General features: G+C 41.5%; 3 protein-coding genes across 9 annotated transcripts in view; 1 reads left to right on the top strand and 2 right to left on the bottom strand.

Moving 5' to 3' along the window:
• The window catches only part of TSPAN3 (tetraspanin 3), a 19806-nt gene extending 4596 nt beyond the window's left edge, over positions 1-15210 (bottom strand). Inside the window, exons 1-6 of the mRNA XM_080351333.1 lie at positions 15081-15210; positions 5358-5549; positions 4204-4278; positions 2136-2237; positions 1623-1775; positions 1278-1361 (exon numbers count right to left, since the gene is read on the bottom strand). Of these exons, the coding sequence (XP_080207459.1) occupies positions 1278-1361; positions 1623-1775; positions 2136-2237; positions 4204-4278; positions 5358-5549; positions 15081-15143 (669 nt within the window). The 5' untranslated portion in view covers positions 15144-15210. The remainder of the gene's footprint in view (positions 1-1277; positions 1362-1622; positions 1776-2135; positions 2238-4203; positions 4279-5357; positions 5550-15080) is intronic.
• Positions 15211-39250: 24040 nt separating this feature from the next.
• On the bottom strand, positions 39251-142107 carry PEAK1 (pseudopodium enriched atypical kinase 1). Of its 2 annotated transcripts, XM_080351031.1 has the most exons (8): positions 141969-142107; positions 92259-92422; positions 84520-84611; positions 64363-67641; positions 56384-56500; positions 54287-54483; positions 48563-49311; positions 39251-40493 (listed from the first exon to the last, which is right to left on the bottom strand). In XM_080351031.1, exons 4-8 carry the CDS (start codon positions 67527-67529, stop codon positions 39336-39338), a joined length of 5388 nt encoding a protein of 1795 aa, XP_080207157.1. In that variant the 5' UTR covers positions 67530-67641; positions 84520-84611; positions 92259-92422; positions 141969-142107; the 3' UTR covers positions 39251-39335. The 2 variants fall into 2 exon arrangements, with proteins under 2 accessions (XP_080207157.1, XP_080207156.1); XM_080351030.1 differs by lacking the exon at positions 56384-56500.
• A 73-nt stretch (positions 142108-142180) lies between these two features.
• Positions 142181-182132, top strand: HMG20A (high mobility group 20A). 6 transcript variants are annotated; one of them, XM_080351034.1, is made up of 11 exons: positions 142181-142316; positions 143110-144271; positions 162784-162879; positions 164981-165128; positions 166496-166711; positions 169632-169764; positions 170111-170142; positions 173794-173869; positions 174740-174955; positions 175596-175739; positions 177971-182132. In XM_080351034.1, the coding sequence occupies exons 3-10, from the start codon at positions 162791-162793 to the stop codon at positions 175730-175732; spliced, it is 1047 nt and encodes a 348-aa protein (XP_080207160.1). In that variant the 5' UTR covers positions 142181-142316; positions 143110-144271; positions 162784-162790; the 3' UTR covers positions 175733-175739; positions 177971-182132. The 6 variants fall into 6 exon arrangements, with proteins under 6 accessions (XP_080207160.1, XP_080207161.1, XP_080207159.1 ...); XM_080351035.1 differs by lacking the exon at positions 142181-142316 and adding an exon at positions 142346-142357; XM_080351033.1 differs by lacking the exon at positions 142181-142316 and adding an exon at positions 142483-142897.
• The last annotated feature ends 100594 nt before the right edge of the window (positions 182133-282726 follow it).

Below are 282726 nucleotides of genomic sequence, written 5' to 3'. Positions count from 1 at the left end.
CACAAATATATTTCAGTGTTCAAGGCAAGTACTACTTTAACAGGTAAAGTTTTAAGAATGGCAAATAATAAGTATCTTCCTTCAGAAGATTCAGCACAGATCTCACCCACTTTAAAAGTTCCATAGCTGAAGTAATCTGGTTCTGGACAGTTCAACAGTATTACTGTATACAGTGTTACCTATGAGTATATCCTTATAGCATTAGAAGAGAAATTTAACCATATTTTCACAAGATTGTTCGCAAAAGCTCACCTTGAAACATAGAATCCAGCTCAAAAGCTATATTTGAAAATGGAAGTGCCTTAACAGCCTGATTCAAGATGTTACAATATTTTCTGAATTCAAATGCTATCAAGGGCATAAAAGTAACTTTGCTATTAGTTTTAAAGTTTCTTGAGATTCAGCATATGTATTACATTTCTCAGAAGCCATAACATTGGTATAGTCTGAAAATAACATGATTAATGTAATATGCCTACCAAATTGAAGAGCATTCAAAATTCCAATGTTATGGATTTGCTTAGAAGACAATCCTAATCTTTTATTAAAAAAAAACCTAAATAAATACTGAGATACATATCAGCCCATTTCCTCAGTTACTTTTTTTATGACGAGGGTAACTGTAACAATTAAGGTTCATGTGGGAGACAGCCTGCACTCAATTTAAGAAGGCAGGGTCTCCAGTTTAGAGTGGTTTTGTTTGTTTGTTTTTTCCCCTTAAGTCCAGAAACCAATAAATCTTGAAGACACAACACAAAGCTCAGTTGAACAAGAGCAGAGTACGCTATCAAAACCCCTGGTGCACCTCCTGGGTGCTCCTGACATTATTTGTATGCCATGAAGAATGGTTAAGTTGATGAACCTCTAAAATGTCATGAAGTATGAGATACCTGATACTGTGCAAATTCTTCAAGTGTTAAATACCATCTGGGCATGTTCACAATACTTGATACTTAGATAATTAGTTTTCAATAAATAATTTACCATCTACATTCTAGCAGATTATGGCATGTAACACTGTTTAGCTGTCTTCAAATCTAACAGAATATAAATCTACACAGCAGTATCTTCTAGACCATGCATGGTTGACAAGTTCTGTATTGAAGTCCTTCAGTCCTTCCAACTGATGTTCATTTATTCCCCAAACAAAGTAGGGTCTAAAGCTGTCATCATCCCGTGCATACTTGTAATAACCTGGACAGCAGTTTAGAATTTCATTTAAGCAGTTTAGAATTTCATTTAAGAACAAGTCTGCAGCTAATAGAACATTCTCTTACCTGAATAGCAGCAAATGCTAGTGCTGCCCAGATGACATACATCATGATCTCTTGAAGCTTCTTTACAACCAGAGCCTCGCATCCCTGAAACAAGTAGATTTCTTACACATCCATCTGGCAACCACGTGTAAACACACACCAAAAACACCCCACACCATCAAATACAGCAAAAAGATAATCCAAACACTGAAAAAGTCATTACTTAGTATATCACAGATTAAAATAAAGGAGAGGGGTTTTTTTTTCCTCCAGAAACCACATTTATTTCCTGTTAAAGCAAATACACCCAAGACTTCAGGCTCCCACTGAAAAGACACATAATTATCAGGAAAAGCACATAGCTACCTCAGAGTAAAGGTCCATCGGGCGGGTCAAACTGCCAGTACAATTGCTGAGGGTTGCTTTGCAACAGCTGAGCGGCACACTGTTATTTTTAGTTTGTTTGAACCAGACGGTATCCTCCCAGTCTGAATAGTTACGGATCCCACAGCAGCGCAACTGAAAAATCGTACAGGTGAAGAGCCAATGTGTTTATCAGTCAAAAAGTGTGATGAGACAGCAATTCTAATTGCAACACCAAGAACAAAAGCATATTAGGATTATGTTCTACTGTGGAAAAATACATAAGCACTAAATACTTGAATCCAAACACAGCCAACTACACAAAATGCATCTCCCCATCAGCAACATCATAAGTCTATTAATTTTAACCAAGGTAAGCTATTTATTGACCAATCAGCTGTTTCCTAGATTTGTCAGAATGGAGGAAGATATACTACACAAGTGGCAGAGCAACACAACATCTGTGTTTTAAGGACACAAAGGCCTGAAGAGTTCCCACGTGTCTCGCCATCTCACCTGCCTCTGTACATAGTCAATAGCACGACTGGCTGCATCAGGATTTGTCCCATTGTATCCATTGTATACTTTCCGAATGCTGTGATTAACTTCATCCTCCACCTGTGAAATATTAGCAAAGCATCTGCATTAGCACATCAACAGGAGTAGTACACATCTAGGTAAAATTATTTCACTTCTAATTACAGTAGTTCAGGAAACCAAGGAAACACTATCATCTGAAATTTGCATAATTTCATGGTACAGCTTTTTAAAATTCTAACTTGACTTTCACAAAGATGTTGCTAGATGGCAGCTAACGGATGAGAAAAAGAAAAAGAGAAAGCAGCTAAGATTTCACACAAAGCAGCTTTGCAATGTAGCTCAGAAAGGAAATTGCTTTTTTGACAACACTGCAGCAGACATTCCATGAAGTTAAGGGCTCTGTGAGAGCATGTATTCACCTTTCCACTTCCTACTCCTCCTTCAAAGTTCCAAACCAAACCTCGCATAACCATCTGGGCCAACTTGTTCCCTTTTGGACCACAAGGATATGAGTAAGTAATACTACCTGTTCTTCCATTCTCACTAAGGCACAGGTAAATTCTCAAATATGAGGTCTTCTAGCTGACTGTTCTACCCTACAGTGACCAAGCTCTCTTTTCAGTCCCAGTCCCCCCACACTTGGTGAGAAATGCTGACGGCAGTACACTGTACATAGCAACGCTTACTGGAATAGCTCCTAAAGCTACTGCGAATGAGTCAAGCTGCTAAAGATGCTGTCAAGCATGGGCTAGAAATGGATGCCACCCAAGAATCAACACTTGTCCCCCAAAAAGGTGTCTTATAATGCCCATTTTGGAGAGAATCTTACTAGGACCTTTTAAGTAATGTCTTTCACTGCAAACTATTACTTAAATGCACAGAAAGTTTGGTGTAGCTAAACACTTGTACAGTAGTAAGATTAGCTCTGAATTGATTCTTCTCATCATATTCAACAGAAATTATGTGCAAGGAACATAATCTTAGGGATGAGCATTAATTAAGCATGCATATTCTTTAGATTTGCAAGTTACAACAGGAAGGTCTTGGACACACATCAAACCCTTAAATGCTTGAAGGGAAGAGTTTTCTGCAGCAGTTCTACAAGCTTCATTCCCCCCACTCAAGAATGCTGGTTGTCTTTATAAGTAAATCTGTATCAAGACTGATACAAATAAAAGTCAATTTAGCCTGCAAAGGTAACTCGTTTCAGACTAGTTTAAAATCAATTGTTTGATGATTTAACTAAATGTGGTCTACAACTCTGATTTGTATAATAAGGCAGCTGTTCAATTTGTCATATAGGTTTTAAAACACTTTCAGTGCTTGGTTGTATAGCATTTGGCTTATGGTTCAATAAGGGAAACATTAGGCCTGAAAGACATGCAAATTACATGAAATGCAAACAGAAATCACTAGCTCTACCTAATTGGCAGGTTTTCTGAAAAATGAAGAGAGTTAACTACTTCACACAGGGCAAAAAAGCCAGTTAGTCCTTAACCAACTGACAACCTGTTTAATCCCTACTGCCATTAAACAGTGGGAAAAGTCAATTTCTTTAGCCATAACCCTTGTCAACAACTTGTATGAAGCCAGGCAGTATAGATTAACATATACAATCTATTTGATTTTATTATTATGCAGTGTTGGTTTGTATACCAAAACAAAAGACAACATTTAAGTTATTGCATATCAAAACAATATGCCCTGTGTTCAAATATTGTGTAACCTAAATCATTCACAATCTCAAAGCATAAATAAATTAGAAGGCCATCTGGAAAACAGAAAGGTACCAACTACACAACTCCCCTCTACTGTTCAACTGCTAATGATAGATTCCAGCTATTTTTTTTTGCCTCTGAGAAAACTTTCTGCTTTGCTTTGAAGCATTTTAAGATACTGGTATCTCAAATTAACCCACTTACAGGTTTGGTTTTATTCCTTTAAAAAATACCCATGAACAGCTCTACAGAATTGAATACAGTAGAGACTACATCTCTGTATTTTGTTCACAAGAAAACATTTACTGAAACTGAGTAGTTATTACCTTTGCTCTGTAGATGTATCCAAGAACCACCACCACAACTTCAGTGACAAAAACCAAGAGCAGGATGATCACAAACTGTAAAATACAATCAAGAGTGTTTGTGCAAATAGTTTTACCCATTTACTTTCTGAAATTCTCTATATAGATTTTGCTATTTAAAGGAATTTTTCACCCAAGGTTTTGATTTATCAGACAACTTAAAGTAGGCAGTGAAGTAGATCGAATGAGCCCCAAATTAACTTCATTCAAGAAACTAGTGTTCATAGCTTCACCGACTAATAAGAAGCTTCCCAGACAGGCAAGTGCTGATCAAGAGGACTCAAAGCACTGTACTGGAGCGCTTTAATCAAGTGTTTCTGTCGATTTTCTTTCTGTTAGATAAACAGAAATGTCACATCAAAGAAGCTACTTAGGCTTTTACTAAGAGTGGTAGATGAACTAAGAAAATGTTTCTTCAGGTTAAGCCCTGTAAGAACTGACAGAGATGGCAAGCTATGCATTTGTCCTGGTATATTATAGATCACATGTAAAATAAACTGCTAAAGTAGTCTAGTAGTCACAGTATCTAACCAAAAAAATCCCCATGGGGACAGTTTAAAAACTGACCTCTCTTCTCTCCTACCTAATCATCAAGTAGAAATTAGAGCTAAAATGCATAGAAACACATGGCATAAGATGCTGCAAACAAAGTGTCCAAATTAAGCCAAACAGAAAAAATATGTAGGCATCATAAAACCCCTCAGTTAACCTTGATGCAGGATACTTAAAACAAGAAGGCTTCTGGCTCAAGATTCTCTGTCCAATTTCAGCTTTTCAACCAGAAGAGATAAAAGTGAGATTTAAAGACTGTAATGACTTAATGATATGTTTTTAAAATTTTTTAAATTTAAATTTAATTTTTTTAAATGAGATGACCACAGTTCTAAAAAAGCTACAACTGAGGAACCTTCTGCTGCTGGAACTGCCTAATTTAACACTATCATACAGAACACTGAAGTACGATGATCTTAACAAAATAAAAAGGGAAAACATTCAAGGCCATGAAATAAGATTAGAACAAACTTCTAAAAATATATATTTTGGAAGTCTATTAAAAGGGAAGGTGCCAGGCATACAACAGGCAAACACCATCAAAGAAAAACTCCACAACTTACCGTAGCAAGTCCACAGCGACTTTCTCGAATTGTGGCACAGCACCCAATAAGCCCAATAATAAAAAGAAGCGTTCCCACAGCTATGATAACAACTGCTGGAATTAGCGTGTAGACATCTTCGAAGAAGTGATCATAGTCATCATATGTGATGAACACGTAGGCTCCCACATAGCACAGTATGCCTGCTGCTGCCTACAATAGACAAAAGAACACATTATGTTTCTTTGAACACCAAACCCTCCTTTCAGCAAGCCTACTTTGCAACAATTATTTAATAAAACATGATAAGGTAGTCATCCTCAGAAATTACATCCTCCTAATTTAGACATCTTTGCTCGCTTATAGCACATGTTTATTAGGAACATCTCAAATGGAGGCCAGCCAGTAGTTTTCAAATTACATTTAATCTGGACAGATTAAGTTTTGAGTACATTGTAGAAGTCTTCTGAGGCGCACAGTAAAATAGCGAGGGTAACCATGCTATGAACACCAAAATCTCGCTCCTTGTTCTCAAATACTTCCTTCCCATGCGGTGAACTAAACTTTTGACATAGTCTAACATTCACAGTACTCGTTCTCATACTTTAGAGAACAGAATTCCAGCCCATCCAAGCAGCAAGTTATTTGCTATTCAACAGCAATTCAGAACATGTATGCAATTCTTTTATCCGCCATTATTTACCTCCTAATATTTATTATTCCATTTTGATTCTGATTAATAGCTATGATTTAATGTTAGAGAAGAATAGATTGCAAACTTTAACCTCTGCTAGGGAAAAATGAACTGCTAGAAACAACCACCTTTTTGAAGCGTCCACAGCACTAGAAAATCTTATTATAACCAACTAAGCAGGTAGCCACAAACATAGAACACCAATTATTACAAGACAGAACCAGATATCTGGTGAGACACAGTACAAAACTTTCCAGTTTTTAAAAGGTATATTCTCAGAAGGATCATTGTAGAAAATGGTCTGTATTTAACAAAGAAGCAAAAAAAACCCACCCAAAAACCAAACTCACTTAAAAGTTACTGCAAATAAGACCTGTAGGATGGATCCGCCACTATATGGATTTAAAACACTAAGACAACTCATTTATAGCAATCTGATATGACCTTACCTCCCTTACAGCTATAGGGATCCCAACACAACAACACCTTCATTAACTTTAAGCTGAGCAGACTTAGTGAAGGACTGACAGCTATTGCTTGACAAGCCAGCTAACACACTTTTATTTCAAAGTAAAAGGGCCTTATCAATCTTTGCTTTACAAATGCCTTTCATAACTGTCTTCACACTTGCTGTAGAATGAAAAAGTCTTGCTATATATTAAAGTGAAGCATTTGTATTCAATTGATTTGCAATGACAGACAATATAATTTTTAGAATGCCATGACACACTTTTCTCATGTCCCAATACAAAGGCTAAGCTCTATCAATCCACTCAGGAGATGCAACTATGCTATGATCTGGAACATTTCATTTTGCTGTAAAGGGTGCTGTCCCCATTACAATCCAATCCATACCCTGGACACACAAGTTCACCCAACTGGAACATTACACACTTCAGTTCTATTTGGGCAAGAACACTGCAGGCTGCCTCCAGCCTCCTTTCCCACTCTGTGGCCTTTTAACTACCCCTGCCCCTGCACTGCCAAGATGAGAATGGACAGACACATATATTGTTAGTACCAGTAGCTATAATACTACAAGTCTGGGTCATGTTACTGTAGAATTAAAGAATTCATGAATAATTTAGGCCAGGAGGGACCTCAGGAGACCATTTAGTCCAATTTCCTGCTCTAAGCAGGGCAAAAAATGAATTCAGACCAGGTTGCTCAAGGCTTTGTCCAACGTCTTCAAAATCTATGGATGGAGATTCCACAAACTCCCTGGACATCCTGCTCAATGTGGCACAGAGCAGGACAAGCCATAAGAAGACGGGCCCATTGTATTTCAGCACTGTTCGCTACTATATACAAAAAGTACTGCAATACTACTGCAACTATTTCCTATAAAACAATACTGCATAAACACTATAGAATAATACTTTACATATGGAATATCCCCTGCAGCACTTTGTTATAAAACACTATGTCAAAGAAAAAGGTATTAAGAGGCAGCTCAAAAGTATCATCAGTTCAGTGTGAATCTGAGCAATCTATTTCACCTCCCTGACTCTCTTTCTGCAGTGAAGGTGTGTACTCCACAGGAATCTTAAAAGCATCCAGAAGGTTCATATTCATTCAATAAAAGGTGCTACGTAGACACAACAGCAGTGAAACTGAAAATTCAGTAACAGTCACAGACCAACAGCAAGACATCTTCTCCAGACAGGAAAATCCAAAGTGAACAAGCTACAACAAAATCGCCCCTTTGCACAAAAGATGTTGAAATGCTAATCCAACTATACAAATCCTGCCATGTTAGGTACAATATGGCAAAATGCAGACATACAATTTTTGTACACAAAGCAAAGATTCAAAGTAGTGTCATTGAACAATGGAATTACATTAACTGTTGCCTAGCAATGAAGCGTGTGAATGACAGGACAGTGATGTAATCTCTCATTTCTAAGAACTAAAATGCTTGTTAGATATATGCTATGTTGCAAGGTGGCAGATGAAGAACACAGCTGTGGTTGGCATCAGGCATAGAAAGTATACCACAGAACTGAAATTAGAATCCCTTTGTCCTTCTCTGTTGTGAGGAATTTAAGTGGCTTCCTTTTCTAAGAAAAATCTGGTTCATAAACAGCATGAGGACATATATTTGAAACAAAAAAATAAGCTTAACCTTTGAAAAACTGTCTACAGGTGTTAGCTTTCCTCTCCTACTTCAAGCAGCATACATAGTTTAAGAAATTTTGCTCTTCCAATACTATGCCAGATGAGTCTGACTAGTGTAGAGATTAAATATTGTCTCAAAAACTAAGAAGAGTCACACTCTGGGCTTGTTATAAAAATTAATATTTTGTAATGACTACTGGAAAGGCAGATTTTTCCTTGGACTTTTCAGATTAAAGCAGCCTGGTCTGAAGACTTCACTAAATCCTTTCCACACCTGGTACTATAATGACTAACCAGCCATGACAGCATTTGGCCTTAGGTTTTGCTTCTACAAGAGGCTGTGGAACTGGTGTTTCTATGGAAGAAACTACAGAATTTTGGGCACAGTAGTGTGCATTCATATGTCTATAAACTTTGCACTAGAACAATGAGGAAGCTGAAGATAAAGACATCGCCTCTACTTGATGCAGTGACCATATCCTGAAAAATTTGCTATTTCTTCCTCAGAATCACTTCAACAAATAATTTTCAGGGGGGTAGGGGACTGGCAGAAGTCATGAAAGCCAAGGTACCTGCTGGAGTTTCCACAAGTTTTAAAAGCTATGAAGTTTAACACTTCCTTCCTGTGTATCATAGTTTAATGCTATTTTTGTACAGGTATAATACCTAGTCTCTCACAGAACAATGAAAACAGCAACACTACCCAGTTAGTTTACAGGAAAACAAGTCTCAAATGCCTTCCCTTTTCCTCTCACAGCACAACCACGGGATGCTTAGTGTTTTCTTCAGCCTGCTCTAAACCAGAGAGGTCTCTAAATCAGCATTTTAGTTGGGATTAGGAAAGTGCTTTTGAAGCAAATATTTTTGCTCCTCTTCTGGTAATTTTCACTTACAACTTTCTGGATGCATCATTGAATAGTCTTATGAGTGTACAATAGGACTCACTTTGTGTGAAACCAAACCAGAAGATGAGCGCATTTACTGTGCTAGCTGCTCATAGGTGTTCAGTCCATGGGACCTTTCTCCCTCCCCACAACACAGTACTTTTAACATCTGGTCCTCAGCACAACCAAGTTTTATTCCCCCTCCATAGTACCATGTTATATGTTAATGTAAATAAAGCATAAATACTGTGACAACATATAAATAGCTAGTTTTACCTATACAAAGTATGCAATCTACATTGATCCATGCTGTGCCAGTTAAATGCACATATATTACCTGCTGCAACTCAAGAATAAAGTAGAACATGTGCTTTTAAAAAGAAAAAAAAAATTAACCCCCAAAATAATACCTTGCACTTAAATCACTTGCTTCTCTAAAAGGGAATAATCCAGAAAAATTGAAACCTGTATCACAAGTAAAGACATGAGGATAGCTTTTTTTAAAAAACGCACAAAATAATCCAAATCTCAATACTTATTATCCTGTAGAATAAACAATAAATCTACGGAAGTTCAAACTTGCTCAAGTCAAAGACATTGGATAAAAAGCTACTACATTTACAATCACGCATTTACTATCAATAAATGGAAGCCAAATATATGAACTGCTCACAGTTCAAATAAGTCTTTGATAAACAGGGATTGAAGAAAGAATTCTCGAACTTAATCTGCTCAAGGCTCTGAATAGAGATGGCAGCAGCTCCTGAATCCATGCCAGGTCACATGTGTGCTCCAGGGAGGTGACTGGTTATTCAGCATTCACACATCCTTTTAGAGTTGTTTGCATCCAATTTGTAGTACTGAATCTAAAGTGCCATACTCAGATGAATTAAGCTTTAAAAAAGACTGCCCAGACAAGTATACTCAATGAAGACAGTTTGTTGGAGAAGGCTTGAACAATTAGGCATCCCTTTCATCAGAAGAAAAATTTAAAAATATGTAGATCTCTTATCATTCAGAAAAAGCTTGACATTATTGCTTTGGCATGGGCTTTTAAGGATTTTTAGAAGTCAAACAAGCATGCAAAAAACTGGAGATCTAATGACACAATTACATAGGCAATTATAAATGTCACTCAAAGCATGTATGTTTGTTTGGGGGTTTTTGTTTGTTTCCTTAAGTAGGCTGCAAACACACACCAAGTTTTCAGTAATGCTCACCTACTGCAGCAGTTTGAGAGCTAAAAGATGATGATGACTGGGAAGTACGATATTTAAACTACTTGTTCTGTTGATCATTTATTTATCAACCACCAACACGGCAGCTCCATTTACAAACTAATGCTACCTCATAGTACCCTACTAATGTTGCTCCCAAACAGGTCTGATGAAAACTGGTCCAAAGACTTGTATCTTGACAAAGTATTGTCTTTCATGTTCCTTTGCTGTTTACCTTGCTATTTCATTCCACTTTGTAACATAGGTAGAAATATTCCAAAGGGTTATAAAACAAAGGCATGTAGAATTCAAGTAAGCCAGACGGCTTTGCCTATACTAGCCAAATTCAATTCTGTAACACTACACATAAAAGCCTCAAATTCAAATGCTTTTGCAACTAAAGCAAAAGGCTGAGCTAGGCTGCTTTTGCATTGGCATTATATATTGTGAGCATCACCAATTGCAAGAGGCAGTGCACCTGCAGACTGAATATTTCTTTTTAACTGGAAGAGATGCTAACAATATAGCTGCTCTTTTACAATTATTGAGTCATGGGGGCTGTAACGTGATCTGGTGCTCCACTGTTTCCAGATTCCTTGCCCTCCACAAGAACAATGATGCTACCAAGTTTCACCAGGTAAAGTGATACTGCAAATTCCATGTACTACTCAAGGATATCACATTAGCTCTGCAAGTTGTTTTTGCTTCTGTTGTCTATTAGCTCTACTTTTGAGTGCAAAACCAGCTGCAAAAAATTCTGAAAGATCTTGGGCAAAGAGTCAAAACTCATGCCGTAAAGAAACATAAATGATACCACCATATCACTTAAAACCAAATCGAAGGCTTACTAAGAATGAGGGCCTGGCCCATGTTTGATACCTGAAAATTCATGTCCAGATAGTGCAAGGAAAAAAAAAAAAAAAAAAAAAATCAATCAATCAATAAATCACTCACAGTGGTCACAACACTTAATGAGTTTTAAATATTAACTTAGGTAAAAGTAATTTCTTTAAGCATAGGATTCCAAACCATTACACAGTCCTGCAAATCCTTACTATAGCAGCACAAGCACAAAACATTTGACTTCCACATCCAGAAGCCAACGTCCTTCAAGACAAAAAAGGCTTCAGTCAAGTAATCCCTGACAGGCAGCTTTTGGGATTGTCTGTCAATTATAGTCTTTGATCATCAAAAACTCTTGGGAAGTTTCTTCATTATCCCAGCTTTTAAAGTCCAGATCTGAGACAATTCCCCTTCTCCCTGTAAAACAGGGAGGCTTATTCCTACTTTTAAGAGGAAGTAAGGTCTACTTTTCTACTTTTTCTTTCTGCTGCTAAATTTCAATGACTTTTCCTGTTGCTGCATTTTCTTTCTTCTTCTCTATCAGAAACTCAAAACACACTACATACACATTGATAGCTACAGCTCTTTTTAAGGACAGCACAGCGAGTTCCCCTAAGATAATACTAGATAATTTCTGATACTATGGTTACTGTGGTGAGCATGCGTAAGTTGCAAAGCAAGCAGAGACCTATAGAAAGCATTCCTGCTGTAAAGAACTGAAGCCTTGAGATTTCTCTAACTAATCACACACAAAAATATTATAGTAGCTTAGTCAAATGAACTGTAAAAGTAATGATTTAAAGTCAGTTTAATTGCAAGAGCAAGTTAAGAAGTTCGTTTGCAACTACTGAGTTAAAAGTATCGTAGGAACAGAATTCACTCTTTTTCTGAAGGAGCAGGACAGAAAGATGTATATCATGCTACTACTGATGATTACCACTCAACATGCCATTTTGCTGCAGTACTTTGTTTTTAAAGCAGTATGTGTGTCTACAGTATAAGTAGATACTTGACACCCCTGCAAATACAACTTAGCTGAAGTGTCAAAGTACTACAGCAAAAACTTGGGAAGCTGCATAAAAACCATCCAGCTTTCTATATGATAACCTAGCACCTGTTCTGCTGTGAGAAGAAGATAGTTTCCACAGTCCATTTTCTTTAAAAGAAAAATCAAAATCCTGTGGTATTTAGGAACACTCAGGAATGTACAGTTAATATAGAGAATTTAACAGGACGTGAGAGAAGTTTTCACGAGGCCAAACAGAAACAAGATGACTTTTACAGTGTCAACCAGAAAATTTAATAGGTAGCAGAAGACTTTTTGAAAAGAGATGAACTTGTAGAATCACTGACAAACGGAGCAAAGTGCACGTTATTAAAGTCAGCAGCCATGGATGATGGCGGGGGTATGGCTATGAACTGTCAGCAAGCCTGATCTGCCTTTTTCAAAAGGCTTAGAAGAATTTTTTAAAAAAAGAAGTTACATCTTAGATTACAGAGTATAACAAAAACATCTCTGCTTTTTCTTCAGCAGTAGAAGTGACAATTTTCTGAACATTTCACATTCATATGACAGCTACCAAAGCACTCTGAACATTCACATCCTCCCACTAATAAGAGAGCCATGGTTGTGGGGAAGGGGAAAGTTATAATTCACTTTGATCAGCTATTCTTGCAGACTTTTGATACCAAACTACACAGAAGCACCTGCTGTTACTACAGATGACCATGAAGATCATAATACATAAGATTTATATACGATACCCTGTAGAGACACATTAAATTTATAAAAGCAATTAAAGCAAGTTTCATGGTTACTTGGCAATAGATTACTGCCTGTAATTTGTCAAGTATCAGTGAAAATCTGGATGATCCAATTGTCAGAACTGGAACTACACCTGAATGACACAAGCAAAAGATTCCTGAAACAGTACAGAAGCAACTACACTGTCAACTACATGGGCACCAAACATTAACATACACAGTCAACTCAGTTAACAAGCAAAACACGACAGATCAAGAGTTGGAATTCTTCTCTTTTGCTATTTAAAAAAATGAAGATGTATGTTTGATCAAAGTATGTTGTTTCCTATTTTTATGCTATAGCTTGCTAAAGAGAGGACAGACTTTTGTAATTCTCACTTTTAGAAAGCCTGCCTCATTCTACATGCAGCTGATGAGCAGCAAGATTGTTCCAGCACAAGCAACCCGGTTACCTATCTGTCAAAAAGCTATCAGCACAAGTTGACTTCTTAGGCTGGAAACGGTTTACAGAATACAAAATTAGTGATGTTTCAATTTTACATGATCTACATCCTATGTAAATACAATTTATTTAAAATTAGGTCAAGTTTGTCACAAAAAAGGTCATAAAAAACTGAAGTGCTAGATTCAGTATTACACAAAATAACTTTGTACCCACCACTGTTTAAACTGAATAACTGCAAACTTCAACATGCAATTAAACTACTAAATCCAGCAAAAAACAAAAAAATACCTTTTCAAAATATAAAATATGAAAACTACCACTGAGCCTTCTGGGTAGGGAAGAAATTGCATATACATATTCTGTTCATTTATCCAGAGCAGAACCTAATGTGTATCAGCAACTGAAGAAAAATCTACTTAAAGACGCCAGCAAGAATGCAACTTGCAACACCTACATGTCCAGTCAAAAACTTAAGCCTGACGTACCAGCTATGAAGTAGCTTTTTAATGCCATTTGTAACTATGTGTGTAACAAAAAGCCACACCCAACAAAGCAGATTCCAAACAAACAGCTGTACTAAAAGGTTGATTTAACTCCCTCATACTTCAAAGTCCCAATTAGATTCCACACAGAAAGTCAAATATGCCTCACATTTACTGCTCACCTCTCTGAACAGTTGTACATACAAATGCTAGCAAGGCTGCACAGATTTGCATTTTCTCTGACCATGTTCCATTTTAGGTGCTCATGAGAGGCATTCCTTTGTAAAAATTTAGACATGTATCCTGTAACATTTGTTAAATTTCATACAGCTTTCAATACTAAATGATGTAGCTATATATAGCTACATTTTAATGTTCTAATATCTTGTTACCTACTATTACTTTTTCAAAGTTGAAACCTTTGAACAGCTGGGACAACAGATCTTCTGTTGCTGGAGCTGGGATTAGAGGATGAGAAATTCAGTAGCTAAATGCAGAAAAGGAATCCTTGAAGCCTACAGCATATTCCTTCATCTCAGTTATTGTTACATTGTTTTGACAGGCCAATTACTACAGTGAATATAATGCCAAGCTACAGCCTGCATGTCCATCGTGAGAAAGGTCACTTAGAGCAACCTGCTGTTCCCCCAGCCCAGGTGAGCTTTGTCTTGGAGTCAGCACAACTATAGTTGCGGCAGGTTTATGCAATACAACTGTGGCTACTGACTTGTTTCTGAACTATTAAGTTTTATACATCTATCTTAATTTTGTGTTAAATATACGAGGAACAAAAGCTGCTCCATACATACCACTAAGTATCTGGACAGACAGCCCTAAAGTAGAAGACCAAAATCTTGACGGCCATAAAAGCTCTACAAAAATTGAACTGGCAGAGACCTGGAAACCTCAATACTGCATCTCAAGCTGTATTCGATTACACAAGCGCCTCTACCTCAAGACCTCCAACGCTCGTTAAACCCTCACTGCCAAGCTACCGAGGCAACCGATTCACCTCCATCCACCTCCCAACTTGGGGGGCGAACTGAGAGGGAGGGGGCTGGGCCCGCCGCTACCAGTCAGGCCCCGCCAAGGGGCACAAGGCGCCCGTTAAACAGAAAACGTTTAAACACCGGCGAGGCGGCGCGGGGAGCCTCCAGCCGCTGCCGTACGCGCCAGAGCAGCGCCCAGCGGCGCCCTCAGGGCCCGGCCTCCCGCCGCGGCCTGCCCAGGCCCTCCCCTCAGCGCTGAGGGACAGGCAGCCCCTCGCCCGGCGACCCCGACCCTCCCGTGGGCTCACCCAGAAGATGAGGTTCAGGAAGACCAGGACGGTTTTGGAGGAGGTGATGCCGCACTGCCCCATGGCGCCCGCCGCCCCTCAGCCTCCGGCCGCTCCGCTCCCTCCGCTCCGCCACCGGCCCCGCCCCACGTGACCCAGGCGGCGGCGCGGCGAGCCTAAGATGGCGGCCGCTCGCGTCACGTGAGAAGAGGGGGCGGAGGAACCTAAGATGGCGAACCGCTCCCCCTTAAAGGAGCCGCCGCGTGCCTCCCTGAGGGGCGGCTGCGAAGGCGCGCGCGGTTCGAAGGGGTTTCCCGCCCGCCCCTCAGGAGCGGGACGCGGCTCGTCGGTCGTCAGCCCCGGGCAGCACTCCTGCCCTCAGAGATCCCCGTCCCGCTGCCACTGACCGCTCTTAGTAGACGTTTAGACTGTGAGGGAGCAGGAAACCTCACGCAATTGCCGTCTGGGGGGTGGTTTGATGAAAGCATTTGGAGCCCTCGGGGCGGTGTCGGGCAGGGGTGAGGCCACAAAAAAGCAGCCGCCCACGAGCTGGGTCTCTTTAGTCTGGAGGAGACTGAGGGGTGACCTCATTAATGTTTATAAATATCTAAAGGGTGAGTGTCAGGAGGATGGAGCCAGGCTCTTCTCAGTGACAACCAATGATAGGACAAGGGGCAATGAGTACAAACTGGAATACAAGAGGTTCCACTTAAATCTGAGAAGAAACTTGTTGGGGGTGAGGGTGTCAGAGCCTGGCCCAGGCTGCCCAGGGGGTTGTGGAGTCTCCTTCTGTGCAGACATTCCAACCCGCCTGGACACCTTCCTGTGTAACCTCATCTGGGTGTTCCTGCTCCATGGGGGGATTGCACTGGATGAGCTTTCCAGGGCCCTTCAACCCCTGACATTGTGTGATTCTGTGAAATGACGGCAGTGTGGGTCTCACTGGGCAGGTTGCCTTGTTGAGCTGCTGCCAGCAAAGCGTATACAGGTGGTGCATGGTGTTGGACTGAGACGAGATCTCTGGGTGCACGAATGGATTTTAAGGCAGAAGCTGAACCTTGTTCACAGTGACTACATTATCTGTGCACCAGGCATGGCAGGCAGGGAGAACAAATGTTTAATGAGAACGATGTGCATCTATCTTACAATTGGGACATTTGTCTAGCACCAGAAAAAACACTTCCAGTGAAGCAGAAGAGCATGGCCCTTGTTGCAAAACCCAACAAACAGTGAGGAAAGCGCAAGTGTTGGTAATTGTTAGAATATTTTGGATGCATCCAAATGAGGGTAGGATTTGCCAGAGAAGAACAAAGGAGAAGGAATCTAAGAAACTATGAGAAGGTGTGCACAGTTTCCAAGCGCTGCACTTTCCTTGAGACTCCACGTGTCCCCTAGGAGCAAGGGCAAGGTAACAGCCATCCAGTGTTTGCTGCCACATGTGTTCATAAGGTTCTCTTTAGCACAGCCAGGATGCAGCCCTGCTCTAAGAAAGCTTTGTTTGCTATCTCGCTAGTCAAATCAACCTCTCCTTCCCCTGTTGCTTCTGGCAGCATGGTATCTTCCTTCTTGTTCTTTCTTTTATTCTCTTTCTTTTATTCTCTTTCTAGTCTCTAATCCTCCGCTTTTCCTAGAAATACCTGTTCTTCCCCCCCTTGGTGAGCTCACCCAATAGCTGCTCCTTGTTCCTTTTCTAGCAGATCTACTTCTCAGGTGGAAACGGAATTACCCATGTTATTGAGGGCCTTAACAGTTTAGAGCTCAGTCTTGTAACAATCAATTACATTCCACTGTTCTGTTTCCATGGTAGCAAAGTTATTTTTTTTTCTCCTCCTACAATTTTGGGAAGTTATATCCAGAACCTGTTCCCGGATACCATGGAGATACCAAGTCTTTTTTCAGCTTTCTTTTCAAGTCCTTGTATGCTCACGGATGAAACTTCTCAATTTTGCAAGCCTTATCAGATCATTTTCTGTCACTAAAAATTAATTTATATAACCAGAAGAAATGCTCAAAGTTGGTTGCACTATTAATATGATTTTGCATTGAATTTATGGCATTTAGGGTGTGATTGTGTCTTGTAATTTCTGCTTTATTGTGCTGTTTGTGGTTTATATATTACAATTCTGTGACATATAGTACTTTTTAAAGCATGTATAGATTATACTATCAAAAGTACCATTAAGAGCTGATAGTAAAAAAGCCTTTCTAAGAAGAGTTTGATAGAAAAAGGATTAATTATGATATTTGAAAACTCTTATAATAATGCTGTTAAGCAATTTCAGTGTTGAACTTCAACATAACAGCCTGCTCTAATTTACTCTATTAATTTCTCTACTTTCACAACACAGTACATATTTTGTTACACATGTATAGGAACTGGTGTTCAGTAAACACTCTGGCTTCTTTTTGTGTCTAGCTTTGATAACTGAGCATGCTGAAGAGGACGTAGGAAAGGACTAGGACTTGGTGCTTGGAGAGGAGACAAGTGGTGTCTGGTGAGTGCCTGTGATGGGGCTACAGTCTTGTATGTGTAGGGAGCACAAGGGACTCACAAGGAGGATGGCAAAGGGCGCCGGGGAGAGAGGAGGAACACCCAGACTCTGTGGGCTGGACTCACGTTGCCTGAGATGGCAACATCAAGCACCAAGAAAAAGATCAATGCCAAGTGTTTCTCTAAGCACGGATCCTGAAGAAAAGTAAATGTAACAGTGCCTGGCATTCTTGTTTGCAGTGTGTCTTGCTGCTCTTGTGCATGGAAAGCTGGCTGACCGCCAGTGCCACTATAGGGTCTTCATTAAGGTTTTAGTCAGGTTGTTGTGCAGTGAAACATTCTTGGCTCTTTGGAGAACACATGCAAAACTTTTCGGTATCACCAGTTGCTGTAATGTCAGATCCACAGACTCTCTCTGGTACAAAATGTGGGCTTGTGCTGGCGTCTCATACCAAACATGGCATGCCAGTCAAGTGACATGTAGGGGAAGGATGGGGTGAGTAGTGAGATGTCATCAGAAATTTCCCCTCCTGTCCACATGGGAATGTAGGCAGGAAATTCTGTCTCTCTGCCTGCATGGGTAGAGGAGGAGGGATGCTGAGCTGAGGATAGGCAGTGCGGTTCCCAGGAGAGCAGGAGGCAAGGCATGCTGGAAGCAGGTCGTAACAAGTACTTTGAAAACTGGCTGCAATTTCAATAGCTTGTCTGAGTGAATTGGACTGAACTGTCTCCAGCACAGCTTTGCTGCTTAGATCTTCTCCACCTTTCTTGATGTGGACAGGTAGCTTGACTGCTGAGATGTGCTTTTGTCTTTAATACAGTTTAAGCCTTTAAGGCTCTTTGAAATTCTTCAAAGAATGTTTATTCAGCATTTCATGACATTCAGCTTGTGACTATTATCATAGCAATATTTTCAGAAATGTGTATCAGAAATGTATACAAGGAGATCCTGCACTTCCACTTCTTTTGAGAGAGTGAGAGGATCAAAGACTAAGGATGGGTGCAGGGCAAGAGTGGCCCAAAGTTCTCAAATGCAGAATGCAATTGCGCTAGCAAGATATTCACTGCATGATTTGCGAACTCACAGAGGCTCAATCTCTAGCATTTTATCTAAGGCATCATCATGGCACAGACCGCACAGGTTGGCTGAATGGCTGGATAAGGTAAGTGGCTTGAGAAGATGTTTTACATGCTTGGAAGTGCAGAGACAAATGTGCAAGCAGATACAATTATGACGTAGTTTGCCCCTCAGTTTAATGATGCCTGATTCAACTCTTCATTTTTTTAACCTAAACGCTGGGAGTTTAATTCTGTGGGTACAGCACACTTTGCATTGATGCAATTTGGTCTAGACTGTTACAAATTACTGATCTAGACAGACCTGTAGCCAATTCCACAGCAGTGATAATTCCCATTTGCAGGCATGCATTAGAAAAGTAAAACTGTATTCCCGCATTTGGGACAAACAATGCAGTAAATGTACTAATCATAGTAATGAGGTAACTCCATTTAAATGAATTAGGTAGTAAAGAAGAATCTTATGCTTTTCATCAGCTCCTGAGGAGGTAATTGTAGAACCACAGAATGTCCAGAGCTGGAAGGAACCCACCAGGGTCATCAAGTCCAAGTCCTGATCGTAATCGTAAGTTTCTTTGATACTTGGAAGCGTATAATAGCCTGGAAAAGTCCATAAACATTGAAGTATGCATAGTAAAAATGACTGATTGCCTGACAGACTTTTGCCTAATCAATCTTTTCATTCCTCATTTGGAATTACAGTTGGCAAATGAGAGCATCCCTTTGTCAGAGTATTGCAAACCAGTGAACAGAGGTAGGAACTGGGACTGTCAGTGTCAAGTAGGGAGTGCAGTGATAGTGAAATTCAGCAGATCTCTTACCTCTTTGATTCCTACTCCTGATTTTGTAGCTCCCAGGAAAGCCAGTCATGGCTTGCAATCCATTAATTGCCCTTCGCTGGTAGTAAATGATCTCATAGGAGTCACTCCGTGCGTTTCTTAATTTTTTGATGGGCTTATACACTGTGAATTTTCAGGTAATGATCAAATGTTGGAAGTAAGGTGCATTTTGTTGCCACAAAAGCATCGTAGAAGGAATCAGGAGCACTGTTCATGACTGAGGGAGGGAAAGAAAAGGTTGAGATTAGTTTGTTATCTTGTCGTTATATCATCTCTCCATCATCTGACAATCTACCTACATACAATTTCAATAATGAAAACATATACACACACACACATATACACTACATTGAAATACAGTTTTCATGAACTAATTATGTATTAATAGATCCTTGTTCAAATACTTTCGATAGCATGCAGGATGTTTGTGTGCTCTAATTTGATTTAGTCTAACATGCACTTGATACCAGTCATTGTGGTATCATGGTAAGTGTTGGCATGCTGGAGGGAGACCTCTTGGATTTGAGAAGCACCACAGAAAAATAAGAGTTTGAAGTTAAAAGCTTGATGTGAAGACAAAACCTGAAACAATTCTGCATATAGATCCAAAGGATTGATACAATAGTTCAAAAAACAATATAAAAAAAAATTCTATTTAGAAACATGTTACTGCTATCAGCAGCTTCCCCAGGGGTACATTGTTTTTATGAAGATGTAGGTGTAGGTTGGCTTCAAAGCCCACCCTGATGCTGGAGGGCAACTGAATCTGTGTAGTTCATCCATTTCATGCTGTGAGAAAAAGGGAGAAATCATGGCACTCTCCATTCTGTTCTTTGGAGTCTTTTCCACCAAATGACAAATAGCACCTTCTCCCTTCTCACTCCCCCATCATTACATTTCCTGTGAGCTCTCTGCCAGCTCCAATCAGCTCTTGTTTCAGGATCTATATCCCAGAAAATGGCTTCAGTGTAACGTTACTTTTGGCAGCAAAGCCTGCAAACAAAGCCCTTTTGTCTCTGCTCCTGCAGACATATGCTCCTGGCCCAGCATTGCCCCACTCCCTTTCCAACTGGGCCAATGCAACTATTTGAAGAGAGGGTGATGTTTTTTTATTCACAAACAGCTGGGCACTGCTGAAGAAGTGACGGGGGGGTATGGGAACTTATGAAGTCAGACCTGCTGTAAAGGAAATATTTGTGAAATCTCGGAGTATAGTCTGATGAGATTTTCCCTTTCTGCAGCAGTGTTGGCTTCAGCAGCCTTCTGCTGGCTTCTGCATTCTCCCTAACCCTTCTTCACATGGCAGTAACAAAGGTACAAGTATAAGTATTCGTGTAACCATGGAAACCAAGAGGCGTGAGCTGATTATGGTAAAAAATAACTCAGGGGGAAAAAAATTTCTATTTCTAACCTGGATTTTTCCCTAGTCTGTTCACTGCATGGTCTCTGGTAGAATGTGCACCAACCCACCTGCCAGGGTCACACACAGGCAGAAATGAACAGTGGGCAAGTGTGGGTCGTTCATTTGCTTTTAGCAGAAATGGTCCTCAGACTTCACTCTCCAAGAACCTGGAACGTGTTTCACCTTACCCGATGTTCACCAGTTTCTGTATAATCTTGCCTGGCAATGTAAGTTGCCTCCCCAGGTTGCTTCTGTAATAAATGGAAAGTGAAAGGATGGTTCACCCCATCCTTAAGAAGGTGTTTGAGGTGAAATGCGTCACATGTGGAATGGACACTTCTCAGTCCATTAAACAAAGAGGACCCTAAATGAGCAGCTTAGGTGTTTGGCCAGATGAGCTTTCCTGCCTGAATTGGAACTATTACTGTTCCCTACAGCTCTCAGCAAAAGGCGTTCATGATTTCTTATGGATTTCCAGTACAGTTATTGCTTTTAACTAAAGACACATGTCTTTCAAGATTGATGAAGGACTTTCAAACCATTTCCACTAGTATGAATTTAACATGCTGTAAAACAGATACTATATAAGCTATCATCACTTGCTGTTTGTTTTTTGTTCAAAATTCAGCTGTTAAGGTAATTCTCTGTAAGCATTTGTGCTCTTTGTACTGTGTCATAGCTGTTCCTTGCCAATATTCTGTATGTCTGTATTGCCTTTTCCCTTTTACAGCATCCACTTCAAAGCCAATTCACAACTTCTCACCCTAGCTCTTCAAATTTGTATTTTACCTCCCAAGAAAGTGTTTCACAAAGAAAACAGAAGATTTTAAAGCTGATGTAAAGTTAAGACAATAAGTCAGTGACAGGCAGAAAGACAAATCAAATAAATAGGCTTCTTTACCCTTTGGCCTATACAACCACTGCATGAGCACATACATCATCCAACATGCATGTCCCTGTGTTCCCACTATGTGATGGGTATGACTTCATTTGCTTATGTGGCGACATGCACTGGGGTTATGGATCGGGGGACACAGGGACTTGGGGTGTCTCTGTAAGGTGTTGTGGGGCCTCTCTGCCTTAGATGCTAAGTAACATTGTTAGAGTTCATTACATAATCTGCAGCTGAGGTGCTTTTGAAGAAAATACCATTAAAATATTTCATTATTGTAATTGGTATTTCTTGTTTGGAAAATTGAGAAATATTAAAAACAAAAAAGCCAAACTCCCTAAAAAACCAAGCTATAGTCACAAACCAGTTAGCAGGGCTGCCTTTGCTTCTGCAAAACAGCACTAACAAACTGTTCTTTTGATGCCATCTCTAGCTGCTATGAGCTGCTCCAAGATTTAGCATCTCTGTACATACACCTTTTAACAACAACCTTTGCAGTTTACTAATGGTTAACCTTATTATACTGAGAGGAAAGAGGGCATTGCAGTTAACGCACATGCTACGTGGATGGAGAACCTTGCCTGGATTCACTTCATGGTACTAGGAAATTCATGCTAAGCTCTTTTCCTGATTTCTTCACAATTTCTCGAGGCTGTTGGTGTACCTCACAGGTGCATTATGAGTCTTTAGTTAGATACCTAGGAGGTCTGGATCTTCTGGAAGGCAGGACTCCTGTAACTACTGAGCTCCCACCCGTGGATATTCTGCCCATCCTGTTAGGAACAATAAAGGTGATATCTTCATTGTTACTATTGACTGGCTTGGTGCAGAGCTCAGCACAGTCCTATCAGGTGCTAAGTGCCACAACATAGTTCCCCAAAGTGTTTAAACACATCCATACATTCAGCTGCAGTTCCAGTAGAGTGAAAGGTCTTGAAAAAAAATCACTTGGTACTTTCCAAAAGGATAATTAAAAGGGAAGTAACCCCTTCTATTGTGTTTATAAAAGCAATGTTTACTTCTGTACTCTCTCAATGCCTCTTTTTCCTTCTAAATGTCGGTGTTTCCCAGGTGGCAGATAGATAGTTAGTCCTCCTCAATTGTTTCAAGGAAACTTAAACATCTTCCTTACCAGTAGCAGTTTGTTGAGTCACAGTCTGAAATAAGGACTCTATATAATTGTGGCAAACCAGCTGTGGCTCAATATTCAGAAGCAGCATCAAACCAAACTGGTATCAAGTAGGTGAATCACGCTAGAAAAAATAGAGAATGTTAAGCTTTGTGTAGTACCCTCATAATTGTTTCAGCACCTCTGTGTAGGCCAGTTTTTCAGGAGAATAATTTATGTCACCCAATATTATGTGTATTTTAGTGCTCACTTAATGAAGACCTAATATTTCAAACAAAATACAACTTCTGTAATGAGATACCTTGTTTCTGCCAGGATGTTATTAGGATACCTGCTGCAGTGATCTAATGAGATTGACCTTCATTTCATAACAAATTGTTCTCCTACTGAAACTATTTTTAATGGCCTTCTTGATTTATGTAAAGGGACCTATAGCAATAGCCTTCATTTGGAGAATAAATGATTCAAATAATTATAAATTTTATGAAAATGACAAGATCCTTTAAAGTGCTAATAAATTTTTGACATGTACACAACAGTTGAGCTCAACATTGTGAAAGTCTCATGTGGCTGGCTTTGTTCTCTCTGCCTCTCTGCAAAGAACAGAATAAATGAGTGTAGTTCATAATTGGGTAGAAGATAAAACCCATGTAATTGCCAACACTGAGCCTGTTGTAGCAGCTCGCAGGCTTTCACCTTGAGGGGATCTCACTCCCTGGAGTGCTATTTGCTGCCATCCACTGGACACTTCTCAAAATTTCAAGGAGACGATCAAATCGGTGCTCTAATTAATTTGTGTTGTCCTGGTATTCAAAGCCGTAGTGCTTGTGGCCTCTAATATATATTTTAATGAGATGAATCATTTTTTAAAGGGTGATGAAGGAGAAAAATAGGAATCCATATCCTTAATATTTCTGCTGATTGTCTTAAAATTATTGTTTAGTTGAAGCAGGATTATTATAGCATTTCAGAGGGAAGATGAGTAGGAGATGGACACAATTAGCACTATACTAATCATAGATAAGAATGTTATACTATGCTATAGTTACTTTAATCTGAGAAGCCTACTAACTTACTGGTATTATTTAATCCTCACCACATCCTCAGAAGATTTCTTTTATTACATGGTACTAGTTTTGCGGACTAATGTCACATATCCACTGTGAGGCAGAAGATTTTCAGGCTTTGCATGTGTATTTCCCATTGCAGGAAAAATAATTATATAAAAATTATACGACTAAACATTTTCTTAGCGCAGCTTATATATTTCTCCCATATTTTCCATACTTCCTGCAGACCTGGCTGCAAATGTTATGCTTATAAATTCCTTTTCAAAAATCCCAACACCAAGATTAACTTAACTGAAATGTGATTTGAAATTGAAAGAGTAAGATGCAAATTAAAATTTAACGAAAAGGCTTCACAAAAATAACAAGAGTGCATTTCCTCAGAGGCCATACCTGTTCCCATGTCAAGATAAAGAACTTTCAAGTCTGTATGTACAGCACCATCTGGTGACTTGTGCACAGCAGGATCCCAAAGCAGGGATTTATGTACCTTGCCACATCGCAGACAGTGAGTCAGTCGATATCCCCCAGCAGACCTGCTCCTTATGTTCTCACTGCCAGATACAACTTCCTCACAAACGCAGAAATATGCTTTTGTTCCTGTTTGCAGGTTTTGGCAGTTGTCATTGTTTTTCGTCCAGAGGAGCAGGAGGATTTGCTGGTGCATGTGGTCTCTTCGTGTGTTGCTATCGGCGTGCTTTCCTCTATCTGGGAAGGGCTCCAGAGCCAAAGCTCACCATTTAGAGTTCCAGTCTCGGCAGCAGTCAGCAAGCACATAGACGGTTATCTGGCACCTCGCCTTTCTTGGCTGCCTGTGTTCCTGCCTGGCTGAGACAGCAATTCACTCTGTGCCTTTCGCTTTGGCTGCCCACTGTTCCAGTTTGTCCTCTGTTGTGCAGCTGTCCCATGTTCACTTTGCTACAGAACAAACACAGGAGAAATCTGTCTAGATGGCCACTTTGCTGTAGGGTGTGGATGGTGTAGGGTGATGGTTGTTGGTGTTTACTTCCACAAAACCAATTAACTGGGTGATCCATTTGTAAGCATCATCCTTGGGTGCCCTAACTGTTTGTGAATACATGGATTTTGAGCAGTCTTGCCAGAGAGATGGTTAAAGACTCCAAGAGGTTTTAGTTTTCTTGTGAGCAAGAAGCAGGCAAAAAGTTTTGGAGCTTAATCTGCGATGCATTACACCATAGTACCATTGATTTCAGTACACTCCTAGTTCATCTTAAACCCAAGGTAATTGACTGGAATATCATGTTTTCAGCCCATAAATCCCCTATATCCCACATATCCCTGAGCAGCTGTGTCTCTCTGAATTACTTACATGAGTTTCCTTACCACTGAAGAAAATATACCTCCTTTGTTTCAGCAGAATAGCCCATGGACTTTGCAGAAACATCACGTGTCTATATCTAGATACTACATACGAAGTTCTTCCTCCAGCAGCAATCACATAAATGCTGCAGGAATTAAATGCTGTTACTAAGGCTCACTTCATGTTTTTAATGTAGCAGGTTTCTTAATTCATTAGGGAACAGTTTCTCGTAATTTGGCACAGCGGACTGTGCTGCTTACAAAACCAGTCAATATTGTGGGTGAGAAATAGTAGAGTGCCAGCAGGTTACCTGATGCCCTGTTCTGCTGAAGCAGGTATATCTATTTTAGCAGCAAGAGAAAGATGAGGATCAGAGATCACACATTTGCCAATGATACTCCTATAGCATGCAAAGTTCTTTGCTTTCTGATGAAACCTGACTAGTATTACTATGAAGGTTAGGATCATCATTAGTGTGATTAGATTAGGATGAAACAACCTGGCAGGGATCTGCTGCCTTTTTTTTTAAAAGCTTCTAACTTCTGAGGTTTTATAGGTAACTCATTTAACTGTCTAGGGGCTCCTAGTCTCACGGCCATGCTGTTTTACCATGTGACACACTCAGCACATATATTAGGATATGTTACAGCTACTCTTGTCATGTTTTTCATCTGCATGCCATAAACTGGGCTCTGAGGTGTTTTGAATCAGCATAGCTCTGTGGCTTTCAGTGGAGCTATCTTAATTCACATTCAGACCTCTACAGACAGAAGATGCACCTTTGGAAAATGCATGTCTCCATCCAAAATGGAGCCTCCTTGTGCATGCGAAGTCCTGCCAAGCCAGAGATCTGCCATATGCGGGGGGATTCTCTGAGTCTGGAGTCCAGTGAGTTGCACACTGAACTTGGGCATTTTTCCTGACTGTAATTGCAATTGATTTTTCAAATCCACAGGGAAAAAGTCATTCTGTCTTTGATGTAAAACGCAGCTGCATTTACCACAAGGAAGGCCTTTTCCAGAGATGGAAAGCATTCCAGAGCCCAGCCATGCGCTGCTTGGATAAGCACTGTGGCTGTTTTGTTTTCCAGAGGGTTCTGTGCAGCTATGGCCTTTATTCTTTAAGTGACCTATTTGAGTGGAGAGAAGAACTGTTCAGTGTAAGGGCAGCTATTTGGAACTTACGATGTTTTGAAGAGAGGAAGAAATGCAGTGAAGGATAGAATTAGGTCACAACTTCAGGTTGCCAAGATTTTTCTCTTGATTTGCTTATTGCTTTTGTAAATCAGGCTCTCACATTTAACCACGCTGGAAGGAATAATCTTTTATTTGCACTCCCTGGATCGAAGTACAAGGGAAATTCATTGAAATAATAAAAAATTTAATTTTCTACATGTCTATGTAAAAGTATGGCAATAAAGACAAACCAATCTACTCAGCTATGTAATTAGCATTTATGATAGGGAGATAATAAACAATCAATTGCAGTCAGTTAAAGCATTTCTCAAAAGCAGTTTAGAATCTCACTGAAATGGCTGAAACACAGAGCCACACAAGCACTTCTGTGGTAAAGGCAGATTCAGGGCAGGAATAGCAATGGTGTTGTTGATTAGCAGGATAAGAAGTAGGATTAGAAAGGCTACTTTTAAAACTGAGGAGCTCAGTTCAACCCAGACGATGTCCTGAGCCCACTGATTTTGCTGTGTAGAGAGCAAGCCTAAAATCTTCGTTCCTGATGCTACTTATGAACAAATAAATGCATCCAAATTAGAAACTAGTGAAGTGTTTTCACGTCATACTCCTCATTAAGACACTTTGGGAAGCGTAGAAAGATAAAATTATTAAAAAGCAATCTGAATAACTAGATGACTGTATTAAGTTTGCCTGCATCCAAAATGTGGCATACAGCTTTGCTTGCAGGGATTTTCTGTACCCCCATTTCAAATTCTCTGTCGTAGCAATCTTGTACACATGTCTATGTGGGAGGGTGTGGGTGAACAGATAGTGCTTTGGAAATCTAGTCTACATTGTGTGAAATAAAAAATTAGCAGTGACCTTCTGGCTTGTATTCATATAGAATTTGGCTATTACATTTTAACGGCTTTCGAAGTAGCTGCAGATTTTGAGCGCTTATCTAACTATATCCATGATAAAGCCCACTTCCCAAAGGCAGTTAAAACAAGCTGTTCTTTTTACCTTTTCAAGGGATAACATAAGTTCATGGCCATACCACTGTTCTCTTTTGGCAGTTTGGAGATGTAGGAAGTATTGCAATCAGATGTTTCTAATTTAATTCAATCCCTCATTAATTTCATCTCTCCTTTAATTCAATCTCAGCCTCAGGGCCTAAATCATTTGCATTAAAAAAATAACATAATGGCCACCCTTTCTTTTAATCAATGGTGACTGCTTTAGGCAGGTATTAACAGATAATCTGATTATCAAATACACAGAGAGCTGGCACTTAGTTAGTAAGTAACAGGGAAAATTTGGAAGGGAATCAAAGGAGACAAAATCAAAAGAGAAAGGGGGGAAAGAGAAGAGAGCCTTACAAAGACAAGCAAAATTAAGGAAAATATTACGGAAAAGTTCTTTTTGCTAGTGACTGTTATTGCTACAAGCCTCAGAGATGCAAAGCCAGTGGTGTCAGCTGTGGGTGACGGGCTCAGCCCACTGGAGAGTATTGACAGAACTCCAAAAGGAATGAGGTCTGTGGTAATTCTCACATCATCTCTTAGACTTACTTAAACTTACTAATGGGATTTCTAGGTTAGATGCTTAGTGGTATAAGCTGCCATATCTCCACTGACCTCTGACTGCATCGTTTGCAGCCTTCTCCTTCTGATTGTAGGTAGACACCATTTGACTGCCCAGTAGCCTTTTTGTGGGAAAGCCACTCTCCATGTTGTCCAGTGTGTTGTCTGGGAAGAATGTACTACCTGGCAGAGTCCTGGGCCAGGGCAGGAGTCAGGGCTGGTGAGAAAACTTCTGGTGCACATCTAAATCCAGGTTCTACATGGAGCAGCGTGGAGCAGCTCTGCAATTGCTTCATACCAGTTCGCAGGGAAGTTACCAGTCAGGCTCCCTGGCCAGTTCTCTGATCGGCCCCAGCTGATTTATGTGACAAGGTCACTAATTCTGTGGAGACTCAGAACTGTCAGGTCTGGCAGTGTTTGACAGAGGCTGACAGAGACTTGCTTTGAGGGTACCGTGCTACATCTCTCTTATTTTCTTACAAATATAATCTTGGGAATGCATCTCTAATAGTAGATAGTTTATTGTCCACTATCTTTTCTTGGCAAATTCCCAATGCTGCTGTAATGACAGCCCTTCTGGTCAGCCAGTAGCTCCAGAGGAGACTTGGGCTAGTTATTTTCAACCTGTCTCTCCTGTGACTGCTCCTGATGCCTGAGCAATCAGGCTGAATGGAGCCCATGGTCTGCTGCTCAGCAGATGGCATTTTTCCAGTACATCAGTATTGGAATGATACCCAGCACAGTATGAGGGATCCCAAGCTGTTAAAGAGTCTGCCTTTTGACTAAAACAGAAGAGCCTTGACAGTTTGCTGTTTTGCAAGTTACCCAATAGCAAAAAGTTTTACGCAGTGTCCTGACATGTTCCACTATGCCATTACTCTCTGCCTAAGTTCCCAGATCTCTCGTAGAAGCTCCGTTCAGTGCGTATTACAGTGATACGGTGATGAAAGGTATTATACACAAGCTCAGAAGAGACCGTGTTCCTCTGGGGAGTAATATGAGCTGTATGTGCTGATCACACGAGGACCTTTGAAGCTTGACAAGATGAATTTATAATTCTATAAAAATCATTCTGTGATAGATTTAGTTGATGGAGGCTTCCAAGTCATAGTGGACAGTTGTGAGTCGGTGGTGAATAGCATGTAAGTAGAAATACTGTAGGAGATGCTTTAGTTGATAGGCCTTGGATTCTTGCATACTTTCCCCTCCAAGTGGCTTGTTGTGTCCTTGAACACATTCCTTTGCTATGCTGTGCATCAGTTCCTGAATCTGTGACATGGGAATTATACCTTCCTTGTAAAGTGCTTTAGTAAACTCATCTTGTATTTTTATTTTACTTTTGGTGAGCAGAAAAAAAAAAGAAAACCATTGTAGTCATGGACAGAGAACAAAAATTCTGTAACAAGTACAGATTCTTTAGAGAAGATAGACAATTGTGCCCAAGAGCTAGTCTTAGTTCAGTATTTCCAATTGCTGATTTACAGGAAGAAGTGATTAATCACAAAGTGAAATCTGTTCAAGATTAGCATAAATTGCAGAAGGTTGTGAAAGACTCCATATGGATCCAAAGTATTCAAAAAAGCTGACAAAAGCAGCAAAGGAAATTTTTATTTGGATTAACACAGGCTAATTCCTAATAAATAAAATGAGCTAAATAGGCTAACCCAAACATCCAGAATTTCCAGACATCAAAGCTCTAGGCATGGAGATCTCAGGCCAGGGCAAGCAAATAGGGCTGAAGATCAAATACATTCTGATATTTCTACAGATTACTGATACCCTTGTTCCTAGTCACTCAGTTTGAGCCACATCACCTCAGAAAACATACAGACCAAAAATGTCTCACTGATGGCAATGAAGAGAGTAGGGCTGTGTGCTGAGGTTTCTGTGCAGGGAGATGCTAAAGCCCTCAAGGTGATGATACATATGGGGACAAGTGCTTCCTGTCACAGGGAGATTATTTGAGCAGTTCACTGCTGCAAAAGGGTCAGTGATGGTGAAGCTCTGGGTCTGGGTTTTATGAAGCAGTAGATAGTATTAAAACATGTATAACTAACACCATTAAAAAAAATTCGTCATGTTGTGGCCTGCAACATCATCTGACATCCTGTTGTTCCTACTTGTTTGAAGCTGAAGCACACCATAACTCCCATACAAACACGTAGGCTGGAGTATTAATACGGCAGAGTGTAAACCTTTTTACCAGTGATTAAAATGGTAGAAGTTTGGAAGGACACTTTCTCCTCTGTACAAGAGAAGCTGCATGACTGGCATGCAGGCCAGTGGGCATTCCTTTTCTTTTAGTGGTTGAGGTAGTAGCTGTACATGGGCAGACTACTGGCCAATTTCCAACAGTAACTTGATTTAAATTTAGTGCCTGTGTAGGAACCAAGAGAATTTTATTATCTTGATTTAATTCTCCATTTTCTTTAGAAGAACATTTATGTCCTTCTGCACTGTGGAGAGGTGCAAAGTTAATAGCTTGCTTCTTACGGATAAACTGCAGGGATTTCCTGTTTTTTAAGGCTAATCTTCTGCTGTTCACTGCAGTTAATTTGGACCATTGAGACTCCAATGAAATCAAGCAAAACCTAGCATCTGACATTCCACCTGTAACTGCCTGCTGCACACATGTGCTGTCCCTGGGGCTGTTCTGTCTCTAAATGGCAGTACGGTGCTTCACGGGGGAGCATGGGCTCCCCAACACCCCATGGTGCTGAGCCAGGCGCTTTGGGTGATACCAGTGACACGGCACATCCCATTACCTGCAAAACACCACACAATAGCTTGAGTAAGCAGCTTCCCATATGTTTGTAGAACAGGGGCTACTCGCTGGTACCAAAAGGAACTGACATTGGTAAATACCTTGGCCGTAAGTCTCCTTGTTCCCATTCCTTCCCCTTTTGGAGTATAAGATGTAGTAGAAAGTTTTGTGGCTTTGCCTTAAATGCCTCAGTTACTTCTAGTGTCCGTTTCTGTGTACATCCTGGCTCTGCCAGCTGCAACGTGACAGAAGAACACCTTAATGACAGCAAAACTAGGGGCTGAGAACGGGACATACTAAAAAAAAAATAAATCATGTTCGATAGCGGTAATTTTGAGTTCTTTGATTTGATAGATGAAAATCTGCTTCCGAGTCCTCAGGCTGCCCCTCCTGGTGGCTCCTCCAGTGCCTGTTTGCTGGACAATGATTTTTATGCTGATAGCAAGAGGCCTACCTCCATTTTCCAAGGATATGAGCTCTCTAGCGTTGCCTTCTGTGACAGCAGAAGCAATTCCAAGTGGAGCACAGTGGATTTGAAGGCCCAACACAGTGTTTTAATGCACATATTTCTCCGCAGAGCTAGGAGTCTCAGCTCCATGTTGAAAAGAAAAGACAGCCCTTCTCTGCAGGATAGATTGTGGCAAGTGTTCAGCTTGAGCAGTTTGCCTTGTTAGCTAGCTGCTTCTGATTCTGGTTAAAACCACTGCTGGATAAGGATGGTGATTCCTAATATGGCAGCACAGAAGCTCACTAACATGGGTGAAAGAACCAGCCTGCAGGGCTCAAGTGATGCACGGAACTTTTCTAGAAAATAAAGGTTTATCACGTAGAGGAACATAGTTCCTTCTGGCCCATCTACCATAAGGTGAATTTCTGAGTTGGTGAAAAACCTGATACAGACATTCTTGCATCAGCTGAAACAAGGCATCTGTTGGCTTCACTTGCATGCATGTCTGGCACAGGCTGAAATGAGAATGCCAGACTGCAACCGCTTAAGGACATCCACAAGAGAGTTTGCACTGACATAACTAAATTAATTTCAAACAGATTTTAGTTAAACTAGTATAATTATCATGTCTTGACAAGGTTTCAGTCTATTTTTGAATATCTTTTCTCTCCACAGTGGTGATTGCCACAGACAAATGGCATAATCTAATTCTGTTTAGGTAAATCCATGGCACTTCGTTGAGGTGAACAGGGATTATTCTGGCAAAGCCAAAATAGGTGTCAGGCTGTTTAACAAGTTGTGTGTTTACTGATACCTCTGGAGTCAGCTTTGTATTTTTAGAAAGGAGGAGGAGAGTACTGAAAGGCTTTGAAACAGTGTCTAAGGAATAAATGCAAAAGGCCTGTAGTAGTCACACTACTACACTAGAACCACTAATTCTGATCACGTTGAGATTGATGACATACCTGTGCAAAGTCACTGTAACTGGGAGAACAAATCCCTCAGGGTGTACTTTTAAAAGAGTATTTGTGAGCAGTGTGATTGTAATGCAGAAGCACAGCATTGCTCTGACATATACGGTCTCATCTGTTCTATGCTAATAAATCAGCATCTGCAGCCACCAATTGCTGCTTATCAAATCTGGGTACAAAATTGAGCTGTTTGATCTCACCGCCACTGAAGTGTGTCTGCATGATCATGGAAGATGCATATTATCCCATCTGTTTTGCACCGACCCTCCATCAGGCTGTATGCTTCAAGGTAACGGATCAGACACAAAATTAATTCCACTGTGGACGACTGCCTTAGAGGCATCCTGCTTTGTCACAGCATATAAAAATTTGACTTAAGAGTCATTTTATTCCTTCACAGCAGGTCATTTAAGCCCTATCCACACTAGAGAAATTGCTGACTTTGGCTCAGCTCCTTTAGTGACAGTGTGGACATGTGGCTGTCTCCATTTTCATTAATGTGTCAAGTCACCTCACTCCAAGGCGGCCTTACAAGACACTGGTTCAATCAACAGCAGCTGCTGGTAGCCGGTTTATTTTTCGTCTGCTGCTGCCACTTGTCCAGATGGAGCTGAAATGGTGCTAGCTGCAGTGACACTGCTGGGGAAACACCAGAGGTGGCAGGTGGCACAGTGTCCCAAGCACTGGCAGTTCCTGTGTCTGGGATGCCCGGCCACTGTGGTGACACGGCTGGAGGTGACTGCACAGTCTCATCAGCCTATCCAGTTGCTGTCTGCAATGCTTGCACGCTGCCTGCTGCTGCAAACCAGCCAGCTATTCTTGTAGCAAAAGCTTTTGCTGGACTTGCCACGTGCATTATCCTCAGAAATATGCATTCTGTCCTCTTGCCTAGGAAGAGAGAAAAATGAGACAACTGCAAGTTTGATTTTAAGTGTAATAAACCTAGTTTATTTACACAGTAACATGAATGCCACAGAGTACACAGCAAAGTACCACAGCAAACCAGAGTGTAACTGCCCCTGATCACAAAGGCTTGAAGTTTGTATACTTATTTATATAAAAACGTGTAAATATCAATATGAGCACCAGATAAAGCAATGCAACCAGGAATTCCAAATACAAATTACCCACAAGAATGGAGTTGAAATAATAATAATAAAAAATCCCTTATTCAAGGGATTTAAAGAAATCCCATTTATAAAAGTCCATCAATTTTGGACTCCCTAATTTAAAAATAAATTTCCTCCTTTTATTAAAAACAAGAACACATTCTTAAATGCTCAGCATAATTAAGTTTTAAAAGAAAAAAACCCAACGATTTCAACTGCAATACCTTCTAATACCAACAAGCCAAAGGACAAAGAAACAGAAGCTTTTTGAGTCTTTTTGAAGAGCTGTTATTTATGAAATGGCTACATTAAAATTTACACACTCTTAAATATATATTATATATACAATATATAATATATATATTTTCAAGCAAAAAAAGGGGCAAAGAATACTTTGGGATACAAAAATTCATATACATACATATATATTAAAATATGCCACACGCACTCATATATATATGTATGCATATATATATATGAGAACAAATATTTCCTCCATATAAAAAAAAGTTCCAACCTCTTCTAAATCCCTGAAATCTTCCCCTTGGATTTATGGAAAAAAAATAAATCTTTATAGTCTGAAGTACAAACCAAATTCTCAAATTCTGTAGAGTGGTAAATGTCCAGGTAAGTTGGGTATTTCATTTCTCACTGGCAACTCTGCTCGGTCTGCAAGCGCTCTGTGGTTTCCAACTAAATGCTGAGTGGAGCACCAGTGCACGGAGACTTACAGGAAATTACTGAAATTACATTCTATGTCTATTCAAAATCACCGTCCTTCTAATACTGCATCCAGGTGAATAATAAAATCCATACACCTGTCTACTAGAAATTCTCTGCAACACAGCAGAAGGAAAGACTTCTCCTTTTGGAGCTGAGGGTGCCCTAAAGAAATTTGTCCCCACGATTCCTTTTGAATAGTATTTTTTGTTTATTTCTGTCTTGAAGTGTTTGGAATCCAGATAGTTGTTTATCAAATATTTCCACAGGTGTATTTTTATAAAAGTATTTAAAATTCTCTTCTGCACTACTTTGATATTGTCTTACTGCATAACTAAATCATAATCACATCTCTCTCTGCATGGCCTGAAGGGCTCTGATGGTGCTATAGGTTTTACAGGAGTTTTAGCAGAACCAATGCTACCTCTGCAAAATCAGAGTAAAATAGATGGCCCAGTCATACAGGGAATAATAGTCATGTACTGTTTCTACAGAGAAGCAGCTTAATTCCTATTTGGGTAAAGGAAGGTGCATTAAAATGTCTGATTCAGTTTTCATTGTATCCCTCAGAAAAGTTACAACTGATTTAAATAAAGATGGGACTATTTCATTTATAATTACATATGATTGTAATTGCTATTACAAACAAAAAAATCATTTAGATGGGCCATCTCAGCACAAGAACTGAGAAATATACGTTCTTTTCAGCAGCAACTTTTATTTTTGCATGCTAAAGTTAAGGACCAACAGTGTGAATAAATCCTCCAAGTAGCTGAACCCTAATGCACGTGATTTATTTAAATAATATATTTTTCTCTCTATTATGTGGGAATTCTCCTGTGTAAAAATGTCAAGATGATTAATTCATACCTTGTGGATGCTCCTGGAATGTGTGGAACATAGAAGATCTAAGGTGGAACATTGCTGTAAATGCTACATGCATTCTTGTCTGTGAGCCAGCAACATGATATCCTAGCTTGAGTTTTTGATTTCATCATGTCTGAATACTGAAGTGAGGCCAGGCTTCTATATTTGGACATTCCAGAGGCTCCAGAATAAAATTCTAGATTCCCTCATTCCTGAAAATTTGTAGGCAAGTTTTGACTAGTATATCCTCTTTATATTCACCTGGTTATGCATATTGACTGGATCAGATCTGAGGTTTGAAAGATAATTAGTGAATAAGTAACTCCCACTTAAGAACTAGAAAACAAAACCATTTTCCATAACGTCTCAGGAGTAGTTTTTTTTAGAAGTCCTGTTTTAACAGTGGTTTGTATTTCACACCATGGAGTATGGTGTGCAGCACATCCCTTACCTACATACAGCAGAAGCAGCACATCTTACCTTCAGCACTTCTTCCAGACTAATCGGATTCCTCATCTCCTAGAAGCTGGGTGTCTGCAGTAGATTGTCAAAGCAATAGGCTTCTGTCCATGCTGTGGTCAGTCTAGACCAATTGGCTTGTTATCCACTATTATTCTCCCTGTGTAGATCCCAAATTTGAAAGCCAAGAATTTTGTTACTTCAAGGTTTATGCTGTACTACAAGCAACTTAAAGGAACTTGTTCACATAAACTCCCAAATCAAATCAACTCGGTCTCATACAAAGTACAGCAATTAATTTTGTAAACTCTTCTGCATCTTAATGCGAGCAACTTTATTTCTAGGGCTATTATGAAAATAGGATTTCCACCAACTGACCAGATACTTTTTTTGACAAGGCACTAAACATTGTGAATCCAATCACTGTGCTCTCTCTGTAACAGTAGAGAGGTTTTTAATGGCTCTAATGGTATCAGAAACCACTCATCATATTTCTTCAAACAAGCATTTGATTTTTCCAGAAATTAGTTTCCACTGGAAAAATCTTTAGAGTTCATGTTAAAAATATTTGAATTACAGCTTTTATTAATAGAAAAATATATATTTACAGTCAATACTGTTACCTTAGATTTGCAGCTCTTCCTATTTCTTGAGCTCAACTGAAAGTGCGACATTGCTAAAAAAAAATTCAAGATCTGTGCATATATTCAAGTAAGTTATAACATGCACAGCCAGGGGTTTTGTTCCTGTCTTACACAGGATCCCAGTTACAAACAGAGCGGGTTTTTTTCCTTTTGCTTAGCAATTATGCTGTAGCATTCTTAGGATTTGTTTACAATCAGTTTAATGCATACATTCTCAGATATTTATGTGGCACAATCTGTTGCCAGGATGGAGAACCACCACAAATGCAGTTACAATCATCAGTTACGGGCATATCTGCAAAGTCAGCCTCGAGCTCCCCGAGGAATAGCTCGGGCCAGATTGTGTTTGACTACTTTGACCATTCTTTCTTTTTTAAAGAAAAAAAAAACCACACAGCATTACAAATTGCTAAAGTTTACCCAGTGCTGCACAAGAAAGAGACTGGTGAACATCTACCCATGCTTGATTATATTGCAGAGCTAAAATGAATATTGGTTCATCATAAAAGATACAAACTGAAATTAGATAGCTAGAGATACAAAGGCTTCGGACCAGCTGCATTAAATACGTATGGTTGTAAAACATTCAAAATTCAACTTTGCATGTGCGTGTCAACGTGAAAGTGACACTGAGAACACGTGTCCGTAAACACGGAAACACCTACCGGCTTCAAGGAATGAGCCCACTGCAACGGCAAGTGGTTCAAGAATTGCTTGTACAGCCTATCTGAGTTAAGTGAGAAGTTATGTGCACATACGCACTACAAAATAAACACAAAACCAAACTATGGAGAACAAGAAGCTCATAGCTCAACACATTGTGACTACTAGCAGATAGCACGCGAGTGACTTGCCATGCTCAGTGTATTTAAGCTATGAGAGCATTGCCCTCCTGTGTCCAGATAAAGCAGGGCTGCATTGAACATGTGTGATGCTTAGTAAAGGTCCTTCTATGAGCTGCTCAGCACTAGCGTAGAAACTTTCTTTCCTGATATTGTGGAAGTACCTCAACTACATACATTGCACTTGGGCTTTCAACACAGTCTTTTTCTGCATCAATGCTGCCATCCTAACCTTTTTGCCAAAAAGAGAAAGAAAAAAATATATCACATTAAAATATATTATCCTCATCATTGCCTGATCCTTCACTGATACAGGTGAATCAAACAAAAGAATAATAATCAGAAGTTTCAGAAAAAAAATCTGTAGAAAGGTCACGACGACAGTCTATATACTACAGCACAATCGATGTAGGCTTCCACACACTACTCAGCTTAGCTGTGATAGATGTCAGAAAAGAATAATATAGACATTTCAACCCCTCCAAATGTACGGTGTGGATCCAGAGCTAGTTTTGCTGACTTTAAGCCTGCAGGACTGTTTGTTCAGTTTCCATGCATCTGGTCCAAGCATGCATATGCTGTATAAAGTGGCTATTTGTTTCAAGGCTGAAGTGAATTGATTCCTCACAGTTTTAACAATTAAAATGAAACATCAATCCATAAAAAGAACACATTGATATCTGTGCATTTATGTGCCAGGAAAGTAAAGGAAGGGGCTGCAGATCTAGCATTAAGTAAAGGCTGGTGTGTAAAGTGAACACTGTAATGTACAGCTTTAAAAATTACATACAAGAATTGCACATAGATCCATAGGAGAGAAGCACAGGCTCATAACTAGGGCTGCTTTCCATCACCCAGTCAGAATATTCAGTATCCCTTTCTTCCCCTGCATCCAGATCAGTTCTTCGGAGTGATTCAGGACACAATTCTGAGTCTAGCAACACCGAGCAAAGATACCGTCTGTACAACTGCAGAGGTTCCATGGGAAACGGCCGTCAGGTCAGGGAAGGAAGTCAGCAGCGGCCTCACAAAGAGGAAAAGCTCCTTCAGGTTGAGTTTTAAAAAAATTCCATCTCTCTTTAATCCTCACTAATTCCTGCTCTCGTCCAAAACTCTGTCTGCAATGTTCTTTGAGCTGTTCTGACAACATTCCATTTTTAGGGTGTTGTCTATAGCAACATTAGAAAACACTAGTTACAACAGGCGAGAGACAGGCCGCCAAACACCACTGTTGGAAAAACGGATCATGATACTGTTAGTTGTGGCTGCCAAACTTAACAGCTCCCTCAATAATTAAACAAGTGTTTTTGCCCCCTTGTTTTTACCCTTCAGAGAGCTGTGTGTGCAGTGAAAATGTTTCCATGTGGCCCGTTAGCTACACACAGACAAGCTCTAAACATTTCTATCTCCTGCCAACATACCAGCAGAGCCAATTTCAGTCCCACTTTGCAATATGGTACAAGTGACAAGAGCAAACCAAGATAAAACAGAAGAGGTGGCTGTTATTTTCATTCCTGATTCATAGCAGCGATTGTCAGAGAAGGTTATACATGTCCTATCCATTTCAGGTCAGGCTTTCATGCCTTCTGCAATGGAAGGGGAATTTCAATTGACCACTGTGTGTTGTATTGTTCTTGTATAAATGTGGTTATAGCTACAGTACATCAATAGTCCAGACTGGTGAATGTCATGTAGGAAATGGGATAGACAAAGTGTGCATATTCTGCTTTTTAATGCAGAGGTCTTAAGCTAGGGGTAATGGTCTGGTTAAGGCAGCATTGTTGAAATCACAGATCCGTGGTTAGAAAGGATATGGGTAGGTGGTGAGCCAGAGGGAGAGCAGAAGGGAAGATGCTCACTGCCCACTGACACTTGCTGCAGTCAGCATGATATCCATCTCTGGGCGGGGGAAGGTGTAAAGTGTAAGAGAAACACCAGAATCTGGTTGAGACCAAAGGAAAGGAGTCCAGCCCACTTGTGGGGGACCGACTAAGCTGAGAGAAAAATTTGTGTGGTATGTAGAATAGAAGCAAATGAATGGCATGGTGGATCATTCCTCTCACGTTTACAACTAATCCATTTCTGCTTATGGTCACTGCTATTCACTAACCAGTGCTACATATGGAAATGACAGAGGCTACCCAGAAGAGGAGGGCAATTTGTTTACTGCAGTGGTAGAAATAGTGGTATCAAAGTTTGCTCTCCTTTTCAGCCAGATATTAATTCAGTTACATACTGTCTGTTCCAAATGCAGTCATGTACATATAATTAATCTCTAATAGGCCTGGCAAAAAAGTAAAGTTTCTGTCGTATTGAGTAAAGGATGCGATTTCTCCAATTAGAACCTGTTTGCTCAGAGTTGCTGGCTTTGCTATCTAGGCTTTCTTTAACCACTTGTCCAAAGCGTGAGCCCTAGGGCAGGCTGGAGTGAGGGGGTGGAGGTGGGGGGTGCTTCATGAAAAGCAACAGGCTCTACAAGCTAGTGCTGCTGCATGATTCTCACAATGCGATGGAGTGAGTCTATAGTGGCAAAAGCCAGATACTGACAACAAAGCCAGTCTTCCAGAATAATTCCACAGTCCCTGTCCAAGGACTTCTCTGCAAACTTGATCATCAGCAGCGTCCTTTTGATATCCAGCCAGTTCTGAAGTACAGCATCTTTCCGGGCAGGGTTGGAAGATGTACTCAGAGCATGGAACAAGTCCTCACGTGGACCCCAAAGCAAACACTGAAGGATTCCCTTGGCTTCTGATATCAGGATCCTCTCTGAAGGGTTGGGATTCAGCAGGCAGCTGGCAAGTTGCTGAAGCCCTTGAGAATAGAGTGAACGGCAAGGGATCTTGGGAAGATCAGCACGAGTATACTCCTTCTCCTTCAGCTCTGGATTTTCATCAAAGGGATTGGGTAAGTGCAGCATTTCATAGATGAGGATGCCAGTCTGGAACTCATCACACTTCTTGTACTGCGTTGCCGTGATGATTTCTGGAGCCAGGCGTGACTGATCCCGTAGGACCTCAGGATCTACCATATGACTCTTTTGCTTGGCCTGGGAGAAATTGCTCACTATTAATCTGGCTGGGCAAGCAGTGTTGGGGCTGGGCTCCATGGACTCCGAGCTCAGAGGGCTGCCTCCAGGCCTGGAATGAACCAGCAGCAGGTTCTCTAACCGAAGATCACAATGTGTGATATGATAGGGTTTCAGGTGCTCCAGGCCCAAACACAGCTGTAAAAGGAGTAGACATACCTGCCTCTCATATAAATCTGGGCTTTTTGCATGGCGGGGCGCAGATTCTCGCACAAAGTCAGCCACCGTTAAGTATGGGACTTCCCGGGTGATGACCACAACGCGGCTGCGTGGCTTGCTGATGGTCCCCTGGTTGCTTGAGCTGTCTTTCTGTGAAGCCTCTGTACTGGAAGGAGTGTCCCTGTTCTTTTGCTCTATCTCTTGGTCCTCTTCTTCCTGCTCTTCTTCTTCCACCTCTGGTGCATCAGCATTCTCCCATGGAAGGAGACGAACTGGAACTTCAGCAAGGAAGTGCCCACAGTCCTGTTGGATGTTGAAGTTGATAGCCAGACTCTGCCGGATAGATAGGCTGTGATAATACTGCTGGGATTCCTTAGCTTTGCTCTTACAAATCTAGGGGAAGAAAATAAACAGAACAGACATACCTCTTAAATTTGTAAATTCTATATAGGGCTTTTTTTATTTTAATTGATACCTTTTTGATGGGTATCCACACTCCAGCCCTAAACATGAACACTGATTATTTTTTATTTTTCACTAAACTAACCTTGGCAGACTAATTTAATGCACACAAACAGATTCCATTGAATAGCAAGCAATTATAGACCAATATCTGTGGGCAACCCTTCCCGTGCATATATTATTCAGTGCAAAATATAGTTTAGGCAGGTTGTGCTTTTAGTCAGAATAGCAGCCGATATATGGTAAATTCACAGTGAAGCTTACTTTACAGTTACTTGCTTATCCATACCATTTTATTTTGTGTTCCTTCTCTCAGCTTTTTGTGAAGCTTGAGCAAGATAAAAATACTCAATAGCAACAGGAGATACAAAGAAACATGCATAGAATACTCGAGGACATGATCAAATGATTGCACGGGACTGAGCATGGCATAACACATTACCACCCATCAGCTGACTTCAGGGGCTGCATGCACACTCTTTGCCTACTGTAACTGGAAACTGAAATCTCTTTGCTGCAGCTGTGTCAAGCTAAGACATCATATCTGCAGTGAGGGGGGGGGGTGTGTGTGCATGGCAGGAACTCATTAGAACGTGGTACCTTGATTGCTTTCAATAATTTGTCAAAATCCTAAGTACGTGTTTTTATTTTGCCATATATAGCTGTACTTAATTTCTGTCCAGAAAAACCTTGTTGATATGTACATTATCACCATAATAATTATCCTTATTAATTGCTCGCACTGCCATAACAAATGGCAGCTCTAACCCCCTTACAACAGCCACTGGACAACCTCTATCAGGGCCTCTGTTCTCAGGCATATCCTGATCATATGATAATGCACCAACAGGTCTTAACTGCAAAACTCAGAGGAAGAGAAAACAGAAGACACCTCTTTTCAGATGAAGTTACAGCTTCCCATAGCTCATCTCTGAAAGCAAATGAAAGCCAGATAACTAAGGTTAGTAAGAGTCAGCACTAGTTCTACACAGTCACACCAGCCAAGGAGCTCAGATCTCATACTAAATATAAGCATAAGGTGACTTCTCATTTCTTGTTTTTTCCCCTTCTCAGGAACTTATGTAAGGTAAGTTATAAACTTACTTTTCATCTTTTATATGCTTATGTGATTAAGAAATAAATAGTTTAATGGGAGATTTAGCCTTTTATGCTTGGTGATCAGAAAAGCGGTGTTTTGATTTTCCTCCTGTCTTTTAGACTGTGCATATTTCCATACTTCACAAGCATTCACATTTTCCTATGTATTATGCACACTACAGCTTAAACTGCCTGTTTATAACTGCCATGCACAAACAAGACAAATGTGAAAAATGCGTTTTCTAGTCAAATTTATTTAAGAGAGGAAAGTAATAATCTGGAAATGTTGATAGTTACCCTCTTCGCACAGTGCCTCTTGCCAATTTAAATTTTCAAATGTGTTTTATACTGTTAGAGGTGAAGTGAGTTATCAGTGGAAAGTGTCCACCTCCTTCTCTCAAGGGTTACAAAAGTTTTTAAAAATACAGCAAAAATACAGCATTAACCTTTGAATGTGCATGAAAGGAAAATGCCAGCTGATTGTCTTGGAGACTGAAGCCCTCGGATACATTGAAGACTTAATACTGCACAGAAGACAGAAATAGGACGGTGGTGTATAGACTACCAGTGTGTATCAAACCTGATTGGGAGAACAGCATTAAGGAAAATGAGAATAGTTTTGTCTTCTGTGCCCTTTGAGTCTGTGGCTTTTTTCTTGTCTGGCCAGCCGTGGGGATAATCAATTCCAGCTGCAGAAAAGGTTCAGTGTGTCATAATCCAGACTTTAGTTTTCAAAAATACTTAACTGACCTAATCCAAAATAAAATTAAACTCTTTCAGAACTAGTTTATAAGGTCAAGCTTACTTACTGATAAGTGCAAAAAAAGTACTTTCATTTAGCTGTTGTACTATATTTCATGTTATCCACAGAGGATATCTAATGCCACCTGCCAGCTAAAAATTATATTCTATTAGAAATATATAATCCAGACTATTTGCTCTTAAATCAATTAGAACTTCTCAATTTGATGAATACAAAGCCTTTAAAAAAGTTTATTAAAAGGATTTCTCCTCACCTATAGAAAAGGAAAAGCAAAGGAATTGAGACTTATTTCTGATTTTAGTCCTAGGCGGCCTCTTTTCCTACTTATTTCAGAAAAGGGCTCTCAAATTTATTACTGGAATTTCAGTTAAAATCACAGGAGATAGGCTTTGCACCTCTCAAAATCATCCCTAGGTCACTCATTTTAGAAAATACTGCCAATCCTAGAATTGCCAGAGTACAAAAGTGTACTTTCACAGGCCTCTGGAGATGTGGTTAATGCTTCCTTCTAATTTAGAGATAACTGGCCGTGCACAGGGGCAGCAAGAGGGATTCAGCTGTTAGGGCCTTTGCACCCATTCCCTTTCCCTCTGAGCCAGCAGAATTGGCCTGAAAGGCAAATGTGATCGTATGTTGCCAGCTGAATCATTCCTAAGAAATGCCTTTCCAACCTACTAAAAACACTCCAAAAGAGAGTTGTCTTTATCTTCTCCTTTCCCTTTCTCCCTGCTATCCAATCCTAAGTCTCTTTGTCTTCAAATTAAACTGATAACCCTTCCCCTAGCTGATATTAAAAAAAAAAATTTTGATTCACATCCCTTAATATTTTAACTTTACACTTGGGAAAATATAACTTCTCCCCTCTTCATTTATTATTATTTTTTTTTTAAAATAACCAGCCCTCATTCCTCCTACCTTTATTCCTAACCCTCTGAGTCTTGTTGCTCTTTTCTGTATTCTCCCCATTTGTTACATCTCTCTGAACAGTGGAACCCAATAAGGAATGCAGTATTCCAGTTGAGACCTCCCCAGCACCAAGCAGAACAGAGCTTTAAAGATAATAATCCTTGTAACACTTCCTAAAGTGAACAAGTCACATTATTAACTTCATTGTTACTGTGGTTCATGAAAGCCTTCAGAGCAGTGCCCCCTGCGAAGGCTGAATCCACAGGAGAGCCAAACTTTCCCCAATGTCATGCAAGTTTTTGTTTCAGATTCCTCCCTTTATATCAACAAAAGGGAGATTAAAGAATAAATAATATGATTAAAATCAATACTAAAATGACTGTGTTCATCAAACCAGTTTTTACGCTCCTTCCTCTGCTGTTAAAGATAACCAACAAAGAAAACACCAATATTTTCTAATCCCACAAATGCCCAATAGTGGTGGCTTTTAGACACTTTTACTTCTCTTGTTTAACACAGGGAAGCATATGGGTACATGAACACGCATACAATATCTACAAAGACAAGTGAGATGAGATCTGATTAGAGACGTATCTTCTGCTTCTTGTGTTTTGTTTACAAACAGCATGGAGTGAGAAGTGGAAGAGGCAGCTGGGTTAAGGCCGATGAAATTGCTGACTGCACAAACACTGCAATTTCCACACTAGCTACTTAGTAATTGAGAAGGGGAATGGAAAGCTAGGCTGTCTTGAAACAGCACCCAAAACCTGGGAGTGTGATGACAAATCAGACACGTGTCTGAATTAATAGAACAGTTTCTAAAGGACAGAGCTGCAGTAATCTGATGTTCCTGTAAGCATCTGGCTGCTCCCCCGAACTTTGCTGTGAAATACAGCTGCATGAGTCCAGATAAGTCCTGGGGTTTTATATTGCAGAGTTCAGATTCCAATTTACTGATATCTTATTAGAATGGGGAAAATGTACTGAAAGCAGTAGAGACAAACTACATTTTCTTATCGATCTGTTCAAAGACAGTTTACAGAATGTAAATTTTATTTACTGACAAACTTCCTGTACTATTTTATCATTTTCTGAGTTGCTGCACCTACTCAGAACTCTAATTACCATTTTGCAACGGAACATTGAATGCTAGTGAATGCTACTGTTTATTAATGGATAATAATGCTCACCCTAGCATTTTATATTGGAATAACTCCACTATCACCTAAAACTATCATGTCAATAACTAAGATTTAAAATTTCCAAAATGGTTTGAGTTATAGGAAGTTATACAATCCAAGTCTACATTTACATTTGAAAAGATTTAGGAAGTGTGTTTTAGACTGCTTGTGATGCATTGCTAAAGGCGTAGATTCAGAGCTGCTTTTCTGTTTGTGACAGTTAATTCTTTGTCAAAACTGTGAGTAAATACAGGGCCCAGGTTTTCTGCATTATTTTAAAAGCTTTTGTCTGTTGCAGTCATCTACTTCTTTAGATGGAAATCCTGTTGCCTTTTACATACATAGTATGTTGAATTGGTATTTTTTGGGGAAAGAAAAAGGTGAAAATATGTTGACAAAAACACCAACAAAGTAGGATCTATCAGTCCATTTGCTTTAATGAAATACAATTGGCTGAGCTATGAAGATATGGTATGTGATAATAGCTGAAAGAAAGGTGTTGATAAGGGCCTTCTTTCTAAAGCTGATAAAGAGCTGGTTGTTCAGAAGATGAAGCAATGTTGGTAAAAAGCCCATCCATATGATGAGAGAAAGCAAGAAAAAAAGGAGAGATACGAGTATGAAGCAATAGAAAGTTTCATTTTCCTTTTTGCCAGAAAGCACTATCATAATGTATCTTTAGTGCATGCATATGAACTAAACTTCCATCACATTTATAGGGACAGGACAGGTTTCTTTATATCCTGCCATTTCAATTTTCTCTTCTCTGCCCCATCCACATCCCTAAAACCCAAGATGTTTCAGAGCTGCTAAAAACTACTCTGCATTAGCTTTTATTTTTCCTTTATGAGTCCAGTAGCCTACTGTGCCATCAGCTGACTTCCACTTTACCAGCAGGGAATCTCATTTCCACTCTGTCCTATGCATTTTACAGGGCGTCAGTGAACTTAAAGTAAGATGAATATTGTGGGAAATGAATTTACAAGTGCTGAAAATGAGAAACACAGAAGATCACAAAGACTGCACCATCTGTGCTACTTTGTTGTATTGCACAGAGGGACAACTGCAAATGAAATTCTGTGTAGAATGAAAGCTTGCTAATCCCAAATTGATAGCTTGTTCTTGGCACAACCTTGTTTTCCAAGTAGGCCAGTTTGATCTCTGATTGACCTCATTTTCTTGATCTGGCCTTAGAATATAGAGCTTTGGCTTCTTAACGATGTGCCAAAATACAGAATTCTATGCTGCTGTGACTGAACTTGGAATGGCCTAAAAGTTTAACGCACACAGCTTTATTTTGATCTGAAGTGTGGAGTTCTGGGATGAACCTTTAACAACACTTCTTGCCAAGAAACTCCAACATGAAACTGAATTACCAAAAAAACAGCTTAGCACACTGTGACAAACTAAACATCACTAGAAAAAAATTGTCAGCTGCAACTAGGAAACTGTCAGCCCAATTCAGCCCAATACTATTTACTTCTGCATTGCTCTGTTTTATATTAATGCTTGGGACAGGAACCTTAGCAGAAATCCTAAGGTTTTGCTGCTAGAAGAGCTGCTGCTGCTCTGTAGCAAATAAAGCAATAAATCTTAAACTGCTCCTCTGAGCTGTTTGCACCTTTGCGATTCCTGTTATCCTGCCTGAGACTGCATTGCAACACGTGCCTGCGGGCCAGAGCACTCACACTTCAGGCCATGACTCTGCCGGTGTTTTTATGTCTGTGTTGTTCCTCTGGACTCTGAATCATGATTTCCATATGTGTCTATGATATCATACAGTAATTTCCTTGCAAGTTTAATACTGAAAGTGGAAGCAGTTTCTCCCATATCACTAACAGTAATTAATCTTGTCTAACTATTACTGTGAGTAACTTTGTTTTTAAAGATCCGTGTCACATCCCTGCCTTAGTCTGTGTGAGGATACTAAAAATCAAACTCATCCCATCCACATTGTACAAATAGCTGGTGCTCTCTGCTGCTTTTACTTTAGTGTAACCTTTCCACTACATGTTTGGAATTACTGATAAGACTGTGGTTTCAGAGGAATGTTTATCCATATTGTCCCAGATCTACCAACTACTTAGAAGATGGTACTTCACTTAGCGAAGGAAAAATACCTTAAGCGTCTAGAACTTTCTTGTAAGGGAACTTCTATTTTTTTTTTTTTTTCCATTTGGAAAATTCATTTTCTGATTGTGACTTATTTACTATTTTTATTTTAAAAGTTTCAGTGAAAATAATTTCCGCATGGCTTCCTGCAGCTTTTTTTGCACAGGATGTTTACCAGCAGATTAGGTGAGAGTGAAGCAAAAAGCATAATACAATGCTTTGAAACAACATACCCATATAAACAATATTTCCTCAACCATCCATACCAACAGAACAAGTTTTGCTTGTTCTCCAACAAATTGATTAGAGCACCTTTTGCTGGTGATACCACCAGAATGTAAAGATGCACTGGTAATTCATCTGCACAAAAACCTTCATTCTTCTAAATTTACTTCAGTAGCTGTCAAATGGTTAAAGCTTAATTTTTAAAAGTGCTTTTGTAATTCTACTTTTGGAGATAAAATATTGAAACTTTTTTTTTTTTTTTTTTTACTTAGGCATTAAGACTCAGAACCTTTTGGGGCTGAATCTCTTGTTTACTACAAAGAGAACAATAATTTAAAATTCCATTGTCACATTTTTTTCTCCAATCTAACATTAAAATCACAGAACTTAAGAGGTGTCTGAGTCGTTAGCCGGTGTTGCTTGGGCAGTTCTACAGAACTCAAAAGAGCTACACAAATTTACACTGTCCAAAGATGTGGCTCCATATGCCCTTTCAAAGTGTATTTCTAAGACTTGATAAAAAATAACAGGAAAACCGTATCTTGGATTCAGCAACTGAAGAGAACCCAATTCGGCTGAACACATCACACTTCAGCTATGTGAAAGAGAAAATGAAAAGACAGTAGTGGCCCCATATGCTGGTCCTGCTTGGCTTATAAAGAAATCAGAGAATGTGTGTAGTGAGAGTATCTTCCTCACTGAGTGTGAGGGAGAGTATTTTCAAGAGGACCTTGGAAACTAAAGAAATATAACTGGTTATGCCCACAAATCTGTCTTAAAAAGATGCCTTTTCAAGTTTCAGAAGAACATTATCAGTTGCAGTAATCTTACCTTTTATTTTTTTACATCTTTCTTGTAAACAATCATGCAGGAGTGGTAAAAACATTTTGTTCCGGTAAAGCACCACCCTTCTGAGAACATCAACATGCTCTGTGAGGAATAATCGATTATGCCTCACACACCTGTGTTGGGTAATCCATGTTTTATCTCAGTTTCAACAAGAAGGAGTCAGAAGTTCAATGATTTGCTCAAGGTCGCACAGGAAGCCTGACAGAGCTCCAAGTCTCAGCTGCCTTTCTCACTATCATCCTATCAGATGAGCACTGAGAACTTCAGAGATACAGTGCTCAGAAAGAATTACCTATATACAAGTGGCTTGTAAGGCAACACTAATAGACAGAGCTTTTGAAAGGCTGCTAATGAGCACTGGTGAAAATAAGAGACCTTGTACAGGAACTTAAAGATACATTAGACTAGAATTCACATCCAAAATTGCATGGCTCTGACCATGGAAAATTTGAAGTCTTTCTTAACTAAGAGTGATGATTTAGTATCATCTGCATGCAGATGAAATGACAGATTGTTATTGCAAGTTTCCAAAAAACTGCTGACATGTTAAAATAATACAGCTTTTTTTTTTTTTTTTCAATATTTCATTACACAATGACCGTGGTAAAGACTGAGTTGTGTTGATTTCATTTTGATAATTTTGGATCTGCAATGAAAACAGACAAAACTTAAATAGCAGATACCAACGCCACAAGTAGTTCTTGAGAGAAGGAAGAGCCTGTATCTCAGGAATCTTACTTTTCACACAGTGCTGCTGCAACACGCGTATTTGTAGGACCTGGTATTACTGGGTGTGTTGCAGGTTATGGTTGTTGTTACACTTTGCCACTGATGTCTAGGGTTATGGTTTTTCAAGCCCCTCTTACCTTGACTGCGTAATTGTTGAGTGGATCTTTTGCATAAGAAGCTGGGTAGTACACTGCATCACCGGCCTCGCAGCACGGCTTGTCACTCGTCAGCCTGAAATCCGACCAGCTGTCCACCCCGAATCGCAACTGGTCTTTTTGTCCGGCCATGAACAAGTCTTCACATTTCAGTGCCAGCTTCTTCAGTGAATCAGCATGAAGGCTTCGGATTTTACCTACCACCTCTTCCCGGTTTTCAATTCCTCGATAAAGTGCTTGCCTTTGTGGCTTCTGGACACCTTTGCCCTGCTTAGTTTGTGAGATGCGTCTCCCTGTTAGAGACTCCATGCTATTGGAACACCGGTCCTTAATACTGATAGTGGTTAGGCTGGAAACACTGTTAGTTGCTGAGGTGGTTGCCCTTAGTTTTTCTATAGGCCTGTCCAAGGAATCTCCTGACTCATTGTCCAGGATCTTAAGCTCCAGGCTGACTGAAGAGCAGGCGCTGCTGGCTTCCCAGTTGGTGTCAATGTCATAGGTGGGATTGGCCACAATGCACAGGTTGTTCTCCAGGGCCTGCTTCTGGAGATCTCTGGCAGTTGGCTCTGTGTTAGCTCTCAAAATTGTTTTCTTTGGCAGTGGAGGTGGTGTCGGCTGTAAGTTGTTCATTGTCTCCTGGTCTACTAGTCCTCCAAAGGCAATGGCATCATCCAAAGCTCCCTTCGGCTGCCTGGGCTGTTTGGGAGGTATCATGGCTGCTCTGGATTGTCCTGTGTAATAAGAAGGTAATAGTAATAAAAGATTGAAGTACTTTGCGTCTGCTGCTCATATTTGCATTCTGCAAAGAAGTTTAAGGCCAAAAAAATAAGCTGACTAGAACCCTCTGAATACTTGAAGAACACTAAATACATACCTGAAAAGATTAACTAATTAGAAAGCAAAGTGACCAAATCAATATAATGTATATATTGTCACATATAGCCAGACTTTATTTGACCATGGCCTATACATTAAAATCAGTCTTAGTGTGAGCAATGCTGGCGTTTTACATCACATGGGATTAATGACAGAAAGTGCAAGCAAAAATCAAATGTCAATTTTTGCACTCGGCCAAATTCCAGTTTCAGTAACTATACCCAGTTTCCCATAATTCCTTCTGCAGTCAGTTGACTGTAATATTATTCCTTCCTTCCTCTTCAAATGGGTGGATGCTGCTAAGTGCCTTTGTGTACTATTGGAGAGGTGCACTTCTCTGGCAGGTGAGGTGATCTTGTTTGATGTAAACTCATACAGGAGGACCATAATTTAAGATTACAAAACCAAAAATATTTTTAAAATATTTTTTAGCCTACAATTTAAAACTCTCCTCTCCACACCCTGACCGCAGCTTTTTCTAATACATTCCTCTTCCTTGCCACGGGTGCCTTTGCTGGCAATATTACGGTCATAGATAACCTGACCTAGATTCAGTCAAGAGATTCCAAACGGCAGGTTTCATACATGAAAGCATGAGATTTCCACTGCCAGACTTGTTTCAAACATTGGTGTGCTTCTAGGGAAGATAAACTTCCCATCATGTGTTTTGGATGGTTTTTAGAGAGGACAATTATGTTTTATAACTGCCAGAGTCCTTGGAAATGAAGAATAAATCAATGACAATAATGTTAGAGAGAATAATAAAAAATAAACACATAATACAAATGACCAACTTGCTGCACTGGGAGAATTAAACAGTTGTTACTCATATCAAAACAAGATTTTACCACTCTTAAAAATCAACTGCTATTTCAGAGGAATTATTTTATAAGTTTTCACTACTCCTGTGAGGTTCATTGACTGTCATGGTAAGGTAAGAAGCCAATTTTTACAGTTGCAACACAGCAGACATGAAATGGATGCTTTCCGTAATTGCAGTTGAGCATCTTTTCTAATAAGGGAACAGCAAGCAGAAAGACACTACAACTATTTGACCATTTTTAATATGTACTGAATCTTTGTAAAGAGAGGACCAAACTGGAATGCTCAGCCAAACTGGGAGATCTCAGAATTTTAATTAAATCACTTTGGTCCATAAAAATAAATGACACCACAGTCTATGAAAAGAAAAAAAGATAGCTTCCTTTACACTTTCAGATATGTTGTTACAGTTTTTATGAATACTACAGAATCAAAGATCCTCTTGGTCAGGATGCACAAAAGCCTGGAACACTGTGTTAGAATGCTGAAAAGGACTTCCTAATTTCAGAAGACAAGAGAGGACTGTATTTTCAGATGTATCCACAAACAAAATAGCCTTGGCTCTTGAATTCTTAACCATCATTCTCTTTTCAGTCATTCCAAGGAGATGACATCACAAATGAAAGTTATGTCTCTATCTTTTGTTTAAGCCCAAGAAACACTCAGAAGAGCCTTATGGATTTTGTGATAAGCCTGGATATTCCAACGTTAAAAAAACTCACTTTTGAGCAGGAAATTCTATTAGCTTTGTACATGCCTGATCATCAGGGAAGACTGCATAGGCTCTAGGTCATTGCTTTTTAACTACCACAAAATAAAAATGTTCAAAGGCTAGAAATATTGGAGAATCCCCGCATCTCTCTCTCAAATAATTTTCAAGGTTGCTTAAAAAAAATTAAACACTCAAGGACCTTCCACTGCTCCTTTCTGATCTCAGTGCTGCAGCGAATGTGCTCTATACCAGCAGCCCTTCCTCTCACCATTGGATGTGCTGCAGTGTGTAACACTGGTGCCAGCTGAGCAGTACAGTAACACTGTCATGTACCTTTTGCAGAGATGAAGAGGGGCATGATTTAGAGTGAAAAGCAGAACTGACATCTGTGTGCTACACACACACATCTAGATGCCACAGCCTTTTGCATAATCCTGAGACAAGTTCATTTCTACTTTGTATCCAATTTTCTTACTCATCCAAACATGTATTCTTTCACAATTGCTTACTCTTACTAAATCTGTGACCTGTGTACTACTTCCCCTGCAATATTCCACGCTGAAGATCACTTGCCTATTTTCTCAATCTTCCCCTCTTCCCCACTGTGCTAAAGTAGGCTAACTGCTGGGCTTCTGAGAAAGGCTACTATTTCAGGAGGCACTTTCCTAATATGCATTTCTTGTGTGACTTGCTAATCCAACGACTGCACAGATGTTAGAAGCAAACAGCAAGAAAAGAAATGAGAACAAGATGCACATATCAGGCAGCAGCAGCAGAAGCCCTCTCCAAGAAAGGTAAGAGTTCTGACCGCATTTCTTTGTTATTCTCTTCTTTCTGCCTTAATGGCCTTGTCCTCCAAAAGAAGAGTGTTGCAACTGCAACCAGTGACTTTTGCTACCTGTTGCTTTTGCATAGCTATGGAACTGTGACATCAAAACATAATTGAAGAAGGTTTTCATAACCAGAGTTGTCTTTGCAGATGTCTGGTGGGGGTGGCAGGATCCAAAAACCTGCATGTACAAGCCATTATATGGTTCCATTTTCAAGTATTCTCAGCTGAGGAAAAGGAGCTTGTAAAACATGCCATGTTACAGTGTAGGTTCTCCCCACAAAAACAAATTTTCCATCTGGAAATCTATCCATCTATATTACACGTTTGAAAAGCTTCATATCTGGACTGTTTTTTATGCTGAGTTCTTAACAGCATACATCTCTTCCATGCCCATTGGGCCAGTCTTTCCAGCTCAGCTTGCCCCCAGCATGTGGTAATACTGCACGGCTCACATTTTTTAAAAACGGGTTGTCTAGCAAGAAAAAGTTGTTTTAAATTTTGTCCCCATCAAAGGCACAAGAATGTTCTTTTGCACACAAGTACTGGCAGAGCATTTGCTTCTTTTTCTTGTCTACCATCTCCTCCTCCCCTTGATGCTTAAAACCCATCATTTCCTTACAGCATAGACTCCAACATTACAAGGCTTAGCCTGAGCTACACTCTTGAGAGGCAAATGAAAAGGAGGAACAGACACACTACTAGGCCTGACTATGGCCATGGCAGTTACAGGGTAAAAAAGAGATATACACCACCTCTCTACTCCTGCTGAAGTTTCCTCCTGTATATACACCCAGGAACACCCTGGGCTCTTTTATCCTGTCATCACAGTGAGACCTCATGTTTCCTAAAAGCCCCAAGTCTTTTATGTTATATCTGATTCTCAGAGGAGAATCCTCTATCTTGTAAGGTGTGCCTGTGTGTTTTCTTGGTTGGTTGGTTGTGGTGGTTTTGTTGTTGTTGTTGTTGTGTTTGTTTGTTTTTTAATTCCTAGATGTATGATTTTACATGTTAGATGAACTAACAAATACAGCCCGTATTTTATACACGAGCTATTCTCAAATTTTGCATCTGCAGTTTGGTTCCTGATAAATACTTGCTGGCACACTTGCAGTTTTTGTGGGCAGGATGGTAAACTGATGATGGGACAACTCCTGCAGGAGCAGGGGAAGGCCAAAACCAAATATATTTGAGGGCAGTACCTGATAAAACTACTGCCTTGACTTGCCATTATTTCTGCTCCTGAAATTTCATGTGACATACCACAACTGAACACTAGACATTTATCAAAGTAAGGACATCATAATCTGCTTTTCAATTAAAAAAAGCATAATATGTATTAGATTAGTATTTTAAAAGAGAATACTGTGCATTATGCTGAAAACTAAGAATTTTACAAACTACAGACTGTAGCGTATAGCTATAAAAAGGTAACTGTAGATACAAATGCAGTTGAAGTTACATCAAACATGATGTAACATAATTAGTTCTCCTATTATCCTTTCTTTCGGTTATACACACCAGTATTTGTTCATTCTACAAAATCTGTGATTTTGGTGCTCAGGTGATGCAAGATGTGAAAACAAGTTGGAATTATTCCATATGCCCTGCCTAGTAATCTCTTGCTAGCTATCTGAATTAGAAAAAGAGGTTGCTCGAATAAACCAGATAAAAGTTTGAATGGCAGCCAGAGAACTCAGTGCCATTTAGGGTAGCGTTGCTCTTAACAACAAGCAGCAAGCTTGCCAAGACAGACCAAGTCAAGCCTAAAAGTTAGTTTAACTCTTTCATACCTAAAATTTACTTTGGTGACAGCAAATCTGAAAGTGACCCGAGGATGAGGAGAACATTTTGCCTAAACTGCAAAGGGGTTCAGTTTTATTTGGTTTTACGAAGCAGCATTTACACATAGGAACAACACTGACAAAAATGATGATGGGTGGAAGTGATCTTTCCTCAAGATGCAAAAGTAAACTCTCAGCCTAGGATAAGAAGGGCTTTAGTTCACAAAAGATAATGACAAATATCTTAGCAGTTATTGATGCTCTAAAAGAAAAAATCCTATCTTTTCTTGAAGTTTGGAAAAATAGTGAAATCTACTTATTGTTGCTAAAAAAATACACGTAACTTGCTCTGTATTTTAAACTTTTTTGATAAAAATTCCTCCAAATGGATTAAACAATGTGTCTTTTAAAAGTATTTGAGATTTTTATCATTAAGGGCAATTAAAAGATTATAATAATAGGAAATGAATCTTTTGAGTTTGTTGAATCTTCACTTTCTTGGTTGTGTATCTTAGAATGAGACAACATAATTTTATTCTCTACAAATCCGTATTTAAAAGTTTGTCTTTAAAAATTAACCTTATAGAAGTATATTGAGCTGTTCAGAAGACCAGGCTCTTCATGGCCTGGAAAGATCCAAAATCTGATCTAATTTAAACTTTCTTCTACGAGAACACACTTACCTAAATTGCTGTATGTAGCACTGCAAGCATTTAAGTCGGGAGAAACTGAAGCTTCTTCCTTTTCTTCCTCCCCTTGCGGGAGCCGGACGGATGACACAGGTATGACGGAGGCGCTGCCGCCATTGTCCTGCTTCACAAACACGGCTCTGGGAACACGAGGGGACAAGTCCTCCAGTGTCGTGTCATCGGGCACTTGACTGAAACAAACAAACCAAAATCACCTGGAGACCAAAGCTATGATACTAGATCCTTCTGGCAAAATACCAGATGAGGCACTAAATATCTTCAGGAAAGGGAATAAACTGGTAAAGAAATAAGCTCCTTTTGCACTCCCTTAAAAAAACCCCCAACTTTCTACAATATTTATTTTCCTAAATAAGAAGAAACAACTTTTGACTGAAATTGTAACATGTAGTGGTTCATGTTCCCTACAAAAGTGGTAATAAAATGTTTTAAAGCTGACTACCATCAACATATGTACACATGTATATGCAGGCATGATTCTGCATAAAAAGTGTAGGACTTATAGGACAGTAGCAGAGCTTAATGTGCTTTTTATCAATCAGAACGATTTTGCTTTAATCAAGGGTACCAAGGTATAGAAAGGGGGCTGTTAAGTCTTAATAAATGCATACAACTTTAGTGACACATTTTCATATACTGGTAGGATTTGGGGAACTGACACTCTGGGAAACAGCCCAGTAGCTCTTCTAAGCCAGTAATCTATTTCCCATATAAAATTCCCCAGGTTAAAACCTACCCGCATTATGCCAATTGCAAAAGGCCGTGAAGACAGTCCCCTGTGCCTGCTCTTAGCTATGAAGTTTTAAACTGGGATGACTCATAGGACAAAACTGTGAAAATCATGGATTCAATTGGTTTCCATGGATATATTTACTGCAGTATGATTTTAAAATTATGTGTTATATATATATAAAAAAAAAAATGTTCAGGTTTATTGAAAAAACCTGATCCTATTGAAAACATAGCAGCAATTATCAATAATATGCCACATCGAAATGTCAGAGCAAAAATACTTCTGTGCCTTTATGCTCTCCCACTCACAGAAACAAATACTCCTTATAGGCCAAATCTCAAGAGCGTATGTGCAATTTAGTTCTCATTATTGCAGCCTGATCAAATAGAACAGCGAGAATTTGCAGTACTTGTAACTTCCATGAGAGATAGGAGTAATGCACTTCCTTCAAAAGATGATCACCACATCATATTTCTGTACAGTTATTTAATTTTTGTGGTAGAGATGTGAAACATAATGTAACTTCTGATTAACAGAAATAAAAACTACATGTTTTTAAATAGGCAGAGCAGCTGAGCTTCTTTAACACAAATCCTTACAGCTGAGACATTGTATCCTCAAGGAGTTAACATAAATTACAGGCATATATCTCACTATGCCAAAGCCAAAATACTGAAAATGGTGATACGCAATCTTCTAGCAATCCCCAAGAGTAAAACATGCCAATACTTCGCATAACACAAGACCCCATGTACGATGCAGCGCGCACATGCTGTTTCTACTCAGCCTCATGAATCTGAGCTGCAGGCTGATACAAACAAAACTCATTAGAACTTGTTAGTAAAAGAGAAAAAACGGCGTAAGTTCAAAAAGATGTCATCTTGAATCAGCATAAAATTTTTTGTTCATTTTTAGTACCATGCATTGGAATCCAGTGAAGAACATTCCATGTGCCACAAATATATCCACATTAAAGAGTTAACCTAATATAATTTCAGGGTAAAGCATACATAAAATTAAAGCAGTAACAAGGCTCTCAAGATTATGAGAAATTAAACTAAAGGCTTGTAATTGCTGTAAATCATATACATACCTGCATTCCTCAACAAGAACATTTTGTTTAGGAAGTAGTTTCTAGTAGCTTTACAGTTCTGCCATTGCCACAAACCAGGAATTATCACATCTCAAAGTAATTTTTTAGTATCAATTGGTGAAGTACAGAACAGACTCATTCTGCAAACCAGACACATGCAAGCACATACACTAAACCTAAGCTCAGAAGCATTTTGCCAAAGTAAACCAACAGCTAGAAAGGAAGAAAGAAAAAAATACCAACTCACCCACTGTACTCACTCACACAATTCCCCATTAAAGGAAATTCTTTCAGGGCCTTCTTGAGTCTTTTAATCATGTCTTGAAACTCTGGCGAGCCATTGATTCCACAGTGTTCTGATGTGCTACAAGTTGTGCAAGCTGTAAGCAACAGGGCTGAACTCTGCACAGAGTGATACACCTACCGCACCTTCATGTTTACCTTAGGGGGTTGGTCTCAGGGACTTGCCAAAGCGCCCCAGGAAACCAGTCAGTTCCAGCCCTGCCTTCTTAACTCTTCCACTGCCTTCGTGGACGGAAAACAGTTCACAGCCTACTACATCACTGTTTTGGTATGACAACTATGGTCTTAGTCATGTTAATCAGTTAGGCAAAAGCAGGTTCAAGTTTCAGGAGGAGCTAAGAACTTAGACTAACCTACTCTGAAAAGTGAATATCTCAAATCTGTACTCTAACCAGTTTTAGTGTCTGAGTCAAATACATTTTAAATCACAGCAATTAGATGTCAGGCCGTGAAATCTGTGGGGAAATGCTTCCCTGTAGCTTAACAGTAAAGACAGAGAGATCCAGCACATCCGCAGTGCACTGACTCAGAGAGCAAAGAACAAAATGCCAGCTCGTAATCAGCTCCGACACAACGCAGAAGGAACACAAGGGGAAAACATCCTCACTCAGTGAGCTACAAGAACCAAATTCCAATGGCTTTTGCTTCATTAAATAGTCTAAACAGTTAAAACTACTCATTTTCCAGAAAATTAGAGCAGCTGGTAAACAAGTGGTTCTCCAAGATTAGAACCATTAAAGCCTGATAACTTTGTATGTGCTTGTTGATAGCGAGTGATACTTAAAGCTATCTCCTTATTTGGGATATTTATAGTTATTTTGCCAGGATGGATTCTTTGATGCCTTGCATAAGAGCACATATTTAGCTTTTACCATAGTGGGCACGGCCTCCTCTGTCCAAGCCCTTTTCTTTTCCCTTTTTTATTTCAGAAATAAACTTCATAGGAAAGGAATTACCTTAGAGAACTGTGCTCCTCGGGCACATGTGGCTGAAATTAAACAACTACTCAGTTAATGGAGGAAGCAGCTCTCTGCACACACAGAACACATTTGTTTTCCTAAGAAGCTGAGATTACGTGCAGCAAAAAAACCTGCCATAAAAATGACTGTCCTTCAGATAACATCCCACTGAACACACATACTTGTCATTCACATGTGCGCAAGCTCAAAACTGTTTTAAAATTGTTTTTCTCTGTGGGGACAAATGCCCCGTACCCTTTCCTCAGGCTCTCCTCCTTCGTGGTTTTTGGAGGAGAGCCAGAGGATGATGCGGTCTAACTTGCCTTGGTCTTTTGGGAATAGTGAGCATCCAGAAAGCAGCCTGCGTAGTGTGGTAACTTCTGTAAGGACAGTGGAATCACAGCTATTGCGTGACCTGTATTTTCCAGGATTCAAAGCATGCCTTCTCAATTAGAGTGATTAATAAAGGGCAATGAATATGAGGGAGATAAAGTGGAATGCTTATAAGAAGTGATTCTGAGAGTGCATTCCTGAATTAGGGTCAGATCTAGAGGTCAAGCTGAGGGAATATAGTTCTGTGTAAGACACCACATAAATCCAAGTGGCAGAAATTAGCGACAGAAACACAGAGAAAAGCTGATGTGGCCTTAGACCCAGCTGGGACTCTGATCTGCTCTCTGAGGGGTCATCAGCAAAGCAGTAATCAATGGTAGGCATACAGTTTGAGATGGGAGCCCAAAAAGGAAGATGACTCAGTTCTACACAAAAACAGTCTGTGTAACTTGTAGATGAATTTAGTTTCAAAGAGATCTCTTTGAGATCCTCTCAGGCCCTACACTTTTAAGCTAATAATGCTGATATAAAGCCTAAACTGACCGGATAATGCTTGAGGAAAAATGCAGAGAGGTTAATGGCTTGAGGGCGGTCAAAGGCCACCTTGCACAGGAACTTCTACTCAGAACACAGAACACTTTAGTTCTGCAAAACACGGAGCAAAGCTGATCAGTGCCCAGGTTTCTATCGGAGTACACCATGGGGACAGAAGATCCACTCCAGTCACTCCTGCAGTTCAGTTCCTCAGCGCCACCATTAGCCAAAAATAGTTACTTATGAGGAAGAGTGAAAGAAACTTCTCAAAGGACAACTTGAAATAACTATGCCATAAATTTTATTCCTGATCCTTATTATTTTGAAGTTGGCTCAGTCCTGAAGCATGACAAGTGGTTTGTTTTAAAATCTTGTATAATGTGATGTTTGCATGCTCTTTAGAGTCAGTGAAACTTCACGGCAATGAGTTCCACAGGTTAACTGAGCATTATAAAACAAGCAAACAAAAACACTAATAATTTTTCTTTATACATTTTAAGCTCTCAGTCTTTCCATTTTACAGACTGTATTAGAGGAATTATGAACAATAATACATTTTACCATTTCTTAGTCTAAATTTATAAAATAGTAAATGGTAAACCCCCTTGTACTCGGTTCTTAGACAGTCCTCAGTGTTTACAGATTTTCACATAAAATGTTACCAAATGTTTTCCTTACTGAACATGCATAATTTCCAATTCTGTAAGCATACTAGAGAAAAATCTCACAAAAGTTTTTCATTGATGAAACCGGGTAAGACAGATGGTTAATGCTCTTAAAAGCATTGTTGAGCATTGCTGAGTGAGGTAAATAAACTTCACTGATATCTAAAAAGAGCAAACCAAGATAGATTTGGGGAGAATAAGGAACTGATAGTTTCACCTGAACTTTTCAGATGAGAGTTTCTCCCATTTCAGTAGACTTGCTCTAGCAAATTTCAGCTATAATAAACATGAATTCTCTTCACTAATTATGCAAGCTACACTTAACAGGTTTTGGCTCCAGGTGAGAACCTTACCTTAAGACTTAGACTAGAGGTCCTCAAAACTGGAAAGGACTTTGTTTTAAACAGAGCCCTACTGTGACTTCAAAGAGTTCTGTTCTCAAATAGTTTGTGAAGCAGCTGTGGAATCTGCAGGTTTGGATCAATGACAAAGAGAAAGTGGAATGTGGCAGTGGTGGTTATTCCTGCCTGTCTCTGGATGTGATCCTGATCTTAATATACGACTAAATTTTTGAAGAACAATTATTCCTGTTGTTTTTACTGAGTGATCTGTTAAAACATTCATATTCCTCCAAATATACAGAGCACTCAGAGGAATTCCATGGCTCCTGTCCCACTGAATCAGGAGAGCCTACGTGTAAGCTCCGTTCCCCAGCCTGTCCAGGCCGCAGATGGTGTTGCACTGTGGCACACCCCTAGCCCCCATACCCTACATGTTTTTTCCTTTAATAATGGTTAGTAGCATAACAGAAGTTACAAAAAAACCCAGTGAAGAGATAACCCATTTAGGCTAGGCCCTTTAGGTCTTAGTGCTCTAAATCACCTCACTGGAATTCTTTTTCCATCGCTTGTATATGGAAATTCGATGCCTAACTCAAATTCTTGAAATCACATCGGACTTACTGTAATTTAAAGCAAATAGTGTGAACAGTCGTCAGCAACCTCAGGGCAATCAGCACAACAGAAAGCATTTGAGGATCAGTTGTACTACTGAAATGCTTCCAGGGCAGGCAGGAACTGTGCAAGGTTTTGGCCAATTTTCTAAGAGATTCTCATCGGCCCCTGATATTTATGTTAATGTCAGGAGCAGCAGTCTGGCTGGAAGTTACTCAAGGTGAACTGTTTGTACTGTGAGTGTGGCACTTGGGTATGATTTGAAGGAGAAGTCATTTCCAAAAGCTTTGATATCTCTGTACTCTGGTAAGTAAAGAGCCCATGAAAGTGTCCAGTGAAATTACCAGGGGCTATTTTAACAAAAAATAGCCTTAAGAGAACGCAAGTTGTGATGTAGTGTTTAACTGCAATGGAGAAGCATGCTTTCTAAGGTTCAAAACAAACCTTCAAAATATGTATAAACATTTCACTCCTTTTGAAGCAAGACACAATAGGATAGTGATTTCTGTAGCTATGGGACAGCACAACTCCTATCGCTCAACTATGAGCTAAAATCCTTTCAACAAAGTTAAAATAATTTTAGGAATTCAACTGGTAATCCTAACTTGAGCTATGAAGAAATGCTTTTTTATCTAAACCAGAATGGCCTGAATATACAGAGCTCAGTACCTGAAGGAAGTATTTCAGTAAACAGGTTTATCTTGAGTTCACCCAACTCTAGCCCAAAGATGCTGTAAAAGAAAGTTATGGCCAACTTGTAGCTACGGAAGGAAACTATTAAGTTTAAGATGTAGCTGAATGGAAATGGCTGTTCACAAATCAGTTGTACCTTGATTTACAAAGGCACTGCCATCTAAAAGAGAGCTGAATGAGGTTTTAGTTCAGCTCTGATGTGGTTTATGAAGATAGGAAAGGGAGAATCAGAAGGCCACTCTGCAGTTTTGTTTCAGGAAACATGTCAATCTAAAAAGCTGCTACAGGGTATAAATAGTGATCTCTCAGTGAAGGAGAAGAGAAACCTTTACCCTGTGAAACTCCAATGGCAACAGTTTGATCCAACAGATGAGAGCCTTTGATATAATATTTTTTTAAGCTTCGGTGTGGATTCCACACAGTGCTGTACCACCCTGGGCAATTACAGTGACTTAAGCCAGAAATATCACCATGTTATCTTTTTAGAGGTCAGTTCTAGGTTTTGCCTGAGAACAACTGCTGCATCGTCAACTACAGGTGTTCTAAGAAAACCCAATTTTTGTTCCAATTAAATGATTTTTAGCAAAAATTAATCTACAAGTTTTTTGTACATTTAATACATTAGTATTGGCTAGATCCTTTTGAACAAACATATGTGCATCCTGGCATCAAACAGAAAGAAATAATCACATACATAAAACAAAATCAAGTTCTTTTGTATAATAAAGACATAGTTTTCAGCTTTCCAAAGAACTGACTATTTTACAAGTGCCGTTCAAAAGGAAAAACTGACCTTTCTAGTGATAACTTTAAATACCTTCAGACCCATTTTGTGATGATGTTATCAACCTTTAGCAGCTTTGTAATCCATTGCAAGTAAGGAAATACTGTATCTTCATTTAATTTCCTTTCAAGACCCCCCAGTAATCTGACATTTTTAAAGCTTATCTTGTTTTCCAGGTCATCAGTTTGTTTTTTTCAGTGGGCTTACTGTGTGGGCATTCTGAGTTAGGCAAGTATCCCATTCATTGATTGCTATCTTCATGTTCTCTGTTTTCTTCTAAGCCTCTGCAAGCTTAACTGAAGATTTTAAACATCTTTCCCATACACATATTTTAGCCTGAATTAATATTAACCTTTCACTAGTACTTGAAGAGTGAACACAAAACAAGCACAGCATTGTCTGCTTGTGCAAAAATGGAAGTTGACAACCCTGATTCTCACAAACTGGGATATTAAAAACAAAAGCCAAACCCCTTGAACAACAACAACAAAACCCTTCCTCTTTTGGCACTATAAGGTCTCAATTGGTCTCTTTCACAATATTAAAAATTAAGTAAAAAAAACCCAAATAGCTTAAGGCATCAAATTGCCTCAAGGTAATGGAATACAGTAACGGAAGGATAGAGATATCCACAGTCCAGTGTTCCCACAACACGTCTCAGCACCTCAGTGCATTTCCTTTGAAATGTGTAGAAACCATAGAACAATATTGTTGGAAAGAAGAAGTTCCAATTCTAACATTTGGCAAATTCCACTTTTCACCAGGGGAGATTGTGAGATATATTACTTTGACTTGCAGAAAAATGAAGAGTAAGTTTTCTTCTTGAAATAAATGAACAAGACAGGACAGGATAACCAGTTGCCTTCAACAGCAAGGGCAGAGGACTTTCCAGTAATAGTGTAAAAAAATCTAAAGCAGGTAACAGCACCGTCTCTAGGGTGGGCTAAGAACAAATGCCAACTACAACCACAGCCATTAGCCTGTCATTGCCCTTTTCCCACTGAGACAAGCAGCTGCTCCTTCCTGCCTGGTCTCCCAGCAAATTGATCTGGCTGAAAAATAACTGCCCAGTGATTTTTTATTTGGATCACTTGCCCAGTCTGGTTCACCACAGGTGACCACATGAGCTGTTTTGCCAGCGCAGGAGCGGGCACCAGTGACATGAGAGCAACGTACGGCAACGTGCTCGGTGATGCTGCTGAAAACAAATGTTGCTACAGCCTCATTTTCTTTAGGTTCCCCTGGAGATAATAGAAAAAATGGGTTCCTCTAGAGAGGGGTTATGAGAACAAACTTCTCAATTCTTTAACTTACTCTCTAAAGCTCCCTACTTCTCTCCATTTAATTTAGGGCAAGTCTAGAGAGACCAGACTCCTACCAAGGGTTATTCCAGCCCTGGATACATTCCCCACTGTCTTGGCCCTTAAACTGCAACACGCACTTTAAATACAGGGACACCCTCTTTTGTCATCACCCACAGCCCTGTGGTGCTGTTCATCCTGCAGAGATGGTGAATGCTCCTACTGGCTTTAATAGTGCTTAATGTTTCTGAAACTCACACCCACACTTTGCACTGGGATTTTTTTAAACCCTATTTGTTAATTTTTGCATACATTTTTTTTTTTTAACTCTAAAATCCTTGACCCTGAGATTGCAGTTCATCCATTCTGGCAAAAGGCAAAACAGCCTGAAAAGTAGTCCTGATCTTCAATGAGAATGCTGTATCAGTGTTTCCAAGATGTGATATAGAAGTGATTCAATTACACTTGGTGCAAACAGTGACCGTTAGTTAGTTAAAGACATACTTATTTTACTTTAAGCAGCAATCATTTTATAGTAAACTCAAACTGTGCTCACATTGAGATTTCTATTAGTTTACATCAACTTTAAAATTATTTTAACTAAAAATCACTGCAACTTCCTTGTATAGACAACAAAGAGAGCAAAACAAAGAACATGGCCATGAGACATTTTCTGAGGCTCACGCATAGCTCAAAGTTAAAAAAAATTCCTACCAGTAGGTTATTGTTATAAAGAATTAAATAACACAAGTTTGAAGCTATTTTGGAATTGGTTTGTATAATAACACTGGAAGACCTATTTCTATACATCCACATGGGTATTTTTAAAGTGGTATTTTAAAAACAATGCATATCTGGGAATAAAGATGCTTCTCCATGTTCAGAAACAAGCAAGAAAGTGTGTGTACCCTTGATAAAGGAACAAACAGACCTTGAAACCAACAAACGTACCTAAAACACGCAACTACCATGAACTTCTAGGAGTAAAATATCTACTGGCCAAACATTTTCACAGGAATTGAAACTATGAGGCATTTTAGTAAATTCTGTTAAAAAAAAAAATGAAACCACTGAACAAAATTGTCAGGCAGAGATGGAGCAACCAGCTCTACTGAATCCAGTACTGTTAATAGACAAAGTATATTAGTCACTAAAAGCCTTGCAAAATGGAGATAAATTATTTTATATATAATCTAATTCTATTATTACTTTTATCCATTTTTTTGGGGGGGAGTGCTGCAGTGTAACATCAAGTTCATTAGTATCTCTTGTGTTCTTGGGTATGTGAGATAAAGCTGGCACACCACCCCTTTCAGGAGTCACAGATCTTTTAATTTCTATTATACTTTTCAATTGTTGCCTTTATTTCTGCTGAAAAATTCTTTATTTTCCTATAACGTAAGAACACTTTCTTAAACTAGAAATTCAGGAAAATATACGGGATTTAATGTAACATGGCTATATTTTGGTGAACCTGCAATACAAACCCCAATTATCAGGTACTGTTTCTGATATTTTTTAAAATCTTTTCTGATATCCAATATAACACAAAGATTTTTAAAATGTGCTTTAAGTTACCTAAAATAAATATACTTTGAAAAAAGTACACTTAGTGCCATAAAACTTCTTAAGTTATCCCCTTTTCAGCAGCATATACAGGATGATTCACAACTAAGTGACTAAAAAAGATGAGCAGGTTACCTGGGGATTTTCTTGGGAATCTGCGGGGGTGATGAATGGCTGCCCAGTTTCTGTTCGGAGCTCTCTGGAGCCTTTTCTTGCATTTCTCCTTTGTCTTTTGCCAGCATATCTGTGATCGCAGACTCCGCTCCGCTCATGTTTGGATGGTCGGCTTTTGGTTCAGCTGGTGCCGGTTCACATCTATACATGAACACAATCGATGGCTTCTCACTCGAGTCTGACTTTGCCTCGCTGAACCAGTGATGACGTTGGACTGGAGGAGGGGGGAGCATATGTATAACAGTTCCATCCAGACCCACCAGTTTTCCTTTCTCTCTTTCTTTCTCTTTGTCTTCCTCATCATCAGTTTTTCTGCGTCGGAAGAAGCTCTTAAATGATATCCAGCGTTTGGGTTTCGCATCAGCAGCTCGGCGACCTTCTGAATGAAGGATTGACTCAGCCTCTGTCGACCTGGTGGGACTGTTTGGTTTGGTCCAATTGCTGAAGTGTCTTTGCAACAAGTTGCTTGCATGGTAGGGGGAAGAAGTGGACCGCGGAGGAGGAAATGGCGGTGCTTGCTCTGTTTTGGGACTTGTGGTATTCGGGGAGGCTCTCACTGGCTTTGGAGAGTGAGTGGCAACTGGCTGTGAAAGTGAGTCTTTCTGCATTTTAGCAGCAGTGTTTTCCACCGTCTTGGATGACTCTATTTCAGACTGTGATGTAAACAGAGATTTGGGTCGTACCAGGGTGTTTTTAGTAGCATCTGCATCGGGGGGTAAGGAATACAGCTCTTCTACGCTACAAGACTTGGGCCCAGCCTGAGGTGTTTCTGGAGGAGACTGTGGAGGCTGGATAGAGGCCACAATCTGTGAAAGCACCGTACTTGCATTCTCTCTACCGCTGCTGCTGCCAGCAGAAGCCTCTGGCGTTACGTCTACTTTGACTGCAGGCTCTTGTGTTGTCTTTTGAACTCTTGATGGGGAGCTGTGGTCAGAACTGTGACTCCTCTGTGGTGATATCTGACTCTTAGTGAGACAGCTATTAAACTCTTGGACCTTTTGTGCCACAGAACCCAGCCTGCATTCAGAGCTATTAGTCACCCCCTTTGCCTGGGAAAATTCAGTGGCTTTACTTCCTATGGCTTCAGTCATTTTGCTTTCTGTTTCAATTTCTTCATATGTGTGGCTTATCACACTAGTAGTTTTATCTTTGATGGATAGCTCTCCGCTGGTCCCTAGAAAACTTTTATAGATAGCCAGATTATCATATGCATTTGGATTGATTACTATAGGAACTTTAATAGCATTTTTGGAACTCTTAGCGTAAGTGGGCTCATCATGAATGATAATAGGAAAAGGTGGCATGCCAGCATTATTGTAGCTGTTGAATTTTATCTCAGATAAATTGGGAGACTTAACTGGGATAGTTTTTGAAGAAATATTTGTAGCTGTAGGTGAAGTAGGAGCTGACTTGTGGTGGCTTGTCTTCCGGGGGGGGACAGAAGGTCCTGAGTTGTTACCAATTAACTCCACCTTGGGTATCTTCTGTCTTGGACTAGTACTAGAAGTCCACACTTCTTGATATCTGATTGCACTGGACTTTTTCAGATTAGCATTTATGCGTACAGGTGATGCTGCAGAGGATGTAACAGGTGTGCCTGGAGTTACGGGTGAGCTCGTGTTAGATGATGTGGTTTTGGTTTCTGAGGTTTCAGTTGGACTGTCCTTACATTCATTGGTCATGGCAGCTGATACATCTACTACAGTATATGGCTTGCAAACTGGTTGTTCCATATTCACCACTCTGTAAGGTTTAGCTTGCTCTTCCACAGGCACCAAATTGATAGTTACAGCTTGACCAGCAACATCTGACGAACTTTTATTCTCTTGCATATCAGTCTGCACAGCAATTTTGCCATCCTTCTCTTCCAGTCGAAGTGCCAGGACTGCCTTGTGAGTTTCTAGACTTTTCGGAACGTTTCTGGGAGGTTTTGACACATCCTTCACTAGTTGATTATCACAAAGACTTTCATATTCTGGTTCAATCAATTTGAGGTCCTGAGGTGTACTGGGAGATAACCCTCCATTACAGAGCTTCTGTGAAGAACTGCTGGTTGTTCCAGAACGAGACTCTTCAGTCAAAGAAGAATCAGGAGATGTAGAATCAGAAGATACCATGCTCTGCATGCTTTCTTGCCCATAAAGAATCACAGTCTCTTCCCCATAACCATTTAAAATTTCATCATAACTGTCATCATAATCCACTGCACAGATCCGCTGGAGAGACTTGTTTCTAAGGGGCACAGTGTTCCATTTCTTGTCGACACAGAACGGAACAGGAGACAGGGTGTTAGCTCTAAAATTAGCAAAGCGAGGTTGGCCCCTCATACGAATTTCCATTGCTAGCAACTCTTCATCACTTTCATCCCAGCTCTCATGCTCTTCCTGCATGCTGCCAAAAAACGCGTCATCCTCGCTCTCATCTCCGCTGGAGAACTCTGGATAGCAGAAACGTCCACCTTCGTTACTTATTACTTCAGTGCTTCCACTCAGAATAACATGCTTACTGTGTGAATCCTTCATTCCACCCATCATGCAGCTTGGAGGGATCTTTCTTTCTAATGATCTTTTATAACAATTATTTATTCTTCCCAAAAAGGTTTCTCTCGAGTTCATTTCATTTCCAGTTAGCTGAGGCGTGGTATCCAAACCTGCAATCTCCTTCAAAACTTCTGTCAGGCCATTATTATTATTATTTGGTATCTTACCTACACCATCGTTGTTGCCATAAGGCCTATGAACATGGCTATAACCTTCAATCTCATCTTCATTGTTATTGTTCAGTGGTTTTTTGTTCAAGACAGCTTTGTTTCGGTTCCAGCCTGCAGGCACTGATTTATTCTCACAGAGATCCGGCGTGCTGATTTCACCACATACACCCTGCCCATCCACTACCATCATGGTGGGTTTCACGGCTATAGTGGGTTTCTTTGCCACAGGTGGTCGGAAGTTGCCTGTATTTCTCCCACGCTGGCTGTTACTTTGGTTTGCATTGGATTTCAGATTGCCTTGGGAGAGGGTTTTTTTTTCAGATACAGGGGGTAACTGATGCAAGCTTTTGGGCTTGAAGCAGTTCTTACATTCACCAGGTTTCCAGACGTGTTCAGTGAACGTGTTGCAAGCAGACATTTTCCCAGAGCTTTGTGCTTGATGCTCTGCTGTTCAGTGCATGGTAAGAATTTCATCCATATGTTTTCACTCTGTTCCCCTGGTACAGCTACTGTTTGGAGCAGTGATCATTCTGAAACACAGAAGAGAATGATGGTAAGAATGGAGAAAACCAGGCTGATCATTATACTTACACTTTCTATGCTACGAACAACCTGGAATAAGCAAGTAGCCTTTTGCTGATGTCTCATCTATTTGCACCTGAATTTACAAAACTATGTAAATGAAATGCAAAAAACGTTGCAAATATCATTCTTCTCATACATAAAGAATTGAAGCTTTAGCAGCTAAGCCCTGTATTACTGAAAGCAGAGAAAGAAAGAGAAACGGCAGTGACTGAGAATTTAGAATAATTCTCCTGACTAGTTCAGGACCATTGACCTTTAATTTTTCCCAATAGAACAAATGCTATAAAGAGGATATAAAAACAAAGATTAGTGCCCATTGCTTTGAACATAACTACTTAAATATCAGACAAGAAAGTAAGAGTATATTTACTCTCCTAAATGCAATTGAGATCACTTGTTTTCACCTCAAAAGTGAATGAGCTCAGCTTAAGAGACCAAATATATCCAAGTGATTGCAAACTCTGGTGTTTTAATGCTTTTTTCATCAGAGTCAAATGATAACTGGACGGGTGTTGTGGCTGAAGGGACAGGCTGGACAGCTGTCCTGGGGAAGTCAGGTAAAAATGCTGGGGAACCCTTTCCAGAAAGTCACTGTTTCTTCTCCTTTAGCTTACAATAGCAGCAATAAACCATTCTTATATCCTCAAAACAAAACTATGGATTTTTAGTCCCTGATTTGTTTCACATGTAGCTTTTCTACCTAACTCCTCCAGAAATAACAACTGAAAAAGAATTTAAAATCTCTTTCAAAGACAACCTGAAACGATCAGCCTTAAGTAAAAACCAAACATGAATCTGCTGTGCGTTATAGTCACTGGAGTATCCAGGATTTACGAGTTTCATGAATTAATGCCTGAAGATTTTAAGGCTTCTACGCCAAATCCACAAGTCTGGTCTCTTCATCACTGTTGCATAACTCAAATTATTGGAGACATTTTACCGAGGTAAAAGAATCTGTATATCCACCACTACTTCTGTAAACACAGGCACTGAAAATCAGTAACTTTATATTCTTACAAGATTTGTGTGAAAATGTACTTGCTGATCACACAGGTACACCGAAAGGATATTAATATAATAAATCCATTCAGGTGAAGATGCAGCTCTCTGCAGAGCTGTGGTTAGTAACTCAGCAGCAGGATGGCTCTGCTGGAATTCACCACGGGCACAACTGGTTTTCATCGCCGTAGCAAACAACAGAAATCGTTAGTAAAACTGACACTTGTAGGAATTAGTGAGTCTCCTCACGTCCCGCCCTGTGTTCTGGCAGAGGGCCGGCCTGTGCTGGAGAACTCTCCTGGAGCAGTCCTGTTCCAACACCAGATGGGGCTGCAGTCTAACTCTATTAGTGTCTTCAGACACATTCGCGGTACCAGGGCTATCATATTTCATACGCTGACTAAATATGTTTCCAGACAAAGGTTTTTGCCAAAAAGTCAGTGCCAAAAGCTTTCCCTGTATGACCTAAGAGATAGAAAGTCTGCTAGACAGAGATCTGCCCAAACCTTCAGCCTTTGTTCTATATATACAGAGTAAAATGCCTTGGTGGTTTTTTTGATCTCTGCCAAGATTTGTTGCTTCAACACTTTGCAAACCCATATATTGTGAGCAGAAAAATTACGTTAAGAAACAGTTCTCCTAAAATGAGAGAGAGCAAGCAAGAGCACACATACTAACATTTTATATTCTGGTTAGCTCCTTCTTTTCGTGTATTTAACAAATAAAAGGAGTAAAGTTACACTAATGGGGATGTAATCTAAATGTTTTCTTGGAAAACATTATTTCTCCACCACTTAAAACCTCCAAACAAACGATTTAAACAAAAGGGTTAGTGCATACCTGTGTGGTTTTTCAGATTTAACTGGGTGATGTTATTTCTTTGAAATTGCATAAACTGCACTTGCTCTAGAATCCTATCACAAACCAGGCAGCTTTATGGCCTTCCCGGCAAAGCATTTTCTGCTAATAATGTTGGGGTAGAAATGAGAAAGCACGCTATTGCACACCTTCATATGACTACATTTTATGTTTTACCGCTGGCTGTACTCACTCTCATTTGCTCAGATACCCTGATACTAATGAATTTTCCTCTAACCCAAATGAGTTCTATGCTCAACGTATGAATGCAAACTACAGGAAACACTGCAGAATCACAATACAACACTCCAGTCAGAGTAAAACATACAGCTCTCTGCAAACATATATCCCATGTCCCAGAGGCACCACCTGCAGCAATTTAGCTTAAATATAAAATACATGTAGACATGTCTGTGTAAATGCAGACATGTGACTTATACAGAAGACATGTATAGGTACATTAGATCTTTTGCACTTCACCACCTAATGGCAATGGTTTAAACACCACCACGCTAACATGATTTTTGACACGGTCTGTGAAAGATGAGACCGGCTGACTGCTCAGGCTTCTGACCACAGCTGGCTTTCCAGTGGCTTTTGGCACAGGCAGGGCGAGCAGTTCCTGTCGCCCGCTCCTGTAACAAAGAGGACATCTGCACCTTCGGACAACAGGAAACGTATCTTCGGGAAAACAGTTCCCCCATTGTGCTACTTTCATACTATGAAACCAGAAGTACTTCTGTGCTATTACAAATTAAATTCATCATGAACTTTTTATGTCTAAACAAGTATTTGCATTCTAAAAAAAAACTTCAGGCAGTTTCTTAATTGCTGTACAACTGAAAGTGATTTTTCTGATGTTTTCCTCTCCCTTTAAAATACATTTACTGTTTCAACTACTGATTCCCTACTATGAGGGATAATTATAGCAAGAGTGATTATGAGTGACAACAGAAATTAAATCTTCCAGCGTTAAAAAATGTAAAACATTCTTCATGTGTTGGGGCTGTTGCTCCCGTTGCTATTAACAGCAGCTCCAGCTTGGTAGAGGGCAGCAGAGTCCACTGAAGGGAATGAACATGCACATAAACACAACATGAAAAAAATGCCTTTGGCCCCAATATCCTGACATTGTTAATTTCTGGATTCCTTCTCTGCTCTTAAAAACAAAGGTGGTCAACGGGATCTGGGCAGGTACACATCAGGTGTCTTAAGCTGCTCCAGGTATTAGGTATCTTTTCCTCTCTAACATCTTTCCTTCCATGACAGCCCATTTAACTGCTAAGGAACAGGAATGCGCACTCTGCAGAGGAAGACGGCATCTGTAAGATGACAGAACTTACTTGAAGATACTCAATCTCCACAAAATCAAGGCAATAACAACCTCGGACATTAAATACAAAACAGCATTAGGCTTCTAAAGGAAGCATTAACAGTAATTGCACAATATTGACATTGTGCATTTCATCCCTGTATCTTAAAGCCTTTTTTATGCACGTTGATAAACATAACTATTCATAATTTATACAAAGAAACACTGCAGTGCAGTGACACTAAGTAACTAAAATTCACCAAGTGAGTCAGTGACAGGAACAAGTACAAGTTCTGCTCCTAATGTGGTGCTACAGCCAGCGGATTGTGATACTTCATTCACTAAATGGTTGAGTCAACACAGATAGTTTATCAACTTTAAAGGCCAAATCACTCTTTGTGTAAATGACAATAATGCTCCTCATTTCAGCAGATACACAACTGCACACAGGAGGGCTCGGTCTGGCCCTGTTGAATTAATATCAAACAAACAGAAACGCAAAAGCATGTCTCACTTTCCAGGTCAGAGGGAGAAGATGACAGACTCAGCGTTGCAGTGCAGAGATGAAGTAATCAGCTGAGATACCCTCATGTCAGAAGACTGAACCTTGTATAGAAATGCAGAAGTATTTTTGTGGCTCTTATTTGTCGACATCATCTTTGTTGAGTGCACAAAGATAGCAGTAAACATGCATTTCTGGCATTTTCCCTTTGTTCTAAGTAATTTCAGGCTGGCGGTTCTCCCTTAGATGGATGCTGGCTGAATTGCAATGGAGGCCTTCTCCGGTAATACTTTACACTAACATAATCCAATTAAAAAGAACTTAATTGGTGTGCAACATTCCCTACAATTTCAACATTTTAAAAATGAATAGTCTCAGTAAGTACCAGATGGTGACACGCACTAATTAATCAGGCCTGCTCAATGAATGAAGCATATTAAAATGAATGCACCTATTAGACATGTGTTTTCAATGCTGCATGCTGCAAAAAAACTCCCTTTAAATGAATGCCTGCTATATTACTGAGCAATACACACAAGTGTGCATTTCATCATTTGTCACTGCAACACTATCATTCTTTGACCCCTTCTGAGATCACTAGATACTTGGTACAGATTTCCTTTGGTTTGTCCTCCCTTGGGGAAAAGGCTTTTAGCTTTAGCATTGCTAGCCATGAAAATGGGCCTGCCATTTTTATGCTGTGGAATAAATTGCATTGATCAGCCTTCTTATCAGACAACCGTCCAATAAATTGCTACTGAACAGCTCCTGAACCTCCCACCACTGATGGGCATGTCCTCAGACTGCATCACCCAGTGATGGGGACCCAGCCCAGGTTTCCCACAGAGGAGAGCCCAAGCAATAGCAATAGTCTAACATAACAAGAATAAAGTGATGGTTATTCTTTGGCAGTATCCGATTTCTGTTTATTTTAAACTTTGATATGATTGTAAATATTTTGGAGACTTTTTGGAAAAACTGAAATGCTCCAACTTCACACACACGACCCTGCTTGGGTGGCAATGGGCTGTCAAAACGCTCCGTCTCACAGAGCGTCAGCACTGACTCAGGGTCACTGCATCTAACACAGGTAACTGGGATCACAAACAAATGTGACAAGTGCTAATTAGGTTTTTTTTTGTCCTTCATGCCATAAAAAAATTTCTTATTAAATTTTACATCATTTGTCCGACTTCAGAGGAAAGCAAAACCCCAAGTGAAGCTAAGTGCAACATCTGCTACATCTATGAAATAGAATGCAGGGAGAGCAGCTTCACAGCCAGCAGTCACGGTCCCAATTTGACAGCACGTTGAGAACTGCACTTGTTTACATTCAGTACCCAGAAGCACTTTGCTTTGGGTAATCTTGCAGCGCTTATTAATGAAATGTAAATCAAGAAAGGAAAAAAGTGCTATATAGTACCGCAGCAGAGTTCGGAAATAAAAGCTAAATATCAATATTAAAAAATGGGAGTAGCACTCACAGATCTCGCAGCACTTCATGATGGCCAAGGAGCATTTTTTAATATAGAATTTTGTAAAGAGGAATGGTAACTCACGGCTTGGTGAAAGATCAAGAAATAGGGCCTGACTCTTAAGTGTGGTGCCCAGCTCAGTCACAGCACTTCACACAAGGTATGACAGGAAAAAACGTGAAAGTAAATAGTAACAAACAGCATTATGGACTGCCACAATTTTCTTCCCAAAGTGGACAAATATTCACCAAATATCATATCATTGTTATAACAAGCCAGAACTGTAACTATGGCAGATAGCACAGATGGAAATTTCCATAAATGCTAGGCCTTATCATTTCTGTTAAAAAAGTTCTATCTTGTTGCAGACAGTGCTTTGTTTTGTTCTGGTTTTTCTTCCAGTCAGAACCGAGTACCCTGGTAACCGTCCAAGGCCATAAAGCGACAGTTCTGCAGAAAATGCAATAAATCTGCAGTGGATATTGAGGAGGCAATGACCTCAACTAAGAAGTTGCCAACTGCCTTTGGAGCCACTCTTCAGCACCAGGTGCTGTGCTGCTGAGGCAGAAGGGGTAGGATGGATGGAAAGGACAACGGAACCACTTTTACCCCAAATACTGAAAAACACCTAATGCAACCTGGCTGCAAGACAGTATGGATCAACTTAAACCATTTCTGGTTTTATGTTCTTTCATTTAAAAAAAGAGTTTAAATTACATAAATATTTCATAAAACTAAGTGAGTGAAGGAAACCCTTGAATGTTTTTTCTACCTAAAACCTATAAGAATAAAATACGATAGAAATAACCAACGAACTGGAGCAAAAAACTGCCTAGGGCGAGACAATCTGTAACGCTTCAGAAGAAAACAGGCATTTCTTTACAATTTACCTAACCCAAACAGAGCAGGGAAAAGGCAAGAAACATCCTCAGGATCTGCCCAGGTAATCTGATTAGATTCTGCATCGCCACATTGACAACACAAAAAGCAATAATAAGTATGAGCTCTCACATTTGGTGTTCAGGCCCAGTAGTCCAGTCAAGGTATGTATCTGAATATGAACTCTTCTGAGTTCACATAAGAAGGGATTCTTAAATGGAGTAAACTATTAAAGTATTTCTTTTTCCCTTTGGAAAAAAACCCCATAATTTAGCATTTAATAAAACTTAAATTTATCATGACCATTCAGACATATATGATTGTATTGTAATGATAAGTCAGATATTCAGTATATTCTTTAGGGATACTTTTTATTTGCACAGAAAATTAGCTGGGAAAAACCCAGTAAGATAAGCCAGGCTCACAAATAGTTTGTTTACCTTGCTTCCTAAAAAGGGCTGTGTACAACATTCCCAGATCTATCAGCAAATTAAGGGTAAGCGCATCAGTTGACGAGAACAAGCATGATAATGATAAGTAAAAAAAAATCCTCAATTTCAGTGCATTTAAGTTTGTCTCAACTCTATTTTAGCCAAATTACGAGAATTAAGCCCTTCACAGCATATTAAAAATGTACTGGTATGACTATACCTTGACCAATCTAATTATCCTTGATTTACCTTTCCAGGGCTCACTTGAAATCCTGCCCTTTGAAATGTTTTTCCTGTTGCTTTAGTGCTCAAAAACATCTAGAAGAATAAACTTTAGAAAACCTTTACTAAACCTCTCCAGAATGTATTCACAATAAACAACAACGAAATACCTGAAAAACATTACACTGCTTCTATAGTTACAAAACCCAGGAACGGTTGTGGTTATTCTTCTGCTGAGCACAGCTTGAGAATGAAAACAGCGTGTATCATCACGGCGTTATTGAATCCATCAATTCTGCAACTCCAATTTACTTAAAACTCTCTCCCTTGGACTGCTGCGACCTCTGGCTCCAGAGATCTTTATGCTGAACCCTTGATGCAGCAAAACCCACAACTGCCAAAAATACATTCATTTCAGTTTAGGAAAGTGACTTGCGGATACCAAAATAATCTTAGAAAGGATAGGAAGGATCTCACTAAAAAGTAGCCAAAGACAAACAAAAGCCTGTAGTATGAGATGCAGGTAATTTATGAGCCAATTAGTGGCTTGCAGCCCATGTAAGAGGTGAGCTGTAATCCAGAAGATAAAATGCATTGCAAAGAAGCCAGAGGATGGTTCCATCATCTCAGTCCCCTCCCCAGGATCCTTATGAGTTTTAAGTAAAGACTTGAGAGAATTAAGTTTAAAAAAAACACCCACTATCAGCCATTATAATAAAGGAGATATTAAACATAACTGATAAGTTAAAAGCAACAGCACAGTAGTACTGTGGTGTGTAAAGCCAAGGGCTGTGGGAAACTGGAGAACCAGGTGGCTGAGCTCCACTTAATATTGTGTGGCCCCTCAGCATCAGATCCAGCACAGCATGGAGTGTGAACAAGACATGCTTTTTATCATACCTTCTGTGAAAAACACTTGCTCTTCTTCCTATCAAATGGAATAACGGGCAAAAGAGAAATGGCACAATCTTCTTTAAAGTTTTTAAGAAGTTCTCACAATTACTAACTGCAGGACATGCAAATGGTGCAACCAGCAGATTACATGCTTTCGGTGTAAGAAAATCAATGATGATTTACTGAATATGTGTTCTGTTCTATTTATGACATCTCCGGAAGAAAAGCAGCATAAAACAACCGCAAAATTTTTTTAAGGGATGAAAAGCTTTCCATATTAAGTGAAACAAAAAGATTAGGATAGTTTAGTTCAGAATTGAGACAAATAAAATCATATTATATTAAATGATCCATCACATAAAGAAGATAGACTGGGTGTTCCCATTTAGTGTCTGTCTCAAAAAAAAAAAAAAGCATAACGTATTTAAAGCAGTAAAAAGAAATTTATTCCGTATAAAATGCTTGCTGAAACAAGCTGGCACCGAGACCAAGGGGTCGGCTGGATTCAGAAAACTTGATTTGACATTTATACATGGGATGAGACATTGACGGTTCTATTAGCTGGGGTAAATCCAAAGCTTCCATTTTCAGCGTTTAAACAAAGCATTAACTCTTTGAGTTGAGAAGAAAATGTGTTCATTGGCAGATGATTCCTTTCCTGGCTGTTTAGGAGGTCTGGGCAGCGTGGGGCCAGGGCAGTGCTGGAGGCAGCTCCCCCCGAGCACTCCTGAAATGGGGCACCAGTTGCCGCTTCTCCGCACTCACAGATCCCATTCTGCCACTTCACTGTATGGGATATATCTTTTGTTTAGGGTTTTACCCATATAAGCCTTCCTTTTGCAAGGCCTTTCTCAAAATTTATATCTTTGCTAACAACAGAGTGCTGTTTTTTCCTTCTTATCAGATACTACTCTTTCAGTGCTTTTAGTTTAATACAGCAAAAATAACTGAATGGTGAAATAATATGAATATCCCCTTGTCTCCCAGTGTTAAGGCCTTTATCTTCTACTCCCACACTTTGTTTTGTCATTCTTGTGCCAGGCTTACAACTCAGCCCTGGAAACATTCTCTGTGTTCTTTTGATGACTACACAATCATGTTTGATATTGGGCAACTGGCACCTCAGGCCATAAACTACTTGGGCCACATATCTCACAATGATCCATACATATCTGCAGCAACCCATGAGGGCAGGATGGTGTAATTACAAAGGTGAAGAAGTCAGATGGAAGTCTTACAAAAGATTAGTACTGTTTGAATGTTATACTGCAAGACAGAAAAATCAGGATAAGATGACAAATGATTTAACTGGGATTTTTCTCTACAACTGACCTAAACAATTTAACTTTTGAAGTCGCACGCGTTACTGGTTTGTGGTGGAAAATATAAATAAGCCACACACTGATAACCAATCCACTGCTTTGCAGAGCAACTGCCTGGAAAGGGCTTGAATCTCTGTCAAAACTCCTTTAGCTTCCCATTCCACAGCAACCATCTGCTCCCCCTGCCTGCCACTTGCTGCAGTCATTTTGCCTTGTTCCTTCCATCTATGATCAAAGAGAAACAGCCTAATTGGAGGATCTCTTTGATAATCTTGGGAAACTAGCTACAGGTAATTTTTTGGCCAAAGATAGTTCAAGCAGCTTATTCTCACTCAGCCTACTCTTCTAATTAGCATGTCATTTATTCATCCCAATAAGCTTCTTTACCAGGCATGATGAATGCAAGAAATTTTAATCTGCAGTTATAAGCCACAGCAATGAAATGAGTGATGAGCTATAAGTCAGAGGGTTGAAGATATTATTCTTTACTAGTGTTGAAGTCAAAAAGAAAACAACGATGATGCTTTCCAATTTCCTGATCGCCCTATTTACATTTTCTTTCAGACTACTCATAAAAAACCCTTGACTAATTTTAGGACAAAGATTAATAGGTATCACTGCATGCCAACTCAGTAACAACCTCCTACTTACCATCAGTTCAGACCTATCACCTATAGGCAGGCCTAATTACATAATATATACTGTATTTTCATCATTTCAGTTTCTTAATAACAACATAGCAAAATATGACATTAAGTTAAAACATGCTATATGTGAAAGTTAATTTAGCCTTTTGTGTACTTGATAATGAAGATACCTACTCAGAGCTCACTGGAGTTCAGCATTTGGAATGAAGACATACAGAGATATGAGGAAAAGAGGACGTGGTTTTGCAAATACAATGAACTTTTGTTTTATTTTAAAAACTATTTTTAAAAGCAAGGCTTTTGGTTAGCAATAGTATCAGGCAGTTATTCAATAGAAAAAAACAGTCTGAGTAATTTCATAAAGACTGAATGTTTAGTTTTTCGGATTTCCACACAGATTTGCAGAAATATTTTTTGGCATAACCGGAAAATTAATCACTACTAACCTCATCTTCTATGGCTGTTTTAAGTACCCCCTACTCAAATAATTTATCATATAACAATCACTGAGGAAGGTGTCAGCTTTTCTAAGTCAGTTGCTTTAAAAAACCTTTTGTTGAAACCAAGTACGTTAACAGTGCCTTAATCGTGTCAGAAATTGCAATAAGTTCAACCCAATAAAGGCAGCAAAACTATGTTTGGATACCAGAATGCAGTATGTAAATTTAAAAAGTTATGAAATACAATAATAGGACATTTATCAGCTGTTTATCACCTCTGTATGCAGTTGGCAGAATTGGCCCCTGTGTTGCTTCATACAAGTCTGCTGAGAAACCAGAGCAGATTTGCTCTGCACTGTGCAGGTTTTCATACATATCAATACAATAATTTTTGCCACATAAAAGTATTCTTTTCTCCTTTTTTTCTGTAGAGAGCAAAATAATTTACTTTCATGTGGTATTACAAGGACAGGAAAAATAAAGAGAGAAGTGGAAAGACACAAACAGGCTAACAGCCTTTCTCAGAATACACCAGTTATCAAGAGCAGCTTCACGTAACCTCTCCTTATGTTCCCCTCTATTGCTGCCAAGGCCAGGTATTGCTTTCTCAAACATGGAAGCGCCCCGCAGCCCCCCTGCGAGGGAGCTGACCCCAGGGTGTCCCCCGGCTGGTGGCAGGACGCAGGGGCACAGCAGGGACACCACGGCAGTGCCGCTGCCAAATGCGGCTCAGTACCAACGCACCGCACTTGTGTTCCAGCAGAGAACTCTTCCAAGACTGATATAATTCAACATGATTAACAAAAGGACGGTTTCATAATGATAATTAGCATTGTGTAGTCAGAAGATAGGCTGTAGGCCTGTATCTCTAATGTCCTATGTTAAATTTGTTCTCCAGACATAAAAGACTGGTACATTAACCATGTCTTATTTTCACATTTTTCTTTTCAGCAAAGTCTGGATGAATCGTAATGCACAAAGATAGTCTGAAACACTCAGCAGATGATTTCGCTTAAATCTCAAGTAAGACAAATTAGACTAGATCTTCAATCACTGCCTTGGGATGTGTGGGCGATATATTACATTTTACAAGTAACAGCATTTGGAAAAATCCAGCTTTTACTCTTCAGCCACTGTATTTTTTAATTACATGCTAAAACTTGGGGAAATAACTGGAAAGGAAAAGAACAGAAGAGAGACTTCACAGAGATAATGAGATAGCTGCTTGCTGAAATTAGGCAACATCATCTTTAATGTCTGCAGCGCCGAGATAAAGAAGGAAAAAAGCGAATTCCTCATAGTGCCCGTGCATTCACTTTCAGCCATGGAACCATTCTGTAAGAACTAGTTTTAAGTAAGATGAAGCTCTGGCAGCAAGTTCACTACTTGAGTGAACATTTCTAATGAGTGTGATGGAACAACTAGTTTGAGACTTTGTAAAAGTCATAAATTCTGTCTAAAATCTCTGTGAACCTTTAATACGCTAGGATCCAGAGACAAAGCAAAGTCTCCAAATACTCCTTGGTATTCCTATTAATTTCCTAGCGCACACTTTATTTTTTACACTGTAAAGGTAAAGCTTAAATAACGAAATTAGTAAGAGCTGTCAAACTATTTTTTTTAAAGTCAAATTTTAATCTTCCCTATGGCAAATATGATTGAAAACCTCTTGTAGTTATTATTGTCCAAGGATTATAATTTTAAAAACTGTTTGGCTGGATTTGACATTATCCCACAGCGATGTGGACAATACCTTTGTTTTCTTGTAGATGCAAACACTGGATTGTTATACCAAGATTCAGCATTGCTACTGCTGCTAAACATACTCAGATCTCAGGTGAGTACCTACTTTTCTTACAACAGTTACCAAGTTTTGAGTTCTACACTTTCAAAGTTTATGCATCAGGTGGCTGACCGAAGAGTTTCACAAATGGAACTAAAGCATAAATGAGAGTATTATTTTCCTTCCATATTATTATTGTAATATACGAGGATAAATGTAATACTGCAAGGATCCAACCGTAATTGAAATGCTGCTTGTTGATACTGTCTCTTTCTGCTCTCCTTTTCAGATCATGAAAGTGATTCTAAAAATTGCTGGGCCCAAAAGATTAGGGAAGAAAATTAAGATCACTATCTGAAAGTTAAGCATAGTAGTAGTTCAGGGGTTAAAGTCACATAAATAATGCCTTCTTGAAAAACACACCTTGTACAGCTTGCATATTCTAGTAGCAGACAAGTATATACTATACACAGTATATATATACTAATATGTTTATATTTATAAGCACACACAGAGATCTTCAGGTTGCGGTCTATATAAGATAGAAACATCACAGGCAGAAAGCTAAAATAAGTGTGACCAGATAAAAGAAGACTGAAATCCGAGAAGATATTCTAAAAAAGGAAATGAAAAAGCTATACTAGTAATGAATCCCATGAAAAATATTTTAGACAGCCAGTTTAATCCAGTGAAAGATGGAAACCTACTGAATGTTTAAAAGGTATGTCTATAGAAATCGGTCTATGATGATACAGCTCATAGCGCGACACTAAAACCCAGCCAGCCAGCTCTGCATAGCTGTGATAGCTGGCTCCGTGTGACGTTATACAGCTTTGCCCACAGCAATGGTTTGATAACAGCAACAATTCCCAGTGTTGCTTTCACGGCGGGTCTGCTGTACCAACACTAGCATGGGGAACATTTCACCACCACACCATTTGAAACGTTCAAAGCAGAAATGTAGCCCATGGTGAATGTAAGCAGTGATAGCCGTTTGCTGTAGAACTTTGGAAGGCAGTATTTTTGTGCCTTATTTACTGAAATACCTGAAGTCACGCAGACCTACACATCTTCTACAAAGTACCAATAAATAATGTCCAGTACAGGAAATACAAATGAGCTTTTAAATAAGCATAGTAAATCTTCAAGTAATATATAGTAACTTTGTGGACACAAGCACATGCAATTTATTGCAGTTTTTATAATACATAATTGTGTTGTAAGCAAGGAACTTCCAAACCCAGTTCTAAAATTATCTTCTGCTTTGATAAATGAAACAAACTCTATCCCCCCTCCCTTCTGCCTCTTTCTGAAGTCTGTTTTCTTTCTCCTCTCCTGAGACTGCTCATGTACTTAATCTGATCAAAATCCTTTAAGGATGTCAAGGGGATAAATACTGCTATTAACAGCTACTAGTTCGGTTTGCTTTTTAGCAATGGTTGCATTACATTTTGAGGCATTATACGTACTATTAGGTATTCACAGGATGGACTATTACTAAGAGACAATATGCAGAGGAAGAAGTGGAGACTAAACACTATTTGCATTAAGAGAAGGATCTTGCAAGTGGTTTGCAGAGTGTGCTCCAGGGCCACTCAATTGTTCTACAGCCTTAGTATTTCAAGCAAAGGACATTTAACTCTCTTTCTTCCAGGACCGAAGTATAAACGCAAGGAAACAGGTATGTATCCAACGCAGGTAACAGATTTCTACCAAGCAATTTTCTGCAACTTAAATGTAAATGATGCATTAAAAAAAAGTATTCTTATTAAATGTTAAACACAAGTGTTTGAACAGAAAAGTAGGGAACGCAGCAATGATCATGTTCTGTCATCACCAACAACTACAGCCCTACAGCCCTGAGGAACCTGTGGTTCCTACTAATCTGCTATCTAATTAACAAAGAGCAAATGCAGCTTCAAAGAAATTATGGGTGCTTTATTATGTGCATTCAGAAAGAGACAGCCATGAAGCACTGCTTTGCTAAATGTTATACAAGTTCTTCTAAATATTCATACACAGCATTTGTACTGTAAGCATTTAATAATCTCTTTACAAAAAAAGAATGGGGGAAAGGGGAGAGGAAGAAATTACTTTTTCCTCAGTTCCAAAGGGCTCCAGGAAACAGAACAGACAAATTTGTGGACAAGTGCTCTATAGACTAGACAGCACCCAAAACAGAAACTTACTAACTAAAGAATTTTTTCAGGTAGATTTTTTGTTTTAATTACATGTGTAGTTTTCAATAGTTTGTTGGTACTAAACTAATGATTTTTTTATCATTTGAATTACTTGAATTTGAATTTTGAGAATTTAAATTTCAATTATTTGAATTCATGTCATTAGCTTTTGAAAAATGAGATTGATCTGTCGCTCCTGACATTTGTATGAAGAGAGATTTAGTTAGCTCTACTTCTCTGCATTTTGCAAACCCCATTGTCAAGAACAAACCAGATAAGCAGGGCTGCCTTGCAATGGCAAGGCTTTGTGCAACACGGGAATACAATCCATCGATACACAGCTGTTGAGAGCTAAAATAGCAAGACTGAAAACCCTGCCATCACCCCTTGAAAGCACTGCATTTCTAACTGGATTCTATGGCATGCAGCCTCTTGATTAAGCCTCTCTGGTTTAAAGTTTATCAACACTACTGTGAATTAATATAGATTACTGTAATACATGCTGAAAATACAAAAGCCTGTTCACAAGTGGCTTGTGCACAAAAGAGAAAGATACTCCAGAAACAGCTCTGACATAAAATTATAAATCTAATACAAAAGCTTAAAGATATAAACACATCTGAACTCCTCAGAAATCACAGAAGCAGAGACTGCATGAGGGACCAGCTTAGAGCTCCTGCTTTGCTGTGATCCTGCCTCCAAGTCAGCCCAAGATAACCCACTCTCTGCCTTTGAGGCACTTTTACCTCCCCTTTTATACCAGGAACATCGCTTCTTGTCTGAGACACACATCTTACACTATAGCTTTGGATATAAATACCTCTGCAGTATCTTCTCAGATACTACACTCCGTACATAGCTATCGCTCGGGGAATAAAAAAAATCATCTAAGGAGATGCTTATTAATGTAGACCCAACTCCCTTACACATAGCTTAGTTGGCAAGTAAACCAAGTGTGGAACAAGGTGGTAAAGCAACATTACTAGCAGAAGAGGCTGATAGCTATGGTACCGTTGGTTCTCTTTTGTATCAGCCAAGTCAGATTGCTGTCAGATGTACCCACGTCTCCTTTCAGGTGTATCGGACAAGTCTAGGTGGAGTTATTTCAGACACAGCCCATGTCTAGAAACAAAGCAAAATGAGAAGTGGTGCTGCCTTCTACCTCCCCCAGGAAAACTGCCTCTTGCAAATGGTTTTATCATTTTCATTATATCCTGTTTGATTTGCTTTACCATCTTGACTGCAACAATAGCTAGGACATAATAGAAAAAGATTTTTCCACAGGCTGGTTCTAATTACATTAAATCTCATGTGAGATAGGACATTTAAATAAGAAACAACAACTGGAGAGTCTGAGATAATAACATACCGAGATACTAGACTTTTTGAGAGTACCATTAAAATGATGCATTAAACATTCTGGTGTACTCCAATCACGTTTCAACACAAAAGTCATTTCTGCTGTGCAAACCAGTACAGAAAGAGGGTCAGCCATTATTGCAGTCAATGTTCAACTCCAAACAATTATGAAACATTATTCCTCATGCTGGAACGTGACATAAACCTTTGTAACACGACCTAAACCTTTGTACGCTTTAACTTCCACATGAGGTGAGGCAGTTGGGAATGTAGGGTCACTGTAGGATAAATCACCTCGTGAACCGCAATGTAGAGCTGAGGAAGTTTTGAAGAGCTCCTGGATTTTGTAGCAAGTTGTACCTTTAATGTTTTGTCATGGTAATTGAATTCTCTTTTAATGTGCTTGGAAAACATACCATTGTAAACCACTGAAACATAAACATGCTAAATGGAGGCTGTGGCTATGTGGTCTATAAACAAAGTGAAACCTGTCGTAGTTCTGTATTTGTAAATTTAATGTTTAATGTTACAAGCCACTGCTCAGCTGTGCCTGCATTTTGCTTATGGGACCACGCAGCAAAATCCCCCGCTGGAAAACAAAACTGAAGAAAGGGAACTTAGGTGGGAAGGGAAGGAACTGAATGAGTCCCCTCGGCCTCCCTTTCCTGTGGCCAAGTGCCAGGCCAGGCGCACGGGAAGGACAGGGCTGGCCTGTGGGAACTGCGGGAGGACAGTTCATCAGCTCCCTTTGCTGACAGCTGGTTACTAGGCTGATTTAACTAACAGCAAACTACAGTGTGATTCATGGCTAGAGCTGAAACAGTTAAGGACATACTGATTTGGGTAACAGTTACTTATCTGTTCAGCTGTTTTTCCAAAGTCATCACAGTAAAGTTTCAAGGAAATTATCTAGATACTGAGCATTAAGAGACTTACTTTCAGTCAATAACCAGAACCTGTGATTCTACATGCTATGCTTGGAGAATATAAACCTTCACAGCAGCAGTTCAGTAAAGTTCTTGTTGAAGTAGCAAAATGTATATTAATTCTCTATTAAAAATGTAATCCAGGGCACAAAGGAAAATTGAAGGAGTTTATTTCAGCACACTAAATAAAATGTATTTTCTCGTGCGTATATTCTATGCTTCAGATTCACAACACTGAAAGTGCTCTTATGCACTAATTACCTGTGTTTGAAGAATAATTGCTCACATGCAGAAAGTTGAGTAGCAACACTTATATGACCACATTGTAAAAACATTTTCTAAATGCAGCTCAGAGATATCTGCACAGCCACTGCTGGAGATGCCTGTCTGAACAGATCTAAATCTGAAAAGAAAATGCAGATGGATAGGAAGGTAATCAGTAAGAGACACAGGCAAGTATCACTACCTATGAAAATATTTAATCAAGGAGGAATTTAACTTGCACACCTTTATCAGCTGTGTGGTTTTTTAACTTGCTTTAGGCCCTTGTGTTTGTAAGACATTCGCAAACTGAAATTAAGTGAAGATGCTCACCTTCATGTCCCCTCAGCGATTCTCTTGCACTGGCTCTGCTGTTCTCTTGACACCTCTGCACCAGCTCAGCGTTCAAACTGCAGCAAATCAACCTGCAGATGGGGAGGAAGAGTCATTTTCTGCCAGGTCAGCAAGCTGAATGGGCTCTCAAAGGCAAGCAATGAGCACCAAACCTTCAGCCCCAGAGGCCACAGCTCTGCTCCCCCCTGCACCCCCAGAGCAGTGGTCAGTAGAGACTGCAGCAAGTGAACAGCAGGAAGTTTGATGTAGGCATCATGGCAAGACAGATACTGTTTGGAAACTCTCGGGCTTGCATCGACTTTCTGCGTTGCATAAAGACTTTCTGTTCTGCTCAAGCCTACTTTCAAAAGAATACTCCAGTCACCTAAAATTACCAGAGCAGTCTGTCACCACCTCTGCAGCAAGGGTCACGTTAGCATCATTCATTTGTCCAACAGATTCCCTATGGCCAAATGTTTGCCTTGGGAACTGTGAGTAGCTCAGGTAAATCACAAAAGACATGACCTTGTTTTACCTACTTTCAAGATACAAGCTGATGTATTTCATGTGGGCAATGGGCTGGTATTATCTATTCGAAAATGCTCTTCGAAAGACTCAACCATGTTGTCTTTTTTTTTTTGCACAGTTCCTAGCATGTACCTTCCACATTGGACACCACTTAAATACCAACGTGAAATTTTACATGCAAATTAAACAAAAGGCTATTTCTTCCCCTAAGAAAGTAATAATTTGAAAACTTGCTAGTCTGGATGGTGAGTTGACACACGGACTAAGAGGCTGCACAGAGCACAGGTCATGATAACCCCCGTACTAAAGAGAGAAAACAAGATGCTGAGTGTTTCCTGAAGCCAGGACATCCATAAAAGCAAATGCCAGTACTGCAGTCTAGTAATTCAGCAGCCTAAGGACAAACAAAAAAGGAGACTTACTTCAACAAATTAGATGTGATATATCGCACTTTTACTGCTGTATCCCACAGCTACTGAATTACTGAATTTTCATTGACTGTTGTATGTCACATGCGCTCCTGATTTCCTATCCAAGTTTCTTCCTACACAGGCTGGTGGTCTCTCATTAAGATGAAGATTTACAGAGCACAGACTTCAGAGTTTATAGAACCCACTGTGCTTTCTAAAGATCCACCTTTTCTTCTAATCGACTGAAATAACACTTTTTGACTATGACTCCTGGTGGGTGGTTTTCGGTTTGTTTTTTTTTTTTTGAGACTTGCAATGCATATTTCTCAGTCAGACCTCTAAAGATGTTGCTGTGAGTTATCTGTGCAGCCTCTCCCACTATTTGCCCCCCTTTAATTCTTTGAGATACAAGTACTTTTATGTTACAGGAAATGAGGACAACAGAAAGCTGCAGATCCCATGAATGTAAAAACTGTCTGGAAGGCAAGGAACAATTCAGCCCTAATTACAGCCAGCTGGAGCCTGCTCTCTTTGCAGTGATACTTAGATAATTAACCAAATACTGACTGATGCAAGACTCAAGTATGTCACTACTACTCAGATATTCAAGATTAATTTTTGTATCCATGATTGAAATCAAGCTTAATGGTTATTCTCAGCTAAAGTCTTGAAAATCAGTGACAAAGACATACAGTTAGGCAAGGATTATTTTTTCCTTCAGTGAGCTTGGTGCTATCTTTCTTTAACTGCAGAATAAATGTATTTTCCATTAAAAAGGCAAACTGATAAATTTTAATTAATTTTATGTCCTTTAATACCCATGAATTCAGCCAGTCAAAGTTGTAAACTTATATACACTGAAGCCACAATACTGATGTAATAAAAACCCTAAAATCTTTCAATAAGCATTACTACAGTAACACACATTTATTCCTCACAGTATGCCATCTTTATATTTGTGGGTGTGTGTTTCTTCCTAAGTCAGCTTTATATGGAGGTTGAAACTAAACAGTACTATGCCAAAAGTCAAATATACTGATTTAGCTGCCAATACTTAGACTCTGAAACTATTACAAAAGAGGATGGCAGATAGTGCTCAAGAAATCTGAAATGTTTGGAACTCAAAATTGCTAACGCATGCCGCCTTCTGCTTGTAATGAAATACATATTAAACTGTTGGGTACTTGAATTGTATTTGCAGCAAAAATAAAATGTGAAAGAGGAAGTTGGTGCAAACAAGAGAAAGTTGTGCTCCCAAGTGGTATTTTCAGCAGTCCTTTCCCTCAAAATATGGACTTGTAGATAGACTCAGTCCCCTGAGTGGTTATACAGCTGGTCAGTGCTGCACTGGCCAGGAGAGAACATTTTGTCACTGCTTTTTATCAAGTGCACCCTCCTGTGACTTTCATTTCTGGTTATTAGCTCCAGAAATCTACTCTGGAAAATTAGAAATATTTTAACCTGGTAAAGATGTTTGTAACAACAACAACAACATACCTGAAAAGTTTTTGGTAATGACACAGTGCAATAAGAAATACAACTAATCAATAATTGTTAGATCTTGTGTAGGGCTACAAAGAAGAAAAACATCACGCATCTCAGCAGCATACTTACATTGTTCTTAAAAAAACTGGGTGGGGAGGCAAGAATCTAAAGAATTTAGACTAAGGATTCTTTTCATTTTGTATTTTATTTGTCCTCACGCCTTATCTAGCATTGAAAAAGAAACAATGCCAATTATGTTTGCACGTCGCCTTCGGTAGGAAAAGTCTGAATTTTGTTAAATATCCTCAGAATGCCAGTGTAATGTAAATCACAAAGCGTCACCACAACAGTGCAAGTTGAAGTGTAACCTGCAGTTTTTCCTCTGGAGAACACACACAGTTTTTATTGCCAGAAGTAGAAAATAATGAATGGAATCAAAATAAATGCAAATAAGAAACAGGTTAACTCAAAGAATGACATATAAGACGTGGCTGAAAAAGAAAGCAAGCCAGGTATTTTTGGAATTATTTTGAGGTCTGTTAAACCCCCTACCTATTCACCTTTGAGGCACTTTTCCTTAAAATATATATGCTAATGTTCATATTTAAGATCGTGATGATTGGGCTGAAAAAAATCCTGCTTCGCAAGAACAAAGGAAGACAGACTATGCATCATCAGCAATTGTTTCTGCAAGCATTTGCAGAGAGTTATACCAAAGGGAGTTATGGAAATTCACATTTGAAAGGAAAAGTTGCATTCTGGACAGATGCTAAGAAACCTTTTGAAGTGGAGAAGCCTCCAAATATTTCTATTATTCACTGCTGAGAGGCAAGAGAAGAGCTGTTGCTGAAGCAACCCCCTGTATGGGGTGGACGCTGCAGCGTTCGGGGGAACTGGGCTCTGCTCAGCCTGGGGGACACACCAGCAGCTCCCAGTGTTCCCAGTACGTACCCCTGTGACAGCAGGAAGGAAGCGGTTCCGCTGTAAGAAGTGAGGCCATCCTCTCCTAGCGTAGCGTGCAGGCTGCTATCCTTCTGTTTCTCAGGTATATTTTTAGATGTGGGTGCTTTCTGTTCTCTCATTCTCTGTGCTCTTAATATTAACCGACAGACCAGAAGTATGATATTTACATAATCGCCTATATGCCATTTCCTAATAGGGAGAGTATGGAGCTAATGTACCCACTTTGATTTACAGGTTGTAGCAAAAAAATAGCACCAATACTGTAGCCTGTAACTCTTGAGTATCTGAACAACACTTAGAAAACAAAAATCTTTTTATGGCCACTACATGCACAATCTCTTCCAACTCAATAAGGAAGTTTTTCTTATTCATACAAAATGATTTTTGCTTGCAGCAGGTTCAAGTGTGTTGATTATCTTTTTCAACCCTAGAAGCTGATCATTCTCTTAATTAGCAGGATCTGAGATGTGTTGTTTGGGTGGCGGTGTGTTTCCTCCCCCCCCCCAAAAAAAAGGGAATGTGTTTCTTGCCAAGACCACATCACATAACAACAGGCTAGAGAAGGATGAAAGAACCCAGCATGAAAAACACAATCTAATTATCACTAAATGAGCAGCTGATAAGTGAAATTACAAAGTAAAAGACACTAGTTTCATGTGATGGAAATTAAGGGATGGTGAATTTGTTACAAATACTGAACAAATGAAATCTGGAGACCTTCCCATAGACAAGGCCTCTTATCTACCTGTCAGTGGAAATTCACTGCTCCCACAAACAGCAACCTACCCTCCAGTCACAAAAAGCTAAAAGATCCGATACCCAGCAGCAGAGCTGTTTTGATGAAAACTACAGGAGCCTGTTCAAAATGAAAAGCAGCACCAGTTCGGAGCTTTACACATTTATGAGATGATTTTTCCATTTTGCCTGTCCTGGTTATTTGAAGTTTCCAGGGACAGCCATCACATCAACATGAATTTAACCAACACAAGCATCAGTCTCCTTTTATCAGATGAACAGACAAAGACAATATTTTTAACGTACATGTGATGGGACCGATTTAATAGATAAACATAACTAAAACCAGAGACTAATGCAAGCTAGTGAAAAATCAAACTTGCCCTTTGGAAAGAACAGCACATAGGGACATTTAATAAATATTTTTATGTTATTGTTGCTTAGTTTGTCAATGTTTCCATTTTTGTTTTCCATCTTCAGTCACTTAAACCTCAGCTGAAAAAGCGTGGCTGGACCTGAAAAAAGACCAAGCCAGGTCTCAATGGAAGAACAAAGTCTTTTCTTCTTAAACCTGCACCCCCAACTTGAGCACATCCTGAATGTACTATCTTGAGCTACTTTTGAGATGAAGCCAAAAATCTTGGGTTTCGAATCTTTCTTTTGTTCATATGTAATTGAAGTTAAATATATTACCCTATCTCTTCCCTGGTTTAGCGACATAATTCTGCAACTCCTGCAACCCTGATGGGGGAGGCAGCCACATGTTCTGGCCAAACAGAACACAGACCACAGGGCCTCTGCTCCCACTGCATTTTCAAACTGTAAGTACCAAGTAGTTGATACAGCAGTTGAAGTTTGGCAAACTGTTCAAGAATGCACAAAGGAAATGCCATATAGAAATGTAAAATCATTAAAAGAATATTTTTATGGCTATTATCTTAAAAATGCATTAAAGCAAATAGCCCCTCCCTGTCTTCTGCAGGTACCAAGCTTTATCTACAGGGTACATCAATCACACCAGACTGCTTCAGTGCCAGTATTTTATGTTCCTTCCTTGCTCTAGTGCCAAGCCAAAGAGAAGAAACAAAGGCTGGTGTTGTTCCTGGAAGAAAAGAGGTTCTGCAGGAATTAGTGGGCAGTATCCTTCCACACACACATATATTGTGCATTCTTGCACAATTCTTGCATTCTATACAAGTTAACCTATGCAAACATGTGTGTAGGGTAAGGTCTTTTCAGTGAAAAGCGTCCCTACAGAAATGTGCATGGGTACTGCAAGTGCGAGAGGAGCCTGGTAAGAGTTTCAGAAAAATTCCCTCTGATGGTTCATGACTGTGCGGCTGGAGAACAAGGCAGGCTGGTGAACAGAGGTGTGTTCAGCTGCCTACGGCCTTCCATTGTTACCGAGGAGGCGGTGACTTCCTCGGCATCGAATCTTTCCCCTTATTTTGCTCTTCCTTCCTGATGACAAATGCACTTTTTATTATTCTAACCAATTTAATATTACTTTTAGAAATTTTATCACTCATTTAGATTTCAGTCAGTGAGTCAAGCGGAAAAAATGTGTTCTCAAGCTGCGAGAAAACCCTCCCATTTGAAATCCCTGAGCCAAGAGCACCTCCCATGCAACATCCTCCAGCTGTTCCCAGAGACAGACACAATCTGCTCGCAGGGCACCTCCCCGGTTCCCACCTGGGCCACTCCAGAGCATCTCTGGCAGAAGGAGACCTGCCCACAGCAGCCCCAGCTTCTTCCCAGGCCTCCTCCCGCTCCGCTCACCCAGCACTTCTGCAACTGCACAAACCTCTCCATGTTCAGCCTATTAAGATCTTCCTGTGCCCCAGCAGAGAAACCTGTCACATCGCATTGTTATTCCTGTTACAGGGCCACTGATTGTCACTTTTATCAGCTAAATAATAGTCATTTCAATACAGCAACAATTATGGGAGCCTATTTCCTCAGCTGAAGCCATTATCCCTGGCTGATTCACAGTTACTGCTGTTTTGACAAAGGCTGGATGCATGAAGTTGCTCTGCCAGCCAACTGTGTGCAAGGTAACAAACAAAACATCACCTTTCACTTTTCTAGGAGTTTTTCCTCTAAAACCATGATGGGTGTGAACTATTTGTATCTTCTCCTAACCTGCTGAATAAAGACACACCAAGGTGGTACATTTTCCTTAGTGAGAATAAAAGCTTGTGAGCAGTATTGCTTTTTAACTTGTACCATTAATGTTTCTGGAATCTAAAGTATCTTACAGAAACCTGAAAGCACATTAAAGTGCCCCAGCTCCACCACTTTTGCAAAATAAAGACAGAACTTGAACTGTCTTTTCCTCTTGTTCTTGTTAGACATGTTAGAATTAGAGATCTGTACATATAAGTGAATGCATTCAAAATGTTCAAACAGTTCTCCCAGTCATGTTTTAACACATGGGTGGAATAAATACCTTACATGGACTGGTAAAGCAGAATGGCTGTACTTGTAAGATTCAGAAATGCAGCACTAATTTTTCTACCCAAAATCACATGAAAATACTGTCAGACCTGTTCCCTCTCAAGAACAGACGGTAGTATAAGAAGGAACCATTATAAGTATCTGAAAAATCTGAATTCTTAACATTTTTGAAATTGTAGCAAACAAGAACACAACACATACACATTTCCTTTTTTGTTCACGCCAAATGGAAGACACATGGAGATATGTCATATTTGATTTATGCACTGACATTATTACTTACCATCAGTGTAACCAAACTAAGGAACTTTCTAGTGTACACAGGTTCAGCAAGGCTTTGAGAAGAGTACAAAGAGCTTTTACCTTGTTCTCTCAAAAGACATCACGACATCATCTTGGAATACCAAAGGTGTGGTAATTTCCACCACCTTCCCCCAGCTCCTTCTTAAACCTGCTGGTTTTAGTTGTTGGTTACACCTCATCCACTTTTACAAAGGGACAGAACCACTTTAACTTTAAAAAGTAGCGCATTTTTGTATTCCTGACTGGCACATGGACCTGGCCAAGACAATAAGTACAGGTCTCAAGTATGAAAGTATTTTACATGTTCCATATCCAGTTATGAATGGATGAAGGGCAGAGAACAATATAAGCAAGTAAGAAGAGCAAAGGAGAAAATGGAAAAAGAAAAAATATTTTTGAGAAAATGTCGATAATTAGCATAAATGAACCACCTCCATAATGTGCTACCTGTGTCCTTTGTATGTTTCAGAAGTGACACAAATTACTTAACATGTAAGTAAAAACAGATACAGAGATGCTTCTACAACTTGTTCTGAATTGCAGTTTTGCCAGGCATTTGGAAGGAAACCACTTCCTAACAGAGTAATAGCAAATCTAATTTGTTTTTTCCATAACAAAGAGATAGGACAAAACCTCAAGAAGAAATTTCAACTACCAAGTAAACCATCAGATACTAAAATTCCAACTTCTTGCTAATAAACAAAGCTCTCAAAATTACAGATTGATCCATCATTTGGCTCTTGTAAGATTACTCTACTTAACTTCTAGTAGCAGTAAAACTATACCCTCTATAATCCATATAAATTATCTTATGATACTGTATTAGAGAAATAAAAATATGTCAGAAAACTTAGTTACCGCTTAAGTTTGAGGCATTCCATCCATTTTAACGCCAACAGTTGCCTTTGCAAAACCTTCTGCAGCTACTGGCAATAAAACCTGCTGAAAATTTCAGAACTTCCTACTTCTCTAGGTAAATTCTCTTCACCTCCTTCTCTTCATGGTCAGGACAGCAACATTTTCTGTAAAAGAGAGACAATGATGTTATTTCAAAGAATTTCAAATGTGATTTATTGTTCACTTTCCTTCTTTAGTGACCTCCTGATCTCTCAAATGCTACGAGAGCCACACAGAAGGACACCTGAACTGTTTTCAGAATTCTGGTTGCATAGCTGGCATGGTGGTCTCTTTTCCCCCTCCTTAGCATTCAAGTTTCTTTTCTGAACCCCAGAAGCATACTGCTGCAGTCTCCTTCCAATTTTATCTGCTAGACACACACTAGCTTTGCGATAAAAGCACGGGTTGGGGCCCACATGCTGAAGAATGGCCTGTAGAAGCTAGCTGGTATAATTGAGAACTTTTTCTAGTAAAAGGAACAGGCAGTCTTAGCAATTTTCTTATTTTTAATTGCTATTTCTGAATAAACTATAAGGAATGAGCCAGGAAGAAAAATAAAACTACCTACATACACTACATGTTTTAACAGAACAAAAAGCACACAGGTTTGCATCACTTCTGTTTGCATGTAAGCAGTTCATGGTGGTTAGACCTTCACTCCAGGTTGCTCAGATAAATAACCTTCACCTTCATCCAGCACAAGTGAGCAGTCAGAGACATTTATAGGCATGTTCATCTCCTACCAGAGCCCCAGAGGAAGATTTGCTGGTTTTCTGACAGTGTCCAGGCTGTGCCTCTAATGTTCCCTGAGGCCTTTTGAGTTGCTCAGGGAGACAGTGCTGTTTAGTTATTTTGGGGTTTTGTTTTGTTTACCTGCTACCATGACTTCAGTTATGGACACACTTGGATTAATAGATGACAAAGTCGGTGGAAAGACAGTAAACACAAGTGCCCAAAGAAATTATTTGTGTTATGAAAGGCACAGGTAACATGAAACAAAGCGCTTTGTAACTACTGTGAGAAGTACTCAGAGCCTGGTGAGCACACACAGACTGTACAATGGCAAGACAGCACCGACGAGCATGACAAGCCAAACCATCAGCTGCTGAGCAGCAGAAGCAAAATGCCTTGACAACGATTATCACAAAATATTTTTTGAGGACATTTGAAGAGAAGATACTGAAATCGCTTTGCAGATGAGCAGCAGCAGGCGAGATGAATAAGAGGCTTCATAACAGATGCTTAAATGTGCTTAAAAATGTAATTAATGAGAAGGGTGAATACCTTCCTACTGAAGACAGATAAAAGAATAGCCACTAATTTAGTCTTCAATTTGTGGCTCATCATCTAAATGGAGATAAAGTCAAGAGTGTACTCTGAATGGTGAAGATTTAATGTTTTCCCCCAACCTGCCCGAGAGTTACTAACCAACTCACTTTTGCAGATGGGATTAGCCAGAAATATGATGTTCAGGAAGAAGCAAAAGCAGAACAGAATGCTGTGAAGCCTCCAGAAAGAGTGCTGAGAGAATACCACAGTCCTTAGTTGTCTGATAACCTCATTCAGCAGCAAATTTTTTTGCATATCATAGAGTTATTTTAATTAAGAAAAAATAGCCCCGAAGAACAGAGAAATCAGCAAACACTTCCTGGCATGGAACAGCTGCAGCGAGCATATATTTAAAGCCTCTCAATAGGTGATGTGTCTGTGTAAAATTTTAACCCCTTCTAGAACATTTCTTTTCTCTCTAGAAGAGCGAGGGCCTGGGAACTCTGTGGATTTAGGCAACATGCTCTACTTAAAGAAGCTGTCCTAAAATCCTGCAGACTTTGCACAGCAGTAGTGAAGGTGTTTGCTTGCCAAGTGCACTCCAACAGCTCTGGCACTGCTGGAGATGACACCCATTCACTACCCCGGCTCTATACAAACCAGGTGTTTGGTGGCTTCTGAGGCACATTTAGGTGTTTTTTAGAGTTGCTGTTACATTATATTTTATAGGTGCCACAGAAAAAATTTTATCTCCAATGTAAGCATATTGCATATTAAAAGACAGCTAAGTCAATGAGTGGTATGGAGATCATATGTACAGTTGTTATTGTACTCAAAAGCAGCATACCGACCTAAAGAAAAAAAAAAGCAATTTGCTGCTCAAAAAGATAAAGGATCAAACTTCGGCCACTCAATATTTACTTATGTTTCAATGCTCAGTACTATAGATTAATTTACAACAGTTGAAGTTAATTGATAAAGATGACATGAAATCTTTCCTTTTAGCTGCTACTCTATATTTAATAGACAATTAACATGGATAGAGTAAATGAAGATGCAGATAAATCCCCCTCTTCATATTTTTTTTCCCCTTGGCTTTCCACAGAGGCTGCAGGCAGTAGAAACTCAGTATGAAAAGAGCTGCCATGTGACTCAGTCCCACACAAGCTGTGCTCACCAAACAAAGAGGGAGGAATGCTAAACAAATGAATCACAAGCCTTTTCTGCAAAACATCCCTTACTTTCTAGCAATTGCTAACGCTGGGAGCGATCTGTCCTGTCAATCAAGAGTGACAGCCCAGGAATAAAAGGGCACCTCATTACAAGATTAGTAACAGAAGTCCACATTTCAAAAGCCACCATACACGTTGTCATTGCTGACTGCGTAAGGAATCAACAACCAAAGCAAATCTACAAGGAAAGAAAGCCCTGATTTGGGAAATATTTTTCCTGTGAATGTTGACTGCAAGTGAGCTCTCCATGGGCTGTGAATGACTGGTGATGCTTTAGCATTCTGTACATTGCCTGATTTTTATCCTAGGAACTACTTTTTGCTTTCAGATGGCTATGAGATTTGCCAAGCTAGTAGAATTCTGGCAACACTTATGCTATTTAATGTATCAGCATGTTGATATCTTGGACACAAAAACCTGTAAAAACACAAATTTATAAATATGCACATTAGGTTCTCTTTTTTGTATGATACAGTAAAGAGAGGGGAAACAGATTACTTCCAAACTGACTGTATCGGCAAATGGGCAAAGCATCACACAGTATTACAGGGTCAATATCAACAACAACAGCATTCAATTAAACCATGGGATTTCCTTCACTGCAATCTCACAGGCCTCCTGCACACAGTGGATGTGCAACAGCTTTGCCAAGGAGGCTGCAAGAATCACTGCACAGAAAATACTGGTCTGAAGAGCACAGTTCCTGGAGCTCCCCTGAAGTGCAAGGGGATGTCGCTGTCAGCTGTGACTGCACATGTGGGCTTTGAAAGCGCCATTGCCCAACCATCCATCAGGTAATACAGAGACTAACAAGGTCCTCAAAGTTGTCTCCTTGAAGAAATGCTGCATACAGACTACATCCACTCTTAAAAAAGGAATGCATCAGTACAAGGAACGTGCCTTCCTTTCCAGATACACTTATGTTTTTAATGTAACTTCATAGATATACAGAAAAGACTCAGGAAAAGGGAGTTTAAAAGTAAAAACTCTTTTACTTTTAAAAACATTAAATATAGCACGAATATACTATTTAAAATAGAACAGACTCACAGAGAGAAAGGAAGTACTTAATGACTTGCTCATGCTGAAGGACTCTTAAAAACAAGTACCTGTTACTCATGCATTTGCAGGATTTGCTACTCCTGAGCTACTGATTTGAAAAGCTTTTGACACTGCGAGATGAAGACACATCCCAAAGGGCTACCATGTAGGTTGACAGTCTGCGTGCTCTCAGAACACTATGCCTGTCACTGCAGAAAGGAAAGATTAACAAGCAGGGGGGGCAGGGGGGGAAAGGCATTAATTGCTTTCATTCTGGAAATGAGGTGAAAATAAGGTTCTCTGCCCAGCAGAACCATCAGCTATCTTTTTTGTAGTCTCATCATCCAGGCACAGGTTAAAACCAAACTGAGTATTTATCTACTTACCATTCTGTAACCACATCCAGCTGACCCTAAATACAAACAGGAAATACATCTTATAGCTGAAGTAGCCATCCTAAAAAGCTGGAAACAATTCACTATAATCCAACTGGCTTTCTAGAACACAAAACTGCCAATTGTCCCTGAAAGTGGCATCAACTTGGGTATATGCATTAGGAACATATTTTCTCTTGCCAAATAAAATACCTTCTCATGAGCTCCCAAAATGATAACCCGATATATTTAACACAGCACATCTGAACTGAAATGGTTACAACCAAAAAACAACTACATTCTCCCACCAAAGAACTCCAGTCACATCAATAAGAATTAGTGATCCAATTCTGAGACCTCCAGGGACTATCCAGGCTCTCTGCTGCATCTTTCCTACTGCAATTTTTACTCATTAATTTTTGGCTTAATATTACAGACATAATATTATTTAATAAAAGGAGAAAGTCAGAAGAAAGAAGACAGAAGTTACTACTAGTCACCCATCCTTATGAATGAACCATGCAGCACAAACTTCTTCTAGATTAAAGAAATGTGGTTTATTGCATCTTGGAAGAGATTTTCAAGCTTAGCCAAAAGAAACTTACTAAATTTCACAAAAAGCTGTACAGTACTGTGAAGGAGGCTATGGGATAGAAGACAGGAACAGAAGAAGCACCTGTCAATAAAGCATCATTTTTACTGTTCTTTATTGTAATAAGAAAAAATTCCTCTCTCAAGAGTTACTGAAAGTCTAGGTTTTAATGGTATTCCACATTCACAAAAATCTTGGGAACATCTAAATGTGGCTTTGCAGAGGAGGGCTCTTGGCACAGCAACAGAAGCCTCAGGTAACAATATGGACATAGATACAGGAAGAAGGAAAAATCAGCAGTACTATAGCAACAGTAAAAATTGAAAGCGACAATAAAAGCCACACCCAACCCCAAACCCTCAAATGGCTGTTTGTGCAACTTTCTTTCACAAACTAAACCCAAAACTTGCACTGGGATTACGCCTTGAATTTCAATGCACTCCCCCAGCCACCCCCACACTCCTTTGCTGTTTGCTGAGTTTTATTAGAACCATCTGTGAGATCCTCGTCTTCCAGTTTCTTATGTCTGTTCATCTGGCAGCTGCACTTTTATCATCTATTTTAAAAAAATCTTTGTTTCAAAGTCATTGAGATAGAGGGTCTTTGACAAGCTAAAAATTATCTCTAAAATCAACAAAGAAATCACATAGTGTGCTGTGCTTTACAGATTAAAGGGGAAGAATGGAAGTTAGAGAATATACATATTTCTAATGGGAAAATAAAATGAAGGTTTTAGGGATCAAGAAAATTTTACCAATGCAATTTATCTGACAAAAGCCACAATCTACTGAAGTACTGTAAGTTGCCACTGCAGAACGGTTTCAAGACCATCATTATCATAGGTTGACTGAAGGGAAAGAAATGCAGAAAGTATTTCCTTACAGCATCTTGTTGGCAGGAGATAAGCAGGGGGAGTGCTAAGAGGACGAATGTTGATGAAATATAGTAGCAGAGTTTAAGTGGTTTTATGTATACATTATACGACTATTACAAGGTTTTGAATACAAGAATAATGAAGTTTAGACTTCCTTTTTTTTTAAAGTACTTCAATCTAATTTTCCCAGCAATATCCTGTACTCACCTCACCATAGATCCCGAACGCTCTGTGTGTTTGTATACACACATGAAGTTACACAATTGCACAAAGTACAATGTGCTCTGCAGTCCCGTCCTTCACTTTATTAGCCTGTGTGTGCTCCTGCTTCTTAAGCCTCAATCTTTCTATATAACCCTCCTAAAACATATTTGTTCACTGCTATGTACAGATATACATATCACCTCCACACACTTCATCGTAACAGGATAACTTAAGCCTGTGGCATGTGGCATACGGCAGGGCACACCATCACCGATGAAAAATGGCAAAAACCCTTTGGGCTTTACTTTTTCTTCTGATATTTTTCTCCTCCACAGTGTTACTGCTGAAGCATTTGCCTACCTGCACAACCTTCACTTTTAGGGGATTAATAGAGAAAGACTTGACTTCTGGATTTCTCCAAATCATCTCATAAAACATTTTTAATAACGAAAATGCACTTCAAGTATCAACACAAAATACTCAAGTTTTTAACATTTGAGGATCAGTACTTCTCTTTAATTGATAAAATTAAGAACATTTTCTTTCTTTTTCCACTGCAAATAGATGTTTTGCACTTCCCATGTTTTTGCTATTTAAAAGGTAACAAATACAGAAAACACTAAACTGCCACCAAGTAATGGTTGGTTGTGTGTAAACATGAAGAATCTGAGAAATTAACTGGACTTTAAAAATTTCCCCAGAGTTACCTCAATATTAGAAATAACTTTCTTTACATATTAAAAATTACAGTTAATTCTATAAACCGTATCTGAGACCTGCACCCTGTTGCCATCTCTCCCGGCGTTCCGGCTCTGTTTTATACAACTACAAGCCTGTGTCTTCCCTGACCAAACTCTCAACATCTTGTCTAAACAAATGACATCATTTAAAGTTTCTCAAGTACTCAGATTTGACAAGACTTGAACAGTTTCACACACCGAGATTTGCCATTTTCTTCCCACCCTTTTCTTTCACTCATTAAAAGAAAATCCACACATATTTTCAAATAATAGTATAAAAAAAGAACTGCTCTCGACAGGTGTCCTGGAATCTCTCAGGAAAATTAATGAAATAACCACAGAGTGTCTGTGTGACCAACTAGGAGAAGATATTTTATTTAAATACCTAACATTACTTTTGTCAGCACATACTTCACTGGCTTATTAGCCATATTGGTAAAAATAAGATCGCTTGTGAAAATAAGAGATTTGAACAAAACCAAAGTTTGAGATAACAAACTTCAAATTTATCTTCTTTTTCTCCCAGCTTTTGTATTTGAAGAATGTCATTTGGATTAAAAAAAACCCCACAACCTCTTACAAACCCTCTTTCCAGTTCACTTTTGATCTCTACAGAATACACACATTTATGTAAACTAGAAACAACAAAAAAGCAATTTACAGCTCCGCCGCACCCCCCACCCCCATACCCCTTTCTCAAGGTATCATGAATATATTTAGCCAAAACTGCAACGAAAGGAATGCTTGGGACCATAAAAATAAAGTTACACCCTGCTGCAAATGCCATTGGTTTTGCTCTTGAATACATAATGTTGACTCTCTAGTTGCAACTGCATGAAGAAAGATGTGAAATAGCACTGTATTTCCTGATGGAACTCCAGGCCTGCTACTAACAGGCGCCTCCGACTGTGGCTGTCAGCTTCAAATCCCCTCCCTGCAGCACCAAACAGTCATGGATCTACAACAAAGGTTATCAGAAAATCTTACTGAATTGTGATATGACGAGAAAGCAGATGGAATGCATGCATGGTGTTCTCCTTACAAAAATCTGGTCATACAGACTGTTGCAGACTGAATTTCCTGCGAGAAGAGAGCCCACTTTAAGCCTGCTGACCAGGGTAATACTCCATACAGAAGCAAATGGATGGTTCCCAGCATCAGGGGACTTGGACAAACTTTTGTACAGCTGCAATTTGAGTACCAAAATAAACACATAATGAATCCTAACACCTCTTTCTTGGGCATATCACTTTCAAAGATATGGCGGGTTAACGCAGCACCCCACAACCTGTTTAGCTTGTAGGGACTGTCAATTATGCTGCATGCATCCATACTGCTGAGCCAAGATGTAGTTTGTTCTCTCCTTTTGCTAATGTGGAGAATCCATCTCTCTTGGTCCTGTGTGTCCTTTGAACCAAATCACAGACAAGTAAATACATCACCAGCACTTAGAATGTGAAGTAATGTGGCAGGAAGCTGGAATATTTTGACTGACCTGTGGCACAGACTTTATCAGAGCATTCAGTATTTAATTATAAATAAACATATATATTAAAAAAGAGTCATTCTGAATTGTGTGTTTTTAGGGATGAACGTTGATGGTTCTGTCTGAAAGGAATCTTGATTTTTCAATCCTGCCATTTCCCTGGCTTGTCAAACACAGAGTTTCCCAATTCACACTGAAACTGCTCTTCACTATGCAGGTTGCCACAGAATTGTTTAGCTCAGAAAACTAACTCAGCTTTAACACAAAACATCACTTGAGCCCAGGAGCCATCATGCCCTGGGAAAGAGGGCTCATGGCTGCATGCAGCATCCCAGACAGAGCTGGAAAATTCCAGAGATGTGCTGCGCTGAGCCCTTCCCACAGCCACGGCCAGACAATGAAAACTTAATTCAGCAGGATGCTACAGATAAACGCTTTAGCTGAATTTTTCTCATCACTGAAGTCAGACATGCAATCTTTGCTTAAATGTTAAGCCACATACACGGGCCATTAGCCAAAATACCTTTTCTTTTTAATAGTTTTACCAGCTTTGACATTTCATAACACTATTATTTTAAGTCTGGTCTGAACAAGAATGCACACTGATCTTTAAGAAAATTATTTTCCAAAGACTGTGCTAAAGTATCTTCCACATATTGCTATCATTTGTCAAAGTTTTTCTTAAAAGCGGGTATTAAGAGAAATGAAACGGATCAAAAATTGAGTACTTCCAAGAACATAAGTGGTGGTTTAATCGTTTGTGACAAGAGCCAATCCACACATTTTGACTTCTCAATGGAGTACTATTTGACCTTGCAATGAGAAAGGCACTAATAAAATATGTGAATCTAAAGCAAGAGACTACAGGAGAAGGCAAATTGAATTGGTCGGAATAGCCAGAAGACAAAGAAATGCAACAAATACACCTGGCATTGAATTAGCAAGATAATGTCAAAAAATTAACATCAGCTCAGTTAAAATGAGCAGAACTGTCGGGTTAGCCAATAGTATAAGCACAGCTTGAAGAGAGGTCAAAAATTACAGTGCTCTGAATATAAAATCTAATTGAACACCAACAAATTTAACAGAATTAGTATTTGCTGAAAAGCCACCATAAGGCAAACAGCCCTCAGAGTGCAGAATAACAGCTGCAAAGGGCTGAGGGCTTTAAGATGTTTTCTGATTCCTTGCTATGCTATTTCTCTCCCATTAAGTATTTTAAAGCACTTTTTCTTGTTCAGCCTGTAGTTTAAAAATACTGACAGAAATAACATAGAGTTGTAACAGGGAACTGCAAGTAGCACTTAATATAACATTTCTGAAATATTAAGATACACACTGGGCATTGAAATGACACAAAATTCAACATGTGTTCAATGGTTCAAGTTCTTCCCCGACATTATCTGAAACTCTTTTGCGTGTGACCTGCGCTGTCCTGTCTTCCTTTCTTTAGTGCACGCAACATCGCATGGTGTTTAAAATCAACTGCTTAACCACTTTGCCATAGCATATGAATTGAACACACCAGGGAACTTTTGGATCATAATCCAAAGTATCTCCCTCCTTTGAAAAACTGAAGAGAAGGAAGATAATTTGCTTAAACTGTCTCCTATTAGAGACAGGTTGGGCATTACATGGTTTTGGTAGCTATGCAGAGTGAGCCATATAAAACAGCTGCAAGCTGGAAGCAACTGTACTGCGCAATACAGCAACAGGCAAGGAGAGCAGACAGCACACAGCAAGTATTACTCTAGTTCTGGCTTGTCGATGGACTAACGATACAGCTTAGCTGCAGCATCACTTCATGCTTCTAAACAGGACAGAGCGTTTTCTCAAAAAAACGTATTAAAAGGATGATACTGGAGTTTAGTGTCAAGCTTAATGTAAGAGTTACACACTTGTGTTGATATAGGAACTTAAATGAAAAGGGAGAACATTGCGAGCTTTAATTCTAAATTCTCTTGTCAGAGAAAAATGCTTATCTGAAACCTTCAGTTTAAGAAAAACGAGATAAAGTTAAAATAGGGTGGTAAAGCACTGTCAAAGCAGTAATGCGAAAGGAGTCACTTGATAAAACACGTAGCTGAAAACTCCTGCCTGAGAAACAGTTCATGGGGAATACACAGAAAGGAGGAAACAGGTAACAGCAATAAGGGGGGCATCTTGGACCAAAAATAAGAACTGCTGCTGGACAGGAACAATTCAACAGGTTGGTGCAGACCACAGGGACAAAGTGACATGGTTCACTTAGCTAAATAAACTGTCTAGAGTGAAATTACCTCAATGAATGTTATGGTTCAAATAAAATTTGCCAAAGCGACAGAGAAATCTGTTAAATGCTCCTTTAGAAAATTATTTCATTATATGCTAGTTCAGAATAACACTCCAAATTGGAAAAGCTGAAGTAATAAGTTACTTTTTCCAAACATTTTACCCCTAAATGCCAATTTAGGGACAGAACAGTCGACTGTCATGGAGAAGTAAGAATGATCCATCTGTGCAGGATAAGTGATTAACTTACAGTAAGTATTACCTAACCATAACAGACTTCATCTAAGAAGGGATGATGTGATTCAACTGATGACATTTGAAGTAACAGATGTAACAAGCTGCAGATTAAGCAAAGTTGCTAAATACCAAAGAAGAGCCCCAGAGAGAACAAAAATGGTTTACAAGATGACAGCAACCTAGCAGATCAGTCCTGCAGTCCAGCTTGTCCATGACTCTGCTGCTGGCAGCAGCCCAGAGCATAAAGGCATGAACAGCAACACTTTCTCCAACTCTCCCGATCTCCAGCAACTTGTAGTTTAGAGATTTCCTGGAAAAGAAACGGCGTCTTTGTACTTGATAGTCTTGCATGGAATTTTCCTTCTTAAATTTATCCAATTACCTTTTGAACCCATTTACAATTTCATATCCACAACATCCTGCGGACGGACATTCCATAGCTTAACCACTTTGTCTGAAGTACCAGGCTCTTGCCAGAAAAAAAAAAATCAAAACCAACCAAACAACAAAACCACACCAGATAAGAACGTGGTTCCTGTGTACCACCTCTATTTACTTTTCCCTACAGCATTATGATTTGTAATTTCTTTTACAGGCCTCCCTCAACCTGTTTCCCAGTTTGAAGTGTCCTGATGTATGTGATCATGGCAAGGGAATTCTGCTCCATACCTCCAAGTCTCCACCCTGCATTCCTCTTTTGCATTCTTTTCAAGTTTGACTGCATGTTATATTTGGATGTTTTTGAGAAGAGGGTGACAGAACTCTTAGAGTAGTGAGGACAGAGAGGCATGCTTAAAGGTAGGGAATTTTTTCACATAGAAAATAACTAAGGGCTCACTGTAATGCTACATATTTGCAGGCAACAGAACTGTTCAAGCATTGTTAAACGAATACGGAAAACACCCTTAGGATTTGCAGTAGAAATCAAATTATTTTTCTGTGCCTTTGTGCTTTACAGAGCTAAAATAATTTCTGTGTACTGTTTCCCCCTCAAATGAGAACTTCACTGCATTTTGTAACTTTCTGCCCCATCTATTAGAGAGACAACCATGCTAGAGGCAGTACACTAATGAGACTTCATATTCTAATTGTATTTATATTCAATACGTGAAGAAAAGCATGTCAGTGAAAGAGATTGCAAATAAATGGACAGTGGGTGGTGGTAAAGGAGAACGAAGAATGACTACCAGTCATCCTACTTTTAAAGTAGTAAGTGTAATACCTGGAACTTTCTTGTATTTTCCAGCATTAAAAGCCAGCCAGGATCTTCGTTATCCGCTTCCAAAGCACAAACTATTCACAAAACATTTGAGAAAACATTTTGATCTAGCACACCCGTCAGTCTCTGAAAAAAGGCTCCCCTCAGGTCACCATTGCCAGCACTGAAACACCGTGAAGCAACCTGTTTCAGGCTAAGTTGCTCTTCTCAGCTTCCTACTACCTGATTGTACATTAGTGGTACAGTAGGAAACAGCTTGTTGCAACTGTTCTTTACTACAAGAGCATTTAATGAATTCCATCTGAGGTTAGGTAAGGTCACCACAAGTACTGTCCCCCTGGGGTAAACATCTTGTATTAAGAACGTGCTTCAAAAAATCTCCACGGCAGGCTCTGCATACACACATCCAGGGGTTTCCTCTCCTTTGTAAGCTTCTACACAAGGTCAAGTGTGAACACTAGTGGTGTGGTAGTTCTAAAAACTGATAGTTCTCATTTGCTGCTACAAAACATACTCTACATTCTCATTTCTGAGAAACTACCCACTTTTAACCTCCAGGATTCTCAATCACCAAAGAGTACATTATTAAAAAAAAACCCCCAAAACCAAAAATACTACAGAAGACACACAAAAGGTATTACACAGAAATTTGACGGTATATTTCTTCAGATCAAAAATGTGCTCATAAAGGCCTTAAGTTGCATTAAAAAGATTTGTTTAATGGAATAAAAACTACCTGGTGTCATTCATGAGAATATTTTTGTAGTCTGGCCAAGCAATCTTCATTTTTTGTTGTTAAGTTGCAGCAAGTATATTTCAGATTTTCCAAAGAATAAAACAGGGGAGAGCAAGAGAAGATTTTCCAGTGCTACCACATCACAGCTGAGCTGTCCTGTTTACAAGTTCACTTTATAATTGCATTCTAGTGGCTGCAAATTTTTTGCCATCTTCATAAAATGCCTCTAATTTGGCAGTTATGAGGGTTTTTTGCATTTTCAGTAGACTATATGAAGTGTTGGTAAAATCCAATATTTACTAAATACAATTATGGACATTGGGAACTAGGGAAGGAGTATTTGTCCTAGAACAAAACAGGCGCAGACTGGAAGAAACACTAGGTTTTCCACATAAAACTGTACTTGAAAATATGCACATAAATGGGAGAATACCCACTGATATTTACACACTATGTAACACTTCCATTATATTAAAACTTTTCAGCGTATGACTTCATAAATGCGATACTGCTATGAACAGCTACAGCGCATTAGCATTCAGTGGAAATAAAACGAGTGTATTATGCTGATGCTCCACGACGTTTGCAGTGGGGAATTCTTCACATCTCTGCACTGCCCGCTCTGCATAAATATATCAAAGTCTGAGCTGCTGCTCTACTATTTTCCCACTGTAATCTGCTGCCTATTATTCTCTCAAACCCCATCTGCAGGTCATTTTTCTACCAAATGAGTTGGTTAAAATTCCTTCTCATTTTTTCTTTTAAACCTAGGGGAATTGCAAATAGTTCAGCAGTAACCAACAGGAATTTATTTTAACCATTTATTTAAAATACCAACAGTTTTGTATTGCTGCCGTTTAACAGCCCTGATTGGTTTCATGCAGTCTCCCTTCACTTTATCTTTTTCAGATACATGCATTAGCTTGCTGGGTGCTGAGGAGTATGGCTGAAAGAGTAATTGGCACTATTTGCTTTTAGGCTCCGACGTGTTTCCACACAGAGCATTTTGAGCATTACACAAAATTTCTATAGAGAGGAAAGTATGTACCATTGTGAAAATAGCTATTTAACAACTAAAAACATTTAGAAATGTATACTAAGGTAACCATAAATCCTCTTTCCTTTTGTAATTGAAGAAATTTGGAGGTGATTTGCCTTGTGTAAGGGAAGCAAACTGCTTATTCCTTGATCTTGGAGAAAGACGGTACTTAAGAGCTGGAAGTGTGTATATGCATATTGAACTGAAGTTCTTTTTCGTCTACCAGATATCACTTTGAATAAAAGCATTATACTTGTCAGCGTTTTCCTCTATGCCAGAGGGCTGAGAGGGAACTTGACCTGGATAGGATTGTTTCCTAAATTTTGTTTTGAAAATGATCTAACAGGTCACTGACTAGTTTCACACAAACTGCTGCACACACTCAAACTTTGCATTTAAAAAGAAGCTGCTTAATATATTTTTGCTGACTACAGTTTGAGAACCTCTCTTGTCGGAAACCAACAGAATAAAAAACAATGCAAAACTGTTGGCTGTAACAGGGATTGCAAGTAATGAAGTTTAGTACCACTTACATCCATGCGTTATAGAAAAATGGGAGAAGACTGATACCATGATAGCTAGTGCTATCATGACATACTCCCTCCAAAAATACACCCTTAGGAACACAGTTGAAAAACTATAAGAAAGTAAAAGATGCACCTTGCAATAACCACTTCTTCCTCTAGTCTGTTATTCAACAAAAATTCCAATTTGGCATCCTCGTTTTGGGTTTCACTGTTATCTGGACTTCAAAGAGTGTGCCAACATGAAAGGATAAACCTCGGCTTCCTTTCTTGCTTCAGAAAAGTTGACTGCAATCTTAATTGGGTTCCTCCTTAGTATAATATATTCTCTAATAACTTCTTCCTAATTTTTACCATTAGCATACAAAATCACTTAATCCAGTAACTTTATCAATGCTAACAGGATCTTAGTTTTGTTTCAGTGTTGTGACACAGCACAGATGACAGCCTCTAACAAACGGCCTGTAGTTAGATACCCTACTAGTACACAGCATTAATGGTATCAGCAATGTTACTTATCTGCATCACCTGTACCATTACGAGTGAAGTTGCACAACGTCACAGATGAAAGACAGAGGGTTCACCCGCTTCCCTCCTGCCTTTGCTGTCAGCCGTGGGGTTCTGCTTCCTCTTCTGTGCCCATCAGCTCACTAACACAGCAGAAAACTATCTGCTTTTGCCAGGTTTATGTTCTGCTGAGTTAGTGAGTTAAACCAGCTGACAAAGACCTGAGGTGGTGGCACTAAGGTGGGTGGGGAAGAAGGGGAGGGCAGAGTGCTCAGGAACCTCCTCAGCAGCAGCAAGCTGCTAGATCGGATTACGTCCCTGCAGATAACTTTGCTTTGAGAATACCTTCCAAGTTGCTACATCTTAACTATCACTATTATCTGTAAGCCATACAGTAGTATAAGCATTTAAACAGCTTACAAGTCTGTAGTTACAAGTTTGTCTCTAGTATAAGAGAAAAATGAAAAAAGTGGAAAAACTGATAGTGTATGCGTGATCCATAAGGAATCTTTCTCCTCATTTGCCCTGACAGACCCGAAGCTGACTCAACGGAGCAATGTGCTCATCAATGTGAACATTGAAAACCTGCCAGCAGGGTTCAGCTGGCAGATGTCAAGTCCAGCCAGTGCCCGACACACCTATATTTCAAGTATCAGCTTCTACAGCGTTCCTGAAAGAGGCTGCAACCTGCAAACCTACCAGCTACCAGAAATTGCATTGGAAAAATCTTGTTGACATAAACTTCAGCAATCATGTAGTTTGTCTGAGCCTCATCAGCATTGCTTGTACAGGTACACTTTGTTTACTTAAGAATACTTAACTGATTTGATTTACCTTAGTAAGGAACTGACCTGGGCTAAATCAACACCATGATTTGAGACACAAGAATATGCACTAATATGTGGCAATCATTTTTAACTAAACCTGCTTATGTTTTTTTATCCCCCTCCCCTGAACTTCAATCACTTGTTTGCAGGCAAAACCTTCATTTTTAGGCTGTGCCTCCATTATAATTTTTCAGCAGAAGAATACACTAAAACAATTGCTACTCTTTCTCCCCCAGCTGTTTGCTCCTCTGCCAGCCTAACCACCCAAGACAATGTCGCTTTTTATGCTGGCAGTTGGTCTTTTTTTGGCAGCATTTTCCTTCTCCAGTTGAATCACTTCCCTGCTTTGGTTCACCACGCCGCTGCACAAACACATGTGCTGGCAGAGCAGAAGCGGAGATGAGTGACCAGGACAGGACAGGATGTCGGGCTTCACTGGGCTGCAGTGCCACCGCAGATGTCAACCTATCTGTGGTTTTTTTCTGTTCTCCACACAAGATAAGCCAGGGAAACATTAAGAGATAGGAAAGGGCAACGTAAAACTAAAACCACGGGAAGGATATGGCAATGATTCAGAGTGAAACTATTTAAATGGTTAAATATTGAAATGAAAGCTTTTAAGCACTTCACAAGTCATCAAAAAAAAAAACCAAAAAACATCTAAGTTCCAGAGGAAATTTAAACACATTTCACTTTGGCAATGCATATATACTATTTGATACCAGAATGCTGCCATGTAAAGTTGCCCAAACCAATGATTTACTACTCAATGCAGAGAAACATTTCTGGATTTTGTTAAATATCAAGTTTGGATACATTATCCTCAAAAATGCAAAAAGAGAAAAAACATCTTTTTTTATGAACAATCCCATTGCTGAATAGCATTATTCAGAAAATTAATGAAAAGAAATATCAGTTCGGTTAAACACCAGAGTTTAAGAAAATGTCTTATTTTAGAATAAAAAGTGGTTTTGGAAGAGGATAATGGTGGGTATAGAATTCAGTATTTCATTTCTGAAGACAATTCGCTTTGGTGTCTGCAAGTATGTTCTCAAGGATGCCAAACTGTCTGCCTGATGAGTTACAGAAGAGCTAAGCAACATCTTGGCAGTTGTTAGAGCAAGCAATGAACTTGTCATCCAATGCCGTTACACACCAGTGGGCGTCAAGTCCCATGAATGGAAGGTTTTTCCAAGTTTCCACCGAGTGCTGCAGTCCACCAGGCAGGGTGGCAGGGACAGCTAGCTGCTGCCTGGAAGCCGAGCTCTAAGGAAACCCTTCTCAGACCTCAAAAGCCAGTTCAGAAGGTCAAGTTGGCTCAGAAGACTAACATTTGCAGAGTATCCCTGCTTCTGAGAAAGTCTATGTGGCCAAGTGCCATGGAGCTTTTCATGCTGATAGCTTACAGACACGAGTTATTGGAGGCTTAGGAAATGATCTAGCAATAAATCTAGGCAGAAAGCCTTTACAGTCTCATCTGAAGCTCAACGTTAAGATTACTCCAATGAGACATTTTGACATCATCAATATCTTGTAGAAGCTTTGCAGAAGACTTCTGAGCCTCTCAATGATAAATATGGTTGACAAGAAAAACCAGCGAACAACCAACCAAAATGCTTCACATCCATTAGATATTTACTGCCACTTTGCTGCCTCTAAGCAATATTTGTTTTCCTGTGATTCTGTCAATATCAAAGCAGTCAGGACAAGCAATTGCAAAAATAAAGATTTAACTATAGTTTACAGTAAGTATTATTGTGCTGTGGTAACTAAGAAAGCTCGTGTTTCAAACTGAAATAAAAAGGTCAGGATATACTTCAACAGTGAACTGCAAGGCAGTTTGTTTGTCCAGATTCTGATTTTATTCTAACTGTAGCTGTGTCAGAGTTACCTCTGATTCCACATAGCACTTTTTTTTTTTTTTTTTGGTAATTATTTCACACTCAGTTAAACCATTTGCAATTTCAGTGATGTCTGAACAGACCATTTACTGTTTTAACCTGGCAGTTACCTCTAGCCAACGCAGGTGGACTACAAGTCCTGTACCCCAGCCAATGCTCTATTACAATTACTGTCCTTTTTATTTGGCATTTAATACAAAAGCATTGATACATTGTATCCTCATCTCTTTCCTTTATCAGGCATTACCTTGTGAATTTCCAAAGTAATATATACTTTTTTGTTTTGTGGTATGCCTAGCATGTCATAGATGTTACAAGAAGTAAACAACAACATATAAAACCAATAAATACTGAACATAAACATTTAATTTAGCAAATCATCTATGTTGTTTAAAAAAGTGGTCATAAAGTCCAAAGCTTTATACTACCACTAAGTTTTGATGACTAAACTGGTTCTTTTATTCCAACAAACTGAAAGTACAATGGACATAGTAGCTGATTACATGCTGGAAACTACAGTTAATTCTGTTAACTAATCCACAGGCTTTCAGCAGTTCTAAGCACACAGAGGTAGAAGGTCCCATGCTTATGACTCATTATACAATTTTTCTCTCCGCTATTGTTTTGCAAATTCTCTGCTTAATCTAAAATCCATTTCAACTAGAAACTTCTAGGCTCAGCGGAAACTTGAAGATAATATATTCCAAATGAGTGATGTTTCAAAAGGGTGTGTATCTACAACATCTTAAATCAATCTAAATCTGAGCTGACACAGCCTTGTCATGGGGTTTTGAGCTTCTGCCCCTTCCTGTGTACGTACACAGATCCCTGTGTGATCCCACATTCAGGGAGATGACTGAGCTGGAAAATGTGGAAGTGCCACCACGAGGAGCCAGAAGGAGTGGGCACATGGTGGTGGGGTGGGAGGGACAGTGGATATGTCACAGAAGAAGATTGTGGCGATCCAGATTTAGATAGGCTTAAGCAGAGACATACCACCAGGAGTTATTAATCATCTTGAATGAGCCATGTCTTAAAGGAAATCAGCATTCTGAGGTTTGGGGTTCATTTTAAGGTATTGACTTATTTTCATAAAACACTTTAAATCTGTACATTAGAAGGAAAGTTACCCTACGTCTACTAGTAATAGATTATCTTAATGGGATACATAATCATGAAATTCTGTCACAACAGATCTTTAGAGCAGATTCAAACTTTGAGGATTATGAGTTGAATGAGAATAATGCCTGCTTTCTCTGCCTTACGGCTGGCAATAATGCTTTGAAACTGGTTTTGATAATAGCTAGGATATTACAGTAGCCATGCTGAATTTGAGGACTCTCTTCTGCTTCATTGCTTTAGCTTTGCTTAACAGCCCATTTTTGTGTGATAAAACAGCGATAGAAATTACAATACATTGATGAATGTATGCTAAATAAAATTGTACTGCTTTTACAGGAATATGCTTCAGATTATATCAGAATTATAATAAAAATCTCATGGGTCTATAAGAATAGTAAGAGAAGTGCAAGAGAAGATTCAGTCCACTTCCCAGTGATAACTTTTAATGCAGGATACACCACAGCAGGAGTCCAAAGAAATACATGTTCAGAAATAAATGCACCAAATGTCCCATCTTTTAACATCACCTTTCCATGCAAAATATTTCTATGAGCCTACTGCCCTTTCCAGACAGGGAAATTCCCACTAACTCATCAATATTAAATACATCCAGCTATCAAATCACCTACTAATGACTACCTTCTAGCACACAGCGCCTATTCAGAGAAATCAGGTCTGGAAGATGAGAGCGTAGTCCTTAATAATTTACAAGATGCATTAATCTGATCCCAGAAGACAAACAGAATTTGACATCTACTCAGATTTCTAGACCAAATCAAGATACAGCATTTCAGCAGCCATTAGGATCTAGCAGTCAATAAATTTCTTCAAACGTTCTTCTGCAGAAGAACATGTCAGCAGAAGAATTACCCATCTTAAAAAGCTCATATTATTAGAAACAAAACATCAGGAACCTTAAGAAACGTGCACTGTTGAAAGTTCAATCAAAAGCTTTGAAAATTATTCAATATGGCAGATACTAAATATCTTTAAAATGTGCTGTTTTAAGAAGACAACAGGTAGGTCTAGTCTGGTTGTGCACAGTATAAAATATCAGGACCCTACAAACGTTAAGTATGCCCAGAGACAGAAATCACATTGAGCATCAAATACTGACTGTCACAGTACAATACAGAGAACCAGGATAGTGCAAAAGCCTATGGCCTCAGCCTCAGACTAAACACTCAGGTTCTCTTCTCAGCCATAACAATCATCTGTATTTCCACCAGGTATTAGTCACAAAGGGGTAGGTCTACTTGTTAAGGCCAAAACAGCAGTGTATGTCTAAAAATGAACCACAATAACCTTAATACAGTTTGCTTAGTTTTCTTAGTGTCTCCTGCTATGAATAGACATCTTCCATAAAACTGCTTTTTGCTCTGCACACTCAGTAGTAATGAGGGTTGCCTACAGACAAAAGTTATCTAGATGGATCTTGACTTGCATCTCATCTCATACATGTTTCTTCTCTTTTGAAGTCCTCCTAAATGAGATAATCTAAATGCTAGAGTAGCTGGCTGGAACACCTGGTCATATTCTGTGGGAAAGGGGGGAGGTCCTGTATTCTTCCACTGGCTTTGTTAAGCAGGGATAGGAACAGGAGCTGGGGAGCTTCAGGTGCTCCACCTAGTTTCTCACTCCATTTGGATTAATCATGTGCTCCAAATTCCACAGGCCTTGGACAGGGATTTTTTCGATTTTTTCCGGGCATTGTATATGAACTATTGTACCTTTCCTTCATTATCTATGTAACCAGTGAAGTCTCCTTTCCACTGAAAAAATCAACTGGCAAAATTACTACATGATATAGGATAAAAATGTTTAAAAATCAGATGTGCCTATTATGTTCCTACAAAAAGCAGGACACAAACACCATTTGACTGTAGATCATTCTGAAATGGCAGTAATTACAGAACATGCAATTTCCTGAATTGAAATTTTCTTTTTATAAAATACCCTTTACTCACATCAGTTTATATTACAAGCAGTGAACCATGACACTGCACTGCCTTTTCAAAGCTCAATGTGTGACACTTGTTCTTCCTAAAGAGTTCCCTTTTACCACACTAACATTTACCTTCCACTTAAGACAAGTAAGTATTGCCAGATTAGCAAACCTCAGTTTATCTTATCTTTAGGGTTACTTTGAATCAAAAGAAATACACTGAAAAAAGTAAGTAGTGAATTTTATCTGGACATGTATTTAGCTCACGCCATACTTCACTTTCAACATACAAACCTTTTTTTCCACAGAAAAGTGCTCCTCCAATATCCGTAAGTAATGGAATTTTTGAAAGACCATTCTGTCTCCAAAGAGACCATTAGGATCAGTTTTCCATTCTAAACAGAAATTCCTATCTTCTCAAACAGCTTCAGCTTCTCCAAAATAACCAAACTACACTGAGCTTTCTAGCATACCTATCTGCCAAGAGAAACACGCGCTTCTAAAGGAGGAACAGCAGAAAATTGAGAAAGATTATTTAATGGCAATGAAGTTAGAATTAAAAATATTTTTGCTTTGCTTGGAATGCCAATTTTTGAAGATTGAGCCTAGAAATATATACATATTTTTTTTTAATTAGGCTACTAAGAGGAGCTGCATTTACCCATTTGTTTTTTCCAGATTGTTATCTTTAAAGATCTGCTATCTGCAAGTTAGGGATGATCTGTGCTGAAACTTCAAAGATTCATATTTTTGCATGGGAACATTAAGTCATGTGCAAGCTATGCTGAATTTTCTAGATCGATATTTCCCAAAGCTTTGGGGTTTTTACCTTGAAGTCTCAGACCTCGGTAATTTGTATTTGCACATCCCATTATAAAACTTTTGATATAAAATCCTAATAACACAATCCTGCCAGGCATTTCCTAACACACAGTAATGGGCCATATTCACCAGCTATTCTCCACTATATGTAATCAAGAAATTCACATATATACTCACAAGGAAGAGAGTGTAAGTATGCACCAGATTATCTAACTCTTCACCTTTACAGCCTGCATATTACTCAGAAGGGATTTGTGCTGTTATGAACCTTATTTTTCACATGTGCTCCTCTGCTCAGACACTCAAGGTTTTAGAACAACTTTTCCATTCATAAGAAGTCAGAGCATTTTGACTACAGACCACACACAAAGTGCACAACTTCACAGCTCAGGTATTTCAAAGGCTACTAAGATGCTGCTGTGTAAGTCACAAGAGTTATGGTGCTTTCAGCCACCCAGTGGGAACTGCCAAGGTAAGAATGCCAGAAAGCCCTTTTTCCAGTTCAACTGCATCAGAAAATAGGGTTAACTCACAATGTGTATACAGAATACAGGACAGAAGTTATCCCCCAGTGGAAGAGATCCATACTTCCTTCTAAGAGAAAGATTACATGTACAACTTACTTCTTCAACTGGCTTTCCGACCAGTATTTTTACATACTAACATTAGCTATGTCCTTCATTAAATTATTGCCAATCTTTATTTTTGTTTCTAACACTGGAGGGGGGGATGTGGTTATTTGTATGTTTTGTCATTCATTGGTTTTTAAAACAAGGGACAGTAAGCACTTCCTGAGGGTTTTGAGTTACTTCATTGCTATAGATTAGTTTTCTCTAGTTTTATTCCTTTAGAAGTTGTTCCTCTGTTCCAAGAGATTTTTCTTGCCCAGTGGGAAACTAACATCAAACTTGTAACGCTACACTTGTCTCAGCAGTAAAAGAAAGTGATACATGAGACAGTCAGTCTTTTACTCTGAAATTTTGCGATGTAATTTCTGGCACAAAATCTTACAAAATGTTGACATTTTCTACTATTTGATTTGCAGTTACTGTATACACCAATAGAAGCCATTAAATATACAACTTCTTTATGAAAAGAATCCGATGTTAGATTCTCCATTTTAAATCTAACGCAATGTAAACTCTTCTGCAAATGCCAGAGTCTGTCTCTGTAGACACACACAAACTTATCTTCGTACCACCACCTCTTTCCTCTGTTGAAGAAAGTATGAAAATCAAATAGGAAACGCTCTGAGGGACAATTGTTGAGGTGTTCCTGAGAGACAGTTACAGTTTCATGGCTTAATCACTCCAACTTTCTATTTTGTTAATAATGTAGCTGAACAAAAGTGATTCAATACTACTTGTGCATTAATTTTAATGAGTCCTCAGAAAGAAATGCCTGGAGCCAAGTATGCCCAGATCTCCTGAATAAATGGGAAAATTTCTGCACAAAAATTAGAAACATCTTCACTTTATATACATCAGTAACATATTTTTGATCCTGAATTCCTGTTCTGCTCCAGAGGAGGCGGGGGGGGGGGGGGGTGGGAAGAAGATAGAAAGTTGTACGGAAACTTCCTTTAACATGAAAATCAGCGCATGAACTAACAAAATCCTCCAACCCTAGCTTCCCTTCTCAAGTCTTGGTATATTAATCTCCTTTCCTTTTAGCTGCTCCAGTTCTTGCATAACAATGCCATTTCCTGAATTCAAATCTCCACAAATAAACCTTAAAGCTGAATAATACTTTATTAAGCTCTATGGATATTCCCTTAAGCAGGACATCCTTCTAAAACTGGGGTATGCTGCCACAACTCAGCATGATTTTCTTGGCACTTTCAGAGCAAGAATCAGAAGCACTGCAGCAATCAACAGCCTAAAGATCTTCTGAAACATAAAACTATGACCCTCTCCAGAAGAGATTTTTCACAAGCTACCAATGCTATGTTTAAATTCTCCTCACTCCACACAGCAGCTACTTATTCCTCTGTGGATATGTATTTGGGCAAGCTCATAGAGAAATCCTTGATAGGTATTTTTAAAGGAAGAAAAAGCACACTGCTAGCATCCTCCTCCTTTCTGTGCAGTAGAAAACCACCTACCTTTCTCGAGTATTTAAACTGTCAATGCTTAAACCTTAATGTAAGTTATTACTCCAGTAAAGTACAAAAACTTTACAAGCACGTGATCTACAAAAGATGCTTAGTTTTGATCTGCCTGCTAGGTAGTTTCTTTCATTACTGGTCTTTCTAGTGAAAATGCTTACTAGAGGCTAAAAACAAATGTGCAATCACTGTGCTCAAGCTCCAGCCTGCACACAGGTTGGAGTTTCTCAGTCTTAGATATTATCTAAAATGTGCTACCTGAAGTGTGACTTGCATGATGAGGAGGACAGCAGTTGATGGCAATGAAGACTGTAGATGGACATGGCACCAAAGAGACTTTTGACTAAAAGGGTAACACAAACAAGGAAAAAAAAAGGTAGAGGAATTACTATAGGGGAAAAGTGTATTGGACTTCAGAGAGCAAAGTTTATTTCACAATTAGGTTAATTAAAGCAAACTATTCACTATCACAGTTTTATGATCTACCCAAGACCCATGAGATGTCTTTTCTCAAAGGGGTTGGAGAATACAAAGAGTATTACTGAGGAAAGATTAATTACCTGCTGTAGGTTTAACATTTAAAAAATGTCTTTGTAAAGAATTTAGAATGACAGATTAGATCTTAAGGTATAACTACCTAAATTAAAAAAAAAAAAAAAAAAAAAGGAAACCTGAAAACAGAATCACAGTTTAGTCCACCACATTTCAGCTGTGTTATACTCACATCTCTAATTCCTAGAACGTTGACATCTGTATCACAACTTTAATCTGAAGCTAAAAACTGGGTGAAATTTATGTAGTATGAATACAGCAGTATAGAAAACATTATGAACTTCAGAGTCCAAAGGTAGTAAACATGTTTACGGGATTTTCTGCTCTGAAACATCTGAATTTATTGAGTAATTAGTTTACTTTTAAAATTTTCTGTTACTGCATATACAATTATGTTTAAAGCAACAAGCTTATGGAACTTTGCTTTTCTCTTTAAATGGTACACAAGCAGCTTGGGCCTTTTTCTGAGCCCATCAGCACAATAACAAAACGTTTCTTAAGGTGCAGATTTATGATCTGCGTGAGAAGATAAAAACCTGCACTTCTGGTCCAAGAGACAATCCCTCCACTTCTTTGGTCATGTGTGCCTGGCTGTAGCTGATGAAAGTGTTTGTGGGTTGTGTAACCAGCTAGGCAGATGTGGTTCCTAATCTGGCTGGGAGGTAATGCCTCACACTGAAAATTTCCAGCCAGATTAGGAACTTGATTCAAATGGTCACATCTGCACAAGTGTTAATACCACCGAGACATCCCTTCCTTTGGCAGTACTGCCTAAAATCAGCTTAACACAATCAAGAAACTGCATCTGCTGAACCACGGTTCAGTACCTCTGGGATGTTCGCATGTAAACAGCTTCATGCTTTTAATATTACTCTACTTCAAGACCATGCATAAGGGGCAACCTACCTACTCAATTGTACTAACTTCCTATAAATCACATTTCCATTTGGGTATTCTAAGAAAATGAAGTTCACTGCTGTGTCCTCCCTCAACAACTGCCAACCAAACAAGAGAAGATTTAGGACTACAAATGCATTGTAAAAATCTACAAATTTTGCAAAAAGTACCATCTAGTAAAGGCAGAACCAAGGAAAGCCTGGCAGAGTTCAGTAAGCGACTGGTCAGCCAAACAAGTCTTCCATGTCCAGCCCCAGCCCAGCCACAACCCTGCTGCCTTGTCCTTAGCAGGGATGGCAAAAGGGCCACGCTGGGATGCACTGGGTACGGCAGAAGGGGATGGTGGTGGTGAGAAGAGACTGGAACAGGGAAATAAGCAGCAAAAGGCCAGGTATATTGTAAATTGAACTCTCTCCTCTGATCACATACATGGTTAAAAAAGAAAAATCCCAGTTTTATATAAACTTATTTATGCCGCAAACTAAGAGCAATAAAAACTACTTTTCAAATAAATTAGATATTCCTCAGCATTCAGTCTGGTGCTTATGCCAAACAAACAATACCACCACGCTAAACAATTCAAAGTTGAAAGGTGCAACAAAATATATTTCAACACTTTCGGGGAAAAAAATAAATGTGTAAAGCAGCTCAGGAAAATTAATTCATTTTGTGAATCATTTTGGTCATAAAACTGTCATTTTTCACTGCAAAACCTTCTATCCACCTTTTCCAAAAATGAACAAATAGACTTGTATTTCCACCCCAAGTCTTATCTTTCTACTCTAAATACTTAGAATTTTCCAGCGACCTCAAGCACTTCCATTTTCCTTTAAGTCCCAAAATGATAACCAGCATCATAAAAGCTCCACCTGAACAGATACTAGATGCATTACTTTATAATCTGTTGGATAACTGACAGATAACTATAAAATACTTATTTACATTTGGCACATGGATATCAAACACAATCAAGTTCATTGGGCAGTTTTGTCCAAGGACACGTTTCTTGCAAGAATTACTTGGAGCAATTTTGCACGAAGTTGGGATATGTTTTGAAACATCTCGGTTTATTTAGAATATAATCAATCTGCAGAAGAATAATTGTTTCATTTACAGATCACACATTCAACAAATTCTCACAGAATCACCTCATTAATTCCACCCAGCCCCCAGAGTAAAATTCACAGGAAAGAGAAAGCTCATATTGTTTTAAATTGGTCACTTCAGTTATTTTCATCCTGAAGAGAAAAATAGAAGTTGTTTTCTTATCCTGGCAACAGCTTGTCTCTTGAATACACATTAATAGTTGGCTTTCAGTTTTGAAGGTCAGCTTTGAGCAGTACTCTGAGCAAAATAAAAAAAAAAAATCAGCAGCTAATACCTAAAGAAACTATTTTCTTTTGGGGAGAAATTTTGTAGCTTTTTTCTTTGTCTCTCTCAAGAAGGATGTAGTTGTTACAAGAAAGACAGAATTCAAGTTGGTAATTTTTTATGTGGCCATAAGTTTGGACTGAGTCAACAGGATAACAAATTCACTAAGTTCACCTCCCATATTAGTTAAGCTGAACTTTGGGAAAATGGAAAAATGACACCTAATTTGGCATCTGGAGGGAGGAGGTAACTAAAGTTATCAATACATGGATATAGGACACTGTATTTTATGTATGTGTAACAACTCAAGAAAGAACAAAAAAAGAATTGAAAGTTACCAAAATAGAAATGCTGCAGTACATTATATCAACAGCTATTTACTGTCACAGCCAAATTCACTTGTTAATATATAGTAAATATATTTGGGACATCAGAAAGAAATTGCTAAATAATCCTGCCAAAATGTTTTTGAGACAAAACTCCTACGAGAACTTGATAGTAAGCAGAAAGGCTTTTAATTCTTATTTTCATTAACAATGTAAAACCAGCAAGACTCACCACCAACTGCAACAAGTGACAACCTCACTTGTGAAAAATGAATCTTTCCAAGTACTATAAAGACAATCAAAACTACCTGAAGAACAACGCAGTCAAGGAGGAAGACAAGTTTTGAAGATAACAACTATAGTCTGACAAGTTTCACTTCCGTTTATATGCAATAGAAGAGCACAAGTGAAAAGGTACTCCAACAAGCAGTTTTCTCAGTTCATAAAAAATAAACAAATATCAACTCTTATATTCTTAATTCCACAAAGATGAAACTCCTAAGATTTTGAATAGCAGAAACATTATGTTAAACCTCAAAAACCTAAACAGAAATTGTTTTTCTAGAACTGCAACACCACTTGCAATATACTCAGAAGACAAATTCCACTCATGTTTTCCAGCCTTAAAAAGCAGATTTTTTTTTTTTCTAGTATTAACAACACTTGATTAGAAAATAGATTTAGCCTCTGTGCAAAGAGTGGAGTGAACATAATGGCTCCCGCAAGGCACAACTTTGAGGTATGAGGGATATGAGTTCAATTTCTTTTTCAAATGCTGTAGAGATGGATGACAGAAAGAAACAGCTTCCAGTTGTCATGCTCCTAATCCATCTAGTCTATAGATGGCTTCGCTCCAGATTTCTCTAGTAAGCTCTATTACAGCACAACCCTTCCCCGTCCTTATAATACACATACTGCAATCTGTGTGGTCTTGTTAGATTAGTTCAGGGAAAGCCTTTTGGGTTTTGAATTATTATTTTTTTAAACCTGGGATAGCAAGAGAAGGTCATTTCATTTAAAAAACCCACAGGAATCTCATAATATTTCAAATATTTTTATTTGTGTGTGAGGACAGACATTTGTGCGGAATGTGGTGGGGAAATTTTAGGTTTATTAGTTTATTTTGGGCAGAGGAAGATGGCTAGCTTCCTGCCGGTGTTTTTGCTAGACTGTTTTGCAAAACAGCCTATAGTACCTGTTAAAATTTGACATCTAATTTGCAGAAGGGTGAGGAAGTTGATGAGGCCTTCTACAGACAGCTGAGAGCAGCCTCACAGTCACAGGCCCTGGTTGTGGTGGGGATTTTAACTCCCCTGATGTTTGCTGGAAGGACTGCTTGGCCGGCAGCCACAGGCCAGGAGGTTCCTCCAGTGCCTTGACCAGAACTTTGTGATGCAAAGGGTGCAGGAGCCGACTAGAAGAGGTGCACTGCTGGACCTCATCCTCACTAACAAGGGGGGTCTGGTTGAAGCGGTAAAGGTCAAGGGCTGCCTTGGTTGCAGCGACCATGAGATGGTGGAGTTCAGGATCTCATGTGGCAGGAGCAGGATAGCAAGCACAATTGCAACCCTGGATTTCAGCAGGGCAAACTTTGGCCTTTTCAGGCAATTGCTGGGGGAAATGCCATGGGCAAGGCTGCTTGAAGGTAAAGAGGCCCAAGATAGTTGGTTAGTGTTCAGGGACTGTTTCTACCAGGCACAAGATCAGAGCATCCAGACACATAGGAAGTCAAGGAAGGGAGCCAGGAGACCTGCGTGGTTAAACAGGGAAACCTGTTTATTCTGCTGGGTATGCTCAAGTGGAAGAAGAGAGTTTCTAGATCATGGAAGGAGGGGCTGGCCACTTGGGGAGAAGATAAGGCTGTTGTCAGAGGGTGTAGGGAGGCAAGTAGGAAAGCTAAGGCCTCCTTAGAATTAAACCTGGCGAGAGGGGTCAAGGACAACAAGGAGAGCTTTTTCTAATACGTGGCATCTCCCTTATGAGGAAAGGCTGAGGGAGCTGGGTCTCTTTAGCTTGGAGAAGAGGAGACTGAGGGGTGACCTCCATAATGTTTACAGAGATATAAAGGGTGAGTATCATGAGGATGGAGCCAGGCCTTTCTCGGTGACAACCAATGATAGGACAAGGGGTAATGAGTTCAAACTGGAACACAAGAGGTTCCACTTAAATTTGAGTGTCTCCCTCAGTGAGGGAGACAGACAGTGGCCCAGGCTGCCCAGGGAGGTTGTGGAGTCTCCTACTCAGGAGACATTCAAAACCCGCCCGGATGCCTTCCTGTGTAACCTCATCTGGGTGTTCCTGCTCCGGCGGGAGGATTGGACTGGATGAGCTTTCGAAGTCCCTTCCAATCCCTAACATTCTGTGATTCTGTGAAGCAGAAATAAGACATCAATGTAATTGGTCAACAGTAAAAATTACCAAAAGGGCAAACAAATCTGTGTTGTTCATTGGTGGGAGAATAATGAGTAAGTACCACTGGTATATTTTGAGAGAAGAGCTACATTTAGGGAAATAGACTGCATTCAAGTATATATGAAAGGAGAAGGAAAAATCAGGAAGAGGCACACAAAGGACAGAAGAATGACCAGAATGAAGAGTGATTGGGTAACAAAACCCATGCAAAGTGGACCATCTTGGAGAGATCTGATCTAGTATGCTAGGAATTCTTCAGCAAAGGACAGATAACATTTAAAACAGTACTTAAAATTCAAAGCATGCTGTTTCACTAAGCCCAAGTCCTGAAAATAACTATTTTAACCACATCCTAGATTTCGTCACAAATGCTATGTTTAGCCTATAAATGTTTCATTGCATTTTTAAACAAATTACTGACTATGTCTCCAACTTTTCCTTTTAAAAAGCATCAGAAATATACACATAATCTGAGAGTATAGGTAAATAATATTTTGTGACAAACTCAACTTGGAACATCACCATCTGCCCACCCAGCTCTCTCAAATCCTGCTGCTATTGTTCTGCAGATCTGCTTCTCCCTCAGGTCCACAGCCACAAGTTGTCGCATGGAGAAGCTGTTAAACAAGATGTTTGCACCCTGTGAACTGATTCCATCTCTACCCCTGACTACCCATCCCATGCACTAAGCCCACAGCATTTACATGGCCTGTTTTCCTGTGTAGCCCTATGAATCTGTTTTCAGCACAAATGAGGGGGCAACAAATTCTGATAAGCGGATATGAATGTCAAGATGGCTAAGTAGACAAAAAAAATAACCAACCAAACATGTAACAACTCATTATTGGAGATATGACAACCTTCTGCATGACCATGGGTTGAACTGATTTGGGTAAACAATAACTCAGCTAAATAAGCATCACTCATGTCATTCCCTGGTTTTCTGGGATGCATTTCATGACCCAGCTCAACCAGCACATATGCTAGTATAGCACAAAACCAAGACACCAGGGCAGGGGAAGTAGAACAAGTTTTTAAGATGCCTTATGCAATATGTCTGCCAAAACACTAACCAGAGATTGGGGGTGTGGATTCAAGTAACAATTAAAGGATTACGTAGCTAGTGACAGCCAGAATCCATAGTGCCATTTCCTTCTCTTCCAGCCCCGGAGCATGTTCTGTTACCTCCTCGCATGCTTCAGTTCTATGTTAATCTGAGTCAGATGAGCTCTTTCGTGGACCAAAAGCAACATAAATATTTCACAAAAGTTCTGGTTGAGCAGAATTAACAGCTTACTGTTATTTCACTGTATTCAATATAGGGATATTGCATAGATCCCTCCCCCTTTCCAAGTTCCTGATGCCAGTCTGACTCCCCACCTTTGTGCTCGTTCTGATGTTTATGAGCCTTCTCACTAATTCTAATTGCAAATCTGCTGCTAGAACTGTCTTTTCTTCACTAGATGTTTTTTTCTGTTACTTCAACAAGTTGAATCAAGTTCAGCGGAGACACCACAGGTGCTTGTGACATGGGAAGAAGCAGAAGCATGCAGCTGGGAAGAGGAGGGAAGACAGAAGGAAGAACTAGGCTATTATTTTTGGATTAATTTAGGTGCTGTTTCATGTTACAGCTGAGAGAAGGAAAGGAAATAAGATCTATAAAGAGAAAAGTACTGCTGTGGGGTAATTAAGACTTAGGAGTAAACATGCCAAATAGTATTTGCCACGACAACAAACAAATGTGAATCAGAATGTGAATCAGTACTTGAGCAGAGGAAGGAATGTATTCTCTACTATTCAGGAAGCTCTTCAATTGTTTGGAAAAGGTGTGAGTCATTAACTCTACATACAAGTGAGACATTCAAAGCTATAAAAATCTGACATACTTCAAGGGCTCTTTGGAATGGAAGAATGGAAATCTATATGTACTTTTTCAAAATTACAGAAGCATGAAGCCATGCATCATTTCACAGATTTTGATTTGTTGTGTTTAGGCTCTTCTGAATTGCATTATCCAAGCATGACGAGCTATAACCTTGAAAGGACGTGTTTCCTTGCTTCTGACGCTTTGGGTAGCTAAAGAGCTATTTGGGGTAAAAGATGAGAGGTGCACGGGACTTGATGGTATGCTACTTTAATGCAACATTTTTGTATGTCTGAATTTGTAGCTTATCATAGCCATTAAGTGAAATTACCTTTCTGATGGCAACCAAGAATCTCATTGGCAACAGTGTGTGTCATAAAAAACATCCTCTCTCTCCTCATTCTCTTTGATTTCTTGTCTGTTTGTAGGAGCTCAGCATCAAGGCAGTCAGAACATTTTACTGAGATCTTGTAACATTGACTTTTATGATAACTGTAGGATTCTTCAGACTTCAACACACTCAAACTCTTCTTAATCTGTTTATAACTCCTAACATAATTTACTCCTTCTAAACACAGGTTAAAAGGCCGATTGGACTTCAGAGCACGTTTTCACTCTCAGATGAAAACCACCGCAGTACCACAGATCACCAGTGCATTAGGACTATCAAGCACTGGTGAAGGGCTTGGTTCCTAATCTAGCCAAATACTACTATAATAATAACAGTGTGGATCCTGTTCCTTCAGATTTGTAGCTTTAACACTTTTCCCTAAAAAAGTCATCAAGCTGACAATCCTTCTAGAGACAAGTAGGTTTTCTCCATGATGTGTTTTTCAAAGTGATTCTTGCAATGACTTCTACCTTGGATAAAAGAGATTTTAAAGAATACTGATGGACTATACATGATCATGCTACAGGCACATTGCAGAAGGGAATCATAAAATACACTAAGAGTTATGGTTAACTCAAGTTCAGGGAGTAAATGCACATTACTCTGCTGTAAGTGACAAACTCCTGGGAAAACTGATTGCACAACAGGAAGAAGACAAAATCGGGCTTAAGAGCTTGGACGCACATGATGTGTTAGTTTACTCCTGACCCCAAATCTCAGAATAGAAATACACAAAAGGAACACAAAAAATATGCTCGGATTTGTGTAAGCACAAAGAAAGTATGATTTTACATTATCATAAATATTTAATTATACTTTTATATGACTAATTAAATACTTTCTTAATTCAAACTCCTTTTAAAATTCCTATTAAAAAAACCTCTTTGGAATGATATTTCTGCTTTCCTTAATGTAATAAACAGATTATGAAATAAATACTTTTATGAACTACCTATCTTCCTCTCCCTACATCTATTTAAACAATTTTGTCTTCACAGAGATTAATCAGGTATCATTACAAGCCAAGGTTGTACAAAGTGATCTGTAAAACCTTTTGTTCCTTTGATGAAGATTTTTTGGAATGTAAAAGCCTGACTGCCCAGACTATTGTTGCGCTGGAAACATTGCAGTCGGCATTTAACTAGTGCTGCATCATACACAATTTCATTACTGTTGGGAAACCAGTAGAATATAAGGTGATATCCCTTCTTCTGTTAGTAAGTTCTAAGTTTTATTAAATTCAGTCACTCAGTGCAGGCTTCTAGCTGTTGCACACTTCATATTACAGTCTTTTCAGAAAGTGAGCAACCTGCCATACATTTGATAAAGAAATAAAGCTGTTTTAAAAACCTAGAAGTCAGGAACAAATATTCACACATTGCTTGAGAGCAAATAAATCAAGAAACGTGAGCTCATCATCAAAAGTTTCTGCATGCCAGAGCAGCCCAGACTGCAATGTGATAAAACAGAGAACCTTGCAACTACAGCTGGGTTATCCTATTGATGTATTTGTACATAGTCACCAGGGTAATACTAACCATTTGTATAATAAAAGACATTTAAAGAACATGTAATTAGCTTGTACTGTGCCATTTATGAATCTTACATCTCCTGTCATCCCAGGAAGCAGAAGCAAATTGCTGATGTACAGAGACCCAATGCAGCTGCCTTTGTGTAAGTGTCTGAAGGACAGTAAGGCTTAAATAGCTGTTGCTGTGAAGTCATGAGCTAAATTTGCAGCACATTTCATACAATGATTCTCTAACATGGCAGCAATAAGAAAAACATTAGTTTGCCTCACTTCCAAGAAGTCTAAGGTAGCAGTAAGGCTTTTCAGACTGGAATCACAAATCACTTAACACTGTGCAATTTAAAAAGAATCTAGAAGATGAAGGTTTTTCCACAGCATGGCCCCTGTCAGGCTGCCGAGCCAGCTAGCAATCTTCCATTATCTCCTTGAACATACATTCTTGGACTAAAATGAACAAAGTGGAAAAAACTAAATATGCAATGAAACAGGCATACATGTACAAACCCATCTAAATGTTTAAGAGAAATCTCTCATAAAAAGTCTCATTCAAGTGATGGCAACATTCTAAAGTGATTCTTCTCAAAACAAACAGCTGTAGAAACCTGCCACAGAAGAAAGTGCATTTCTGGATTTAATGCAGTAGAGGTATGCTAACAGAGGAGGCACTGCCAGTTGCTGTTCACTCAGCCTAACAGCTTTTGTCTTAAAGAAGCCAGTTAATAGATTTTCCTCCTGCATCCTTGTATGGTTTTCTCTCATTACCAGTCATCTGAAGAATGGAAAAAAAAAAAAAACCACCTCATTTGAGAGTGGGCTGACGGTATTAGTCAAGAAGTAAAAACTTGCTCTTGTCAGATGGAATAATTTATCAAGCTACTGTCTCTCTGTAGGAACATGGTGAATGACTTGAAGCTCATTTCAGTGTAAAGCAAGTTAAAAATGTTCAAATCCCTAACAGTCATGTAAAATAATCTGCTTCACTCTGTACAGAAGGCAACTATAAGGTACTGCAGCTCCATTCTGCATCCTGGACGCAGGGCAGTAACCTGTAGTTGAGGGACGACTGACATGTAATAGACAATATCTCCTTCATGGGTTCCAAACTGATCAAGAAAGAATTTTCAGTCTGCACCAAAAGAGAGCAGAAACGAGTCAAGGGAAAGTGGCGGCAGATGTAAGAACTCCATAAATATCTGAATCAATAACAGAAGTCTAAATGTAAGAAATATTCTAAAAAAATAAAAATAAAAATAATTATTAACCAAATTATATTTTTTGGTAGTAAATGGCCTCATTTTTAGAAACAGTAGTGGTAATGAGACACACACAACGGTCAGCAAGTCATCCATGCAAAAGATTTTTGGGATCACATCAGCGCTCCAGGCTCTCAGCTTTGCCCCATCCGATTTTCTCTTTGATGTAAGTTAGTTATTCATCTTATTAGTTCAAGCTTTATCCTTTGATCAAACTTTTGTAATATACGATTTGGAAATAAGTTTCTTAGAGGGACAAGAGCTGTCACATAGTAACCCGTATCAGATCAACCCCAACAAAGTGGTAACAGCTTAGGACAAGTCAGAGCCACAGCTGGAATTTCAGAGCATATGTGCAAATTGTTATTTTTTTAAAAACCACAAGTGTTGACATTACAAGGGAAGGAAAGAGAGGAAAGATGATATCTTCTGAGCTCTTGATCAAATTACTTCATAATTCACCCACTAAACCTATCTCCTGGTTCCCATAAGAGACTCTGTATTTTAGATCATCAAGGGAGAAAAGGGAAAAAACTACAATGTTGCAACTAAATCTCCAGAGGATGTAGAAGCATCCAGAGATATTTTAAGTAACAAAGTAATTTTATGGAATTTCAGTTTTAAAATAGGGGGCCAAGTTGAAATGATCCAAAAACCTATGTGCAAGATACACCAACTGGGAGCACAGAGCTATACAGTGTCTGCAATTTCCTATGGTTTCTCTTGGAGAACTTTTTTCAAAGTAATTGCCAGAGATATTAGATTCCAGTATTTCTAAGATGGTATCTAGTAGTTCTTAATTTATCCAGGCCTCTCATCTTTGAAGCAATTCTGTTTCTGTCTCAGTGCCTGATTTCCATTTTACACATCCTATAATAGTGTTTGTCCTTTTGTCCTTTAAAGTTGACTTCTAGAAGATTCCCATCATTAACATGTCTACAAAAACCAAACAACTTACTCCCTTTCTGGGTCCTTTGGTGAAGAGAGAATTATGAAAATTATTTTCCTTACGTAGTTTAGAAAGTTGGAAATTGCTTTAAATTAATCTTTTACAAAAAGTTGCGGGCTTGGACATTTCTTTCTTCTGGAGGGGGTCTATGCTTTGCAGAGGTTTCAGATCCTTAACCTGTAAAGTAACTCATTACATGTGTTACACTGTTTGCTTCATCTTCTGTCAAGTCCTGGCTGTTTCTGATCATATTTAAGAACTGCTCCTCTCATCCTAGAAATCTTGTGCAGAGTTTCTAGGATTCACAGAATGTCAGGGATTGGAAGGGACCTCAAAAGCTCATCCAGTCCAATTCCCCCACTGGAGCAGGAACACCCAGATGAGGTTACACAGGAAGGCATCCGGGCGGGTTTTGAATGTCTCCAGAGTAGGAGACTCCACAACCTCCCTGGGCAGCCTGGGCCACTGTCTGTCACCCTCACTGAGAAGAAGTTTCTTCTCAAATTTAAGTGGAACCTCTTGCGGTCCAGTTAGAACCCATTACCCCTTGTCCTATCATTGGCTGTCACCGAGAAGAGCCTGGCTCCATCCTCATGACACTCACTCTTTATATCTCTGTAAACATTAATGAGGTCACTCCTCAGTCTCCTCTTCTCCAAGCTAAAGAGACCCAGCTCCCTCAGCCTTTCCTCATAAGGGAGATGCCACGTATTAGAAAAAGCTCTCCTTGTTGTCCTTGACCCCTCTCGCCAGGTTTAATTCGAAGGAGGCCTTAGCTTTCCTACTTGCCTCCCTACACCCTCTGACAACAGCCTTATCTTCTCCCCAAGTGGCCAGCCCCTCCTTCCATGATCTAGAAACTCTCCTCTTCCACTTGAGCTTACCCAGCAGTTCCCTGTTTAACCACGCAGGTCTCCTGGCTCCCTTCCTTGACTTCCTATGTGTCTGGATGCTCTGATCTTGTGCCTGGTAGAAACAGTCCCTGAACACTAACCAACTGTAATAATTAAAATATTATTAATTACTAATATTTTAAAACATTTTACTTCGGCCCACCTATTTTCTCTCTCCTTTCTTAAATACACCGTGTTCTCTTCTTATTTTCTTAGTGGGTAATGCATGACTTTTTCCTTCTTAGGACATGGACATACTAACACTTTTTAATCTGTAAAATTAAAAGCTGGCAAATCCTCATCATGGTTAAAAAACATGAAAAATAACTCACAACATTAAGCCATGCTTATTTCATGATACAGACTCTTGCCTGTATCCAAAAGTATAAATAGTGTCCACAGCTGTGCAATTTATCCTTAGCCATTAAACGTCTCCACAATCTTACAATTTCTTAAAGTGCCTGCATTGCCTACAAATGAGCTGCATTAATACAAACAGCACATCAACAGGCAGAGAGCCTATAAAACAAAAGCCCTACATACAGAACTTAGCTAAACGTGTAAGTATCACCTTCAGATTAAAAAATAAGAGTTCATAACTATTTCACAGTTGATCAATTTGCCAAGAATACTTTCTAATTGTTTTGATCTTGAACACAAGTTTGTGATTTATACTCCTTGAGAAAAACAACAGCTTGTTTGAAAAGCATACATCCAACCATCTCCTCTGTACTCTGACTTGTCAGCGTGCTTATGTACTGGAAATACTTTGCATCCTGCTGAAAGTTCGAGAACTGCCTAGTTTGACCTAAACACCCAACACCCTCCTGATAGAATAGTTTAAAGACTGACAGATTAAAACAACAGATCAGCCTCACAGCTAGGCACAGTGAAACAGCTAAATGTGGGTTCACTGCCTCAAGTCCTAAATAAGCAAATTCATCATGTAGGCTATACTATTTAAAAAAAAGTAACACACTTCACTTACAGCACTTTGCAGAGGAATAAATAAGACTTAAGCTGTACGCTGTATCTTATCTCCCTGTTAAGAATGAGCAAGTTTCTTTAACTCTTTGTCTCAGTTTCCAAGGCTACAAGTAAGGCATGACAAAGGCAGGAAGAAAACCCAGATATTGTTTGGCTCGCAGTCATGTGTGGGGTTTTTTTTCTTCCCTCTTCAGCCATCTTATCTTCCTAAACTGTAGGCTTTTAGTTATTTAAGCATACATATTACTCTATGTGCAGCCTAGGGTTTTTCTGGTAATTCTAATCGTATTTCCTTTTTGCAAATCTGGTCAAATGTTTGGTGATTACATTTGATCACTTCTTGCTTATATGCACTTGGAAACGATCAAGGAAACAAATACCCTGACCAGTACTAGCTGAGGAAAGGATACATTCCTATAAAATAAAGCTAAACCAAACTATTTTTAGAGGTATGCAAATGACGTGAGAGAAGACAGGAAACCACATTGAAAGTGTAAATCAAACCCATTGTTTTGTAAAATTTCTGGAAAACCTTTGAAAAATGGCTTTTTCTGCTTTTCTCCCCAGGAATTTCTTTGTTCACTCCAAAAGGCAAACAAAGCAACAGGAAAATGAAGTGATGTCCCTCCTCTGCAAAAAAGTAATGAAGTCTCCTCCCCCTTCCAAACAGAATCACAGTTTGCCAGCTTTGGCAGCCACTGTGGTATTTAAAATAGAAATGAATCCCAAGATGTGATTTGGCAAAGAACCACCGAAATATTCAGAAAGTCTGTTTTCCCTCTTTTCCACTTCCTTTCTACCATTCTAATAATATCTCGAGAAGCTTTCAAACACCTCATAGACTAAATGCACACGTACCTAACATCTAGACAAAGAGCCCCATGAACTTTAACACACATGCACCATATGAATAAGACAGACCTATCTTTGTAAGGAGAGTGCTCCTTGTATGGCCAGTTCCCAGACTGCTGTGACATATCAAACAGCTGTTCTTATTCTTGTGTACAGCTTGAGTTTTAAGGGAGGCACCCTACATGCCTCCTGGACCTGAAAGCATCAGTGGATTTCTCCCAGTTGATTTGTCCATAGTAAATGCCAACATTATCAAATTTGGTAACCGGTTCCATCAGTTTTTCAGCACACATAAGCAGGACTAAGATTTCCACAGCATAGCAAATTTTCACATAGAATCGGGTGAATCCTACAGCCAAGAACACTCACATTTAATAGATATTTTAGAGAGCACACGCAATGCTGTGTTGAAAGAAACCAGAAAGATATGAACCCATCACAGCAATACCCAATACACTGCCAAACTGAAGGATGCGAGAAACTCTTCCCAAAACAATTATTTTTGGAAAAAGTTATTTGACATGAATCACAACTTGGCACAGCCTGAGAACAATAAGCCAGCTGTCACAGGTGTTTGAAGCAACAACAGAAAGCATGTTTACTAACACAGGTAAGAAACTACATGTGAGGAAAACACCGCAGTTCAGCTTTAAACAAATATTTTCAACAAAAGGAACAGACCATGTGGCATGTATAACTGCTATTTCATTGAAATCAAATCTTTGAAACCGCTGACTTCTCACTAACTAGGAAGAATTGTATACAAATTAATCCATGTTACACATTCATAGAATAAAAGCAGTGAAGTATCTCTGAATACACAAAATGTAAGTTTTAACATGCAACTAGTCAGCCAGCAGACTGCTTCACATAATAGCTTCAATTTTTAAGATAGGCAAAATGCCTTCAATATATTTATGCAATATCATCACATTACCAAAACATTCATGTTCAGTACCTTGCAACATACCTCCAGAAAATTTCAGGACCAAAATTTCCTCATTCAAAGAGTAGAGAAACTTTCCAAGTGTTTTTAATCAATGTTTTGTCTTCAGTATGTTTTAAGTTTTAGAATTTTTTTAATCCAGTCCTGAGGCCTGACAGCCATTTTTACTTTACCCTTCAAAGGCAGCATCAGGAAGACTCAAAGATTGATTTCAAAGATCACCAGTCCAGGCAGTGTTTGTAAACTGCTGACCCAAAACCATGGAGAATTGCTAGGGCCTTGTGGACTGAAGGGAGACCTACAGCTTGCTAGACAATTTAAATTGATCTGAAACCTAAGGTTAGCCTGTCAGTTTTTCCTTAAAAAACTCTTGAAAGAGTTCATTCTGAATGAGTCATATTAGCCCACGCAAGAAAAATCAGCACATTGTTCTGATTTCTCCTCCCTCAAAATGCATCGTGTTCTCTCAGTACAATACAACTGCACAAATAATTCAGGACTTGCCAAAAAAGCCACCACCAAGCTCTAATTACAGCAGTCCTATTCTGTACATTCTTAAATCAAACAAAAACTAAATCAGTCTGCTAAAAATCAGCCAGTACTTCAAAATTCCCAGTACAGATTAAGAAATAAATCTCTGCAATAAAGTATTAGCCAGATCAGCCTGCTTGAAAACCCCAGTGCAGTAAGAGCCTCATTTTCCTGCTACAGGATAAAACTGTGGTGCACATATGAAAACTGGTATGCAAAAAAAGTCAAAAAGCATCAATCCCTTTTACCAAGTTATTTTAATGCAGATCATTGCTACTAAACGTTTCAGACAACTTAATGGTGTTTCTACTTTGTCTTTTTGGCTGCTGTTGCCAGCTGATCCAGGTCCATGAGTATGAACGTTTGCACTGTCAAGTTGGCAATATTCTATTGAGAACACTATGCCTTAGTTTAGATTACAGTCTATTTTACAGAAGAGTTTTAAAAAAAAAATATAGATGCCTGCCAGTCTGCAGTCATTCTCATCTTATCAAGCTTTAGTTGTGACCTGGACAATACCAAAAGACTTGAATGCTTTTTGCTGTTCTGCAGACGGCCTGTTTGATCCCTCGTCACAAGTGATGGAAAAAGTGATCTTCAGGTCAGTGACGAAACTTGCAAAAATGAGCCTTCTTTACTTTTAAAGTGTTTATTCAGTCTATGACTAGGAGATTAAAGGCAAAAATGTTTTTACTCTAGGTGTTCTCCTATCTTAAAATTGAAATTTCTGACTAAAACAACCTGAAAACTAAGCAATGACCTAACCATCATACAAGTTTCCAAGTTTTTCCAGCTGTTGAACAATACAGAAAGTAAGCCCAAACATTACTCCCAAAGCACATGCTAACTTCAAGTATTCAGCCATGAGGAAAGTAAATACTCATCAGAAGGTCTGACTGCAAGCTTCTGATATGCAGTTTAGCTCTTCCAGCTCACAGAGAGAAATATTTAACTAGCAAAACCTACAGTTGCTCTGAACAGACCATAACACGTGACCTGGCATGTGTTTTGACAGCAAGTTATACAAGAAAGATGACAACACAGAGTTACAAGAACAAAATACAACAGTGCGAGGATAAGCCTCTAGAAATATACTTTGTGATATAATGCCATCAATCTCTACCATTTGAGCTGAAGACTTAAAGCTCTTAGAAGCAGTAGCCTAAATCAGTCTAATTGCTGAGGTCAAGAGATATCCATGGTGTATTATGGCAACTAAATAAATATTTACCATAGCTGTTTTCAAAACATTGGGTTAGCAAAGTGAGTAAGACTATGAGTGTTCTGGGTCCTCTTTTGAACTCTGAAATAAGTGACTTCAGGCAATTTTTTAGTTGTCTTATTTGTTAAATCAGTGAATTATGGATTTGGAGCTTTTGATTGGAGATGACTGAAAAAGCCATTTCACTCTACTGCCTATCTGCTTCCAACACACAGACAACTAGGACATTCGTTAAATATTTTATCAACCAGTACTTCAAAGGAAAAAAAAAATTTGCAAACCAAAGTCAGACCCAATTTCTAGAAAGAGATGGGAACTTCAGTCATGCTCTCTGGATGGTGGAGTTTTTAAATCACCATTACCTTCTACTACAGTACTCTGCAGATAAAATTGAACTCTTCCTGAAATGTCAATATAACTGGAGATTTAACACTTCTTCATAAAACAGCATTAACAACCACTTCAATTCAAATATGTCTGTAAGATATGCATATACATGTCCAGACAAATTTGAGCTCAGACACATAGTTCTCAGAATAAAAAAAAAAATAAATTAAAAATGTCTCATCTTTGAATGAAAGTTTACAGAATATACTTCTTCCCAATAATACTAAAAAGTTGACATTGAGATATCTTTTCTTAACCTGTGGATTTCAGAGCACCGTAGAGTAGACCAATCACATCAATCCAAAAACATAGACAAAGATATTTATGATCAAACAGTCCTCTTCAATTATCAACAGCAATTAGAGACCTTACCTTTCACAAATACCAAAATGGATCTTTTAATAACTGTTTTCTATATAACTATATGAATACACGTAAGACATGAATTAGCAGAAGCTGGTGCATGGAAGTACCAGAACTGACTAGTTTGCAGAGCCAAACAACAAAATAAGCCACAGTTCCTAAAATTGTTTCTGCAGTTCAAGGTCTGGTTTTTTTTCCCCAGAGGGCATATTCTCTTTTCTAAGTATTGCCTTTCTGCCACATTCCAAAGTAAGCCCTTCGGCCTCAAATTTGCTTTGTCCACTAGCCTCTAACTTTGAAGTGAAAGAAAAAAAAAATGCAGTGAACATGAGTAATTTCAACAAAAATTCTGAAAAGTAACAACTTCCACAGTATGCGCCAATATTTTCTCAGGAAGTTATAATTTTATACAGAGCAAATTCCAATTATTTTGAATTCTAAAAGTACTAAAAATATTTTCTACTCGAATACTGCTCATTTAAGCCTCCCAAATGACCTATGGGGGACTACAGGTCTTACAGAGCTAGGAGACAGGAAAACCTCTCAGGTTTTACAGGGCTACAAACAGTAAACACTTTATCAAAGCCAAAATAAAAACGTGAGGTTGTGCTCAGAACTTTAAAAACATAAATGTTAAGTATTAAAGGGACAAAGCTCAAGGGAGTTGCTCATCTGAAAAATATGCAAAAAAAACTTTGAAAAACGTTTATTCTAACGTATCTTAGAGATGCAGAAGATATTACGTTCCCTATATTTTCACACTACGTACAGCTTTTTCAAAAGTGAATGATTATCACAGCTCCTGTAAAACAGTGCAGAGATGTTAGGGCTGCACCAACTGACAAAGCAGCATTTAGAAAAACAGTTATCTTAATAGGGAAAAGTGAAGACTTTTAATTCACAGAAAAAATAAAGAAGACTTCTATTTCAATTTTTTTCCTTACAATAAAGGATAGATTTCTGATTTTTCAGGTACCACTCAATTAATTTCAAGAATCATATCCCTTTTGCTCTCTGCATATTTTCTGTTCTTAAATGACACTGTCATGTGTAGGCACACTGTGACTTCATATGCAAAGAATTGCAGGTGCTCAACTCTAGGGGAAAAAAAAAAGAAAAAGAAGAAAAAAGAAGAAAAAAAGGAAAAAAACCCAACAATTATGTAACATTTGAAATATTAAGAAATCTAATTCCTATTTATATTTAAATGCTGTTGTTTTGGTATTTCATCTGTTTACTGTTATTTTCCATATGAATTATTAGTGTATGCATGAACCTTCCATCAAGTACCCTGGCAGCTGCATAGGAATGTTTTAGAACATACTATTACACAGCGTTTTCCATAATGTCCTCTGCAGGGGGTTGAATAGAGCTCCCTGATAACCCGCACTGGTTATCTTTTTCAACATGTTTCTATACAACACAGTTTCTCAGTCTCCAAATTTGGCTTCAAAAGATCTGTCCATTGCTATCTCCATTGTTCAGGAACAGCTCTGTTGATTTACACTGATAAACAAAGATAATGTACAACCATAAGCAATGAAGTCAATCTGCAAAGGACAGAATGAGAAAAGCTTGCAATGTTATCACCATTATGCACTACAAAGAAAAATTACAGGCTGGTTAAGAAAAAATAAGGCAGTGGAGAACTGGGTTTGTTTTTATTTTTTGTCTTTAATGTACCACTACTTGCTATTTACAATATTATGCAATCTAGTACGATTTGCAATACCGTATTTAAAGAATGAATTTACTGAATGCCATACTGATGCTGAGTGGCAATACCAATCAGAAAGGAACCTGATTCAGCTTCTCTCTTTGAAAGCAACTGCACAAACAAGCAAAACAAACACTTCTCACACTCTAACAAGCAGAATAACAGAGATAATTACACTGAACACAGGAGAACTCACCATGAGTAAAGCTCCAGTGCAGCTGAGGAATCTCGGTCCAACCGCTTCATAATCTCACCTTAAACCTGAAAAGCTGTTGCAAGAGGTTTTTCATGGCAACTGTTACTAACAGTATCTCTGCCAACTGCTAAAAACAGGTACTTTATATACCAGAGTGCAACATGTTTTCTGATGCACCAGTTTCTGAACAACTCTCCTGAAAGAGTCACCTTTGGAAGACACTCGCTCCCACTCTAAGAAGATAAGCGGGTTAACTTGTAATGACCCATGAACCAACATCCCACCAGCCAAAAGGTTCATGAAGCAAGATGACAATTATGATACTGCAGCCAGAACCAATCCAGATTGCAGGGTAAATAAAATGTACGTGAAGCTCTGCTTGTACTGACATTTTATCTAACAGGATACAGTCTTTGATGCTCAAGAAATATCAGGCAAAATTCATTTGCACAGGAGCATTTCAAGCTTCAGCAAGCTTTGTGCTAACATGCTTTTTTTTTCTGCACTTCCCAAGTGGTCTTTTCTAGCCAGAGATAGTGACCTTTAAAGATATTTTTAAGAAGCCCTGCCATAATATTTTTTACATTTTGTTGCTACAATGGAAACATACATTACTGACAGCTTCATTAGCAGGAATGCAGGTTTGAGACTTACTTGCCAATAATCTGGTACTGCAGCTCTTTAAACAACCAAACTTCGAGAAAAAAACTTGCCTTATCAAAACACAGTTTTACAGATATAAAGCTCTAATATAGTCAATGTTTATGCCTTGGATGTATATTCAACACCAAGTTCAGTGAGTTGTTCCACTGACTACAACAAACTGCAAATCCTTTCACAATCAAAGCATATGTAACGGATCATATTGAGAGTTTTCATGTGTCACACATTCTCTACATCTTTACTATAAGCTATCTCTCTTCTTCTACAAACCAAGAATGTCTACAGTTTATAGTACAAAAGTCATTAAATAAACTACCTTCTCCAAGGATGATTCCAAACAGTAGGAGTCACACTCCTTAACCGTACAGATCCAGTCAAAGTCTGAGACTGGAGAATATTGTGCAACCTGTTTTTGAGGAAAAATACCCAATCTAGATGTGGGAGGCAGAGAAAGACAACTAGTAAGGCTTAAAGCAAATGGAAAACCAATTACACAACATGACTTACTCCTCCATGGAAAACTTCTATACTAATATTTATTTTCCCTGAGTTTGTATACATTTGCATTAATCTTCAAAGTTTATTAATGCAACATTGATGTAATTCTTAGACTTTACAGAGAGAATCGGTCATTTTAATATTGTTCCAAACAGGCTCAGGGATTACTCTGCAGAAGGCTACTAGGGGCTAACACCATATACAGAGAAAGGCAAAACGTGCCTGAGGAAAAAAGGTGATAAAAGACTAATAGTTACACAAGGACCTTTTCAACTCACGGGCTATAGGATTTTTAAGTGTCTCCATTACTGTCAGACATGCATGTTTTTAAATGTACTGGCAAATTTTGTGAGGAGATTACATTATTTTTGCTTTTTTAAACTGCTCTTCCTTCCTCTTGCCACATTGAAAAAGCCCACAGAAAGGACATCAGTAAGTATAAAAGCAAAACAATGATACTCACTAAAAGGCTATTTGGCAGCTGAGACAACAGCAAGTGCATCTGTGATATGTAGAGACTTATAGTAAGATGGAATATACATTAAGTCAGTTCAGAAGGATGTCTATATTTGTTTGTGTTTATAGCGTACATTTAAATGAAGGTTCTTCTGACAGTAAGAGCCTCAGTGCTGGAAGACTGGGTGTAAGTATACACACGCAGAATTTACATCTTCTGTATTATATGCTGTCTTCCTCCTTTGATGAGCTTTATAGAGAGGCCTATATAAATACAGCCTTCTATCCAAGAAAGAACATTTTAAGATTGAGATTCACACTTATTTAACGTTTAAAAAAAAAAAATACAGGTTCTATAGAACCTTTATCAAATAATATAATAACCCAAATCTGCCTAACACCAATAAGGTTGTGTTTGGCAAATTTTGTATAGTAGCAATGTTTTCTGAAACAGCACTAACTTTATGAAGTAAGTGATCTATCTTTTTAGCACCACACTGAACTGGTGTCTCAGACAAGATGTTACTAAAACAAGTATTGCTAGAAGTGTAAAATGTTTAGCCTGGCATGATTTTTATCTATTTGTTTACTGTGATTTCAAAAACTTTGCTAAGAATGTCTCCTGTAGTCAAGAGTGACTGCAATACAATGGTTGTGCATTTTTCACCATTTGTGTTTAAGTGCATGTAAGGTTTTTTTACTTACTCTTAAGTGAAATGTGGGGTAAAGACTATAAATGGAAGGATTTAAAAACACATTTCACAGATAACATAAGTTTTTGCACTTTAAAATGTTAAAATAATTTTTCCCCATGTTGAGCATTTCATTTTATGTGGAAATTAAACATTCCCTGCTCTAAAAGCTGGCAACTAAGAGAAAAACTCCCAAACAGGAAGAACCATTAATTCTGAAGGCATTTGGTGGTACAGATAGCAAATGAATGCTGTTAAATAGTTTTTATACCCCATATTTACATATCTTTTAAATGTAAACATAACTATTGGGTGATCAAAGTGCAGATGGTCAATAAACAGAATTGTAATCTGTTACTGCTACTACAATTTGTTAAAAGCATCTCAGTTAAGGCCAGGCCCACACACAAGAGGCATGAGTAGTGAGCCTCAGAAGGGATCTACTACTTGAGATTTTTCCAAGTACTTACACAAAAACTCAGGATTGCAATTTTCCCCAGAATCAAACAGTTCAAAAAAAATCAGTTACAGATGGATTACAAAATACTTCTCTAAGTAGTGTGCTTTAAAACTGATTTCACGCAGATCCTGCACAGCAATACATGATTATAGGGAGGACATAAATGGTGAACTAGGCTTCAGAAGGGTTCTGAAATTCTGTTGTTCTTGGTGTCATCTGAACAGTCAAACCCCAAAACATTTTTGGTGAAGCTGGTTTGTACCAAAGTGTTTGAAAAGCTAGCATGGTAACTTTTGTAATAGCCAATGGGGTCCCACAGGATTTAACTAAAGTGACCTCAGAGCTACACCCACTGTGTAGTTTTCCTCAACAATCAGGCAATCTCAAATCCTCAGTGCACTTAAAGAGATATGGGGAAAGAAATTGCTTTAGTGACTCAGCCACTTATCTATCTTCGGAAAAAAGAAGAACTGAAAATTTCTTACATGGTTGATAATTTCTGCTTATGATTTAAAAACCCCAAAGGAAACACACAGCCTATGATACTAAACCACAATTTATTGAAATGGCAGCTCAAATATTGGACAACTAATTAGAATTGTTACCAAGTAAAAACAAGTCATTTATCCTTGTCACTAGCACTTCAGAAATACTAAAGCGCTCTCATTCTTCTCAGTGTATACTGTTTACTTGTTCTATTTCACTCGACTTTAAAATAGTGAAAGTCAACTAGCAAGTCTTATTCCAGTTTGCAATCTGTATTTTTCCACTCTAAATTTAAAACTGTATGGTAATGGAAATTCTACATTATTGTGCTGATATATATGAAACAATGAAAGTATTTCGGCCTTAGGCCAATGCAAGTCCCAGTGTAATGCTTAGTCCTTAAACAGCGGTCATATGTGGAAGCACAGAGGGCTGGGAAAACTGGTAATACCGATAAAAACTCTACAGACAAGGTCTCTGTATCAGCCTGTCAAAGGTAATGCAAACACAGAAAGTGGCACCATGCTCCAGCAATCCTTTCTGGAGAGTCCAAAGCCTCTCTCCCTTGGCTCTGGACTGTGGCCACACATCTCCTCCTCCAAAATCCATGTTATTTTACATACATATAGAGTGGATTTTGCCTCACTGGTGATTTTTGGCTGCCACTAACAGGCAGTAAACACTATATATGGCTTGCAAACAACTCAACATTATTTCTTTGAGCTTTGCTTGAACTAACAAACCAAAACATGTTTTACAGATTATGATTTTTATATTATAAGTAGTTAATACATGGTAACTCCAGATGTTTTTGAGAGCAGAAAGATAAAGTTCTATTTTCCCTGTGTCAGGTGTTTTCTCCACTATCTCTTTTCATGTCACAAGTAGTCACAATGTCCACATTACCAGCGCTTTCCATGAGTCCAACACTATCTCCACATTATACCCATGTCATTTGCATTTTGATATTCTGCCCACACCCGATTGTCAGCTATGACACACTGACTACACAGGAGGGAGCAGCTCAGCAGGATTCCTTGGGAGCTGCAGCAGCACAGGAAGTGGGAACACTGTGGCAGCTGGCAGGAGATGGACCTCATCTCTGCTCTGTACCTAAAAATTCCCAGTTTAGACCTTTTGGGCTCTTTTTTCAAGGACTGGGGAAAGGAGGGTCTAACAGCCAAATACACACAAAAAAAGAGAAAGGAGTCTGTGAGTTAACCCCATCTGAAATCAAACCCCATTAAAAAGCAACCAGAACAAGAAATGCAGTGACAAGGAGAAAAGCTGCATATCCCTTCAGAGAAAAGGGGAAAGAAAATACGGGCAACCAGCAGGGATGGGAGGTTCTAATTCTAAACTGGGATGAGGGGCAGCTCTAGGAAAAAGGGAAACCTAAGAGCAAAGACTAAAGAGAAAAAAAGAAAAGGAAAGTAGAGACATAGGAATACAAATTCACAACCAAGGTAGAAAAAACACGTTACAACTTGTTAACTTACAGTAAGCTTTTCACATACATATTTTTCCTAGCACAATATAGAAGGTTAACAGTGATTACGAATGTCTATGATTCTAATCAATAACTTAAAATAGTTATATTATCATTGTACTATCCTGTTTAGGCAAGAAAACATTCAGAAGCCATTTAGCCAAATAGATTTTCTAAAGAGCTGAAAAGTCAGAAACACAAATTACCTAAGAAGCTGGAACGGTATTTTGCCTCTTTGCTCTCTCTTTCACTCGAGCAACCACAAGACTTGCTGATACACAGGGAGTGCTGTTTTTTCTAAATAACTATATTTATTTACATGGTTAATGTATGCTCTGAAAGAGATGGAAATGCAAGCATTGCATCCATGAGTGAAGCTCGCTTTCTTATCAATTGCTCATTTCCACACTGTGCAGCTGAGGGAAAGTGCCTGCTGGCTCCTCACTCAGCAGCTGGTCCCTCCTGCCCAGGCTCAGGAATCACACCCAACCCATCTCTGCTGTTCAGGTGAAGAAGAGGCAGGAGAGCCAAACAGAACAATACAAGAACGTCATTTAGGAAGTCTGTAAATTGAGTTATCTATGCAAAATATCTTAACAATAAGGTAAATCCATCGTGGAATGAACACATAAGATTAATCATGGAAAGTTACTCATGGAAAAAGTGGTAATTCACTTCTTGCATACATACATTTTAGAGAACAAAATGAGGTTTTCCTGAAAACACACTGGAGCAGTGGCTCTGCCAGGAAGATACTTCGTCTGGATAAATCATCTTAGCTGCTTTACAGACAAAACCTTTTAAGCCAGTGGGAATCTAGATTAAGAGCTCTAACTAGTAAAAACGACCAAATAAAGTATCCACAAGTATTTCCTGCTCTGCTACACCACTGGAATCAAACTGTCTAGATGAGGTTGTAAGTCAAACAAAAGTCACATAAAATTAAATGCATCTTATTTGCAACAAAAGCAGTTGTTCAGCTTGCAGTTTTACACAAGTTTAAATAAACTTTCTAACTATAGAACCTAATTAATGGAATTCCATAAAGTTTTGGCTCCTAGAACAACTGTGTGTTCTTTCCTTCCTGCCCATGTATCTTGTGTATTATTTTTTCCCCCAAATATCTGAGAATAAATTGTTTTAGCAGACATCTGACAGCCTTTAAGCCACAACAAGTAAGGGGAATAACTTTGGAGCCCCGTATGAACTGGTTAAAGAATGAAAGCCAAGCTCTACAAAATAAAATGGCAAGAACCTTAAGTAAATTGAAATTATGTTCTTTGAGAAGGGACCCCTGTTAAGTCTGAGGTCAGATATCCATCACGCAACGCTCCTCCTCCTCCTTGCGCTCACCTAAGAGCAGTCTGGTCATTCTATGCTAAATATCAGCTGCTTAATAAGTAACTAACCACCATAGTGTATTTACACCCTTTCACTTACTGTCCCAATGAAATTCTCAGCTTTTCCAATCTAGTCGCAAGTACACTTGCAACAAAAACAGGCAAACAGACCGACACATCTAAAAGTCCTTCAAGAAAAAAGGAAGCGCAGAAAGCCCGAAAGGAGGATGGAATGTGGCTACACGAGTACAGGCTAAAACGTAAAGTCTTTAATGTCAGGAATACACAACAGAGTGAGGACAGAGCCCCGACAGGGACAGCATTCACCTGGCACCTACAGCGGCTTTATCGTTGGCAAATTCCTAGAAGGTGCCAGCTCCGCAGCCGCCCGGCGCTCCCTGGCAGGCTCCGGCACAATATATTTAGCGCAAGATCACGCCGCAAAACTTCCAGCCGGGGTGTGGGCAGAAGAAAGCGCCCTTTGCCGCCGCAGGCCCCGGGGGCTGTCGGCAGCGACCAGGGGGCCCAGCGCCGCGGCTGGAGGCGAGAACGCCGCACGGCCCCGCGGGGGCCCCGGGGCGGCTGCCGGCGCCACTCAGACCCTCCGGGCGCAACTACAAGCGGCGCCGCCCGCCGAGGCCACGGCGGGACCCCCGCGGGAGGAACGGGCAGGCGGCGGCCGCGCTCCCCTCGCCCCCCGGCGGGCCGCGCCGAGGCCCCTTCCCGCTGCCCCCGCCCGGGGCCTCGCGGAGGAAACACGAGCCGCCCGCGCGGGCAGCGCACGAGCCGGCGCGAGGCTGCCGCCGCTCCCCGGCCTCCCCTCACAGCCAGAGGGGCCGGCACCCCCTCCCGCCGCCGGGCTCGGACCGGCCCCTCACCTGGCACGGGCTCCCCAGCCCTACGGTGCCTCCCGCGGGCAGGCAGCGACGGGGAGGCGGCGGTAGCGGCTACACCGAGGAGGCTCCGTCAGGGTCGGCTCCCGCAGCCACCGAGCCCGGAGAGGAACCGGCTCCCGGGACGCGGCTGAGACCGCCGCGCCCGCGCGCAACAACTAACTCCGGGCGCCGCCGCCGCCGCGGCCCGGGCCCGCCCCGCCGCGCGCCGCCCCCCACGCGCACAGCAGAGGAGGCGGGGCCCGGCGGGCGGAGCTCGCGCAAGAGGACTACAACTCGCAGCGTGCCTCGCGCTCCGCCCTCAGAACCTGTCCCGCGCATGCGCCCGCGCAGGTACGTAGTGTGCTTCCGCTAGGGGCGAGAAAGTAGTCCTGGTGTGTTGTTCGAACTGCTTCTCTACGCCAGGCTGCTGGATGAGGGTTGGGGGCGGTGGATGCTCCTGGCTTGGCTGGGTTTTCTTCTGAGGGGCTGCTCCGGCAGGAGAGCCGCGCTGGGGCGGGTGGCGCATAGATCCGTGTGGGTTGAGGGGAGTGGTAAAGCGACCGTGCGCGTGCAGCAGGCGGCTGCGCGGGCTGAGGGGGCGCGAGCTCTGCCGGGCGACCCCCGGGCCCTGTGGGGAGCCGCGCTCCGCAGGTCAGTCCGCAGCCCCGCGGGGCTCCTCTCGCCCCCGCTCCTCGCCCGGGAAGGGGGTTGGCGGGTGTTCAGCTCCCGCCGTGGTGGGCAGCAGGGAGCGGCCCCTGTCGCCGCGCTGACGGTGGCCCGGGGCCGGCCTTCCCCAGACCAGGCCCGGCGGGCTTCGCTCTGCTCCCCCGCCTGCCCCGAGCCTGCCGGCGGGTGCCCACTTGCTGCTGCCCTCCCATGTGTGGGCTGGGGGACCGACTTGGGTGAAGGGAAAGAGCCTGGTTAGAGTCTAGGTACTTAGCTTTTTGTGTTCTTCCTTATAACCCTCCTCTCTTCCTTTGGCTCCCACGAAGTGGTAAGAGGTAATAATAATATTCGGTGGATCCTTAACTCTAGTTATTTATTGTTTCATTATGTTCACTTATTATTCTCTTGTCAAGCAGATCATTTATCGTAATATGGTTTTCTGATACTTCTTTCTGCTAATAGGTTTTCTTTCATTCAGGTCACGATACATTTCTTATGGTTGGGGTGGCAAAAAGAGCCCCGGGCTTTGAATTGAAACCCCTGGAGCCACGTGTCTGGGGAGGCCCCTTCATTCATTCATCCATCCATCCTCTGGAGGAGCAGCACTGAATGAACCCGGGCTGGTCCTCACTGCTGGGGAAAGTGAAACTGACCGACATTGGCGTGGGGAGAGAGCTGGGAGGAGGTGTAGAGCTGGATCTTAGGGATAGTCAAAGGAAAGAAGCCCAAGATCAACCTTTGAGAAAGATTTATGTGACTTAGTGTTGATTTATTGGCATCAAGGAAAATTAGGGAAGGCAGGACGAATATAAATCCTCTTTTTTTGCTTGGTAGGAAAAAGGAAAATTGTGTTCACATAGAAAGGGAGCTTCTGCTTTCTACAAAAGTAGCCTCTAGTTTGTTTTGGCTGCACTTGCCTATGAATAAAAAATGCTCGTTAGTGTGCACCTCAATATATGTGTATTTATTTATTTATCAATTATATAAGGGTATTCCTGTGCTGATATATACAGTATAAAACATACTCAAAAATAGAAGATAAACATGAAATCGGAACTTTTAAAAAAATATTATTAATTACTGTTACAAAAATGTTTTCTTCCTTACACCTTAGCGGATTGTCTTGCAAGTGTGACCCACTTTAGAGACTGCTATTCTAGAATGCTTTAATTTCAAAATTTGGTTACGACTACCCTCTTCTGAGTAAATAGAAGTTTGAGTGTCATGTCAGTGCTAGTGCCGCTGCAGGGAAAATGTTTGTGTTGTTTTCCAGTGACTGTTTTTTTCCTTTGGTTGCTCATGGTGAGGCACGTAAAGGAGTAATATGGCAGATACACCTTTTGTGGCTCAGAACAGGGAGAAGAAAATCATGTTTTTACACATGTTTCTTTAGTGCCTGGGAATAGGGTTCAACTCATCTGTGTACCTGACTGTTAGGAGGTGACTATAACAAATTCTAGTACTTTGCAATAAAGTAATCAAGAGGAGAGAGATTCTTACTGTCTTCCATTTTGTGTTCTTGCAGGACGTCTTCCTTTGACAAGCCTAGGCCGTGTCTAATGGCCAGGGACCGCACAGAGAACTGAGAAGATGTGCTGATTTCCTCCATGCTCCTGTACTTCTGAATAAAAGCAGTGACTGTGAGCAGTGTTTTTCCTTGTACCTGCATTACAAAGTTGTCTTTAGTATCAGAGCACAGGAATTAGGAAAACTGTAAACTAATGTGTTCCAGTTAACTTTGTTAGCGCATCTGTTTGTCATGTGTTTAAATAAAGGGTCACTTAGAATCAAGGTGTGCCCAGTTAGCAAGGTACGTGTTCTCACCTGACAAAGCAAGCTCAGCCTTCCATACTAAGTGCTTCTCTTTGATTAAATAGGACTTGTTTTAGGGTCAGTTCTTGGATGGGATTTTTGTCAAGCTTACCACTGACTGGGATAAAGGTTACAGGCAAACTAAGCGCATGTTTCACTGAAACAAGCTGATATGGGCTTCTGAATTCTTGCTGTACCTCCTCCCCAGCCTGTGGTTGAAAAACTAAAGTACTCCCGCTTACTGTTACTGAAGTGCACGTAAAGCTGTGCTGATTTATTTTTAGTATTGTGGCATGGGCTGAGAGAACCTATTAGAGCACAGGTGAAGAGGCTGCACTTATAATAATGGGGATACTTTTCTGGTAATGATCTGTGAGAGAGAAGGGTAACTCGAGGGAACATGCAAATGCTATTTTGAGGACAGTAGGTAAATGAAGAAAGGTTGTCTTTTTTCCTTTTGCTAGTTGTTCATGAACCTTGACAAAATGCCCTTTATATCTATAATTTGATTGGCTATTAAGAGCTCTCAAAGCTTGATTGCTTTCTGTATTCCTTTAGGTTTTGTTTTTTTTTTTTACTTCCAAGATTTCCCTTGATAAGAGAGGGGGAGTATTTCTTGCTTTCATGGGAACTGTTAAACTTCAGTTCTTTTTAAGAGATGAAGAGTGGTGAATAAAAAACATTTTGACACTGAGTGTTTACTAGATGTGAATTTACTAAGAACAGTTTGTTTTCAGAAACCACTATTATTTTTCCCAGTGGATTTGTTCATGAAAGCTTCTAAGGCTAGTTGGTGTCTATTTGAAATACACAGTGCAAGTGGTAACTAAAATTTTTATTAGTAATGTAGGTCAGCCCCCACTGGTAAGATCTGCAATGTTGTGTTGTTGTCTGTCTAGAGAAGTGGCTTGTTCTTTTACCAGTGGCATAGTTGCTCCAGTGGCCTCAGTAGCTCAGATGGCAGCTGTTAGTTTTGCTATGTGTAGTCTGATACTGATCTTTGAGTTTTGTGGGTAAAAATGGATATTTGTATGTGCACTGCCAGTGTTACTCCCAGTGGGATAAGGTAGGTGGTAAGCAATATAAAACAGACTGGCCTTGCAATAATCTCTTCTGTAATGGCATTGTTGGGATGTATCTGTTAAAGTTTCTTCTATGCAAGTTAATCTCTCAGAGGGTTAATTCTTATTAAAGGAATAACTTGAAACATTCATACCTATCTATTGAGGACAAACCTGAGAGTGAGGTTTTATTTCTGAAAGGCTACTTAGTAACAGTGTGATGACAACTTTTGATGAATTGCAGATAGAGGTAGTTTTGGATGACTTTTTATCTGGGAGAAATCTTCATTCTATGCTATAGGGGAACAAAACCAATTATGGTGAAATAACTCAATACCTCTAAATTTATTAGGGAATCTTCCTTGTTCCTTGACCTTACTGTCACAAACACTGATGCACTTTGAAGGAAACTTGTCTTTCAGAAATGACATGAAAAACATTACTGACTAGATTTATTTAATAGTAAATATGTTAAATGGAAGGTGTGCAAAGTTGTCTTCAAAAAGGCTTATTAATGATTTTGATCCTAGAAACAAATGATCTTGCTCTCCTTTGCAGAACATGAAGTGAATAGCTGACTTCGGCTGACTGATTTCAGTCTTTTGGAACATACATCTTACATGGCATACAATGAATAACAAAATCGATCTTGTACTTCATTGCTTCTGAAATACTTATGACTTGGATTGTTTGTACTGTTTCTTCAGGTGAAATAGAATCTAAGACTTTGGAATGTGTCTTTGGGGTATTATGGCTGGGTTAAGTAATGAGGTGAGCAGCTGACACCTGTAGTACAAAAAAAATGCAATAAGATAAAAATGGGAAGTTGTTTTAGTCAAAAGACTGGATAAGGTTTTGTTACTGCTAAAGATGTGTGAAGCACATAAACAAGAAATGAAGACAGTGAAATTGTCAGTTATTAATTGAGATGTAAAGACTTATTTCTGAATGCTTTTACCATTTTTTTCCTTCCACTAACTAGTGCAGAACAGATTTCTCGGCACTTTAGTGAATTAGCGGGGGAAAGTCTACTTTTGTTTTATTGTTGTGTCCAAATATGAAAATATAAATTCATAGCTTTAATTATGCTGTGGTGTCTGAGGGATTGTTTACAGCCAAAAGAAACTTTCAACAAAGTGTTCTTAATTGCCCTTCAAAATATTTGTCATCTCTAGAACTTGTTAGGACTTTAACTGGTGATATATATGATTTGTGCTTTCTGCATGGGCTTGTCATTCTGAAAGAGCTTGAGCCAGTGAATCTTTGCTGCTGTTGCCTTCTGATACTAGCACTAATGCACATTTTTGGCAAACTGTTTCAAAGACATTATGAGATGAAAACTTTTTTTAGCTAGCTGGTAAATTAGTTCAAGGACTTAGTCAAGTTAGAAACCAAGCAGGTTGCATGAACAGCAGCGTATGCGTGGGGCGGGGTGCAAATGTGGCTGGTTGTGAGAAGACTGGGAGAAAGGAGGTAGGGAAGCCTACCTGATCATGCAGCAGTTCAGGGGATGTTACTGTCAGGAAGGGGCATTGCTTTGCTTCCACTTTAGCCCTCTGAACCAGCTCGCTGCATCAGTGTGTGTCACTCTGGCTCAGGAGGAACAGAGGTGCTGTTTGTGGGAGGAATAGGACAACACCCTTAGGTGCCACTAGCTGTGATTTGAAGTTAAACTGCAGGGGCTAACCAGCTACTCTGATGCTACAACTGTTACCTACCATGTCCTTGGATGTGGTAGATATCCCAGCAAGTGCAGGGAATGAGAGACATGTTTAAAAACAAGCTTAATTAATGACTAAGGAATATTTTTTATTATTATTATTTTGGGACCTAAATATTTACATAAGCCTTCAGTACAGTTGCTTGTTTTAGATGAGTTCTTGGACCAAATGGTGGTTAAAGCAGATCTGACTTAGCTATGTCTGTTCTTTACCTTCTTTTACTTCAGATAAGTGGTCTGACATGAATTAGTATGTTTTGTGTATTTTTGTGTTTGTTACTTAAGAAAGAAACAATTTGTTTCTCTTGGAATTCACTTGGCTGCAGTTTCAAAGCTTTGGACATAAGATGGTATGTTGTTTTCTAACTTTGGAGTTATGTTTGCTGTAAACAGGTCATTGACAGAACATGAGTAATGCAAATGAACTTGTTTTTGGAAGAATGGACTGTCTTTGTCATTTTGTAAGAATAGGCTAAGTAGTAATCACAGGCTTATGACTGGAGCCGTAATTATTTGTTGATCAAAATTTGAATTTCTGATGTAATGGCATTTAGTGTCCCATACTAGCGTTCAAAATATGCTGTGTCTGACAATATATGGAAAGAGAAAGTGTTAGTCTCTAGTTGGAAAAGCTGTGGCAAAACAAATTCTGGTAATAGTATGAGACTATACAGCAGAGAAAACAGATCAACACCAAGCAAAGTACTAAAATCAGTAAACTGTGAATCTTCTTTCACACTTCTAAATCTGGAGTTTGCTGACATCACATTTCTGCCAAGAATACTGGGGGCCAGAGAGAGAGTGTTCCCAGTACAGGATAAATGGTAAGAGAAGAAAGCTTGGTGTACATTTTAGTTTTAAGGTTCTGGTTTGGGTGGTATATTTTTTACAGGCATTCTAAACCTTTTCCTTTGCTGTGGTGTTCCTCTTGCCCCACGTATCCAAAGCTTATTTTAAGAACAAGCATAATCTTTCTTGTTTGCATTTTCACTTACCCTGTACATTGACAAAGACATCTTCAGATACTTAAAGGATGAAAAATTTAGGACACTGTAGGAAGATACACCATTTAAAGCTACCGTAGCTTCAAATACACAAGCATCTTGTTGGAATATCTCATTAATCACAAATTGTGTAGGCATATTAGCATGCTCTTTTTCCTCCTGCAGGATCTGTTTCTTACTGAGTAGGTTTTACATTAGTTCTTATTACTTGCATCTGATTGTTTGTGATTGCCTCAACAAAGGAGGGCTCTAAAACAGGAGCTGGAGGTTTGTGACTCCAAACAGAGTACCCAAGCAGCGATAAACAGGGAGAAACTTGGAAAACTTAGTCGAGGCAGTGTAGCATTAAAGATAAAATGTGCACATTGTTTCTTGTTGGGGTTTTAACTTTGCCAGTGCAAAATTAAATAACCACAGGAAAAAAGATAATCTTCATCTGTGTCTGGTTAGCATTGTAGCTATGTAAAACACATGGCATAGCAAGTTTTTTTTAGTCCTGACATCTAGTTCATTACTGTCATAGGTAACCATACTAAAGTCTTTTGGAGCGGATTTCTGACTTGGGGTGCATTTACTATGGTGTGCTTTATCTGCTTTTGCACGACTCATGCTATTGATGAAATGAAATTGAGATAAACAATGTCTGTCTAAATCCTCACTGTTCTACTATCTGGGAAGCATGGCAAAATAGACTTCAGCTAGTTTTCTTCTGAGTTTAGTTAAGAAAGTGTATTTGCTCCAATTTATATACAATATGAAGAGCCAGTGTAATAAGTATCCTTTGTTTGAATAAATTAATCGGAATTTGTGGAATTCAAGTTTTGTTTCCAGACTCCTGGGAAAGAATGTCAGCTTTCATCAGGAGAATAAATGTTTAGCTTTAAATTGGAAAGAAGAAAAAAAAAATGTCAGGTCAGCTTATGAGATAATCCTAGTTTTTTCTGGTAATCATATTTCCTCCCACTTATGACTATTTTGGGGCTCACAGTTACTGGAATAGTTTCAAGCGTTTTTCATTTGTGACACCACGAGAATTTTAGTGAGAGCTGAATCACAGAATCACAGAATGTCAGGGATAGGAAGGGACCTCAAAAGCTCATCCAGTCCAATCCTCCCTCCAGAGCAGGAACACCCAGATGAGGTTACACAGGAAGGCATCCAGGCGGGTTTTGAATGTCTCCAGAGTAGGAGACTCCACAACCTCCGTGGGCAGCCTGGGCCAGTGTCTGTCACCCTCACTGAGAAGAAGTTTCTTCTCAAATTTAAGTGGAACCTTTTGTGTTCCAGTTGGAACCCATTACCCCTTGTCCTATCATTGGCTGTCACCGAGAAGAGCCTGGCTCCATCCTCCTGACACTCACCCTTTATATATCTGTAAACATTAATCAGGTCGCCCCTCAGTCTCCTCTTCTCCAAGCTCAAGAGCCCCAGCTCCCTCAGCCTTTCCTCATAAGGGAGATGCTCCACTCCCTTGATCATCTTTGTTGCCCTGTGCTGGACTCTCTCCAGCACTTCCCTGTCCTGCTGGAACTGAGGGACCCAAAACTGGACACAATACTCTGCCCTGGTGAGACCACATCTGGAATAGAAGGGAAGGAGACCCTCTCTCAACCTACTAACCTTGGGCTTTAGGGTTTTAGAAATGTAAGTCGCTAACTCTTGGCTGTGCTACTCACATCCCCTTTTTTTCTTCCAGCTGCAATGCTTATTGTATCCTCTAATCTGACATAAACTAATTTGATAAATGGACTAAAAGCTATTCTGGTTCTTTAGCATGCTGAAACAGAGGACTTGTATAGTGAGCAGAGGTGCCAAGCTGAACATGATGCGATACAAGTAGTTAGTATTTAAATAAGCTTAGGCTGCCATAGAACTGTCACCTAAGGCAGTGGAGAGCTGTTGTCTGCAACTTCCGGCACTTGGCTATCTCCATGCAGGCAGTTGACCTTTCTGAATGCTTCTCTTGATGTCATATGAAAACTCTACAACTGACTACTAGCAGAATGAGTCCCACAAGTTATCTTTGGTAATTGGGGGTGGCTCACGTAGCTTAACATGACAGTTTAGCAGGCATAGAAGTGGGAGGTTCCAAATGCATTCTTTTTTCGATAAGCTATGGTATTTCTTTGAGTTCTTTTGACTATGTACGTCAGCTGGTGAAAAATACCCAGCTTCCCCTCTTCCTGCCATTCTCATAAAGGGAAGAGTAAGGGAATTAGGTCAGCTCTGTGAAAAGTCCAGTAATCTATGGAGATTTCAATAACCAGGTGAGAAGGGAGCAAGACCGTCCGTGCTCTGCAGCAGCGAGTTACTTTTCTGTAACCTAGCCTTAAATCTAGGTTATATCAAACTAGACAAAGCTTGAGAAAGAGGCCTGAAAATTGTGTTCATCTAATGCTCAACTTAAGCCACCACAGTATTTTGCTAGTTTCCCATTCTGCTTCATTAGTTGACAGTAGTGTACAAATTGTTGTGTGATATTATTAGGATTCTGTAAACTGTTCTCTAACACCAGACACTTAATCAAAACATGGAAGCACAAATAATTTTTTTTAAGCTCAGAATATGGAAAAAAGGCAGAAAAAACCTCTGAATCATATATAAGAACAGATGAGTCTAACAGGCAAGGTAGGAATACATGATGTCTTATGCAGCTGGCACTGCTACAGCTACTTCTGGAATTCAGAAAGGGTTGCAAGCACACTGGAAAAAGGTCAGTCTGAAAATGAGCTAAAGGCATATTTTCAGTCCTAAAAATGAATGCAGGTGCTACATTTGTTTTAAAGGACACATTTATCAAATCACATCTTAATCAGAGTTTGTTGATATAGGTTCTTAGCTTATAAGGTCTAGCTTGCAAAAGTTAGCAAATTCTCGAGTGCCTGCTACAATAGAAAGTTGTACGAGTTTACTGTATGCTTAATTATCGTGTGGGACAGCTGATGCAGTGATGCTTCTCTTGCAGTCAGTCTTTAAAACAATGCTGGGTAACCATCAGCTAGATTCAAATTCCTCTTTGTATTTCTTTTTTTAATGGAGTATAGGTGGCCGATGGTAAATCGACTGGTCAGAGGGGATGACTGTGATTGCCCATACCTGTATATGTGGATATGCTTCATCTTGACAGTCAGGAAATACGATTTTTTTAGTTCTAGCCCTGGAAACTTCATTGAAAGTACAAAAATCTTGCAAATACTTGTATTAGACTAGCCAGAGTGGCCTTCATCTTGACATAAGATTTTGATTATTCATCTATTTACATTTGGATATAAAAAGCTATAGAATTAATAACTGCAAGTTAAATCTAGACTGTGTGACTTTATGTGAATTGTTTTGAATGAGTAGTTATATGAAAATCATCCTGATATAAAAGATATTTTCCTTACTTGAGAAATCTTTTCTGTTAATATTGTGTTAACCTTATAAAAACTTAAAATTGATTACAAGTATGAAAAAATGTTAGCCCTGTTATAGATGGCTTACTTGCATTCTCTCTATTGGAAAATGCTTTGGGGTTTTTTTTTTAGGTAAGTTACTTGCATAATTTTATTGCCAATTGTAAAAACATACATTCTGTCCCAATGCCATTTCAACCAAGTATTTCTCAAGGGAATCACAGAAAAGACATTTATCAGAGGGGTTTGCAAAGCATGCAGAAGATAACAAAAGGTGAGAGAATCTTTTTGTAGGCGCAGTGCAATATTGGAAGTCCAGGTTCAATAATTGGAGAGAAGGTCCTGGATTCCTTGCTAAGGTTGATCTTGATTAATTTTATTTTTTGTTCCCCTCAATAATAGACGAATAACGTGAAAAATTTCCACCTCTGTTCTCATGGTAGAGAGAAGAATTGTCTTTTTGTTCTTCTCTCCCTCAAGCTTTGTAAGGACTTGGAGAGGTGTTGTCTCATACTTCTTTATTCCTGTGGTCATTGCAATGGATTTTTTGAAATGCTTTTGTGTCCCATCTTCTATTCATCACTGTCTGTGTCCCGAGAATAAACAGTGGTTATTTCTTCAGCTGTTGGTAGCCTTCCTAACAAAACAAAACAAACCAGTGGTAAGGGCACTTGCTGGCTTACTTCTGTGTTTGACCAAAGCTTCGAGCCAAGCAGTCTGCCATGGTAGTGTCTACTGTAAAGATGACCTTCATTTTGGTTTCGAGTAGGTGTTAGGACCAGATGACCTCCAGCGGTCCCGCCTAGTCTAAAACAGTCTGAGTCATTACATGTGAATGATGCAATCTCGGTATTTCTTGATTTATGGAAGTGAGATTAATTCCATATAGCAAAAAAATGTGGACTTTTCTGATTGTTTCATTTTTCTTCCTATGCAACTAGGCAGGAACAGCCAACCAACACAATGTGGGGACTAAATACATCTTGCTCATTAATGCAACTAGTTGGAGTCTGCAGGTTTTTTTTGTGCATGGTTAGAAGATATTTACATATAAAATGTGTGATTATCAGGTGATTAACTTAGGAAATGTTACTTAGAAAGGCATTTCAAACAGGAGCACAAACAAGTTAATGGTGATTATGACATGGATGCTTGTAGAGGAAAATTTCAGTGTGAAGTGGATGAATGTTTCTGCATCTTGTTAATTGAACTGTTAGCTGTAAATGAAACAGACTTTATAAAAAAAAAAATAGTTTTCACTAGCTGAAATTTCAGACAGTCTTTCCCAATCAGCTTGATTACTTGGTATAGTTTCAAATATTAGGCTTCTCCTTTGATTTTTCTCTTACATACACAACTCTAAGACCTAGGCATATTATGCTCTGGATGGGAGATATTGAGTGTTCTATGGTGTCTCAGGACTCTTTTACTTACATATTGCAACCTGCTCTTGGAGGTTTGTTTACTCATTGCTGTTACTTATTAGGAAGCAGTATGAGAGGTGAGTAGCCTGTTTTGAGAATTATCTACTCATTATTGAAAAATCAGCGTGTGCTACTTAGGGCACCCAGGTAAGGGTTACTTAAAGGTTTACTTACTTAAGGGCTTCTTCTGAAGTGGATATTTTAAAGCTCAGTTGAGATGTGAACTGAACCTGCTGCATTCTTTTTAGTGAGCTTACCATGGAGCTTTGGAATGCCATGAGCATATTTTGTCTATAGTTAAACATAGATGACCCTTTCTAGAGGTCAGGAAACAGTTCTAGGGTGGGAATTAGCTGTTTTGGGACACTGTTAAAGACCAGGAAAGCCAAGCTTCCATTACTGTAATAAATGTTTTATCTCAGGAAGCCCGTAAGCTCAAATAGGATTGTTAAAGTTTTCCTAAAAGCTGAATACTTTTTGCCTTTAAAAACATAATGTTTAAAAAGCAATGTTATGCTTTTTTGACTTTGTTCTGGGGGATGTGGGGAGGAGCAAAATGCGGATGATTGTTTTTTCAAAGGAGCCCTTTTTAAATGAAAAGGGAGTGCAGGTGACTGAAAAAACCCCTAAACTAACTGTTAGGATTAAATATGGTGACAGATCCTCAGGTAATCTGTGTACTCACTTCTAACAGGTTGCAAAAGGTAACCAAGAAAAATAACTTTCATGAATTTGCAGCACTGTGCTTGCCCTTCTGTTTTAAAATGTTTAGGCTCCACAAATCAAAAAAGACAGTGTTGCCTAAACTCTCGTTTTCCATCAGTTTGCTTTGTCTGTTACTGATCAAGGCACTGAGCTTCGGATTATGAGGTCATGCTCAGGTGAAATCTATGTTGTAGCCCTTCTGAAGATACAGATATTTTTTCATTTTCCCACTATTTAATGCTGTGTAAACCAGAGTGTTACTGACCTTTTGTCAAAGGTTGTGCAGACTTTAGTTCTTATTTCTCTTTGCAGTAAGAATTGTATAATGTGTATTAAAGTCAGATTCTCACAACTACTTCTAGCTGTCTAAAACCAAGCAGTAACTAAGAGTTAGTTGAGATGTCCAAAATAAAAATGTTAAGATTGATAGGATTTTAAAAACTGTTTCTGGAATTCAGTTGTATTCTTTGCTCTTAGAGATTTCCTTTATGACCTTTTTTAAACCAGCTATGCCTCTTTACCCATATATAGGGGTGTTGGGATAACATTTATGCTTTAGCTCAAAGGAACCGTATTTACTTAACAAATATATATAGAAATGAAATAATCAAAGGGAAATGTAAAAGCAGTATAAATCTTTGCCCTTTGCTAAATACAGTAAATACTTAAACCTGAATGCCAAGTATCTTTCAGAACATTTATAACTAAAGATGAATTAGGAATCCTTTCAAATGTAAGTGTTTGAGATTTTGTGTGTTACATGCGAGACCTCCATCCTTGTGTCTGTTTAGTCTTCAGCTTATTTGAAAAGACTTATATTTCTCTTTTAAGACTAAATTTATTGTGTATATAGATCAACTCTGTTTTGCAGAGCTTGTGCATGGTTCCCATCTGAGGAGCAGCTGTGGAAGAGGGAAGTTGGAAGAACAGATTGTTATAGATCTTAGCTGTGCTTTTCCCAGGTTCTTGTTTGTTGTTTGTCTCCAAGCTCTAGGCAGTCATGCCCTGCTCTTGGTCACTATTTCCCCCTGTTTTCTTTTGACTTCTTGTCTATGATATGATAGGGACAAAGAAGATATTGCAGCGTCAGTAAGACAGTAGGAAGAATTTAGCCACTGTATGCACAGCAAGTAATTTGGGCTTCTGGAAGTGGTTCAGGGATCAGATGGAATATTGCAAGTTTACCTGTTGTTTTGAGCACTCAGCCTAGGGCATATAAGCATGCTGCTGGCATGGCTTCTTTCTTTTCTGTCCTGTTTTGTCTGCAAAGATAAGTATTTTCATTATGTATGCCACAGGTGTTCCAGAGATGTGCTGTCTGCCTGCCTCTTCCCATAGCTCATACACATCTCTGGATGTCTGATCTGTTGTTTAAAACTGGAGAGCAGTCAGACTACTCCAGTAGGCTTATGCCACTGTTGACTTCCGGTCATGATGCTCAATAGCAGAATTTCCTGTTGCCTTTTGAGGATGAAGATAAGTAAAGCTTTGTTCTAACTTGTCTACAAGTTAATTCTGTTATGCAGCCATGGAAGTATCTGTGTTCTTGAATGATTTAAAAATTTGTGGGTTTTCCATTTTGATGCTGGGAGGGGAATCCTGGTATATGTTCCTAGTAAGAGCATATAGTTACAATCCTTTCCAGTTTCCCTAAAATTTTTTATTCATGTTTTGGGTGTAGTATTTCCCTATAGTATTTACCTTTACACATTTCATCTGTGGCCTCAGACAATTTTAAAAATCTTGTTACTCCTGGTCTAAGGAGCTATCTGCTGCTCCAGGAGAGAGGCTGCTTTGGTAGGATCGTACTGTCATTACTGTTTCCTTTTCAGGCATCCAGACAAGGTTTTGTAAGCAGTGCCCACTGATATCTTGATACTATGTGAACCTTGTGGCTGTTCTTTTGTATTTGTTTTTCCTTTGATCTGTTTCTGAAGTCTCTACCGTTTTTATCCTGTGATGCCCATGATAGTGTGTGTGAATCAATCCCAAATTAATGCCTGTTAGAAGAGCCATGGTTGAAAATCGATTTTGGTGCACTTCATGCAATATATATCCAAACTTTCATTTGTGATACATATTTATCTATTACTAGATAGCTTTTAGAACAGATTAAAAACAAACAGTCCAATCCAGATCTTTGCTGTTCTTGCTGTTAGAAAGAATTTGCTATTATCAGTTCTGTTTATCTTTTAAATGGAAAGAAATAGCGGATTAGAGTGAATGCTATATGCCTGTTATTATTATATGCATAACTAAGGCTGTCTAAAAACTGATTTCTTCTAAATGACAGATTTTTTGTTTGCTCAAACTCATTTTTAATGTTGGAATAGTACAAGACAAGAGCTAGAAAATGAGACCAAAAATGTATGGAAGCTGCTATGTCTTATTTTTTTTCTAAAGATAAATATTATCTGAAAACAGGCAGAATTAGTTGCCTGTTTTGTGTGAGAATCACTGACTCTCCCCACACTTCATTTCCTCTAACCTTTGTCCCTGTGCCCGTATCAATGTATTTAAAATATCCAGCTCCATGCTGTCATTGTGGCTCTTGAGGTTGGAGTAGATGCCTTTGTGTTGGGTCATGAAGCCTGTGGTGAGGCTTTTTTTTCTTTTTTTTGCGTATATATTCAATCCCCTTTTCAGTATATTCTCGCATCAAAAGTATTCAACCCAATATTCTGTAAAATGGTCGGCAATGACTTGTTTTGGTGGGTATGTGTATGAGAAATTCCAATTTGTATTCCACTGTGGCAGCAGCCAGAGTTTCCTCGCCCAGAATTTAAGTGAATTAGTCTATGGTGTACTTCCCTGCCAACTTCTGTGATGAGTAAAGCTTTGAAAGAGAGCAAGAGTGCTAAAATACCTTTAAAACAACCTTTTAATCTCAGCGGGTGTGTCCACTCCTGAATTATTTTATTTTCAAATATGTAACTTTTCATTTCACTGGCCAATCACAATCAGGATTCCTTGACATTCAGTTATCTCTAGTTCAGAATACTTGTTTGGTATTTCAAATCAAAGTAGTTTCTTGTTTCACTTGTGTGATGCTGGTAAATGTTGGAACTGAGCAAACACCATGAAAAGCTTCAGTTCATTTACATTTTCTAATAAACTGCTTTGCTCATGGCACTTTCATGTTTGCATTTCACAAACAATAAAGTGATTTGGTCTTACTGACACAAATGATCAGAGGAACTGAACTTTAATTTTGAAGGAAAGTAACCATTTACTTACTGATGGGGAAGCTAAGAGGATCTGGTAAAGTCTTGGGTGATTTCTAATCCCTGTGGTTTCAGGGAAGTGTCTGTGCTTCAGGCACGATTTGTGTCCATTACATAGTCGGTGGTTGTGGGGTTTTTATGGAGTATCCCTTTTGCCTTGTTAGTGTAAAAGTAGATATTGGAAAACTTCGTCCTGTGAAATGTGAGGTCTCCAGATCTTGGAGGAATTTTCAAGTGATGGAGCAGGTGAACAGGTAGACTAAATTGCCTATAGGAACTGGAAATTCAAAGGAGGTTTTTATGGACAAATTGCAAAAAACAGTGGTGTCCCTGGTAGTCAAATACTTGACTTACCTTAGGATAATTAAAACAAAAAATTATCAAGATTTATTTTAATACTTTTTTTATGATTGAATGGTTTGTTTTCTCACGTGAGATCTATAACACAAAGATTAAATTAATTCTCCAGAGTTGTATATGTTAGTGTTATTATTTCCAAAGGCAACTGATATTATCATTAAGAAAATTAATTAAGCATAAAATGAACTATTCTAATCCGTAGATGCTTAATACCTGCAAATGAAGGGCTGGATAACGAAGCCTTCCCTCTGGGTGCCTGTACCACAGTTACTGATTTTAGCTGTCTGGGGTGGATAGCACAACTAAATGTACAGTCAGCTCAGTGTGGGGGTTTGTTTTCCCTTGAGTGATTTTTAAAAAGCTTGTTTATTGCTGATGCAAAATTTATTCCATGTATTTGAGGGAAGTCATTGTGGGGCTGTGCTTGCTTTTGTCCATGGAGTTGAGTATATACCTTTTCTGTGTGAATAAGGGCTTAAATTCCAGGAAACAGGAGGATTTTATATGTATGAGATGTCTTGTGTGTGCCCCATCCTAATGCATTTATATAAATAAGAGTAGAATATAGAATTGAGCACATGTATTTTTAAAAAAATACATTTTGCAGATGTTTGGCAGCTGTTGCTAAGGTTTGAGTATTAATAGCTTTGTTAGTGTCTGCCACAAATATCAGAATAAGCTAAACATAAAACTAAGCTTTACATCTTTCCCTTCTTTCCTTAAGCTCCTTGGAAATGCAGTGGAACTCTGGAATTTTTTGCCTTCAAGTCTTTATTTTGGTCTCCAGTGTTTTTGTTTGTGCTGGCAAGAAGTAAACATAAAAGCAGTTGGCTGTTCTCTGGCATATACTTTTAGGTCTGACAGAAGAACTTGCATCCCATTAGGTTTGACTTGCAATTTTCCTGAAGTCACAAAGACCTTTTGTCTGATGAGTTGCCTGTAGGGAAAGTCAAATTTGATTTTTGCAGTCAAGGATGTTGGATAATATGCTTCTGCTCCAGTTTGATGGAAGAAAATGCTGCTGTCAGGAGAGAATCTGAACTTCCTCTGACAGCTCCGAAAGGATTGTGGTTTTAATTGGAGGTGTACTTGCTTCAGTTTTCTTTTGGCTGCATGTGGACATATGGGAAGTGATGATCCAAGGGCTTTTTCTCCCAATAAATCATCTGAGTTTAAAATATTTACATTATGAAGTACTCGGATTCCGATGCTTAGATAATGAATACTGTGATTCTCCTCTGACGTAGCAGAAGGTTACTTTTTTTAAGCTGTTATGCTCTGGATGGTAAGGTTTGGAGCTATTTATTCTGGCAAAGAAGCATGAGAGACTTCAGGAATAAAAAGTATGGGAGAAAAATCCTCGACTCAGCAGTAACATTTCTAAAACTAGAGCTGGCAGTGTTTTATAATCACAATGGAAGTTGGATTTTTGGATGCTGACTTCATATTTATATATGCATAAGTGTAATAATATATATTTATAATCTTACTTTTTAATTGGATGACTAAATAGTTTAGTAATTCTTGTTGTGTTTTTTTTTTCTTTTTTTCTTTAAGAACCTATGATATGCTACAGTTATTTTTAATAACCCAAGTAATACTGTCAGATCGTGTTGGTACACCGTAGCATTAAGTATGATCTCTCATTGCATGCAATGAAGTGTCCAGCTAGAAAATTTAAACTGAAAGTTAGGGAATACTGTTGCAGATTTTCTGGATCGTGAAACCTTTGTTTTCTCTGAAAGACAGGGAAAAGGAAGGAAACAAAGATAAATTAAGCCAGATTTTTGATGGCTTAGGATAATGCAGAATCTTCTCTAGGCTCATAAAAAGGTTTAACTAATGTTAGTGTAGGTGACTAACGGCTCTTTGGAAGTCTTATCAATGTTTAAACATTGAGAGCATGGTATGGTAGGAAACTTCTTCATTGGTATTTTTCTTGGAGTTCTGCACACATAATGTTGCTTTGTTCTCTGGAGCTTGAGCTTGCGCTCTTCCTCCTTGATCCTTGTACTTTTTTCACTTTTGTTTTTTAGCCTTTTTCAATACTGGTTGGTTTTGCACCCCAAACCAGATATCCAAAAACTCCTCCAGCCTCTGTAGGTCAGGTTGTTACTACTGTTCTGCAGTTGGCTACTGTTATGCTGGATGTAGGAAATACAAGGAAAAAAACCAAAAACCACCAACCAACCTAAATCTCATGTTTCTGTAGTGCCTGCATTTGGGAGCAAAGTCAGTGCATGGGAGAGCCTGGAGTGTTTGGACCTGAGATAAATTCAGAAAAATGTATTGCTGACTGTATAGTCTTATCCATAGTAGAGTGGGAGGTATTTGTGTGCTGCTGGCATTCTGAGAACAGTGTTTCTGGTTGAGCAGTATTGTGCTTAAAATGGAAGCAGAATCTCTATGGAAACTCAAGTGGTGGAAAGACTGAGCATTACAGTTTGGTTTGGCTGTAGTCTTTGCTCCACCCTACAAAATTTGTAAAGGGAATATAATTGAGTACATGCCGGATCTATCCCAAAATAAATCACGTTTTTTTCAAGCACTTTATCAAATGCTGCTGTTAAGAAGTTAATCAGTCTTTCTGTATTCTTTAGTTGGTTGGTTTGTTGAGCCAATACAACTAGTAGTGTAACAACAGTACAGGGAACTCAGAGAAGGTGCTCTAGTTTGAATTACTTCTATTTGGAGGTGGTGCTCACTTGCATTGAATTGTAGTGCTTATAAAGGTTTAGAGTTAAACATCAGTTTCAGTTTCGTTTTTGCATTTGGGTAGGTACTAGCCATTGAAGAAGTGTGCATTGTTTCCTGTGCCTTGAATTTAGTCAAGTGTGTCCCATTAGGTGCTTTAGCCAGAGTTTAAATTGACAAAGCTGCACAAATATTCAGAACAAATCTAGATGAAAGTTGCCAACTGTCCTTTTGAAGTCCTGTGAATTCTGTAAAGGCTCAAGTTTGAGAAGTACCAATTCCCTTCCTTCCTCATTACTGTTCTTTCCATTGGGTTTTTGTTTTGCCCATTTTGTTACATTCTTGAAATGAACATGTAGCTCTGCACTGGGGTTGAAACTAGTGGCTAATGGCTTTGGAGCAAAGGCATGGGACAGTTTTACATGAAAATGTGACTGAAAGACTGAGTAAGTTCCAGTCTGTTCTCAGTGAGCTTTTGGGGAATAGTCTTGTTTTCTTGCTTGCTGGAATAGATTAGAAGCCATTGCAAAATCACTGATGTTAAATTTTCTTAAGGATGTGGCTGAGTATCAATTGAAAGAGTTAGTATCTTTATCATATGGGTTAAATTAAAAACAACAAAATGCAGTGTGTGTTCTATCAGCTTCCTGTGCTTGTGTGCTGTTTATGGTTCATGTCCAGCTGCCTCCCCACAGTCTGAAAGCAACCTTAGACCGTGCTGCTGATGACTAACTAGATCCAGATGTGTCCAGGCAAATTGGGGACCTGGTGAGAAGGTCACAGTGGGCGTGAGGGACGGAAGTGTTTGGAAATGATATGTTCACATGTAGAAGATATATATTTTAAGGTGTGTATTAGAGTGATAGGTGCCAATAGATTGACAGGGTGAGGCTGAGAAGAAGTCTTTGACCCCTAGAAGGCTGCTGGGAGTGCATGGACAACAAAGCAAGCTGTTTTGTTTTTCAGACCTGTATACAGCTTTCCATATGCACACAAACATATATAAATAGATTTTTGACTTGAGTAAGGCATTCAACACAATCTCCCACAGCATCCTTATAGCTAAACTGAGGGAGTGCGGTCTGGATGATCGAGTAGTGAGGTGGACTGGGAACTGGCTGAAGGGAAGAAGCCAGAGAGTCGTGGTCAGTGGGATGGAGTCGAGAGAGGTTCTCCTGCCCCTCTACTCTGTCTTGGTGAGACCACATCTGGAATATTGTGTCCAGTTCTGGGCCCCTCAGTTCCAGAAGGACAGGGAACTGCTGGAGAGAGTCCAGTGCAGGGCAACAAAGATGCTGAAGGGAGTGGAGCATCTCACTTATGAGGAAAGGCTGAGGGAGCTGATGCTCTTTATCTTGGAGAAGAGGAGACTGAGGGGTGACCTCATTAATGTTTACAGAGATACAAAGGGTGAGTGTTAGGAGGATGGAGCCAGGCTCTTTTTGGTGACAACCAATGATAGGACAAGGGGTAATGGGTTCCAACTGGAACACAAGAGGTTCCACTTAAATTTGAGAAGAAACTTCTTCTCAGTGAGGGTGACAGACACTGGCCCAGGCTGCCCAGGGAGGTTGTGGAGTCTCCTACTCTGGAGACATTCAAACCCGCCTGGACACCTTCCTGTGTAACCTCATCTGGGTGTTCCTGCTCCAGCAGGGGGATTGGACTGGATGATCTTTTGAGGTCCATTCCAATCCCTAACATTATGTGATTCTGTTTTAGTCTAATTGCTTAAGCTTCCTTTTTTGAAGATATTAGGACTTATACCTTAACTGACAAAGCTTAAAGATTTTATAACATAAAGCAAATCTTCATTAGTCTCTTACTTGACAACTGCATGAAACAATTTATGTTGTAAAATTAGTAGCTGTGCTTAAATAGCTTTCTGGGCTTCAGAGAGGAGCTCCTTCAAATGAGTTGAATTCTCAGATTTTCCTGTAATATAGGAAGCCCCAGCTTTGTTGTGGATGCTTTTCTACATGTTAGGAAATATTTTTCTTCTTTCTTTAGTAATTAAAATCCTATATATTCCACCACAGTATTTTGCCAGTTTTCCTAGAAGCATTGTATTATTTGAGTTTTCTTCCCTTTTATGTCAGAAGTACTATTATAGTTTTTGAGAGAAAGCATAATGTGCAGTTCTGGTTCAGAGAACTGCAGATGTTGCTTGGAAGGGACATCTGGAGGTCATCTTAGTCCAGCCTCCCACTCAAAGCAGGACTGTTGCCAATGCTTGTTTAGGTCAGTTACAGCTTTGTGTAACTGAGCATTTAAAATCTGCAAGCCAGAGTTCCTTCTTGAGGTAGAGGCCTCAAAGCTATACTCAGCTCATGGTAGAGCAGGAATTAGATTCCTTCATTCCTGGTTGAGTTTGTCTTATACATGAGCAAAGGGTATTTCTCTGCTGGAGTTCAACATCTATGCCATCTAGAAGCAGTGTGCTTAGCTTTAATAATTTTCTGGATAAGGAATCAGAATGATGAGTCTCTTAAGGATGTGACATTGGCACAGGGCTCAGTTACGAGGGAAACTCTGAATTGAAGCATCATTTATGATCTTTCTTCTCTGACCTTAAGCACAGCTGCCTGTAGCTGTCTGGCCTCCGAACAGATCCTATGACCAGCCAATTGGTTTACAGGGTAAAAAAAAAAAATCTGTGGTATGTTGTGATGTTTAAACTGAAGTGCTGCTGAAGGGAAACAATTAGATAATTAACTTACCTTTTTTCTCCTTTTTAATTTTTTTTTTTTTAGCAGAGGTATGGAGAACTTGGTGGCTGGTTCCACCCTTCCTACACTTTTTGCAGATGAAGATGGATCTAAGGAGGGTGGTGAAATTACTGTAACTGGGTAAGCAACTACTTATTTTTAACCTTCAGCTGATAGATACTATCTCTAGTCTTGCTAATTAAATAGTTTCAGTGGAAGGAGGGCATTCGAAGTAATCTATAAAACAAAAAAATAAATCCAACAAAAATGAATGCTACAACGCTCCTTGGCCTTGATAGAACATCACAGGACTCTATTTAGGAGAAACCAGGACTCTTGTGAAATGATGGGAAACTTTCCGTTAACATCTCTTAGCTTTTAAAGTTTTGCTTCCTTAGGATCTATCTTTAAGATAAATCTAGATAGCATGATGTGAGCAGAGAGGGAGGGGGTATCTATTGGCTACAGTGGTCCCTACTAAATAAATTATTTCTATTAAAGATATACCATTCATCACTGATCTCTGAAAATCACTGAGAAAATGACGTCTTTGGTGTTTGTCAGACTCTCTGCTTTTACAGACTGAAACAGTGGCCTCTTTTAAAATCTCACTGACAAAAGAAGTTGTCTTTTAGGAATATGCAGGATTCTTCCTGTGTTTTGATACTTGAAGTTTCCTTTCTGTTTTGTAAAGCCCCAAGCAATAAAATTCAGAGTTTGCAGGTAAAGCCCTGTAAAAAGGAATACGGACACACTTGCTTCAAGTAGGTCTGAATTTACATATCTGGGACTTGAAACCTGTTGGTGCCAAATGAGGTACATGTTCAAATTAGGTTTGTGTTTAAGAGGTATTAATGCGGTGAATGATCTTTTGTCAGCTTTTGCTGCAGATGGCTATGTTACATGGAAGATTTCTCTCTATGTGTAGTTTAGAAAGCTTTTCTGCTGAGGGTAATGGATAGGAAAGCTGAAATGTTCTTCAAACTGTAACAGTGATTCTAAGAAACTGTATTGTTCCATTTTCTTTTTGATATACACCAAATATGATTAACTTACAGGAGTGTGTATGCTTTGTTTCCTTTCTCCATCTCTAATTGTTAGTAATATGAACTCAATCTGATATCTGAAGGTCAGGAATGGATCTCTACAGCCCTTGTATCTTTGCCAGTAATTATGCCACAATTGCTGATTATAGTGAGTAATGAAAATATGCTGTTTTCTCTACTTGAAGTCACATTTTCCTGTAGGCATTCAGCTAACAATTTTATTAATATATCTCAGTTTTCTATAGCTGTATTCTACATTAACAGGAACAATTATTTTGAATATTTAAAATTTGGCATGCATGTAAGCAGCTGTAGATCTGAGTAAATGAACAAAGTAGACTTGAAGCATACACTGCTGTTATAGTAATTTTTGTGAATGTAACTGGCCAAGGCCAAGGAATCTGTAGCCTGGCTCAAGAAGGGATTAGAATCTGAGAGGAGTCCCAAAATCTTTTATTAATTTGACCACTGAGTGCAGTGGTGAGAATGACAATGGGATTGTTGCTCCAAAATGGGTGCTCATTTCTCTCTGCCTACCTTCAGAAATATTTCTGCATGCTTGCTTGGTTTTTTTCTTACCTCCAGACAGCTTGCCCTTTCTTGGAGTAAGGCTGATGGATAAAGCTTTTACAGCAAAATTAAATAATGGCTGTTCAGGAGCCTGTTGGGAGCTAGTCATGTTTGTGCTTAAAATGCCCACGTGTATCAACAGGAGATTATGTTGAATGAAGTGCAGTCGAAAACCATATACAACCACAAACCTGTAAGTGTATTTGTGGATAAATATATTAAATGCATCCAGAAAGGTGTATATTGGTCAAAGATGAAACCATTCATTTCAGATTCCTTATGGTATTTTTAGGGAAGCGTCGATTCATGCTTTCTGATTTCTGATCCAAACGTTTACTTGCTTGACAGTTGTTTGTATAATCAAAAGCTTCAGTAAAAATGAAACAAAATAACACTTTAAAAGTCAAACTGTCTTTGAAAATTCATAGTAACTATGGTAGTTATAGCAGTTACTGGGATGAAACATCCAGTTCTTCAAAAATGATGCTTTAAAATCTTTTTTGTTCCTTAGTAGTGTAAGAACCGAATATATTTACAACGTTTTTGCACATTTAGAAGATGAGTGGGGAAGTGATTTAGCAATATGATGGTTTAATTTTTTCTTTGGCTCTTATGTGCTTTTTCAGATTAGCTCATTCTGAGAGTTCGTTCAGTGGCGGAACTTCACAGTCTCTGAATAACCCAGATTTGGTGGAGGATTTGTCACAGGTTCAGCAGCTGCAAAATGAGTCCTCTAATACTGCTGAAAACACTGAGCAGAAGCCTGAGGAGGAGGTGAGATGAAATAATAGTGACTTTCTCAATGAAGCAAAACTGTGGAGTTTTGTCATTTTATTTTGCCTTGCCTGTTCAGATTCTTTTGGATAGGATCACAAATTTTCATGCATGTGCCATTTTCATCTTTTGATTCTCTTGAGTTTTCTCTGTGTTGCACAGCTGCACACAGATGGCCAAGGAAGGCTGGTGGTCACAATGTAGAGAGAACAGCTCTAGCTTAGCCAGCATGGTCTGCAGGCTGGTGCTGCAGTCAGTCTTTTTTGAAGACTGAATGTTCAACTGCCACAATGTATTTTACTCTCTTGTGAGTCAGTGGGACTATTGTACTCTCCTTGGAGTAACTAATGTCTTTGAAAGCATTATGCTTAATACTTTAAACTGTGCCTTGTTTACCATCCCACACTGATTTTTCAGTGACTAAATCATGAAAGGTCTGAAGTTTGATGTGAAAGTAATTTTGGTTTTTTTTTGGTAGAGGCATTTGATATTCCTCCTTGTAGTCTGTCTTCAGCTGTGAGGTCCTTGTTTAAGGAAGGAGTAAAATTCCAGAAAGGAAACTAAAACATGATGGCAGGAACATGTTGATTTGAGGAGAGATTAGAAGTACTGAAACAGTTGTATTTGTATAGCATAAGGAAATAGTGTTATCCAGAGATTACTGTAGTAGTAGTATGAAGCTGAGAGGATATGAGTGGTAATTACGGCATTCCTGTGAACTCATAGTGTGCCACAGGTGTATCTTACAATGTTCCCTCCTTTAGAGTCTGTTCTTCTCTCTATTGGAGGCGATTACTGAGAAAGAAAGCCTATAGAACAGATTAGAATAGAAAAGCTTATACACTGTCCTTTCACCCACGTTTTGGGCAGAGAATGCACAAAGATGAAAGATTTGGAAGGGGAAAAATAACTAGTTAACAATTGTTAACTAAGGGAGAAAATCTCTTCAAACATGATATTCAGGCAAAAGACTGGAGGGGAAGGGTATGTGAGGGTGAGAATAACTTAAAACCAAAAAAAACCTGAAAACCAAACACAAAAAAAAAATACTTGCCATTATATTAGCTAGGATGATAATTTAATGAGTTATCAGTCCTCATGGTTTTACGATTGGAAGTTGATGCAAATGTTATTTTCTTTTCCCTGTGGACTAGAAGGTGCTGCAAACAGCTTTTCACAATGAGGCTTGTTTGGCTTTGCTTAGAGGAAAGTCAGGATTGCTCCACAGTAAGATTTGAAACTTTATATCTGTGGAGAGGTTGTACTGCAGCAACGTACTCCTGGTGAAAATGTATGAGTATTTATTCCTTCCAGGGGTGGTAACTCTTTTCCTTCAATCTGAATTTTCTTCCATTTTCATTTTGCAGCAGCAAAGAACTAAACGAGGAGGCTGGGCCAAAGGGAGAAAGAGGAAGAAACCCCTTAGGGACACCAATGCCCCCAAATCCCCCCTCACAGGGTATGTGCGATTCATGAACGAGCGTAGGGAGCAGCTTCGAGCGAAGAGGCCTGAAGTCCCTTTCCCAGAGATCACCAGGATGCTGGGCAATGAATGGAGTAAACTGCCTCCTGAGGAGAAACGGGTATTGTTAAACTCCCTTTCCTTGTTGGATTATGATTACTGTTAAATGGGAATATTGTTCTTTAGTGAGTAAGTTAACATAGGCTTTTGATGAAAGTTGTGTTTAGGAATATATTTCAAAATAAGCGACACAGGTCCTCCAGAGTTCAAATAACAAACCCTGGTAGACCCATAGCATCTTATCCAGGTGTGACTAGAGGAGGACTGTGTCCTCTAGATGATACAAGAATATATTCAGAGCATGGGAGAATGCTCTAGTGAGACTTCCCATGGTTTATGCAATCCATCTGGATGTAACTCTGTGTGTAACTCAGATACAGCTGAAACCTACCAGTTTCCAAGGCCAAAGCCTTGGAAAGATTTTGTACTTCTGTTTATTTTACAAACTCATTGATCTCTTTGCTTTAGGACACCAGATGTTTATATACAAGCAGAACCAAAAGGACAGGTTGCTGCAGGGAGGTGGTTAACCTGAATAAACTTTTAGACAATGTTTTAAAGAATTGCTAGGCCTAGAAAGAAAATTGAGATCTGTATGATAAACAGGACAGTGAGAGTTACATATTCTAGTTTCTACACACATTACCTCAGGAAAAGTGTGGGGTTTTCTTTTTCCAGCTTTCAGTCAGCGTGAGATATTTTCTAATTGGGACTACTGTGGCCTTCTGCACTGTCTAATTCATGAATGAGGACCAAGGCAATGTTTGCTCTGGTTCTTTAACTCCTGCTGAAGTGGACCTTGATGTTGTTAATGAGTGTCTTGCCATCCACCATCCATCTTACCTTATTGCCTGTTGGAGATTACAGCAAAGCAGTAGTTAAATCACCGTGCAGCTTGATGCTATTATGTGAGTTTATCAGGACAGCTAAGCTTTTGAAAATACTTTAAGGACAAAATAATACTAAAAAGTCTATGATGGCTGGATGAAAAATGGGGTGATGCAAAAAACAAGAGTTCCTTTTGTTGCTTTTTGCTAAGCTTGTAAAATAAAAATTGTACAGAGATATAAAAAGGTGCATAGGCATAGTCTTTTAACTGTAATGGAAAATGTGTGTCAAGGCAAAGCGGTTGATTTGGTAACACTTCTGTAGTGAGAATGATGTTGCTGTTGTTTGGGAGAGGAGGAAAGAAATTTTTCTGCCCCTCTACCCCTTGCCCTTAACCTATTCTTATAATGTCTGAGACAGATTTTTTTGACCTAGGAAAAAGGACATGGAGTTCAAATCTCTCTTCTATGTGCTGCTTTTTCATTCTTCAGAGAATCTGTCCTTTTTTGAGTAAAGCTGTGAGTCTCTAACCTATAGCGTGTCAGGGAAAGAAGGCTGCTGAGCACTTCCATCCCTTCAGTTTCTCCTGCCCTGTTTTATTAAGTCAGTGAAGGCCACTTCTTTGTCAGAATCCATCTCTCTAAAATGATGGCCCAAAATTCTTGTTGAAGCTGACTCAGCTTGGCTTTGGTTGACTAACAACTACAAAGTCATTCTCCTGAAGCAAGCAGTGGAGTCACAGTATACTACTGCTCTGCAGGTTGGTGTCCCATAATCCAGCAATATTAGCAAATTAGCTGTCTGATGTCAAAGTTGAGGGGAAAGTCTCGCACTTCACCTGTTCCAGCCCTGTAGTCTTGCTGCTTCCCTTTGTATAATATTTAGCAAGCTTAAGGACGGGTCAGCTGAGCTGACTGGACTGACCAATAGTGAGTCTCCCCCAGAAAAAGACCATTGCTCTAGTCATAAAGCAAACACCCTAATAATAATTCGTTTTGCTATTCCCCTGTGTGGGGAAATATCTAATGAGATGTATAGGTCTGCAATAGAAAACCTGGAGCATCTTCTTACAAGTAGCACTGCGGAGCTCATTCTTACTGATCTGAAACACAGGGTAAGGAGGAAAAACTTGTGCTGTTTTTAGCTCAGCTACTGCAGCCTTTCAACAGCACATTACTGGAGATGGGAAAGGAGAATTAATGTCCTAGGGAGGAATGCAATGTCCAAATCAATGCAAACCCAGCATCACCAAAGTTGTGCCCCAATCTGGAATGTTAAGTGTTCTCAGCAGGGTCAAAACAATGTTTCAGGTGCATGGAATTTGTAAGTTATTATGTGTATTGTCACGCCAACTTAAAAGAGCAGGTCACTAAAGTCCAGTCTGATTTATTACTTATTTCCATTTAATTTTCAACTCATTGAGGGAAAGAATTCGAAAGCCAACTTTTTTCTTGAAAGGATTACATTGAGTGTTGTGACTGCTCCTTAAATGGTTATCACTTCTCCTTAAGAATTCTCCAGTTAAACTCCTTCTGTAATGCAGATGTATGAATTATCTTCAGGCTAGAAAAAAATTAATTCTTTTAACCTAAATGGAGATAGATTAAACTGATATAACCTTCTAGGCTCTTTTATCTTTATGTTACTTTTTTCCAATAGTCATTGTGTTTTGTTCACTTTTCAGATGGACAAAGTATGTGATTGTAGAATGGTAGTGCTTTATTTGTCTGTGGGGCATGAAAGCAAGAGTGTATGGGAATCCTGCTGTTACAGATCCAAACCTTAAAGCATGGTGTTCTTGTTTGGTGGCATTTAATCCCAGCCACAGAAGGGCAGTTCTGAAGTATTTGTTCTACGATGTGTAGGTAATATTCAGTTGAGTAGCTCAGTAGCAGGTTCCTTCCGGGTGTAATAAAAAAGAGTTAACAGTGATTGGAATAAAAATAAAAAGTGAGCAAAGGGGGCCTCAGAAAACAGTTATTTTATCCAGAGATCTTATGTCTCTGCATCTCTTATAGATTCTCATTGTTTCTTCACTCCTTTTGTGTTTGCATAGGTGAAATGGATCAGCACTTCATCTGACAAGTTGTTTTTCTTCCCTTCCTCCTGAAGGGAAGGAAACTCCCTGAAACTCTTGGACTTTTTTGTTTCAGCGATACCTGGATGAAGCAGACAGAGATAAGGAGCGTTATATGCGGGAGCTGGAGCAGTATCAGAAGACTGAAGCCTACAAAGTCTTTAGCAGGAAAGCACAGGACAGGCAAAAAGGCAAATCACACAGACAAGGTATTGAATGGGACAAAAATATGTACCCTGCTAGTCACGTAGCCTGATACTCATTTAAAGGCTTGTTAAGAAGTGAATGTGTTCTTTCTATGGCATTTACATCAGCTGTGTGTAAAGTGATTAGATTTATGTAAATTTAACTGTATATAGATTGTATTGGAGGATGTGCATTAAAAGCATCAAAGTTACACACAGCTTCTTTGTGACTTGTTAGGAAGGCTGCGCAAGTTTTCTCTTTATAACTGTGGTGTAATTATGGTTGTGTAACTGCTCTAATTCTTTGGTTCTTGATTTATCGAATCATTTGTATTCTGGGGGAATATCTTGTTTGTGTTTTCTTTTTCAGATGGAGCAAGACAGCCAGCCCATGATCATGAGGTAAACTTCTTCATTCTACCCTTACATCAGTGAGTAGATTTTCAGATGATGAAAGTTTCTAGGGAAGTCAATAAAAACCAGTTTATGCCACTTGAAGACCCTAATCAGAGGTTTAGAGTATGAATTCTTCCATTGCGATTTTTGATCCAAAGCTAAAAACAACTGAGTATTCTCATGCTAACATTAGTACGATAAAAACTAATTTTAGTAAGTCTTTGGCAGATACAAGTGATCTAAGATGAAGTGGGAGTGTAGGGTACATTTAAAACACAGATCTGTTTTGTAATGTTAAATAAATGCGTGCAAGTCAGTATAATTGAGCCTCTGAGTATCTGGTGTGTTAGAGGGTCAACTTGCAAGAGTTTTACTTCGGAGTTTTTCAAAGCAGAGAATTTTATTTATTATTTGGTAAGTAAACATCTAGGTAAAACTTACAAATATCTCGAGATACAGATAAACGTTCCAAGTTAGCACTGTTAGGTTGCTGGTTTGAGGTGCTGATTTTCTGCAGTAACATAAATGCTTGTGGCATCCTTGAGAAGAAAATGTGTAAAGCGGCCAAATCTTTAGGAGATCTTTCTTAAACCTCAGCCCACTTTGAATATGGAAATGTTGGAAAAGGGTGATAATATCTGGACATAAGTTGCCTATGCTGTAGTTGAAGAGACATATCACAAATCTCGTGCATCCAGGTGGCTGTAGTATCTCTTCCCTTGAAGTACTGAAACTTTCTCTCTGCAGTTGTATTACCTAAGGCCACAGAGCTGTCATGGTTACCAATAAGTTGCAAACAAAGCAATGAAAAATCTTGTTTATGCTTAGCCTCTTCACTTGTAAGCAGTAGGCCTTCATGAAATATCTGTTTTTCTTTGTGAGTTTTTTTGCCTTGGGAAAGCATTCAAGTTGCTTTTTAATGTGTTCATTACATAGTGACAAGGCTGTGAACTGCTGAGAGGCAGCTACTGGTCTTGTCTATGGAAAATATGTTTCACTTCCAGGAAAATGCTTTGGTAGCATGTTTTTGGTATGTCTTTTTATTAACTCTTGAAGGAAGGACTTGCAATAAGATCAATCTTCAGAAGTACATGGTCCCCAGGATTTCTCATTCTATAGGTGCTGAATCTTAGTTTAGCTTTAATTGTACGAAACCAGATTACTGAAGGCTTCAAGTTCTAGTTTGTGGTGTTTACATAACCTTTAAATTATACAACTGGCAAGCTACAAATTCAGAGTCTTACCGCTCATCCTTTGAACTCAAGCTATCATTACTGAAATCTCACATCATAAATGCAGTTAAAAAGGAGTCCTCCATACCCTGTGGGGCTTTAAATCTTCATCAGATAGTTAGTACATAGTTGAGCTAGCAACATGTTAGGCAGGCATTCTCTTCTGAAAGCCTGTGCCTTTGACTGCTAAGCATTTTTCACCTTTATATTTTAAAATTCCACATGCTTATCACCTGATGTGCTTTCACATCTTTTCTGCAAGGGAGTCAAGTGCTGTAATCCTGCACAGGCAAGGAACAAGCAGAAAAGATTGATTGCTTTTAGAAGTATGTACTAGAGTTGTTATTGGAAACAAGACTACAGCTTTTAGTTTTCTTGCTGCTTTCTCTTAGCCACCTGACTATTATTATTGTGTTTATGAGTAATAGGTATGATCAGATTAAATTATTTCTTGAGAGAATATAAGAACAGAAGGTCAAGGAAACCTTTCCTTTTCCCCTTACTTCACTTAGATGTTTGTTATTTAGTTTCTGTGAATCAATGTAGACCTAATTTGAAGTATTGTATATAGAGGTGACCTCCAAAAAGTTTTGCAATGAACAGTTCAAATACTAATTATAATAAAAAATAACAAAAGGATTAGTCTTGGGAAGGTGAGATGATGTGATCAGGAATCCTAGCAACACTCTACTTGCGTCTTGCAGAGCTGGGAAGGTTTGTTCCCCTCTCTCTAGTCCTGCCTATTTCTAGTGCATCCCCAGTTGATCCAGGCCAAGTGAGCTTTGAGCTCTTGCTCAGCAAATACAGAACTTTCCAGCTTTAATTCTACTAAACAATAAAACTCAGCTTATCTTTTACTTTAAAAACAATCAATTGACAGTCTCCTCAGGTAAAGACAGATCATCTGAATTTCCATCTAGTCTTGTCTATCCTGGTTGACTGCCAAATGGCATTCAGCTCACCCCATCTAGCTCCCTTATGTGGCAGACACCAATTTGATACTCTGAGCTCAGGTGCCAGAATTTCCTTATCAGCTCTTAAACATTTATGTTTTTTGCTGGGCACCAAATCACATTTGACACTACATAATTTTGGAGCATGAATTTATGGTACATTATCAACTGCGGTATTTGAGAGGTTTGAAAAGCTTTTGTTCTCCGCAGAGATTATCTCATGTTTAATGTTGTTTCTATATTAAGTAACAGGTTGATTGTAGTTGCTGCAGTTGATCAAACCAAATTTGCATTGACTTTGTTGGTAGCAACGCTGACTTTAAAGCAAGCATTAATTACCATTGATTTTGACTTGCAGAAATGGTGACTGAAATGTACTATAGTAGTTTTTTTTTTCCTTGAGTCAAATTAGGTTTTTCAGGTTTTTGACTAAGTTATAGAGCATCTCCTGCTTTTGTTTTTTTTTTTTTGGTTAAAGAAAGCCTGTTATAATCACAAACCATAGATGGACTTTGTATCTTCTGCATCCAAAATGCTCCCAGATTTTAATAGCCTCAAGTTCACGTAGTTAAATTCACCAGCTTTCTCAGAAATTAGGTGAAGAGATCTGTAAGTTGACAGGAGACCCTTGACTACAGCCTTTATGTCAAGATGTCCACCTTCTTTTGTGTCTTCAAGTGAAAACATTTTGCAGTTTTTGCTTTTGCAGAATGCAGGAGAAAACAGTCCAGTTGCTTGAAACTCTCCTCACATTAATACATACCTGCCATAGCGTGGGTGAACAGCTGCTTTCTAATGGCAAAATATGCCTATGCATATTCACCTTTATCCTTCCAAGATACTACATATTCTGTAAGCAGGTTTCCTCATAGATTCTTACAAATCATATTTATATACTTTTCAATAGTGGCAGCACCCATCTAAATGTTTCAAAGAAAACATTTCTTCCAGTTTGGAACAGACATGTAGATTGGTACTGTGGGGAAAAGTTGCTTATTTTTCTCTTTTCTTTTTTGCTTTGGTAGTGAAAGACAAAGAACCATGAAACTTACTGTGCATTTTGCTGACTTTATCCCCTGTTGGCTGATATTCCTGTATAGCCTGTTTCAAAATGTATCAGTTGGTTGATGATGGATTGTTTTCCAATGGAGAGTAAAAAGGAATTCAGATAGTTTTAAAACTGAATTATTATATTGTGTAATGTCATTGGGGAAAGGGTGTATTTTAATTTGTTGTATGATATTTCTTGATAATGCTATTTGGCCTTTATTAAATCTGTATCTTAAAATGCTGAGACCTACCCTTTGGTCTTTCTTGGTGGGAGCTGAAACTATCTTCCATCCATCCAGCTCTTTATCTGCCTCAGTTTTTGATCTTCCTTCTCTTTCTGTTTTCTTGATCAAAGCAATTTCATGAAGTCCTGAAAATGAACAGTATTTAGCTATAATACATATTACTCTTTTCTTTTGTAGAAGGAAGCAGATACAAAGGAGAGATCTGTTTTTGATATTCCAATCTTCACAGAAGAGTTCCTGAATCATAGTAAAGGTAAGTTAAACTTGTGCAGGGCTCCCTCTTTGCTTTCCAAAGGTTTTGCCAGGTGCTGTCCAGCTGAAGAGCCCTTGTACTTGTCCATCTCATCTCAAGTAATGGCTTGAGTAGAGTTGGTCAGTGCTCTGACATTACTTCTGTACAACCACAATGGCTGCAAAAGCAGTTTTTCCTGACTTTGTTTTCCACAACTGTCCTTTTTGGAGAACGTTTTTGATTTTAAAGTTCCACATGCTATTACTCCAGGCATTCTAAGCTGGATCCTGCTGTTCTTCAGGATTAACAAATATCTAAGATATAGCATGATGATGATTCAGGCTAGTTAGCAATATTTTTTTTTTCCTCTGGGTATGTTGGAGATTCCGCTGATGTATCTTCTGTTACTCTGTTTGGTTTTTGTAGCTGCATCTACCAAGAGTTTAGGATTTTTTTGCCAGATGTCCCAGAGACTTTCTTGACTGAACAGACTTTAGATTCAGATACTTTTCCTGATGATCAATAGAAATGTATTTTTGTAACTGGTATCTTTTCTGCAGGCCTCTTGCCACCCCTGCTGTGCTGTGTTGTACTGAATGCATTTGGAATCAGTCTTGCAGTCTTCCTTCCTAATCAATTCCCCTATTCACTTCCATTCTGATACTTTGAATGTCTTCTAATTTGTCTACCTCTCTAGAAATTAAGTCTATTTAAGTACTACTGTAGGCACTATTAGCACTCCATTATATGATGCTTTTTAATCTATAAACCAGAACTGCACCATTTGTAATCATCAGCTGAGCACTCTAGAACATTCTGCTTCATTACCTATCAATCATAGTTCTGTTTTCTATAATGTTTTACTACATGGGAACGGCTTGATATTCACAGCACGTGAAGCTGAGCTGCGGCAGCTGCGTAAATCCAACATGGAGTTCGAAGAGAGGAATGCTGCTCTGCAGAAACACGTTGAGAGTATGCGGACAGCAGTGGAGAAATTGGAGGTAGATGTGATACAGGAGCGTAGCCGCAACACGGTGCTGCAACAGCATCTAGAGACCTTGCGCCAAGCCCTCACAACCAGCTTTGCTGGAGTCCCACTACCAGGTAAGACTTTTTTTTTGGCTTGTGACTGCCTGACACGTTAAATTTAACTTGTGATGTTTGTACAATGAATGTACAGCATGTGGCCTGCTGTTGGCTGTTTCTGAGCTGTTGTTGTGTTAGGTATTGAAATCTTAAAATGAGTGCAGGGGAAGGTTCAGTGTCAGTGCTTTATTTCAACATGTCTTTTTTCTTATTACTCTTACTCTTCTTTTCCTAATAAAGTGAGACACATATTCAGTCCTTGCTCTCCTTCATTTGTTTTGTGAAAATGTTACTAAATAGAAAAGACAGGACCTGCAAGTTCCTTGATTAAAAGGAAGGTTGCATCTGTGTTGTCAGATGCCAGGGAATCCGCTTAGATACTATAAATGCCCATCTGAATAACTTTGTTATAATCAACTGTGAGACCCAAATCAAAGAAAACCATGCTTCATTAGTCCTGATATCCTTGGAACTACTCACTTTGTGGAGTTAGGAGGACATAGTTTTACAGAATCTGTCACAAGAGGCGGTGCATGCCACAATCGCCTCCTATAGCAGCTACATGTTGGCACAAGTTGCCCTTTGCATAGTCTTAACTTTTTGGAATAGCTGTGGTTGTCTAAATATTATGTGGTTCATTTTACTATGTTAACTATAGGTAGCGGCGAAACACCCACGATGGAAACTATTGATTCTTACATGAATAGACTGCACAGTATTATTATGGCGAACCCACAGGAGAACGAGAACCTTATAGCCACAGTCAGAGATGTGGTAAACAGACTTGAACGCTAGTGATGGGGTAAGTGCTTGCTCCTGGCCTGCTTCTGTTTGGCATCTACTCTGTACCTCTGGCACTTGTTCTGACACTGATTCTTGTGCTGATCACCATATTGTACAACCAAAAAAGTTTTCTTCCTCAAAGCCACAGGAGCATGTTGATTTGATGAAAGTCAAATGGATTTAAAAACATCCAGCAGCATTAAAGGGTTCTGAAATTCCTCTTAGTTCTAAGATCTTTTGTATAAAGACATAAATAGCTGTTTGTCCTGTTATTAATTGTATTTGTGCAAGGTAAGAATACTGACAGAATGGTGTAAAAAAAAAAAAGTTCTGTATTAATGATGGTATCTGATGATCACAGAAGTTTATTTGTCTCAAGAGGTTACAAGTGAACTCATCTCTGTTATAAACTGAAAATACCCTACAACTACCTGCTCTGTAGCACCTGTAGTCAAGCTCTCCTGGTTATGAAGGTTTACATGCAAGTGAAGCCCTGGTGTGTAGTTCAGGCTCTATGTAACATTTGCTGAGGCTTTAATGATCATGTGGCTTATGCACCGATTATTACTGAGTTCATAGTTCTCTATTTTTGCTTCTGTTTAACAGCTTAGAAAACTGTAATAAGGAACCAGGTAAAAAACAAAACAAAACAACAAAGAAATACCAGTCTTTCTGCATTACTGTGCTGCTTTGCATTTCCCACACCACTTATTCCCCTGCTTCCCCCATGATGCGCAGCACCAGACAGCCATTAGGAGTTTGCCTACTTCTGTTTTAATTATGTACGTACCTGGATTCTTTAGACATTTATTATGTAGAGACCTACTATACATGTCTTGAATAATGTTTAGAAATGCAAATAAAGCTGCGTTGTGCCATCTGCAAATAACCAGACAGGGCTTTTCATCCTTTCTGATCCTGACCTTTTGTGATACTGTGTAGAACAGTTAATTACACGTTCCCCATTATAGTGTGGCTTAAGCTAAAAGATCATTGTCCTTCCAGAGGGTAGCCAGATGGAACGGACTATAGTTCTAAGAGATGACGGAGCTCCCAGCAGAATAAAGAAGTGCCTTTACTGCTGCTATTTATGAAGGGAACAGCTTGTCGATCCAGGTCTGGGATTTTTCAGTAGCTCATCAACCTCCTCATTTTCATATACTGTTTTCAATTAGCACTCTTAAGCTCGGAAAGAGAATCAGGGGATGGGGAGGTTTTACAGAATGTGTGAGAGGAAAAGCAGTTTCTCGTCAATCAGTTATTAGAAGGGCATGCCAGGCCCTGAAACAGATATCTGTCCTGTAAGCACCTTGCCAGAAAAATCATCTCAAAGCTACTAAAATCTAGACTTTGGTTCTCATGTCAGGCAGGTTCTTATTTCCTAAATGACAGACAGTTTCGGTGTTCCTAAAAATGCAAATATCTTTTTCTTGGATAAACTGTAATTGGTTTGGAAAAAAACAAATAATTCTTGCTTTAGAATTTCTCCTTCTACTTTATAGGTGAAAAATTGGACTCCATTCCATTCTACCCTGGCCTATCATTTCCTTCCCTTCAGCAGCAAAGCAGTACAAGGCAGTTAAATGTAATTAATAATCACCTAGTTTCATTATATAGATATGTACATGTGACTAGATGTAAGTAATTCATAGGACTATTAATTACACTGACATTCAGCTGGCAATGATTATATTTTTTGAAAATCTTAGAAAGGAGGAGGGATTGGGCTTTATTTGGTGTAAACCTAGGGAAAAAGTAGGGCTTTCCTAGAAAAGAGGAAAGCTTTGCATAGAAAGGTTCAGCTGGCATCTGATAAACTGTATCAGCAGACTGTCATTGTCCCTTTATTAACACGCATATGAAGTATATTCTCCTAAATGTAATCTCTGTCAACCAAATGGTCTGTTTGAGCTTGACACATTACAAATCAACTTAATAGAAAAGTCCATTTAGTATGATACTCTTGAAAACCACTGTACTTCACAGACCTGAAGTGGGTTTTGGTGGCTCAGTACATTGTAAGGAGAACTTCTTTGTGCACACAGTATGTGGGGAGAAGATGAAATTTTTAATTATTAAGCGCTCTGGATGGAAACAGGAATTTGATTACAGTTCTGTCTCTGTAGGCTTATTTGCTAGACTTATTAATACTGTGCTTTCAGATAAACCATCCGAAAAATAATGTCACGGTGCCTATTTAATCCTGGCAGATGTAGTCTTCTAACACTTATTTCTCTGTTTCGTCTGCAGGTCTCGTGACCCAGGGATGCTTTACAAAATTTTTTTTGGCCAGTGTGGAATAAGAAGCCATGAGGGAAAAACTAGGGGTGGGAGGCAGAACTGCAGGTTTGTCCTGGCCCCTGCCGTTGTGGTTTGTCAGTGAGACAAACAGATCAATGCATTAAAAGGTCTTAAGAAGCCACGGATACCGCCCACTAAACATTTGGAACTGTCCTCTGTGTAAACACTTAAGAGCATGCAACTTTTGTGCAATCTTCAGTTTCTTACTGATTTTGCTGGGTGTAAGGGTGCATACGTTTTGTGGACTGGCTGCCTATGGAGATGAAATCTCGCAGTTTGTGAAATGAAGTCGGCCTATGTGCTGTAGTAATAGTGTTGATGTGTTATATTGCTTACTGTCTTAGTGTCCTTTATTTTGTTTTCATGTTTATCTTGTGGGATTACCTTTTTCCACTTTAGTTTTCTTCTTTTGATCTTGTTTTCTGATGCTTGCAGTACTGGATAGCAGTGCCTGTGTTCTCAGCTATTACAGGCAGTCTTCCTTGGTGTACTGTCTTGTCCTACCCTGCCTGCGATGTTTATAGAAGCTTTTCCTCAGCAGAATCCTGTTTTTTGTGTTAGCCTGTAACTTCTACAATGCGAGTGTGCTCCCTGCTAGGGACTGGCTGTGGTTGGTGATTTGTGACTTGATTCTAAGACAGATCTCCTCTCTCCCCCCTCTCTTCAAGCACCTCTCTTGCACATAGCATCCTACTATTCTGTGAAGATCTCCTGTTACTTCTTGAAGATATTTGGTGGAATATTTTACTCATTTTACTACTGCAAAGTAGTAAGTGGTAATCAAGACAGGAAGTGAAATGTTAGTTCTTTGCAGGGAAAATGCGAATCTCCATTTTAGACTGAAAACATAAAGCTTGCCCATCCTCTTGGTATGTTACTTGGCCTGGTTTAATGTTACTGCCTGTTTTTTGAGAGAATAATCTCATGGTAAGAGTGGTATTCTATAAAAAGAGAAATGGGCAGGGGGACTGCATTTTTTTTCCTGCTGTCCTGAAATGGCAGTGCTGGGAAGCGATATGCCTGGAAGCAGCGCATGTGTTTTCATATGAACTATTAGAGCAGGGAAGCTTATTAGCGGCTAGGTACCTACGGCAGCCCACAGAATTCTACGTTACAGCCCGTAAGTGCCTTCACCTTTTGCATGTAGCCTGTGGAGCCTACAGCATTCAGCACATTATGCTCCAGTGTGACCTAAATGGCCTTTCACTCGCATCAAGTAGAACTCTGCATGCTTGAGTCTGTCATCTTGCTGAGCTATGCTGTACCTCCTGTCAAAGATGAAGGCACCTACTGTCTGCACTAACGCAAATCATTTGCTGCCCCTTGTCAAATTGTTCATTCAGACTTTGGCTGAGCACTTGTTGGATATCTCTGGGCTTTATGGTAGTGGTTGAAATGCTATTTTTCCACATGACAATGTCCTTGATCCTCCTTAAGAAATCTTTAAGATTTCCCTGTTATGAATTGGAGATTGTTTTTGTTACTGGCATGCATTGAAGTCAGCATCACTTTAATGTATCTGTAATGCAAGTATTTGAAGATAAAAAGCAGTTTCTTCTTTTCCCACACATGGACTTCATGCTTGCCTGAAGCCATCTCCAGATCAACACCTTGTATGTCAGGTCTCTGCTTAGTCATGGGTTTATTGCTGTAGCCAAGCAGCAGGGTTTTCCATGTAAATTCAAGTCTTCCTTTAGGGAGGAAACTGCTTTCTGTTGTCTTTGGTCTCATTTTCAAGACTTCACAAAAAGGAACCTCAATTTACTACATTGACCTCCACTTTCCTCAGCATGGATGAGGCCAGCTGATGTTGGCATGAACTTTTTTAGTGGATTCTATAACGAATACTGTGCAGGGAAAAAAATCCTGCAGGTTAATCATGTCTCCAGAAGAAGCACCGATATTTTCATCTCCTGTGTGTATCTTGTTTTTTGGAATTGATATTTGACATTTATTGAAGTGGCCAAAATGCAGTACGTAGCCAAAAGTTGATTTACAAAATGTTGAAGTTCAGTCTGTGGCATATTACCTAAGACCTGGAGCTGTATCCCACAGAGACTTCAGAAATCGTGATGTGATATGGTAGTAGGATGCAATTCCAGACTGTGACATATCCATGCCGTAAATAAGGTCTGGTGGCTGCAGGCTGCCCCTGCCTAACTAAATTCAATGCAACTATCAGTTCGTGGTACACTGCTAGTACAACATGCTGTCGAGTAGCATGCAAGCATGATGGGATAAGAAATCTAAGACAATATTGTTAGCTAGAGGCTGGCAAATCTTTTTTATACAAGGAATGCAGGGAGGCATCTGGGGAAAGAATAAGTTCTTGCTTACCGATGATGTGACAGATGATGTTTTGTCTCATTAAGAAGCTTCTTATTTACATTGATTAACCCTATAAAAATGGATTTTGTCTCTCCAGTGTTTTCTGAGTGTCACTTCAGTTTACATTTTTCAGTGTTGGCTGATAAAGACATAAAAAATGAAGATGGTGTCAAAGAGAAGAACGAGATTAAATGCTGTTGTCACTTAGAGAAATGTTAAGAGAAATATATGAAAACAGAACCCATTTGCTGGATTAATGTGTTTGGAATTGTTGAGATGCCAAGTTTTCTGTACCATGTTTTTGTAATTAAAGTTCAGAGTTCCTTTGTTTTTTTTAAGAAGTTGATGTGCTTGGTTGACACTTGCTTCATTAAAATTGTTCGACTTTGAATCCATTCTGATTCAATTTTAACTGCATTTTCATGAAAGAACCATCACTAGCATTGTTCCTTTGTCTGAGGGATTTTGTCAACTTCACATTAAGCTTTGAAAGGAAATAATATGCACCTTCCACCTCTCCATCCTAAGTATATCTCCCTCTGAAAAAGCTAAGTGAAGTGATTATTATTTATAGTGATGAAAGCTTCAGATATCTTTGGTTATAGCTAATTGTTATCAGGGCCCTTCTTGTCATCTTTGTTCCACAACTTTAAAAATGTCATTAATCTCTTTCCCTCAGCACTTCTTTGACATCCCTGTCTTCCTTTGTCCTCCCTAATTTCCCACCGACATATTTATTTTCTATTGCTATAAGACCCTTCTGTATCATACCTGTTTCCCCCTGCTTGGTTTTCTTTTTCTCTACTAGCTTTTTATTATGCATCTTCTGCTTACTGACTATGGAACCAAACTGTAGCCTTTGGGTGTAGGTCCCCTATGGAGGAGTTTGGGTGACTTCTGCCTGCACTGGTGCTCTTTCTGAAGTCACAGTGCTGTAAGAAACAACCTCTTTATATTACTTTTGTGGTCACATCTCATTATTTTGGTTGCCAAATTAACGCCTGTTCTTTCTGTATAACAGCAGGCTTGGTTCAGATACTATCTGCTCTCTGGGACATACTGCACATTTAGATTTACGATGCTTTGGGGAATTTGTAAAACACCAGTTACAAACAGATTAAGATATAAAAAAGTAGAAGGAATCTAGGGAAATCTATAGGAGAATAGCTGCTGTGTGACACTGGGAAGGTCAAGATAAAAGCAAAGTGTACAGACCTGGAGTTAAAAAAAAATAAGAGCAAAGCAGCAATAAATTGGTGATAAGACAAAGATCTAGTTCCCTTTCTAACCTCTGGGGCTGTACATGGCATCGGGATCTGGTGGTGCTCAATCATACTCAATCAAAGACAATGTAATGCAGTGTGGGATCCCTACTGTTTTTTTTTCTGTTTGTTACCCCCTGTTGGCTCTGCTGCTGGTCATTTGGATTGATGGTTAATAATTATTTAGGAGAGGTTAGGGGGATTTGAGGGCTTTGGGTTCTTCTGAGAAGAAAAGATCAATTCTTCTTTCCTTGGGCAGGTTCCTGCTGGTAATGTATTTGGAGTCTGAAATTAAGTCTTTTTAAAATCTTCTGTTTCAATTCAGTTGTATCATTCAGAGTCGGCAATACACTCAGGCCTATCCTCTACTTCTATAGAATTTTTCTGCTTGTGAACCATGAATGTTTTTGCTGCTTCTTTCTTCCTCATTTCTCATAGTAATGAAGGTTTTTGTAGCTTTTTAAACTTCTTTTAATATACTCATGGTTTACCATCTAAATTGCAAAATCTCTGGATTTTGTATATATTGTACCATTTGGGTATGGGGTAGGGTATCCATATCCATTATGTAATACAAGGACTAACATTTATATAAACTGATTTATGGGTTGTTTCAATAAACCTGTCACTCTTATGCTGTGGGTTTTTGGTTTTTATCATGGTTTGTGTATCTGAAGATATAAAAATTGGAGTTGGTGGAGGTTTGAAGCTTAAGTCTGCATTATTACTGGCATATAGAAGCCTGTGCAATACAAGTGTTTGAGTAGTCGTACCAAAGTAATGCCAAACACATACAGCTAGGGCATTTCTAAGCACAATTTTGGAGGGCAGCAAGAGGAAAAGGTGGCTGTACAAATCATACTAGACATGATAATGCATGGCTTCTTATTGTAAAATTTTCCAACTTAGAGAAACACTAGAGGGGTGTGTGTTTGTGTCCAGGTTTGTGTCATCAGAAATTAAGCCCCCATCCTCTTCTACACTTATATGCAAATAGTTCACTGATATTGGAAACTGTTCTGTGTAGCAAAACTTCTGTCCTAGCTTGCAGGTTTTAGGGGAAGAGAACATATTCTCTTTTTAATGTAATAAATAGTACAGTGGGATTCTGAAGGGGTCTGCCAAGTGCTCCAGCAGTTCATAATAGTACCATGGGACAAAATATTTTAAAAGGAAAGTTGTTTTGCATTAGGGATTGTGGAAATACAAAACTCTCAAGAAAGTTTAAGTATCAGTACGTTTGGCTAATTCATTAGGCAGGTTGCTTGTGGCATGTGGAAAGGAAAGTTTTGATTAAAGATCTGGGAAGCTCCCTGGCTTTAATAAACAGAAAACCTTGATTCTTCTGCTGATAACTGGAAAAGGTTCCGACTGATCACAAATGCTACTGTTCATAGAGTATAAGCTGTAGGAAAAGTCAGTAAAAAGAATTATGAAGAACATAAGCAGGATACTCTTCCAGACTTACTAACGTGCATATGTCTAATTTGAATATTCTAAGCATAAATATTTAAGCAGGTTGTTAGAATTCATTCCTTATGTGCATATCTGCTTGGACCCAGCAACAGGGTTCTTTGTAGTGCTGATTTACCCTGGACCCATAGCTGGCCCTGCGCTTATGCTAGTACAGCATGGTTGAAAACATCATCTTGTTGATATTAAGTCATAATGGTGTATACGTTACCGAATTGATGCAAGTTATTCTGAGACAGAAGAGGATTCTAAGATCCTCTGCTTTCTCTTTTCCTGTTGGTGAAATGGTTCATCTCCTAAAGCTGTTAAACACTACTGTTCGCAGGTTTGTAGCTCTGCTCACTCATGCTCTGGAAGATGAAGGGCGTTCCTGCTTTTCCCTAGAAGTGTGTCTGTGCATGAAGTCCATATGGTCTTTTTGTTTATAAACTTGGATTCTAAATACATATGTATAGAGTTCTGTTTTTTCAAATCCTTGGCTGCTAGATATCCATCTGGCTTCCTTAAATTCAGGTGAAGAATGATACATCCACCCAATACTGAGCTGTCAGAAAAACGGAAAGAGGTCTAGTTTTCAATCTGGAGTAATAATACCATGGGATTTCTATTTGTATCTTGTATGGGCAGCTTGAGTTTTATTAAATCTCTTCCAGTGTTAGTCAAGAGAGAATTCCCTCATCTAATTTATTTGAAATAATACTGCTTAAACCCAGGACACTTGCAGAGAAATCCCAAGCTGAAATTTTAGGCCTATAAACATACTGTTTCAACCCCTCACCCTTCAAAATGAGTGTTAACAACTGTATTAGTATTTTGTTTCTTCTCAGAGGAAGTTTCTTTTCCTTTATGGTGCTTCGAATTCCTGCCTAGATTCTTCTTGTTTCTTTAATATTGGAGGGAGAGCAGTGAACTCTTTGGACTGGGGGAAGAGATGCAGTAAGTGTATCAGAAGTGAGTCAGCAGGAGAGTGACAAGCTCTAGAAAATTAATCTGGAAATGACTGGGTTTTTTAGCATGAATGCTATACAGAGCTATACGTATGCTCTGAAACAGCACTATGTGTCGTCTTTTCCTTGTACGTATGAATTGTGGAGGGTGTTGACATTGTCCTCAGAACTTTTCAGTTCTCTTAAAACACACAGAAGTAGAGCATCTGCTCTTTCAGAAGGAATGGAGCTGTATGCTGGTGTGTCGTTTTCAGGTATATGCTGTGAACTTCATATGCAGCAGGGAAGTATCATTTTTCTTCTGTTTGCATTTACATATGTCAGGGCCACTCGTTGTTAATGCTAGTAGAGTCAAATTCTGCTTACAATCCTTTTTTTTTTCTGATAAAGGTATGAATTACATTCTACCCTCACTCCATTTAAAAAAAACCTGTTAAACTTTGTAGGATAAGGGCAGCAGGAATAAGAGGATACAGGAATCTAATTTGCATTTATTTTTTGTATTGATGTTCACCTACTCATTTACTGCTAGTGCAGAAATAGTGGAGCTTTTAGCCTTGGTAAGTTTGGATTGTGACCTGCAAATTCCATACGCTCTTGAAGTGCTTTTGAGCAGAAAAAGTAGCAAATGCAAAAATGGAATTCCAGCTGCAACCTCGTTTCAGGACTTCACAGTTATGTGATAAATGTGCGTTTCCGGATGTCTGAAGTATCTATCCACCTAAGGAAAAGAACCCATTTTCTACTGGGGGAAGCAGTGCCCTCTAATGATAAATCTTGGTATCTCAAAACGAGAGTGGAAAAGCCTGTTAGTGGGAGCCGCAGTAAGAGAGCTGCTGCATGTGGAAACTTAATTCCCTGGTTTGTTTTTTTATTGCGTGTGTGTTTTTAAAAAATATTTCTTTGTTTCAGGCAGATACAGTCTCCTTTTCCTACCGATCTTTGAGGGCTGGTTAGGCTGGAAGTGGTACAGCAAGCGTTCTTGTTTTACAAGGAAATGCTGGTATGGCAAATAAAACATGAACTCAGTTTGCATGTCTTTGAAGTTGTTCTGACAGCAGGGAATGGTCATGGTAAAGGTTTCTAGTTGGCTGAAGCTGATTCTGTGTGTTGACTGATATGTAAAATCAGCACAGCTGACTTCTTCTCTAGCTTCCTAACTCACAGGAGCTGTGAATACATAAATCCATGTAGAGGGAGCTTGCAACTGTTGGTATTTATGTAGCACTGTCTTTGCAGAGCTGGTTTTCATTTTGGGAGCCTGCAACAGCTTCACGCTAAAACAGCACTGCCAGCTTGCTGGAGCATGTACAGCATGGTGGAAGCTGCTTCTCACTAGCGTCTTACTCCAGCCAAGAGCATCCTTACCCAACTGTGAGCTTCACTAATTCATCAAAATGGTAGAAAATGACTTAGCTTTTTTCTTACTGAAAGTTTTCTGTGTTTTATGAATCGGCCGAGCTTGTGTCGAGCTCTGGTAAGCACTAATGTTCGCACAAAGTAAGCAGAGGGCCAGAGAGAAAGGAGAAGCAGGCACTCCTTTCTGGAGGTGTCTTCCTTGCGGTTTGGCTCACTGTTTTGTGAAACTGTAGGTTGAAATGATGTGGGAGCACAGAGTGTAGAAAACCATCCCCTTCTCAGCATCTACAGTTGTCAGTAAATACACAACAATCTAAATCTAACACCTGACTTCATGCTGTTGACCTTATCTGTTTGTTTTCCTGTCCTTCCTTTCTTTCCCTCTCTTGCCCTCTTCCTGTGTGCTAAACTGTTTCAGCTTAAAACCAGCTAAAATCGACTAAGTGCTTCTACCAAAGATTTTTCCTGTGGTCTTTTTTTTCAATGAATGTCACTGGAGGAGGAGTGAATTTGGAAGGGGCCCACCACTGCTGCAGCTGAACTGTTTAGAAAAGGTGAAACAATGGAAATAAGTGTTTTAAATTATCTTCTGTGAAATGAGGGCAACAAATCAACCCAGCAACAGTGCCATTCTCTCTGGTACCGGTTTCCAGGCCAGATACTGACTAAACAAACTGAAAGTTTAAAATCAAGACTGCTCAGTCTGGGGAGGAAGGGGGCGAGGGGCAAGATCATGTTACTGATAAAAGAAAGTACACAAAATAACACATTCCTAGCTTTTTCCCCTGGGGTATGCGTTCAGCTGTACGAACAATGTTTATGGAAAAATATGTTGTGCTGTTCAAGCGTGCTCCAAATAATATATCCTTTCTTACCTTGTAGGAATTCTTCCTAATGGAATTCACTCCCAAGCATCTTAGGCTTTTTTTTTTTTCCTTAGACCATAAGTCAGTAGAACTGATGTATATTACCCATGGGCCAGCTTGTACAGGGGTAGCTTAATCTGGGCACGTCCGTACCTTGAATTGAAAGTCTGTTGTATTTAATGGGGTGTTAACTCAGTTTATTCTCTGGGATTTGTGCAGTAATTTTATTGCCTGCAAAAGGAGCAATTTGAAGCCAGATGAAGTGTAGGTATTCTCTGTCACATACCTGCTGAGCTTGGCAATGATGCCTGGACATGCTTGCCTTGTTCTGGTGTTTATATTTTCTCATCGTGTCTCTTCCATCTCTTTTTCTGGTAGTCCTGCTTTGAGTTTGCGGGTTATTTCCCTTCTTTGAGGAAGTGCATCTATGTGTACTGCATGTGGTGTCTTTCCAAATCTACTATCCCATCTTGGATCAGTGCAGTTCTTTGATTTCTGCAGGTTTTCATGGGCATAACCACAGGCAGGATTTGGTCGCTGCATCTTCCTCAATATATCTGAACTCTGACTTAATCCTTGTTACTTCTCACTTTCAATCCTGGCCTCCCCTATGACTCTTCACTGCTGGAGTTCGCTCTTTGGCTTGCATGGATTTATTAATTTGGTACTTTCCCCATCTCTCTGAATCCTTTTGATGTTATATAAACTTCCTTTTTCCATATAAGTGACTGTAGAAGGATTTCCTAGATCCTCCTTAGGAAGTGACTGTTACACAGCTGCAATTTTACTTTGGTACCAACCAGCAATACTGAGTGTCACGTGGAATTTCATGGACAATTGTTGTCTAAGCATTCAGTTTTTAGTTAAACTATGCTGTAGAGTACCATCTACCAAGGCTTGTCACACTGTGTTTGTTTTTGCTATCTTCTTTTGTCCTGATTCAGTCCTATACAAGAAAAGGTGTGTCAAATATTCTTGGCAGTGCAGACAAGTGTAAGAATAACGGTGGATTCTGAAGGCAGTTTTTACTAAGAAGGCTCTTTGGTAGTTGACTTCAGTGATATTGTAGCAGAATCTACAGTGAATTACAGCCCAAGACAATGATAACATTAAAGAAATGGGTTCCTCTAATGCTGAAGCACCAGCAGAACAAAGACGGAGGGAAAATCAAAGCCAAAGAACAAAAATCAATTTAAAGTTCACTGACTGTGCAGTGTGACAGACTTTTAAAAAGGCTTTTCTCAGACGCAGCTGTTCTGTGGGGGAGAATGGTGTAGACCAGCATCCATGCCTTAGAATACAAAGCTAAATTGTTCAGTCCTCTTACACAGGTGGTCTCACAACCTCCTCGTGATGAGAGGGCAGACAACAGTTTCATGAACATTAAAAACCATTTGGGCGTTGCTAAATTACTAGGCAGTATATGTTTAATGTGAGACACACAATGTCACCTGTGCTGAACTAGCCTGAATACATTATGTGGTGTTTATGCTGGTTATAGAGGACAGACAGCATTAACTTCATCAGAAACACTTTGGGAGCAGACCTGTACCCTGAACTAATATGAAGTATCAGTTTTGTTTGTCTCAGTCCAGTTTGCTTTCTTGGGGTTTTGATATCTTTGATCTAGTAGTAGATACTTCACAACTAGATCAATAGTTTTGTGGAGCTGAAGCTTCAGAGGAAAGTTTGGGCCTCCTTGGCATTAATGAAAATATAGTCACTGTATTTGCTGTAGCCAGGATTTCATCTGCAGTCTTCAGCAATTATATGTGTGGTTATGGATTCTCAATCTGTAGGGAAGCTGAAACTGGCTCTGCAGCTTTTCTGAGGCTCATCCAGTATCTCCAATCCTGCAATACAGCTTCACAGAGGAATCTGCATGGGGTTTCTCCTAAGAAAAATCAAAGAGGAACTCCTGCAATGCCATACAAGACTGAAAAAGCATACATTTCTTCAGCTAAAATAGCAATGCTCTTTCACATATAATGGGGTCACTGTTTCTCTGCTGAGTTTCTCATATCATTGATACTTACCAGCTGGGTTCCAATTTGGTGACGAAATATCAGCCCTTTAAAATCATAGCAATGAGAGAGTTTCAAATTGAAAAAATGTCAGTCCTGTCAGTTAAAGAAACGCTTTTGTTACTTTCTGTCGCTTCTGCTAATTTTTAATGATAGGAACTCTGAATTTGATTCTGAAGTTCTCTAGTAGTAAATTCCCAAATCCAGTATTTCATGGTCCGGGGCCACTGCTTTTTCACGTTGCAGGAGATGTGTGGAGTGGAAGGTGTCCTCAGGGTGAGGTGGGAGGGCTGAGCCTGGATCCAGATAATCTGGATTCCATTCCCAGGCTCTGAGACAGGCTTTCTGTGTGTGACAGATACTATTTCTGTCTTGTGGTCTGGTCAACGCACTAGCAAAAGATACTCGGATACTTCAGTGATGGGGATGATAAAAAAAATTGATGTAGACAGTTGGGCATGTCATTTGTTTTTCTCTGCTTCAGTTCTTCGTTGTGCAAATGAAAAGAGTAAACATTATCTGTTTAGACTGGGAGCTGCCTGAAAAAGGGGTTATGTTTTAGCCTGTGTGTCAGCAGTACCCAGGAAATACCACTGTGATCTGAATAGGAATCTGTAGGGATTATTCTCTTAAATCATCTACCTGCGATGATAGTTTTGGATATGTTTAAGAGGATTAGAGCTTGGAAATAGTAATTTCTTGTTGGCTTTTTTATTATTATTTAGGGTAGCCATGCAATAACTTTTTTTCTCTTTGAGATGTGCTCCCTAACATAGTACAAATATTGCAGTGGAATCTTATTTTCATTATTCTTCCTCAAGCTCTGGCCTTTCAGAACGCAAGCAGTAATGATATCTATACAAGGAGGTGGCAAAGGTCTTGTGTAGTCTTCTGAAAACAGTCCTTTTTTGTTTGCATGGCACAGTAGTCAGAAAATGCATCAGGATCGTACAGTGGATAAAAGAGAATGAATGGCGTGACTGAGTGCAGGAACCAGAAACAACCTTTTGATTGAGCTTGTTCACCTAGCCAGAAATTATCAATGTAATGAAAGTATGAGGATTTTTTTCTTTTTTAATAACTTTTAGGTGTAAAGGTATAGTCTGCCTGGACATATATACACATCAAAATACTTAATTTTGGTGTGGATGCATTAATAAAATGAAATGATCTGATATTAAAATCAGTATCTATGCAGTCCTATATAATTTAAGTGTATCAGTTTAGAAAGTGATTTTTAGCATACTAATGGGCCCTGTCTGGGTTATTGTCTATGGAGACTGCATAGTAAATAGTATTATTACAGAAAATTTATCAGGGTCCTAAATTCTTCACAGTCTATATCTCCTCACTGGGCTACATATCCTCTTCTGAATTTCAGTCTTGCTCCTCCCTCAGGTCAGGGTGAAGTGTGTTTCCACTGCTTTTTTAGAGATTTAGGACAAACGGCAGGGTCTAATGGGGAGGTATGAAGGAGACCGAGTGCTGGTTCAGCTAAGGAAGGAGTGGCACTGATAGGAAACTTGCAGTGTGATTAGGAGCTGGTCATCATGCTGGGAGGATGGAGCTTTGTACAAAGAAAACTAGTCAGTCAAGATGACCTTTTTCCACCTTTTCTACACAAGGAGGAGGAAGTCACAGGTGAGAAATCTTTCGTTAATTTGGTGTGAAATTGGGAGAAGAGAATAGGATAAACCAGATCAGGTTTAGGTTTCACTGGTAGATCTAGAGCTGGCTCAGTTGCTGCCCATGCAGGAAAGGTTCCCATCAGCTCCAGATCTCTCAAGAGACATTGTTTGAGCTTCTGTGATGAGAAGGTTCAGAGCTAGTGTCAGTCTGATGGTTCATTTGTTTAAATGTCTGGATTTGGGAGGCATATTCTCAGGCAAAGGCTTCTAAATATAAAATAGTCTAGTGAAGTTATCTCATGAATATTCACTTGTTGAATTTACATTTTGTTTTTCATCTCTGAGCTTCTAGAACAGAGCTCTACACAGAGGACTGCCCTCCCATCTGTCAGAATAAACTCTGTGATGGAAAGATTTTGCAAAACTGAAACCTTATTGTTAAATATGTCCATAGTTGTCTAGTCAGTGTCTTTCAGAATACTCTGAAGACCCAACCACTGTCACTTGCAAGCTCTAGTAATCTAGGACTGGAGCAGAATTTTGATCTCCTGTGTACGCTTGAATGTATTGATGGAAGTGGTGGAGGTGCAGGTGCAATTTTGCCTTGAAAGACAAAGGTCATTTGGGTAGGTGTTCTTGAAGAACTTGGGAGAGAGCACACACGTCTGACACATGCTTGTTGGGGATCTGGAGGGGATGATTTGGAACTACAGGGAGGACTGTCTGTTAGGTTCCAGGGTTATCCCTGGAGCTTGCAGAAATACCTGCCTTCTCTGTCTAGATGTGCTCACTGTGGTTCATGACCTCTTCTGACAGCATCAGCTATTGCAGTCAGTCCTGTGCTTTTGTATACTCTACAATCATTCAAAAAAAGAATGAAATGCATAAATAAGGGTAAACATTCTTCACCTACCCCCTCCACCCCCAATACTCTTGGATACTTGATTTCTTCTAGGCAGAGGAGTTTTTATACTGTTCTCATTTACTTTCTTTTTCAGCTCTGTATCCTATTGAGTTATTTCCGAATCTGGCTTCATATGGTGGCTAATGGAACAGAATTGATGCAGTTTCTCAAAAAAAAGAAAAAAAAGAAAAAAAGGCTTTTAGCCAGTAGATTCTAATTGCAGCACACCCCATTCTGCCCAACCCTCCCTTTTTTTTTCCAGAGGAGAAAAAGATCCCTCAAAGATCACGCTTTCTTTGTATCACATGAATGTATATACAATAATTTGCCAGCCTGATGGAGACAGAAGTTGAAATATGCTTGGAGCAGTTATATTCAACTGTATGTAAGTGCTGGCACTACCTGGAGCTTATTTCTCTCACCAGGTGATTTTTCTAGCAGGTAATCTTGCTGCTTCCTGCTGTAGGCAGTATTAAGGAAAATGTGTCAGAAAAATTGTCCAAATGGCTTTATATTAGAAGATTCCATTTTAGCTATGCCCGTGGGAGGAGATGCCTAGATATAGTTAAAAAGCTGTAGTTCTCAGGTTTGACGAGTTTGAGTTTTAGGGGCCGGTCTGTATGCCCAATTGCGGAAGCACTTGCATTTACACATCCTACCATTGGGTTCTCAAGAGAGACGATTTCTTTGATCTTGCTGCTTCTTCCCTGTGTGCAGTTAGTCAAGCAGAGACTGAGGAGAGGAGGTTTTCCTAGTAGAGCTCTGCTTCCACGAAAAAAACCCACCACACCTATAAATGTTATTGTTAGAACTAACCAACTAAATTTTACATGTGTGGTAGGTTCTCAGTGACCAAAGCCAGGTGTAGCTGTGAAAACAGTGGGAAGGGGTTTTGGCTGTAGTTAAGGATCTGTGCTACCACGATGTGATAAGGACTGCTCGTTGTATTGCCTGGGTCTAATCTGGTGGTGGGGTGGAATTACCTGATCCCTAACCATCTTCCTTCCAAATCTGCCTGTAATGTCAGACTGAGAAATCAGTGCTTAGGAGAACAAACAAGGAGGCATCACAAATGCAGCTTCTACTCCAGGTGCCAGGAGCATGTATAGATTTTTTTTTTTTTTTTCTACAAATAAACCCCCACAAACCAACCTTTCCTTCTGCATTAGTGAATCTACTTAACAAGCCTTACCACGGGAACTCATTGCCTGACCCACAGCCATCTCCAAGAGGAGAGGGCAATAGAATGAGTGAGTTGCTGTAACTGTCCCTGTGCTTCAGAACAACTCTTCGTAATTCCTTCCCCTTACTGTCCTAAAGACCAAACAGCCTCTCACTCCCGAGTTGGTCCATTTAGGCACTCTATTCATGGGAAACCGTTCCCTATTGCTCCATACAGAGCCCAGTAAGTTCTATCTCTGAAAATCCTTCCTGGTTTTGTTCGTTTGTTTGTGGGTGTGGTGGGTTGGTTTTCTTTTTTTAGGAAAAAAAAAAATCCTTTCTCCATGTCTCCGTCTCCTCCCGGTCCTTTGCACCTGGGCTGGCTGTATCTGTGAAGCTCCAAAGACTGTGAGTGATGCTGTTTGCCTCTGAGTCAGAGAGGCTTTTAAATCTGGGTGTAAAATGAGACTCCTACAGCAGTAAACAGAGCGATCATATGCCTCCTTTGAAGTTACCATTTAAATAACCTCCAGGGCTTTAGTAATGCGGGAAGTGAGCAAGAGGAAATAATTCCCTCCTTCTCCCCGCTCCCACTCCCCTCTCCAAAGCAGGGAAAATGAAAATGAATTCCCTGGCAGAAGAGGGACACAGGTTTTCGAGGTATTGCGGAAAAGATGAACAGCTCTCACTTGCAGCTTAGTTAATGAGTCAGCTCATATTCATTCATGGGCGCGATTTATTAACCCATAAACACTGCAGATGATGGTGTTATCACTGTGATAAAGTAATTTTAATTTGTTATGTAATTTATTAAGGTAGATGCTGCATCAGAGGGAAGCCTGTGTCTGCTCATGTGTCCAGGTCCTGACTTGTTGCTGGGAAGGGAAGAGCGGATCAGGGAAGCAAAAAGGAGGGGTCTTAGCAGGGCTATGGGAGCTGACCTGGTTGCAGACCATTGTTATTTTTTTGATGGTTCCCCACCCCTGCGGGTTGTTCCTGGTGCTGCTAATTCATGAAAAGGTGGACATGTGTTTTCAGGCTGCCAGCTCTTCATCCGAACAGATGCTTGGATTTTTGCTGAAGGCAGACAGGCACACAGTAAAAGTACAAGTGAGCACATCTGACAGCACCAGAGGGGTGTTCAGAGATGTGCTGGGAAGGAGGTCATCCTGTGCTGAATGGGATACTGTAATGTTGGATGGCAGCGTTGTGTGCTCTTGAGATTACAGCAGGACCATAGCTGTGGGCTGATGGCATATGGCTGCCAAATAGGAGCATAGCGTAGCCTTCTGAGACCTTTGTAGTTAATATGTGCGGCAATGATATAATGGGACAGCTTTCCAGTGAGACAGCAGGTTTACCCAGGACTGGAAGGATTGGGAACTGGGGAGCCTGGAGAATTAACACTTTTACTTGCCTGGATATTAGTTGTTTACCAGGTAGTTTAACTAGTCAATAACTAAATGAGTTCAGTCCTTTGTTAAGTGATTTATTAAATAGTAAGATTTATTCGAATAATTAAATAGACTTTATTAGTGTAGCATATTAACTGGAGAATGCCCTGAAGACATCTTAGTGTGTGAAGCTTATCAAGCTGCCCAAGGTTGGTTTCTCCTGGGACCAAAGATTCAGTGCTTGTGGATTGCTGTGTTTTCAGACTGCTCTTAATCAAGTGTTTGGGGCTTATCTTTCATAAGGAGAAATACACACTTGCCTGGACATGTTACTAGCCAGTCCTTGACCTGACTGAAAATGTGGAGAGTTTCCAAGGCAATTATACCTACACTAATCATAATTTGCTCCTTAATCTTGGAGTATTCGTCTCTATGTCTGTGTTTATGCTAAGTTGCTGAACAATTTTATTAGGTGCTTTGAATAAACTGTTTAATTATACCATAGATATTCCTGATGCATGCATCATTTTCTTTACCTATCACTGCCCATTGTTGTAGTGGAATAATGCTCAGAGGCTGCTATTAAAAATGGAGCTCCGTTGTGCTGGATGTTGTACAGACATAGTAAGCTGCAGTCTCTGTCCTGGAGAGGACAACAGCCCATTATAGCACCCTTATAACGTAAGTGCCCAAAGTAGTTCCATAGGTTTCATAGTGGGAAGGGCCTAACAGACCCTTTAACGCATGAAGGCAGCGGTGTTCCTGAATTCACCTTTGTCCACATTCTTGCAGCATTATCCATGCTGTGGCTTGTTAGACAGAATTTTAGGGAATGATAATTTCAGGTGTACTTGGAACTAGTCACTTCTCCTTCCTCAATGAGCCCTCATGAGGGTGGAAGATTAGAGCCAGATTATCCTTTTTCATATCTGCAGCATGGGTTTCTGTTTTCTCAAATGCATTCTATTGCAAGCTGAATTCTTTCCCAGCTTTTTTGTACTTCACCAGATTCCCTTGACCTTGTGCCAGTCAATGATGAATTGTACAAGTCCCCATCGAAAACACTGCAGAAGCCAGAGGAATGCCAGCCTTACTGTGTAGTACATTAAGTCAAAATATTTTAAGCTTAAGACTGATGGATATGATTGTTCTATTTCAATCTGCTCCTTCAGATTAAAAAGCTGCTAAAAGCTTCAGTTTGTCTCGATGCATCTGCTGCTTCCAGACCAAGGGATGGCATGTCCAGGACTGGGGGCTGTGGGGAGAAGGATGATATTTTGTGATAAATGCATCTGATGGTGGTTTATGTTCAGGAAGTTTTTCAAAAACCTTCTACAGCAAATGATCAATCTGTTAGCATCTCGCACTCCTTTGACTTTGAGGAACAAGTTGTCTAAGCAGACCATAGACCTCTAACACGTGCAAAGTCGCTTTTTGCTTATGCCTCTTTCTTGCCTTCACCTCTGCTGCGCTGTTACTGTGTTAGATTTGCTATAACCGCCGAGTATCATTCTGTAATATGTTTTTTATCGGATCTCTTTTTAATTCTGTAACGCTTTTTACAGTTTTGTGGCTATATGATTAAATCTGCAAAGCATTTATATGAAAAACTATAAAATAACAGATTATTGTTATTTTTCATTTGCCTTGCATTCAGTTTTCAGTGTCGAAGGCTCAATGAGCCAAATTCTGTGGTGATGGGAATCAGTGGTGGTGTAGAGGTGATGGATTTGAATTTAATGGTATAAGAATATGCGAATTTCCTGTGTAAACTGGAAGGCTGGAAACATGCTCAAAGACATAGCTGGAAGAGCCAGTCTGTAAAACCTTTGAGATGATGAAAAGGCATAAATATCAGGCTTCTTCCTGTCAGACTGCTGTGATCTGTCACAGCACCAGTGGCAGAAGCAGGAGAGATGCAGAGGCTACAAAAGGCAACTCTTATTTCTGGAAATGGCTGGTGGGATTTAGAACTGGTTTTAGCTCGCATGAAATTTTGGGACTGAGGCCAAGCACTATTTTTGGAATTTGAGGTTGACCCATGGCTAGGATTGAGGGCTTGAATTTGATTTAGTTTAAATCTGAGGCTGAACTTAGTTGACATCTACTGGTTGGATTCTAGGAAATCAAGAGAAGCTTCATTGACCGTGAAATTCAGTTTTCAAATACTGTTGAGAAATAAAATACATTTGAGCCATGTTGCAACAACAAAATGAGAACCCAAACTGGTGACACTTAGGCCTGACCTCAACACCCTCATTTCTCCTGCATTTTGGAATCTGAGGGGCTGGGGGGCAGGGGCAGAGAACAGAAGGTGATGTCTGGTAAATAGAAATTCAATTGGTTTAATATACAGACTATTTTGCTGCAGTCTAACTGAAGCCTCTTATTAAGAATCTGATGGCACTTCTAAACAGGGAGAGCTGCTCCCTTAGTGGGGGCAATCTCCAATCATACGCCAACATTGCTTTTGACGTATTTATGACTCCAATAAAATCTCCCATCTGGTATATTTTAAAATAAAATTCAAAATTTATCACTTTCCTTTAGTTGGTTTGTCGTTCTCCCTGAGAGAAGATGGCCAGGCTGAGATTATTGCATCGGCAGCCTGTCAGCTGAGGTTAGGCTGAGGTGTGATTTAAATTTCAATACTTTCTGCATTACAGCTGTCTGGGGTGGTGAAATTACAAGGAGAAAAGCAGAGAGTCTGTTATTTTTATTCATTAGTCTCTCTTGATTTGTTTTGTTTTTCTTTTGGATAGTTCTACTCACCACATAAGGCACCTGCGGAAAAAAAAGATATTCCCTGTTTTTCTGGATTTCCATGTTTGCTTGGTCAGAAGCACTTGGGAGGGGATGAAGCAGAACCAGAATGTGTCTTCCCCTTTGCTCTCTACCATTAGGCTGGACTGTGGTAGCAGGAAGAGATCCTGCTCCGCATGAGGTACCATGCAAGTTTATAGCATTTGTAGAGCCTGTCTTAAAGAGACTGCATATTTTTGGTAGAGCAGATCTGAGGAAGCAGTGTTGATTCTGATTTCCGTGATGAAGGATCAAGAGAGATATGTTGGTGGCATTTTGTGTCACTTAATGTGGACAGCTGTGTGCAAGCAAATCTAGATGTCATCACAATAGAGAGAAACGGGCATTTCTGGAAGTAGGAGCAAACACGCCGTGGATGTGCCTGGCTGTTTCTAGGCCTTTATGATGAGTTTAGGTCAGGCACTTTTCAACAGTCTGCAACAGGTGAAATTAATCACCTGCCACAGGATTTCTTTGCGTGTCCATAGCTGAAGTGGGTCTGAAACTTGAAACTACTGAAGCTGAGTCTAGTGCTTTAGCTGCAGGCCAGGATCTGGCCCCCAGGGGATCACTGGGATTTCACATTTAGTGAGTAGTAGACAGAAACTGTGGAATAGGGGTGACATGTGAATAAGTGCTTTGTCGCAAAATTGTCTGCAAAGCTTTCTGAAGTGGAAGACTGTCTCCAGGCCTTAGGGGGCCCAGGCATGCAGCAGTGTGTTCTGCCTCATGCTTGTGATTAATGTTGGAGTCATGCTTGGCTGGCTGGCCTGGCATTGCCCACTGATGCGTTTGATTAGGTGCATTTGTTTCTGGTTAGATACTCAATCATCTGACTGTAAAAATTATCAGAGGTCTTATCTGGACAATATAGGTGAGTAAAATGCCTTTATCTTCCACCTCCTGCTTCATTGCTCAGGTTGTGCCTTGAGCTACACTGGAGCTTGTGACTGATGCCTTCCACTGTTGTTGTACAGGTAGTTGTATAGGTAGTAAGGTGGGAGGGCACAGTGGTTGTGAAGATGTCCGTGTGAAGGCTGCAGTAGTTTACCCCCTACAAGCTGGAATCATGGGTCCCCCAGGTGGGGAAAGCATGGGAAAAGTGCAAATGAATCTCCAAATCATCTCTTGAGTGGTGCAGCAGCATGGCAGCCCTGACACAGCAGCTGATACGGTTACAGTCTGTCTCTAGGGAGTTAGATCCAGCAATGCAGGTGCATATTCTGGGAGAAGATGATACCTTACACGTGGTTTATGAACTATAGGTATTGAAACTACGTGGGGCCAACTGGGACCTCAAACCCACTGTTCTGTGTACTGTGGTATGCTCTGAACGACAGCGTGTAGTTCAGGGCATTAGACTTAAGTGCAGCCTTCATTTAAGACAGAAGAATTATTTTCTGTGGAGCACATATACAACTTTTATGTATGAGTTGTGCATTTGGGTATTTGTGCAGTGTGTTTCTCATTTTTGAAGTGTGCATTTTGGGCTCCTTATTATGTGCAATGGGCTTTTGTTCTTCTGATATATATCTGTACAGGTGAACATATGGTTAAGGATCTGCCTGTGCGCATTTTAGCACAACATTAGTGTATGGATAAGTCTTTTGGGAATACTGTGTTTGTTTATGGGGTTGTGCTTTTACCAGCGTACATTTTGTACCTGTACAGTGCATATGTGTGTGTCATTTCATTCAGTTGTTTTCCTGTTTTCTTGACCGAACAATTAAGGGTGTTTTTTGAGTCTATCAGATATACTATTTCCTTTCACAGCAGTTGTGCATTTGCTAATGCCAAATTTATTCTAAATGGATATACAGGTGCAGTGGTTGATTTGGTTGACCTAAGTCTTTGTTACATAGGATGAATGGATGTTTTGTTTGCATGCTCAATGTATGTATATTCCCTTAGTACCCATGCTTGTTTGTTGTCTATAGAAACAAGAGGTGCTTTGCACTGAAATAACCTGTGCCTTCCTTAGGTGCTATAAAAGTGTGTTTGTGAAGGTGAGGATTATAGCATGTGTGTGCTCAGTGTGTAGTAAAAGTGTGTTTTATGTCTAAAAATCAGTGTGCTTGGTTTTATATTTGTGCAGTGTAAGCACATATTTTCCTGCACTTGCTGGCAGAGTTACAGAACTATTGAGTCTTCATTTTGTTAAAATAACAGAAGAGTTGTCCACATATTTTCTAATTTTGTAAAATGTCCTCCAGCTTCCATGGTTTAAATTTCTAAGAGGCTGTCCAAGTGATATATGTCAAAATATCAGGAAGGATATTTAAGCAGTTATGTCAGTGGAATGGAACAAAGTCATGAGTTAATGTTTTTCTGATGCTATATAAAAGGGAAAATGGTGAAGAAGAACCGCAAGTAAAATACAAAGTGAACAAGATCAACCAAGGTAAAGTCAGGAGGTTTGTTCTTAAATTGCAGACAGCTACAGCAAAAGAATTCACATGACTGTATTTCTATTTTATGCCATCCTGTGATCATACCATCCTGTCCCAGATGTCACACCCTCTGGGGTCAGTTCCCAGGAACCAGGAAAGGTGATGTAGTCCTCCTAACCTTGTTGCTTCCTCTTGGATGTCCTGTCAGTTGCTTTGAAAGTGAGTCAAGGCCTTCATTATCTCACTATTTCTTTTCAATGACATTTTAAAAGACCTGACACAGAGTAGCAATGATTGAAGTGCCTGCTGCTTTTCTCTGTAATTATACAGTTTCCTTATTGGGATTGAAATTATTGCCCTGCAAGAGCGCAACCTCTCTATTGCCACGCAAGCCAAACACAAACCTGCCTGGTTGCAACCAGCACCATTCCACATATACAGACATAAAAATTCTTCTCCTTGGCTGCTGGGCTGTACGATGGAGTGTGTGACCCAGATTGGAGCAGTGGAGCTGGAGGGAAGGTGTGGGGTGGCTGGACAGGAAAAGGGGAGAGAGGGAGCACGGTGAAAGAAGACAGGTTTGTCTTTTTTTCTGCATCTCTTCTAATGGTAACAGTAGTACACTGAAACAAGGGATTATGGTCCATGACTTGTAATTAGTCCTCAAACAGCCTTTGCTACATATTGTCCAACTGAAGGCCTTGCCTGTAGCCTGTGGTAGGAATAAGAGAGCACAGCCAGGAGGACAAATGAACAAATATGGGAAAAATGAAGAGTGGGTTGAAGTCAGAGGAGTAAAATGATGGTTGAGGAAAACTCTCGCTCAGTGGTGAAATGTTTTCTGCAGTGTTTGCTTTTTAGAAGGTATTCAAGTATTGTCTGAAGCTATTGCCAAAGCAAACTGAACGTAGAGATACACAGAAACACAAACTGGGATCAGTTGAAGCTTTCTCAACCTCTTAGCAAAAGGCAGGAATGTGCCAGGCATGGTGTGAAACACCAGAGGGAGCTGACAGAGATTCCTGGAGGTATTAATTTCCTAGCTGCTATTTTGTCATCAAATGCTGAAAAGTCAACAAATAACTAGCCTTGATGCTCAAGGACTGTCTGTCTGCAGTCTGTCAAGTTCCTTGTCTCCACCTGAACTGTAAATTCGCCTCCAGCATAGATGCTGGAGTGTTAGTAGATGTGCAAGGTGAGAGAAAGAGGGAAAGAACAGGAGGATTAGGCTGAAGGTTCAATGAAGTAAAGGACTTCCACACTCTGGGAGCTTGCAAGCTCTCTTTAATAAGAAAGGAGGCAAAAAGAGACCCTGTGTAGCCTCTGATGGATAAATCCCATCTCAGCCTACAGGGTGTCATGGAGCTCAGCTCGCACCCCAGCTGCCTGGCCCTCCCTTCCCTCTGCAGCACATGCTGCCTCTCCCCTGCCCCCTCTCCCTCCAGCTCCTTGTGACAGGCTTCATATCCTGGGACCCCGACACTGGAATGGCATTTTGGTCTGGCTGGAATTGTTTATAAGCACAGAGCTTTGATGCTGTCTCCAAGGCCTCTGGAGAGCTGAGAAGGGCTATTTTTCATGTGATGCTTTTGGAGAATGCTATGGGAAAAGGTCAAGGGACAGAGTGGGAACGAGTAGGTCACATACTCATTGGTTTAGGGCACCACGACAACATTGGTTCTTTAAGATCTCAGAGCCTGCTTTGTAAAAATAAGCACCTCTCACTGAGCTGCCTGGGAAAGAACAGGGGCACGCCTCCTGCAAGCGGATGTTCGCTGCGTTCCTCCGGGTTTGTTCTCTTGCTTTGGCAATTGCTGCATCTCAGCGTCCCTGTGAAGCAGACAGATCCCTCAAATAGCATGCAGCATTTTAAAAAGCCGCTTTGCTTACCGCTTTGGCCTTTATAATACAAGGAGAAGCTCTGTGAGAGCAGGGTTAGCCCTCTGCACCTGACACAGATGGTTGCTGTAGTGGCTCTGGGAGCAGTGCTGCAGGATTCCTTAGTCCGTTGCCGTGTCACCGTGCTGTATCTGTGGGCAAAAAGAGATCAGGGCTGAACAGCTATTTGACCTTTGTTTTTTACATGTTATTTTTTCTCATTTAAATTGGGGGGCAATAGGGAAGCAGTCTAACAAAGATTGTCCTTTTTCCTTTCTTCCTCCCTGATGCACACATACTACAGATATCAGCCGGAGCGTGGGGAGTGTGTGAAGGAACAGGAAGCAGAGGGGTGAGGTGGCAAGTCATTTACATTGGAAATGTAAGCTGAATGTGCATTTCCCTTCTCTGCTGCCATCAATCACTCAGATTTCCTGTACACTACGGAATAGAAGAGTGGAGTTTGCTCGCTTCCCACTTCCCCCGGGAATGGAAACCCTCATTTGTTTCACTGTCTAGAAATGCTGATCACTCAAAACATTTATTGTTTCAGAGACACATGCAGTTCTGAAGCTAAAATTTTCAGCTTCCTCTTATCTGGTCTTCAGAAATGTCTTCAGCTGTTCTGCAGACCTGGAGAATTACTCTGCTGTTGTTCTAGCTCTGTTAGAGATGTAAAGGTGCTGCCGCAGTAGTATAGAAAAGCCCATGGCCAGCTGAGCAGGTGCTTTACTGCAGAGCACTGGCTAAAACCCTCTGTTTTCCATCAAAGCAGTTGCTTTAACTTGTTCATGTGACGTGGCACCTGATAGAGTGAGGTCATGTTTTCAGAGGTCCAAGTCCTGCTTGTCATTGGAAACCTTTTAGTGACTATTTTATGGGGCTAACAAATCTGTTGAGAGAAAATTATAGTGGGAATTATGTGGAATAGACAGACCAGCGTGTGTTTGCTGTTTATCTCTATTGGAAGGGATGGGGACAGTAGTAGAAACAGAGTGTGGGGCTGAGAAGGAAATAGGAAAAGAAGAACAGAAATAGAAGGAAGGAATAGGACAAACTGGGAAGTGAATGGCAAGTCTGTCTCTTTCTATAGTAGAAATAAAAGAAGTATGGAAGAATTCAGATAGCCTTGCCTACTGAAGAGGCACAATAGAACGTGCCCAGCTGTGTGTTGGTTCAGCTTGTGATAATGCTAAGGTCTGGCATACTGCTGTGGTTTTCAGATGGTATCTGATCTCATTTAACAGCCTCTCATTAGCCAAATTCTGGTACTGCAGAGGAGGTGCTGACTTAATTCCTACATGTGGGCACTCAGGCTGTGGACAATTTGGGACTCATGGATGGGATACCGTAAGACTCCTGTGTGACTTCAGCAGCCCTTGTTTGGTTATGGCATGGTGTCTGTGAAGCTGAGATCTGTCTGGGACTGGGATGTTGTTAGTATTCAGTTTAGTTGCTGTAGTGAAGAGGCTGATGAGGTACCATGTCCTTGAAGCACGGTCATGGTCAGGAAACTTCTCCTGGCTGTGGGGGCCTGGCGCCCCATTCCCTGGGGTGTGAGCTCAGCAGCTTTTATCAGCTCAGCCCTTGTGGCTCTGGGCAGTAACTCCCAGGGGTGACCTGTCAGGAGAACCCAAGGGCTGGAAGGAAATGCTGCTGATGACTCAATAGGCAGAGCTCTTCCCTCTGTTGATGTTGGAGCTCAGCCACACAGACACATCCCTCTGTAATTATCTACTAGTTACTTATAATTCATGTCTTGTAACCACTGACATTCTCGTTTGTTGTCCATGCATCCAGACATGCAAGGCCATACCATGTTGTATTGTGCTGGTGCTTACAGCCACCAAGAAGCAAGTAAGTGTTTGACCCTAGAATGAGGCATGTTTAGCCCATGTGTGCACATCTCGGGCATGTGCAGATGTCATGACTGTGCAGACAGATCATGGCCAGTGTTCATTGCTGTGTTCTGCTGCCCAGGAAAGGTTGCGTGTGGGATTGCATGCACATAAAAACCCAGAAAGATGCGTCATTAACCACTTGCTTCAAAACCGGTAAGAGGAGATGATGTGAGGTGTTAGTGGTTTGGTGTTCTGGGGAACTGTGGGATGGTTAGGTAGCATGGATGTGGGAAGGGATAAATTGGGATGACAAAACATCATGAGAGAGGGAGAAAAATCTCTGCTGTGGCCCATATTAAGCAAGAGAGACCCTTAGTGGTCACCCAGAGGAGAACAGTGGTGTTGAGTTCGGTGCTGTGTGAAGGATTTGTTTTCCATTTGCTCATTTCAGGCATGAAGTCATGTAATAACTTTACCTCTAGAAATAAAGAAAGCTTTGTTTTCAAGTGGTTTAACTGCAGTGAATAGTTTCACTTTTTTTTTTTTTTTCATTTCTTAATGACCCACTTTGAAATGGGGAGGTGTTCTGTAAAACTGACACATTTTCAATCTGTATTGATTGCCATATGATATTGGTGTATTTCATTGCAATTGCTGCCTTATTCTGAGAAGTTATTACTTCAAATCTTCTTGTAAATCTATTTTACCTGCCCCTGTGCTTATGTCCAGTCACACTGGCTACCTCTTCTCGTTTGCTTCCCAGCAGCGCAGTGTTCAAGTGTTACTGAATCTGGTGAATACCTGTAGCTGACCTGATTCTGCAACACCCTCATCCACCTGCCTAGCAAATGCCCATATGATCTGCTTGCTGCTATAGGAGTTATTTCTGTGTAATTAGTCTCTTAGCTGTGACAGGCAGTGAGATCAGCCCAATGAGTGGGTTCTGGCTCTGCAGCATCGTCGCCTTCCTGTCCCAGCAGCGATGCTGACACACGAGCTGCCCAGTGCTTTTGGCCTGACAGCTGTTTGTGTGAACAGCCCTTCTAGAATTTGCTCAGGTACCAACCAGCAGCAGGAAAACCATCCCAGCTCCTTATGAGTTTTGCTCACTGTGACTTTGGTGGCCAGGGACTGCTGCCTTCCAGGGTGGGAATTGGAAAAGATGGGCCAGACATCTTGAAAGGTGGTTCATTTTTTGGTAAGTCACTTTGGGTAGATCCCATGGAGATGTGCAAAACAAGGATTGTGATCTGATTCACCTTTGTGAAGAGTTTAGAGTGCTCAGCTGGGACATGTTCTGAACGAGCTATGCTGTGTTACAGTGACACTGCCCTTTTCTGTCACCCCCAAACCCCAGCAAAGGCAGCATCATGGACCTCCCTCAGCAGTCTGTCAGCAGGATTTCTAGTAGGGAGCACAGCAAAATAGTGCTGGGCTCTTCCTGGTTCTTCTGTCTCTTCCAGTGATGTTTGGCACTTGTACACAAGTTACCACAAAATAATTATTGCTATCATTAGGTTGCTCTGTGTGTTCACTGAGTCAGCTCTTTCCTGCCTTCCACAAGTAGAGCTGACTGATCAAAACTAAAATGATCCTGCAAAAAATCTGAAAGCTGAGATTTTCTTTTTGGCCCAGATTCTCTTCCACATTGTTTTTATTATTGGCTACCAGTGCTGTAAGTATTAAATTTTCTGAGGCCATGAGCTGTTACTGCTTCAAGAAAAAGTGCAAATGATGCTGCATACAAGCATGTGATGGATGTGGAAGAACCGTGGAATCCCAAACAACTTGTCTGTAGATGGACAAAGGATTCCAGTAGAGACTAGACCTTGAAAATGGTGACTTGATCGCTGTTAGACATCTTCACAGAACTTACAGCTCCAGTGTCTGCAGGAGACAAGGTGTGTAAAGCAAGCAGTGGTTGTTTCTTTAAGGCCTCCTTCCACTGTTCATCTCTTGATGTTCTTGCTGACACAGATATTCCTCTCTTGCTCAATTTCTCTGCACCTGCTCATTTAAACTAGGCTGTGCAGGGTGTGCTCAAACTGAGCTTGTATATGATAACAGGAGCAGCACCCAAAAGCATATTCACAGGCTGAGAGGAGTCATTAGTATGCAAAGTGAAGCATGACTTAAGCAGCTCCACAGGTGACCTACAGACATGAGTCACTAAATGAAGATGTGCCTTTAGTTAAAGGTCAAAATAACTGACATAGGAAATGGCATGGGTATTTTAGAGAGGTGGTAGTCAAACAGGAGGCTTTCTTGTCAAATCTAGATATTCAGTCTGCCTGTGTATCATGATTATTGTCTTATATACTCAGTATGAACCTACCTATGTATGCTAAAGGCATTGCATTCAGATTCAATATCACAGAAGACAAGCTGACTTGAAATGTGAATTACTACATTATGTTCTACTTGAGCTTCCAGGACAAGCTGTCTTCTCTCCATTCCCAATGTAATGTGAGTTAACTAACTTGTGTTAGTCAGCCTGCATTAAGAACACCTGTTTTCACTTTTTTTTTTAAAACCAATTTCTGTGTAACCGGAAGGACTTAAAGATGGGCAGAAAGGCCTTTGTGGTGAAGTTTTGGGCAGCTGGAGTGTGCTGGGTGGGAACTGGTTAGAGGGAGCTGTGTAGGAAGCTGGCAAATGGATGGAGAAGCCTGAGAATATTGGGGCAACAATGTCCACAGAGTCTTTGCATACTTCAGCCTGTTGTAGTTGATGAAAAACATATTCACGTGAAGTGTTTCTCTGACAGCTTGTTGTGCTGTGCTGCACGGTCACAAGGATAGGTGCAGATGAATTTCTATCAGACTTTCAAACATAGATGTGATCCCTGGCAGGATCTTCTTTCTCCCAGCTTTCTGTGTAGCAGACCTCCCAAAATGCACCGCTTGGCACATTGCTAATAGCATTCTGTGTTCTTGGCTGTTCCCCACGCCTTAGGGGCTGTAGCACAGTCCCTAATCTTCCCCAGTGCGCTTATGCAAGCGGGGCTTAAGAGGCTTGGGCAAGACCAATGCGATTGAAGAACAAGCTGAAGTGCTCCCCAGGCCTTGTGAACTGACAAAATTACTGTGGCAAGGTTTGGAATTATATTGTAGGGAAGGCAGGGTTCCTTGGAGTCTGGGTGGGGGTTAATCAATGTACATTCATCATTAATTTATGCATGTAAGGGGGTTTTGGAGTAGGGTTGTCATGCTGATTTTGATAATGCTAACGCTATCCACCCTGCCAGCTGCTGCAATGTCGTGGTAGTTTGTGTTGCTGCATGCAGAATTACGGTGCTTTTGTGGGAATGTTATGTTCCCTGAATAGAGCCCCACAGAGCAATTTGCTTCATCCTTACAAACCCATCCAAATAACTGGCAATGCCTTACAAATACAAAACAATTGAGAAAATAAATGTATTATACTGTACATCTGTGACAAAACAATGCTTTCATGTGCAAAGAGAGAAATGTGTTTGTTTAACTTACAGTCTCCCATTTGGAAATAAATGCATTCATTTAAATCAAAATGGGACGTTCTTCACTGTTACAGTATTTTGCATGCCAGATGTGAGAAATATGCTGCTTGAAGAGCACACTAAAAACTTGGAGTGGTTGTTACCAAAAGCACGCATGTGCTGGCTTATTCTAGGCGCGGCCTCTCTTCCTGCAGGGTGTCCTCTATGCTGGAGTGGGAATCTCCTAGCTTTGCATGTGAAGGATCTACGTACAAAAGGTTTGGGAGTGTGCTGCTCTCTTGTGTGGCGGTCTGGTGTCCCCTGCGCACACAGGTATGTCTACTTGTCACCTGGGTTGTGCTCAGGGGAGAGTGCAATCGGGTGTCACGCATGAGAACTTTGCGTTGCCATGACCGCGAGCCAGACGGATTCCCTGCAAGCGCTGTAGCAATCCAAAAGATTTTTTATAATCTCCAGGTTTTGTGTAAAGAAATGCTAGTTTCATTTATATGCAGCAGTAGAAGCGTTAGACAGGGGAAATGTAATCAATAAAATACAAGTTGAGTGTTCCAATATTTAAAAAAAAATGTTCCCCATCTTGTAATTTTCATCCTTTTAAATGGTTGAGCTCTTGTAGTGAAAGTCTGCTGCATTTCAGTTTACACATAAGCTTAACATCATCAAGCCAAGTTTGTTCTGGGAGTTAACATTTGCATTTTTGAAGGCTTCAGCCTAATCCAGAGCAAAACCAGATGAGAATGTACTTTAATACAGCACATTACCAGCTGTCTGCTAGTAGGTGTGAGCATTCTCAGAAACTTGCTGAAATTTGATTTGAATAGTTTTCCAAGACTGCAAATTTAACTGAAGAAAACTCTGCGATCATTAGTAGGCGTCATAGACTGGAATTCCACTATGACATATGATTATTAGAAGGAAAAACAGCAAGAAAAAAAATGTATTTCTGAGCTTTTCTAAACTGATTTTTTCATAATAATAATGATGCTCAGACCATCTTCTAGGCTCATTATTCTTCTGTAATTGAAATAACTGCTCATATTATAGATGAGAAGGAAAGAATTAGGAGTTTTAGCGCCCTGCTGATGTTGGCTGACACACACAGTCATGTAATGGCGTTTCTCGTGTGTAGTATCAGGCCTGTACAAGCGTGTGATTGTATTTGTCTCTTAGTAGCTGGAGGACCACAGGTGGTGAGAATCACAGTTCAGCAAGTCTAGCATTAATAAATACTCTTTAGTTCAGTTTGAGAGCAAATGAGGAAGATGCAGACCGTAATGAAGTATTATATCCATCTTATTGCTATAGCCAGCCAGCCAGAGGACTTGTTATGTTATAGCCAGCAGGAAACATATCACATTTCTGAAAGCCAGCACCTATGTATTGACTGATTGACCAATAGGGCTATGCAGGAAGGGGGTAGTTTGATCTAGCTCTGTTTTTCCTCTGGATTGATTAATCAAATACTTCAAATAATTCCTGTAGTTGTGATTAATGTCAACGGCATAGCTAATTACCCAGGAGATTAAAGTGACTTTCTTCTTTTAAAAAAACCCACAAACTATAAATGAGTTAATTATTTACTCTGCTCACCTCTCTAACCTTGTTGTGCTTGTAAATTAATAGAAATATTGATCTTGGAGCTGATTTTGGTGTTACCCGTCTTGCATCAATTTAATTAGGGGTTTCAGTGTAAGCCTGCTGGCTCCTTCCAACTGATCACACCCTCTTTCTGCTTTGCTTTTGTATAACCCGTGAAAGTGGGGCTGAGAGGGACCACTGGCCTGTACCTGACCTCTGGCATCCACATCAGCACCCTTAGCGCTCCACCTAAACCACTGCTGACTCCTTGCAGTGGTGCCTTCTTGACCACATCTCTTGGTAGCAGACTCTACCACCCAGTGGCTGCTACTGTTAAAACAATCTTCTCTTTCCTCAGTGAGCTGTTCCCTTCGCTTCAAGTCACGTCTTATTTTTCCATGTTCTCGGTCTGTGAGTATATTTTTCCCCACACATGTACAAACTACATTTTAATTACATCCCTGGTTGCTGTAGTGGATTTCTCCACAGTGACAATGCAATGTCAGCAGGCTACAGATTTGCTAATAGAAGTGCCTGCTGTGTTCACCACCGTGGGACAGATACCTTAATTGCCTTCCAAACTAGTTGGTTCAGCTAGGGCTTGTGTGCCACATCACTCTTCCCCACCCAAACAACAAGTTTTTTAGCTAAATGTGGAGTTCCTTGTCAAACTAGCAAAAGAATGCCCATTTTAGGATCATTATCAAGACTGTACTGAAAGGCCAGCAACCCAGAAAGCTTGTCTGCTCTTACATTTGTGTGGATACAAGTAAAAGAAGTTTTAAGGGGAGCTGCTATTTGAGGTCATGTCAACTCCCTGTGATTTCATTTCCTTGCCAATTGGTTTCCAGAAAAAGGTTGGGTGTCTCAGCTTCTGGAAAGGCTGTTTCAGGCATTGCCAAGCTCAGGTCTTTGCCCAGCTCTAATAGACTCCCTCCTGTGTGTGGCCATCTGGATGCTTTGGTGGAGCTGTGTCTGCCTTGCTGGGAAACATGAACATCTCTTCTAGAGGCTCTGCTGGAAACTGCTGCCGTTTTGTGTTTACTCCACTACAGCCTGATGCAGGGGAGACAGCCACGGTGTTCCTTCTATGTCAGGGAGTCTTTCCGTAGCACGCTGCTCTGTGTCTTACTTTTTGCCTTTGTTTTCAGTCCAAAGAGGGTACGAGTCAGCTGTGCTCCTCAGCTGTCAGGTAGCTCATGGAGAGATAAAATAGTGGCTACTACATTTCCTTCTCTTGCTTTCGCTTGGAACTGAGGTTTTGAAAGGAAAATGTGACAGTGTGGCCAGCAAACAGTATCTGTGCATCATGGGGCTTGTCTCAGCTCTTTGCCACACAAGCTAATGGCCTTTGGACAAGTTGACCAGTGACTATCAGAAATAGCCTTTCAGAAACGCAATACTAGCCCTCAAATCTTAAGCGATTTGTTGTGGTCATGTTAATGTAACCTTTTCCCTGCCATCAGCGAGAGCTGGGAGATTGTAATAGTGGCCAGTGCTTGGTCCAGTAGGATTTGATCTGTTTGTATGGTCTTCTCATGTACTTGTCTGTTCCATGGCCTGCTTTGTGGCAGGCTCCATCCTGAGTCCCTGCCTGGACAGGAACGGTCCGAGTTGGTGCTGAGACATGCACTTTTTTTTTCAGCAGGAGCCTCAGTTATATATGCAACCTCAGGGCTCTGTGGACTTGGTACAGGCACAGCTGATGCTACAAAGATCTGATGCAAGATGCATTTTTACTACTGAGCTCAGTGGCTTGTAGCACTCAGTGCTGTCACTTTGTAAGTCCCGTGCTGAGTGCTAGGCTGGAGCTGGCAAACTTTGCAGTGCCTGTGAACGTGACTGGTGCCAGGCTGGGTGTGTGAGGCCCTTTGTGGGAAGCGCAGGTGATTGTGCTTTAATGACCCAGTTCTGATGTGTTCAGTGTCAGGTGCCATCACAGGAACTTGGCTCAGTTGCTTGAAAGGTGAAATGTTTTCTTATAGCTTTTGAATGTGGCTGTATTTTATGGCAGCTGGAAAAAATAGCATTGAAAAATAATAGCAGCTTTTAAGTCAAATTGGTGTCAACATTCACTCCAGGCTACTAGAAGCTAATCAGTTTAAGTTCCTGCTTGGCAAATGAAATTCCTGTCTCGCTGACCTCCCTCTGTAGCCCAATTCTCATAACTGCTGCTTGCATTTCACTCTCTTCCTTTCTTCCTAATGTGTCTAGTCAAAGAAATGTGTTTGCTGATGTGTAGGGTCTGGTGTGTTTTTGAAGGTGCCCACACTTGGGCCTCTCTCCCTTTTTATAGGGTCTCTTGTAGGAGCAGAGAGGAAAAAAAAAAGCAAAGGCAAAAGTTGGTGAAGCTTTAGCACCTGCCTTCAGCACAGTGCAGCTGATGAAAACCACCAGTCACTGCTCTCAGCAAGGTACCCGATTCCAGCCATCATGCTTGGACCAAGACAGGCGGGTAGTGAGGATCCGTGGGGGAGCCATTACAGGCTATTCCGGGTGAACAGAAAAAGGAAAGAAGCAGAGCTGCTTGTGAATAGGGAGAATCAGGAGAGCAGGAGTTAGATGGGCAGATGAAATAATGCTGTCTTTAACTGTGAATAAGTAACAACATCACAGGAGGCATTCAGGGCAGCAATTTTGGGAGGCTGAAATGAAGGTTAAAGATTACATTTAGGATTAAGAAAATCAGGACCCCTAAGGTGTACTCAGTGAATGCTAAAGATAAAGGTGTAGGCAAAACCAGATATGTCTGGAGTAATTTCTAGTAATTAGAAATATTGTGTATATATGTATGATACACTTTATCATCTTTTCTATGTGTATGATATCTATTGCATGTACAGGTATTGTGTACATTATACATATTATCAGTGGATTAGATATCACAATTAAAGCAGACTAATTCCTTGGATTTATGGAAATATTAGAAGTTGCTGTGCCAAGAGAACAATTTCCCCAGCAGCTCTTTACATCAGCTCCTACATGACAGCAGCTTACATGTGAGGCTTTTCTGTTGCTCTGAGTGACTGGCCCTGAATGCAGCCTTTGCTGAGACCATAGGCTTGACTGGAGCTCCTCCTGCCTTCCCTTGAACGTTCAGAGATAGTGCAGACTACGTTAGCACGCAATGCAGATGCTGGTGCATGAATAAAGTGGAAAAGGAAGAAAGGGCGAGCCTTTCTCATCCTTTTCAGAAAGCAGAGGAAGGCATTAGCAGCCTCCAGAGGGAGTTTCTCTGCTCAGCTGGTCTCTAGGCATGGGGAACTGATGCTTCAGGGAATCTCTTGACGTATGAGCCTATTTTACTCAGTTCTGTCATGGTCCTTCAGAGGGCATTTGTTTCCTGTTTGGATTTAAAAGATTGGGTTTGCTGTATGCTAATTTTGTATGAGGACATCAAACCTTGCAGAGGAGCCAATGCACCAGAACAAACTCCCTTCCAGCTCTGCTAGAAGCCTGTATAGCACTTTGCAGAGCACAGGGCTGGTGTGCAATGTGGGGCTCAAGTTACAAACCTCCGTGTCAGGTTTGAGACAGACAGATCAGCTGCAGCTGCAGAGCCACATGTGTGGCATGGGGACCAAATAACATAGTTATTCCTTCTCGCTTCTAAAGCATAGCAGGTCTGCTATGTAAGGGTTGACTGAGTTGTTTTGCAACTCTCAGCAATACAAATGTGTCCACAATCACCCAAATAATGGAAGGAAAAGATGAGAGCATAAAATGATTATGCTGCTGAAAGAAAGGAAGACTAGTGGAGTCTCAAAGAGATGTGGGCAGGTGAGCAATGGGCCTTGTGAAGCAGAACGAAATGCATTATTATTTTTAATGGAAATTCAAAAAAGGCTTTGTACATGCGCTGGGCAGAGGACAAGTAGAGAAACTGCTAATTCTTATTCATAAAGATGGTGGGAGTGAAACTGGCTTTGTTCCACTGCTCAGGCAAATAGATGTGGCAGCTGGAAAGAACTATCTGGCAAGGGATGGGAGGAACCTCACATGGGGGCTGCACCTCACACCTCCCAGTTTTTCTTCCCATTTGTGCCACGAAAGTCCATTGTGCTGGTGGGAAGTTCTGGGTTCTCTGCGGAGGGAAGGAGGTGTCTCAAACTTGAGTGAGATGCTAATGCCAGGCTTCTTGCTGCCCCTCTGGCTTGAGTCTCAAGCCTGGCCACACTGCATGTTTTTTTCTGGCTTACTTAGTCCCTAAGCAACCTTTCTGGCCTAGACCATCCTCCATCTAGCATCTCACCAGTATGCTTGAGGCTTTCTGCCCTCAGAAAACTTCCTGCATGTGGGATTTATGATAAAAATAATAAGATCTCTGGAAACCGTGAGCTGAACCACTAATAACATTAGCTCTGAGAACAGGGGAGGAATTGCTGCATAGCAGTTTTGCCATCAGACTCCGATCTGTATCGAGGTGTTCTCCTATGTAAGTAGGTTAACTGTTTCTTCCAAATTACAGGTAGCTAAGGCTACACTTAACTTTATGCCCATGAGTTACAGGGAAGGATCTCATGTTGGTTCTAATACCACCACCAGGGAGCAGGTATCTTGAGATTTTCACAGTCCAAGGTCCTCTCTCTCCCTGTTTCTTCTGCATTGGGTGCCTTAAGATGAGTTTGAAAAATGACAATAATCTGGCTAGGATTGAAATGGTGATTTCATACAGGACATTCCCATCGTGTTCAGTGCTCTTTATAAAAATGGCCCTATCTCCTATTCCAGGAGCTGCTGGAGAATGTGGCACAGATTTAAATACATATAATTTAAAAAAATATATTAGTCTGCCTTCATGGGGAGAGCATTCCCAAGAAAAGCATTTGCTGAGAAGGAGCATTTAGTCTGCCTCAGGCAGAACTGGAAGTAATTAAACATCCTAGTGAAGCACTGATAGAAGCTCATCTCTCGGGTAAAAAGAGTCTCAAACCTGAGAGTAAACGATTCCAGGGGTGGGTGATTGGTGGTGAAATTTTGCTATGAGGTGAAGGCACTGGAGGTAGTTTCACCTTCTTACTGGCTTGATGCAGGGGAGAGGTGGAACTGGGGGGAACCTGGAGAGTGTGCTGTGGTGTGCTGCAGCAGTGCCTAGCATGGGCTGGTTGTGCTGGAAGCTGTGCTAACCTCCCCGTGGATTTGCAGGTAAGAGAGCTCGGATGTGAGATCCTCAAGGCAGTGAGTTATTCAGATGACCAGCAAAGAGTTAAGGAGTCAGAGAAATACTAGACATCATCTGGAAAGAGGGTGATGTTGGCATTAAAGGGCTGCCCCAGCCTTTGGACACCTCCCCAGTTTGAACAACAGTCTGGCTGGTTAAAGCAAGGTCAGTGCCATGGGATGGGGGAAGGCGTGTGAGACTAAATATTTGGGAGGAAGACGAAGGAGATGTAATGTCTATGGCCAGAGCTGGAGCAGAAATCCAGAGACTGGCCAGTGCTGTGGGGTTTGAGGCCAGAAATACCAGGAGCTTCGACAGAAGCAGCAGACAGCTGAAGGGAGCAACTTATAAGAATGCATCTGGACCGAGTCTGCAGCTCTGCACATCAGATCTGGGGTCAAATGCAGTTCTTTGATATCATGCAGTTCTGTTTCAGGGGCTAATATGTGACTGTGAGAATGAGAGAGCAAATACAGACTTGAAAGACAAATCTAATACCAATTTAGCTTTTGTGCTACAGTTTTTGTCTGCATCAGATACTCGTTTACAAGGAAGGATGCATGCATTTCTCCTGTTTTTGTGAAGGCCTTAGCCCTAGTGGTGGGGAGCTGGGGAGTGAAATTTTGAAGTATGAATGCAATACAATAGCAAAGCACAGATTCTCCAGGGGCAGGCACAGCACCTGCCTGAGGTAGCTTCTAAGGTTGATGTTCAGCTAAGAGGATAATGGTCTATGGCAGTTTTTAATATAAAATGGTGAGGAGGTTGTTATTTCTGGCGGATTTAACTATCCTGGATGCAAAATCTTTTCTAGGAAAGCTTTTCTTAGCTTTCCTAGCATGCTACATGTTGTGAAGATGCTGAGGACTCCTGAATCACTGTATAACTTTTCTGCACAGCTGCCTGCCAGCCAGGTGATACAGGGGCAAGGTAGGACCTGAGGAGAAATTGGTAACATATAATGTGTCTCAGAGTGCATTTGATTACTTGTGTCAGGTCCTCTTTTACTACACGTGCCAGGATGGCTGGACTGTCTATTGGGCTACACAGTCTCATTCTGGTGCAGACGAATTTTCCCTGTCAGTGCCTGTGTAGCCTTAGATACTGGGCATTCAGCCTGAGCTTCATCTGGTGTTTCAAGGGGCAGTCTGAGCAGTGCCAGGGTCTTCATGAGAGAAGCGCTATGCCCTGGTACGAAAATAGGAGTGTTTGCTTTTCACAGACAGCTCAAGCTGGATCTCAAGATGACAGGACCAGGTTCACTTCCCCTACAGCTCACCAACGTTAAGCATTTCCTTCCTAACAGCCGGTGCCCAAGGCCTGATTTCTATGCATGGCCTGTAAGGGTGGGGGGAAGCAAGAACAAAAAGAGAAAGCAGTTCTAGGATTTGTTTTCTCAATGGCAGTTCATTCTAATCCTTTGTTCATGTGCTTGTGGAGTGCAGGAATGGAGGGGATGCCACTGCTTCATTCAGTGCTCCAGAAGACTAATGGACCTTGACAACTGCAGCACGACATGGAAACTATTAAAAAGGGAGGACTGATTAAAGCCCCGACCATCCCAGTATTCCCCTGGGCTCTTAACCCCGTGTTGGAGCTGCACAGCCCAGCAATGTCTCCTCCCAGACTGCACAATTAACATCTCTTGTCACTAATTGATTCCTGTGGTGCTCACAGGACAATTAGAATTTAAATTGCCTTTTACAAAGGTCATGAAAACATGATAAAAGACGAATCTATTAAGAAGGATCACTCAGGAGTCTCTCTCCTTTTCCGCAGCACTGGCTGTTGGTTATCATACAGACATGAATGAGGGGAGCTAGGAGAGCAGTTCATGCCTTGGGTTCATTTCTTCTTGATTGTAGTTCATGGCAGAGGCTCGGCTCTTTGTGACTTGTGCACGGAAGATGGCATTTAATTTTTTTACTACCTCTTTTAGAAGGGTTTTGTGTCTGTATGTGCTATCCCTTGTCTGTCTTTTCTGATAAATGTTGAAATAGCTGGGTTTGCATTTGAATTTTGAATTCACTGCAGAGGGGGAACCTGTTCACAATGGAGGGCAAAAGATTTGCCTTCGCAGGGCAAAGCTGCCCTAGTATCAGCCTGCTTTTATTCCCAGAGGGTGGAGTAATGTATTTAAACCTGACGTGACTCCCTGGAAAACAAAGGTTGTGAGGGGAAAGGGCAGCTGGAGCTCTGTCTGCACAGGGATGCATATGAGGATCTGAGCACTTGGTTCAGCAGTCCTGCCATGCCTGCTTCCTGTAAAGTAGTCCTCAATAAATACGTCCTAGAAGAGAACGTTTGAATACAAGCACGTGAAAGCATCTCTTCTAAACCCATGCTTGCGTTTTCCCCATCTGCAGCTGATACTTTGAGGAATGGCATTATGACTTCAGGGACCTATGCCACCACATCTGAGCTGGGTGCAAACCCTGGGTACCTGTAGCATCATGGCTTGGCAAGCTGTATTAGTTTTACTGCCAAAGCAGAATATGGCAGCTTGGGGTGAGCTTAGATAGGGAGCTGGTGTTTTGCTGGCAAGCAGGAATATTCAAAGTTGCTGTAGTTAAGGCAACACTCCCCTCTGTTACCCCCAAATCTCAACAGTAGGAAGAGATTTAAAGTCTTCTATGTCAGGCTTAAGGCAATGTCTCTTAATTGCAGCAAATCAGACTGGAATGCATTTTGGCAGGTTACCTAATTAATCTGCCTTCTCCAAGGCAGGATCAGCTCTACCTATATCTCTAATCTATTATCCAGGAAACCTCTCACAGAGGTGCCTTTGCTGCACTGGGGATTGGGATGGGGGGCAAATGACCCTTTGTGGGGTTTAGCACATCTTGTTCTGATGCACTGGGTCCTGCCTCAGAGACAGCATTCTGGACTAGCTGTGTTTCAGGTCTGGATGCAGTGAAAAGCACTCTCAAATCCTGTAGTTCAGTCATTTCTGTTTTGTCACATATGCCCCAAGTGTGGAGTTTGACAGGGAAAACAAAGTTTGTGAGACACTACTGTGGTCCAGACCCAGCCTCATGTAGCTGCAGCAATATTTCATGCTGAGAGAGAAAAGCTAGCCAGAATATCCAAATGCCCATCCCATCATATCCCAGTGGCATCCCCATTATAAAGAAAGCCGGCTGGCTATTTGAGAAACCCATGTCCTTTCCAAGTCCTGCCTTTGACTTCTTGCTTTTCTGGTTATTGAAATTGATTTTGCACTCCAGGCATGGGATTTTCCATTGCCAAGTTTAATGTTGGAGATAATAGAAATTATGTTTCTACTCGCACATAAATCTCAGGGCTGTTTGTGCTCAGATGACTGGACAGTAAGTACAGGTGAAATTGCTCCTGTGATTGTTTCAGTAAAAGTGTATTATTGTTGCAAGGTTTTATAAAGTGTGTTTAAGTAGTTTACACATATTTCTAGCAGTTGCTGGATAGGGATTTTTTTTTTTTTTTAATTATTATTAGAATAAATGTTAACCTCTAAGCAAGGCATCTAATTTCTTGTCTTGGCAGTGTGGTAAATCAGCTGAATTTGGAAGCAGGCCAGAGAGTGAGGAGCAAGACCACCTGGCAGTTGTGTGGTACCCCTCTGCTGTGCTTGCCCTGCAGGTTTGCGCTCAGAGAAGCCAGCCCATGCAAAAGATCACAAGGTTCTCTCTGCTTTTGCACACCTCCTTGTGTGGGACAAGCGTCAGGCTTTGTACTGACTGCTGCACAGTCTGGTCTGCACCAAATCTTGCCATCATTAGTCAGTGCACATAGGACCTGGCTTTGAAAAGCTTGGGAAAGAAAAAGAAAAGGTGAATCTCTTGAGCTTTAAGGGCAAGACAGCCTGAGAAGGTTTCTTCAGCTCCCCAGAGCTAATGGAGATAACAATGTTAGTGTCAGGCCCAGAGGGATCACTTACTGGATTGTGGTCTGAAAGCACTCTAGCCTTTGGGGTCCACAGTCCTAACCTGGCAGCTTTTTCTGCTCCCAGGAGGAAGAAGGACTTGTTGATCCTTTTCAGAGTGTATGGGATAATCTCACACTCTACAAGGATAAAGGTGTGGGAGGAAGGACTCTGAAGTGATGGAGAGGCTAGAGCCCACACCTACTTCAGCTACAGGCACTTCTGGTTCAGATGTGAGTCTGCTCAGCTCTGCAGTCCTCACCTGGGCGACATTCCCATCATCTGAAGGCCTTGATCAGCTTCCCAGACAGCTCTGGGTAACCTGGCCAGCTGGCTGCCAACCAGCCCTGCTGCCATCTGCTGCCCTGCGCCTCTGATGTGTCTGGGCCCCGGATGCCAAAGATGCTGCTGTAGTTTCCTCCTGAGGGAAGCCCAGGCCCTGATAATTCAGGTGTTCTTCAGACAATATTCTTCCTGCAGTTAAGTGCCAGCCTCAAACAGCCAGGACATGCTGTGTGGTGATTAGAGCCCTGCAATGAGTAGAATGTATGCAAGACATTCCTTATGTAGCTTCCTACCTGCCCTGACCCCATATTCTTTTATGCTTCGCACATTTTGTGTCCTTGGCTCAAGGAATATCATTAGTGTGTGTCAGGTAGTGCCCAGCACGGTAAAGCTGCAGCTTGAGTTGGTGCTTTAGGTATTGCTGAACAATTAAAAATGATGCACTTATTTTTGTGCTTGCATGCATTTGGCAATGTTGCTTTGCTATATTACATTGCTTCCCTCCTAGAGATCTTCGCTTTGGCTGGGAGCAAAGGGGCTCAATTTATCTCTTCCTTATCTCGCAGGGGTTTGGTGAAGCTCAGCTAGCAAAAACTTGTAAATTGCTTGGACGTCATTAGAGGAAAAGTGCTGTGGAAAAGTAAAGTATTATTTATTAATGTGCCTATGTCTTACAGTGCCATAAATATCAAGGTTTTAATTGTGTAGACTTGTAATCTGAGTAACTTCCTGGATCTGTGTGGGTTTTTTTTTTTCCTTATTTGATTGCCTTGGTAAATAATTTCATGGAGCAGTTACTGCACAAAGCAAGGCAGGGGTGGTGTTTAAAAGCCAGGTCTGTTAGAGGTAGAAAGCAATGGGATGCTGTAATATGACTTAGAGCTTTCCTTTGACTGCTCTAATCTCTACTGCCTCAGTCTTATCCTCTGCATCTAGACTTGCTTTTCTTCTTTGTTTAAAATCTCACCTCTGCTTGTGAGGGGAGTGCATTAAACAGTATTATAGTATAATGATGAACAGGGATCTTACACTGCAAGGGGCTCCAAATATGCACCCATTAACAAACTCTAGCCATGCCTGAACATTTGCATTATACCCACTTTTGGGCAGGACCTGAACAATGTCGCTGAAGAGCAGAGGAGGGAGAAAATCCTTCCCCTTGTCCTGCTGGCTTCAGCTGGCACAGGGAGGTGCGAGCTGGCAGTGGGGCTGGTTTGAAGCAGCAAGGAAGGGTGTGAGCTGAATGTAGTTACTCCAGGAGAGTTTGACTAGTCAAAATGCAGTTAAATATCTTGTGATATTGTTGAAGTCAGCATTTTACTCTGCGTCTGAGAGCTGTCTCCGGACAGCTGATATTAGGGGCATATCAGCTGCCACCTTGCCCATCCCACTGGGACTGGGCTGGGACTTTCAGGTACTGAGCTTGTGAGAAGGCGGCAAACCTGGTATTGCAACAGACTGATCTGCAGAGGCTGGTGTCAGATGCTGTGCCTGGTGGGATGATATCAAGTGATCCACAAAGAATGACGTCAAACACTGTGCTGTGTGGGCTTGAAATCGAACCCTTTGTGCAGTATTTCTAACATGCAATAAGGAAATTCCTTCCCTCTTTCTCTCTCTCAATCTCTGTCTTGTCTGCCTGTTTTGTTTTTAATTGCCTCAAAAACATGGCCAGGCTCAGCCTGCTCCTGTTTTCCCAGGTGGATGGGCAGCCAGCTGCTTCCTCGTGCATCTCTAAGCTCTGGGGTAGGCTGTTCTAATACGTTGTTCATAGGCCTCTGAGATTACCCCATTTCATACGAAATTCAGCAGAAGTAGCGGCGATCGTGTGTGTCTGTTTTTACTCCTTCCCAGCTCTGGCAGATCAACACCGGCTTTAAAATGTTTGCATTGGCTGTCAGTGAAATACAGAAATGATCTGAAGACTTTCCTTTCTTCTGGGGTATGAGATATGAATAGCACAGTGCTCTCCCCTCCATGTTTCCCACAGTGCTCATATGCTCTGTTCCTTCCCAAGCTTGCAGCAGGGTTCTGATGGCTGTAATGTAACCATCTCATAGAAAACTCAAGGGGATAAAATGCCATATACATCAGTATTTCAAAGAAACCTTCAGGTAGGGTGATAAGCATGTCTCCAGACTGTCCTAGGGTGTTATACCTCAGGTGAGCAGATCAGACAGTTTGTCTGTGGTCATAGGAAAGGCATGGAGAAGGAGAGAATATCTACTGTTGTGACCTTCACACCGAGACTATCACTGAAATCCCTGGTCTCCGAGGATTGGGCTTTCAGTTGGCAGCAGAACTTAAAGCTACATCCAACTTATCCCTCAGTCGTAACCATCTGCCTTTTTTGCTGCCTCAGACAGTCTCACTTCCCATTCAATTAGCAACATTCCCCAAGGGACTCAATTACGCCACCTGAGACAGAAGAAGAGGAACAAATGGTCCGTGCTTCAAGGGAGAAAGAGTGTCAAGTCCTAATTCAAGCACAGTGGCAGACTGGCCTTTCCTCATGAGGTAGCACTAATGCTTTTTAACAGAGCAAGTCACTAATATCTGCTGCTGCTGAGACAAGCGTGACTTCCAGAGGCTCCATGAGCAAATGCGAATGCATCTGCAAATGCTGAGGGCCATGAAATGTGCACCAGGGGAAGATCTCCAGTAATGATTGCCCATTGCATGGGCAGTATCAGTCAGGACAAGTCCTAGTCCCTTTAGTTATGCCAAGTCTGCAGTGCTAGTGGTTCATACTCTCCGTTTCGTTTCAAATGTGCGGTCAATATTAAAAAGATGCATTTTAAGCGTAAAACGTCTTTAAAGAGCTGTGTTTCTGCTTACAGAAAAGAGATCCATGTTTCAAAGGTGTAAATGAAATGACATCAAAGTGAAAAAAAGAAGAAAACGGCATATTTATTGACTGTGAAGATATGAGCAGTATTTTGAAACCTAGAGACGTGCTTTGCAATGGGAAATGTGTTCTCCTCGTGCGTTTTGGCTGAGATTTCTGAAGATTTTTTGCAACATGACTGCAAGCTGGAACTTGGGGAGATTGTGATGGTGGACTGTTTGTGTAGGAGCAACAGCAATTACAGTGCTGCTGTGTTCATGGGGCAAGCTTAGGGGCTGCAGGAGGAAGATGCAGCATGGGGGTTACAGAGCAAGCTGCGATTCACAGGGATGCCCTCAGGAGCCTCTGCAGAGGTAGGGACAATGGCTAGACCTGGCCTGGGCTTTATTGAGGATGTGTATGGAGTTCAAGAGCTGACTGAATTAATACATTGAACAAGCCCTGATTAACACCAGAATTCTGTCTCGGCTCGAGATCTTCCGCCAAAGGTGATCAATGCGCCTTATGTGTGCATGTGAGGGCTTCTGGCCTTGCCTTTGAGCCTGGTACTAAAGAGGTAGAGATGGATCAGTGCAGTGGAGATGGAGACTGGTTGTGCTGTATGCTAGGGCCTTGCTCATGCAGGCCTTACTAAAGTCGCAGAGTTATTGCTTAGTAGGAGAGACCTCGTGGAGGCCAGTCAGCAGTGATACCCCCCATCCTGCCCAGCCCAGCTCTGAGCAGGCCTGGGTCTCAAAAACTACACCTTACTTGGCTTCTGCTCCCTGACCTTCAGCTGATGGTTGGTAACTGATCCCTTTAGTGTGGGGACTTTGAAGTTATTATGAGACTTGTTAAGGTAATTGAGTGAACTGCATGGTGAAGCCTACCAGAAGGGCTCATGTGACCATCTATTATCACAATGAGTGCATAGAAGCCAAGAGGCAGTAACTTTACCTGGGTTCTTGGTGCAAATATTGACACCCATCAGCACATTGTTGCACTTGGCTGTTTCTATTGCTAGCAGAAGAACATGTGCAAGCTGAGGAGCCTGGTGGTAAAAGCGTGCTGTTTGGACTAAGGAGTCTACCAGCATTCAAACTGTGGCTGAACTTAATTCCAGCCCTTTGAGTACGGCTCAGCCTGGGACTCCCAGCCAGGTCAGTGCTGCAAGCATACTCATATTTATGACTGGAATTAATTGCTTTTATGTCAGAGAGCAGATGGAACAAGGCAAGAGGGGAAAAGAGGAGGGGTACAGATCTGGTTCTCTCAGCTTGAAGAGCTCTGCAAGCCCATGTGGTTGCTGCTGATGTGTTCAGCTGAACGTGTGCTACAGTGGAAGGCAGCAGTGAAATGGTTAAGATGCATTGGCCAGACTGCTTTAGAAATCCACTACAGGGCTCTTACGACTGGGACTAAATTGTAATGACAAGCTCATGTGGACAAAGCCAGTGAGGAGACTTTAATTTCACCAGTGCTCAAGAATGGAAAAGAAATGAAAGCTGGCACATGATTCTGTTTCCACTTACGGAGCACCCATCTGGCTTTTTAAAATTCAATTTATGGGAATGGTGAGTAAGGCTGGGCCAGTTCTTAGCTATTAGATCCATGCCATTAACATCCCAGCCGCTTCATTGTATCAATAGCATGCACTGAGTGAGGAACATCTCTCATGCAGGATTGGCAGAAATTTATATTAATAAATGGATCTAATATTCTTAAATTTGTATTCCTTCCCAAGACTCACAGCGACCCCAAAGGGCAGAAGAAATAATAAGTAAAGGCCTAATTCATTATTTATAACCAGGCAAACCAGGGAAATAACTCTAGGAGATTACCTGGATAATCCAGCATTAGCATCTTGTTTCAGAGATCTTTATTAGGACTCAGGAAGGGCTTCTGGGAGAGTGAAGACAGTACAGTAATTTCATACTCTAGCCTTTGACCCTGCCTAGTGCCCTGGCCTTATAATTTACTTAGGGATGTGTGTGAGTTTAAGAAAAAGATAAACATTATTGTGTGAAGAGAGAGGAAAGGAGACAGTGCCATTTTAAGCAGCTTGGAGTGGATTTCATAGTCGTCAGCAAAGCTGCCTTTGCAGTCCTGTACCACCAACACTGTGCAGCTGCCATCTCCTCTCTTGCCTGGGTTATCGGGCCAAATGAATTTTGGGAGGCACTCCTCAACCTTTTAGATTGTGTTTTACAGGATGGGGAGAATAATGTCACATCCTAGAGATCAGGCTCATGAGGTTCATGTTTATATGATGCTTTGAGGTTAAAACACATCAGTTCTTGTAGTCCAGTGTCTGTTATTCTTTCTCAATGCAGGGAAGGCCTATAGACCTTTTGAAAAATTATTACTGTTGAGTTGCTTGTTGCCTTTGTATATGGTATGTAGATGATTTTGCAGAGGGAGGCGGCCAATTGCTGAGCTACAGGTTGAGAAATAGTCCTCATTGTGGTGCGATTGTTTGTGGTGTTGGTATGTTGATTTGTGTGTGGTTTTCTTGGTTGGTTGGTTGGTTTGTTTTTCCTGAAGAGGTTTAGAATGGTCTCAGGTTGCAGAAATGAAACCAGCTGAAAGGTCACAAATAAATTATTGTAGGAAGATGTAGAAGAGAGCACCATCTCAGGGGGAGGCCCTCCTGAGATTCCCAGCTCAGTTTTGCAGATGTGAAATGCTTGAATAAGTTATGGGAAAAGAATTTAATGCGTGTTTAGTCCTGATAATGCCTTCAGCTCTTTATGCTTTGCCACGCAGTCCTTACTGCATAAAGAGGTTTACTTTTGTGTACTAATAGCAAGGAGATGTGAGAGATGCTTCTTGGAAAATTCGCGGGGACTCCCCTCTGGATGGCTTTTTGATTAGGACTGTTACTCATCGTAATTCTTTGCATTCATTGTTGGTTCAGATACATGGGCAGACAGTTCAAACAGGAGCAGAGCAGGCTGTCAACAGTTAATAGAGTAGCAGCGCAACTACTTTGCATTTATATTGTACCTTCCCTCAGAGGATCTTAAAGTGTTTCCAAATATTAACTAATCCCCACTAGACACCTGCTAGGTAGGTACAGTCAATAATAAGCCCATTTTAGATGAGGAAGGCTGAGGTGGAGCAGTTTAATGGTTCTGCAACAGATCAGTGGCAGTGCTGGGAATAAAGCCCAGGACTCCCAGATGCCAGTCCCTGGCTCTGATACACTGTTCTTTGTTTCTTTTTTGTCTGAATGGATTTACCCATCCCTAATATAAAGCAGATTAGATCACCTACCATATCTGCATACACAAATTTCCTTTAAACACTAGTGAGTGAGCCCTTTTCGTGAAATTACACACAGAGGAAAGAGAGGACGTTACCATCTGGGATATCATATTAGTGCTTCTAGAGATATTTGGTACAGGATGCAACCAATTATAAATGAGCTAGAAGCCTACAGCCTAGCAAAAGCAGGTGGAACCTTATCAGCAGCAATGAACAGTTTAGGAGAGCAGGATTATTAACCTTCCTGAAATAGATTCTGTCTTCCAAAAGGGAAAATAATAATGTCCGTAACTAAAATAAACAGAAAAACAATTTGCAACATTTACTTAAATGAGTAAGAATATGCTAATGCAGAGTTAAGACTGCATTAAGGTTTCTACTACACTGCAAGCTAAGTATGCAATTTTTCTAAACCCATAACTTTGTTCAATCAAAGCCAAACTTCTTACAGTTTAGGAAAGCACAGACTCCTCATTGAGACTCCGTGTGCCAGGTTTCAAACACCAGCCATGCTCTCTGACTAGAAGGCTTTTGGGTTTTAGGGATATTTTTTCCCCTAGAGTATGCTTTTCATTATTCTGTAACTCACAAGCAGCTGAAGTGATTCTTCTGAGATGATTCAAAACACTCTTCAGCTCTGGGAAAACGTTAGGTTGTGAAGTAGTTTCTCGAAAGTGTGTTGAAATGGACAGGGAAGGAGAAGTGTCCCCCAGCTGTACCTGCTGGGGCTGCTGGCAGCTCTGCCTGCAGTAAGCTTAGCATTGTGGGAATTGCATTACTGCTACAAATTGTGTCTGGAGCAACGGGCACTACACGGCTGCCAGGGCTGTGCTGTGGTTCCAGATACACCTGCTACCAAACGGGACCTAAATTATTAGGTCTTGATGCTGTTTATGGTACCAATTTTGTGCCACTATAGCTGGCCCAGCTGTCCCACTTGCTGATGCGGCTTTGTCCTTTTAGCTAAGGGCTGGCAGGAAAGAAAAACCCAGTCCTTTCCCTTAAAGGGCTTCTGCGTGTGCTAAGAAGAGGGGATGAAGTCTGTTTTTTGGGGGGGGCTCCAAGTGCAGTGTGATCAATGTGCTAGCTTTCTGCCTAGGATGGATCAAGGAGTGCAAGCTGCAGCTGGGCTGTTTCTGCCCTGTTCCGCTGGCGTGCAGCTGTGTGTCACGGAGCCAACTCTCATATGAGAGTGGTAAATTAGGTGGCTTTAGCCATGTCCTGTAACGTGTCTGTGCAATTCCTGAAATGGTGACAAAATTGAGGTAGGACTGAATCTGAAAGGTGTGGCTGATCTTGTATGAGAAGAGCAGGAAGCAGTGCTGTCTGCCTCTCAGGATGGAGTCATTTCTGCTCCAAAAGATGACCAGAGGAAAAGAAATCAAAAGGAGAACATTTCAAAGCTGCTTTTGGTATCATCTTTTCTGGGTTTACTCCCTTGCCCACACAAGTACATTTCTGAAGGTGCCTGTGTGCGTTTTCCGGTATCAACCTATAACCATTAGCTAGTGACGCATAAAATGTCCTAATAATCTTCACTGGGCAGTCTGCATTGTTTGGGACCTGCTTGCCTTGGGATGAGAACTCTTTGGGACTGAGAGTTGCTCTCTCAGGGGTAAGGAGATGCTGTTTACCACAGAAGCGTTTCCAAACAAACAGGACCCCTATTACAGCGGTGAGCCCTATTTTGAGTTGATGATATTTTAAGTAGAGTATACCTCCTTACGTTTACAGTGAATGCAGTACACTGAAGCTGACAAGCATATGTGATAGCAACAATATTTTCCTGAAAGATGCTATTGAATACAGCCCAGGAAACCATGTCCTGGACACATCAATATCTGTTTGGGGAGATGATTCAGGCGTTTTAAACTGATTCCTGATATTGCAGATTTATCTGCCCAGAGTCCCAGTGGCATTGCTTATACCTACTACTCTTTTATGGCTGGAGTCAGCTGCTGAATAAGTAGTTCTGGGGTTGGGATGTGGGAATAGGGGGATTTGGTTAGGAAGGGTGGATTGGACTGAGGAGCACACGAGTCAAGAGCTGGGGCTTTCCAGGATGAACATGAACCGCTGCTCTTCCTCCTCTGCTGTTCACAACACCCGGGCTGACTTCAGCAGGTGGGACTAGGGGATAAAAATGACAGGAGTACGGGAAGAGGAGTGTATGGTGCTTTCTTTGCCGAGCTCTGTGTTCACTTTTTCCTCCTTATGAGAAGGTTGCGAGAGAAATTCCTGATAAAGTCCCAGACACAGGGATTTTAAGGGAAGAGTACAGCAGCAAGAGGGAGGAGAACACTTGAGAATGGGTTTTAACAACTCATTTGAGTCAACATGACCCAAACCAGAAGGCTCTGGCTCTAATGCAGAATGACTTATTCCCATGCTGCCAAAGTGCACACTTTTGCGTATGCTTTCTGCTGCTTCATGGCTCTTTTAGGGCTGAAATGATAGAGAATTCTCTCCCATGGTATCTGATTGCTGTGCTTGCAGGCTGTTTGGTAGATCTAACACACCACAAGTGCAGGTGCTTAGGTAAATATTGCCTCTTCCTTGTCTAAATCAATACCCGTGCTGATCACTTTGTAAATTGGTGTGCTTTGATGAGAGAAGAGGGTGCAGTTTGCTATTTCACAGTCATTCTGGAATATCTTTTTGTTCAGATTGTTTTGCTTTTATGGAACTCTGGCCTGTATTCTGCAAATAACCCTGAAATTTTAAATAGTTAAATATAGCCAGCCAAATTCTTCCCTCGGAGATACCCATGTAGTTCCCATGGCATTGCTGAGAACCCATATCACATTTCTGAGGACAAGCTTAAGCCCAACAGAGCCATTTCACTCCAGGCGTAACACTGTTCAAAGTCAATGGAAGCATGATTTGAGCACATTGTGTTTATATTTTTACAAGTGTTTTTCTATATTCCTTATTTCCAGGCTAGAATCCAACAATGTGAATGCCAGGCAGAAAAATTGCTATTTTCTTCTTAACCCTTATTTTCTCTGGGCTGTGCATGTGTTTGGGGAGTATAGCATGGTGTCGGTGGCATGTCACAGTGGCAACGTGGGATTGGGTTCAGGGTGTTCACACTGAAGACAGCAAAAGATAGGAAAATTGGCATGGATTTTTGGAGATGTTAAGGTTGCCTTGTTTTCCTCCCACTGAAGCTGGTTTATAATGTTGGCTTCCAACAGAGGCAGAATGGAGCTGGAGCAGAGTGCCTTGGAAAAATCTCATTGCTCCCCAAGAAAGGTCTGTTTCTGACCAGTTAAAATGATTTTCCTCCTAAGTTAGCTGTCTGAGGTCAGCTCTAAGTGCTGGTAGGCCCATTTGCTTGTCTTAAAGCACCCATTGCCTTACTTTCACGAGGTTTGATGTGTGATTAGCAAGATTGACTTGACGTAGGTTAAAAATTCTCTGAGAAGAGACCCAGACTAGTGTTTGTATCTCCATGGCAGTTGGCCTAGTCTGGGTCCAGCTGTCTGTGGTAACAGCCTCCACCCTGCAAATTCCACCTGAGTATTCTCTGTTTGGTCTCTCTTGCTGTGTGTACTCAGGGCTTTTTGCATAGTTCTGTGTGCTGAGATTCTGCGGGAGCTTTTTGTGGCCAATTATAGGACAATGTGTCTCTTAAGGGAAACTATGAAAAGGCTTTGGAAGGCTACCAAGATGGGAGCGATTTGGACTGCTGAGAGGAAGCAGTATATGGCATCTCATCTTTACTCACAAAAACATGTCCAGACTTGGGCTGGCAGTTGTCTGTGTAGACAGTGGGGCATTTTATGCTGAGTCCTGGGTCAGATGGAGTCCAGTGTGCATGCTTTAACTGCACAGCTTTCTTGACTCCATTTAGCTTTGGACTTATCTTGGGAAATGATGTAGCACCCCTCTGGTTCTGTTGTGAGCCCAGTTTAAGATGAGTAAGTCCAAGCTAGTCAGTGCAGTTGGGCATGTGCAGCAAAGCCCGTTCTTGGACGTACAAAAATACTCTTGGCAAATTCAGTTGTCTCCCCAGCAACTGGCAAGATGACAGGAAAATTGGCTAGGCAGATTTCCAACTGGCTTGGTGGCAACCCTGATTTAAGATGAATATTCTCTGTCAGATTTATTTAGAAGATAGAAATACCTACTTCCTGGTGTCTCCTCATCCACTTCTCATTGTTTTGCTGCCTGCTTCTTGCTATCCTATTTTTTGTCAGTTTAAGACAACCATTGGGAAGGGTGAATGTAACCTGCAGCTACACAAGGCATGTGAAAGCACTTGCTCAGTCTTCTGCACTCAGACTGTTTCACATAGGAAAGACTCATGCCTTGGGGATGTCCCTCCTTCCCTGTCTCGTGGGACTTCTAGGGTGAGCTTGCTCTGGGTGGCTGAAGACATGTCCACCTCTCAATGTGCAGTTTTGGGGGGACCTCACTCGCTCCAGGACCTGTAGGCTGGCAGCACAGGTGGCCGGCAGGGCAGTGAGTGCCTGGGGACAATCATCCCTGTGCTGTGCAGAGATGCTCTGGGTGCAAAGACCTGGGGAGCCTGCACCCTGGTAGTACTGGTTCGACAAGTCACTTAAGTGTGGGCATTTAAAAGCCTGTGATAACTGTGTGTGGAGAGAGAGAAATTAAGCCAATTCTGCTGGAGAGAAGGGGCTGTGGAAGTCTCTTAGGTCCTCTAGATCCTCTTCCCATCGAAGCTGTGCTCTGGAAGAGCTCTTCATGTAGAGAGGACTTTGGTGCAGGCTGTGCCTCCAAACAAAAGCTCCCCTTCTGCCTCTGGGCTGCAGGCACTGGGTGTTGAGGCAGCCCTACGGGGACACCTCACTGCCTTTCTTTCACGTTGCTGCTGTACCCAAAGGAGGAGCTGCCCCTGTTGCCTTTGGGCAGCTGGAGAAACATGAGAGAACTGTGAACTCAGGGCTTGATATTGCAGCTGCTTCTCTGGAGAGCTCAGGAGGGTTGCTGGTTTGTGCCAGGCCTTTTTCATCGACATTTGCTTGGGAGATCATTAGGGGCTGGACATACTTGTATCCTAACAAGGAAAAAACATTAAGCTGAAGTTTTGTAGCTCAGCTTTTGAAGACAAAGCTTTGCAATAGCCAAACATTGCTCTATGTGGCCCTATGGAGGTGTAGGTGTTGCTCCATACCCAGGGTGCACAGGACAGAGGGCTAATGGCCTGTACTGATAATGGAGCCAATGCAGCAGGAGGATTCACTGAGGCTGTCTTCCTCCAAAATCTTCAAGGTTTTGATTTGTACACCTGGAGAGGTTTCCTAAGTCAGGTGCAGATTGCTGCAAAATGAGTTTCAGACTTCTAAGGGTGGGCCTGTCAATCCAATTCAGAATTAGTCTCCAGGCTCCCGGGGACATGAGCAGCATGGGCTGAACCCTACTTCTGTAAGCTGTTATGCAGGGAGGCAGTGTCCTTTTGAAGCCATAAACCTGCTGTGCCTGCCCCATGCAATTTCCTTCAGGAAAATACCAGCGAGACTTCACTGACCTCCTTGCAGTATATCCCAGAGCTCTACAATCTGATATTAATTACAGTGAGGCTCTATATTAAAGCAGAGATTTGCCAAGTTACCATAGGGCTTTCAATGCTTGATTCACATTAATTTAAAGTGGAACTAGATATTCCCTCAAGCAGCTTTGGAAATCTCATAAAAACAGAAAGAGAGGGATTTTGCTGAATATGCCCTGTTTAGGCAGGGAGCTCTCTAGTGGTCACCTATGTGAACTACACTGGGCTGTCCTTGCTGCTTTTTCTTTCCTCTGCCCCTTCTGTTGTCCCTTGAGCTCTCTGCATTTGGGCCCAGCTCTGTTGCCTTCAGCTTCAGGCCCATTTTTGTCTGCCCGGTTTGGGTGCTATGGGACTGTACCCTGTTGGGGAGGTGGTTGCCCAGCCTGGCTCTTGGCCACTCTGCTTGCAGGGTTGTCTGCATTTACAGAAGAGCTGGACCTTGCTGTTTCTTGACATTCCTTTGAGAGCTTAAACTTGGAGTAATCCTGTCTCTCAAGTTATGTATAGACAAAAGGCTCTGTAAAACTTGGTCTTGCTCATGGACCTAGTGTCTGGTTTTGCTGGGTTGATGTTGTGTTGTTGGCTTGGTGACCACGGGCCGTGTGGTCTGCATGTGGGCAGGCATGTGTCCTGGAAGGCAGTGGCCACTGTCTGTTCTCCTAGCCTGCGCAGGGCTGGTGGCAATCCCAAGCAGTACTAAATTCCATTTCACTTGTATCTACAAAAGCTGATGCAGTCAAATAAAGCTGTTCTGACAGCAGCATTTAATAGCCTTGCTGTCTGCAAAACCCCAGGTTCCTGTACTTGCTGACAATGAATGTGTTTTTAGAAAGCTGAATTTACTGCCTTAGAGCTAGATTTACAACCTAACAGTCTGCTGAGTACCTGTATACACAGACTACTGTAAAAGACAGTGAAGGGGAGAAGGGAGGGAGGGAGGAGGTGTTGTGTGTTCAAATGGACCAACAGGAAAAAGGCAGCGGCTTTTGTGCGTCTTGGTGAACTGAAGTCAGCGTGTGGTTAACTCCTCCGTTCTGGGGATGAGGAGGAAGGCAGCCAGGGAGGCCAAGCCAGCACAGTCAGACATCTCTCCTCCCACAGCGCTTTTGTTCTCTGTGGTGTGCGAGGGTGATGTGATTGAGGACATGCTACAAGTTGCAGTGTCTGGAGCTATGTCCAACAGGCTCTTTATCTACCTAGTGCTTTGCTCTGTATTACAATGTCCTCAACTCCTACCACATTTATGCCAGAGAAGGTGCAAGTGGTCAGTAGTGGGGGTGCTTTCAAGATGGGATGTGAGCCTCTGATGTGTCTTTAGCCCTTGGAATCATTAGAGAGGGTGATGGTGCATCAGGGCCAGCTGCAGGGTTAATAAGAAGAGATCTGCTTCTGGTTTCTCCCCTCTGATTTTAAGTTGTGGCAGGGAGGAATTTTGGTGCTCTCTGCCTTCTTTCACTTCTCTGTCTTCTGTTTTGGCTGGGTACAGCCATGCTCCTTTCTGCCTTAATGGATTAGGTGCTGTCACCACACACAGTTGCATCCCACCCTAAGGGTGGCTGCATTTTGGTGATTCATACTGGCCCAGAGGAGTGCTTGCTGTTTATTCCATCAATCTGATGGAAAGAGGCAGTTGAACTTGTTGCTCATAAAATTACTAGAATGGTTGCATGACACAAAGCCGTATTTGTAGTTAATATCTGTACCAATGGACTAACAGTTAGTCACCGTTCATTACTGTATGGGGATTCTCTCTTCTGCAGCTTCGATGGCTGGGCCTTCCCTTGATGCTGTGACTAACAGCCGTACAGTGCTTGGGGACAGTCAACTGTCCTGGTAGCTTTTAGGCTGGAGCAGAAGTGGTTTAAGTGTGCTGCATGGTAAGGAAGGCATTGCAGTATTCCTCTTGTTGCTTAATGCTTAAATGAAACTTCCGATCAACTCCTCAACTAGGACATTAGAGACATGTTCTGGGTACCCCAAGGATTTTTTCCTGTGTTTTTCCTAGGAGTATCTCCTGTGCCCTTGATGGGCAGAGCTATTGTGATGAAAACACATACACTTCTTCAGGCTGTAACACGCTCTCAGGACCAGCATTTCCTAGCCTGTTTCAAGAGCAAAGTTAGCGGCAGATAACTCATCCTTGTAAAATCAAGGAAAAGGGACTGATTTGTAGATCAAGGACTTCATCAGCCTACAGCTTTCTTCCTGCTGGACCACTTGCCCTGCGTTGAGGTGCACCACTTGGCTCCTCTGACTGCTCCTAAAAGTCTACGCTATCTCCTGCTCCTCCCTCTGCTCTCTTCTACACTACTTTATTCCTTTGCTCATGGCTGTTTGTAACCAGGGTACTCCTGCTGTCCCAGGCTGCACAAGTTTCTTACAGCTCTGCTGAGTGCTGATGTGCCAGCGCAGATGTTGGAGCAAAGCACTTAGATGAGAGGCGGAAAAATCTATAGTTGGGGGAGCGGTGGAAAGGATGGAGGCCTTGTATGGAGTTCTGCTGTAAATCCTCCATGGGAATAGCTGGAGGTAAAACAAAAAAAGCTAGCACAGCCCAGCTTTCTTTAGGGCTGGGTGGCAGTTTTGCAACAGGTCTGCAAGAAGCTTCATATGAAAAGTCTCAGACGTGCTGCCATTCTCACGGTCTCCTCATGTTTGTTTTCCCTTCTCCTCCTCTCCCTTTAGAGTGAGTGCTTTGAGACAGCAGCCTCATCTTCCTGGGTGTTTTGGAGACACTTAATACATACTTGGTGCTGAGTAAATTACTGCTATTATTATTATGATTGCATTAATTAGCTCAGTGCCCCTTTGCATGCACAAGACCAGGTCATTATAGCAATTTGTTTGTAGTGCTGTGGTAACAATCTCAGGCTCTCAAGCAAAACTCTGGTCCTGCTGTGCTGGAGCTGCGGGCAAGCAGGAGGGTACGGGCTGAGTTCTGGCTGGGAAAGGGCTGGCTGTGGTGTGTCCTCCTGCCCCCTCAGCCTAAGGGGTTGATGTGACTTGCCCAAGACCACGCATTGGTCAGGAGTAAACCCAGGGACTTCTGCTGCCCAGTCGTGTGTTTTAAGTGCTCCGTCTCACTCCTCAGGACACTTGGATCCTGTTGGAAGCACAGCAGATGGAGCCAGGCGCCAGGTCCAGCTCCAGCTGGCTGGCAGGGAAAGGGCGAAGCAGAAGCACCAGTGACCTTGCTGATTTATTCATTAGACAGTGTTTAGAAGAAGGGGAGGATTGATTTGTCTGTCAAATGCAACACCAAACCATGCGGCCGGCAAGGGGAGGACTAATTGTGCCGCTGACACAGAGGCCAGTACTGACTCACGCAGTCAAGCACCTTTTTATATTTTCCTGCTAGTCAGCCCTTCTTCTTTTCATCTATCTTATTATCTTGAGCAATTTATTGATGCAAAGCCAAATTTAAGTGGTTACTTTGCCTGTGAAAATGAGGAAAAAAATGTCCAAACTGAATACAGTGAGGTGATGGATCATTCTCTGCATTATGGTTATTTGGAACCGGATTGAAGCTGCCCGGCTGTACAAGCCACAGTAGCACCTCTATGGTAGCAAAATGCATTCAAGAGGCTGAGTCCTTTGTTCAAAAGCACTTTGTGGGCTCTTAAGAAAAGTGTCCCAAAGCATTCAAGATGTAGGTTCTTGATACTTAAACCCAAGGTATCCTTGAAAGCACCAAACTGCCTTTCTTCCTTTGAAATCAATGCCAGAGCTGCTTTTTAAAAAACCAAACCAAACCCCAAAACTAAACAACCCCCCCCCCCCTCGCAACTTTCTGTAAGTACAGTGTGATTGCTCTGCTATTCTTGAAGACAGGCAAGGGCCAAATTGAAATTGGCTGCTTCGCATGGAAGTAGTGGTGCTGCTGGGGTAGCTCTCCACAGGCAGCACAGGTGGGCTCTGCCTGTTTTGTGAGCTGCTCAGGCATTGTCAAGTCTAAATTAGCACAGTGCTGAGTTAATATGTGCCTGGATGGGCTGTAAAATGGGGCAAAAGTTGCCCACAATACATCGTAACTGCCTCCACCACTGCTCACTGAACTGTGAAGCAAGCAAGTCGCTCTTCACCTTCGTCTTTGCAAGAAATATATGTTGTTGTCCTTCCTGAAGACAAATGACCAGTCATGCAATCAGACAGCTTCCCATCTTGTTTGGCAGCTTTACCCGCACTCCAGCAGAAGGCTTTTGCCCATTCCCCACAGAGCTGAAGAGATCCCAATTCCTGTTCAGTCCTGGATGGCTCCTGCTAATGGTTCCTAACCCAGCCTGGCTGGCACTCTTTAAGGGTCAGAACAGTCATTTGGAAGATTTCCAGTGACTGCAATGGGTGCTGAGCTGAGCCTACACTGAGGGCACAGGGAAGAATTCATTGTCTTTACTAATTTGGTTCTCAGATTCTCCCCCACTGCTCTGCTAAATGGACCTCGACTCTGATCTTGACGCAAGCACTTTGCAGAAGTTTACACCCCTACAGGGATCAAATAGCTCCTCCTTTCGCTTTCAGCATCTCCTTTCCTTGCAGTTTCTGTTCCTTCTCCACAATTTTTGGAGGCCGTTTATCCTCTAGTTGCAAAGCATGCCTCCCCCTCCCCTGCTTTAGCTCCTTACTGTCATCAGGCTGTTGAACATGATTCTGTCCTGTGTTGCAAAAATAATCGCTTTTTAATTATGTAAAGGAAGGGGAGTTGTAAGAGGACTTCAAAGCCCAGTGTTTCTGAGTCTTGCTGCAAAGCAAAAGCAACGTGAGCTGGCAGCTAGTTTGTGTGTTCACAGTGAGCTGTTCCTTTAAGCCACGTATTACACCCTCCACCAGTGTTTAGTCATGAACGAAAATGCCAGCTGAGAGTTTCCTGGGCTGTTTTGAAAGCAAAGAGGGATTAATTTGAGCAAGAACTGAATGCCTTCCTCCCAGCTCCTTTCATCCCCACAGAGATAAATTAGGGATACACTCAGCATGAGGGAAACACAGTTAGAAAGCCAACTGTTCTGCAGAGCGATTTCAGAAGATCTCGTGGATTTGGCAGAGTGGACATCAGTGCAAGTAGCCAACTACCTCCCAAAGGGTAAACTCCCCCTGGATCAGAGGAATCCTGCTTGCAGTTTGATTTGGTGCTTTCTGTCTCGCTATGGTGCTTTTAGGACTTTACAGGGAGTAATGAAGCAAGGGACTCAACTTACTCATTCTTAAGGCTTCCTTTTTGCTGTGATGCCTCTGTGAAACAATAATAGGAAGGGCCTGTGAGAAATCCATTAATGTCTCTTATTCATACTGCCTGGCGTACAGATAGGCACTAAATAGGATGCTTGCTGATAGATGCTGTCTTGCGCCTTTTTCTCTTTTAGCTGTGCCTTTCTTCTTCTCCCTTCATGGCTCCTACCTGGAGCATCTATAAGAGAGCAATAGTCTGCATTTGTACAGCACCTCGCAGTCACAGAGATGTTATGGGGACAGCAGTGTAGTCTGCCATGGGACCCTGACCTGCTCTGTCCCAGGACGAATGTTCCACTGAGCTGAGTTATGGATTTATTGCAAAGGTTTTTTCTCCCCCTAAAAGATCTGCCTCTGCCTGTGGGCCTGAGATTTGACCTCTGGGGATGTGCTGTAGTGTAAATAACAGGTGGGAGTGTAAGGGGCAATTGCTATGTATTTCTTACAGATTGAGAAAACCTTGTTACCTGAGCCATTCAGATAATATGGGGGCAGATCTGGGATCTCCAGTTTCTGAGTCATGTGCGTTATACTGGATCACACTTCCTCTTATAAGGTGGAGGAGAAGAAACTCCGGGCTTGGATTCTTGCCTGCTTTTCTGTGGGAAAAGGGGAAATCCTGTGTGACCACATGTTCTAATTCTCTGCACCTGGGCTGTGATGAAGTTGAAAAAGCTACAGGAACACAACTTTCCTGCCAGCATCTTGGTGAGGCTGGGGTGAGAAAGCCCAGAAATGGGTAAGCCTGAAGAACAGGCAGGCCTCGTGAAAAATAAAAAGCGTCAGACTTGAGCTTTTGGTGTGAAGGGTTGGGGGAACGTGAAAAGGAGGTGGGATGGTGAGGGATAGGCAGGAGGAATCTGAAGATTTCTATCCCTGCTCTGTACCTACCTTGAAAGGCAAACTTGGATTGGTGTTTTCAGCCTGCCCTGCCTCAGTTTCCTGTTTGTAAGGTACAGTGAGTGATTCTGAGCTGTTGTATGGGTACAGTTATGCATGCGAGGACTGGTATCTGCGGAGTGCTGTGATCCTTAGTGTGAAAGAAAAGCAAAGTCCTCTTTATTGATACTGCATAGTACCAGTCAGCAAACAGCTGTGTCCAACCTTGGAAGCCTTCCCACCCTGAGGGAGGCCCATGATTACATCCTTGCCCACCATCCTGAGGACAAGAGGACCCTGAGGTTAGGCAGGATCTTTTCCCAGCGGAGCTGTGCCGTAAGCCACTGTTAGCAGTCCATTTACATATTACACGCTGCTGCAGGCCTTACTGCAAACCTGAGAATCAGTCAGGGCAGTGATGCGTTCAGCTGTCGTGCTTGGATTCAAATCCTTTACAAGTCAGTTCATCTCTTGATCTTGAAAAGACAAAAGTAATGAACCTCTTGAAACAAGGTTGCTGTTTGTCCTGTTGTACTCCCACATTGTTTGGACACCAGTTAGAGGAGGCTAGAGTCAAAGCAAAAAAACTGTTGAATGAATAAATCGGCTTAGAAAGCTTTGTAGCGATTTATTCCGCTCTTTGGTCCTTTGGGCTTGTGTGCAGCTCATAAATGAGCTTGTTATTCTATCATGATTCATAGCTTTGTGGCGGAAGCAGAGGGTATATGTGCCGCCAGGGAAGACAGAGGGGTGGAGATGGAGTATTTGAAGTGGAGATCAGGCAAAGGTCGCACTGGAACGTGGACGAAGAGGGAGAAGCAGAGACTGTCCCTGCAGCCAGCCAGTGAACGACAGGGCTGATGGATCGCTGTGTGCGCAACGCAGCTGGTGCGGGAGATCACCCTCTGTGATCAAGGCTTAATTTTATCACTGCTCTTTGGCATTCATTTCAGAGGCTTCAGAGATCTCTGAGTGACAGAAAAATGCTTTATAGATGTCCTACTGATAGGAAACTTTGCAATGAGTTACATACAGGCTGTCCTGAGGGAGATTTCAACTTTCATCTGTATATCCTGGAACTTCTCTATTCTACTTCCCTCTTCACAACAGCAACTTCAGCCTTTCTTCACATCCATGGCAGAGTTTCTTACTGGGATGTTCTGCCCAGCACGCACCAAGGCACGTTAGAAGTCCCTCATGCTCCCCTTAGCATATATGACATGATGTCCTACTTACAGCACTGCACAGCTGGTTTATGCGCATTGAGGGGCCCCTCTGTCACTGGAGATTAATGCTGCAAACCGAAATCGGCAAGCGGCTTGAGATGGGCCTTCAAGATGTCCCAGCCCATCATCGGTGTGTCTAATCTAATCTGTCAGTCAGTCTTCTTGGCAAGGGAGTGACAGCATGAGCCAAGCTGCTTGGCCAGATGCTGAGGTATGTTTGGTGTTTCAGAGCTGTCAAGTAAAAAAGGAGAAGATCTGGCCTTTAGCACCTCCCTTTGTTTTTCCAGCGTGAGGCTGAACTGTGTCTGCAGGGATGGTGCACAGCTCCGTGCACAGGGAACAAGCAGGCAGGCTTTGTTCTCTGTGCCCAGGTCAGAGGAGCACAATACATGCTGCCCATATTTAGTCCCTGTGCTCAATGATGCCCTTTATTTTTGCAGAGACCTCCTCAGCAAAGGCATCTTGACACAGCCTGGCAGCTGCTGGTGCAGCTGTGGATGTTTTCTCTGCCATGACCTTGGGAGGACTCCCTTGCACATCCTTCTCTTTAGAATCATGGTGGGACTCTGGTCTTGTTTGCTTTTCCTTCAGCTGAATGCAGGGCTTACTCTGCTGAGGGTATTTGCCCACAATGGCACGAGGCACAGGAGCGTGAGAGAACAGCCCTTCTCATGGCTTTCACAGAGACCTGTAATTCCTCAAAAACATTTTTCATGAAAGACTCAGACTCCAGCAGTGCGTTAGTTTATTGTACTGGGCGATGAAGTGCAGATTCTGTTGTCTACATGTGTGCATCATTGAAGCTTGGATTCATCCCATCCAAGCTGAGGAATGCAAATAATCTGCCAGTGCAGTCGTATATGTTTGCGATGGTATCTCAGTCGGCTAGCACACAGTCACTGTCCTCAGGAAGACAGGGAAATCAGCTCATCTAAGGCCACTATTCTTCAGGCTGTGCCCTCCTCTCTTGCTGGTTATAAAATGAGCTTGGGATATCTATTCCCCTGTACTGCTTTGGGTGTTTAAGGTAACAGAAATAAATGTAGGTCTATGACCCTAGATAGGAGCACTTTCTGATTTCTGTCAAGAGGCAAATCATTCATCGTGACACTGTGGCTCTTTGTGGTGGCTCCTGGTACAGTTAGGTGATGGGTAGGCAGACCCGTGAGGGTTTGTGCAAGTAGTTTAGAGATACAGGTGAATGTGAGAGTGCTTTGTTTGCCATGGCCTACGTAAGAGCAATTGCATGGTGTGAGGTCAAATGTCCATCCAGCCATGTTTTCTTTCTCCTGGGGTGGTAAATAGTGGACGCTTGAGGAAGAATGTAGGAACGTGGCAAGCATGTAGTGACATGTGCTTAATATACTTTCTCCACCTTGAGAGATTTAAGACTTTCCAAGCCAAACATAATTTCATTACATTCAGTAGATCTAGATGGGCTTTTCTCCCTTGAATTTGTGCACTTGCTTTTTCAGCTTAAGAGAATTTATAGCATGCAACCCCCTGAAGCAAGGAGTTCCACTGCTCAAATCCTGTTTGTGTCCAAAACAAAAGAGTTCGTGTTGGCTTCATGAGTAAAGCAAACTTAATAACTCAAAGAGATGAAGATCCCTGGGCAGATATCATTGATGCTTCTGAAAACTAAATGGGTGTCAGTGGAAGTGTGAGTCAGCACAGCATTGCCTGTAGCTTAGAAATATTTTCAAGTCTCCTGGCACAAATATTTCTTCTAAAAACCAGGCTCCGGTTTGTATCTATCTGTGCTCCAGGACTCTGGGAGTTCCCTGAAGGTGGATCTGCAGACAGGCGTTTCTCCAAATCAGCTGGGAAACAGTAAGACTAGGAAAGAGTAAGTTTTTCTTTTTCTCCTTCACATCAGGCTACAGTTACATGCGACAGTGCAATTGCAGGTGCCTCCTACTTCTGCCATGTACAGTCTGTGCTCAATGGCCTCCACGGCTTGTGTAGTGCTACAGCAACATTGGTGTGGAAAGGCCGGATGCCAGTTGTGTGTTTGACAGGCTCACTTTGCTGGGTACTGAGGAGAGCGGGATACTCCGTTTGCTAGGAAGGGACTGAGCGTGGGAGAACCTTGCAGAGGGACACTGGCAAGGGACAGCACAGAGCGTCGGAGCGATTTGGTGGTGGGGAGAAATGTAAATAAAGGTTCTGCTGCTACCACAGGAGCGCTCAGCGGCCTCATCAGTCACTCTGACCCACCACACTAACACCCAAGCTGAAAAGATTGCATTTACATTTCAAAGAGAAGGGTGTATAGGATGAGGCAGCTTATTCATTTGGTGATCCTAGGAGTAGGTTAAAGAGACAAAAACTGACTCCCATTCTCCTGCGCTTCAGTCACATGTGCAAATCATGAGACCGTGCTTTCAGAAATAGTTGGAAGCAAGAGGTCTCCATCAGGGAGACAACCCCAATTCAGGGTGCACACAGATTGATGTCACTTTGTCAGAGCTGCACCTGCTTACGCCAGCTCTGAGGGTGGCTGAGGGCCAGAGAGCACTTGGGTAATCAGATGGGAAATAAGGAGGTGACTTTGATTAAATCTGAGAGACAACATGTGGAGGAACAGTGGGAGGAAGCACTGTGAGCCAGTGGAAGGGAAATCTACTGGAAAAAAAAAAGATGGGGAAGGATATCTGTTGTTTGAATGGATGTAGTAATAAGACATGAAGGGCTCAGAGAAGGCTGTGGGTCTTTGGGAGATGTGATGGTTTGGGACAGCAACAGGAAAACAGCCAAGTTCTCCTGTCATCACATTTCATACCCAGTGTGGGCAAGAGACACAGCAGCTCTTGGAAGGAATGACAGAATACCAAAACCCAAAGACTTCTTCTAGCAGCATGGCCCTCTGCTTAGGGTGACATGCAGAATGAATGAGGGATCTGGCCCTGGGATGTGCCGGCCACATTCTGTTGTATGCTGAAGGTCTGAGGCAAAAGTTCAGGATTTGTCCCTGTGCTTTATAGTGTGAAGAGCTTATTCTGCGTTATTGCTGTGGTTGAGTCTTTGCATCCTCTGGGATCCTGCAGGGAGCTGGCAGCCAGGGGACAGTGGCATGGCCTGGGCGGTGGAGGCAGAGCTGATTGGGAACACTGCTGTGGTGCCCGCAGCAGGTCAGCCTCTGGGGTCATGAAGTCTCCAACATTGTGACTCTGTTCCACAAACGCTGTTTCAGGACATGGAGTCAGGGACAGTGTTTGCATTGGTGTATCTATCAGAAAGTGCTGCAGGAGGGTGCTGGCTGGGGCAACCGCTCTCCAGCTGCTCCAGAACTGTGCATGCAGTTTGAATGACATGAGACTGAGGGGGCAGCAGAGCACAGTGGGCTTTGCTGCACCTCGTCACCGTTTTTCTTGCTGCATAGCCTTCCCAAAGGTACAAGCTTCTTGGCTATAAATTTGACTCCCCCAAACATGTTTGTTTGTTCTTTTAGTGAAGTGTGTTCTGTCTGGTTGCTGAGATGTACATGTGATGGCAGATGAGCAGTGGGTGAAGGAGGAAACTCTGAATGAACAGAGGGAGCAGTCACCTCACCTTCCCTTTGTCCTGAGGGTGTGACTTGTTAAAGCCATTAGATTTAGGCAGGAGGAAATACAGAGCGGGGGTGTGTGGAGCAGGCAAGGGGAACGCAAAGTGCATTAGAGCTTTGAGCAAACCATGTGAGACCCTGTATGATTGAGTCACTCTGAGGAGAGGTAGAGTCTGTCACACGTACCTACTGTAATGAGTATGAACAAACCCAGAACAGCTGGCTGTAGCATATGGAGCATCCAGAAGGGAACAAAGCTGAAATAATTCCCTTTCCTCTGCTCTTTGCTTATCCTGGCCCTGATTTGGGAGCACACTGGAGACCGTGCTCATCTTTAAGCCTGCACTTTATGTTCTAATGATCTCCATGATAACAAATTTCAGTTTTACTACTGACTTAATGAGTTTTCTGTGCGGGTAAGCACCTGCCTGAGTGCCGTTGGGGTACAGCATCCCTTAATCCCAGGCTCCAGAAGGGCTCTGACCCCTCTGTGGAGCTCAGGTGACAGTGCAGTGTGCACCTTTGCTCCTGGACAGCAACTGGGGCTGTAAGTGGGTCTCTGTGAAGATGGCAAGGAAGAAACATGGGATGGAGTCATCCTGTCACTCACAGTTAGCTAATGAGCCACTTTCTGAACTATGGCGGTTTTACTTTTCCTTAGAGTTGATCAGGTTTTTGATTTCGAAATCAAATAGTTTCCTTCCTCTGCACGCTACACACGTGGGAATAGCTGCTCCAGGAAACTCTGAATGGGCAGGTTTGCCTGAGCCTTCAGAGTGAATTTGGTAGAACTTTTCTACTCTTTTCCACTTTTTTTCCATCTCCATCAGGAGTAGCAGGGACAGAAGGGAGCAATGAGATAATTGTGCCCCACTGCCAGTATATCTGTGGCAGAGCAGTGACAGAATGAATGAATTGTGGCATAAGCAACATATATGCGTGTATGAAAAATGTGAATGTGACATAAGCGATCTCAACTATCGTTTCTGGCTTTAATGCCCAAGAGAGGATAATTATCAGCTGCTCTTGCACAGGGATGCAATGGTGGAATTGGGGATAGTCTGTCAGAAACCAGTAAGAGGAGCAGAGGAAATTATAGGAAAGTTGCTTACTCCTTGTTAAAAATCCCTCTGTGTGAGTGCACATGAACATGTGTGTGTATGGGTTTGCACTTGTCTCAGCATTTTTGGGTGGGCTGTGAAGCAAATTTCCTAAGCAGTCTGCACCTCCTGCTATGCAAAATCTGTCCTGAACATTTGTTAGGTTAGTAAAAGGCATCTTTGTGGCAGCCTTTAAGCAACCGCCTCGTTTTGGACAAAAATCTATTTGTGATTTTTAGGACTTTTCCAATGTATTGGTTCCTCTGATACCCTAAACATATTAGTTCTCAACCCATCCATAAAATCTTCCAGAGAAACTGGTCAACAAGACCTGAATGTCTAATTGGAAAAAAAAAAAATCCCAAACAGGAATGAAAACAATAAAATCAAATTTAAAAAATCAGGAAAATGAAACCCAGCCCGAAGGTTCCAGGCTCTACTTTTTGTGCCATAAGAAGAGGTTATGAAAGTACAGCCGTTTTCTTTGCCTTTTTCCTCTGCACCTCCCTTTTAGACAGAGCATACCTGACCACTCAGGCTCCCGGGAGATGGGCTGGTATTGTACCCAGGGAGCAGCTGGGGCAGCACTCACTGGAGAAGCAGCCTGAAGTGAGTCAGAGCAGCTGTATCACACGGGCATTTATAGCGAGAAAGTGCTGCTGTTTGGGATCCTGTGGCACCTGGCTCTTTTTCTGCTGCTCTTGAGCAAAGGCCAAAGGATACAAGAAGAAACAGAGAACCTGGAACAGGAAAGAATTTTTCAGCCAATGCCAGCATTGACATTATGACATATTTCCCAGCTCACAGGCAGAAGCAAAGCCTTGCTATTACCTGCCATTCTCAAAGATGCATTTTATCTCTATTCAAATAGTCATTCTACACCAGGTTGTGGTAGTTTGTTTTTTTTTTTTTTGTTGGTTTGTTTTGGGTTTTTTTTTGTAGTCTCCAGAATACTTTAATGTTAACATTAAAAAGATAATGAAAACAGGCAAACAGACAAATCATGATGCCCAGTGCTTTGCTTCCTCATTGATAAAACATGAGCAGCTTCCTCCCTGCAAGATTTTGACTTTCCAGACTGCTAGTCATTTACGTTTTTATTTATGAAAAGGAGAAAAAATGAATTTCCATCACAGCACCTAAGCATAATGGAAAGGGAAAGCTTTCATGCGTTCTGCATGGGGCTGTGCTGTCAGGCTGTGCAAGTGGCTAATAACGTGATTTCTTTCGTTACAGCCCAAAACCTGCCTTCCAGTTTGATCAGAGAGCTCAAAAATATGTTTGCATTTGATAATACCTCTGTTCAGCTCAACCACAACTTTCTGCTTTGGACTTTTTTCCCTTTGTAATGTTTTTGGGGATAGCGCAGCCCTGTCCCTGTCAGTGCTGCTTGCATTGTTCCTGTTAATAATTATCTGTGTTACAGTGGTTATTAGAGGCCCCAGCTGTTAGAGGCTCAGTGCATGTGAGAGACAATCTCTGCCTGAGGAGCTTAAGGTCTAAATAGGCAAGGCAGATAGTGGAAGTGTTATCAGTCTTATTTTTACAGGGAGCTTAAATGACCTGCCGAAGGTCACACAGGGAGCCTGTGGTGGAATCATGACTGGAATACAGATTTCCCAGGTTTTATTTAAGCATCTAGCATCTTGTTAAGGAAGGCAGTTGTGAGAGTGCTGCCTGGGCCTGGGTGCAATTCTGGGTCATACGGATTTGCAAGTGGCCTCCTGGTCCAAGCATGTCTGCAAGGAGCATCAATGCTGTAATAAATGCACAGCTGGCAAATAGCAGCTTGCCTGGAATGCACATCTCTAAGTAGTTTGAGGACAGAGCATTCAACAAGGTGGCAGATGCCGTTAGTTCTCTTAGTTAAGCCTTCACTGCTTTAGAGTATGGTACAAAAATATGTGCAATACTTGTGAAATATAAAGGATCATTATTGGTCTAATTTGGGGCTGACAAAGAGCACAGTCTTGTGGCTGGTGTGCCTAGTTGTGTGGGCCTTGATGTTCAGAAGCAGGTAAGCTAAGAACCTCAAACTTTGCAAGAAAGACAATGTTTTAAAGTGCAATGACGTTTTGAAGGGTTATGACAGCATACATGCTTTCAAAACACTGTGAGGTGCACAGGTTCATCTGTGGTAGGAACCACTTGACTGCTGAAAGTAGCATCCCCCTAGAAAGGTACCTGTCCTGCAGAGCTTCCTTCTGCCAGGGCGATCTGTGAAGGACAGAGAATGTGGTGATCCTTCCTCTAGTTACCTTTTGCCAGGTCCGGAAGGTTCCCTGGACCGTCTCTGCTGTGTCTGAGGGTGTGGAAATGTCTTCTCAGAGCTGAATGCCCGGGCTGTGCAGAGGTCGCCTGGCTCTGCGTCTGGCTGAGGGAATGCTATGCAGCAGTTCGGGCTCTCACTTCTGGGATATCACAGAATTAGCACAACCACCTTTCTTAGCTAATTGTTTTAAACAGCATTTTAAAGAGCATCTGTTTTCCTTAATATTTCTAGTGTACTTTTCCATTGCCTGCACATACAAAATTCAATTTTCTTAAGTGTCAATTTTTATCTAAAATATAATACTTATTAGCAGTTTTAATGCATTTCAATGTATCTATAGTGGGTTTTTTTGTTTTGTTTAAATTATTTCACAAAACTCTTTACATGTATAATTGAAATTGACTTTAATTTGAAACAGCCCTGGCAGAGTCGATATTTCTGCAATCTGTCTTAGTTTGTTTCGCAGGGAAAATGTTATTTCTATTGCTGCAAAGGGAAGGAAAGGATGTGATGTATGCTGCAAGAGTGAGGAGACTCAACACCCAGAGTTTCAACAACTTCGGCCAGTTGCAACTATAGGATTTCTGAAGCCGGTGCTCTGTTATTGACTCTCTCAGTATGTGCTCCGCAAAGCTTTTTGAGAAATTTCAGCCTTTGAGTAATATTCGTGGTTTCCTGAGAAGTCAACAGGTTTTTTTCAGTGGCTGAATTTGATTAAGGCTGTTCAGTTAATTGAAATGTGAAGGCAGACATTTGAGAGCTAATGCATGTCACTGAATGCAGTTCGTTTCCATTTTTATTCTGGATACAGTGTGTTCTTAAATTGAAGTTGCATTTATGGCCAAATAATTTCTCTGCAACTCCCTTTTGTAACTTACCTTTCAATTAACGTGTTTTGCCATTGTTTTAATTTTAAAACTCTATCATTAAAAAGCTTTTAGCACACTGTGAAAGGACTATAAGTGGTGTGGAGTACTGAAAATACCTCCCTGCGTTCGTTAGCCTGAAAGAGCTTAAAAATTGCCGCTGAACAACCTGATCTTCTTCCCTTGCACCAGAGTCACTTTTGGTAGCTTAGGAACATTCAAAAAGATATTTTCAAATGTAGTGTATAGAAATACCCTGTGGGAACACTGGAACAATTTGGGAGATGAGTCAAAAAGATTTAAAACTTTGCAATGCAGCCTCCTTGATCAAAGGATGATATATCCACAGTATACTTGCTATATGATATATTATTATATTCTATTAGCCTTGGGAAATATAACTCCATATACAAATGAACGTTACCAATTACAAGTGGAGACACTTTGCCAATATTGAAATAATTTCATTACAGTAAATCTGTAACTTTAAAAAATATTCCAAATGAAATTTCAGAGCTGCTTTCAAAGTAATCAAGAAGACAATAGGTTGCTTCCTTTTCAGCTTTGTAGTTATAAATGATTATTGGAAATATATTTCCAAAGGTTATAGCATCAGAGACAGCAAATAAAATTGTCCTTCTCTAGGATGTCTTTATTTCCTGTACTGAAAACGAAGTTAATATATTTTTGTCAATAAACAAAGATTTTGCCTTATGAAGATGCAGCATTTTAGCTATGGGTTCATCTTGTAGATACAACCTTATTTAATTTGCTGCTGCATTCAAGAGATCTGTGCAAACAACTAAATAGCATTGTTGTGTGCCTTTGTGGTTTCACAGAAGCCACTTTGTTGCTTTCTGCTATTTCCAGCCAAAAACCCTTTTCAGAAATGTTGTTCTTCAAAGTTATTCTGTGGCAACCTTTGCAATGTTTTGTTTGCATGCTATCTTGCATCTGACACTGCGAGCGACTGCGAAACTTCTGCAAAACCCATTGTGAGTCTTCTGACAATTTTAGCTGCCTTCAGTGATTCATGCAAAATCATTTCTCCACTCATCTTCAGGAGATGTAACCTGAGTTATTGCTATAGTGCTGCAATTGTCATTGAGTTTGTTACCTGACCTAGTTCTGTGTCATTCTGGTTTGTGAACCAGCAACCCTCCAGATACTGGGACTCAGGATTTGGGCTATAACAAATGCAGGGGAAAAAATAATCTTTAGAGATCAACAGACTGAGAAAATATGATATTCCAGGTGAACTCCTCTTCTAAAAATAGCTGTAGTCTGCCCACTTGCCTTTTGGATTGTAGTGACAGTTGCGACTGTTTCCATATGAAAATTGTAAAGACATTTAGGGTCTGTTGGTCTTGAAGATGCAATACAAATAGGAACTACTACTGTTTGAGATCACTTACCCAACACTCGATCTCAAATAACAAGGTAGTCTGGGGAAATGAAGCAGCGTTGCCAGACAGCCTGAGTCACTCTGGACTGTCTCAAGGGAGTGAGCATTTGAAGTACCTTTTTCAGTCAGTTCCAGCCCTTCGATATGTGCTCATTGATTTTCTCCGTTCTCAAGCTCCGGCCTGGCTGCAGGATCAGAGGGAGAGCCTGTGCTTGCTTTTCAGGAAGTCGTCCTCTTGTCTATCCCCCAAAACTTGCCCGTTTCTTGTCCTGAGCTGTAAGGGAGCTCGCTGTTTCTGGGGTGCTGCTGGCAGCTCTCCTGTGACTGGGAATGTGGGGCAGCCCAGCCCACAGTGAGACGGAGTTTCCCTCCCCACATAGGCAGCTGACACTGGGCAAATATCGTCACAGTGCTCTGGGGGGGCAGCTTCCACTCAAAAAGTTTGAAGATCGCCCTGGAAAGATCTGCTACCATATTTCAGACCTTTATTTTACACGCAGTAGCGTTAAATCTTCGCAAAAACAACTGAAATAATCCTCACTATAGCAGTTGTTTGCTTTTCATATTACCCTAGTAAACTCCTGCAGAATTGTTCTTCCTTGTCTGTCTTTCTCTTAACTGGGTTACAAAGCCAAGAATAGAGCTCTGGGGTAATGTCAAGCAGAACCACCTTTTTGGTTTCTGTTTCTGGTGTGCAGGCTTCGTACAACAATTAAAAAGCTTTTCTTTTTCTCAGTGGAAATGTGTATATAATTTTTGTTTAAAGTTTAGGTTTGTTCAGGTTGAACTCTTGACTGAAACAAGGTTTAATCAGCAGTTACGCTGCTTAGTGGCTTTTTTGGCAGTATTTTCTCTGATTCAATCTTTTCCTTTCTCTAGTGATACATGAATGAAAAAAGGATGTTTTCTAAAAGACGGGATGCTGTGCTACTCTTTGCATTGGGATTAGCTGAAGGGAGTGGAAATGTGCCCTGTGGTGTCTGTGCGTATCTACTGTATTGGAAAAACAGATCAAATGTGCACCAGTTTTCAAAGTGTTTTGTAATCCAGGCAAAATATCTGTATGTCCAAATGTGTCATTATTTAAAAATAAAAAAAAGTGAAGGGAAATTTAGGCTGAGAACTTAGACTTTGGAAGTCTCCCAAGGGAAATAGCTTAAAACCTGTTTGGGAGGGTCCAGAGTGAACAAGGCATACTGGTGAAATTCAGGATGTGTTATCATTAAGTCACATATAACTTAAACAATATTCTGAGAAAGAATCAGTCACTCAAACACACCTGAGTGAGTAATATTGTCCAGGTATATACTAGTACTTCAGCTCTCCATGTCACCAGTTGGACTCCGGAGGGGTTTTGTTCATTTGTTTTGCGGAGGTGCTGGAAATGTGCGGCTTCCAATGAATTCAGTGGGTCTCGAATGAGGTCCCTGGCGAGCTGACAAAAGAGGACAAGGACAGTTGAAACGTTTTCCATCTCAGCCTTGCCTAAGGCTCTGGTTGTGGTGCGTGTAGGTGTCAGTCACATTTCTCTCTTGTTGGCAGTGTTTAAAATGGAGACCCAGGCCCAAAGCAGCTGCTGCGAGTCAGGAAGAGAGGGATTCATTGCCAAAGCTGCTTTTTGCCTGGCTCTGCCCCCTCATCCTCACAAGTATCAGAAGTTAACCAAACTTATCTCACAACAGAAAGATGATAAACAGCTAAGACCTCCTCGAATTGTGGCCTGGTTGCAATGGGAAGCAGATGTGCAAACCCTTTCCAGAGCAAAGGGCTGCCCGTAGGCACCCACTGGCATGTTAAGTGGGAAAGAGGATGATTTTCTTGCTGATTAACTGCTGCTTTGCTCAAGGGACCATATTATTGCTGTTATTTATGCACTGCCCAAGGTGTGCACAATGCTTTATAGTGCAATAAAAAAATTACGACTGGTGTCCAGTCCCTTGGGGTGTTGCACCACTGCTGAAGTATGCCAAAGGGGCAAGGTGAAGGGGTTCATTCCGCCCCTGTGATGATGCAGTGGTGTGCTATTGTTACAGGGTGTCCTCTTTGGACCTCTTGGCTAGGGCTGTTAGAGCACCTTTGTCACTATTTTGCACAACTGTCTGTGATGGTGTTTGCAAGGGCATGTACCCTGTTTGATATGCATTCGGAGTCTGGCGGTGGCGGGAATGAGTGAACAATAAAAGTGCTGCTGTCACAGCCCCAGGTTTTTTTTTAATTTTTACAGATTCCCAGCCATCTGCTGCCTCACCAGCTGCTCACAGTGCAGCACAAAACTTATCTCCGTTCAGGAGCTCAGACCCCCAGGAGGGGCAGGGGTGGTGGGCCTGAAGTTGCATAACTGACCTCCCATGCGCTGTCTGAGGGACACAGACCCAGACCAGCTGCCAGACTCTACAGAGATGAGGAATAAATGCAGGGAAAGGGTAGAAGAAGTGAAGTTCAAATATGTGGTGAGTCTCTTGTTCACCCCTTACAAAATAGTGGCCATAGAGATACGCTGGCCTGCAGGGGGGTGGGAAGGGGGGGCTGTGGGCATGAGGAGACCACAGGAGATGACCCAGCCCCAGATTTGACACCTCCTTTAACCATCATTAGGTTGACAGAAAAGAGGAAAAGGCGTTTCCCCAAGGGCACGGAGAGGTTCGAGCTCTCTCGTGCTGCAGCCAGCCCTTTGCCATGAGGTTGGTTTTCCTGTGGAAAGGGAGCCGAGCCTGGTGGCGATGTAACTGTGGTAGCGGGGAGAGAGCAGCAAGTTCAGCCTTAGGGAAGCTCAGCAGCTGCCAGCATGTATAGGAGAATAGAGACATAGCTACTGCAGATTTGTGGGGCCAGAGGGCCCAAGAAATCCTACTGCCAAGGAAGTGGCAGATATTGTTACTTGCTGTCTCTGAGGAACCTAGATGAGAATTTCTGAATTTCATTAAATCTTATTTTTATGATCCCCTTGGTATCAAGACAGCTGACCTGAATGCTCTCTCAGCCTACCCCTCCATCTCTCCTGTGCCTGCTCCCCAGAAATGGGGGTGATGCTGTGGAAGGTGAGGGGAGAAAAGGCAGGTTGGCTGCGGGAGCTGGGGCGGAGTGACCAGGTTCCTCCCACCCTTCCCAGAGAGCTCCTCAGCTTTGCGTGTGCCACTTCAGACCACTCAGAGCACCCTCCTCCTGCTTTTATGCATTTTCCAATTAAATTTCCTCCACGAGAAGGAGAGAGGCACTCTGAATCCATTAGCATTAGTAATTATGCAAATGCTTCAGGGAGTTGACTGCCCATCATTACATATAATTAATGTTTCTGGTTATGAATGGAGGATTTGTTACTTCCCTTCCCCCCCCCCCCATTTTGTGCTGGAATGGGGTGGAGTAGAGGTGCAGGGGGGGTGATGTTACTGTATTTAATTTGCATAATCAGGAGGCCTGATTGGGTATGCATGTGGGGGGGGACCTTCTCCAGTGTGCACTCTATTAAACTGGCAGCAAATCTCAGGAGGGAGATGCAGAACGTAAAGCGAGGACGAGTGCAGCGCAGTGACTGCAGGCAGCAGACTCAAATGTAGGTAGCACCAGCAGCACAAAGCAGGAAAGGAGGTGCCCTTGGACTGGCAGGGCTATGCCCGGGGGTGCCATACCTGGGCATGCTTATCCCGTCCTTTTGCTTTACTTGCCTGCTAGAAATGACAAAGGGATTCTGCAGGGACATCTTATTCCTGGCTGTTGTCTTGGGCAGCACACTGGATCCACAATTCGTGACTTTCACGGCATGTGTACATCATGTATTGCAGAGCTGGAGCCTGGATACCCCAGAGAGCGCTGGGGCAACAGGCCTAGAACTGGCAGCAAGACACAGCCTCCTCTTGTGGCCCATTTCTCAAAGCTGTGTGCAGAGATGTGGACCCGAGTATCTAAGTAGGCATGCTGAATCTGTGCAGTATGTGCAGCAGGAGCTGTGGATGCTCAGTACCTGTGGAGAGCAAGGGGCTTAGAGGAGAAGTGTGTCTGGATGGACTTGGCTGTCCTTGTAAAAGCAGTGACTGACAATGAAGTGGTAAATTTTAGCTCAGGGCCTTATCTATGAGGAGGAAGAGTCAGACTTCACATCCTGCGTTAACTATTACAAAAGCTCGGGGTGGAAACTTTCCTGTGGATATTCTAGCTACAATGGATGCCCTGGGAAGCCTCCATGGAGATCTCCCTTCTTCCTGATGCATGTGAAAATAAATGCTTCCTATCCACTCACTGTAAGACATCCTCCTAATGTTCTTCCTATTTCCCTGGTCAGTATATTTTCACTTTTTAGCTTTTCTGTTCATCTTCTCTCAGTTTCTTTCTCCAAGAACTCAATTTCTCCTTGGTTTCCATCTCAAGCCTACCTTGTGTCCTTTCCCACAGTCCCTGGGATTCCTTTTTTAAAGCATAAGATTGTGTATGTGTGTTTGTGTGTGTGTTTTTAAAGGAGTAGAACAGTGAGGAAAACTTGAAACATTAAACTTTAAAAAAAAAACCTGGGGCATTATGAGAGGACACCAGTTTTGCTGTAAAGACTGGCTTTTGGTACAAGAAACTTGAGGCAATACTGGATTCTGCTCTTGTCAAGGTTTTGTTTTTTCTGACTTGAAGCTGCTTTTGAGATTTCTAGTTGTGAGGTTCGTGTTGTTCAGCATTTTGTAAAGCATTCGTACACTTGGCCTGCTGCTAGGGAAAACCACTGGGGAAGACTTTCCGTGAGCAGAAACACCTGTAAAATCTCCAATGTACACAAAACCAAGAGATCTAATTTGCTTAGACCAAGAACTTCTCTTAAGGATGAGAAAGGTCCCAATACAGATCAGGAAGGTGATCTCTGAAATCCCAGAAGGCACTTGCTAGAAGTAGAGTGGAGGTCTTAGAGAATTATGTGATGAATAACTGCTGTAGAATAGCAGCAAGTGATGGTGCTTCCTTATGTGATAGGGAGGGAGCTTTCTGGCTGTGAAATGGGAAGATGTCAATAGCTCTGCTCTGGCTTTGCTTTTGGTGACATTTAAAAGAAAACATGCCACCAGGGCACTAGGACAGTGATGAGAGGCAGCCCTGCTAGCAAGGGAAGAAGGAGTAATCGCCCATGGGGACAAGATGGGCCCAGCCTCCTGAGATGGTCCATTGGCCCAAGCCTGGGTTTATGTTCCCTGAAGTCAAACGTGCTGTGCCATACCAGACAAAGCTCTGCTGTACCCTCGGAGGAGACAAGGTGAAGACCTCACTGTCCCCCAGAGCCAATACTGAGGTCAGGAGGGCTAAAAGAAAGGAAGAGGGAAGCAATTGTCAAAGCAGGAGAGAGACTGTGATGAGAACAGGGCCAGCCTGTGGTCAAACAAAGGGAAGGAAGAGGGTGACAAGTTGCATGATAACACCACAGTTGCATGCTATGTCTCCTCACCCAGGAGGATGCTGGATGTGAACATACTATAGCCACGATTGAGGGACCATGAACTACAGGAACAGAGCTTCCAGTATATACCTGACCTTCTATAGGGTATCGGCCTCCTGTGACAGACTGCTCTGTATTCACTGAAGTTAACAGATGATGGGGCGCTTGAAGATGGCACTGTGGGAAAAGGGAAAGAACAAGATCCCCGCTGAACTGTGCTCAGTACCAGCTCCACAAGGTTCATGTCACTGCTTTGTGTGATCATGGCATTTTCTGTCTCTCCCTTTCCTCTCTTTTTTTTTATTGTGGGTGGGTCAGGTTGTGTATGTGCAGTGAGGACAAACACAAAAACGCACGCATAGGTACATGCAGGCACGCCGTGTGTGCATGCACAGGCACTTGAGATTGCTAAAGGCATAAGTTAAATCCCACATCAAAGCAGAGAGCTCTCGGAGCAGCACTGTTCAAAGGCGCCGGCTTCCTTCCTGGGAAAGACAGATTGTCACTTTGATTAAGAGATTTTAACAAGAGAGAAAAAAGAGGGAATGAAGGAATGGAGAAGAGAAAAGAGAGAGTTTTCATTTATACCTTCTTTTCCCTTTGGCCATCCAAATAAGGTTTTAGTTTGATGGAAAAAAAGACCCCAATTTAAAATAAGTTTAATGTAACAATGAATTATTTAAGGGAGAAGAGAATACAAGCTGCTGCTTAAAAAATAAGAAAAGCTATTATTGAAATGTCAGAACAAATACCCAGCTTGATCTGCATTAATATGATAAATACTAATATATTCATTTCCCCTGGTGCTTCTGGGCTTGCAGAGGTACATCTGCAGTGCGTTGCTTATGGTAATCAGGTCACAGCTTCAAAGGGAGACATGCAGGGTATTCTGGGTGATGATGTGCAAGCTGCTGTTAGAGACCCTGTAGATCATCACGTAGAGTGGAGGAGAGCTGATTGAGGGTCTTCTGGAAGATCTCTGACTGCTGATGGAAACGGGAAATCTTGTCACACGTTCTTTGGTGGATCACTGGTTGTGGGACAACACTGGTGCCTGGTTGTCAACTTCAAAGTTGCCATTTTTCTGTAGACGACTCAGTAAGAGAGAAAAATAGGCTGAGACGGAGAAATCAAATGAGCTTCTCACCGTCTGTGTCCACAGCCTATTTCCCAGAGTCTCTGTGGCTGGGAATAGAAGCTGTGGGCAAGCTGCAGAGCACAGCTGCAAGTCAGCCATCTCAGTTTTCGCTTCCAGATTCTCACAGTAAAGTTCTCGGAACGATTTAGCGGAGCTGAAAGCTCAAAGCTTCAAGAAGCTTCACACAAACATGTTTTAGTATCTGACAATCTGGGAACTGCAAGTAGGGTGTTTTTGGTAGGGGCAAGTGCTAGCTTCTACTAGGCATCCTTTCTACCGACCCCATCCTTCTTGTCTGTTGGACAAAAAGTTCTGTTGTAATGTGCATCAGGTCTGCTGGTGCCAGCAATACCTCTGCCTTTGAAAGTACAACCTGGAGATCAGACCCGTTATGGATCTAATTTCTTTTCTATAGTCTAGGATGAGATTTAGACAACTGTGGTGCAAGCAGGTATCAACAGAAGCCAGTAGTTCAGAATTAAGAGTTCAGTTGGGAGTGATGTGGTGCAGAAGGTGTTGAACTGTTATTTCCTAACATTACAGCTGACAGCTGAATGACAGATGGGGAGTGTGGTTAAATTAGGATGCAAATGAATTGAGCTGGTCTTCTGGTTAGTAACATGAGAAGAAAATGTTGGAGAGAAACATGGAAGGGCCAATTTTAGATAAGAAGATTGGAGCAGAGAGAAGCTCTGAGGCAGGGAGTGGAGGAGAGAGGTGGGAAGTGTGTTTGGAAGGAGATAGAATAATATAGTTACCTAACGTGAACCTTTCAATGTGGCAGGGTGTTTGGAGATAAAATCAGGAGACAGGTTTTGACCTTCTTGGTCAGGACTTCTTATTGAGCATCATTTCAGTTGAGGTAGCTCAAACATCTAGATTGTAGGCTGAAGCATGATTCTGTGAGCTGGGCATGTGCCCACCTCAAGTAAGTTATTGCATCAAAGGGAATTTAGCTGGTCATAATGCCTGGAGTGCCCAGGTAGATAAAAGAAGCGGCCTAAAGCCTAAATAAGGCCAGAGATCTGCAGAGACTGTGCCTGGGAGTCTCTTGTGATAGTCTGGACTGACTTGAGAAGCTCCTCTTCTGTGTATGTGATCCTCCAAGGAGCCTACAATCTAGATGTGCTTTTCCGGTAGATTTTATTCACAAGTGCACAGTATTAGTCCATCTGCTTCTGTCCCTCTTTCCTTCTGCTGCCTAAATTTGAACCTTTAATACTGGCTTTTGGGCACAAGTGTGCTATGGCCAAGCTACAGTCCAGTTCCTCAATTAAAAGATGCATAAGCTTTATTATTTATGCCATTTTTTTTTTTTTCCCCTGGAGATGCTCCATAGGGTCTATAGTTTGCTGGAAACCCCAGCAACAGCCCGTGGCTTCTGACTTCAGAAGGTGAACTCTCCCAGTGGCCATTTTCAATCCATTCACTGGGAAAATGTGATTACTTCTTATTTATTGAAGTTAAGTATTCCTGCTTGTAGCCACTATGGCATTAAAGTGAAACGTTCAGCATTTAACACGATGAATGCAGAGACACGAGGCTAAATGCACTGCATAAAATCTTTATGGGGCTGTAAACGGAGGCCCAGAATATTTTCAGCTGTTTTGTCATGAGTCAGGCTGGGGTGTCCCCTCTGCCAGACAGCCTCCCCCAGCTCTCCTTGGGGATCCGCCAAGCCCGTGTCAACACCACCTCGGCCTTCACAGGGGAAGGGGCCTGGGGGACAGAAAATGAGCCGGCCTGCTTGCTGGCCGCTCTTGCTCTTGCCAAGCCTGGCCTTGGCCACACTTGGTGGCTGTTGATGCATCAGTGCGGAGCTGGGGGTTAGATATGGGCTGTGATTGCTTCGGAGCTGCTTTCTTCAGTATCAGTCTCGGGTAAACACAGCTCAAGAGAAAATCAGTTCAGAGTGAGTTTTGTCAGCTTCAAAAGAGATTCATTCCTGGTGTTGTCAGTCACAGGAGGCTGATGGCTGAGATTACTGAGGAAAGCAAGGCCTGTGGGCATTAAAGCAGATACTGTTACTGGAACTCAGGGTTTAAAGATGAGATTTAATCTGGAACGTTGATTTGTACAAAATCCCTTCCCCCTTCCATTTTCTCGCTCTGAAGGCCTGGCTCCTGTGGGCACACTCAACCTCATGCCCTCCATTTGCATTTATTGGCTGTCTGATCAACACAAAAATCTCCTCCCTGCCTCCTGCATGCACTGGGCACCGAGTGCACGGGTAAACGAGAGCTGGGCTCTTACTTGCCCTTGTTCTCTGTCTGTGGTGTCATTGCAGGCTGTGTCCTCGCCCATGGATGTATGCAGGAGAATTCTCAGCAAAATGAGAGCGGCTGGGGTCCTAGGGAGCCCCTGCCAGGGTTCACACAGCGCAGCAGCTCCTCTCTGCAGAAACCCAGCCAGTGCATTGCGCTGTTATGGCACAATGAAAACCAGTTGTGCCACCCAAAGCAGCTGCTTGCTAACACTTTACTTGCAGTAATCCGTGCCACCATTAGGCATCTCCGCAGGTTCTAGGTATGGTTCATGGTAAATGAGAAAACAAAGCTGAGATCCAAGCTCTGGGTATCTTTATTGCTTTAATAAAAGGCTATAGAAGGCATTTGAATAGCCTCCCGAGAAGCCCTGAAAGGGCCTCATTCCCACAAAGTAAAGTCAGAGGCTGCAATTCCATATTTCATGATATGGAACACAACTGGCCGTGTTCGTGCTGCAGGGAGGTTAGCACAGCACTGACTGACCTTCCAGAGTCCTTTTCTGCCATGCGTGAGCCTCAATGACAAACCTGAGAGAGTTTCTCCTGGGGGCTGATCTTACTTATGATTGTTCCAAAATTGTGCCCTGAAATTTGGAGTGGCATATCCCTAGAAAGTTAAAATTTTAAAAGCTTTGCTCCTGGTAGAAACTATGATGTGCCCATTAGGAACGCAATATCTGCAATAAAGTGACTAAGACAGCTTTGCATCTTTATCCTCCCTTGACTGCTTTGAATGCCTCATTGCTACGAAGGTTCCCGTCCCACATCCATGATTCCTGCCGCCTCCCCCACCGCCTCCTCTTCCATTCAGTGTCTCTTGCCTCTAACCGATGGTCAGAGCACATTCTCAGCAATGCCGACACTTCTGCTTCTTCACTTCAGCAGCGGCAATAACTGTTGAATGGGAAATCTGTCGTTTAACTCGGCCGTTTGCAGTCACTGAAGAGAAGTAATTACAATGGCCTTAATTGGCTGACTGCAGAGCCACTGCCCAAGTAGTAATAGATGGTGTGTGCTTAGGAGTGGGATGAGGTGTAACCACCCAGGGCTTCTCCTCCTTGTCTTCCGTCAGGCTGGAGTCCAGGTCACTGAGGAGGCAAACAAGGATGTCAGGCTGCTGCCTTGGGGACCCAGCCCTTATACAAAAGAGCTGTGGGTGGCTGAAGTCCCCGAGGTCTCTCCTGAAACTCTTTCAAGGGATCCTGGCAGGGCGGGCTCTTGGCAGCTGTCCTGCCGCCTGCTTCTGCCTGGGTTCCCTGCCTTCCCTGCTCCCGCTGCTGCCAGGCTAGAGCGCGTTTTTTTTCATTAGCAGTGATGCAGGCAGAGCGGGGCCAATTACTCACGGCTTTATGCTTGCTGGAAAACCCACCCAGGACTGGTAATAGCCATTAAGCGAGGGTGCAGCTTTAACTACGTGCCATTACATTAAGTTTCAAGTTGATATATGGCCAGAGCAAATTGAATTCCTGCTGCTATCCCGTCTGACATTTGTTACATTACAATGCCTGCTCTTTTGTTTTTGAGTCAATAGCTGCTGCTTTCGAGAAATATGGATTATTAGAATTTATAGCCCGTCCTATGCGTCTTTTCAAACACTCATATCCTTTTATCATTTCGTTTTGTTGTTATTCTGCCCAGCACAGTTTGTATTTCTTCAGGTTTTAGCACCTGGGACTCTTGATACTTGTGCTAAATCAATACCCTTTGTCCTCATTGCTTTAATATACACAACCATTTCTGTGATGCATGAATTGCGGTGGGTTTTCTGCCTGCGATAGTCATTTACTTCTCCTGCTCAAGCATTCTTTCCCCTATCTGTGTGCGGGTCATGCTTTGCAGTAAATATCACACATCTATATTTAAATTCCTTCATATGATGATTTCCAGGCACCTGGCTGCACAGGGAAAGGTGAATTTGCTGGCTCCTTAGCAGGAGGGTATCACAGGTTTGACAGTATTGCAGTGCCTCCTGCAAAGTACTGGTGTGCTGAGCTTAAAAAAAATCCACCTTTGGCTCTTATGCTGGCTTCACGTCTTCAAATTCTACAAGTTACTGCAGCCACACCTGCTCATGAAACAGATGTGAAGAATCTCAAGAGCAATAGAAGGGTGAAAAAGGCCTTGGACTTTTGTTCAGATGTTGTCAGGTCAGTTGGCAGTTCTGGAGACCCATGGAAGATTAATTGCTCCAACAACTGTCCCACAGAGAGCTGTGTGTGACTGGAGGGGAGACACCCGGGCTGGTGACTTGGGTTCGGCCCTCCAGCTCAGAGGGGACTGACGGCTTGTGCTGTCACTGCATACATGCTGCCTTTTGGTGCTTATGGAGATGTCCCTAAGGCCCTACATATCATACCTGTTACGTGCGGTGGACACATGGTAGAGATTTGGGTTTATGTGTGTGCTCATCTGCTGACCCTTTTGGGCTGTTCCCCCTTTCCTCTGCTGGTTGTGGGAGTCCAGGGCATGAAAGGACAGCAAAGCTGTGTGTTCCCTCTGAATTGTATAGTTTTTTGCCAGATCAGGAAGTGCAGGAAAGAGACAATAAAAATGGAGACATAAAAGATGAAATCAGAAAAAGGGAAAGATTATCTTGACCGGTCTACATTTCCCATGCAAGAAAGAAAACTTTGCCCTCTGGCTATTACTCTGCTTCCAGGCATTCTCATTTTCCTCTGCTCCATACACCAGTGCTTGCACACCCACCCGTTCATTCCTGGCTCCTATCTGCTCCTCACCAGCCCCACGGCCACCCCATGGGCTGCCTCCCTTCAGGCCCTTGACTCCAGCCACTCGGCATCATGCTGCCGTGTTTCAGCCTCCTCTGTTGCCTCCACAATGATGCCAACCTGCCCCAGCCCTTGGCACCCCAGCATCAGCCCCGGCTCTGCCGTCCTCCCGTGCGGAGCGCAGCCTCGCGCCTGCCTTCCCGCTTGAGAGGTGACAATTTAACTAAGTGCGATTTCTGAGAATGATGAGTGTGATTTTGAATGTCTCATTGAAACGCAAGGCAAATCCTTCATCCCCAAAGGGAAATGTGTTAAACAGTGCTTCAGAATTAATCTGTGGAGCGTGAATCTCCCTTGACACGGCGGGGAGAGGCACCATGGCGTCCTCCTTTGTCTCCGTGTTCGTGGCAGTCTCTTGGTTTATCTCTGTCACTGCTGCTCTTCGGGGCTCTCCCTCCCTATCCCGCCTGTGAAAAATGAGATGTCAGCTCCCTGCAGGGTGTGAGTATTCCTTATAATATATTTGCCATGTAAATAAATGGGAGTGATTTACCTATCAGTTACACTTACTGGAGACTGGGAGTAGCAGAAAAAGGGGTGACCTGATCCTCTGGTGGACGGACCCCCGCTGCTGCGCTCTGCTCCCGGGGGGCTGCGGTTTGGGCAGAGCCGTGGTCTCTGTGCTGAGCGTCAGAGCTGCCTTACTCCAGATTTGTAGTAACAACGTTAGGAGTGGAATCTCACTCGCCTGACTTCAGGGAGGAGGTGAACCAGCCCAGCTTCTGACCTTGACTGAAGGCTTTTCCATGGGTTTCAAGTCCTCCCCTAAATGTCTTTATATTCCCAGTGCAGCCTTTTCCATCGAATGCAGTTCCAGACCTTCAGATGAAGCACCCATGTCGCAGACCCAGGAGGCAGAGCCCAGCAGGGATGTCAGAAGGTCCTTCAAAAAATCTGTCGGCGCAGCTGACACGTGCCTGTGTCTTCCTTGAAACATAAATGCTCCTGAATATAAAGATTATTTACATTCCCAAACAAAGCTGCCAAACACTTTTAAAATGCGCTAACGGTGCTTCTCTCTTTCCGCTGTGCTTGCTGATAAAGGGCCATAAACAAGCTTGACACATTTATAATAACCTTTCTCCCCTCCCTCTTCCTGTTCTCTTCCCTCTTCCTCTCTTGCAGGCTGCATTGATAATTTTTTTATTCTACTGCCATTAGCTGGGATATATGGTTTGATAGGGGGACATAAAATGTCGAATCCCTTTTTATTTTTATTTTCTTGTTCTAGAGGCAGCTGCTTCAAATGCCAACAGCGAATGTTTGGTTTTAAAATTTTGTTTCCCCCTAGCTTTTTTTTCTTCTGTTCATTTTCTCCCCTTTTCCTGTGTCTCCCTTCTAAAAGGTCATCTTAAATGATGCAAGGATACATGCTTTTGCAGATTGTTTTTATCACTTATCGGCCTATTCCAAAGGCCATTTAGTCTTCTAGGCAAAGGTTGCAGCTTTCACCCTTCACTTCCATTTACAAAGAAAAAATGGATGCTACATTGCTAGGTATATAAATTAGGTATAGATATAGATATAAACCAAAATGCTAACCCATCTAAAATAAAAGATCCTTGTAATTTCTTTGTTTCTAGTCTGAAGAGGTCTCAGGTTCACCTTTTTTCATGTCACTTGTTCCTCTTAGAGATATTGATGGAAGTGCCACATCTAACGATTCCTTCTCCACCCTGTATTGATGGTGCTGTAGAAAGGCCCACTTGCAGGAGATGAAAGGCAGTGGTGAGCGGTCTGGGTACAAACAGTTCCTGTGGGGCTGCTCTTGAGGCTTTTTTGTGCAGCAGCTTGTGGCTGTGAGAGAGGGTTTACATGCACTGGGCACGGGGGCGCAAGGGGCTGTGCTGTGGGGCCCGTGGAATTGAAATTGTGCATTTCTGGAGCCATCTGGCTGGTCCTGGCTTCGCAGTTTTGTACCCACAGTAATAAAGTACATATTTGTTTTTCCTTCCCATGAAGCACTAGCCAGAAGGAAAGGGATGTGGTAGACCTGGCCTGGAATTGCTCATCCTCAGGAAGCAAATGAAGCCTTTGTGAGCTGGGCTTACCTGCTGACTCAGGGTTAGCCATGCTTGGGAGTGATGCAGCAACTAAGCAACCATGTAAGCAAACATTGCCTGAGACACGGCTAAGATAAGGCGAAGAACCCCCTCACCTCTCCCCACTTTGTCTTATATAGTGTATATTTTGGGGCAAGGACTGTCTATGAGTGTGTGTATGGCTTCTGGTACTGCCAGGGCAACAATCATGGTGTGCAGACCTTAGATGTGCTTGAGTCTTTCAGATCACAGTTGAACAAAAGGTTTTTTTATGATTGATACAGTAAAACTGTTCCTTTTCCTCCTCAGCTGGTATATTCTCTTGTGTGTGTTCTACAAATTTGCAGAGATACGGTTGTGATGGTGGAAATCACACAATGGAATAATTAAATGGGCTAATTGTAAAGTATATTATATTCACCATTGCACTCATTAGCTATTTTGTCGCACCTCATAGAGGAGGGCAGTAATTGTGAAAAGCTGACACAAGCTTGCACTCAGCAGCTAAATCCAGCCAAATCCAAACTTGATGAACTGATCCCACAACCCATTAAACCCTCATGGTGGTCTTTGATGTAGTCAGAGATTGAAGAAGTTGGAGGAGGGGATGATCATATACAGAAGATGGATCATGACGTGTTTGCAAGACAGAGAACGCTGGGACAATTTTAACTTGGGTACCACCCTGACCCTCTAAATCTGTTCTATAGGCCTGTGGTCAAGCATTTCGCCCTCTGTGGTCCCTTCTGGACTTGTGTCAAAATAAGCCTGCACTAGATGGACTGAGGCTTGTGGCAGGACTGGGGGCTGATGCTGCCTAAAAAATGAGGAGGAAATGAAGTGTCCTCTCTAATATGACACAAAACCCTCATCACCCGAGCCATTTTCTAGCATATTAATATTCATTTTGCACTAATGTGGGATGAATACATTCCAGTGTTTGGCCAGAGCGCATTCGTCATTTTTATGTCATACTCACAGAATGCATCAGTGTGATATATTGTGTGTTTTACCATAATAGTAGACAATACAGCTCAGTATTTCATTTGGACAAGTAGCAAGTATGAGGCAAGGAGACAGCCACTGCTGGACAAGGGGTGAGCTCAGGAAAACAGAAATAAATTAAAACATATTAATCTGGAATGAAAAGTCATTTCTCCACTAAATTAAAAGCAGCAGCTTCCACCTTTTGTTGAGTTGCCCTATTAGGCTGCTTTAGAAAGGCTCAGCCAGGAGCTTCTTCTGGATGTGACTTCACGTGCCGTGAGTTTGGCCACCCCAGCCGCGCAGGTGGCAGCATCCTTCGCACAAGGCAGCTCCGAGGAGCTCGGTTCTGGGGAGGCGTGGGGCTGGAGGTGCTGAAGTGCTGCCAGGTGGGCTCGGTACCCACTGCCAGATGTGTGACCAGAAGTGCCATCCTGCCTGTTTTCAGAGCACAGCGGTGGCAGGAGAGGCTGAGAGGCAGGGAAGAATGGAGAAGGGGCTTCAGAAGCGGGCCATGAAGCCACAGTTACTGAATGGACTTTTCCCTGTTGCTTTATTTGTTCCCTTGTTTTGCCCTGGGCACTGATGTTTAGTAATTTAGACCAAAGGGATCTAAAGAGTTGCTGTAAAGGGTAGTTCAAAAATCAATGGATGTTAGAAAGGGTCAAATGATGCCATAAAGAGATTAACAGCAGCATGGAGAGATAATATTCCTCTGACTGCAGAGCTGGCCCTGAGAGCTTTATGACAGGGAAAGAAAAGAGCAGAGGCAGCCCAGCACCTCATTCCCTGGCTGACTTCTTCCTCTTCTGAAAACTCGGGGCTGTCTGGGGAGAAAAGTGGCAGGACTGCTGGGGACAGCGAGGAGGGAATGGCTGCGGAGACGGGAATGAGAGGAGACAGGCAGGTGGGCCATGCCGCTGCCTGATGAATTCTTCTAATCCAGACAAACTGCAGCTCCGTCGACAATCCCTGCTAAATCACCTGCAAGGAAATGACTTACTCAGCAATCAGCCACAGGTTTATAGCAGGAAGGTCAGATTTTACGAGGGTCCCCTGGAAATGCACAGTGGAAACACGACGTGGCTGTGTGTCACCCTCCTGGCATTGGACCGAGAAGCAGGGCAGGCAGCGTGCTGGGCAAGGGACAGATCCAGCCAGAGCAGCTTCCCCCTGCTGCCTTCTTCCCAAACCCATCCGTATGGCCTCCTCACTGAGCTGGGAAATAAAATCAGGAGCACAGCCCAAGGGACCTGAGGGCCGAGGAAGAGGTGACATTTGGGGAGCAACTGAATGTCCTTGCCAGGAGCAGGAAAGCTGCTCTCTGGGGATTTGCTTTTTGCTTGTTTTTCAACCGTTCTTTGGTTCCATGGCATGCTCTCAGCACTGACAGTAGTCCCAGGTAGAACACATTGAATCAAACAGCTCTGCTTCCTCCTGTGTCCCCCCCAGGGCACTGCCTCCCTCTGTGGGGACAGGCAGAATCAAGCATGGGCACTTTTTACTTAGAAAGCGTTCTCCAGGCACATAGATCTGCTCAGGATGTGTGGAGGGGCCACTGCTTCAGGTTTGCCGTTGCCTGGTCTCACGAAAGAGGCCTGAAGGAAGCAAAGAGACTAAAACTCACGGTGTTCAGCAAGGATTACCTGGGAAATCTCAGTGTGACCTTCCCAGGAAGCTTTCAGCTTGAGAGAAGCCAGAGGCAGCTTCCCCATGGCCCAGCTGATGCATGGGGACCCCAGCAGGAGCCAGTGACCTGCATGCAGGGATCTTGCTTCAAGACTTGTGCGGTCCTTACAGGCACAGCTCCCTAAGCCTTGCAGTGGTGACAGCTTATGGCAGGATAAAACCAAGTTAAATAATAACAGTGTTGTTTTCCTGCCACTGCATCATAGATCTTAGTGTTGCAGGAAATTAAAAATCACACCCAGAGGTACTTGATGTTTCTGGATGAAGAGTCCATTCTCCTGGGTGCTGCAGATGGCCGGCCTGGCTGGTGCCCAGCGGGGTGGGGCGCTGGTAGGAACCTCTCTGGGGTGGGAAGAACGTGGGAAAAATGGGGTTCACCGAATCAATGCATCTGGAAGAGGTGTGTTGAGGAGCCAGTGAAGTGATATCCCATATTAGTAAGCCTGAAGGGAAAAGAAAGAGACGGCTAAGTCTTGGGAAAAGATGACCTTGATCCACTGCCCTTTAAAGCAATGAAGGCATCTGTTTACTGAAGAGACAGCTGCCATTTTATGTGGGAGCATATGAGTCAACATGTGCTGAGAGGACTGCACGTGCTGAGCTCTTTCTGCCACCTTGTTTGGGTGGCTTTTGGCCGGTGTCAGCTCAAAGCCCACTTTCGCCCATGAAGAACCTGCTGTGATTCTCCTACCCTTGCCCAGAGGGACATTTTTCTCATCTGCTTCCTTGCTGAATGTAGCAGAGACCCTGGTGACCATCAGGACACCTGGTCCCTCCCAGAGGAGCATTGTCCCCATTGGGATCACGGGGAATCTGAATTGCTCCAGCTGTTCCTGCACCCTGGGGCAGAGCAGCCGGGAGCCCTGGGCAGAGCTTCCAGGCCTTGGTGTGGACCAGCAGTTCGACCTTTGGTCAGTCTCCAAGGAAAGCTGCGTTTTACTGACAGACTTTAAACTTACGCTTTGCTTTTCACCGTATTGTCTCTTCCGTCCCTCATGGTGTTCCTTGTTACCATTGTGCTCTTTTACCTTTTCCCTCTCTCTGCATTTTTCCTTTTTCTATAGCTTTTCTTATGATTCTCCCTCTTTTCCCACGTTTTCCCCTGTCCTGTGTGCTGCTGGCCCCAGCCGTGCTGACCTCAGGACCAGCCGTGCTGGGGCTGGCTCCTGGCTTGGCCCTCTTCAAGATTTTGTTTTCTTGCCTCACACCCAAGTGACAGCAGATGAGAGAGCAGGGTGCTGCCACGAGATTTCTGTGCTTGCTTCCATCAGTGCTGCCTGCAGAGCCTGGGCGATTATTATCTCTGTAAACGACTGAAAGAAGTATAGTGATAAAAGGATTAAGCTAGACATGTTTTATTTTATTTATTTATGTCTTGCCGTTCCTCCTCCCATCCCCCTTAACAAGTTGTGGAGCATGTTGCGCTGCAGCTGCTGCAGCTGTTCCAGCAAGAAGCGGTGACATGGGGACGAGGGACACAGTGCAGAGTGTTCTGGCAGCAAGCAGAGTGCACAGATGGGTGCTTGGGTAGGTGGTGCAAGAGGCTAAAGCAGGAGAGTGACCCCACTGTGAAAGGGCTGGGGATGCCCCGAGGCCAGCTCACTCTCCATCTCATTGGTATCAGTCTCCTGTGAGTCCCTCTTTTTAGGCCAGAGGTGGAGAGCACACAGAAATGGAGTCATGGGGCTGAACCTGGAGCTGCTCAGAGCCAGCATTGGTTATGGACCAGAAGGGCAGCCAGAGTGTCTCTGGGCAGGAGGTGTTGCTGTTCCTGCAGCAGATCCCTGCAGGTGCTTTTGGAAGCAGCCTGTTCCCAGCTGAAGTTTATTTCAGGTCTGTGTGTGTGTCTGCTAAATAGCCTACAACCCACAGATTGGTACAGACGGCCTAGTCCTGTATGGGAACTTGCAGAGCCCTGCGATTTCCCTCATAATGGCTCCTGTGGCGGGGAGCCAGAGTGACTTCCAGCCCTGCTGGTGGCATCAGGGTTGGGTGGGGCTTAAACCAAGACAGAGGCTCAGAGCTGTACAACGCAATTTACCCTGAATACTCAGGTTTTTATATTGCACCCCTCCCCCCGGCTCCTTGGCATGGAGGGAGCAGTACATGATTTGCAAACTCTTCCTGGACTGAGCCCTAGAGGAACAAAGCCGAAGATTATATTCCTGGTGAGGGCTCCTCTCTGAAGCTCATTTGTACCAAGGCTGTATCTGTTCCAGTAAGTACAACGAGCCAGGATCCAGTCTGTGGTCCTGAGGGGGTGTGATGTGGTATGGTTTGTGCTGATACAACTGAGCTTTGGCCTCTCCCATGCAGTTCACTGGTGACAGTCCCTGGCTCATGCCATCCCCCAAACCGTGCCCAGGATGGTCTGCGAGAGTGCTGGCTAGCGCAGGCTGGGGAGCGTGTGAAGAGTTAAACGGTTTGGATGGCCATGACACAGTGTTTGAAGCCTGTGCCCTGGCCCTGTTTTACTGACCAATATAGATTTCTCCTGAGATGGGTTTGCAGAGTAGGAGTTTCAGAGATGCACCGGTTGGAGCCAGGCATGTGGGCTTTTTCCGGAGCGCTCACTAGCAGCGCAGCATCATCACGGCAGGGAGCAGGAGCAAGGGTGAGGTTGGAAGGGAGCGAGGGGGTGTGGGAGAGAGAAGAGTGATCTGTGGCAGGCTGGGAAGCCTCACCAAGCAGGAGTGGAGGCAGGAGGACCCTCATAGTCTTCTCCCTGTAGTCTCAGTGATCTCATGATTGCGCTGCCTCTGCCTGTATCAATGAGAAGAACTTGGCACCCTCTATCTCAATGAGTGCTGCATGGAGACAAATCAGCTGCTGTATTTGTGTGACTAAAGAGACCCAGGAGTGCAATTATTCAGGAAGTGAAACAAAAGGATGGCAGCGTTTGGGCCAATACCTTCAGTAGTCCAAGGGATACTGGAGCTCTTCAGGCAGGTAAAGGAGCAGCTAAAACTATGTAAAATGATGGCATATTCTCCTGGAAACATGAACTAGCCCTAAAGGGGCAACAGTTGCTCTGTGGTATTCCCTTAGGAAGTCCTGTCCCTGAGGTGGCATTGCAGATATTTGCCTGGTAGGCATGTGGTGGCAGCAGCACCCCTTTATTAGATCCTGCCATTTGTTCTGCCTCCTGCTGCAGCTGCAAAGCAGCTGATGTTCACTGGGCTATTCATGCTTTTGGACCTTGTTAAAGGACGTCTCTTTGGGTTTATGGTCAGCAACAGAGGCTCTAGGTGTGATGTGACTCACTAGCTATCACCTCTGTGAGGCAGCCCAGGGACTCAAGGCCAGTTTAAGTGTGCTGCCTTCACAACCTAAGGCCAGACCTACAGTTTTCAGCAGAAGAAAGAGTTTTGGCATTTCAAACAAGGCATTTGGGAGATGAAGCTACATCAGAAGGGTTCTTCATGTATTCTTGTCCATTCCTGGAGAATACAGGCCGGGTGAGATGGCCAGCCATCACGGGAAGGTCACCTGAGGGATGGACATCTTCTCATAGCCTGACACAACTCCACCTAAAGTCAGAGTGATTCCCCCAGGCTGACTCTTGCTGTGGTGGCTTCTTCTCATGAGTCCCTGCTGGTATTTGCTTTTCCCTGCCTTTCTCTGCTCTACCATTTCTACCTTCCACCAGGGCCCACAATGAGCATAGCAATCCAACATGGCCCGGTTTAGTATTCCACAGATCCTCCCAGGCTGATAAATGAGAACAAGAGAGGGAAGGAGGGGGTGGGAGCCTGGTGCATGGGGGGATATAAAGCCCTGAGCCTGTATTCAGAGAGGCAGAGATAACAATAAGCGAGAATAATAGTCTAACAAGTCGGAAATGTCACACACGATCTGGTGCCATTAACACAACATGGATCTGAAATATCACATAATTAGTTTTGTGCCTGTTGTTCTGATTTGGAGAGAAAAAATATTAAAGGGAAGAGATTTGGGGGGGCAAAGAGGGGAGGGCCAGCAAAGTGAACTCATAAAAGGGCAAAGCATACAGCGTCTTATGTTTTTGGAATAGTATAATAAAGCTCTATCTCCTTACTCATGTTTGAGGCAGAGATTTTTATCTGGTGGTACAGGATAAAAAGAAATGAGAACTTGAAAAGGGTAGATAAAATTGCGATTGATCTCTCTAGGACTGCCTTGCCTCCTTTCAGGGAAGCTTGTGGGCCTCATGAATTGCTCCACCACTGAGACACATGATCCTCACCCCTTCCCATGCCACCTCGCTAAAAGATGAAAAAACCCGATGTTTTCAAGGCTTCTTTCCCCATCTCTTTATAACGCAGTGCACAAACCCCATGTTTGAAGGCTGCAAAATGACTCAGAAACTCTTCATCCCCTGAGACCAAGCCTAATGCAAGGATGTTTTGGGGACCCCCGTTGCTGCTGAGACATGTGAGTCCCAGTGCCTTCAGACAGGCTGCTCGGAATATTTGGGCTCGTGGGCTGGTGTGTGCCACCAGCTGCTGAGAGCAAAGCTCCTGCCTCTGCCCACAGAGCCTGCTGCTTGCTTTTGTGACTCTCTGAAGGATACAGGCACTGTCAGAAGAGACAGAAATGCCCAGATCTTGGCAGGATGTGCACTGTTTGGGGGCAGTTGTGTAAGGACTGGAACAGGATTCTTTCTTTTCTCAGAGGTGTTAGGAATAGATAAAGTTGCAGATGTTGTGTGGGGCAAACATTGTCAGTCCTTTCCGACCCTTCAGCTTGTTGGGGTGTGAGTAACCTGGGGAAAAGGCAAAACTCTCGTGAGACTCTGCGGTTGTGCCAGCTGTACACCTGCCTGTACAGTCAGCCTGGCTGGGGTTAGGAGCGGCATTAAAAACCCTCCAGCTGGCTGGGACAGCCCCACAGTCTTCCCGAGTTCAGGCACTCCCCATTTTCTGGGAGGAGCTGCCCCATTCTGTAGGGCCTGCAGGTACATCTGCAGCACACTTATTTGAGGCAGAAGCATTTGAAATGGGGGTATCGCACGCTTACCCACCCCTCTGTCCTGGAACAATTGAGAGTTTTCACAATCGACAAGGTAATGACATGGACAGGGAAGGATTTCTTATGCAAGCTTCATTTTAAGTGTTCCCCTTTCCACATGCTTTCTCCAAAATGCCCTTTAACTCTGGTGCTCACTGGGACATGAACAGGAAAACCTTTTGCCTGTTCCTCCAGTGAGAAAGCTGGAGGTGCTTGTGCTGAATCCAGTGTGGATTTGTTTCTCTCTGCTGGCAGAGGGGTCCCTGTCTCCATCCCCTGGCTGGGTGAGCCTGATGGATGCCTCAGCCCTGCTCATGTAGACAGGCACTAATCACTCCTCAGTGCTTTTCGTTCTAGGGACCATTTTTTGGACGGGAGATGGGAAGGACATTTGCTGCTTATTCTTGCCCTGTCAGCGCAGAGCAGCTTCACACACACCCAGGCCCACGTTGCCCCTTTCCCTGGTCTCTCCCAGTCAGGGTGAACGGAGAGCAGAGGAGATGTGCTAACCATAGATTGGAATTTTAATGCATAATGAAGCTTTCTGTCATATTTTTTTTTACATGTCAGTTGCTAATCACTTTTAAACATATTCTAGGCAAGAGGTACTTTTAAACAAAAGCTGCACTCCTGTGTCAAAGGCACGGATTGCTGTGTCCAACTCCTGTCTCTAGAGGATGCCTGTAGGATTAGGATTCAATTAATTTGGTCCCAGCGGATTCATCGCTTTGCCCGCTAACGGCCGGGCACTGACAGCGAGTGCGACAGGAACGCTGATCTATTGCTCACAGCTCTGGCCAGTCATGACAGGAGCTGCTGTCACCTCCAGAGCCAAACCTGTCGCGTGTGACATGGGGGATTTGCAGAGGGCTGAGAAGCAGCTGCCTCTGGGGTAGAGCACAGCAGCTATTTAACAGAAATCTGCTGCCAGCATTTGCATGGGAAATGAAAAGGATTTCTGCATTTTGTTAACACTGAACAGCAGTGATAAATATTAGGACTGGAGAAAAAAAGTGAGTTTTCCTTTTGACAAGAAAGTGTGCGGCATCAGTTTTCCCTTCGACTCTGAAATGAATGTTAAAAATTCTGATGAAGCATATGTTCTTCCAAAATTAAACATTTCATTTCTCTTTCAGCCTTTGCAGCTTGCCAGTATTTTTAAAATACAACAACAATGATTTTGTTTGGAAAAATCATTTTGAGCAAGGTATTTTAGACTTAGCAAAATGCTTTGTTTCATTTTTAAAAATTGAAAGACTATTGAACAGTCTATGTGACATTAATATTTTCTGAAATGTGTTGATTTAAATGAAAATTGATTAATTTTTTTTTGGTGGAAAACAGTGCTTTGATGAAAAACTTCTGTTCTGCTCTAGTAAGACTGGCAGGGTCTATATTATATATTGGTCTTTATCCAGAGAATGAGGCATCTGTTACTGTAAGATGTATAGGGAAGCTTGCATGAGTGATGCTATCAAAGAATATCAAACACATAACTCTTCTGTCTCATACGTCAATGTAAAGAATTACATTTCTTCTAGCAATTTGCAAGAAATTTTATCAGAATGATGCAAGTTGGCTTATTCCTAAAGCTTTCCCTTTTGCGTTTTTATGGCTCTGGTTGCAATCCCACCACGTCCAGCTGGACGCGTGTGCACCATTTGAAAAGTCATTGCGTGCGTGGTCACGGGCTGTACCACATCAGATGCAACTTCTGGAGCCATTTTCCCTTTTGGAGTCTTCTGTGTCTCCTGCCATGGAATTAGGCTGCAAGGTGGGCTCGACAGTACTGATTTTCCCATCCATTCTAGTCTGCTTAAGTTCTCACCACATCAGCTAAGCCCTGACTTGTGCTGAAGGTTCAGACAAACCCCTAACACCCAGTCGAGTGTCTGCTCAGAGTACGGATCACAGAAAACTGGGCAAACCACACCAGTTCTGTGACTTTGGGTTGCAAGGCTGAAATCTAGTCCTCCCCTAGCCACGGGCCTTGGAAATGAGGGTGCAGCCGAAACTAGAGATGTGGTAGTGCAGAAGTTTCAAGTGACAACAAGGCCAAGGTGGGTGCAGCTCACCAATAATGTCTCTTTCTCAGCCCTGAGATAATTGCAAGCACCTGCAGGGAGGAATAGCAAAGAAACCTGATGCCAGGTGAACATTGCAGCAGCTGGAACTGCTAATGAGAAATAAGAAGTCCCTTTGACCAAAAGAGGTGAGGGTGAGATAGTCTTGTCACTGGGCAGAGGTGTGCAAGCAAGGAGAAATTTGAGGGCAATTCTGGGATGTTGTTGCAGCTTCAGGGGAGAGAAACTTCTGCTGAAGCCTGAGAAAGGCCATGAGCGGTGAGTGATTTGAATGGGAAAAACTCAAGAATTAAAGATATGCTTTGTTGGATGTGGTTGGTGGTGGTTGTGGCTGGAGAAGAGGACGGCTCTCCCAGCCCTCTTTCCTTCCCTCTCCTTCGAATGTGCAGTTGGATTGTGGTGGTAGAGAGGGCCAGGCTGTGGGTGCGGGATGAGGGGCTGCACGAGCTGCGCTGGCTGGTGCCCTGGGCAGGGGTGTCTTGGCCTTGAGGAGAGCTCTGCCTGGGCCTGACTTGGGAGGACAGAGAAAACAAACCATATGGGACCAGCCGCTTCCTGGGTTCTGAGGAGCAAAGCATGCCTGTTTTTTCCACGTTACTGGAGGTTTTATTACCAAACGTTTCTTGGGAAATGGCCTCCAAATTGTGCGACTCAAAGAATAAAGAGGGGGCGGGGAAAAAAGCAAGCTTTTCTATCTGGCTTATAGCCCTTTAAGGTCCAGCTCTTCCCTTCCTATAGCCATAACGATCTAGAAGCATCTCATCTTCTTCAGTTGATTCAGAAAGGGAGGTTAAGTACAATGCCTAAGACTCCAGGACCTGAGGCTACACAATTCCCTGAACTCATAAAATCATGACTTGGCAAAACTGTGTTAGCTGCCGAGCTGTTCACGCTCTTAACCTGTATTTCTCCTAAGCCAATTAGGCTGAGTTTCTAGTGAGGGCAATAATGGCTGGGCACACGCTTTTGAACCAATAATGTAGGTGGCTGAAGTAGACGAGTGGCCTGCTAATGAGGAAGGGCTGCGTGCTGGCAATGCATACGTAATGACCCCTCTCTCCAGCAGTCCACGGCCAGGCGGAACAAAAAAATCTGTTTGCACTGAGTGCTTCATTACCATCCAGCTACGCTCAAATGAACAGCTCAGTTTGGTGGAGAGAGGGGAGGACAGTGCGGCTGGGATGTGGTTGTTCTGGGGAGAGGCAGCATGTTGGCCCTGCATCTCCCTGGATAAGCCTCTCTGCCTCTTCGGACATTGCTGTTCTTTCCCCTCCCTGCCTTTGCAATAGTGCTGCTCCAAGGATGGTGTTGGGAGAGAAAGGCATCATGATATGTGCTCTGGGTTATGGTGGAGAGACGGGGTGCCAAAATCTAGAAGGTTTAGTACTACAGTTTGGAGGTGCCTGCCTGGTTAGCATCTGCCACCTCTTCTCAGGAGCTAATACCCTTCCGGGTTTGGGGAAGGAGCTCTGGGAAGCAGGCAAGCCCCAAGCTGAAAGGTTTGTAGTCCCTGTAAAACACACAGGTCTCTCCAGGATTGGTCCTTGTTGGGCTTTTTTACATCTCTGGCGCTGGGATGATCTGGTATAGCATGGGGTGGGGGACAATTGGTGGCACTGGTACAAGCGGCCCAGCTCGGAGTCCCCATATGCCAGAGCTCAGGCATGCGGGAGGCTGTGTCAGCCTCCCTGAAAGGGCTGGGCTTGCTGTGTGCTTCTCAGTTTACCGACGTGATGGCAGGGTGGGCAGAGCAGAGAAATCTGCTCAAATATTTCTTTCTTTCAACAGATTAAGCTCTTCTTGCAGAGCTCCTGTGCATCTCCCCTCCCACTTGAAGTTATAAATACATTTTTCAGTGAGCTGGTGAAAAATTCAAGCTTTCTGTTGTAAAGACCCTATCTTCTAAGCAGACCTTGTGATATCTTCATGTCAGTTGATTTAGCCTTATTGGATTGCTGTGGTTGGTAAAATGTATTGAGATGGCTCCAAGATGCTAAAGAAATATAAATGATTGCTGTTAGGCTAATTTATTACTATTTAGCAGAGAACAAATACATTTTTAAAGGGATAATGGCAAATTAAAAATCCTATTAAGCAAATTTGCTTACTTAGTAACAACTTGGGCTTAGATCCCACACTTGCTTGAATGCGTGCACAACCTTACTCAAATGTGCAGGCCCAGGGAAATCTTAAATCTCTGTGGGACCAAGAACATGGATATTAAATGTAAAATAATTAAAAACAGAAAACCCCCAGCAAATTAGTCTTTTGCTTTTGGCACTACTAGTCTCCTCCCAGCTCACTGCCTTTGCTTGGAAAATGAAAATCAATTAGGTCAGTTTTACTTCTAGTGTCAAACCGGTGACCTCAGTGCAGTGCAGGTTTTGCAGGAGTGTGTTATTGATCCTGCCTGTTCTGCAGCACTTGACACTGGCAGACAGGAACCCGTGCTGGTGTGGGGCAGCGCCTCTCTGTGCTGCTGGGCTGGGGGGGCTGTGCTCACCCTTTGGCTCTGGGGGTCACAGGATGCAATGATGTGCCCCCAGTTACACGGATTGTGTTGGCTGGATGGAGTTGGAGACCTGGCTGCTGTTTAGCCAGGGACAGCCCAAAGCAGGGTTTGCTACTAAAATGTTATTCTGAAAACTCTTGGGCTACTGGATGGACAGTCATCCTTCTTCAGGTGTTTCTGAACTTTGATTCCACGCCTGTGCAGTAGCAACAACTCATGGGCTGTTCTGCCCTATGCAATTCCCACCTCCTCTGTGGAGGAACTACAAATGTCCGGTCAGGTTCCAAGAACTAGTAGAAACCAGTCTTGCTTTTCTTCAAGTTCTAGTTTGTGTGGTAAATCTTTCTGCGCTCCTGGGTCAGAGACTGGCATTTTTTATTTTGTGGGCTATGGTTTTGCACATGTTCCAGTACAGACAAAGGGATGCCCTCTTACCAGTATGACTTGAAAATTCACTTGTGTGCAGGGTGGTTCTTTGTGTGGAGTGTCATGGAGGTGGCCCTGGCTGCAAAGGACAAGCGTGGGTGAGGTATCTTGTGTCAGGGAGAAGCACTAGAAGTCATCCATGGTGCTTCCACATGAGTCTGCAGGTGTGAGCACTGCAAAGTGAGAAGGGAGCCTTTGTTAATCAGCTGAAATACTGCTGGGGTCAGTAACCCTTAAAAAGTGAGCACACACTGATGTATGTTGAGCAGGGATGTGTGCCTGTGGTGGTTTGTTTAGAAGATGGCTTGAGAGGGTCCTACGTGGCTCCCTTAGTTACACTGACAGAGCTGTTTATGAGGCTTCGCTCAGTGTTTCATCACTGAAATGGTCTGGCTGTAAAACACAGCTCCCATAGCTGTACCAGCACGGCAGAGGTGTGCAAGCACGTCGTGATCTGTATTGTGAGGGCAGGAATGAGCTGCTGGAGGGGCTGGAATATAAAAACAGTGGTTATGTGGGGAATTTTAGCAGGCTTTGCATGGCCAAAAGCGGTATGCCGTGGGATTTCTACTCCATGGCTGCTAAGAGCTGATATCTGCTGAGATGCAGGTTTTAGGTGAGCTCTGGCCTAAAACCAAAATGTGTAGAGCATCCTTATTTCCATCGCTTGGAAAATGAAATCGTGGTGGCAGTGTGAATAAACTCTCGCTCCAAACAGCCGCTCAGCGCAGGGCTGGGCTCTCCCGTGGTCTTTGCTTTTCTCCGCGCAAGCCCCATCCCAGGTCTTGGTGCTTGCTGGAGCCTTCCCTCTCCTGGTCTGCTTGCATCTGGCAGCCGGGCTGGCAGTCTGCAGCCACGTCTGCCCTGCCCACACAGCGTGTGGGGGCCGGTCCCCTCAGACCAGTTGTTACAAGCTCTTCATTAGCAGTTGACTTGATGAGGAAGGGCTGCAGGGAGGCTGGAGGCAATTCTTGCTCCAGGCACCCACTCCACTGGTTTGTGCCTGCTCTGTCCATATTTCAGATTTTGAGATGTTAGTGAGTCCTGTGCCTGTTCTTGTTGGAAATGACATGTGCTGTAATTCCTGTAGCAAAAAATATACTTGTGAACGTGTTCCTTGGGAAAAGTGGTGAGTTCAGATGGTGGCTTTCAAAAATCCTTCCTCTCTATTTGTACGATGACTTCTATTTATGTGAAAGTACAGCTTCTGTGAGCACCCTGAATTTGAGCCGAGTTAGGTAAAAGGATTTTTTCAGCCCGGAGATGAAGTTTTGATGGTCAAAACACTTTGTTTTGGATGTATGAAGCAATTTGAAATTACTTTTTTACTAGACTTCCATGCAACTGATCCTCTCTCTTGGATACAATGTACTTTAGACTGAGAGCTGAATGCTTTGATACAGAAAAAATATTTTTCAGTTGGGGCCAGCGTAAAGCACTTCTGGGAGGGGAGCTGCGCTCATTCAGCACTTGGGAATTCATACAGCTGTGCCTGCATCTCTCTTAGGTGCCAACCGGTCACTGCCTTCCAATTCAACAGCAGTGGCCATCCAGGCAAGGAAAACCACATGAAGTGACCCACTATGGAGTACTAATAACTACTGAAAAAGGAGGGCATTGGCCGCAGCTTCCACAATGTGATTTTTACCTAACTGCATGGGTGCTGGGTGGACTCTCTCAGCCATGGTCTGACTGTACCTTAAACTGCAGTGCACTGTGATTGAATTTGATAAAAATCAAACTCAGAGATATTTTGATGCGAAAGTAACACCTTCCTATGAAAAGAGACCCCTCTTTCTATTATTAGTCTGCAACGGCACTATCGCAAGCTTCTGTGTGACTCGCAGTATGCTTTTGGACCCACTGAGCAAATATTCGTCTAAATGGGCTTTTGTTTTTCTACCACAGGCAGGTGTTGGCCTCAGTTTGCAGGAGAGCAAAGAGAACCTGTGGGAAAGGCAGGAGCCTGTTGGTGGGGCGGGTTGTTCTCCGGGATGCCGGAGCAGGGTGGATGTGAGTCATGCCTTGCCCTTGTCATTCCCTTGTTTCCTGAGCCGCACTCGCTCATCTTTCTGAGCGCAGGATGTGGCTGGCTTTATTTGGAATGTTACAAGCATCCCTGTCTGAGTTAATTGACCAAGACAAATTTTGTTAAATTGACATTAATAATGAGAAATAAGAGCTGGGAGGTAAAACACATGCTCTCTAGACATGTATTAGGAGCACCCCCACCCTTCCAGACTCCTCCTGAGGTGGTAATGGCAGAGAGCTTAGGTCAGTTAGTTTTAAAATTAACTTCTAGTCCTCAAGGCAGCCTTTAAATAGAGGATTTGAGCTGTGACTATCACTAGTCTTCTTAGGCTGTATAATGGTGTGAGTTAAGGAGGGGTGGAGGAGCAAAAACCCGGAGAAATCCATAACTGTTGGTGACTGGTCTCATGACGGGCAGATCCTTCATCCCAAACCCCCGGGCCCTGCAGGCTGAGCTGGGATATGGTGCACTAGTTGGCACCAGGAGTGGGGGATATTCCTTTCCTCCAAGGGACAGTTGCCATGTGCACTCAGGCTGCCCTTTGCAGCCCTAATCTGTCAAGGCCTCGTCACCTTCCCTTTGCTGTCAGGGGGGAGAGGTCTCCAACAGGACTGTGGCTGCTCTGGTGTGAATCACATAAGATAGTTATCCCTGTTCTCTGCTTCCAGACCCAGATAGAAATTACTGATGAAAAGATGCTCTTGAGGGCATCAGGACAGCAGACAAAGGAATATTTTCATTTGCTTCTGGAAACAGGTAGAAGCTTGGCGCTTGGGATGGCTCCTGTCCAGAGTCCAGGTGCTGTCCTGGTCTCTCTGGGGACACTGTCCTCCCTTATCTTTCCCTGGTGATGTGGGCCATGCAGGCGATCCATCAGCCCACATCTTTTCTGAAGTGGCAGGACTGCAGCCGTACATCTCTGATCGATACCGCCCAACCTTGACATGGAATCAGTCACTCATAGCCAGCTCATTACTGCTGGCTAACCGTTTGCCTGCAGCAGCCCCTTAATAGCCTTTCCCGGCTGCCGCCAAGTCACAACAGGAGTGTTTAGCGGTCTTATTTACATGCAGCATTTCACCAGTCCCTCCTTCCCCTTGCTCACAGCTTGCCATCTGCTCCACAGCCTCGGAGGAGATGGAGATTGTGAAGTGGGGACAGGAGCATCGTGCCTGTGCCTTGTCTCTATGGTGACTGAGTGCCCTTCCTTGTGATGGCTGGGGGGGCTGGTCTCAGGTCTGCCCATTTTAGGCCTTGTCTGCAAAAAACCTTTCTTTTTTCCAGAAGATTTTTGGCATTGTGCTTTGCTTTTATTCTGGCTTGGAAGCTGATTTTAGTTACAGTGATTTTTAATCTACTGTGTGTTTCAGTCTTCTCATCTCTATGTTTACACTCTCCAAGGGATGGGGAAGGCTCAGGATGCTCTTCCTAGAGAGCAGCTTTAAAATGACAATTTATTATTTATAAATTAGTGGATGGATGAGGTCTGGGAATGAAGCTCCTGCGAGTCTATTAGCAGGGCAGGTTGTGGCCTGTGTCACTGCAAAGATGCTTTCCTTTATATCAGCAGCAAAGTCTTAGACTTCACTCCTGACCTTGGTCATGAGCCAATAATGATCTCTGAAGGAAGAAATACACTGACACATGCACATTGGGGGATATTTGGTACATCTGCTAGCATGCCATTGATTTACATGAGCAAACTCAGAGTACGGGATTTTTTTCAAATGGCTTTTACTTAAACTGAAGTTTCAACCTTGACCTCTGATTTTCACGAGAAGAAATGATTTCACACATGGGAGCAAAGATGCAGATGATGGGGCGAAACAATGTGTGTGCAGGCAGTGGGGTTGGAGAAGCGTCTCCCCTGGGTGGGAAGGATGTCCAGAACTGAATGCTGGAGAATGGCAAAAGGCATTGAAAATGAGGGGAGGTGGCGTTTGAGACAAGTGATGTTGGTTATGTGGCCCTGCCCGGGACCTCTCCCCCTCTTGCTGAGGTGACCATTCCCTCCCTCCTCAAGCACAGTGTTGTGACAGAAAACCCAGGCAGAGCAGCATCTGCATGTTTGCTGCTTTGCTGGCTGTTGTGGTACCTGTGATGCTCAGCTGTGGTATAGAACAAGCTCTGGCACTGCAGATGCACAGAACCAAGATGCAGCCCTGCCCTCAAACTCCTGACATCAGGACTGACGGTCAAACTGGTGTATGTGCCATCCCTGCTGAATGAAAGGGATGTTTTTATGAATCATAACTAGTTCACTAATTTACTTCAAGTGATTATCTTGTTTCTTTTCTAATTACGGACAATATTAAAATACATAGACTCTATTCTTAGATGTCTGGGGAGAAACCAGCAGTACTGTAGAATGAGTTGTGTTGAAGTTATCTTTACTCTGATGTGGAAGATGGGAAGGCTTCCTCCAGGAAGCTTGCAGGCAAGGAATGTTTTCCAATCTTGTATCTAGAATCACTGTCTCAGGGCCTCAGTTTCTCTTCAGTGGTGTAGAATAAATGGGTGCTTTAATTTCCTTATTGCAGAACAAGCAGTGTTCTGAGTATTGAAGTGTCCACTGCTTTTAGTGCCAGGGAGGAAAAGGCCCTTTGCCTTGAGCTTGGTGGAGACTTGAAATTGGAGAAGGCTGGCAGCTAAATGTTTTCCTTGTTATCAGGGTCTGTGGTCAAGCAGCTGGCAGATTCTGCAAGCTTGGCCCCCATAAAAGATCAGGAGGAGATACCCAAAGGCTTTTTGTCCCTTCTGGTGTGAGATGGTCCTTGCCATCAGCACATCTGCATGACATTCTGTGTGCCCACCATGGACAAGAGGTACCCGACTCAGGGCACTGAGCTTTTCATGCCCATTCCTTTCCATTTGGAGGTGGACACAGTTTTTCCAGGGAAAGCTGGATCTCTTGGCATGTTTGACAGAGCACTGCCAGCCTCTCGAGATAGGCTAAACCTTACTGCTTGTCTTAGTACTGAGACCAGGCTTGTGGAGGTGCAGAGCGTGTGTTGCCCCAGCTATGTCTGCAGCCTGCCTCGGCAGAGCCTGTGAAGTTATTAATGCTCCCACCAAGGGAGAAGCCGCAGTGTGGAGCTGCACTGTGTTATCTTACAGGATTACAGAGGGGGATTATGGAGGAGAGAGTCTGAATGCTGAAATTGTGGGAGCACTTCAGTCATCATCTGTGCTTCCCGACCTGGCAGCCACTGAAGGATGAGGCACATTGTAGGACATCAGACTCAGTGCCGTGTGCCTGCCTTGGTTCGCTTAGCATCCTAGAATCTCTTCTGATGCTTGTCTTCCGTGGCTCTTCCAGTTCATCTGGGGCTCGGTCCTCACATCAGTTGCTAATGAATGAGAGTTTCAGGGTAAGGTCCGTAGGCCTCTGTTTCTCCTCTTGATTCCAAGAGCTGAATATATGGTTTCACAAGGGAGGACTTTGTGCTAGGTTCTCCTATGTACAAATGCAGCTCCAGAGGCTTGGAGGACAAAGGCAGCTTGAAATGGCTTTGCAAACCAACTTTTATGCAGCAAAAGCTGCCTGCAAAACACGCAAAGTTATTTGTTGTAAGTGTTTATTTCAAAAAAGTTTTCTTCCTCTCCTCTATGTTGGAATTAGACAGCAGATTAATTTTCTTTTATGTGGAATAAGTTGGAGCTTCTCTGTGGGGTGAAGTAAAAGTAGATCATCTCAACTTGTTGCATAATTTCCTGGATTTTGTTTCCCTTGGAAAATTTGTTAGGAAAATAAACCCTCCTCTTTGGCTGGCTGGATGGCATGAAAATCAGAGAACTGGGCTGGGTGAAGAGAAGGCTGGACTACCAAATTGTCTTGCTTGGTATGTTCTGGGAATTCCAACAACCTGGTTGGCAGGCATGCAGTAGTTGAAGGAGATGGGCACATATATATATGTATATATATGTGTGTGTGTGTTTATATATATGTCTGTGTGTATATATATATATATATATATTTTTTTTTAAGTTATTCCAGAGTCAGAAATTGAAAGAACAAGTTGTTAGACCTGTTGTGTTTGTGGTCCTGGCAGCTGGGATGGTACATCCTACCTGCATGCTGGGTGTTCTGGAGTGAGTGGGGCTACACCAGCACAGGTAACAGCACTGGGGTGTAGCGTTTGTCCTCTGAGGCTGGGAGGGTGTGTGCAGTCCTGGCAGCACAGGGTGATACATGTCATCGAGGTCTGAGCAGCTGTCTAGTCCATCTCCTTCTCAGCCAGACCTCAGCCCACTCTGCTGCAGTAATCCAGATGCAATCAATCTAGCACTTTCAAATATTTATGAATCATTGATGCTTTTTTTTTTTTTTTTTTTTTTTTTTAAGCTTGAAGTTGTAGCTTTCATGGAATTTGGTTTTATTAGCTGGAAAGTCAATATTTTTCACTGTGCTGTATCTGAGCTGCATTAATTCCAGCCCAGGCAGCAGCAATAACAGCACCGCAGTGCTAATGGCGCTCTGCTTGCAGTGGCTGGCGTTCTGGTAGTCTGGGCTGAGCTTGGAGCATGGGGAGAAACCTTAGAGAGATGATAATAAAGCAGTACAGCTCATGGTGAAAATTGGCAGAGGCAGATGAAGAAAAGGCCTATGGCAATGTTTGGGAATCTGCAAGATGAAGCGTTGAGGCTGCCTTTCTTGGGAAGTCATCTCTTCCTGTACATCCAAACAGGGTGGACTGCTTTTTACCACAACTCTTCATTAAACTGTCTTACAAGAATAAGGCACCTTCAGTAGAGTGAATCAGAACCTCATGGGACCAGATCTTTTTTCTTTTTACCTGATGCAAATAGGAGATTGATAGGTGAGCAAAGTTGCCCTTGTCTTTACAGATGGGGGAGCTAAGCCGTCAGGGAATTGTGTGAGCTCAGCAGAGGGACAAACGCTCTCTTTTCTGTCACTTCATGCCATGATAGTCATTGCTTGCATTGGAGAGCCCAGGTCTCCCTTTTATGTCTGTAATACCTTTCCTGTTCCAAATAATACCCAATCCTGTTCCAAAAGAACCAAACAACTGTCTGCTGTGTGTGGGTGAGATCAGCCCTTGTGAGGCACAGTGGTGCTCTGCGATGATCAGAAGTCCCAAGCCTAGCTCTCCCTCCTGGAAGGCAGCCTTAGCTCTGCTGCTCAGGCTACAGGGACATGAGGGCCAAGGCCTTGGGTTGGATTTCTCCTGGATTTCTGCATCAGGAGCTGTGAGGCAGGGGACCGGCCTGGTGTGGTTGTGGTAAGGGGATCACAGAGCACTCGGGGATGCAGAGCATGTTGCAGCTAGAGCTCCTTGCACGCTGCAGGACTGTCATATTGCTGCGGTCTAGCTGAGAGGTGATGAAAGGCATGAATAACTGTGGCTGTGGTACTGTTCTCAGGCTGGGATGAGCTGAGATCCTGGCATTAATAGTGTGGATCACAGGTGCTCTGATATGGTAGCTTAAAGGCAGCAAGGGATGCAAGGAAGCGTAAGCTAAGAACTGAACTGACTGTGCCAGTCGCACCATTCACCCCTGGCTTACAGTACTCAAAGTGCAATTTTTTGTGGTGAATTTATGTAGCCTGTAACTTCCATTCATCTCCCAGTGTGGTCCCTTAGCTGTGAGCTGATCTTGTCTAAGTTCTAGGACACCTTTGTGGCACTGGCATCCATGTGAATGACAGAAGCGATGACAATCCCATTTTAAATTTCACAGGCTTTTTGGCAGTGTTAAGTGTGCAGTAGTGATGCCCGAGCTCTCCTGAAGGAGGAAATGCGACGGCAGGATGCGGGGCCTCACCTGACTGCTCCGAGGTTGTCAGGTGCTGTGAAAGCTCTTTGACTTGAGGAGTGTGTAGAGATGTACATGTGTAGCCCATCCTTCAGGAGAGAAACGGCAATAAATACTGGTGAGAGAGATGGCAGATCCTCCCAGATTTATGCTGATTGTGGAGGTGCTAATGCCTTGCTTTTATGGCTTGATCTTGCTCCTGCCTTTTGTGGTGGCTAATAAATACAAGCCAGTTCATCTTCTGCTTTGGCTCTTCCTGTGACCTTTCTTTAAATTTGTGCAGGTTCCTGATGCATAGATTGTCTTGCCCCTCACCATGAACATACCTGCCCTGGGATGACTTCAAGTCTCACTATAATTTCTGCTGCAATGCTTTATTTCAGACTTCATTCTGGAGGGATAAGACTGCATTCAATCATGCTCCACAGGGTGCTAAAAGCCCGTGGTCTGGGTGATGCTCTGTGTAATCTGCCTTGTCAATACCCATCGCTCACATCCGCAGCAGTGAAGAAGGTTTTGCCAGCTGACTGGGTGCTGCTGAACCTGAAACGCGATGCTGACTTTCCTTCCCTAGCCTGGCTCTCCTGCTTTCATCTCAAACATTTGCTTCCCCTTCTGGGTTCTTGGAGCATGTGGCAAAAACATACTGTATTAACCCCCAGGAGATGTGCACGTGGGGAGCACAGTGCAAGGATTCCTTCATTATATGCAAGGGAAGCCTCTTCCTACAAAGGCAGCAGTGGGGGGCATGGCTGTTTAGTCCTCTGCCTTAGCTGTTGGATCATGTTCCCATTAGTCACCTCCACAGGAGCCAAATCAATCCATTGCTACTTTGCAGTCTTCCCTGCAATTGGCTGCCAAAAGCAACTCTTTTAAGTAAATGTCACTTATTTGGAAAATTTGCTTTCTAATTCTGGCATTGAATGAACTTACCTGGAACATCAGAGTCCCCAGGGCTGCAAGGTGGGTTCCCTACCAGCTCACACTAAGATAAACCACATGCATGATCAGAGGGGAAAGCCCAAAATCATGTGGAGAATGGCTGCATCTCTTCTCTGCAGGCTGGAAATGTAGCTTGTTGTAGGGCCTTGGCCATGGCTTTCCATAAAAAGTGCCATGTCTGGATATGCTGGCTTGTTTATTTTGCAGGGCATCTGTGCTTTGCTTGCTTTCAGTGGCAAACTCAACTGGAGATGGGAAGTCCTTGTCTTGCAGAGACTACAGGCTGAAATGATATGAGGTGTAGCAGGGGAAGAGGAAGATCGCTTGACAGTAGAATCAGGTGCAGCTGGTTATGGGAAGGGCTTGAGAAGGCAGTTGGGACGACTTTATGAAACATGTATGGTGTGCACAGCGGTCACATCTAGTATGTTCTTGGCTGTCATCATTAGCATGATGTGCTGCTGGCACAGGAACACCTTCCCTGCTGAAAGCGCTTCTCAGAAGAGACAGCGGATGTGCCAGTTGCAACGAGGTGACAGTGATGCAACAGATAAAGAGCAGCCTGCCAGTGGGAATTCATGTTTTCTGATGCTGTTCAGGACCCTTTTGAGCTTGATATTGATTCTGTTTGCAAGCTGCTTGGGAAGCAATGCCCTGAGTACATGCCTGCCCCACACAACGTACTGCTAGTCTGCCTTGGACCCTAGACACTGCTGTCATCAGGTCAAGAACAAGAGGCCCCAGGTCCCTTGCAGCATCAGTAGCCCTTGACATGCAAGAGTAGTAAAGCAATAGTCCTTGAAAATTTGTTCTTTGTATTCCAACATTTGTTCTTGGACAGTTGATTATTCCTGTCTGAGAGAAAAACCTAGTGATTTCTGAAGACATCAAAATCTTCTAATCCTGTCTTCTGAAAGTACCTGCAGTTCTTTCCACCCTCACACTACCTGCAAATTTAATAAGTTTCCTTTTTGTTCCATCATGCAGGTCAGTAGTGAAAGCCTTGAAGAGAGCTGGCATGTGACAGACTCCTGCAAAACCCTATTTGTCAACATGGTTTTCCTTTGTAGTAGAGGAGACCACTGGTATCTGCCTTCTGCATATGGCTGCTTGACCAGTTTTATACCTGTCCTGTCATAGTTTCTCTTAATACTATATTCCCCTTGCTTATGGGAATGGCAGGCAAGACAGTGTGGGAAGCATCACTGAAGCGGAGACGTCTGACAGGCAGTGCTCTCTGCCGAAAGCCTGTTACGCTGTTCCAGGAGGAAGATAGATTGGCTTGATGTGATTTGCTCTTGACAAATCCATATTGGCTGCAACTCATCTCCTTGTTACCTCATTGATTTTTTGGAGGGCTTGGAACTGGGTCCTTGGGGAACAGGGCAGTGCGTGGGAAGGTACAAGAATTTCCTCTCTGCAGCGTGTACATTGTGGTGTTGGCTGTTGCCACTGAAGTGTCTCTCTCCTGGTTCCAAAGTTGGTTCCGTGGCATGGATGTAGCAATGGGGCAGCTGACCATGTGCCTGCGGTGTTTTATCACACCCTAGTGGTCCAATGCCATGGATGTGGTGCTGCTACAGCTTTTCATTCTTCCTTTGGAAGCTTTTGTCCTGTGATCCAGTGGCCTGAAGTTCACTGCCCCTTTACTCACAAGATGCCTTGTTTTCTCCTTGCAGGCACCGACAGCATTCGAGCCCAAGTCTTTCCACCATCCACAGCCCTTGGGGTGTTGACCAGCCGCACCGAGTGGACGGTGAGCTTGTTTGTGCTTCTGTAGCATCAATTCTTTTCTCCTATGTTAAAAAGGATGATGCTTTTCCCCACCTCTCATTAAGAGGCTTGGCTAGGGAAAGGCAGGATGAGATGCTCCCATCAAAGGTGTGAGTCACTTTCTGGCACTGTAATGGCAATGCCAGCAAAAATGGCCTTTTGGAGTCAGCACCAGTTCCTGCCTGCTAGGAGGAAGGTTTGGCTAAGATAGGTCATTTAATTACTCCTCTGTGGCTGATGTGGGATTTTTAGTGTTCAGCATCTTCACTGATGAGTGTTGGGGTCAGCAACTGGCTAAGAGTACAACATGCAGACCCCAAAGCTGAGACAGAGAAAGCTTGTCACACGCTTCCCACACATGTGCTGTGGGTTTGGGGCCAGACTGGTCTGTAGCTTGAGCCTATTCCCTCGTGCCTTGGAGGAAATGGGAGGTTGCCACCGTCCTGAAGGCGACTGTCATGTTGTGGGTGCAAGATGAGCTGCTCTGACTCACTAATAGACACAGATATTTTGGCACCAGCTCCTTGGTGGCTGTTTCTCTTTTAGAGCTCCCTGAGGTGTGTGCGTGGTGGGGGTGGTGCAAGATTGTTCTTTGCAGTTTTTGGGCTATGATCGCCTAAAGAAGCACTCATGGCTCAGTTGTGAAACCACTTTTGCACCCTCAATAATCGAGTCTAAAGTCGTAGGGCTGTTAATGCGTTAGTGCTAGCACTGAGCTGCCCCATGGGATTGCTACACGGATGGAAACCTTCATCCTTCTTGTGAGGTGAAGCAGGGGATTGTACAGCAAACTGTGCCCAGGTCTCCTGGCTACTGGTCCTGTTCCCATCCTGCTAGAGGTTATCTGTGATACTGAGTCACTTTCTCCATAGGCAGATGTCTGGTTGCTTGTATTTGGGCCTGCAAGAAGCAGAAAGCTATTCTTGGGCCTTTAAAATCCAGAAATAACTGATGCTGTGAAAAGTCTGCTTCAAATTCCCATCAGCCTACCAGAAGAAAATTGCTGAGTTGGTGCTCTTTCCCGTATGGAAACAGCGAGCATGTTTTCTGCCTGCAGATGTTCA

This window comes from Nesoenas mayeri, assembly GCF_963082525.1.
Source record: "Nesoenas mayeri genome assembly, chromosome: 11".
Classification (NCBI taxonomy): Eukaryota; Metazoa; Chordata; class Aves; order Columbiformes; family Columbidae; genus Nesoenas; species Nesoenas mayeri.
The sequence above is the reverse complement of the archived record's forward strand: the minus strand, read 5'-3'. Positions and strand labels throughout refer to the sequence as shown.

Bases quoted from the DNA above. Each gene is read 5' to 3' on its own strand.
- HMG20A (XM_080351034.1), top strand. From the start codon at position 162,791: ATGGAGAACTTGGTGGCTGGTTCCACCCTTCCTACACTTTTTGCAGAT. The intron at 170,143-173,793 runs GTAAACTTCTTC...TTTCTTTTGTAG, and splicing joins AGCCAGCCCATGATCATGAG to AAGGAAGCAGATACAAAGGA. The intron at 173,870-174,739 runs GTAAGTTAAACT...TGATATTCACAG, and splicing joins GTTCCTGAATCATAGTAAAG to CACGTGAAGCTGAGCTGCGG.
- PEAK1 (XM_080351031.1), bottom strand. From the start codon at position 67,529: ATGTCTGCTTGCAACACGTTCACTGAACACGTCTGGAAACCTGGTGAA. The intron at 56,501-64,362 runs GTAACCTGCTCA...CACAACTTGTAG, and splicing joins ATTCCCAAGAAAATCCCCAG to CACATCAGAACACTGTGGAA. The intron at 54,484-56,383 runs GTGAGTTGGTAT...TGTTTGTTTCAG, and splicing joins TGTGTGAGTGAGTACAGTGG to TCAAGTGCCCGATGACACGA.